Source organism: Heloderma suspectum, chromosome 5 (assembly GCF_057233095.1).
Source record: "Heloderma suspectum isolate Gila_16-S chromosome 5, 16-S_ref, whole genome shotgun sequence".
NCBI lineage: Eukaryota > Metazoa > Chordata > Lepidosauria > Squamata > Helodermatidae > Heloderma > Heloderma suspectum.
In genome coordinates, this window is record NC_139462.1 from 153,493,483 (window position 1) to 153,737,275 (window position 243,793).

At 44.1% G+C, this 243,793-nt stretch overlaps 5 protein-coding genes across 10 annotated transcripts; 2 read left to right on the top strand and 3 right to left on the bottom strand.

Moving 5' to 3' along the window:
* Positions 1-29,960: 29,960 nt before the first annotated feature.
* EPDR1 (ependymin related 1) lies at positions 29,961-67,854 on the bottom strand. 2 transcript variants are annotated; one of them, XM_084857854.1, is made up of 4 exons: positions 67,344-67,854; positions 44,904-45,112; positions 35,947-36,159; positions 29,961-30,213 (listed from the first exon to the last, which is right to left on the bottom strand). In XM_084857854.1, the coding sequence occupies exons 1-3, from the start codon at positions 67,628-67,630 to the stop codon at positions 35,969-35,971; spliced, it is 687 nt and encodes a 228-aa protein (XP_084713980.1). In that variant the 5' UTR covers positions 67,631-67,854; the 3' UTR covers positions 29,961-30,213; positions 35,947-35,968. The 2 variants fall into 2 exon arrangements, with proteins under 2 accessions (XP_084713980.1, XP_084713979.1); XM_084857853.1 differs by lacking the exon at positions 29,961-30,213 and having other exon boundaries at positions 33,146-36,159.
* Positions 67,855-72,534: 4,680 nt separating this feature from the next.
* On the top strand, positions 72,535-90,482 carry SFRP4 (secreted frizzled related protein 4). 2 transcript variants are annotated; one of them, XM_084857858.1, is made up of 6 exons: positions 72,535-73,160; positions 74,542-74,628; positions 74,748-74,813; positions 81,625-81,823; positions 85,611-85,674; positions 87,555-90,482. In XM_084857858.1, the coding sequence occupies exons 1-6, from the start codon at positions 72,710-72,712 to the stop codon at positions 87,741-87,743; spliced, it is 1,056 nt and encodes a 351-aa protein (XP_084713984.1). In that variant the 5' UTR covers positions 72,535-72,709; the 3' UTR covers positions 87,744-90,482. The 2 variants fall into 2 exon arrangements, with proteins under 2 accessions (XP_084713984.1, XP_084713985.1); XM_084857859.1 differs by having other exon boundaries at positions 74,545-74,628; positions 87,555-90,481.
* Positions 90,483-91,559: 1,077 nt separating this feature from the next.
* NME8 (NME/NM23 family member 8) lies at positions 91,560-147,180 on the bottom strand. 2 transcript variants are annotated; one of them, XM_084857855.1, is made up of 14 exons: positions 147,091-147,180; positions 130,327-130,367; positions 130,177-130,234; positions 127,727-127,833; positions 127,310-127,381; positions 125,208-125,324; positions 115,855-115,947; positions 113,719-113,945; positions 110,789-110,967; positions 100,279-100,423; positions 99,248-99,355; positions 97,756-97,907; positions 96,210-96,354; positions 91,560-93,267 (listed from the first exon to the last, which is right to left on the bottom strand). In XM_084857855.1, the coding sequence occupies exons 2-14, from the start codon at positions 130,357-130,359 to the stop codon at positions 93,018-93,020; spliced, it is 1,686 nt and encodes a 561-aa protein (XP_084713981.1). In that variant the 5' UTR covers positions 130,360-130,367; positions 147,091-147,180; the 3' UTR covers positions 91,560-93,017. The 2 variants fall into 2 exon arrangements, with proteins under 2 accessions (XP_084713981.1, XP_084713982.1); XM_084857856.1 differs by lacking the exons at positions 125,208-125,324; positions 127,310-127,381; positions 127,727-127,833; ... (1 more) ...; positions 130,327-130,367; positions 147,091-147,180 and adding an exon at positions 118,592-125,145.
* On the bottom strand, positions 145,649-163,269 carry GPR141 (G protein-coupled receptor 141). 3 transcript variants are annotated; one of them, XM_084857860.1, is made up of 4 exons: positions 162,979-163,269; positions 151,395-151,557; positions 149,804-149,913; positions 145,649-148,406 (listed from the first exon to the last, which is right to left on the bottom strand). In XM_084857860.1, the coding sequence occupies exons 3-4, from the start codon at positions 149,846-149,848 to the stop codon at positions 147,450-147,452; spliced, it is 1,002 nt and encodes a 333-aa protein (XP_084713986.1). In that variant the 5' UTR covers positions 149,849-149,913; positions 151,395-151,557; positions 162,979-163,269; the 3' UTR covers positions 145,649-147,449. The 3 variants fall into 3 exon arrangements, with proteins under 3 accessions (XP_084713986.1, XP_084713988.1, XP_084713987.1); XM_084857862.1 differs by having other exon boundaries at positions 149,784-149,913; XM_084857861.1 differs by lacking the exon at positions 149,804-149,913.
* Positions 163,270-179,111: 15,842 nt separating this feature from the next.
* On the top strand, positions 179,112-231,637 carry LOC146344663 (uncharacterized). Its single transcript, XM_084859809.1, has 9 exons — positions 179,112-179,251; positions 180,304-180,406; positions 191,213-191,257; positions 195,720-195,779; positions 200,865-200,929; positions 203,828-205,778; positions 205,914-206,543; positions 212,800-212,903; positions 231,403-231,637. The coding sequence occupies exons 1-9, from the start codon at positions 179,112-179,114 to the stop codon at positions 231,635-231,637; spliced, it is 3,333 nt and encodes a 1,110-aa protein (XP_084715935.1).
* The last annotated feature ends 12,156 nt before the right edge of the window (positions 231,638-243,793 follow it).

Below are 243,793 nucleotides of genomic sequence, written 5' to 3' on the forward strand. Positions count from 1 at the left end.
GCATCTCTAGTGGCTGATCCCTAATGTACAGCAGATGTCCTCATGACAACAGAATGAGAGGCATGTTGGAGTATTATCTGGATTTTCATGGAATTGTCTTTGGTCCATCAAGGGTCACATGAAGCAAGAAAAGCTGAGTGTACCGTGCCTTAAAAATCTGCTTTTCACGGGTCACACAGCGCTTGAAAGCAACATACTTCCAGGTTGGGTCGGGGGAGTATAACTGAATGTCGTCCACCAGTGAGAGAGCCTTGTTTCCCACCCCTGTCCAGGCTCCCCCCAGCTACCATGTTATCATCCCTGACAGCATCTGAAGGCTCCCCCTGAGAACACCCTGCCAGCGCAATTTCGCCCCATTCCAGCCAACAGTCAGGGAGTTAGAGCTCTCACCCCCTTTGTCCTTTCCTGGGGAGTAAATGCAGGGATCTAGCTGCTTCACCCATTGACAGTCTGCAGCCTGTGTTGCCCAGTCATAAAACCCCAGTTGCGTGCTTCCAGGGAGTAAATACAGCGATCTAGCTGCTTCACCCATTCTCAGTCTGCAGCCTCTGTTGTGTTGCCTACTTTCCCCCACTGAGAATCTGTAGCATCTTTTTCCCATTGAGAAAATCAAAGCTGCACTGTTTCAAGTACTAGTTATGTAGGGAGAGGAGGTGGCCAGAGAAGCGGGAGCCTGCAACCCCAATATTTTGCTGCCTTGATACAGCGATACACTGAAAACTAAAGGATGCAGGAGGGAGGAGAGATGGCGGCCAGCAGAGGCGGCAGCAGCAACAGCAGCCCTAGCAGAGGGAGGCAACTCCAGCCAGCCCTTTCCCTTTGCGCAGAGAAGCTAGGACAACCTAGCATCAGAGAACGAAGACAAGCATCAGAGAAGGAGAGTTCCACAAGCCTCAGAGAAGGGGGACGGGCTGGGAAATCGAGGCTAGTTACTCCCATGGGTGGAATGGAAGTACAGCGCAATTCTGAAGGCATGTAAGAGGCTGTAGTGCTTTGTTGAGTTGGAAAGGAAGGCGAGTTACTCTAGTTACCTAAGTGAAAGGTACACCCCTTGGAACGCCCGACCATGCCAAATTTAAAGCGGAAGGGTGGGCACACAGCAACTGAACTGCAGGGGAGCAGAATTAAAGAAAAACAACAGAGTAACAACTCTGAAAAAATGTGGCTTCCCCACCAGTAAACTCTGGGGTGGCTGCAGACTAGCCATGACGTCATGTGCCTCAAAGGACCTCCAAATGGTCCCAATCCTCAGCAAGTCACCCATGAAGACAGGCCCCAGGTGTCCTCCAGCAATGGTGCAGCTAGGACTAGACCTTGGGGTCAAAGTCCAGAGTCCCACAGCCCAGGGGGGTGGGCAGTGACCACCCAGAGAACAGCAGGAGATGAGAGCAGTGGAAGCAAACTCCATTTTTATTCCTGTAGTCATGATGGTGCTATGATTTAAGCAAGTTTAAAATGCAAAACTGCATATTCTTGCAGTATTTTTAAAAAGCCAGGGTTGCAAACAGTTTTGTTGTTCTTACATGTCAGGAATGTAGAAGCAGTTTTAAAACATGGAATGGTAGCTGGAGGGAACAAAAATGTTAAGCTATGTGCTTCACAACTGTTTTGACAATGTCCAGTGGTTGCTTCTTTTTGGAAGAAGGTTATTATATGGATAAATTTTGTACTGGAAAAGTTTTTAATATTCGCTGATTCTCTTTTAAATTACTTACCTGCTTCATGGAAAAGAACAAGTGGGCTGCATAAATGGATTCTCCTTGCCCTTTTGACAGATAAGGGTGCAATCCTATGCAGATAGGCGACCGCCTCCGAACTCAGAGGCGACCACCTATCCAATGCAGGGCAGGAGAAACATGGAGGGGATCGTTCCCTCTGCACTAATCCTGCCCCGTCTTTGCAGCTAGACAGACCCATTTCGGCCGCTCCATGCTCCTCCTGCAAGTGCGGAGCAGAGGGCTGTTCCATGCTGCCTCGGAGACAGCGCAGAAGAGGGGAGAGGTTGGTTCTCCGGGAACCGACCTTGGAGTGTGGGCTCTGAGGTCAGTTCCCGGAAAACCAGATATCCTATGGCCATGTAGCTGCTGACTAGTGATCATAGGATTGCTCCCTCCAAGACTGATATTACGACATTGGAAGGATAATCGCTCACCTCCTATAATACAATGGGCTTTCAACATTTGAACGGGTGGCATATAGATGGGTACTTATTTGGATATCTGGTCTGCTTTTGTTGAAGCCTATGAATAATTGCTAGAAAGTTGTATTTTCATATATATGCATTTCACAGGCATTGATTGCTTCTAAAAAAAGAATGTTGAGTGCTTCATTTAACCTCCCCCCTCCCCCCATAAGACCATTACATCCAGGTCTAAAATTACCTGGCTGTACCACTGCCCTCTAGATGTGTTGGACTGCAACTTCCATCATTCCCAGCCAAACTGATGGGAGTTGCAGTCCAATACATCTGAAGGCCACCAGGTGCAGGAAGGCTGATCAAAAGCCTCTTTTTTTTCCTGTTGTCGTCTTTACTTGTTTCCTACCTTATTCCTTTTCTCCCCCACCCTTTCCACCTAGTATTCTTATTTTATTTATTTATTTGACTCTCCTGAGCTTTAGAGCTGCTGCTGCTACTACTACAACTGCAACACTGATTCAGCGCAACAGTGTGTGAAGCACCATAACAAAAAAGAAAAGAAAAAAATAGACAGTACTTACTCCTGGCTCAGAGCTGATCTACACATTCAGAAGAATCATGTGATACAGACATCCTGGATTGTACTATTTCAGAATGCTTTAAAGTGTGTGTGTGTGTGTGTGTGAGAGAGAGAGAGAGAGAGAGAGAGAGAGAGATGACTGAATGCTCCCTTGTACCACAAACATCCTCCTTGTGGAGAAGAAGCGTTTCAGGAAGAAGTGCTTCATCCTTGACATCACCCTTCAAAATTGTTTTCTATAAGTGGGACCTGCACCGAAATGTCACAGTACTCTGTTCTGTATTCCAGCCAGCCACATCTCAGGATGCTCCATTCCTGGTTTTCTCCTTCCTCCTCAGCATTCAGCAGCATTCTGTGGCCACTAAGCATGCTCAGTCCCCACTGGGCTGTTTTATGCAGGGTTTGACCCTCAGGGATTGTTCTTGAAGGGTGCAATCGTATGCATGTTTAGACCAAAAAAAGGCCTACAACTGGCTGGGGCATGCTGGGAGTTGTAGGCCTTTTTTTGGTCTAAACATGCATAGGATTGCACCTTAAATATTTGTTTTCTATTTCTACAAACTTTGGAGTTCCCCTGAGCACGCTGATACCTCCCTCCTGTTTCTCAATAGCCCCATTTTTGGCTCCATAGCTGCCTGCCATGACTCGGCAACTGAGTTTGCTATTAGTATATGCAAGCAGGACCCCACAACAAAATATTGCGGCATATTTCTCTGGGTTACCTGAAGCTGAGGGGGCTGACAAAACAAAAGTTATCATTAAAGACAGGAGTCCCTCCTCGAATTTGGGTCTTACTTCATGCCCAAAATGTATTGATTTATTTCATTTAGTTTTTGGACATTTAAAAGTGCAACCAGTCTTCATGCAGGCTTCCAAATGCAGAATTCCATTCTGGGTTTCAGCAGGAACCAGCCAGAACTCTAAAGGAGCTATCCAAGGTACTGAACCCTATCGCCAGAATGGGTTTAGCACCTTGGACAGCTCCTTTAGAGTTCTGGCTAGTTCTGACTAAAATCCAGAATGGATGCACCGCCCCACTGAAATTGGAGCCACCAGACTCTACTGGAGGAGATAGTTTCAGTAGATTCACCTTTGCTACAACCTGATATGTGTGGGGAGATTTTGACTGAGAATCCAAACAAGCCTCAGCCCCATTTCTGACCTACAATATAAACGTCATAAGGCTGCTGTAAGCCACACTCTGCCGCCCTGCAACGGGGCTATAACACTGAATTAAACTGCAGGGTTGCTGTGCTCTCTTGCCATTAGCCCAACCCTGAACCTGCAATTACAGGGCCTGATACCACTGAGCAACACTACAGGATTGTTGTAAGCCGCTGAAAGTCTGACCTGCATTATTCAGTGTGAACAACACTGCAGGACTGTCATAAGCCACTCTCTTCCATAAGCCGCAGCTCCTTCCAACCTGCAACATGAATAAACTGCATTTGCTTTGGGATTTGCATTAGCAAGGTTCTTTTTTAAAAAACAAACAAACAGTGTTTTACAGTAAATAAGAAGTGAGTTAAAAAGAGCAGGACATCTTCTCTTTGTTACTAACTTTGGGAGTTTCAGCGGAGTGGAGGGTGGGCACACTGATGCCTAATTCTAGCTATATTAAAATCTTGGATTTCTCCATTAATTTCTATGGGCAGCTCACACTTTTGTCCCTGGGGAAACTTTAAAATAGCTTTTCAGTGTGAACTAGGAAATAACCTATCCAAAGTAAGAGAAAGTTCTCTTGGAACTTTGTATATCTGTGTGTCTCTTCTTCCTCCTTCCCTTACCACCCAATTCATTTTGTTTCCCTTCCCACCAGTTGCCAGGGTTTCTCCCCCCCCACCCCCAGTTTGTGCACTGAGTCCTAATGGGTCTGTTTCTGGGGTCTCCTCCCCTGAGGTTCCCCCCCCCAAAAAGTTTTCTTCCTTTTTTCCTGCAAACGTTGGGGTTTCCCCAAGTCTTCCATTGCTTTCCTCTTCTTCATGGGTGCTGCTGCTTTAATTACAGAACCACTGAAGATTGGACATAGAATGTAAGATGATGCTGATGTGGAACCTGCAACAAAATGTTGCAGCGTGCAGTACTGCTGTTCATGTCCCTGTACCCCCACCCAAGAGTCAAGCAGCATTCAGTATACAATGAGCATGCTCTGCACTTACTGGGCTGCTTGTACAGGTTTTCCCCCTGAAGATTTTTTCCCTAAAGATTTTTTGTAGTTTTCCAAACCTTGTGGTTTCTTCAACCCTGGCCCTCCACCTCCGTGCATGGATGGTGTAGTTTTGGCTACATAAGGGTAGGCAGAGAATGAGTGTTTGCTAATAGTATATATGCTGTGTGGGGATGCACCCAATATCCTACAGACATCATGGGGACAACTTAGGCTGCAATCCTATAGCCACTTACCTGGGAGGAAGCACCATTGAATTCAGTGGGACTTCCTTCTGAGTAGACATGTTTAGGATTTCACTGTTAGTCTCTTAGATCCCCTAGACAGAAACAGAAACAAACAGAACTTCTCTTTTCTTGGCTGACAGTACTTACATCATTCTGCTGGAATGGTTTATCTTGATCACATTCCCTGTGAAATGAAGGCGAAGCTTTATGGTTCTTCCAGACAGTTCTGCTACAGAGATATTGAAGTGCAGCTGTTTTTATAGCATTCAGGTATAGAGCTATCTGTCTGTTTTATCTATCTCTCTGTCTATCTCTGTAACTGAGGAGGTTAATTTCTGAAGGTTCATTTCATGTGAGCCCAGCCCAGCTCCAAATTTTGCTTTATTCCACGCTTGCCAAGCAGCTATTGGGATCTTGTGAATGAAGATAAATCAATCTGGAAACTAACAGAAGCCAATATCTACTTACAGCAGACAAGATTTTACACTAAAATCCCCCATTACCCCAAACCTTCAAGCAATTTAGCCCTCTTCTCTCTGTTGCGACGAAACAGAGCAGTCCACTGGAAATTTTGGGGGAAAGGTTCAGGCAGCAAGGGAAAAGGGGTACAGTAAAGGAAATGTTTGCACAGAATCATAGGAACCAAGTGCTGGATAAGGACTCTTATTACCTCCAGGCTAGATTACTGTAATGTACTGAATGTGGGGCTGCACTTGAAGAAAGTCCAGAAACTTCAGTTGGTTCAGAATGTGGCTGCAAGGGTTCAGTCTTGAGCCACTCAACTGGATAACATTACACTGATCCTTTACCAGCTGCAGTGGTTACCAATTTACTTCCGCAGGAACATAGTGTCCATCTAGTCTAGTATTGTCAACACTGACTGGCAGCAGTTCTCCAGCTTTCAGGCAAGATTCTTCCCTAACTGGAGCTACCGTGACTCAAAGCTGGGACCTTCTGAATGCAAAGCAGATGCTCTACAACTGAGCTACAGCCCAGCCCCTCAGTTCAAGGAACTGGTCTTTTTGAACCTCCCTCTAAATGGCCTGGCACCAAAATATCTCAAGAATTGCCTTCCTCCATACAAGGACCTGCATTCCAGTTTGAAATGAGTTCTTGTGTTCCCTTTGAGATTAGAGGTTAGATGTCTCCCATCCCCCTCTTTGGAGGCATCCTCCTCCCTCTCACTTGCACGGTCAAAAAAAGCTTTGCTGAAAAGTCTGACTCAGTTCTAATTTCATTTATATGAGATACACAGATAAGGACCATCTGCAAAACATTCCAAAACTTTCCTATTGCAGTAGTAGTTCATATAGCTTCAAAACAAACCTTTTCATCACTTGTCATGAAGAACCATCTTGACAGTATTAAGTTTCATTCGGACTGTTAACTGTCTCTCGCTTTGCCAAGACTTGGCGCTTGTCCTGTTTGTGACATCAGACATGACAACAGAATGTCATGTTTGCATTCGAACTAGGCCCACAACAGCCGCTAGTACTCTGCAACCAGCCTGACTTTACGTTTGAATTCATGCCCTGAAGAAGTGTTTAGAGTATTTTGTTTTAAGTTATAACTATTTATTCGTTGTATTATATCTGTATTTTTAAATGGGTTTTTATAGTATTTTGTACTTCAGCTGCTTAGAGAATTTGTTATATTAAACGATATGTAGACATTATAAATAATAAATAAATGTTTCCAGTGTTCAAACCTTATAACCCCCAAACACCAGTTGATCTAGTGAAAAGTGGTAGGGCTGCAGCTCAGTGGTAGAGCACCTGTTTGAATGCAGGCCCCAGGTTTGGTCCCGAAGGTACGGCTGGAAAAACTCCTGCCTGAAAACCTGGAGAGCCGCTGCCAGTCAGTGCTGACAATACTGGGCTAGATGGACCAAGGGTCTCACTCAGTATAAAGCAGCTTCCTAGGTTCCAATGCTCTTCTGTGAATTAGTGCTCAAGCGTGAGTCCATTTTTCCAAAGAGGTTTAACCAGTGTGATATTGCTTGTGTTCAGGATAAAGCTTTGACACATGATTTGAAGGTTTCTCTTTATCCCATCTGGTTGTCTCAAGTCTTTAATCATAAGGGAATGTCCCCTATAACATAAAAATCTATTGGTCATAAAAATATTTTCTATGGAGTTTAGTCTTGAACTGCAGAGTTTAATATACCCTCTACTATGGAGGAGAGGGCCTTTTCAGTGGTGGTGCCAAGATATGGAACTGCCTCCCAAGAGAACTACACCTAGCCCCATAATTGCCTGCTTATAGATGAGCAGCGAAGACCATTTTATTTCAGCCAGCTGTATTAAGAACCTTCTTATTAATCCACATTTCAATACCACTGTTTTTGTCTGTTGTCTTAGTATGTTTTGTTTTAAGATTTCATTTAATTTCTTTTGTGTTGCTTGTTGTGATACTGATTTTCTGTTTTTATTATTGTAAGCCACCTTGAATACTCCTGTAGAAAGGCATGGAACAAATAAAATCATTATAATCATTTAATAAAAACCCTTGCCCAGAAACAACAACGTTTAGACCTAAAATATCATTGAAATATGTGTGTACTTCATCCATTGCAAAATCTTCAGTGACAGAACTTCTATAGCTTTTGGGGGCAAGATGTCTTCCAGAGGATGCCTCAATAGTGTTGAGTCAGTAGATACCATTTCCGTTTCATCTCTTAGATATTATGCATCTGCTGATACATTAGCATTCTATGGCATTAGCCTACTTTGCAGCAGTCTACATACACCGGGCTCATGTTCAGTATTCCAATTGATTCATGATGGTTATAGTTGTTGAACACTATTTCTGGACTAGATTATAGACAGCTGAGAAGAAAGGGGGAAATACTCTATTGCCTTTAACAGCAACAACTGTAGGAGTAAGGAGGTTTTGCCCAGAATAAACTGGAGGGCTGATTCATGTCTGCAACTTAAAAAAAGACAAAGTAGTTATGTTTTCTGTGCCTCTAACATTTGTGAGTCAGCAAAGGTTCCTTGGAGTGGTGTTGGCTGTTTTGTCCTCATTTTCAGTCAGTTTCATTATCGGCTTTACCCAGCACTGGAAACTGCCATTTAAAGACCGCATTCCCACGGACAATGGCAAATCAGTGCCAACAGTTAACAGCCAGCCAGTATTTTACTTCCCCAACTGGTGACATTGTTTTGTGAGATAAGCACTATTGTAGTCTGACAGTGAACTACAGATTCTGCCACTCCCCACCTGTAAGTAACCTAGCAGGTTCCCTTAACTAGTCCGAATTTCAATACCACTGTTTTTGGCTATTGCTTTAGTATGTTTTGTTTCAGATTTCGTGTCATTTCTTTTGTGTTGCCAGCCCTGTACTGCTAGGTTACACCCATGAGCCACTAGATTCCATCCTGGTCTACCTGTTTCCATGAGACCCTGCCCTTGAGACACCAGATTACTCCACGTTCTCTCCTGGCTCTGCCTTCACTAGCAGTGGTGCAGCTACGTTATTTTAGACTCTGGACTTAACTGTCTTATGGCCCCCCTCTCTAAATGGTCATGCCATATTACTTCACTTACTTCAATTTATGGTTAGCCACAAGGCCAGCCCAAGACATTTTGCTGCCAGAGGTGAAGAACAAAATGGCGCCCCTTCCATTCCATGTACAAAAGCCAACTGCACTGACAATTACGTTTTACTTCAACATTGACAATGGGACAGCATCCTCCACCACATCTGAAGGCAGCAGGTTAGCTTAGGGGCTGCAGGGCAGGCGACATGGTGTACAGTTCTCTCCTCCAACACCTTCCCAGCATTTGCCACCTGAGGCAACTGCCTCACTTCGCCTCATGGTAGGGCCAGCCCTGGTTAGCCAGCCCTGCTGCATTTGGGAGCCCGCCTGCTCTTTCTGTTGAGTGGGTCCCTGGGCCTTTCTCCAGAAGGCCCACCCTCACAGCACCACTGTTCACTAGTTTTGTCCTTGGATCTGCCCAGGGGAACAGTACCAGTATCGGATACTTGTCAATTAACTTACCCAAGATAAGGAGAATTCCCATTCTTTACTGTGCAGGCCTGGGTTCACTTGCATTGACCCCCCCCCCCCCCGCCTCTTTAAACATTCACCAAATATATGTCTGACAGATCCACATAGTCAAGTGTACTATGCATACAACCTCTTTTTTAAATTATTATTAACTGGCACCACAGCAGTGGCTTTTTACATCAAAGCCTTCTGCCAGCAATCAACACTGCTGCCACACTGTTGACCAGGACTGGTTACAGGGAGCACGTGTCTCCCTCATTACAACAGCTTCACTGGCTACCGATCTGTTTCTGAGCAGAATTCAAAGTGCTGGTTATGACCTATAAAGCCCTATATGGCTTGGGACCAGGCTACCTGAAAGACCGCTTTCTCCCACACAAGCCTGCCCGGTTCTTAAGATCTTCAGGAGACGCCCTTCTTTCAAGACCACCACCTTCAAAGGCGCTTGGTGGCAACATGAAAGAGGGCCTTCTCCCCACCAAGGGAGGTTAGGTCCACTCCCCCTCTGTTGTCCTTCCAGCAGCAGATAAAGACCACTTTATTCAAGCCAGCCTTTGGTGTGTAAGCAGTTCTGTTGAGCTGGATGCCATTTTTACTCTGTTGCTGTTTTGTTTTTAATCATTGTGCTTGAATGCATTTGCTTATTGTTGTTTTATCAGTGATTGTAAGTCACCTTCAGTGTCATTTTTGGTAGAAAGGTGCGGTACAAATCAAATCAATCAATCAATCCTCTGATGAAGAGCCATTGGCAGTGTCAGATTTGAAGGGGTCTTAGGGAAGGTGACCTCCTGTGGCTGCCCCCAACAATGCCCTGGTCCCTCCTCAAAACTTACCGGGGGGCAGATGAGGAGAGGAGTGGTGAGTGGCAGCAGTGGGGATGGGCAACAGTGCCGAAAGCAGCCCAGTACTCCTTCAGCCTAGTGACGTAAAGAGGAATGCCAGGCGTGGCAGCTGCAAGAGCCACCATCTTCATTATCCCCTATGCCTCTGGGCTCTGCTCCTGACATAGAGTACATCTGGGGCATAGGCATAGCAAGGGGGGAGGGGGGAAATTGCCTCTGTCCCCACTCCTGATTCTGCTCTGTTCTGGGGCTCCTTCACACGGAGCTTTTACTCTGTGACTGAGATTGCTCCTTCACGGAAGTTTGCAGGCTCTTTACATGATGCCGGGTCCCTCCAGGACGTCTCCTTCACCAAATGCCCTTTGTTCCATTTTTACATAGATTGCAGATAATGAGCTATCCAATTACCCCGTTGTGTTATCCCCTATGCCTCTGGGCTCTGCTCCTGATGTAGAGTACATCTGGGGCATAGGCATAGCAAGGGGGGAGGGGGGAAATTGCCTCTGTCCCCACTCCTGATTCTGCTCTGTTCTGGGGCTCCTTGAAACGGAGCTTTTACTCTGTGACTGAGATTGCTCCTTCACGGAAGTTTGCAGGCTCTTTACATGATGCCGGGTCCCTCCAGGACGTCTCCTTCACCAAATGCCCTTTGTTCCGTTTTTACATGGATTGCAGATAATGAGCTATCCAATTACCCCGTTGTGTTCTGCTTCAATTTCCTCCGTGAAAAGAGTTAAAGCGACAAGAAGAGGAGCGAGATCAATGAAAGATAATGGAAGACTCAGATATGGGGAGGGGGGAGGAAGCACATGTAAAGGGAGTCAGTGGTGATCCTGCATTTAAAATGCAAGCAGAAAGCCCTGTTTAAATGCAGGATTTGAGGCTGGTGTAAAGATGCCTCTGGTCTAGACTGAGAAACCAAGCATCCCTGCATTCCCTCCATTTACTCTCACCCAGCAGCATTCAGGGGTAGGGCCCAGAGGCACTGGGGATAATGGGGATATTGAAGAAGGTGGTGGGTGCAGCTGCCTGGCCCAGCAGTGCTTCTCTTCACAGTGCTGGACCACGAGGGGGGGGGGGGTTGGTGTAAGGCAGCACAGCGGCAAACAAGGAGGCTCTGGATGCACTCGATGCAGTCACTCTTGAAGGTAAAATATATAAGAAAAGTATATTTTATATCTTTTTTGTATATATAATAAGGCAGGATGGTGGCAGTCACAAAAGGCCCTCTGAGGTTCATGGATTTTCCCACCAGGTCAGGTGCTGATTCTGGGCCGGATTAGCATCCATACAAGGGCCTGAGGCTGTGCTTGGGAAGTAAGTTGCTTTAGGGTGCAGTTAGGTTAATCACAGCTTGGCCCAGCTGAAAATGTATGGTTCATAAGCAGCATCGCATGCAGGTCCATTAGCTTCCAAATTCCCTCTAGGGAAAAGCATGGCTCTCTGGAGTATGCTGGGAGTTGTAGGACTTTTTCTATCCTGACATGCATAGGATTGTGGCCTAAGATAATTTGAGACTCTGGACTTAATGGTTGTGTGTGTGTGTGTGTGTGTGCATGTAGGTGTGCTCGCTATAGATGGTGATCTGTATTTCTTCACTTACTTCAGATGGTCTTACGGCCACCACTCTTTATATGGTATTGCCTGTGTATTATTTTGCTTACTTCAAAATGTATTAAGGCAGCCCTGCTGTGTTTGGGACCCAGGGTGGCCATGTGTCCTCTTTTACAAAGGACCACCCTCTATTTGAAGGGCTGCCAGAGGTCTGTCCTCTATTTTGAAAGCTTTAAAGGGCTGTCCAGTCTAAGTCCAGTTCAAAGATAAAGAAGCATCAGAAGGAAGAGCTGGGCCTTGGTTGCCCATCAACAGCATCTGGACAGCAGACTGAGCAAGGCACACAGGTCTCCTGGTCACAGTCTTCCACACTATGGTGAGATGTATTGCATTTCTATTTACATTATTTTAATAGCGTTTCTATTAGCTACAGAGCCACGTACAAGATTATGTTATTGCCGTACAAAGCCCTAAAGAACTTGGGGCCAGGATACCTAGCAGACTGCCTTCCCTTGTACATACGAAGACAACCTTTAAGATCAGCAGAGGAGGCCTGGTCATTCCAAAATGAACAGCATGTCACTGTGAAATACCCCGACGGTGGGCCTTCTCTGTAGCAGCACCCACCACCTGGAAAACCCTCCCTTGTGTAGTTCAGGAGGCAGAAAACACGACATCTTTCAAATGCCTCCTGAAAACACACTTGTTCACCCAGGCATGCATGGGCTGGGCTGTAAGGAAATTAATTATGCTGCTCCATTTTACTGCTCCTTGACTTTTTACTGTAGTTGGAAGTGTTTTTAATGTTGTGTTTTTAATATTGTGTTTTTAATATTGTATTTTAATATGTGAACTGCCGAGAGATTTTATTATATTCAGCAGTATATAAATTCCACAAATAAAAATATAAATACATACGTACATACATACATAATATCAAATTATGTCTACATTTGCAGCGATACATATAAATTAGGACATGAAAATGTTATACAAATCAGCATCCTCCTTTGTCCTCTTTTTCAGTGATGCATCTCCTCTCTTTTGGCAATTCATAAGTGGCCACCCTGTGTCTACCCCGATGTCCTTCCCTATGCATGCTACTCATAAGGCAGCTTCCTATGTTCCGAAGCATTTGATTGAGTTCTTGAAGAAGCATTAGTTCCTCCTGTTGGCCACAAGATGTTGCTGTGAAGCTGGATTCTGGTGGCAGCTTTGCAGCCTACCTTCCTATGCTCTTGCACATGCTCCATTCTGTCCCCAAAGGAACATTTGGCCCTTCCACAGAAAATCTAGAAAGATTTCTCTCCCTAATAAGAATCTCAGTTTACATGGACATTCCCTTAACTTCCAGATAAATCTTGTTTGAACCTGCAGACAACAACCATAAAGTTCCTAGAGGAGTTATAGCCAATAGTATCTTCTAGTATCAACCCTTAGCCAATAGTTTCTTTGACTCTTCAGTTTTCTCATTAGGACTGGAAAGAAAGAGGATCACCCCTTCCTCTTGATTGGTTCCTTTCTTGCAGGCAATCATAACTTCACTAATCAGGATGCATGTGATCTCCTGGTGAGTCAAAATCTGGAATAAAATCCTTTTATTCAAGCCTAATTGAATACACACACACACACACACACACATTGTAAAATGTTACTGGACCTCCAAAATTTACCAAGATATATTTGCATTTTTATAACAACATTTTTTAAAGAAAAAAAAAGATATTTACACTGGAGAATGTTCTGGTGGATTATGCTCCTCTATTTTAGAGAGTCATTTCTACAAATTGTGAACAATATTTACCAATGAATCATCCAGCATATTTAGTATCAGTATCCATCCACTACTATGTAATTATTTAATTATTTATTGAAGATAACTTTATGTCACCCTTCAATAAACGTTCCCAGGGCAGCTTCAATCATCCTAGTTCTGGTGAGCGACATGAATGCTAAGTATTGATATTTTTATCAGAACATCCCATCTGAATGCATACCAGTGACTCTGCTGAAAGCCAGTTCATGACATTTACACATGTTGGTGTCAAAGTGTGCAGACAATTTAGCAGGATCCAACCTAGCCCAATGAGTTGCAATGGCTAGTCAGAAACTCAGTTGGTTTTTATGCAGATGAGGACAGAGGCTGTGTGTGTGTGTGTGTGTGTTGGTGGTAATAAGTGGATTATCCTTCAGCTCATTGTATGGTATATCAGCCATTAATACCAGCCTGCCTTTCAGGGATTACTGAGATATTTGTGAAGCGCCTGGAACACATTAAAAAGCCATATACAACCTCAGCATTGTTGTAATTTTGTCAGACCAACCCATCTCAGTGCATACCAGTGGTAATTTGGAAGGAGATTGCATTTATTTGTCTTGACAACACAGCATCTATTCGGCTATTTGGTGACAGTTCCTAAAGGCCACAGTATAAGCAACCAATCATCCTTGTTTGAATGTGTTTCTATGGCAATTTGGACAACTCAGCAGTATTCCTATGGCCATTTGGAAGGAATTGATACATTCCAATGGCTATTAGATGTAATTCTTTTTAGCATGTCTTAGTGCTTGAGGTCCCCTTAATATTCATAAATATTGCTTAGTCTTTCAGGTTTGATGGCAGCAGACAAGATTGTCTGTCTGTGAGTGTGTGTGTGTAGAAATTCTATTTTGCAGTGCACTATATTTTTTGAGATGCCAACCCCCTCTCGCCATAGGTTTTCATAAACCAGAACTTACTTCATCAGATGCATGAAACGGATAGTTTCATGGAGGTGTGCACACATGCGTGTGCGCACACTTTATACAGGTCCAATAGAGGGAACATTATTTTCTCCCTATGTGATAACTTGAGTGCTCAGTAATGCATCCCGACAGTAGAGATACATAACATGATCCGATCCATTGAGGTCTACGTTATCCAGTCACTTGCAGTCAATGAGTTCAGTGAATATAAATGGGTTCCAACCACATCCATTTGTTCAGAAGATAGTAGTCAATCTTTATACCATACTATATGGGTGATCATTATGGTTTTTAAGTCCAGTTTTATTGGAGGACTGTGCATGTGGAGAAGATGGTTGGGGGAATGCTCCTCCTGGCATCTTTTAGGACAGTTGTGATTGGCTGTGTCCAGGAAATGATTAATACCTCCCTGAGAGAAGGGGGTATGTAACCTTGCTGTACCTGTCCTTTGGAAATTTTGCAGGTTTCTTGCCTGGGGACACCTCTATGATGTGTGACATTTTTATACTAATTGCCAATCACACACACACACACACGAGGGTGGGAAGGGGAAATGAATCACTTCTCTCCCCCCGCTCCCCAAAAGTTGAGGACTCACCTTCCACATGAATGGTGGCACTTATTCTTCTGAAACTTTTAAGGTTCATTACTTAGGGACACCTGTAGGCTGTCTTTCTCAGAACAATGGTCTACAAGGATTATAGGGGGATAAGGACGTCCTCTTTGGGATGCCCTCAAAATGTGAAGCCTACTTTTGCATGAAAGCCCCCGGTGCCTGTTCACCTGAAACTTGGCAAGGCTCTATCCTGTTAGAAGAAACAACTATCCCTAAAAATTTCATCCAATTATGCCAAGAAATAAAAAATAAATAAAAACATAAAGGCATGAAGCACAAAACCCCCAGCAATGGTTATTCACATTTGTCAGGCATAATCTCCTCCTAAGGGGCTACTTATGTGCCTGCAAATATCCAATTCTGACAAAGATTTAAAATGTTTTAGCTTTTAAAAAATTCCCATTATAGTCAATGGGAGGCATAAACTCTCAGATCTCCAAATCTTCAGTACCCGAGTCTAAGTGGATGACCTCTGAATTGGGGCCAAAGTCAAATCTGGGTGTTGGTGCACATCTCTATTACATTCTATCTGTCCTCTCAAACTTCTTTTGCTTAATATGATGACCTGTGACTTCATAGATCTAATTAATGTCTTTAGAGAGACTGAAATGTCAACTCACTGGTCTCAGGTTTTTTGCCATTTTTAAAGCCAAATTTATGTCAATTCTTACATAGGGCCAGATCATCACTTGATGACTGCAAGAGCTGTGTGTGAATGGGCCATAAGAGCGGTAACACCACAGGTGGAAATTTCATATCACCTCATACGCAATTCTTGTCACTGCTATTCTTTAGTGGTATTATATGAGGGTGTGTTCAGCCTTTATATAAAACACTTTAAAAATAAAATGTCCTCTCCAAAACATTATGTTATGTATGTCTCTAAGCAGTAAAAAGTCCAAGAACAGCACTACAGGGTTTACAGCACAATCTTATCTGGGTCTACTCAGAGGTCCCATTGAGTTCAATGGGGCTTACTCCCAGGTAAATAGCTGGCTGAAGCATGCTGGGAGTTGTGGGACTTTTCCCTATCTAAAGATGCATAGGATCGAACACTTAATTCTAGAGCCCAGCACCTCTAACAAGGTTTCCTTGACTGAGAATTTGGATTATCATTTTTTACATAATAAGAAAAATATACAGTTAAAAAAAATCCTTTGAACAAACTAGGGGTTTCCACAGGAAAATGACGTACCAGTAACAAAAAGAAAAAGGCATTAGATTTCAATACATTTATTCCATAGTGCATTCTTTATTCAAGATTCATCATGCATAGAGGAGGAAGCACCTCACTACTGTAACAGAACCTGTGAAAAGTTCTGCTGCCTTCTTGCAAATGCATGTGTTGCAGTCTGGACTGATTAAAAACTCTAGTGCGCGTGTTATGTTTCTATGTTTTTCCGTCTTTGTGTGTGCTGACCACTCCGGCAAAAGCTGCTTCTGTCACCTTGTCAGCAGGACCCGCCGGTTTGCCAGCCCTCTGCCCCGAAGTTACTCAGAAGCAAAGCCAGTCATTACTATAACACCACAAATTAAAATTCTTCCCCCACACAATCACAAATTCTCCAGTGACAAAGGTGTACAGAAAGCGTAGCTGGCATGCCTCTGCTGCTGAGGTGGGTGTCAAAGCTCAAAGCAGAGGAACCGGCTAAGAATAATTGGGCAGTTGGCTGTGAAAATGGAGGACCACAGTGCAAAGAACAAATCAAAGAGCGGGCCAGTTAAACAGGGGTGCCAGCGGGGGCATTAATTCCAAGATGTGCAAGAGTATAGTCAATTGACAAATGTAAAGAAATAGGGCCCTGTAAGTGAGCATAAAATGTGACCTGCCATTAATCTGTACTGTAATATGTTGTAAATAATAGAGCAGAAGTATTGCAGAGGCACAAGAGAATACAACATAGTATGGCCTCCTTTTCTTTTGAGGTAATTGTTGTATATTACAGCTAGGAGGGGTGTGAGTGGTCTTTGCTAGCCTTACCCACAAATCAGAATCAGATTGCCACATCTATTTGTTGCCAGGAGAGCAAGTTCCACCACCATTGTGTGTGTGTGTGTTCCCTAGCATCTTGGCTCAAACTGTTTGCATTTTGTTTTGCCTGGGAAGGTAAGCTAAGCAGAGGCTTGGCTGCATAGTACGCAATCCAAAAGAAGCTGAAAGCTTTTTTCCTGAAAGTGTGGTGTTGACATGGACAAGGAAGTGGCCCCACCCGCTATTCAGACACCATGGAACCTGTGGGAAGTAATAACATGCTTCTCTGGTAAGCCTCATTGTACCATCCTACTGATTGGCTATGGGTGCTCTGAGAAGTAAGGAAAACTACCAGAAATACTATAAACCCCACTTTAAGTCCAAAGGGAAACTCCATCACTTCTTTGTAAAACAAGCCCAAGACAACTGGAAGTTGTCTGCAAATAACTATTTAGTTTATCTAAATATTTAGTTATCTGCAAATAACTGCAAATAAAATAAATGTATTTATTTTAAATGCCTGGAAAGCCCCCCTCCAGGACTACCACACTCTTTTGTAAGGTATTCAACACCTGAACCTTTAACTATCCTAGCAGAGTTTCAGAGTGTCTCTTCTTCCCCTCCACAGAGTCTTTTCTTCTGAATTTTCCTTATTTTTTCCTGTGAGCAAGTTCTTCTAGAGTCTCCAAAGTTGCTGCCTCCCCCATTTCTTGACAAAGCCCAATTGGAAGGCAAAGTAATCTTTTCTCTCCCCTTTAAGGTCTCTCTCTCTCTCTCTCTCTCTCTCTCCCCCCAACTGTTCTTTCAAATTACAATCCACTCCTTTTTCCCTGTGCCTCCTCAGAAGCAGAAAGCCAGATCATGCAGCTGCATGACTCACACCACAACCCCTTCCTTCTCTTCCTTCCTTCCTCCTTCAGGAAATCTGATAGCCCTATTTTAATTGCCATGCTGTTATTTTTCTTTCAAATAAAATTTATTTTCTGGAAAAGTTCTGATTTCCATCTCTGTTGCTCCCTTAAGTACTTTGCACTGCCACTCGACTACCCAGACTAAATTACCAAACATTACCCATGATTGGCTCCTTTGGTGTTTTGGTTAAAAAACACTAATTGAGACCAGTTCTGTTGGGCCAACAACAGCCTGTCCTCCAGCAGCACAGAGTCAAAGTTGCACTGGGGACAGTTCACCTAGTACTACATTTGAACTATCTTCCTTCAAGCATTCATGTTCTTGAACAATTATTCCCTGAATAAGGAGCAGTAGTCTGCAGATTAGAGACACATGTCCAGAGCAAGCATGGTAACATATCCCTTTCATCTAGCACTGGCTAGCACTCCAGTGCTTGAATTACAGGAAGGCCAAAAGAGACCTAGCCCTCTTACCTTTTGTGGTGCCCCATTTAGATACTGTTTTGAGAAGGTTACAGAGGGGCTGGATTTAGAGCCTCACCACATGAGGCTGTTTATTTTGCAAGGTGCTGGGGCTTCTGTTTCCACATTCTAAGTGAGCTACAGATCAGCTCTTTACACAGGCAAGTTCTCTGTAGCTTCAGGACAGAGAGCAAGCCATGAATAAGTGGGTCTCCTGAGGGATTCAAGTCTCTCTCTCTCTCTCTCTCTCTCTGAAAAGCTGTACAGGGTGTGTGTGGCTTCGTTGCTCTCAGCTGTTTACATGGGGGGGGGGTGCCATCTTCCTCTCCACACTTGCTTTGAGCCTTTCCTAACCCAGCCAAGAAAACTTTCCTCCCGGCCCAGGTCAACAGGCAGACACGAGGGCAATTGTGATTTTCCTGCTAGTCCAGTGGCTGTGGTTATAGCGGAACCGCATATTTACATTCAACCATTAAAGCAGATTTACATTTAAACAGTGGATTATCTCTGGGTTTGTTTGTTTTGCAGGATAAAGATCAAAAACAGCTGGATGTGCCCTGGTGGTTGACGGCGTCATGTAAATGACCCGCAAACTTCCGTGAGTGACCAATCACGAGCACGCGATAAATGCTTCGTGTAAAGACAGCCTTAGCTAAAATGGGGGGGGGGATCAGAGAGCAGAGGTTGAAGTTTTTATTAAGCCCCTCTATGCATTTCCCCCATAATTGAGCATTGGATGGATTCCCTACCTACCCACGGCAGCACCAATAGTCAACATTAGGGGTGTCAAATCCACCCTCTGCCATCTCTGCCTGCCCCAAGGAGCCAAAAAAACTTACTTCGCAGCAGGCAGGACTCCCATTCCCCAGTGGAACATCTTTTCCTGCCAGGGTGTGGGTCTATGTTATCTGAGCACCCTGTTCAAATTGTTGTGACAGCCCTAATGTTGATTATTGCTGCCACTGTTGTCATGATGCAAGGAGGGGGGCTATCCAGCATTCAAACTGTCAGGGGAAAGTAGGGGTGTTTAAGTGGAAAACTCAAACAGCTTCAGCCCCATTGCTGGGGGGGGAGGGCAGAAGGGTGATCGCTCATCTTTAACATTAAGCATGCCCTCGTACAAGTGCATGAGGTTTATTCAGAGTGGAGAAGGGGGAGCTTTCATTAGCTCAGTGCCTTTTGCTCTGTTCTAAGGCCCACAAAGCAAGTCCATAGTTCTAATGCTGGTGCAGCCTTGCACCATTTCTGAGCCACAGCACTGGAGTTTCTCCTTGATTTTAGAGACCAGTGGGTGGATTTTTGCAACCTTGTCTTGCAAGGATGGATGCCATAGGAATTACTGCAGCATTATGGTAGGAGATAGGATTAGGTTTATTTGTTTGCCTAACGTGGCTTATGAGCATATTTTAGTTGTAGAATTCAAATATTCCTTGTATGGAATTAGGCCAGAGAATTTATACTTTTTTGCCACAGAATCCTATCATCACTGACTGGGATTAGGGTCATGATACTATAATGCCCTGGTTACCTAATAAGTATTTTGGGATGGAGCCATTGAAAATGGAGTCATGGATAAAGGGCTACAGTTCCACCACCTGTACCCCGAAGTTCTTTGCCACAGATGCCACTCCCTTGTCATCCTTCTCTTGCCATTGGTTGGGAAAGCAGAACTGCTTATCTATTATTACATTATTTTCCATGCCACCTTTCTTCCATCGAGGAAGGCAGTGTACATGGGGTCCCAGAGGGTCTCTCATCCAGGCACTGACTGGATCCAGACCTGCTTAACTTGAGCAAGTATACCTTCAGTCAGAGCTTTGGCCAACCTTCCATCCCTCCACCTATCTAGGACCATCAATATACGTGGCACTTTACTGTGATATAAACAAAAAGACAAAACTCTGCTCTGTAAGCTGTGTTTGCAATGGGGGAAACAATGTTTGCAAGATTGCTGAGGGGGAAACAAGCCTCGGTGGCTTATTTCCCCACCACCACCACCACACATGCTGGTTGCATGCCGGGGTCATTTGGGTTCTGGGTAGCTCATTACCCCTGGCAACAAGCCACCCTTGCCAGGTTCACATGACACCTGCATCGCTGGAGGTAAGTCTGCAAATACCCCCAGCATGTAACCATGCAGAGGTGAGGAGAAATAAGCCACCATGGCTTATTTCCACTCCACGATTGTGCAAACTGTCTGTCTGTCTGTCTGTCTCTCTCTCTCTCTCGTAGGGTGACCACTTATGAATTGCCAAAAAAGAGGAAATGCAGCACTAAAAAAGGGGATGAAAGAGGGTACTGATTTGCATATGCTAATTTTTAATATAGCAATGCAAATTTAGAGAAAATTATTATAATTTAAATAGAAATGAAGTACATTTCCCCATAGTGTGGAAGGCTGTGACCAGGTGATCTGTGTGCCTTGCATAGTCTGCTGTCCAGGTACTGTTGAGGGGCAACTTCCAGGCCCAGCTTTTCCTTCTGATGGGTTATCTTTAAACTGCCCTTGGACCAGACAGCCCTTGAAATAGAGGATGCCTTCAAAATACAGGACAGTCCTCTGGCAGCTCTTCAAATAGGGGGCTATCCTCTGTAACACATGGTCATCCTACAGTCTCTCATAAGGGGAAGGACTAAACCTCAGTGGTAGAGCATATGCTTTGCATGTAGAGGTCTCATGTTCAATCCCAGTCACCACCACTCTGGAGAATGGTAAACCAATTAAACTGACTGGGCCCAGGAAACATGCAGGGCAGCCCAAACCAGTTATTTCCTCAGAACAAATGCCTTCTTACTCTCACAAGCACATACTTCACTTACTAGGCAGTAGGGAGTTGGATTTGACCAAGGCTCCTGCAGCAGCTGATCTCTACTCTAATACATATAGATCTATAGGCACACAAGTGTGCTGAGAATTTTAAAAAAAAGTTTTAAGGCTCAGTGTGCCAGGACTCAAAATAGCAGACTGTACTAAACTACTACTACTACTACTACTACTAGAATCTCATTACTGTGACTGTACTGTGGAAATGCTGGCATCTCCAGTCGTGCCACTTCTGGTTGTTACTGCATGCCAACTTTATATGATACTTAATTGCTGACGGCCTCAAGCTAAGCATTAATTAATTACAAGAAACTGAAGTGCTGCCCACATCGCACACCAGTGTGTCGCCCTCAGCACTTCAGTGGTGTATGTTTATACAGACTCGGAGAATTCCAACACCACTGTGCCTTGCAGGATGAAAAGGAAACGACAGTTGCTTCAAGGGTACCCTTGTCCACCCGTTACGCTAAATTGTTCTGCTTTCTTAATAACAGAGAAGAACCAACACACACAACAGAAATTATGAGGTAAAAGCACCCATTTTGCCTGTTCCACAGTCACTGCCACTTATGGGGTGAGGGGGGTTATGGTTTACAGTCTTAGAACATCAAAGCCTACCCAACTGAAATGTTGTTTCAAAGGGGAACTGACGAAGACTCATCATTTGACTCAATTAGTATTAGACAAATAAAACAAAGAAGAGTATGGAACAATATTCATTGCCTTGTCAGGTCTTTGATATGCGTATCTCCCAAGAATGATGTATATGAATTTACAAAAGAAAAAACCCTGCAACAACTTTCTCTTCCTCTTCCTCTTCTTCTATATTTATATACCACTTTATCTTCCAAAAAAAGCAATCAAGGTGGTGTACAACAACTTAAAACAACAAAACTCTGCAACAATAAAAACAAAGAACATTAAAAACACTAAAAACGTCAAGAGCTTTTCTACACAAGGCTATTAATCGATCTGGCTGACAGAGGGCTCTGGTGCCAGAACATTCCAAGTATCCAACCCTAGGCCCCAGCATGGGGGGAGGAATAGCCTCTCCATCCTCCAAACAAGGCTTTTTGCATTAGATGGGCCTCTAAGCATGTGAAATGCACTTGCCTCACCAGCAGCAAGGATGCTGGCTGTAAAGCCTTTGGAACTAGTAGATCCATGGCCTCTCCTTGCCCCTCCATGCCTCGCGCATCTCTGCATGCCCCTTCCCTCCCTCCCTCCCTCCTCTTCAGAGCTTCGACATCAGGAAAGGGATCCCCCATGGATCTTTCTGCAGTAGCTGGGAAACCCCCAGCACGCTATGGCCCTTCAGATGCTGTCTAAGGCCCTTAGGATTGCACTCTTAACCTGGCCCTTGTGATCATGGATGCCAGTTCAGATTTCAGTTGTGTGCTCTTCAAGGTGTGTGTGTGTGTGTGTGTGTGTGTGTGTGTGGAGACAGATTCACAGTAAGGTCCCAAGGACTCCACCTGAATATATTCAAAATTAGGAGACAGAGTAAATGACACCAATGACAACTGTGTTTGTGTGTGGGAGTGTGTGGACAGGATTTTCTCTCAAGCTTTGGTGCAGTAGGAAAAGGTTAACTGTCCCTCCGTATGTGCCACAGACCAATCCCCTTCAGCCCCGGCTGTTATTTTTAAATTAAGCAAGACACATTGAATGAATATACACATGTAATGCAGTGTCTGTTTTGGCCCTCACACACAAAATAATGTTGTGAGTGGTCATAGCTCAGTGGTAGAGCACACACACTATGTGCAGGAGGTCCAAAGATCGAACTCTGGCATCTCCAGGTAGGGCTGGACAGACGACTGCCCAAAACTCTGGATAGCTGCTGCCAATCACAGGGCTGGATCCAATGCTGGACATCCACTAGTGGAATGGATTTCCCCTCTCCCCTGCACCCCCCTCAATCTGCTCTGGAGGGTTGGAGGACCCCCTCGAGTAGATTTGGGGCTGCAGGGGGGAGGAGAGGATGGGTAAGTCCTGTTGCACCAGCGGAAGTCCACTTGCACAACATTGGATCCAACCCAGTGTAGACAACACTGAGACAGATGGTTTGACTCGCTATAAGGCAACCTACTAGTGCATAAGCCAACGCAATTCTTCATAAAAATAATCCTTAATTTGTAGAATTATGGAGTTGTTCAGAGATATAGGTACCCTTGAGGAAGAATCACATGTGGTCAATCTACCTTCTGGAGCCTCAATCCCAAAACACGTTGGGATTTTCCAGTAAAGATTTGTTTGCCCCATTCTGGGGTTCCTCTCTTTTCTGTTGTTCTGCAACTGGCCTCCTCACAAAATGGCACCCTACATTTTGATTCATTCAGAGCAGTACTAAAAATGTAGCCCACTGCAAAGTAAATCCAGAAAAGTCTTTTGTAATTTCGGAATGTTTATGGAAGATAGATTTGTAATTTAGCTGTCATACACTTCTGTTTCTCATCTCCATGCCAGTTATAGCATCACCCTTCGATCTTGCTATTAGTTCATTTTTATCATGTGGAAACAGCAAACACCCAACCTGCACATGAAATGGGGATGAGCTCATACACCATCTGCAAAGACTTCTGTTTAAAGGGGGAAACCCACCAGGATAGCAGGGGGGTCATCTAAAAGGCCTTTATATAAGCAGGGGGTGTTTATTGTGCATTTTAAAGTCTGTTTACGCTGATAACTCTTTCCAGGATTCATTACAAGAAAAAGCTAAAATAAAAATTAACTTCAGGAACAGATGTCAGGCTTTTTACAAATGTGTTACATTAGAAAAGGAAAGCATGGCATATTAGAAGATGTTTTGAATGGCAATGGGAATTGTGGTGAGACTTGGGAGGGTATGTCAATTAAACAGATGACACGTATGAGAATAGTGAGCTCTAGCATGACTTTGTAACTTAAAAAGTGCAGGGTCTGGAGCGAATGAACAAAAGCTAGACCAAAAGAGCTTGCTGGGGACTTTGGCATCCTTAAAGGCGTGTAAGATTAAGAAATAAAGTTAACTATTAATGTTTCAGTTGCTAGATGATAAGCCTGTGGGTTTAATTTTAACTCAGTTATTGAATAGTCTGACATATTTAGGACTATAACACAACAAAAATAATAAGTTGGAACCAGACCTAGTGATATTTAGAGCAGACCTTTTAAAATCAATGGGATTTAAGTTAGTCATCTTTAGCTTTATTAATTTCAGTGGGACTAAGAATGGTGAAGTCTGGATCCAATCCAATAAAATAATAATAATGGTGTGCATATTCCAGATACACTGCTAAGTACAATGTTCAAAACTACTACTACTACTACTACTACTACTTATTATTATTATTATTATTATTATTATTATTATTATTTTCCTTGCCATCCAGCTTGTCTGAGAAGCTAAGAGTCACCAGTTTCCCAGCTATCAGGACTTGTTCAAGTCTGCTTCTATTTTTCAGGCTTCCAAGACTATAAGAAGGCTAACATGACACGATGGATGTCAGCAATGTGCATTTATATTATGTTTCTCCCTTATGGAAATGGTGAAGATTTTACCATACATATTTGCATACAGGTTGTGTGTATTATAATTATGCATTCTTGACTGAGCAAAGTGAGGCCTTTGTTTTAACTCGCCTGTCAGGCACATCACTTGTAAGTTTGCTTGTAACACAACAGCTCCATTGAGCAATGAGATCTTGTAGTGAAAATTGGTAAGCATGTTCTGGGCACAATTTTATATTTCAAGTTTAAATCCCAGCTCAGGCCCTGTGCCTGTTTTCCAGGAAGGACAAGGAAAAGGTAAAACACACTGTAGTGCAGTAGCTCCCTTGCAGATTGGAACAGAATTAAAGCTGAAAAGCATATTCAGGACAGCACTCTGCATTTCAGGTATGGGGCCCTGCTGAATCCCATCACACATTTTTAAGGAAGCCAGGCAAGAAGCATAACACATTCCAGTGCCATATTTTCTTTGAACATGGAGCTATGAGGTTGGACATTGGTGTATATATTCAGGACACAATTCTGAATATCAAGTTCAAAACTTACTGTGATCTTTGCATCTATTTTCAAGAAACAAATGAGGCCTCTAAAACACTGTGCTTTACTAGTAGTTAATACTTTGTTAAGGATTGTATACTTTGATTTGGCTCTTGCCAAATCAACAGGGAAACAGTAACCAAATCCAATCACAATGTATTTATCAATATTGCTGGTGAAGGAGAAATGTATGCTTATGAAATTTATGTTTATGAAGATTCCTGTGTGTACAACCAAGATAATGTTTCCTTTTTATCAAAAGGAACCATTACTAAAAGAGTTTGCAGTTCTGGACCAGAAGAGCTGGACTTCAATTTATATGAAATGCCATTAAAAGTCAATGAGTTCAGTCTAGATAGCTGAACTTGGTTCCCATTGAAATCAGTGGCTCAAGTTAGCCAGAGCCCATTTATTTCAATTCTATATTGTGAAATGTTGCCGCACACTGAGAACTAGAAACATTTTAATTATTATTTTTTAAAGTGAGAGTTGCCTATGGTTCAATATGTAGGGTTACTACTAGAACCAATTTTACCCTCAAATCTATAGCAGGAGGTGTTTTTTTTAAAAAATGTATATAAATTATGTATATGTGTATAAATTTTTGTATGATTCTTTTCACTGTTGTTCTCATAACCACAAAAGCTCTCAGTCCAATTTTCAGTACTGTCACAATACACAATACCATCTTTGCACATTTGTAGAGGTATTTCATTATGATAGCCCTTTACTATACAATCCTATGTGTGTTTATTCAGAAGTAAATCCCACCAGGTAAATGTATGTAGGATTGCAGCCTCAATAGTGCTATTAGGTGGGTTGTGTGGTTTGGGTATTATTATTGTTATTAGGCAGAGTTTCATAAACAGCCAGTGAGTTTTAAACTGAGCTCACCTCAGGTTTCCACTGGGCTGGGCAAATTTGGCAACATTTGTGCAAGGCGGGAAAGCATGCCGGCCTCACACCAGGTGGCTTTGGCCAGCTCTAATAAACAAACAGTGTTGAAGCTCTGGAAGGCGCGCTGGCTCATTTGACACTGTACGTTACAGTCCATGTCACTTTAAAAAGAGAGAGAGGTTTGAATTTCATGCTCTGCACTAAAATTATCCAGCCCTTAGTTAAAAGTACTCAGGGTCATTTGCTGCCAAAGCAATGTTCCAGCAAAAGCATGATTTAATTTCAGCCCTACGTTTTGCGTAGGGCTAGCTTATGTCGCTGTGCACTAGTCCCACACAGAAGGCAAACCCTGAGCACAAACAACTGTGATACCCCCGGGGTCAGCTGTCTCGCCCCAGGTTGCCCAACTAATCCTGGGAAATGGTAAGATACAATTTACCAACTGTACATTTAACATCTGTACCACCTGCACATAAAGATGTGCAGTAAAAAGACTCTCTGGGTTCACTATTCCCAGGACCTGCCCTAGGATAAATAGCACCCTGGACGAGGAGTGACTTTGGTCGTCCCCTCACCCCCCATAGCCATTTTTACAGGGCCACTCAGAGAATTTATGGGGCCTGGTGCAGGTGTGATGTCCATCGAGAACAATATTGCTCAAAACCTTGATCTTTTAGCCGCTGTGCTACAGTTTGCACAAGCCAAAGTTCGAAAAGCCATGTTCTGAGCTGTAACAGAGAACAACACAGCAGATGTATCACAGGTTTTACTTATAATATTTTTGTTTTGTTTTGTAGCAGTTCCCATATTTTGGTAAGCATTCTTTATTTTAGAATATCAATTTTTTTAATATTTAAAACTAATAAAGTTATAAATAAAAAAGTATCCAGCTGACCTCTTACAGCTTATGAAATTCTTCTTCTTCTTCTTCTTCTTCTTCTTCTTCTTCTTCTTCTTCTTCTTCTTCTTCTTCTTCTTCTTAATGTAGTGCTTATAGTATTTACAGTATTTGAAGTGCCTAGTGCTCGCTAATGTTGCCTCAAAGTAAATCTGTGTACAACTGATTTTTACCTAGCGCAAATGACATCAAAGTGGAAACAGAAAAAGAAATATACCTTAAAGCTAACTGAAGGAAGATCATTTTTGTAGTTAGTACCCAAATAACCTGTAGAAGCTTGAAAGAAAGGTTACAGACACTTGCTTTTTATCACCCTAGCTCATTGAAGACAGTACATTCAAAGAAGACAAGCCACTGAGCTCAGCTTGGCACCCCCCTCAGTTTAGCTTCAGGTTGATGCCCCCTGCAGCTCAGTGCCCTGGGCAACCTCCCAGCTCGCCCACCCCTAAGGCTGGCCCTGACCATTCCAAAGGACCATTGATCAGCATGACAAATAGAAAACCGTAGAAATCATGATTTCCATCTAGAACTTTTTTGGTGTCTGTCTGTCTGTCTGTCTGTCTGTGTCCATCCATCCTTTGTCAGTATGGTATTTAGTTGTCCTGTAATTTCTGCAGGATGAGAAAACAGGAAAAGGACTGGTATCAGCTCAGCTCCTGGACCAAAATGGCAATCTTTCCTTGGGACTTAGGGAGGATCCACCATACCATTCCTTTTACAAACAACTAGATAATTTATGCTGGCACAGCAAAGTCAATCTTTTCCTATCTATTACAACAGGTGTGGTGGGAAGACTGCAGTCTTGCAGGATAACTCTTAGATGTTTTACTTCATCCTCAAAGACTGGAACTAGTGGCTGGGGGAGGGGGGATGGAGCCAGAAGCAAAATGGTGGCTTCAGGGGTAGAGCCAACAACCTACTGTACCTTGTGCTGCACCCACTGGGATGGCCACCACATACAAGTAGAAATCTACATTTCAAGGATTAACAGCCTAATTATTTTTAAAGCATCTTTGTTGCTACAACATTTTTATAGCAGCCATGCCAGCAGGCTGACACAGGGAGATGAGAAAGGAAGCAGGGTGATTCCACCAGTCCTGCTGAAAGACTATTTAATGTTGTCCTCTTCCCTTCCCATCCCTTTTTCCTTGTGAGTCATGTCTTTTTAGATTGTAAGCCCGCAGGCAGCGACTGGCTTGTTTTAGTTATTGGGTAGGCCACACCAGGAGCCCGTTTGAGTGAGGAGTGAGATAAAAATAATTTAAATAAAATAAAAAATAAAATCATCAAACAAGTGGGAATCAGAAAGCCTTGCTGATCTACTGCAAATCATCCAGAGATCTTATACCAGTGGATCTTGCTGATCTACTTTTTACCCTCTTATCAGAACATGCCTATACATAAAGGGCTTTATACAGACACACATTCTCAAATCATTGAGCACGATCCAGCCAAGGTTAAGCATTTTAAAGACCCATAAATGGGAGAGTTTGCTTAATTCTCTCCCAGTGCAATAAATTGGACTTAAACATGCTTAACTTTGACTGGATAAACAATGTTGTTTATTTCAACTATGCAGTGGATGAGAAAACCCACCGAACACCTGCATTGGTAAGATACTTTATTGAGATTGGCATGCATCTAGTTTAAGAGATTCAGGTTGGGGCAAAAAATCCTAACTTTAAAAATCCCAGCTTTACATATACACTGAGCTAGTGGTGACTGACCAGGAAAGAAATCTTGGCATCATGCTGGATAGCTCGACGAAAATGTTGACCCAGTATGGGGCAGCTGCAAAAAAGGCAAAATCTATGTTATGTTCATTAGGATCAAAAATAAAGCTGCCAATACTGTAATGCCTTTATCCATGATGAAGCCACACTTGGAATACTGTGTACCATTCTAGACACCGCATTTCAAAAAGGGTATTGGGTTGCTGGGAAAAGTGCAAAAAAGGGCAACCAAATGATCAGGGGGCTGGAGCAACTCCCTTAGGAAGAAAGATTAAGTTTGGGGCTTTTTAGTTTAGAAAATGGTAAGGGGAGACATGACAGAAATAAAATTATGCATGGTGTGGAGGAAGTGGATAGAGATAAGTTTTTCTCCCTCCTTCATAATCCTAAAACCCTGGGTCATCCAATGAAGCTGAATGGTGGCAAATTCAGGACAAAATGAAGTACTTCTCCGCATAGATAGTACAACTGTGGAATCTGCGACTACAAGATGTGGTGATGGCCACCAACTTAAGATGGCTATAAAAGGGGATTAGGTAAATTCATGAAGGATACTGCTATCAATAACTACTAGTCCCGATAGCTTTATGCCACCTCCACGATCAGAGGCACCTTGCCTCTCAACACCAATTGCAGGAGAATAGCAGCGGGAGGGAGTTATTGTCCTCACGTCCTGGTTATGCAATTCCCATAGGTATTTTAACATTGTTACCCACCCCAAGCCCTTGGGATAGAGCATGTAATAACTCAGGATGTTTCTGGATGATGCTTTTATTGTGCAATCACCCTGCCTCATTCACAGACTTTTACACTGTTTCCAGATGTTGTCATCTCCCATTTCTAACCAGTCTGTGTTTCCTCCCCTCTTCTTTTTCCTTACCACAAAAAAATCTGCCGAAGAGGAGAGAATGAATAGGTGCACAATGCCTTTTGATTGGTAGCGCTAGAAGTCATCTCTCTGGAAGCAGTCTTAGACAAATAAATATCCTGATATTATGCTCTCGTAGGATTCCCAAGGTGGTGTTACAAGTGTCAAAGTGAAGAGACAGACGTTCTTTAGGTTCTTGTATATCCTGATGTGTATAATTATTGATTTCTTAATGGGAAATTCAGCTGTTCTTTGTTCCAAGGACTTGGGAATATGAATCATGCCCAGCTGTAAGGAGCTGGATTGGAACCAGTTTTGCCTGGGAGAGTGAGCTTATAAGGGGCACTGAATGCGTGGAGAGATTACAAAGTAAAAGCACCACTACCTTGTATTTGTGTCATAAAAACACTGTTTCAGTTAAGCAGTATTTGGGACAATACAATCAATCCTAAATTGGAAGAATGATAAATAAACCCAATCCTCTTCATGTTCTCTCTTTTGATAAATCTCTTTATTTAGTTGACAGAACGAAGCTCAGAAATACAACCAGAACTTGATTCACTGAGTGAAGGGTACATATTTCACTCATTAAGAGTTCCTCCAGCTCCCACTGCAACATTTTAAGGGCTTCTCTACATGACCAATTGTTTGCAGATCTTTTACATGACATCATCAACCTCCAGGACGTCTCCCGTGCTTTTCCCTGGTTATCCCACTTTCAGAAAGATAGGAGATAAGCTGAAATAAAAATTAAAGCGGCATATCGGCAGTGTGTAATGCCAGCGTAGTGCTATCATTCAGCCACTAGATGGCACTGTTTCATTGAACATATAGAGCATTGCTGATAGGGATGGCGGAGAATTTCTCCCCGAAACTTCGGGGGGGCCGAGCGCCAACATGTTCGGCCCCCCGAACAAGTTTCGGGGAGAAATTCTCCGCACCCCCCCCCCCGGGACGGGACTTACCTTTGCCGAATGTCCCTACCGGCGGCGGGTCCGGGCGGCGGTTCGGCGGGTGTTCGTCCGGGGCGGGAGCGGCAGCCGGTCTTTTGACCAGCTGCCGCCGCCATTCCAATCAAAGAAAAAAAAAAACGCCCCTGTGATAGGCTACGTGACGATTAACGTAGCCTATCACGGCTAGATTTGTGAAGTCAGCCGTGATAGGCTACGTTAATCGTCACGTAGCCTATCACGGGTGACTTTAAAAAAAAAAAGCGCGTACGGATAATGGCGGCCCCCATAGGGAGCCGCCATTCCCGTTCCTTATTTGGTTGCTGTAGTCTACGTAAAGATTTACGTAGACTACAGCGACCAAATAAGGAACGCGAATGGCGGCTCCCTATGGGGGCCGGCATTTGCGTACGTGTTTTTTTTTTTTAAAGTCACCCGTGATAGGCTACGTGACGATTAACGTAGCCTATCACGGCTGACTTTGCAGATCTAGCCGTGATAGGCTACGTTAATCGTCACGTAGCCTATCAAGGGGGCGTTTGTTTGTTTTTTTAACTTTTGAGTTCGCGGCCGGGCGAGGCGGGAAGCCTCCTCCCCGGCCTGAACTTCTCGGGGGGAGCAGCGAAGCACCTCCCCCCCACCGCGAACAAGCTTCGAGGACAGGTAAGTGACTTTCGTCCACCCCTAACTGCTGAGAAAGGAAGTTTTCAATTCCACATCAGGTGCTCGCTCTCTAAAGGAGCCTGTCGTAATCCTGTAAAGAAAATGGAAGCAGAAAGCCCCGGTAAAGTTGCAGGATTTTAGCCTGGTGTAGAAATGCTCTAACTTGGCCTTCCCCAACCTGGTGACTTCCAGATGGGTTATGCTGGCTGGGAATGCTGGGAGTTGTACTCCAACACATGTGGAGGGCATCAGGTGGGGAAAGGCCATTCTAACTGGATTTTAGCCCTATTTGGTCATTCTAACCCTTCATGGATTAGAATCACATGAAGGAAAGCAGGGACAACCATGCTAGCTCAGCCTCCACTGCTGTCCCTGTCTTCTGCAGCAGGGAGCCTGCTCTACTCATATAGGCTCCCTGCACAGTTCAGAATCCTCATCTTCCTGGAAGGCGACAAGGGTGGCACTAGCAGTCTCATCCCCGCTCCCCTTCGTGCAGTGCTATTCATGTGGGGGATTAGAATGCTCAAAGGCAGCTTTTGTTATAAGGAATTCTTCAAAGGTGCAGAAAGCAAAGCAGCTAAAATTATTCTTAGAAATCATATTATCATTAAGCTATAGAAACAATCTGTCATCCTCACATACAAAGACATGGAGCAGTGATGTATTATATGAAAATCATCCTAAGAACCCCACCGTTCCATAACTTTTAATCATGATTGTTATATTTTGTGGGTTTGATGGTGGTGGTGGGGAGACTTTCTATTAACAATAATGTGCTATTTGTCTGAAAATAGTTTAGCAAATAAAGGCAAGCTTGCCACTTGTGCTCCAAATGTGTTGTGTCTTTGAACTGTACCACGTGGAAAGCATTTTTATAACTTTAACACACACAAAAAATTAACTTACAAGAATCTGGTCATTCAGGGCACAATCCTATGCATGTTTAGACAGAAAAAGGTCCTACAATTCCAGAATTCCCCAGCCAGAATGCTGGGAGTTGTAGGACTTTTGTCCTGTTTAAATATGCATAGGATTGCCCCCTTATTGAATCAAAATGTGAGGTGCTGCATAATCAATGGGAAGGGAACAATATTTCACTGTGAAGAACTTGGAGCCGTTACTATAGCCTGAACCTTTGTTCCCCATATTCAGTGTGCTTCCCAGTCATGTCACTGCCCCCTATACTCCATGGGAAAAATATGGTCCTTCCTCTCAGCCCCTTTGGCTAAACCTATCTTCCTCCTTTACTACTACAACCTTCTCTTCAGTCTTCTGATGCCACACCTTGGCCTCTCTCCAGAATTCCGCTCACAAAATAATTCGCCTCTTTTCACGTTCCACAGTGATACCCCCCCTGAAACCCCCATTGTGGGTTCCTGTCTGTTCCTCCATCAAGCACAAGCTCTTCATCCTTACCTTTGAAGCTCTCCATGGCCTTCCCCTCCTGTATCACTGCTCTTGAGTCCCAGTATATCCCTGTTCATGACCTTCTCTCCTCCAGCTCCACTATCCTTAGTTGCCCAAAGGTCCCCTGCTTTCTTTAACAACTCTTCTCTTTCTCCTTGCTGCCCCTTACACCTAGAACCCTTTCTGACAAGGCTTATCCAATCCTGGCCCTTTCTCTTCCTCTGAATCTTTCCCCCAAATCTACCTTTTCTGTGAAGTCTTCTGCATAACCTGCTAGTTCTCATCTCCTACAAATACCGAAATTTTGTGTGTGTGACTAAAGTGAATGAATATTCCCATTTACTCTTGCTCCATCTCCACCCCTCCCTCTATTGCCTCCTGCGTCAAACTTTCGATTGTAAGCTCCTACGGGCAGAGACCTGTCTTTTTGTTTGCTGTTCTGTAACATGCAATGCACATATATAAAAACCACACCCATTTGTAATAGATAGGCATGTCAGATTTAAAGGCACTAATAAGCTCTCACATTTTTTATCCTGTCTGATGAAAGATACTGGGCTTCACCACATGAAGCTAAAATCTTGCATCCTTACCAGGGCTTCTGCTTCCGGATTCTTTGCGGGATTAAGATTGGCTCCTTTACACAGGCTGACAGGTGCTGTTTTTATTTCTTGACAAGTGCTATAGATTTCATTTTACAGCCACTAGATGGTGCTGCTGTTGAAGTGCTATTACGGAACTACACAGCAAGTAGAGCACTTCATTGTGCTTCCTAGAGGAAAATCGCACTTTCCCCACATTTTAAAAGATGGGATAACGGTCATAAACCACAGGAGGGGCTCTGGAGGTTGACAATGTCGTGTAAAGGACCCGCAAACGTCCATAACCAATCTTGATCGCACAAAATAAGCCCCATGTGGAGAAACCCACTAACCATGTTCTCGCCTTCCCTTCCATGCCTTCAGTCACAGTGTGATTGGGGAGCAGGATCAGACCTGATGGTTCTGCTTCCAGCATCTGTATGTTTTTGGAAGGAATGAAAAGTGCTGTGTGTGTAGCCCCTGTATGTGTTTAGGGTTCCTAACAGATGTATGTGCATACAGCCCCCTTCACACTTCCATTGAACACCTGGAGATGGGGGGGGGGCCCCGCTGGCAGCATGTCACTTCCAAACCCATGTTGATTGAATATGTGGAAGAAAAGATGAGAACAGGGCTACTGAAGATCTACCTCAGCATTTGTTGGTGTATAATTCTTATGCTGTATAAAAAGAGCAATGCCTGCTCTCTTTATAAAGCCTGTCCTTTTTTCTCTGGCTGGGAAGGGCAACTGTGCCTCTGTTTCAGTGGGGATCTTAAATATAACTCTGACAACAGAGCTCTGTAGATGCACTGAAGAGTACACAGAGAGTTACCTGCCACTACAAGGGCTTCCTCCTTGACTTATTTAAACTCTGCCTTCTAAGATAAAATCAAACCCAAGGTGGATTACAAGTAAAAATAAAAAATCACAACAAAATTAACAACAGTTCTAACAATAAGACAAAACAAACAAACAAATAGCAGCAGACTTCATCAGAAGATGGAGCTTGGGTTGTTGGCTCAGGGAGACTTTGTCTTTAGGCTTAAGGTTCGAAATCATGACCTACATTGAGAAATAGGCTTTCTTTGCCAAAAGAGAGTTTCAGAGATATTTTAATCTCCTGATGCAGGAATATGGGACTGCTTGATACATAGACCTGGTTTGCATGATCAGCCATAGGTTGTTTGTGGACGTACGGTAGCGAGGAAGCATGCTAGCTCTCATGTGCTTCCACTTTGCTAAACAACTCAGGAATGCCCTGTTCTTGGGTTGTTTGCTGTGATGTCCAAACCCAGAACTCTGGAATGTTGAGGGAGAAACAACCAGAGTTCTAACCCAACAACAAACCATGGATTAAAAGTCAACAAAGTCTGTCAACAACCCAGAGTTCCAGGTTCAGATGTCATGGTGAACAACCCAGAAATGGGGCATTCCTAAACAACCCATGGGTAACAAACTATGGGTTGTTTAATCATCCAAACCAGGTTACCCTGCCCACTCAGAACTAGTGAGCTGACTTGGCCTCCTGGCAACAATAGCCAGGAGCCCTCATCAGGGCTGTGCTGGTACTGAAACAGCCACTGTTGCATTCTAGTTCACACCCCAGTAAAGAATATCAGGACTAGGTTAAATATAGAATTTGGAACTTGCCTGAACAATGGAGAAGCTTCATAGTCTGCTTATATCCTATACACTGGCTCTCCTTTTTGAGGACCTATCCCACAGTTTGTTCCTGCCCAGATACTGTATTCCATTGGCCCAGCCTCTTTTCAGCTCTACTGTTCAATATTTCTTCAAGTAGATTAAACCAGGTAGGGCTGTTGGAAAGGGCAGGAATCATCATGCTTGATACCACATGGATTATTCATGAAGAGTACCCATAATCCCAATTACTATGAAGTAACTAACAATGTAACCACAAGGAATACTCTCCATAAGTATTTCTTTTTGATGCAATTCAATCTTCAATCTTGTGCAATTCAATATCCAAGAGCAGGCCTTTGAGCTATCCAGAAAACGGTGCTGCCCTTGTATTGAAATCTTTTTGCCCCACTACTGAAACCGAAAAAAATGCCCCTGATGACCACTCATATCCCTGCTAATTATGACAATAACTTTAACTAGTCTATATTTTCTATTCTTTGGACAAACACAGTAACAACTGAGTGTCATACCTCTTTCTTAATAACAGATTGTATTGTATGTTGATAAATGTACTTCTCTGGCAAGACAACTGGGTTGTGCAAGTTTGAGTTTTGTGTGACTGTGTGTGTAATTAGTGTAAGTCACATTGAAGCTTATTCTATTAAAAATATGTTAAATAAATTATAAATTAAAGCACTAGTAAGCAGAAGAACACTTAGGTATAACTTCCTATTCCTGATATCATATCAGTCAGCTAATGTTATGTGAATATACTTTTCCTAGATTTTTCGCGAAAAAAGAAAACTCACTGAAACAACTTCCAGAAGAGTAAGGAAATCACTATGATGTAATCGATTAATGTGCCATCTTATCTTGCATATAATATAATTTATCCATATCTCCAGAATTAACAAACTTACATCAATTTTAATATGCTTTTAGGAGCACAATATGTTTTTTGGAAAATATAAATAATAAGTTCTTCCATAAAACAAAGTGTCTAAAACAAATGTCTATAAACAATGTTTCTCTTATAACTGTAGAATGTGAGGGCAATGTTAGAATGAGACACTGAAGGAGAGATGGGTTTTCTCTCTTTTTCTGGTCAATTAGATGCCCCATTCCTCAAATCCATAATTCTGCAAAGTGCAATGATCATGTTATCAGCAGCTGATAATTAATGATAATCTACATTATATCTCTATATATCCATATTTTTGTTTACAGGTAGAAGCTAAGGTCCGCCATCAGCATCCATGTCTCATCCTTTTTGGCTGAGCTGTCTGGCAGGTGCTGGGAGGGATGAATACAGATGGATCGCTTATGCCGAGCTTTAGATCAAAGAAACGGGTGGAGGTTGTCACGCTGTAGTTCTTGGTGTAGGTTTCCTGAACTGGATAACAGTCCTTGACCGTGTAAACTCCCACCCAATTTTCAACTGTAACAAAGCACAAAGTATCATTGCTTTTTTCTCATGAAATTATATTTTATGTCAAAATAAGGTTAATACAATAAAGGCAACAAAAAGAACGTACAGAATAATAAATCAAAACCACTAAAGAAACAAAGGAATCCACTAATTATAAATCTTAGGGTGCAATCCTGTGGCTGCTAGACAGTGTCTAGACGGCCACAGAATTTTTCATTTTCTGGGAACCGAGCTTGGAGCTCCGAGGTCGGTTCCCAGAAAACCGACTCCCCTCCCCTTCCTCCTTGTAGGCAGCATGGTTCGTCCCTGGTTCCGTGCGTGTAAGAGCAGCATGGAGAGGCTGAAAAAGGGGCATTCCTGGGGGCAGGAAGGGGACATCGGAAGCGCCATTATGATGCTTCCTATGCGCTGTCTGGCATCCCGCTCTGAGGTGCCCTGGCTAGGCAGCCAAAATCGGCCGTCTAGCCACAAACGCAGGGTGGCTGGAGCACGGAGGAGAAGATCCCCCTCCGCGCGCTCTCCACCCTGCACTGGATGGTTGGTCACCTCTGAGTTCAGAGGTGGCTACCTAACCCCATAGGACTGAGCCCTTAGTCTATAACATATATGCTTATGGAACATCTATAGTAAAACGACTTAAATAGGAGCTCAATATCTAATGAAAGTAAAAATACAAGTTCTACAATGTATAAAAGGAGTGCGCGTCAGTGTATGTCATTTGTGTGTTTGTGAGTATTAATCAGAAAAACTACAGGCAACTGTACAGTGTTGGAACTTTATCAAATGTTTGAAGTGCCTCAAGACAGGAAATAAATGGAAACGGTGCCATACTATCATTCTTCAAGTTAGGATTCCTTGCTCGCTGCACTTGCTGAATAAATGTATACATATTCATAGTCTCCCAAATGTTATTAATCCACTGCTTTTTAGTTGGTTGCATTGGGGACTTCCAGTTACATGCTATACATAACTTTGCAGCTGTATTCGATTGCTTAAGAAACAATTATTGCTTTTATGGGGAAGGTATAAATAATTTTCAAGTTTGTATTAATTATATTGACATTTTTTATTTATCTGAACTCCTTTTCCGCTCTGGTAAAAAGTGGGAAAAGTGGGTGGCAGGGACATATGGATGCAGTGGAGAGAATGATTGTGTGAGTGGCTACTGCGGTTTCTGAAGCATACCGTTGACCGTCCGGGTGCCCAGGCCAGTAGCAAAGTGCGTGGTGTGAAAAATCCTCTTGTGTCGGCCAGTGAGACCCCTTACTCACTGACCAATTCCCATTCCCTAATTGTGTCTGTCTTCAATTTAGGAGGGAGGCTATGGGTGGTGGGGGAAGCAAACCTTGCACCCCCTTGAGATGTATGTCAAACAAAGAAAGAAAAAGGTTTTTTTTTAAAAAAAGATTCAGAATAGAAAGAGAAAACAGCAAAAAGCTCAAGGTCGAGCTGAGAGGAAAAAAAAAAACAAGATCTGAGGCTGTTAATTAGAAAAATGTTGCAGGACAGTCTGGCTTTTAACAAAGCGTGGGAGCGTGAGAGTGTAAGGCCGAAGACGTAGCTGTTAGCCTAGCGCGCCGAGAGAGGGGGGGCAGGAAAATTGCCCACAACGTTCTGAGTTGTGCAACATCATCACCTCGCCTAATTGAGATGAAATCCCTAAGAAATGGAAACTGAAAATGAAGACCCAGAAGATGAAGGCAAAATAGAAAATAAAGGTGAAGAATCAGCCCCCAGAGCACAGGCTAGACCCCTCTTCGAGTAAAAAGTGTGCCATAAGACTGTCCCAAAGCAGAATAAAGTGGAAAGACCACGTTGAAGATCTCTGTCAAGGTAACCGTGTTTAGCTTTGAACTGTGTTAAAATTGCATAGAGCCTGTAGCTACTGACCATCAGCTATATGATTTCTGAAGAGCGTAACCATTAAGCTTTTGCCGTGGGATTCCCTGCAATGAAGAAATCTCACTGATTTGAGTGTCCAGTGTTACACTGCCTAAGTGTGTGTGCTAAAGAGACCGAGAAACCAGACAGCATGTTCCTGGCCAAGCCAAAATCACGCTACTGCCATGCTCCTGAAAGCTGCAATAAACTGTGTAAGCTGGGAGACCCAACATGATTGAGAAGAAAAGAAGATATTGGAGCAACTGTCTTAAAAAACAATGAGATCTGTGTAGCTGGCTGGCTGACGCTGTCAGTGATGTTACAACTTTAAATTAAGACTGTTTTCCTGTTTGAGACCCCAGCGAAGAAAGCTGAACCGAGTTATTTGTTGCCCGTGCCAAAGCAAGAATTTGGCTGCCCTGTACCTCATCGTGTCCTGTTTTAAGCTTGGGATTTACAAATACAAACAAACTGAGAAGCTTGCCTTTGAAGTCCTGCAAATCACCCCACCGCCTCCCCGAAGATTAATGGCTGCTTGAAAAATGCAAGTATAAGGCGATGCCCATCACCCCCCAGTGTCCTGAGTTTCGGCACTCAGTGTTTCAGTGCTTTCGTGTACCAGGTTAGAAGAAAAAAAAAAAGAGTAAGTTTTTAAAATGTCTGTGAGAGAACCTGACAGAAGTAAAATAAAATTTACAAAGGAGTTGCCCAAGTTAAAGTGTCATGGCTAGAGAGCTGAGCTGTGCCGCTCTGTTTAGACAGAGGCCTTGCTAAAAAGTTAAAGGCCCTTGTCTGTCAGAAGGGGTGTAGGGCCACACTTTCCCTTTTTAAACTGATGCAAAAGTGGAGAGCCTTTGCTGGAAACATCGCATCTTCATTGCCCAGAGCCTTCACTGTTTGCCTCCATCATCATCTGGGCTTTTTAGAGACACTCTGCACATGAACTAAAATTTTAAATTGTCAAAAACTTGCCATGGACAGTGCTGTGAAGCTTTTGATAAACTTGAACTCTCATCGCTGTGGACCATGTGTCTGTGTTTGTAGTCAGCTCAGTGTACAGCAGGCCGAGTTTGATTTATAACTTTTAGATTTCCTTTTGCCAGAATTCATGCAGCATAGAGTTGCCGATGCAAAAATGGTGACCTAGAACTCTTTGCGTGTGTGGGTATGCCCGTCCCTTAATTTTAATGGGCCCTGAGCTTTCAGCCAGAAGAGCAGTATGATTGCTGGATCTGCTCCATCATGCCTTACCATGCAAAAAGTGTTTTCCATTCATTGTGTTAAATTGCAGAAAAAGTTTGTTGTGTATATTTTATGATTTCTTAAATATCATAAAATATATGTGATATTTGCAGATTAGTGTTAGTTGCAACTCCAAATAATACTAAGTGTGGTTCCCAATGGATGACGAGGAGAAAAGACAAAGTCAAGTAGAAGAAAGACAAAAGCAAGTAAAAAAGAAGGAATAGAGAAAGTAGCAGACAGATAGAGAAGAGAGAAAAAAAAGAAGAAAAAAAAGGCAAGAGGCAAAAAAAAAAAAACCATTTATAAAAAAGAAGCGTGGCCATAGTTGCCCCCAGGGTAAATTAAAAGCAGCTGATTGTGCCTGGAGCTTATTACCTGGGGTAAAGTAGCCACAATAATGTAATAGTTCTTTAAGATAAAGAAAATCTAACTAGAAGGAGAAGAAGAACCTATCCCAAATGTGTGTCAGTGGGACTAGTGTAAGGCAGAAAGGTTTAAGTAAGTGAGTTTAACTTGAAAAAGACAAATAAAGAGACAAGGCTGGTGCATAGAGCAGAAAGTTTTATATAAAAAGTTTGAAACATGATCTGCAATACAGGCAGATCAGCAAAGAAAAAGAAAGCAAAAGAAAGAAAAAAATTGTCTTCCCATACTAATAAATAAAAGTGTTATCAAGCACTTTGGGAAGCGAAGTTGTTTACAGGAAGCTGTGCCTGAGAACCAAACACTTCTAGCCTATGCTAAAAATGCTTGCTAGTGTTGTGCTGCCTCGTGGGTAACATGTATGGTATAAAAACCCATTTAGCCCAATAGCTCGTGGTTCAGAGAAGCTGTCTGATCCAACCATTAAGTACTCCTGTGTGCTGTAAGTTACCCAATAAAGTCTCCTTGTAAATAAATCCCCCCCTCGCTGGAATCCCAAAACACAAGTGCGGCTAGGGCGCCTCACCCAGTATCAAACCCTGCTGTTAAAAGCCATGAAAGCAGGTATGAAGAAGTCAGTTAATATGACCAAAGTGTCTAAAGTGCTGCAAGGTGCCACCGAGGCCCCAGAGCGTACTTGGAGTGTCTTTCAAATGCCTATCGCCAGTATACCTCCCTCAACCCAGAGGCCCAAGAAGACATAGATGAAATAAGAAAAGAAGAAGACCCGGCAGAGGCAGAAGATTCTTAAAAAAGAACCAGTGTGCCCAGTGTAGACAAGATGGACATTAGTGGCATGAATGCCCAAATAAAATAAATCAAATACACAAAGGAAAAAACCAAAGAGGCCAGAATGGGCGAAGAGGGAGACAGCTTGAGAGGGGCCGTGATATTGACTGTGAGGGGCCGTGACATTGACTTCATAATTGACACTGGAGCAGCATCAAAAGCAAGCAAACGTTAGCCTTAAACAAAAAGTTCAAACACTGAGCAAAGTTCTTCAAGCCCAGCGCCGCTTTGTCTTAAAAAAATAAGCCATTCCCATCACAGAAGCTCATCCTTTCCAACCAAGAGTTAAAGTATGAGTTAAAGAGGGAAAAATAACCCTTTGACTCCCAGATGGAGAGGACTGAAAACTGTCATACTTTCCACCCCCGCAGCTATGAAAGCAGCTAGAATTAAACCCTGGATACATTGGACACGAGTCAAGAGAGCGAGAGGGGGAAAGTAGACCATAAACAGAAATCCTGAAAATCCTTTAAAAATAATTCTGAAAAAGCAGTAAGAAGACTCAGGCTAGACCTTACTGTGGACACACCGGGAAACTGTCCCCCTGCGTACGGTCAGACCTGCAACTGGAGAATTGAAGAAAGGGACTAGACCCTACTGCAGCTTGCCAGGTGAATAGCTGCCCAGCGTACGGTCAGATCCCAAAGAAGATCAAACATGCGTGTTGTAGTGTTAGTAGTGTTGCATTGTGTCTCCTTAATAAGGTGCAAAAAGGGGGCCAGCCCCTGAAAAGAAAAGTTTGTCCCAGTGATTTGCTGATAATTACTGGCTTCACCTGGCTAACATCACGAGAGTAAAACATTTTTGTTTGCCAAGAGGTATACCTGCAAACAGGCTTATTAGCTCTTGCCTAATACCTGTCTGTAGACATCCTGGGAAAATTCAAAAAGATACCATGTTAAAAGTTTATGGTGTAAGTTTAACTTATTCCCAAAATGCTAATTGGGGCGTGGTTGCAAAGATCCTACCCCCTACAGAGTTCACTCTACGCACCCCCATTGTTGCTACATGTGCACGAATGCTTAATTGTCAAAATTTTCCAGAAAATACAAAGCTATCCCTGGCCCCCTTCCACTGTAATAAAATTCAAAACATATCTTTTAATGATGCCCACATACTTTTGCCTCATGGATAGTTTTAGACATGTAATTCCCGCACTTGGTCATTCATTCCTGCCAACTTGTCTGATAACCACCCATGTTGCCTCAGCCGCCAATTAAACTGGTGCCAATTCTTCCCCTGTAGCCCGAGAAAATCCGTCAATGGCAGCCTCGAGCACTCCAACTAATTAAAAATTGTAATAGTCATGTGCAGTTATATTCTGACTCAGAAAAATTGGCCTTAGCAATGTCACTAGTTGAGGTTCCAGGTTTAGCCTTGGCTGATGGTCTGGAAATCAACCGGTTAGCTTGCAGCTTAGCCAAAAGCATAAATGCCACCTCACGAGCATTGTCATTGTTAAATAAAGAGTTGCGTGATCTAAAAGGTGCAGTTCTAGAAAACAGAGCTGGTATAGATTACCTCTTCCTTCTTCATCATTTAAGTTGTGAGACACACCAAAAGCTCTGTTGTTTTAACTTAACTGATAATGGCAATGCTGTAGATGAACAGATCAACAAGCTGCACAATATAGTAGCTAACAAAACAATAAGACAAAACAATTAGCTCAATTAGTTAACCCCTTGGCTTCCAGATCTTAGCTGGCTTGAAGCATTGTTCATCCTAATTCTACCAGTGTTGTTCATAAAAGTTCTGTTATGTCTCTGCGTTCCTTGTCTTATGCGCTGTTTAACCAATCTGTTTTATGTCTCAGCTAATAAAACTGCTGCCCTCTACGCTCTAAAAGCCCAACAAAAGGCTAAGTAATATGTATGTCACAAAAAGCTTTGTATAGTTATCAGTAATGCTATAATTGTAATGAAATTATGCATTTAAGGGGGGAATGTAGCAGCCATATCGGGGATCAGACTAAGTAGCCTCATGCAGTCTCATGCTTCATGTTCTTGCTGAGCTCTTTCTCCCTTGAATATATTGTTGTAAGCTAACGAGACACAGGAATTCCTTATCTTGTCAAAGGTCATACAGTTGTATATCTTGTTATATATCTTGTTCTCTGCTGTTCTCTTCTGTTCTCTCCTTATCATGGCTATCCTATAACCCAGTTCTTGTATTATAAACAATAGTGCTAAGAGAAGAAATGCGGGAGGGGGAGGAGGAGCCATTTCATATGTGTCACAATGTCTATAAAACCAATGTGCTAATGTAAATCGGGGCTTCTGGCTCTTTGGAAACGATTCCAGCCTTAAGCCCACGCGTTAAATAAAGAATCTCTTTTTCCTTCACTCCGTGGTCTCTCTGACTCTGGGTTCTGCAACACTCAAACGCATTTACTCTGGAACCAGCTCCCACTGATTTCAATTGGATTATTATAAGGGATTTGAGGATTGTTGTCCAAAAAGATATTGATACTTCGTCTAAATGTAACCAGTTTTTCAGCTTAGCCAATATTAACATAGCAATTTTTCATCGACTGAGGATGTCCACTTAAGATATTGATATAGCAATGTGAAAGTGGCAATTGTGTCTCTAGAAGCATAAGAATAAGCCCACAGGCTGCTTTCTTACATATATGGATGCTAGAGATATCTGGATCCAAGTCTGAAATTCACAGGATAAGGCTGCAGTCCTATGCTCACATCTAGGAGGAAGCCCTTCTAGATATCTTGAGATTTAAATCTGAGTAAACATACCTAAAATTGGGCTACACCAGGAATGGCTAACTGTGGGAGGTCTGGGGGTCAGTTTTGCTCCCCAGACTGCTCCCCAATCCTCACAGGCTGCACTGGGGGTAGAAGTTTTTTTAATTGCTGATTTGCTGCCAAAATTCACAATTTTAAAAAATTAAAATTTGGGAGGGGCCAGGGGCCACATGCGGCCCCTGAGCTGCATGTTGCCCACCCCTGGGCTACACAAACATAATAAAAGAGCAGCCCTGCTGGATCAGACCACGAGTCCATTTAGTCTAGCATTCTGTTTCCCACAGTAGCTAAAGGGGTATCTCTGAAATGCCCCAAAGTAGGGCATGAAACAAAGAGCCCTTCTCTGCTCCTGCCCCCCAGCAACTGGAATTTAGTGTCATACCGCCTCTGAACATGGTGGCTCCGTATTAATAGCCATTGACAGATCTATTATCTATGAAATTGTCTAATCTCCTTTTAAAGACATCTAACTCAAAGGACATCACCACGTCCTGTGGTCATAAATTCCATAAGGTGTTTTATAAGAAAATAAGAACATCTGCTTTTAATACTTTTTAATATTTTAACATGAACTCGGAGGCGACCACCTATCCAATGCAGGGCAGGAGCAGCTGTCATGCATTCGTGGCTAGACAGCTGATTTTGGCTGTCTAGCCGCAGGAAGTCGGAGCCGAGGGGGGACGACGCTGGACGGTTCTCAGGGAACTGACCTATCCTATGGCCATCTAGCCGATGACTGGTGACCATAGGACTGCGCCCTTAATCTTTAATCTTTTTTTACTACCGTACTTCTTGTGTTCACCGCTCTGGAATCTGTTTGGATGGGGAGTGGTAAACAAATGTAAATAAAAATAAAAGAAAGAAAGAAAGAAAGAAAGAAAGAAAGGCCATGCTGGGTAAGACCAAAGGCCTTTCTAGTCCACCATTCTGTTCCTGCAGTGGCCAACCAGCTGCCTGTGGGAAGCCCACAAGTAGGACATGAGGGCAACAGCACCCTTCCACTCATGTTCCCCAGCAACTGGTGTGTGTAGGCATACTGCCTCTGATACTGGAGATAATATAGAGCCATCATGACTAGTAGCCATGATGCACTGCATGAGGAAGTACTTTCTTTTGTCTGTCTGGAATCTGCTGCCAATTATGTTCATTCAGTGACCTTGAATTCTAGTATTAACAGAAAGGGTAACTCTATCAATATCATGCTTAATTGTATAAATCTTTATCATGACTCCACTTAGGCTGCAATCCTATACCCAGTTTCCTGGAAGTAAGCCCCACTGAACTCAATGGGACTTACTTTTGCGTAGACATGTATAGGATTGTGTTGTCAGTCACCGTATTTTCAAAACTAAATAACCTCAAACTCTTCAGAAGCCTGGAAGGGAAACCAGTGTTATACCTTCTGTGGGTGTTCAGGCACAGCAATGTTTCATTTTTAAAAATTAATATGTGGAACTACCCTGACGGAAACCAAGCAGAAAGCACAGGGTGTGTTTATAAATCCATATTAGTTATTTTCTTGGGTGGAAAGGGAGCAAAAATAGTATTCCTTTTAAATATTTTTCAGTAATAACATTGGTAAAGTTAACGTGGGATCAGAGAGTGTTTGGTTTGGGGTAGAAATCCTTTTTAAAGAATAAACCAATGAATGCTTACGTTTCCTGGCTGGTTTTCTGTCAGACCATTCCTGTACCATAATTTGGTCCCCAGGTCCTCCAATGTAGTACTGATCTTCATAGGTTGAGTTGTTGGGAATATCATAAGGATCCCACGGCTCGCTCAAAGCAGTCTTGGAACACAGCTTTGTTACTTGTTCAATCTGAAACATCACTGCGTCTTTATACAAGTATATATATTCAAAAAATCTGGAAAAGTTGGTCAACAGCAGAGTTAATATCCACAAATAATTTGTTCATACAATACCAGATGAGATACAGGGCATGTCTACCCCACAGACTTAAACCGAGTCAAGGGGGCCCTGGGAACTGTAGTTCTGTAAGGGGGGCAAGGGATTTCAAACAGAAGAGCCTCAACACAGTCACCAAACTACAATTCCCAGGATTCATGGGTGAATCCATGGCTGTTAAACTGGTATAAAACTGATATAAATTTGTATTGTAGTTATGCCTTAGTGTCATCTGGGAGTTACAAGGCAGGACTTTGGGTTTTTTGTTAAATAATAGTCATCTGCCACGTCTCTTCGCCTCAATTTTTCCATCTGTGGATTGGATAAGCCAGCGCTGTGGTCAGAAAATTGCAAACTGGAGGCTATGATGTAAGTATACATCCTCCAATACTTGGTTGGCAGGGCTACAGTAAAATATAGGCACACATTTAAAAATCCAAGTCCTGGGCATGCGGTAAACCACAGAGCGAATCCACACATTGTGCAGAATGCGTTAGTAGACTGAGGTGGGTAGAAATCTAGAATGTACCACTTGATACTGTCAGTATGTGTGTATCACATTTTCAAATGTTCCGCCATGTAGAAAGCTCCCTGCATGTAGAAAACTAGCAAATCAAGGAGAGGACTACACTGAAATTTTCTGTATGATGTGCAGCAAACCCTGGTTTTCCCTCATAATGCTAATGCAGGGGAGGGCGAGAACTGGAAGTGAGAGTGGGTGCCTAATTCTTTCCATAGCCACTAATTCTTCTCTGCACATGCCCCCCCCCCCCCACCTGGGCATGTTTTTAATTTCCTCCCGCCAGCTGGGCTCCAAAATCAGATATAAGCCCTGCTAATGGGGAAAAATGCTATGGGGAATTTGCAGAGGAGAAGCAGAGGATGCAAGAGGATTAAGTGTATCTCCTACCGACCAATCCTCCTCTGTAAGTGCCCACAATCTTATTTATCTTGACAAACATGGAGTTAGGACATTTGTGAAGATAATGTCTTGTTTGACCCCTAGTGTACTGCATATAGCTGATGCTGGTACTTAAATCTGTTTAACATTAAAAATGCAGCATCCCACCTGCAGTCTGAAGTGGTACTGTCCAGAATTCTACCATATCAGTCTACCACATTCTATGTAATGTGTAGATTGGCTCGCAGTCACAAACCGCTTAACTCAGCCGGATACAGTCAAATTACATGTCGCAAAATGCCATGGTCCTGTAACTTACAACCTTGATTGTAATAGCAGACAAAGAACCAAACAGTTCTCCCATCTTTATACATTTAACATAAAAATATGGATCTTGGAACAACTTGGAATAGCAAGCCATATGCGTGTGTGTGTGTGCATGTGTATAGGCAGGCAACCTGGTACCCTCCAGATGTTTTAGACTACAACTCCCATAATCCCTCCCCCTTAGTGTGTGTGTGTGTGTGTGTGTGTGTGTGTGTCTGTGTGTGTGTGTGTCTGTGTGTGTGTGTAATAGCCAGTTTAGTCAAACTCAAAAGGAAGTGAAGACCAGAAAGTGTTATTCTTTGGTACATTACTGAGAGTTCTGTTTGCTTTCCCATGAATATTTTAGAAATTTCATACTTATGCTTTTGATTTATTTATGTATTTATTTATTTGCCTTGCTGGCATCTCAGACCTCAAACACACACACGCGCGCATGCACACACACACACACACACTAATCCTAATTTGTCAGATTTGCTTTCAGATGTTTGTCAGTCATGCCAGACCACTGAATACTTTACAAATACAGTACCACAGACAACATAAGACAGGAGATGTAACAAGATATATTTTACAATACTTTCTTTCAAATACTGCCTGAAAAACAGCAAATGTAACCATGCATGTTGGCAGAAGCTTCTTGTACTGACCCCATGTGAATGTTCTGATTCATACAAACTGGTTCCTCGGTGCAATTCTAGTAAGGGGGGGGGGCACAAATATGATGGCTAATTCAGTATATGGAGCCAAATCTTGCATTCCTAATTATAAACTAGGAACATCCTAATGCATCCAGTTAAATTCCACTACTTTCACCAGTAATGAATCCACATACTATGTGCTGACAATATTTGATGGCCTGATGCATTGACAGTGCTCAGATCTCAAAATGTTTCTTTTGTGTGTAAACCATGCATTCACAAGGTCTCCCATGGCACAAACCTGTTCCCCAAAGGGCTCCATGGAAGGAAGAAATTCAACAGGTCCTCCATTTCCTATTACAATACAACTACCTGCCTATCTAGTTCTCCCTCCTGTCCATACCACCTGTTGCAATGCAAACTTGAGTGCTGCCTGCTTGCTACAGTATGAAAAGTGGACCAATATTCAGTTTGCAGCACTGTGGTGTGAGAAATATGAACTTCCATATGGTTATTAATGCAAGAGGAGGCTCTTTCTTGCTAATCAGAAACCCGAGGAAGGGCCCCTGGAATGTATAGGATTTCACTGCCCATTCTGTGCAAACTGTGCTCCTATGATGAAACTATCCTAAAAAGGCCAACTTTTTCCAACCAGCAACTGGGTCATCATAATCCCAGCAAAATGTTTTCCAAGAACTCTGAAATATATGCCAATTAAAGCAATAAGAAATGACAGTTTTTGAAAGTTAAAGGTAAAAAGGTAAAGGTGTCCCCAACCAGTCGTGTCTGACTCTAGGGTGTGGTGCTCATCTCCATTTCTAAGCCGAAGAGCCAGCACTGTCCGAAGACGCTTCCGTGGTCATGTGGCCGGCATGACTGAACACCGAGGTGTACGGAACACTGTTACCTTTCCTGCTGAAGCAGTACCTATTTATCTACTTGCAATTTCTTGCTTTCGAACTGCTAGGTGTCAAGGGCTCCTTGGAGAGCTCTCTCAGTCTAATCCAGTAGCTAAGTCCAGACACAGACAAAGGGATTCCTTTCAAAGCTTTATTCTTCTTTTACAACTTAACAACTATACCGTTTGCAACTAGATCTGAGCAGCACAGTACCTATGCCCTAAGTTGGAACAGTTGGTCCCCGTTTGAAAGGGAATTACTGGCAGACCCCTGAACTTAAGGACTAGGGAGAGTCCCTCCCCTTTTCCCTTGGAGCCTCTGGGCGCAGCCATTGTTTGCGCGCCAACCTGGCACTTCGCCTCCTTTCCGCGCCCTCCATCTGGCGCCGCTCTCTGCGTCTGCGTCGCGCATCCACCAAGTCTGCTATCTGTGCTTGGTCACTCCCTGGACTGCTAACTAAACTAGGAATGCTGGTGGGAGGAATCTCCGTCAGCTGTTGGTCCTGGGAAAGAGGAGCGTGCTCCTCTCCCAGGAGCGACTGCTCTTCCTCAGAATCAGAACTACTCTGGGATTCTATGGGCTCAGTGTCCACCCTGACACTAGGTTGGCAGAAAGTTTTTTTGAAAGTTACAGACACTTTAAACTCTATGACAGCTTCAGCCAAATTTCTGAGGATAGTTTATTCTCGGATATTTGTCCCATGTCAGTGATCCACTCCATTGACACTGACATAGCAATGACTCCTCCCCTCAAATTCTTTAGCTGGGAACTGATCTTCTCCAGAAAGGTAGGACCATGTGGGAAGGGGCTGACAATGTGGTCAGAGCTGTACTCTTCATCCCTCTTTGACAGAGCTATCAATTACAGGTGGCCTGGTTCACATGACTGTTAAGCAGAATTACTTAAAAGTTCTGTCTTTAAACAACAGAATAAGAAAACAAAGCATTAGAATGTTGGATAAAATATGAGGAAGATAGTATTAGTAATTCATTACATTTTACCATGCTCCCAGCAGATTACTCAAAATAATATTTGTGTGAGTCTAGAGCTCTGAGGGACTGTCCTATATATTACACTACTTAAGTGATGCAAACAGCAATTATGTCACCTGTAGGTCAGGTGCAAAGAAAAGTCAATATGCTTTCATACCTACTTTTGGTCTTTGTTCTATGATCAGAGAACTAAAGGGACTGGAGGAAAGCAGTAGGACTCCTCACATGATTTTCCATTTAGCTAGGACAGGGTCCCCAACCCTTTGGGGCTGTGGGCACATTTGGCATTTTGAGGGAATGTCATTGGCACTCTCACAAAATGGCTGGCATGGAAGGTGGGGGGGGAACTCGCCTGTTCATAAAATGTCACTCCAAATCACAACCAACAACGAGCAATCAAACATCCAGTTTATAAATTTTCAAAGAAATTTTGTATAAGCATACAGATTTTAATATTTGAAATGTTTTGGCATAGAATGCCAGCTTCAGTCACAAATAAGAATGCTATAATACCACTTATGAACTGAGCCAGAACCAATCAGGAGCAGAGCGGTTTAATACAGGTGCTGACTGTTAATTACTGTTCCCCTCTGAGGTTTGTTTGGTCTGTTCCAGATTGTTTTTCACATTTTAAAATCTGTTTATATATTAAAAAAAATCTTTGAAAATGTATAAACTGCATGTGCAATTGCTTGTCATTTATTGTGGTTTGATGTATCATCCATGTACTAAGCCACTCCTTTGAACCCAAATAAAGATGGTATTGGAGAGCACCACTTTGCTTCACAGCATGCCTGGCTCCCAGTTAATTTTTTATTATTATTCCAAAAACTCTTAAGAAATAAAATAAAAATCTGGATGGACAAGGCCACCAACAAAACTATCTACAGACACACTGGTGCTCATGAGCACCACACTGGAGACCCCAAACCTGAGGGGTATAAAATACCATAGGGACACAGGCAGAGACCAGGTGCCTTTCTCCCTGTGCCAAATGGGGCATCTTGCAGGTCAAAGGCGCTACAGGCCTGAACTTTACTGTAATGATGCAATGATCAGAGAAGTTACTGCTGATAATTAGCCTAAACAGAACAGGTGATCTGAGAAACCAACAGAGGCCTAGACAGCTCTGAATAGCCTGTTGGTCCAAGCCTCAATGTGAGCAATGCATCCTACTGAGTAGGGCCTCAGTCTGCCTGTGCTAGAACTGGAGCCCCATCCCATCTTGGAGCTTGGCCAAGACCTGACAGAAAAAACAACAAACCCTTATTAGCTACTTTCCTGCCGTTGTGCTTCAGTTGACAGGCAGTGATCCCTCCCTCTTTCTGCTTTATTTAGAGAACACCAGCTAACTTTTTCTTTGTCAGTTTGGACTTATCACTGTTTCACTACTCAAGAACCATCTTGACTTGAGGGAGGACAGCGAAGACAGAGTAGCCTGGTGAACGGCACACCATCTTGCTCTTGGAATTCCAGCTGAGGTGCTCCACTGCCCACAGCTGCCACCACAGGGCTACTCAAGGACCATTTCCCCTGAGGGTAGGAGAAATCCAGCTTTCAAAGTGCTTTCTCCCTCTCGTTTTTTTTTTTACTATTTTATTGTATCATTTTTATTGATGCTCAGCGTACGCACGTAAACCGCTTTCTGAAATTCATCTGAAAAGCGGTCTATAACTACCTTAAATCAATAAAATTATCTATTAATAATGCTTCAGAATAGATTCATAAACAACTGGTGCCTAAACACACAGACTTCCGTTGCTATTGCAGATTGGCTAAAAATATCTTTCTGTTTTTTTAAAAAAACAACAACCAAATGTCTTGCTTTAATTGTATTAAGGAAACAGGTGTGACTAAAAGTCAAATCTGACACATTTATTTTTCACCCAAGGACAAGCCCAAGAAATAATAGCAAGGGGGACGAGACCTGTAAATAATAGTGGTTTAAAAATATAGCCTGTTGCTGTTAAAAACTTTCTGTAGCTCAGCAAAAGGTCACTGGACCTACTGAACATGTTTAGACAACCCCATGCAGATTTAAAAACATGCTTTTATAATTTCCTGGCTGACATGAATGCAAAAGCAAGTAAGGTAAGACCTTCCTGAAAATCTGACTCATATGTTGCACAGATGCCATTTTAGGCTTCAATTGTTGGGGTGGGGCAGACACAAAGATATTTCAATAGGATGGGCATAATGAAAGAAACATTTAAAGACCCGCCCTTGGAATATTCAACTGAAAAAGCAGTATATTTTAAGACTGCTGTTTTGTCCAGTTTTTAATCTCTCCTAAAACCAGGGGTAAAATGCCTCCTTGCCCTCCCTAAATAGCGCCATGTTTGGGGGGGGGGGAACGACAGTAGCTCCCTTTGATCCTTTTAATCATCATGCACATTTAACTGACAAGAGATTTATTTCTTTGACACATCAGTATAATAAATAGTTATGCAGCCTAATCCTAAGTGTTTCCTCTGTGTTCAGTGGGGCTTATTTCCTAGTGAGCGTGTTTAGGATTACAGTCTTACAGTACAATCCTATATAAGTCTACTTATAAATACATTCCATTAAATTCAATGGGGCTTACTCTCAGGTAAGTAGCAGTAGGATTGGAGCCTTAGTAAATTTTCTTTGTCACGACAGAACTAAAGATATTCAACTACACGTCCAGAAAAGATTATGCTGACAACAGGAGTAACCCACTCCATAATGAAAATGGGACAATTGTTTGCTACATGCCCAACAGGGGGCACAATACATCTTGCAGTTCAATGCGCCTCCCATTATCTCTGCACTCTTCATAGTTCCCCCCTCAACTGCCTGCTTGAACCGGAGAAGAACCATTTTGTCAGGTTCCAGAGAAAGCGATTGAAGCACAGTTGCTAGGTAACCATAGCATATGATCCCCAACTGCCTTCAAGTCAACCTAATTAGCAACATATATGATAAATGAAGACTTGGGGATTTAAGAAACTAATAGGGTGGAAGAAATTGGTGTGTGTGTGTGTAGAATTAAGTAAAGGAGTGAAGGAAAACAAAGGAGACCTTTGCTGCCTAGCCCTACCAAACCTGATACAGTCAAACTATAGAATGGAACAAGTGGGCCCTGGCAACAAAATGTTGCAGTGTGTGGAGGACTTTTGATCAGGGTTCCAGCCACTCTATTCCATTCCCTTCCCTGCTGGTTCTCCTTCCCCCACAACAGTTACTTAGCATTCCAAGCACTGAGCATGTTCTGTCCATGTTGGCCTGTTTCTGGTTTTTTCCCTCCATTTAGGAATATTTTAGGTAGTGAGGTATACACACATGCCCAATCCCAGCTACACTGAAGGCTTGAATTAGAAAGAGAGGAGGCAGTAGGGCCCTGCAACAAAATTGTGGTAGCATAGAGTGCTTCTGTTCAGGTTTCCAGCCATTCCATTGCCCCTCTAACCCCATTTTCCTTTTTTCTTTCTCCAATAGTAAGACAAGGCGACGATTCTTACAGCTTTTTGTCTCTAGGTGTGTCTTCCTCTGTCCTCCTGCACACAATCCATTCCCTAGGGATGTCAGAGAATTCCGCCATGGATCTTGGTGAGGCAGAATGCCAGTGCATTCAGCCCCCCGAACTCCGTGGCGGAACGGCCTGCCCCCCCCGCGGATCCCCCCCAGGACGAGACTTACCTGTGGCGGATCTTCCGGGCGGTGGCGGCTCCGGTGGCGGCTTCGGCGGCTGGTCTTCCAACCGGCTGCCGTCGCCGCCATTTCCAGGCTTGTAAAAAAAAAAAAGACGTGATAGGCTACGTAAAGATTTACATAGCCTATCATGGTTGGGTGGGTTTAAAAAACAAAGCAAAACCGCGTACGCAAATGGTGGCGGCTACAGCCACCACCATTTGCTTTCCTTATTTTTGCCGTCTTAATCTACGTAAAGATTTACGTAGACTATGACAGCGAAAATAAAAGGGAACACAAATAGCGTAGTGGGAGCTATTTGCGTCCTTCTTTGATTTGCCGTTTTAGCCTACGTAAAGATTTACGTAGGCTAAAACGGTGAATCAAAAAGGGACGCAAATAGCGCCCGCTACGCTATTTGCGTTCCCCTTTATTTTCGCCGTCATAGTCTACGTAAATATTTACATAGATTAAGACGGCAAAAATAAGGAACGCAAATGGCGGCAGCCGTAGCCGCCACCATTTGCGTACGCGGGTTTTTTTTGGTTTTACCCAGAGCCCTCCGCGGCCGGAAATCCGGCTGCGGAAGGCTCTGGCCTGGCTGGGCCTGGCCGGCTGCTCCGCGGAGCTGCCGCAGAGCACAGCCGGCCGTGGAGGATTCCGGGGGGGAGGAATGGAGCGCCTCCCCCCTGGTGAGGATTCCGGGGGGAGGGACGGAACGCCTCCCCCCCATCATCAACATAATCTGCGGAAGGTAAGTGACTTTCGTACATCCCTACCATTCCCCTCTCACCCTGTTTTTATCCTACTGCCCCCACAGCAACTCCATTCCATTGTTCACCCAGCTGGCAGGTATTCTTTTCTTTCAGTCTTCCAACATTCCATGCCATGAAGCTACATTGGGCTGGGTTGGGGGGATTTCCTCCCCCACTCTATTTTTTTTCCTTTTTGTATACCTGAAAATCTCAGGGTTACTCCAAGTCTTCTGATACTTCCCTTCTATGCATGGGCAGTGTAGTTCTGCTACATTCAAATGACGATGGGAAGACACAAATAGGAAACAGAAGGAATTATTATCAGAGTGTGTAACTCTAGGAATAATGTTTTGATTGAGTGAAAGCTTTTAGTGGCTTTCCAGTGACTTCAGTGGCTTGCATCTAGTGGTATTTAATAGTTCTACTTGTCTTTAACAACTGTATATTTTCTCATCCTTATGCACCAAACAATACAGTTTCTATCATAAGAACACAAGAGCCATGCTGGATCAGGCCAAGGGCCCATCTAGTCCAGCATTCTGTTCACACAGTGGCCAACCAGCTGTTGACTAGGAAGCCACAAACAAAGCACAATTGCAACAGCACCCTCCCACCTATGTTCCCCTGCAACTGGTGTACATAGGCATACCGCCTCTGGTGCTGGAGGTAGCCTAAAGCCATCAGAACTAATAGCCATTGATGGCCTTCTCCCCCAGGAATAGGATGGCCTTTTAAAGCCATCCAAGTTAGCGCCCGTCACTACATCCTGTGGTAGCGAATTCCATAGTTTAACTATGTGCTGTGTGAAGAAGCACTTCCTTTTATTTGTCCTGAATCAGTTTCATGGTTCTGAATTGTATACACTTTTCTGATAAATGCTGATATTATTTTTCTGCCTCTGCATGTAGAGTCTAGCATTTTTTTTTGACATTTCCTTTTGACAGAGAGCATAGGAAACGACTACATTTTTATATCTTTCAGTTCAGCACATTGTTCCAAGAACCTGGTGCCTTCTACATCCTCACACCAGATTCAGTTTCAGCCACATTCCTCTAATCACCCATATTTCCCACTTCAGTCAAAACACTGCAAACAAACTTTGTTCAGCATCTAACTTTAGGTCTGCCAACACCTGCTACTATTTACTGCCTCCTATGACCCTTTCTACGAGGGAGTTCAAAAGTCTATATTTATTCTATTATCTCTCCAAATACAACTACAAGGGCAAGCCTATTTACTATAAATCTAGCCATTAAACCAATCTTCAGCAAGATGCAAATCACAGGCTCAGCAGCTTTGATCAACTAATTCAATGGATTTGGGGATAGGTTCTTATTAACTTAGAAGTTAAAGAGATTAGCTAAAAAAGCTGGAAACAATCTGAAAAAAATCACGGATGGTGCAGATCCCGATACATATTGTCGTGAGTGGAGATGCTGATTCCCATCTGGAAGGTTTTCTTTCAGAAACAACAGTGTGGGTTTTCCTCCTAGCATCAACGCTTCTGCTTGTACTGCAGCACACACAAAGAGAAGTTTGCTTTCACTTTCCAGCTGGGTGTAATAACCTCTTGCTGAAATGCCTTGAGACATTTTGCATATTGCAAGCAAATGGCAACATTCAGAAAAATTACAGGTGGCATAGTTCCTTTGGGGCTATACCAATAGAGAAAGTGCATTGCATGTGTGCTAAATGATACCTTTTGTGAAAAATTCCCCACAAACAGGAAAACATCATGTCAACTAGAAGGATAATCAGAAGTCTCCTCTCTATTATGCTAGCTTTCCATAAGAAGGGAGTTTCCCATCATGTTATATTTCCACAGAGAAGGACTTTTTTGACATGTGGAAGCTATCAAACATATGACTCACCCACATACATATATCCATGGTACAATCCAAGGAGGGCTGTACGACATGATTTTCTGATATTATATGCATTTACCTGACAATAGGTAACAATATTCTAGTTATAATTGTTATCAGATGTCATCTAAGCATAGCAGAATGTTATCGTCAAATAAACATATCCTAGACTATTATTACCATTGAGTATCATTCCGTTGCACTGTCTGGTAACAGACAATTTCAGATCCTTGGGGCCACTTTACACAATCAGCAGAATCAAATGATAATGCTTGTTACTGAATGTTCTTGCTCATACGTATGCACGCACATGTGCCCAATGAACCCAGAAATATAAGGCTCTTTTGTAGCGGTATGGTGTACGCACAGCAGATTATGCACCGCGTTTCAATAAAATGGGAAAATTAGCTCACTCACAGAGGGGAGGATCCAATTATGCCCTTATGCAGGTGGCCAGACCTGCTGGTCCCAGTGTGCACACGGCCAGCCCTGCCATGTGCATGGCTCCTACCACTGGCGGCCATCATGTACCGCTTCCAGGGGCAAGCCCCAAACAAGCTGAAATGCTTGTTTCTGGAAGGGGAAACAAGTGGAAACATTAGTTTCGGGGCTTCATTCATTCATTCAATTTCTATACCACCCCATAGCCGAAGCTCTCTAGGCAGTTCCGGCTCACCTCCAGAAGCACTACAATGCAGCCACCAGTGGTAGGGCCTGTGTGCACACTGGGACTGGTGGCCCTGGCCACCCGCACAAGGCCACAATTGGATCCTGTCCAAAGATTTCAAGGAAATAACATAGCTCCATTTTACCATAAATATTTACAGAAAGAAGGTTGGATTAGTATACCAACCCCCTAGCACTAGACCAGCAGACTATTTCCACCAGCAGTACAGAGACAGAGAAAGATGGAAGTGGGGGATTAAGAGTTTGCCAAATAAGGAGCAGGGACGGCACTGGGGAAATGGTGAGGCAGGACTTGGAAGGCTATTTACAATAGTGGTTTCTTTGACTTTTGATGGCACAGGGTGAGCCATTCAAGGGGAAGAATAAATAGATTTAGAGCAATTTCAGGACAAAGAGGAAGGAATAGAGTCAAAGCAAGTATATTTACCTTGTTTCAAGGTAATGGGAAGTCAAAGGACCTCACCTCCTGGTTGGTCACAGATGCTTGGAAACTCCTATCTCATCTACAGGCTTTTGGTCATGGTTTCAAAATAGGTTAATCATGCCAGCTTGTGTAGGTAACGTGATGCACCAAGTTCTCCGGAAACAGCCAAAAGGCCTTATGGTTGGACTCCAGAGCCAAAGTCAATGATGGTGAAATGGAATGGCTGACTACACCATTTTTAGGGATCCTGGAGCCAAACCCAATCTGGTTGCAAAAATAGACTTTGGAGTAGATAGGCTAAAAGCGGGGGCAGTTATAGCCTTTTCATTAAAGAAAAATGAAGACCATGAAGTGTTATTCCTTGGTACATTACTGAGAGCCCTGTTGGCTTTCCCATGAAAATTTTAGAAATTTCAGACTTATGCTTTTGATTTATGTATTTATTTGCCCTGCTGGCATCTCAGACCTCAAACAGACACACACACACACACACACACTAATCCTAATTTGCTTTCAGATGTTTGTCAGTCATACCAGATCACTGAATACTTTACAAATACAGTACCACAGAAAACATAAGACAGGAGATGTAAAGGAAAATGACTATGGGCAGACTCAGGATGGGATAGAACAAAAGGATCAATGGTTTAACTCTGTGAGAATAAAAGAGAACCTCAAGGAGGATCCTGGCTCCTTGACTTGTATGAAAGAGAGCCAAGGGTTACAAAATTCATGCTTCCAAGTGACACTTAGATAGAGATATGCAGAACAAACAGTGCCACAACAGGTGCTCAGGGAGTGTTTTAACCTGCTGATCCATCTTGGGGTGAGGCCACTTCAGGATTTGACCATAGAATTATAGAATAGTAGGTTTGGAAGGGGCCTACAAGGCCATCGAGTCCAACTCCCTGCTCAATGCAGGAATCCAAGTCAGAGCATCCCTGACAAATGGCTGTCCAGCCTCGTCTTGAAGGCCTCCTGTGTGGGAGAGCCCACCACCTCCCCAGGTAATTGGTTCCATTGTCGTATTGCTCTTATAGTCAGGACATTTTTCCTGATGTTCGGCCAGAATCTGGCTTCCTGTAACTTGTGCCCATTATTCCGTGTCCTGCACTCTGGGATGATCAAGAAGAGATTCTGGCCTTCTTCTCTGTGACAACCTTTCAAGTACTTGAAGAGTGCTATCATATCTCCCCTCAGTCTTCTCTTCTCAAGGCTAAACATGCCCAGTTCTTTCCGTCTCTCTTCATAGGGCTTTGTTTCCAGTCCCCTATCATCTTTGTTGCCCTCCTCTGAACCCTCTCCAGTTTGTCTGCATCCTTCTTAAAGTGTGGTGCCCAGAACTGGACACAGTAGTCCAGATGAGGCCTAACCAGTGCTGAGTAGAGGGGAACTAGTACTTCCCGGGATTTGGAAGCTATGCTTCTATTAATGCAGCCCAAAATAGCCTTTCCCTTTTTTGCAGCCACATCACATTGTTGGCTCATATTCAGCTTGTGATCGACAACAATTCCAAGATCCTTCTCGCTTCTAGTGTGGTTGAGCCACGTATCCCCCATGTTGTAACTGTGCATGTGGTTTCTTTTTCCTAGGTGCAGAACTTGGCATTGATCCCTATTAAATGTCATTCTGTTGTTTTCTGCCCAGCGCTCCAGTCTATCCAGATCACTTTGAATTTTGTTTCTGTCTTCCAAAGTATTAGCTATCCCGCCCAATTTTGTGTCATCTGCAAATTTGATCAGCATTCCCTGCACCTCCTCCTCCAAGTCATTGATAAAAATGTTGAAGAACACTGGGCCCACGACTGAGCCCTGCGGTACCCCACTCATTACCTCTCCTCAGTTTGAGAAGGTCCCATTGATAAGCACACTTTGAGTCCGATTCTGTAGCCAACTGTGGATCCACCAGATCGTTGTTTCATCTAGCTCACTTTGAGCTAGTTTGCTTATCAGGACATCATGGGGCACTTTGTCGAAAGCTTTGCTGAAGTGGAGGTATATGATGTCTACAGCATTCCTATGGTCTACAAGGGAGGTTACTTGATCAAAAAATGAGATCAGATTTGTCTGGCAGGACTTGTTTTTGACAAATCCATGTTGGCTTCGAGTAATCACGGCATTGTTGTCAAGGTGCTTCCAGATGGATTCCTTTATCATCTGCTCCAGAATTTTCCTAGGGATTGATGTCAGACTGACTGGTCTGTAGTTCCCAGGTTCCTCCTTTTTACCCTTTTTGAAGATGGGGACAACGTTAGCCCTCCTCCAGTCATCTGGCACTTCCCCTGTCCTCCATGATTTATCAAAGAGAATAGACAGCAGTTCTGAGAGTTCTTCTGCCAGTTCCTTTATTACTCTAGGATGCAGTTCATCTGGCCCTGGAGATTTGAACTCATTCAAAGTCATTAGGTGTTCCTTGACCATATGCCTATCAATCTCAAGCTGCAATCCTGCCCCTTCAGCCTGTACTTCGCCTTTGCCAAGGGGGTCATAGACCCTCTTTTGGGAGAAGACTGAGCCAAAGTAGGAATTGAGCACCTCTGCCTTTTCTTTGTCATCTGTTATCATTTTGCCATCCTTATTTAATAGCTGAACCACCATTTCTTTCCTCTGCCTTTTACTATGCACGTAGCTGAAGAAAGCCCTTTTGTTGTTTTTAACATCCCTTGCTAACCTCAGCTCATTCTCAGCTTTAGCCTTCCTGACGCCATCCCTGCAATTCTGTGCTATCTGCCTGTACTCTTCTGTACTATCTGCCATGTTTCTCTCCAAGGCTTTAGATTGGCCAATTTAAAGGTACCTTGCAAGTTGTCTGGCTGGGATGGCAACTTGGTAGTCCAAAAGGCATTTGTATTAATCAGAGTTTCCATGCTTTGCAGCAGGGCAACTCCTTTCATTCAGTTACAGTGGAGGATACACAGGTTAATGAACTACAAATTATACAAAAGTCAAGCAGCTGGCAAACTTTTCCTCCTAGTTGTCATGAGATGTCTGCCCATCCTGCCTTGCCCAGAACAAAATAAATGTTAGACAAGGTGCTAAGGTGCCAACAAAACACCAACTACACATATACAAAAAGCCATCATAGCTGAGTTCTCAGTAACAAGCTGTTTCTGGCTCTACCACTTCAAGCTGCAGGTAGACAGTTGTATGTCTGAATACTTCCCCCCACCTCCTCACACACACATACCAAACCCAACTTTTTGCACAAAAAGGAACGCAAGATAAAATGCAACACTGAGCCCTTCTCCCTGACATACTAGTTTTCTATGTGCAGGGATGTGGTATCTTGGGGGGGGGGGTTGTTTGCTGGAATGAGGCAGCATACAACATACAATACAACTCTGCTTACAGCTTGAAATGATAAACTTTACAGTTCCACTGACTATAGAAACTGGCCCTTAGATCTCAAGAATAATACATTTTGTTCAACTGCCAAATACTTTTAGAAAATGCTTTGTTCCCTAAATTCTGCACTGGTGCGGATGCTAGTTTTCCATATCTTATTCTTTCAAACTCCCTGCCACAAACCAATTCCCCAGGGGTTTTTTTTTTTTAGTTTCTACAAAATTATGTGCCAAACCACATTTTCTGATGTTTGAGAAAGCTGTGCCAGATAACTGGCAGATCCTGTCTTCCATTAAACTGTGTAGAGAGTTAGGCACATGCTTGAGTGCTTAGCTGGATAATGGCCAGAATGACTCAACATCTTGCAAGATCAAATTTTCCCAGAATTTTCTTGTGTAATGTTAACTAACACTTTGTGCAAATTTTAATGTTCTCCAACCTCTTCCAAAACCGACGGTAGTTTTAAAAAACCAAGAATCTACCTTTGAGTCAATCCGTCTGCAGAGGTCAAGAACAAAGGATACAGCTCAGGGGTAGGCAGCCTTTTGGGGCCTGTGGGCACATTAGGCAATTTGAGGAACTGTCTTGCGTACCACTGTGCTGGGTGTGCTGCAGATGGAAGCACTGGTCCTGTGTGTGTGTGTGGCCCAGAGACATTCATGGGAAAAGGAGATGGGAGCAACTAGAGGCCCTTTGCTTTGAACCAATCCCAGCTGTCAGTAAGAAACTTTGTTATTTAAAAAAATAAAAATAAAAAGTGGGACAGGTAGGGCATCTTGGCGGGCACTGAGAAAGATGTTCAAGGCGGCAGTTATGCTGCCTTACGCTGTTATCCTTGGCTTTACTCCAACCTTGTTTTTGATTTTTACATTGTTCTTCCTTTTATTAAACTAAGCTTTGGGAGACGAGGAGCCTCTAAAGCAGCCATAGGGAACCTCTGGCCTATGAGGCTGTTCCTCTATTGAACACCCCCTTTCTGAAGCAGTCCAGAGAAAGGCAATAGGCATGAAGAGCTGGCTTCCCGGATGTTTGTGTGTATGTTGTCTGTATGAGTGTACAGGGGCAGGTGGGTGTATCAGTGAATATGTGTAACTGGATGTAAGGGTGTGTGGGGTGTATGTAAATGGAATGTCTGTGCGTGGGAGTGTGGGGTGGTTGTGACCCCGCCCACTACTGGAACGAGCCCCCCAACATCCCCTCTAATGTGAGTGTGGCTCTCAGACCAAAATAGGTTCCCCACCCCTGCTCCAAAGTATCTTATCAAAATTAAAATAAAATTAAAATCTTACATTTCAAGTGGTGAACCTGTGGTTCACGTGAGTCAAAAAAGACTCAGTGCCTGTGGCAAGATCAGAGGCACTTGACTCACCGTTTTCATCCTGGGAGAGATGATCGTGCAAACAATAGCACATCATCTCTGGTAAGCAGCTATGGATGGTGTTCGCACTTCCACAGAGAAATATAGTGACCTGTGAGTAACTCAAGCCAGTCAGCAATGGTAAACCGTTGAAACTCATTGGAACTGTTACTAGCGTAGACAAGGTCTGCTGTCTCTGGATAGTTAACCTGAGACAACAACCTCTGAACCCTGATTAGGCAAACAATATTTTAGCTCCAATCCTGAAGTTCATGTGACTTTTTATGAACCAGAACTGTAACTACGGGCGCAATCCTATGCATGTTAAGACAGAGAAAAGGCCTACAGCTCCCAGCATTCCCCAGCCAGCCTGGCTGGGGAATGCTGGGAGTTGTAGGCCTTTCCTCTGTCTAAACATGCATAGGATTGCGTCCTAAATAATCAAAATGGCTACCTAAAAAAAACAGGATTATGGCTTGGATCCAAATTTGTCATACTTAGACTCACTGAAAGCAATGGGACTCAAGTTACTCATCATTTTAATGGAGGCGAAACCACTTTCACTTTTAATAACATACCTTTAAACCAGGAGCGAGGAACTGGTGTTGCTGGACTACAGCTCCCATAATCCCTATTAACTGGGTCAGGGATTATGGCTGTGGCTTGATGGGAGTTGGAGTTCAAGAACATCTGGAGGGCCATAGGTTTCCCTGCCCTGCCTTAAACAGGGAAGTGTCACCTGCTCATGTGCTGTTTATTTTGAAAGGTATCGTCAGCTCCCCAGACAAATGCTGTTATATTTGAACTCCACCATATGGTGCTTCCTATCAGTTTAGGAGAAGGATTGACACAAGTATGCCGGCCTCTTGTAGCAGTGTGTGAGAGAACTTGTCTAATCATAGCTTTGATTCTTCCTGCTTACTTACCACCACATCTCAATTCTCAAATCACGAAGTAATGTATAAATTACTATACATTAATTTATAAATGCTATAGAAAGCATTTATGCTTTCTATAGCATTATATAATGCCCTATAAATGCTGTAGAAAGCCCAACATATAACAGCAACTACTGCAGATGAAATTTAATTATGAAATTGTTTGGACAGCAGTCATGAGACCATAAACTGACATATAACTATAAATATCCCTGGGCCTGACCCACCAGGGTATGAAAATTTTAGGTGTATTTCTACACTAGCTAGAAGGCTAACATTGCATACCCATGTAATTCAAGACACTATAATAATTTAAGGATGCAACCCTATGCATGTTTAGACAGGAAAAAAGCCCTACAACTCCCAGCATTCCCCAGCCAGCCATGCTAGGATAGTATCCTAAAAGACAGAAAACAGGACTTGTGGGGGTCCCAGAATCCTCTGCCTGGCTATTATTGGATATAGGATAATGGTCAAGTTGGAGCCTTCATCTAATTCAGTACAGGGATATCCTTCTGAAGCTGGAAGGATCTCTAGAGCTCTGTAAAAAGGCAAAATCTGATATATAGAAACCATCATGATCATTGGTCGAAAATGTACGAAAGGAGGAGAGTCTATGGGTGTTTCTACATTAAGCAAAAACCCCACAACAATCCACATCCTTTCCAGAGCTTCCTGCTTTTGGTTTCTTTGCGGGATTAGGAAGGGCTCCTTTACATAGCAGACACGTGGTCTGAACTGAGGGAGTGCCTCCCTCCCTCCCTGCCATGTGTGCAAAGAAGGGGGTGGTGGTTCTTGTTTTCGTAGCTTAACTTCTGCTGTACTCTTTTCTTGCAGCCTCCAGGAAACCTCTGACTTACTTCTGAGTAGACATAAAATGTAAGATTGTGCTGTAAGTCTGCAACCCTTGGCACACTTATGTGGGAGTAAGCCACACTGAACTCAATGGGACTTACTTCTGAGTATACATTAGATCACCCTGTAAGTCTGCAACCCTCGGCTCACTTACTTGGGAGTAAGCCCCACTGAACTTAATGGGGTGCTCTGAATCAACACAGGATGTTGCTTCTGAGGGTGGGGTGGGGGATCAGATGTGTCTCACTTTGTTGCAGGGAGGCATTTTACCCTCTTCTCCCTCCAACTGAGAAATGTGCTCAAGCATTTACATGGCAGACATCTGGGAATCGAGGCAAGTCCTTCCTTACTCAGCAAGACTTGAGCGGAGGCAGGAGTTGCAATTGGCCGGCGATTCTTGCCCTCGTGCCTGTCAAATCTGGTCCTGCACGCCGCGCTCCCATCCCCAATGTTTTCGTCATCCTGACTGCACACACATCCAGCAGCGCCCCCAGCAACTGAAAAGAAACGCCCACAGCAGGCAAACACAGCAGTTTCTCCCGCTATTGGAGAATTTCCCGGGGAGGTCATGGTGCTCCTGTCCCATGGGCTGGAAAAAATACATTTATTGCGTTTGGGGAAAACATGGCATAGTCTGGGGGAAATTGCGGGAGACACCCTGGAGGGTAACGGCATCATCTAAAGAGCCCGCAAACTTCCGTGACAGAGCCATCTCCATAGCAGGTTAAAAGCTCCGTGTGATGAACCCCTGCAACAAATTCCTAAAGCAATGTATTAAGCTGTGCAGTAGTTGGAAGTCTACCTTCCCTACTACATTACAGCATTACCTCTTATCTCATCCATAATTTAGCAGGATTGTTCTTCTTTAATCACTGGTTTTCACGGGAGCTTTAGAGACAGCACTGCTCTCCTGCTACTATCTCACAACTTCCACTCCCTCTTTCCGTGTTATCTGAGAACAGGGAAACCCCGGCATTTTCTGTGCTTGCAGTTGAAATCGCTATTTCCTCTCTGTTGTTTATTTTCCCTTTAGCGCTTTGTACCGCTTTGTGTGGGCGTGTGCTAGGGGGTGTTGGTGGGCGGTGTTGAATAACATTGTCATGACAACAAATTGGTGGGAAGGCGGGGAGGTCACCGACCAGGCTTCCAGTGGCTGTTTCTGCCTCTTTCCCATTCCACTACGGGCTCCGAGATCCCCTTGAACACAGCAATGCTTACTTCTGAGTAAACTCATTGGCTGTAAGGCTTTCCTTGTCTGGGAGTAAGTGCCATTGAAATCGGTGTGGCTTGCTTCTGAGTATGCATGCATAGGAGTGCATTCCCTTGCATTTACTTGGAACTTTCCCCTCCCACTGACTTCACTGACTGCTTCTTCTCCCTTTTGCTCACCAGTTTGATGGGCTTTTTTCCTCCCAGGTGATGGGGAAGTCTCCCTTCTCAGCCACGCAGGAGAAAGGCTTGACAGTTAGGATTTCAGTGGGCATTAAAAGTGCGTTTTTGTCAGGGTGGACACTGAGCCCATAGAATCCCAGAGTAGTTCTGATTCTGAGGAAGAGCAGTCGCTCCTGGGAGAGGAGCGCGCTCCTCTTTCCCAGGACCAACAGCTGACGGAGATTCCTCCCACCAGCATTCTTAGATTAGAAAGCAGTCCAGGGAGTGACCGAGCAGAGATAGCAGACTTGGTGGATGCGCGATGCAGACGCAGAGAGCGGTGCCAGATGGAGGGTGCGGAAAGGAGGCGAAGTGCCAGGTTGGCGCGCAAACAACAGCTGCGCCCAGAGGCTCCAAGGGAAAAGGGGAGGGACTCTCCCTAGTCCTTAAGTTCAGGGGTCTGCCAGTAATTCCCTTTCAAACGGGGACCAACTGTTTCAACTTAGTGCATAGGTACTCTGCTGCTCAGATCTAGTTGCTACCTGTAGAGTTGTTAAGTTGTAAAAGAAGAATAAAGCTTTGAAAGGAATCCCTTTGTCTGTGTCTGGACTTGGCTACTGGATTAGACTGAGAGAGGCCTCCAAGGAGCCCTTGACAGTTTTCTCCTCCCCTGAATAAATTCATAATGCAGAGCTTGGAATGGTCATTTTTAATAGTATGCTTTTTGGGTGTGGAGTTGTTTTAGATAAGGCAGAAATGCTGAGGTGGTTTTCCATAGTACTCCCTCCCACCTAGATAGCATCACTGATGCAATGAATATGGACTTGAGCACGATCTGGGAGAGAGCGGAGGACAGGAAGGCCTGGCGTGCTATGGTCCATGGGGTCACGAAGAGTCGGACACGACTGAATGACTGAACAACAACCCTCCCACCTAGCCAGCCACTATCTCTTCTCCTAGCCCACCTTGCAGGGTCATTGGGAAGCCAGAATAAGGGGGAAGAGCAACAACAGTGCGGGGGGGGGGAAGCGAGCTGGGTCTAATGAAGGTGTCCCCCGTGATGCAGTCGCCTGAGGGTGTGTGTGCTGGGGATGGCTTGGTACACTGGCTGTATACAAGGCCGTTTGTGGATTTCTTACTTCTGCATTTGGGAACCCAGAAATCGGTATACCCTTCAAGCTCAGTAGCGCAAGCAATATACTGCATTTAATTCCATCACACACTGACATATTTAGCAGAGAAGGACAAGCAGCGCAAGCAACCTCGGGGGTAAGCCACTGAGAAGGCTCTCTCTCCCTCGGAGGAAGGAGGGGATCAGCTCCCATAGCCTGCTATCCAGATCACTTCCGACTTCCCTCCTGCTGTGGAGGAGTGGAGGGATGGGGTGGAGCCATCAATCCTGTTACAAGAACCAATGATCAGGGGAGGGAAGGGGGTATGGAGCCAGCAGCCCCCTTCTCTCCTGATTGTTCCATTCAGCTTGGCCCAGCCATCAAAAGATATAATGCAGAGGGGCCGGCTATGAGAGATGCCTGTATACAGGGCCAGTCTAAATCCCGGGAAGGATCAGGAATCAAAAGGAACAGTTTGTAGTGGAATAAAATGCCAGGTATGAAGAAAGCCAAGCACTCACACTCCACTGACTTGCATGCAGATTGGCTGCACTTTTATGGGTTCAAAATCTAAAACAGAAAAGCATATGAAGTAGAGGAAGGTCTCCTGTCTTTGATGCTAACTTTTGGTTTTCAGCCCCCTTAACCACACACACTCAACTCAGGCAACATATACACATGCCAGAGATACACTGCAATATTTTGTTGGGGGCTCTGCTTATTTATGGTGATTTGATGCAAAGGAGAACAGTTTGCACATCTCTAATAGTTGTGCAAAAGAGGGAATTCCAGAAGGTGTAGCTGTCTTCCTTTACATCCCTACTTATTTCCTTCTATTTCTAAAGTTTCAGAGGTGAGTGTGGTAAAAAATGGCATCACCCACACACCAAAGGGAAGTATTAGCAGGCTTGCCGAATTCTGAGGTTTGCAGATATACAAGAAATCTTAAAAAGCAAACTCTTAAGATGGGGGGACGACCCCACAATAGTCAAATTAGGACTGTGCATGCCAATGGAGATGGAATGCTGGCTGGCTATTGCAAGGCAGGGGGATGGAAAACAGGTGGAAGGGGAATGGAATGGAGTATTGTAGAGGAGGTGGCACAGTGTGCTGGGTGGCACACTGAACAGGAACATTCCACACTGCAATGTCTGCTTGCAGGCATCACTTTTATGTGGTTGCAGGCATCACTTGCAAGCATCACTTTTATATGGTTGCAGGCATCTGGTTGCAGGCATCACTTTTATATATTTATAGCAAATTCATTATTTGAGTACCAATCCTTACACAGCCAAAAAGGCACCATCCATCCACACACACAAGAAGGAGGTATCAGCATGATGGGGGTGGGTGGGGGGAGTCTTGAGGTTTTGCAGAAGTAAAAATAAATACATTAGAAACAAGACTGGGGGGATTCAAAAACAGCCCAATGAGGGCTGAGTATGCTCAGCGGGCAGAGACTGCTGTCTCACATACACAAAGACAGGGAGGGGAATGGAGTATCCTGGAAGAGGGCGGGGGCTGGTAGTATTCCTGAACAGCACTCCACACTGCACCGTTTTCGTTGTAGGTCCCACTCGTCGCGCGGTATTTCGCACGGTATCCTTCAATGCCTGAGCCTTGCCACTGAAAACACTACCTAGGGTTGAGAACGTGAGACCCAGCGAAGCCCTAATCCACATGAAGCCCTTAACTTGGGCGCCTTTATCAGCCGAATCGAACGACGCCCTTCCCTGGCACCTTCAAAGAGGGCATACGGAACGGCACGGGTAAGAATCGCTTCACTTGGCAGGCGATGTCAGCGGCGTGTTTCGCGCGCGTTCTTGCAGGCTTTACGGGAGGCCCGGTCAATAAGGTGCCGGAAGGACCGAGCCGCTACAAACACACGCACGAAACAACCAGGGGCGCACGTGATTGGCCGCGGGATCATCCCCCACCCCAATAAAGGCGTGGCTGACGGGCAAGAAACCCTCCCCCGAGCCCGGCTGTCGCAGGGATTTTTCACGCGCCTTCGAACACTCACGTCACCTACGACCCAGAGCGCGCAGGAGGGAGAGGAGGGGGCACCTACTTCTTGCAAGGGATGAGCCCCTTCCTCTCCTCCAGTATCCGCAGGCGCTGGTTGGAGCTGTCGTAAGCCACGGCCGCCCGGGTGTTCCTGCCAGTGCCGTGGTCGTACACCACCGTGCGCCCCTCCCACTGCAGCGGGGCCTGGCAGGGGACGGCCGGCTGCGCGCTGGCCGGCTGCGCTGGGCTCCAGCAAGTCAGGCAGAAGAAGACCCCGCTGAGCAGCAGCGCGAGCGGGGGCCGCTGAGGAGAAGAGCCGCGGCTGGTGGCGGCGGCGACGCCGTTGGCCATGCCCTCGCCTCCGTCCGAACGGCTCTAGCTGCTCGGAGCCGCGCTCTGCCAAGCGGCGGATGATACGGGGAAGGGCCGCCTTGCGGGTCGCTCCCCGAGCCTCTTCCTCCCGACGGCGGGTCTGTTTGTCTCCGGCCGCAGGCGAGGCTGGGCACGGCGGAGAGCAGATTCTGCGAGGCTGCGGAGAGGGAGAGCGAAGCGCCCTCGTTTCGCTTCTGCTGCCTAGCCGGGAGAGGCGGTAGCGGCCGGACAGGAACTGCAGAGGGAGCCACCGGCGTCTAAAATGGTCGTCGAGTATTTACCCAACAAGCTCTCGGCTTCCTCTGCGCAGAGCAGAGAGAGAGATTTAGATCCCCATTCCATGTTTCTTCTCCGATTGGAATGGCAGCCAAATGTTTCTACGTGTCTATTAATTGCTCTTCTTGATGGCAGCGTAACGTAAGAATGCCTCGAAGGTGCCAGTATTATAGGGGAAGAAGCACTATAGATCGCTTAGACTGGTCCTTGAGAAAATCCAAAAACCACAGTTGGGCTATACCTTTCTTAAGACCAACCCCCAAAGGGTGGAATTTTGGCTGGTTCTAATAAAAGTATTGCCCAACTGTGCATATGATTTTTGGGGCACCTTAACTGGATCGGAGCTCATTGTTATTTTCTGTTGAACTAAGGCTGGGGATGTAACCAACGCCATAACTAATGCATATTTAATATGTAATATTAAGCACATTGAAATACCTTTCTTTCATATGGTATATTCCGATTGGTGTTTTTAGTGCTTAACTAAAATGTGAAATATAAATCCAAACTATCCCAAAAGCCTGGCTCTAAAGTCATCTTAGAGCAGACCAACTGAAATCAGTGGATCTAAAGTTAAACATGACTAACGTCTATTGATTTCAGTGGGTCTATTCTAAATATTAATAGGGCCAGACCTACACATTGTGTCATATAGATATGATCCCATCATGGTGGTACTATATACCTTTTGTGCATTTATAGCTCATAGTGCACCCAATGACATCTGTTGCAGTATTTTGGATAATACAGAATACAAAGCGGGAAATAATGCTAGAAAAACGGTATACACTCTGATCATGCCTGGCATCATATACCCAACAGTTATCAGTGCACTTCCATCCCGATAAAAAGCACTAGCGTAGATCTAGCCTAAGTCTGCATCCAATCCATAATCTGAAAAGAATACGTTACAGAATCAAAACAAAACATTGAAATTGGTTGTTCACCCAATATTAGCTTGGGATCATACTTGTTCTTGCTACCTTTGAGGCGAAAATAACACCCTGATCCTAGACAAGTTTTCTTGCAAGTAAGCTCCAAGGACTTATTTTCATAAATGGGTTGGATCCAGACTTAATCTACCTGAATTTAGCTCCTACTTGAAATCAATGGGACTTAATTACTAATGTGTCCCATTGATTTCAGTGGGACCCAAGTTCAACTTACTTTGTCTGGATCTAATCCAATATGTTTATAGTTGGGGTCCCAGTTTAGTCTACCACTTCTACATGCCCACGTACTACTGCTGGAGTATTCCTCCTCCCCTCACCAATGGAACGACTATTGGGAAGTACAAATGAATAATAGCACCTTGTCAAACCCATTTACTTGGAAATCAATTTATTTCCTTGAGGCTAAGGCTGCAAACCTATATCCACTTACCTGGGAGTAAGCTCCATTGAACTCAGTGGCACTTACTTTTGAGTAGTCATGTATAGGATTGCACTGTTAATTGCAAATACATGTACCAATCTAGCAAACATGTATAGAATGCGTGTGCCTTCATGATTACATATATTTAATCTACAGTGGATACATTTACTTTTAATTGAGCAGGTGTAATGAGATGTGCTTTCAAATAGATCTCCTCGGGCTATACAGCTGCGTCACTTGCAGGTATAAAACCAACATTATTTCCTGAGAGAAGATAAAATAGATGGCTGCTTAATGTAGCTATGTTTCCTTCTGTTCCATTTTGAAACTCTGTTTTTTCTTGGTAATAGTGCAATTATAGGGACTGGGTTTGCCCGTCATTGCTGCCCATCTGCATGTGGATTATGCCAGACCTGCTCCTAGAGGGGCATGTTGGTGCATGGTGCCATCTTGGAGTTATAATAAGCACTTTGCCACTCTGTTGCCATAGGAGCTTTTCAGTATCTTTCACCAAAAAGCTGTCCATAGTGGAGGAAGAATGATGTCTTTCAGATGGTGCCCTGTGCCCATGAATCTACTCTAGGATGTGTGTGCACATGAGTACAGCACCACCTTGCAGATGCCATTTCCCCCACTCCATTCTCTAGCCACTGGATGGTCAGGCTGGTGTATATGCTGTGTGGGCAAGAGTATGGAAGGAAGTGGAAATGGCTGGATTCTGGCTCAGGAAGCCAAAGACTAGCCTGATGCACAACATTAAAAGTGGATGCTAGAAAACAAGAACATGTTCTTGGAATGGGATGGGTGGAGTGGGTATTTCTATAGGGATACCTTTGTACTATTATTTCAAGAGCTACATGAATGTTAATGCAGATAATTTAATAAGCATACATATTTCACCATATTAAACAATAAAAATCAGTGCAAATTAAACCTATTGTGACACAGGTAGAAGAAATGTGTGTTTTTAAATCACATGTCATGATTACTAAATGTCATGATTATTGTCCAAAAAGTGCCAACAACAGCTGTACCCCCCCCCCCAATCTGGTCCATCATTTCTCCTTTCCCCAAGTACTTACTTCAAACACTACAGAAACATATCTATCAAGAGCACTAGTTTTTTTCCCCCTTCCTAGAGGGCTGCATTACATTAATAGTGGATACTTGTTCACACAGTGCCATTATTAACATGGAATTCAGTGCAACAGGGTGTAGTGACTGATGTCCACTAACTTAGATTCTGGACAGGTCTATTGACAGCTGTTCGTCATAGTAGCTGAACAGAAGCGACCATGTTAGAGGCAATATACCTCTAAGTGCCAGATGCTGGGGCCAAACAAGGGGGGGGGCATTGTTTTCATGTGCCGCTTGTGACCCTGGAAGTACCTTGCTGCCCAGAGCTGGAAAAAGATTTCTGGATCTTGGTGTGATTCAGGGGGTAGTTCTTACTTTCCTTATGGATGAATAGGGAATGTGATACTCATACTCAGTGATATCATGGACACTGTCCAATGTGTACCTGGGAGGGGCAGCTATACACACATCCATATCAATAGAGTGTTGGTGATGACAGAATCCAGGTTTGGATTTTCTTAGCTGCTTAAAATATTACAAAAATCTGCAAAATTGGCTTGTCCGCTGATTGAATATACGCACCGTGGTCCACAGTACAGCTCTGCAATACCACTTTCGCATCTCTGAAATCTTACTGTCAGTGCACAGGCCCTGTTTAAGCTCTGAGGAAGAACTCACAACCATGCTGATTCTGGAGCAAAGGAGGTATAAATATCAGCCTTTTCAGATGTCGGGGGGAAAGATTTTACTGTTAGAGCTAGCATGATTTTGGGTACTGGTGCAAGATCCTGTCCTCACACTTGGATGGGGTACATTAGCAAAGCAGGGTGTAAAACTCAGCCCATGCTTTTCATGGCTCCCATGCTTCAGTTTTTGTCATCCCCAGTTTAATGATCTCAGGTAGTAGGGCTAGAAACATGAGCCTTAGGGTGCAATCCTACAGAAATTTAGACAGAAAATTTAGACAGAAAAAGTCCTACAATTCCCAGCATGCCCCAGCCAGCATGGCAAAGGGATAATGCTGGGAGTTGTGGGACTTCTGTCTACACTTGCATAGGATTGCACCCTTAAAATTAGTCAAGATGATGGGGTTGGAAATAGGGGGAGAGGGAGACTGCCGTAATAAGCTGCATTGTCGATGCATCCCTGTGGACTCCCCTAGAGCAGGTTTCCTCAACCTGGCACCTTCCAGATGTATTGGACTACAACTCCCAGCATTCTGTCTGGGGATGCTGGGAGTTGTAGTCCAACACATCTGGAAGGTGCCAGGTTGAGGAAGCCTGCCTTAGATTTGTGTTGGTGTATTTGACTAAATTGGGGAGGGTCTACCTCCCATCCACAAAATTGTAGAGAGATTGTTCAGCATTGAGTAAATATTGCTATCTCTAGATACGTTTTCCTTCTTTCCACTAACCCCATCCTTCCTACCCGATATGAGGAATTAAGTCCCCAGTTTGCCGGGAAGCTGATATCTTAAGAACGCTGACTTGTGGAATTCTACTGAAACTCGCTGGATTAACCTCATCAGGGAATACTGGGTGTATGTTACACACGCATAAATACACGCCCATTGCACTATAGTTACTATACGATGAAGCCCCCTATGGGTGAAGTAAATAACTACAAGATTTCTCAAAAGACGGAAAGGTTGGAAAAGTTAAAGCTGTTAAGGGCGGAGTGGGGTGACTAAGTTTAGGTCTGCCTAAAAAATACTCCGCTCGTTGGGCTCAAGGACGGACCGCTCTTCCACCGCCCGATAACCCCTTTGAACTTGCGTCTGAACTTGTAGCTATAAAACAGACGAAAAGCGTCAGGTTACCGCCCGCCGCCACTTCCACACACCTCCCCCCCGCCCCGCGCGCAGATCTCCTCCAAGAATTTATTGCACGCATCAAACCGCTCGCTGGGCGCGGGGGGGATTTGTAGCTTTGAGATTCGCACAGTGAGAAACGTGTCGCCGGGGACGACGATGTCTCCTCGGGATTAAATCGAGTCGAGGTGATGTCAACGTGCGTGCCTTCGAAGAAACACGCACACACACAGAGCGCCCACCTCCCGTCTCCTAACGATGCATGGCGCTGCCAAAGGAGAGCGATCCCCGTTCCCACGTCATTGGTGGCACCGATTATAAATATGGTCCCACCAAGCCCACGGTTGCGTGCAAGCCTCCGATCGCGGGAGCCTCAGCGGGAGCCCACGCAGGCGCTTCTCCGCGGAGAGGACTTGGCCGCGGCAGGGAATTGCGCGGGGCGCTCTCCTCCGGCCGAAGGGCAGCGCGCCCCGTGCGGGTGACCCCCAAGACCCCAGCAGAGAGCGCCCGCTTCCCAGCCGATGGAGGCGCTGAGCATCCTGGCGTGGCTCTCGCTGTGGCTCCTCCGGGCCGCCGCGGGGCTCCACGGCTCTCCCTGCGAGCCTGTGCGCATCCCCATGTGCCGGAACATGCCCTGGAACATCACCCGCATGCCCAATCACCTGCACCACAGCACCCAGGAGAACGCCGTCCTGGCCATCGAGCAGTACCAGGAGCTGGTGGACGTGGGCTGCAGCCCGGTGCTCGCCTTCTTCCTGTGCGCCATGTACGCGCCGATCTGCACCGTGGAGTTTCTCCACGACCCCATCAAGCCCTGCAAGTCGCTGTGCCAGAGAGCCCGCGACGGCTGCGAGCCCATCATGAAGAGGTACAACCACAGCTGGCCCGAGGGCCTGTCCTGCGACGAGCTGCCCGTCTACGACCGAGGGGTCTGCATCGCCCCCGAAGCCATCGTCACGGACCTCCCTGACGGTAAGGAGAGACCCGCGGTGGGAGCGGAGCGGAGCGGAGCGGAGCGGAGGAGAGGCGCTCCTCCAAGGCTGAGCTCCAGCCAAGCCAAGGCCAGGGTGGTCCCCTGGCGGGCCTGGCACTGGGGAGGCCCGGGTTCTAGTCCCCGCTCCGCCATGAAGCTCGCTGGGTGGCTTTGGGCCAATCACCTACCTCACAGGGCGGTTGTGAGGATCACATGGCGAAGAAAGGGAGGACCATGTAAGCCGCCTTGGCTTCCTTGCAAGAGGGGGAAAGGCGGGATATAAATGTAAAAATAACTAAAAAAAAAAAAATTGAAAAAGGCGAATCCTTCGTAAGTTGCATACCCACTTACCTGGGAGTAAGCTCCACTTGACTCCACTGGGCTTACTTCTGAGTAGGCATTTATAGGATTGCACTTGCAAAAGGTTCCACATGGGTCACCCAGGACATAACAACGATGGCGATGGTGATATTCACCCCTGTCCCAGCCATTTGCACTTGGCAGTGTGTCTTGCTGATTTCAGAGGGACTTTCTCTGCCCATTCTTTGCTTCGCTTTTCAACTCGATCCGAGGCATCTTTACTCGGAACAAGACCCCCTGCGGGGAAAAGTAATGGCAGTATCCTCGCTGCCCTGAGCAGCTCCGCAATCTAAATCACGTCCTGCTTAGGCTTCGGTCGGGTCCAGCGCGACCTGGACGACAAGGTCTGGGTGGGAAGCGGGAACTTCTCTCGCTTTGGGGAAACGCTGGACAGGTCCGCCCGGTTACAACCAAGCGAGGAGTTCTGCAGCGTGCCAGCGCCCAGTTCACGCGCTGGGCGTAACTAAGGCTGCCATCCTGTGCTCATTTACTTGCGGGAAGGAGCAAATTCCGTGGAACGCCGTCGGACTGAGTTCTGAGTCAGTCCATACGGGTTGCTCTACATCTGTGTGCGTTTCAAAGCTGATCACTGCGGTTTCACTGGACTTGTGGATGGTGCCAAAAGAGAGCCCAGTCTCCAGGATATGGTTATAAAAGGGGAAAGGGGGATTGTGTCTGTGTGTGGAATCTATCTATCTATCTATCTATCTATCTATCTATCTATCTCTATATCTGACTATATCTAGAAGGGGGAAAAGGGATTGTGTGTGTGTATATATATATATATATATATATGGATTTCATCTCTCTCTGTATATGATTATATCTAGAAGGGGAAAAGGAGATTGTGTGTACAGGCACGCAGACACACGGATTTTATCTGTATATCTCTATAGAAGGGGGAAGGGGGATTATACACACACACACACACATACACACACACCCCCTTCTCCCTCTAGTCATTTCATCCCGTTCAAATATTGAACTTTCTTTTTGTGTGTGTCTGGTTATCTCGTTAAGAAGATGTAAAGTGGATCGATTTATCCGACGACGTGATGGTCCATGAAAGACCTCTACTTTCCGAATGCAACAAGAACGTAAACCACGGTGAGTTTCCCGAATTCCTCTCGCGACGCGATGCGCCCATTATTCCCGAAAACGAATCCTGTCGCCGACACCCGTAATTTCGACTTTTTCTTCTCCCTTCTTTTTTCTTTCCGATCAAGATCTCTGCAAATGTAAGAAAATCAAGCCCACGCTAGCGACGTATCTGAACAAAAACTACACTTACGGTAAGCCAACCGGCAACACGTTTGTTATTGTCAACAAAATGATCTACAAGTTAAATTTCTCTCCACACTTCCCTTCTTGTGGCTGGTACCTTTTCACCATCGCGATCGTTCTATAATCCCCCCCCCGCCGCCCTTTGGTGTTGCAGGGAATATCTCCAGCGCGATGAAATCTGACCCGTTAATTATCCCGCTAGATAGCCGGAGGAATAAAACAGGATTCCAGAAGAATGTTGGCGTTCTTATATTCGTTTCTTTCCTCCCAAATTTGGGTTTTCATCTCCCATATCATAACTACTGATAACTAATTTTGGTACTTACTAGACTGCTATACTTTGGGGTAGGGAGTGGGAGGAGGGAGAGAAGAACAAAAGAAGGAATTTCTTTTTTAGTTCCAAATATGTAATCATGTGCTTAGGAACAAAAGGAATAATCAATAAAACAAGCTTGATGTCCAGACTTCTTTAAAAAGAGTTAAGCCACTGTGTTCATCAACTAATATTAATCTTCCTAATGTTTTAATTAAGAGAAACGCTCTATGCCTGAAAAAATTGAATGTACCTATGTCTCACCGGCACTGATGGGTTTAAAAAGTGGTGAAATGAATCTTTGGGGCTGCAATGGATGCACACTTACTTGGGAGTAAGTCCCATTGAACTCAATGGTATTTACTTCTGAGTAAATGCAGGGTGTAAGTCCCATTAGGAGTTACATCCAAAACATAACCATGTTTACTTGAAAGTATTATTACAACGGGACAAACTTTCTAATAAGTATGCATTGGATTGTAGGTGTGTATCCAAATCCTACGCATATTTACTCAGAAGTAAGTTCCACTGAATTCAGTGGAGCTTATTGCCAAGTAAGTTGCATAGGATTGCAGCCTTAGGTATTCTACATTTCTTTGGATTACACCCCCCTCCCCATATAAATATACATCTTATGTCTAGATATGATCCTGTATGGGTTTAAGTGATCTCTGTTGAAATCAGCTGACTTACTTCTAAGTAAAGTGTGTTTAGGGTTAATGTTCTGTTGAAATCAACAGCAGGATACAAGCTTTACTTCCAGTGCTAACATGTAAATATTTAAATGTAAATATTTAAATGATTAAATTTAGCAGGACATTATTTTTATGTTATTTTGCTATGTGGATCTATATCATAATAGAAATAAAATATTTTATTTGACAGGCTTGCTAAATCTTGACCATTGCTATAACTGTACTTTAAAATGATAATGATAAATGATGGGGCTTGCCGGGGGGGGGGGGGTCTGGTTGTGTTTTTGTGCTGAATGAACATTGGGATGGATCCAGACTTAGTTATGCTTAGAATAACCCCACTTGAAATCAGTGGGGCTTAAGTTAGTCATGGTTAACTTGTCCCAGAGATTTCAATGGGTCTACTCTAAGCATGACTCAGTCTGGATTCAACCTATTATAATCCTGCTTTTAACATTATTATTGTTGTCTGACACAACATCCAAAACAGCCAGGTTCTTTACAAAAGTGAAATCAGCCAAGTTGCTTTCTATCTGGTTTACTATTTGACCGAACACGGGAGGAGAAGGGGCAGGAATGGGATGAGGAACCGGATGTTGTATCCTACTTCTGTATATTGACAGGATTAACAAAACAGGGACCAAAATAATGTTATTTATTATTCTGACTCATCTGCCACTTTCTAATGTTTAGAGCACAATCCCATACATGCCTGTTCAGGTCTCATTGAGTTCAATGGGGCTTATTCTCAGGTAAGTGTATACAGTTTTGCTGCCTCAGTCCCCAAAGATGCTAACAGTAAATTAAAATAAGAATAATAAGGTATCAACTGCCTGATCCTGTAAGAAGATCCAAAAGCATAAGCAGGCTTCTGCATTTGCATCACTCAGTGGATCAGGAACATATACCTGATTTGTATCCAAATGTGCGCCCAAAAGCACTTCCACTGCAGATCTTGTCTATCCACAATATATTTACGTGCACATTGCCATCCACATTCTGGTGCAACTAGTCACAAAAGAAATACTTCTTTTAAGCATGTGTGCCAAGCATGAAACAGTCTAGAACTCAGAGCCTAAGCAGACATGTCTTTAAATCCATATGTAGTAGCTACATCATTAAAAAAAATTGTTTTTTAACTTTATATTAGGTACTGAGAACCCGAGGAGGTGCAGGGGCCCCAAGCTGGCTTGGAACCCTAGTGTGTGTGTCAGGGTGGAGGGGCGGGGGTGGGCCTTCTAAGATCCAGATCAGGGGCCCTACTGTAGAGTAAAAAATGGCCCCCCCATGACATTTCTGCTAGATGCAAATTTAAAGTCATGTCTGTTTTGGCCCTCAGAAGACCAAGCAAAACAATGAAGTTTTAACTGTCCTTCTAAAATAATCTAAGTCCTCAATCTAGTGGGTTTCCCTTCAGAGGGAATTCCACAAAGCAGAAGCCACCACTGAGAAGGCACTGTTTCTGGTGGCTGATAGCCTTGCTGCCTCCCTAGGCAGTGGGATCCACAGTAGGGTTTCATGGCTTGTTCTCAGCTCTCAGGGGAGGTAGGGGTCAGAGAGTGGCAGGCAGTCTGCCCAGGGCATTTAGAGGCTTTGTCAAGCTCAAAAGCAGCACCTTGAATTTGGTCCAGAAACATGGCAATCCCCAGTGGAGGCTGGTGGCTCTGATGTCAGTGGGGCAGTGAATCCACTCTGGATTTCAGTCAGAACCAGTCACCTTCTCACCTTGGATAGCTCCCTTAGAGTTTTGACTGGTTCTGACTGAAACCCATACCAGATTTATTGCCCCACTGACTTCGGAGCCACCAGCCTCCACTGCCAATCCCCCTTTTCCCGCTGTTCTCACTAGCATAACATTTTGAAACTGCTGGGATAACTTGTGGACAGAAGTGGTAGTAAGGAAGCAAATCAAAATACTCAACCCTTGACTTACCTTGTAAACATTTATGGGACTCATGAAGTGCTGACTCAGTTCATACCAACTTTTTTTTTTAACTTTTTATTCTATTTTTTATCTTTATAAATGAAATAAACAGTGCCAACAACCTAATCAGTATCTACAGTTTCCAAACAATACAGTATTCTTAGGAGGACACAGCAATAATGAAAAAGAGAGAGAGAAAAAAAAAAGAAAACAGAAAACAGAAGAAGGAAGAAGAAAGCAAGAAAGAAAATGAAAAAATATAAACAAGTTACTTAAAAGGATTAAATTTAAACTCCATTACACACAAACTTCAAATACCATTCTACTTAAAAGTTATACCTATAGCATTGGCAATATTACAATTCAGTACAGCAGATAATCAACCTTACATTTCAATATCATATCATCAGTCTTATAGCAAGGAAGCAGGCCTAAAATTCATTTCCAATAACCATATATTGCCTTTCAGTTAACGTATGATAGTAGAGCTTAACAATTTAGCCAGCCAAAAATATTACTAACCAGTCTCATAATAATAATAGTAATAATAATAATAATAAAAAGAAAAGAAATTAAAAAGGATAAATAATAATAACTAATCACTAATAAATTTTATATTGTTATATAATAATAAAGCTTAAAATCAACCTTACAACAATCACTAATGTATTTTGTACTAGATATATAAATGAGTGTGCACATTTCTATATACCCTAAAACAGTAAATTTAAGTACAGTATATCATATCCTACACCCCAACCACAGATGCTGAAGAAGCAGATGTAGATCAGTTCTATGAGGATCTGCAGCACCTACTGGATAGTATGCAAAAAAAAAGATGTTATTTTCATTACAGGAGACTGGAATGCTAAGGTGGGTAGTCAAACGACACCTGGAATTACAGGCAAGCATGGTCTGGGAGAACAAAATGAAGCAGGACATAGGCTGATAGAATTTTGCCAAGACAACTCACTGTGCATAACAAACACTCTCTTCCAACAACCTAAGAGATGACTTTATACATGGACTTCACCAGACGGTCGACACCGAAATCAGATTGACTACATCCTTTGTAGCCAAAGGTGGCGGACATCTATGCATTTGGTAAAAACAAGACCTGGAGCTGATTGTAGTTCAGATCACAAACTTCTTATTGCACAATTTAGAATCAAACTAAAGAGAAAAGGAAAGACCCACAGATCAGTTAGATATGAGCTCACTAATATTCCTAATGAATATGCAATGGAGGTGAAGAATAGATTTAAGGGACTACATTTAGTAGATAGGGTCCTGGAAGAACTATGGACAGAAGTTTGCAACATTGTTCACGAAGCGGCAACAAAAAACGTCCCAAAGAAAAAGAAAACCAAGAAGGCAAAATGGCTGTCTGCTGAGACACTGGAAGCAGCCCAAGAAAGAAGGAAAGCAAAAGGCAACAGTGATAGAGGGAGATATGCCCAATTAAATGCAAAATTCCAGAGGTTAGCCAGAAGAGATAAGGAATTATTTTTAAACAAGCAATGCGCGGAAGCAGAAGAAGATAATAGAATAGGAAGGACAAGAGACCTCTTCCAGAAAATTGGAAACATCGGAGGTAAATTCCAGGCAAAAATGGGTATGATCAAAAACAAAGATGGCAAGGACCTAACAGAAGCAGAAGAGATCAAGAAAAGGTGGCAAGAATATACGGAAGATCTGTATAGGAAGGATAATAATATCGGGGATAGATTTGATGGTGTGGTCAGTGAGCTAGAGCCAGACATCCTGAAGAGTGAGCTTGAATGGGCCTTAAGCAGCATTGCTAATAACAAGGCAGCAGGAGATGACGGTATCCCAGCTGAACTGTTTAAAATCTTGCAAGATGATGCTGTCAAGGTGATGTATGCCATATGCCAGCAAATTTGGAAAACACAAGAATGGCCAACAGATAGGAAAAAATCAACTTATATCCCCATACCAAAAAAGGGAGGCACCAAAGAATGTTCGAACTATCGAACAGTGGCACTTATTTCACATGCCAGTAAGGTAATGCTCAAGATCTTGCAAGGTAGACTCCAGCAATTCATGGAACGAGAATTGCCGGATGTACAAGCTGGGTTTCGAAAAGGCAGAGGAACTAGAGACCAAATTGCCAATATCCACTGGATAATGGAGAAAGCCAGGGAGTTTCAGAAAAACATCTATTTCTGTTTTATTGACTATTCTAAAGCCTTTGACTGTGTGGATCATAACAAACTGTGGCAAGTTCTTGGTGGTATGGGGATACCAAGTCATCTTGTCTGCCTCCTGAGGAATCTGTATAACGACCAAGTAGCAACAGTAAGAGCAGACCACGGAACAACAGACTGGTTTAAGATTGGGAAAGGAGTACGGCAGAGTTGTATACTCTCACCCTACCTATTCAACCTGTACGCAGAACATATCATGCGACGTGCTGGGCTTGATGAAACCAAGGCTGGAGTTAAAATTGCTGGAAAAAACATTAACGATCTCCGATATGCAGATGATACCACCTTGATGGCTGAAAGCGAGGAGGAGCTGAGGAACCTCATGATGAAGGTGAAAGAAGAAAGTGCAAAAGCTGGGTTGCAGTTAAACCTCAAAAAAACCAAGATTATGGCAACCAGCTTGATTGATAACTGGCAAATAGAGGGAGAAAATGTGGAGGCAGTGACAGACTTTGTCTTTCTAGGCGCAAAGATTACTGCAGACGCTGACTGCGGCCAGGAAATCAGAAGACGTTTACTTCTTGGGAGGAGAGCAATGACAAATCTTGATAAAATAGTGAAGAGCAGAGACATCACACTGACAACAAAGGTCCGCATAGTTAAAGCAATGGTATTCCCTGTAGTAACCTATGGCTGCGAGAGCTGGACCATAAGGAAGGCTGAGCGAAGGAAGATAGATGCTTTCGAACTGTGGTGCTGGAGGAAAATTTTGAGAGTGCCTTGGACTGCAAGAAGATCAAACCAGTCCATACTCCAGGAAATAAAGCCAGACTGCTCTCTTGAGGGAAGGATATTAAAGGCAAAACTGAAGTACTTTGGCCACATAATGAGAAGACAGGATACCCTGGAGAAGATGCTGATGCTAGGGAAAGCGGAGGGCAAAAGGAAGAGGGGCCGACCAAGGGCAAGGTGGATGGATGATATTCTGGCGGTGATGGACTCGACCTTGGGGGAGCTGGGGGTGGCGATGGCCGACAGGAAGCTCTGGCGTGGGCTGGTCCATGAAGTCACGAAGAGTCGGAAGCGACTGACCGAATAAACAACAACAAAAATATCATATCCATTTAAAGAGAAAGGATTTAAAGTTCACACCAACTTTTAACTAGAGCCTCTGCCCCCCCTCCCCCATTGCAACCCTGCCTTACACTTTATAGAATAATAATAATAAAAAGAGAAGTTATAATTTAAGAGGTTTTACTTCAGTATGATCCTAGGTATATTTAATCAGGAACAAGACACACCATTCAATGAAATCAGGGCAAAAAAAAAAAAACTTGTTTTAAAACCGTTTAAAAAACTGATTGTGTGTGTGTGTGTGCGCGCGCACAGGCATGTGCGCATGTCTTTGTCCATGTGTTCTTTTAAAATAAGGTGAGGAACAAATGTTCAACTCTCTTCCAGTGGTAGGCCCTCCTGGTGCCCTCCAGATGTTTTGGACTACAACTCCCACAATCCCTGACCTTAGGCCATGCTGGCTCTGAGGCAAATGGGAGCTGCAGTCCAAAATATATGGAGGGCACCATTTGCCTACTCCTGCCCTAGTAAGTGTGCTGTGCAGTGGAACTCCATGAGACTCACTTCTTTAGTATTAGACTGTTCGTTTTTCAAAACCTTTACTCACATGGCATTATCCATCCACCCTTACTTTATATGTTTCAGTTATTCATGCAAAAGTAAAGAGCTTGGAGAGAGGAAGCTGCAGTGAAATAACCACTCTGGTTGATGTGAAAGATGTATTGAAATCTTCAACTCCAGTTCCCCGTTCTCTGGTTCCTCTGTATACTAATTCTTCCTGCCAGTGCCCACCACTTCTACCAAATCAAGATGTCCTCATTATGTGTTATGAGTGGCACTCAAGGTAAGCAATGACAAGATAGCATGAAGACTGCATTCGAGTTTCATATTAACAATATTGTCTTCCGGTGAACACACTCAACTGCACCCATTGCATGCATGGAGCTGCCCCATCCATTGAATTGAATGGGGATACTGCTGAAGGCAGAGCAGCTCCATGTATTTATTATTTATTTTATTTATTTATTGCATTTGTACCCCGCTTTTTTTCCTCTTGCAAGGAACCTAAGGCGGCTTACATTATCCTCCTCCTCTCCATTTTATCCTCACAACAACAACCCTGTGAGGTGGGTTGGGCTGAGAGTCTGTGACTGGCCCAAAGTCACCCAGTGAGCTTCTATGGCCGAGTGGTGACTAGAACCTGGATCTCCCAGCTCCTAGTACAACACTCTTGCCACTGGCTAGAGTGCGGGTCTTGGGCTGGGAAGTCCTGGGTTCAAATCTCTGCTCAGGCATGAAGCTCAGTGGGTTACTTTGGGTCAGTCACTCTCACTCAGCTTATCCTGCCAGGCAGGGTCGTCACCTGCTGCTCTGAACTCCTCGGAGAAAGGCTGGGATATAAATGTTAGTAATAAGAAATGGGACTTGCAACAACATGCTGCCTTGTGGAATGCTCCTGTTCAGGACACTCCATCCCATTCCCCAATAGTCGGCCAAGATTCTGCGCCAACTGAGCATGCCCAGTTCTAATTGGTTTTGGGTTTTTCACCCCTCAGGGATTTCTCCCTAAATATTATCTTATTGTATTTCTGCAAACCTTAGGGTTCCCATAAGCATGCTGATACCTCCGTCTTATGTGTAGATGGTGGCATTTTGGCTATATAAGCCACAGCCCCCAGGGAATTGAGATTGCTGTTAGTGTATACAAGTGGGGACTGCAACAAAATGTTGCAGTGTAGAGTATCCTGAACTCCTCCTGTTCAGGATACTCCACTCCATTCCCCCTCCCTCCCAGTTTTTCAGTTTCCCCTCCCACAAGAGTCAGTCAGCATTCTGTGCTCACTGAGCATGCTCAGTCCTCATTCTGCTATTTTGGGGTTTTATCTCTCCTTAGTTCCCCCCCCCCAACAATATTTTTTGCATTTTTAAAAAACCTTGGGCTTCTCCCAAGCCTGTTGATACCTCCATCTTGTGCGTAGGGGTTGCTGTTTTGTCTACATAAGGAATGTCTCTAGGAGAATTGAGCTTGCTATTGTTCTTTAATATATTATATTATCAAATAGCCCTTTGTTTGATACAATGAAGCCTTCAAGCAAACTTACACAGCTGCCAGAGCTGGACGCATTGTGCTTGCCCCATCTGAGTGAAGCTGCTGGCAATCCTATAGCTTCCTGAGGGAGGGGACTGTCCAGTCCTTTCCCCTGAGGGCCCAGCGGGTGGGGGTGGGGGGCTGCCACACACAGATGGAAGAGGCCAGACCTATAACTCTATCCCTTGACCTACTAATTTCCCCTGGCTTCAAACTATATGGCCTGCAAACCTATGTGCTGGTTAGGGAAGTCTGCCCCTACTGACTGAAGTTATTACTGTAGGCTTCAACCAGATGGACACATTTACATTAATTACAATTAATTAATGCATTTATAAAACAAAATAGCCCTGAGGTGCACATCCCTAGGGTTCTTTTAGCATGCATGCCAAGTTTCAGATGTCTATGTTTCACAGTCCTGGTGCTATGATGCTGACAGATGGACACACACACACACCCTCTTTGATTACTATAATAGACAGTGGTGGTGGTGGTGGTGATAAATCTGATCTTTTATATCCATAGGTAAACTGTATTATGTTTTTGAAAAGGAAAGGAATGAATGGGTTTGGAAGGAAGGCAGCAAAAATGGGTTAACAACACTTAAGTAAAAGTTGTATGTCTTAAGTTTTGATTCTGCAGTGGGAGGGAAAATAGGGGGAATATATGAAACATGATATTGGTTAATCTTGGGGCATTGTAGAATGTCAATACATTAGTGTGAAGGCTTTCAAAATTAAGCTAGGGAATGGGGAAAAGAAGAGAAAGAGTTCCATATTTCATGGAACAAGTTTGCCCATGATGTTTTTTAAAGGTCACTGAGGTTTTCATTTTATACGCTTTGTCAAAGGATTTGAAAAAGAGAGCAAAAACAAAAATATTGTGTTTCTCATTGAACTTGGCCACATGTAAACAGGGCTTAAGTTACACTGGCTTTTAGAAATGTCAGAAGTAACAGTCACTTGCTTGGAAAAGTGCTGAAGAAAAGACCACATTCTTGTTTCTATCACCAGTTCCCATTTTATGATTATATTGTGGCCTCAGTCTTGGATTAAAGGACATAGAATTCTTGCATTCAACTAGGGCCATAACAGCAAAGTCATCATGTAATGCTTAGTCTGATACATTTCTGGGTCCAATGCACATATAAGGATGAATGTTGCACATGTTGCAGGACAGAATAGAATAGTGCCTTCTTCTCAGAGAGAGAGAGAGAGAGAGAGAGAGAGAGAGAGAGAAGGAGAGAGGGCATGTTAGCAACACACTCATAGACAAAGGACATGTTGTCCAGGTAATGGACCAACTCAATACAAGCCCAAATTGTCCTTGTGGAGGATAACATCTTGATGGATTGTGCCCTGTGTTTTAACTTTATACTTCATAAGTTGTGGCAACTCTCTTTAACCGTACAGCAGCAGCCAAGAATGGAGAGAAAGAAGTGGTTTAGAACAAAGCAGAGATGTTGGCAAATGCTAAAAACCTAGTTCTTTGGCAGGATTTTGGAGAATCGTTTCAAACCTGGCTCCAGACTGTTTGGAGAGCCAATTCCAAAACGAATCTCCAAAATAATACCATTATTGTTGTTTCATGCAAGGGTCCAACACAGGCCTAATTCTCTGGATTCCACCAGATGTCTGAGAAATTAATCCAGATTATTTCTGCAATAGATGAGGGGGAGGGTACCCATCCATTGAACAAAGCAATGTATTTTAAATTATCTCTCTATCTATCATCTATCTATCTATCTATCTATCATCTATCTATCTATCTATCTATCTATCTATCTACCTATCTATCATTAGTATTCATATATCAATGGTATAATACACAATATGATATAAAATAATCAATAAGATTATTCTGGAATCATTAAGAGAATAAAGAGACTCATTTCTTGTAACAGTAAATTATACAAGTATCAGTATTTTTATTTAACCCCAGATTTTTGTCTACATTGCATTTGTTAATGAGAATATTGAGAAAAGAAAATTAAGAGAGCAATCCTAAGACTCCTGAGAAGGCATCTCAGCAGCCTTAGGTTATGGCAGATCTCCCTGGAACATGAGTGAGGTCCATAGGTGGAGAAGGAGGTCTGCTGATACAGGGTTCCTTGTTGCAGTGGCAGAAACCATCACAACCATCACTTCTCCACTGCTGGTGCTCCAGTGGTGGTGGTGGGCAAAAGGGGGTATGCCAAGCATGTTGGGGCCACTTGAGGGAGGCTTTATCTCATTCTCTCCTCCACCCAGCCAAAGATTGCTCTAGTTGTTAAATTTTATTGGTCCAACCAGAGTTTAGTGTTCACATCCCTTTGATTCCAGTGAAATAGATTTACAGTTGAGTGCTATACCTTTCTACTGAAAAGCAAGTCCCATAAGACTGCAGCACATGTCTGACGCAAAATCTCCCCCACTGAAATCAATGGGATGCAGAAGTGCTGAATTTTGACTGGAATGAGCCCCCTGTTTTATTTTGCATCCTGTAATCAGGAAATGAACTCCATCTTTCTTTTGTACCCTTCTTGTTTCTCCATTGATTTCAGGCTGATGCTTCTTGATGGGTGCTCAGTTGAAAAATGGAAGGATCCCTTAAGCAAACGATTTAAGGTAAGAGCGTTTCCTGACATTTCTGGATACTTTCTCTTCTAGAATAGGGTGTGATGCATTTTCCCCTTCAGTTGTCTATACCAGGGTTCAGAATTTCCAGCCTGCATGCCAGATCCGGCCTGTAGGGCACCCCACTCTGGCCCACAGAGCCTTCCATGATTCCTCCAGGGGGCGGGGAGTAGCCTTCACTAGGCTAATCCCCTTGAAGAGCATCCCCACTGTTACCTCCGATCAGACACTGGAGATAACAGCAGGGGTTCCCCTGCGTGCCGCTGTTACAGACTCTATTCTGTAGTATGCTCACCTATAGTCAGTAGTCAAAGTGGGCAGGAAAGGAGAGATACAAGCTCTGGAAAAACATTAGATAATTCCAATCAAACATTGTAGCCACATTCATTACTGAGTTTAGAGTACAAGAAAAAACATTATGAGAGCTCTTGGCAAAACATGTAACCATTTTCATCATTGGATACAGCTATTGTTGTGGCGAGACAATTAAGCACATGTGCATAAGAAGCCACACTCAGCAGCCCATTAACATAAACCCTGTCTGTATATAAACATATATATGAACACCACGCTAAGATGTATCCCTTTCTCACCACAGGATTTCAAGGAGAATGTAATGCAATGACCACTTCCTTGGAAGGCTCATCAAAATCTTTTCCAAACTGTTCCAGGGAATTTTGTTTGTATTCCACTATTTATCATGCTGGAAATTCCCTCCGAGACCTCTTTGGTCATGTCTTACCAGAAAATACAGCGAAGTCCATTTTTCCTCTGAGCAGAGAGATCAGCTCTTAGAAATAACTACTTCCTGCACTTTGTTCAGTATGCCTGTTTTCTCTCTCAGGTTAAGTGGGAATATTTATAATATAGATTTTTTAGAGATGGTTAAGTGACAGGGACACATGGAAGTTTTAAAAGGTATGGCAGACCCCCTTTGCCTACTCTAGAGTAAAATATTGGGTGGGGGGAAACATAGCCACTAGATACAGATTTTTAAAGTAATGTCTGTTGTGGCTCTAAGGTTCAGTTAGGTTTTTGTTCTGGTTAGACTCCCTGTTTCTAGGAGCTACCAAGGCCATCGGCAGAGCCTCAGTTAATGTGTCCATCCAGGAGTGGTGCTGAAAGAGTGTTATGGAGGAATAGCACAGTTTTGCTCACCACACAAGTTACCTCCAGCCTGCATTAAGCCTTCCTCTTGAGCACCAGTATTTGTAGAGGCCTGCTTTGTGCCATTTCTTCTCCTCAAAAAAGAGGAGAGGAGAAACATGCAAGACAGGCCTCCATGCAATCAGACACTTACGCAGAGAGCCTAGTTCGCACTGGAGGCTATCTGTGTAGTGGAGGCAGGCTGGTGTCATGGGCAGGCACAGTCAGGCACCGGCCGCAAGGGCCCACCCCCGACCATGGGCTGTACTGATGAGAGGCCCCTGGACCCCTCCTCCTCTTCACCATTGCAACATGCTTGTTCACCCTTCACTTGCTCTGGCCCAGACAACAGTGGTGGTGTGAAAGAGGAGCAGTAGATACCACTGCCTATTTGTTCATTGGCTCTCTGCCTGGCAAGCAAGCAGGTGGTAGCAATCAGGAGGAAGAGGAAGAGCAGCATTTGGCAACAATGCTGGGAAGGAGACAGGCTCACTGAGGGACCTGGCCCACTGAGGATCTCTTGCCCAAGGGCCCTCCAAAACCTGGAGCCAGCACTGAGGGAGGAGTGGAGGAGTTTGTGCCATTCTTCCATCAGATTGCTACATCTAGTTGGATACCCATACCATGGAAAAGCTAACAGTGCACTTGTGATTTGTCTTTAAAAGTCTGAGCTTTTTCTTCTTCTTTCACTAACATTTTTGTTTTTTAAAACAATTTTTTCCTAGAGATGGGAACAGCGACTCCAAGAACAGAAGCCGCGAGCAGCTCCTAATAAAAACCAGAATGCTCGAAACACCGGTCGCAGTGGGGTACTAAAGCCAAACCCGAAGAATGGCAACCCGGTGCTGGCTGGTCCCAAGAAGATCAATAAACTCAGAAGTGTTCAGAAAGAAGTCAATTCCAAAAAGATATGAGTTACAGATTTTCCCATGACAAAGGTCACAAGCTGGGCAGAGTGGCATATGTGTATCCCATGAACTCATCAACATAAACATTTACTGCTGCATTCCAAATAGACATTATCTGCAGCAATTTACTTTTAATGGATTGCTTTTTTTCACTTTAAGCCACAGATATAGTTTTGCACTAACATGAGGTGAGTCGATGAAAGCTGATTGATTATGCATATATTTAGCATAGCCAGTCATAATTTACCAATAAGCATCAGGATGGGCTATTCTGTGATTTAAACACACGTGTGGCGGAATTTTACCTACATGCTAAGGCTGGCTTTGCACGTATGCTCCAGAAGAGAGTGGGGGCAACCACTGTGTCTCTCTCTGTGGTGAGCCCCACCAGGTGGAAAGGGCAATCGCACACTCTGGCAATTCATCATGCTTCCTCATAACAATGCTAGTCAAAGATGAGTTTTTCTGTGTTGTTGTTGTGCAGAAGTCTGATGAAAGTGAGAGAGAGATGCCGTGCGCTAAATGTGCACTTTTTCCTCTCTGCATAACAGTGGAAAACCTGAGGCTGCCTTGTCAAGAGAGGACACATGTGTCCTCATTCTTTGTCACTTGAACCGTGTGTGAGTTTATGTAGCAAAATCATAATAAATCAAACTTATTTTTGATTTACTTTGGTCTGGCTTTCATGATAAATGTTAATTTTCCTTAAAATGTTTGCTGAAAATCTGTACTTAAAAAACAAAAACAAAAACAAACCCACCCAAGAACAAACCATATTGAAAGCTTAGAAATTATACTTACATATTTGCCAGATATAGCTTTATTACAAAAAGAGATTCCTAAAACACAGAATGAAACCACTAACTGAAAACATCACAAATAGCAACTCTGTTGTGGTGTTTTGAAATATTGTTTTAAAAATTGGGGAGATATCTCTGGGACTAGTTTGGCACATTTTAAGTGTTACTAACAGTTTGGGGAAGAAATTGCCCTGATCCACAGATTCCACCCCCCACCCCCGTGTTTAGTGGTGCAGATGGATTTCTTCCATGTTTGAGACATCCCACTCATTTCAATGGATTGTGCCAATTAGCAAGCGTGTTCCACTGCATGCATGGATTGAGTCTTTCCATTGAAATTCATGGGAAGCTTTTGGAAGCCGGAGCAATCTTTTCATGCTCCAGCCCTCCTGCGCCAATAAACTCTCACTGAATCAGGGCAATTGGCTACAATACAGAGAAGCATGCAGAAAGAACTGAAAGTACAGGATTTTCTGCTATCTGTTCAATACAGCAGCCTCACCCCACCATGCCCGCATCCACAGCACTGTATAAGAAGTGCTATTGAACTCTACCCTCATCTCATTTGATGCAGCAGAATTTGAATGCTGCTGTTCATGTCCAATGATCATGATTTGGTAGCTTTGTATCACAAACACAATTAGGGATTCCCCCTGTCAGCTATAGAATGATTTGTGTTGTGGTCCTTTGCCTTCCATATCTGACAACGGGACTCAGCTGTGTGTGTGATTTTTGTTTTCTGGATTTCACCCATCACGTTTAAGTAAGTTCCACTGATCCTACATTATGGGTCCAATCCAGAGATAAGCACACAAGAGATCACATGCACATAGTGACACATGCACATTTTAAGTTCCCCAGTTTTAAACACTGGGGAACTTAAAAATATAATTTGTGTTTGTATCAATGGGAGTCCTGGAGTGTAAATGTAAACAAACATCTGGCTGAGCATGCTTGTACAACAGACTCTTGAAGGACTGCAGCCAATGTGTTTAGTACTGGGACAGAAGTCTTTGTCAGAACCATTTCATAATCCTGCATAATTATAAACTAGTCATGTTTTAACAGGGATAAACAATTTGATTTCTTGCTTGCTACCAGTTACATGTAGAGGTGCATTAAAATGTGCCTATAAATAGCAGTAACCATGGTCTTTTCTACTGTCAAGGCAAACCTGGTTTCCTCCTGTCTTCACTGGTTCTGCAAGTTTTGCTCAGCACTGGCTGTGCACAGTGCTGACTGGCTGGTAGTTGGCTGTGCACTATGCTGACTGGCTGGTAGTTGTGACCCCTCATCCTCCCATCCCTGGGAATGGTTAATGTTTTACTAAGAAATTGTACTTTTTACACAAACATTTACATGAACATTCAATTGTTTATACATTTGGCATGCTGTTGCTGTTTTTAAAGCAATATTCTTTTGTAAAACTACTCTGGGGAGGGGGAAGAGGAGGTTCGACAGCTGTGAGCCAATCAGAACTGTGCAAGCTGGCTCTGCTTCGAAGCACACAGAACTGTTTCCCAGTCATGCTTTATCTGGAGCGTAAGAAGTATGCCTGTACAGAAGTTGGTGAGTGAGCTTCTAGAGTTCAGCGGTGTCAGTTTCTTAAGTATCTCAGTACACACCCTAATTAAATCCTGATGATTAATAATATAGGGAAATGTAGAATTGCCATCTTTACATCGCATTGCTATTTTTAAAAAATATATAGCTCTGATATTACTTCTTAACAAATGTAATGAGCTGACTGAAACTTCTGCCATGATTTATAACACTTCTAGTATCTGGTCTTTTATTTCTGTGAAAATAAAATCTGTTATCATTTGCTTTTTTGAAATTAAAGGGAGAAAATGTAAAATGATTGCCTGCATAGAATTTGCATCTTTCCTTCATAATGTAAGTGACCATGATTCACCATGTATGGAACAATAAATGTTAAAGCCCTACTTCAGTATTGTATTTTTATTTAATTTCTGTTTTGAAACGTTACTTTAACAATTATAGGGTGAACCAATTCTAGCTGTGCAAAAAAAAAGAAAAAAAATAAGTATATTTCAAAGCCAGTTCTTAATATTACTGTTATTAACCCATTTATCTCATTTCACACATGGAAGATTTCATCTGTTACTTGAGCAGAAATATATTCTTCTAATGTAGACCACAAAATGCAGAAAGACAAACCTGGGCAGACAAGTCATTTCTTTAATCACCTTGCTTGACTGTGTATGCCTCCATTTTTCAATAACCAAACAATTAAACCTCATGGCTCAAACTGCAAAGAGTTTCATAATAGCACAGAAGGCACTACATCCAATCCACGATGGGAGTCCAATGGATCATCTGTACATCATACTCAACTGAAGAGGGAGCGTTTGGAAATAAGATATTAGGGTGTTTCCACCAACCAAGGAACCTGTCCGGTTTGCCCAGGATGAAGACAGTTTTGAGTTAACAGCTGTATTTTAGATTTACAAAAATGGAGGATCAACAATTGTCTGCTACTTTCTTCTTTGCAGTTGTTCTAGAGAAATTGAAACTTTGAACTATCACTTCACCTGGCAATTTGAATGTCTGCAAACCCTCCTCCATATCATCTTAAGACTCTGACCATGCAGACATCCTGACTAAAATATCCAGTCAGCCTTTGTGTTCCACTTCAAGAGTCTCTGTGCATATCCAGTTATCAAAACTGGGTAGACCTATTTAATTCAATGGGACTTAAATTAGTAATGACTATTTATTTCAATGGATCTACTGCATGACTGTGTCTGGGTCCCACCCAGACTTGTGCTTGAAGATAATCCTAAATATATAACATTTCTGTTTTGACATGAACAGCAAGTGGTCTGGAGGAATGTTTTTACATTGTGTCTCTCCTCCACTCTCTCCTCATCCATGCCACCCCACATCAATCACCTTTTCCCAAGATGGAAGGAATTTAATGCCAGAAGGTACCATTTTGATAGCTGGATATGCACGGGGACTCTTGAAGTGGAGCCAGTAAATTATTTCATGGATGATCACAGAACAAGCTTGAATCATGAGACATGGCTCAAATGAAGGAGATGCATAAAATACTATCTGAAGAGGCCAATGCATCAATATTGTTTTTACAAATTAGGAAATAATAAGAATGCATTTCCCCCTTCACACTGTAGTAATTTTACCTGAAATTATGTAGCCTGAAAAGATTAATGATCTATGAAGAACTAGGTTTAAGCAAATAATAGTATAAGAACATTGTATTATGCTTTAACAGTTAAATTTATGGTACAGCCAGAGCCACCTGAACTGGTAGGAGAGGCAAAGTAAATACAGGGCCTAGCTTTTAAAAGCATGTCACAAGTGGTCATGTCTATGCTGGCAATTTTCCATACACACACACACACACACATACACACACATACACATAATATATACATATACATATACATGAATGAAAGATAGTTGGACTAACAGAGCTAAACATTTCGGTTTCCATCCTCATCAGTAGCTGTGATGTTAAGTGGATACCAAGAGTGGCAAGTTGGAGTGCTGGGACATGAAAATTCCTAGGGAGAAAAAAACAGAAGTGTAACTGGTATAAAACTTATGAATATATCTATGTGCATAGATGTGTGTGGAACACCGCCAATTATGGAATTACAGCTGCAGAGCAATCCATAGGCATAACAGAGGCCTCCAGGGTAGATGTGGCACCTCCCACCAGCGGAGGGAGGGAGTGTGTGTGTGTGTGTGAGAGAGAGAGAGAGAGAGAAAGAGAGAGAGAGAGAACCTCACTCTCTTCACCTAACTTTAAATTACTGAATTCAGTTATGGTGTAAAAAGCAACCTTATTGGTGTCAGAGTTATTTCCACTCCACCTAGTTTGCTAAGGTCAAACTGACAGAAATTATTTCTGTCTGAAATGTGTAAGCATGGAAAGATAAAAAAGCTGTTAATGGCATACTATGCACATTGGGCTGGGACCAGATTTAGGTGCATGCAACTGGATTGGCGGAAGCAGACTTCCCCACTCCCTCCTCCCCAACAGAGCCCCTCCAGGCCACTGAAAATGCTACATAGAAGGTTGCAGGAACCTGCTAAATGGGGTAGGTGGGGGGAAAGGGGATCCCCCAAAACTGGGCAGGGGCACCTTCTATGAGCAGAGTCTTACATCAACTGAAGACAGATCCTGGATCCAAGCCATTATTTTGCAATATTAAGCATAGAAAGCATTACAAGCATGAAGGTTCCATTACCTATTTATATTGTACATGAAATTTGATAATGATACAAGGAATTACATCAGAGGAAGTCATTTCCACCTTGAAGCTTGAGGGTAAAATTTCCACTCCTATATATGGGGTGGAAATGGCATTCCTAATTTGCATGAACGAATACATCGTTACTGATCAGTAACATCATATTTCATAGGCAGGCAGGTTAACTTTATTTGTATGACGTATATTGCTAATAATAAATCATCTTCAACATTCTATTACACATAAACATATTTGTGTTTTAGGCTCTCCAAGTCAACATCGCCAAAGACAAAATTAATGCTTTGTATAGCATGCTCTACATTAGATGATCCATGAACAGCATTGCGCAAAATATCTTTTGCAAATTTAGCACGCAGTGAATTAGGATGACTTTCTTTTGCTTTATCTGGATCTGTTGGTCCCATTAACTCTCGCCATTCCTCCACAGCATTTTCTTTGGTTAGAATCATTACCATTGATGGACCTCTGGAAAATCAAGACACAACCATTTATGAAATGAGAACAAGATCTTTCTGTAGCTGTGGGGACACTGTTTTTTTGTGTTGACATAACTAGTGTGCCATTCTGGGCAAGACAAGCAGAGCTAGTCCAGTTGGGTGTGTTGCTCATGATAATGGCTGATCACAGCATAACAGAGGTAAAAGTTTATCCTAATGTAACAGGCTCCATGGTAGACAAATTATACATGGCATATTGGTGACTTTTTTCCTGCTTTGCTGTATGCACAATTGACCCATTCCCCATTTATATAAAATGGGTGCAGAACCTCGTTCAGCCCAAGGACCAAATTCAATTTTGGGGAAGCTCTCTGGGGCCAAATTCCAGTGGTGGGTGGGACTGAACTTAAAAGGGAGTGGGGCCAAGGCAAAAGGGCTGGACCCAAAACAACAAAAATACCAGTATGTTTTAGCTTAAAGCACTTACTGCCACTAACTAAGCCCCAGGAGAGGCATTTCAACCTTTTAGAATGGGGGAAAACTGTGCAAAAGCCAGGAAACCACCAAGCTATTGATGGTCAAGGGAGGAGGGGGTGGGGCCAGGAAAGGGGGTGTGGCCACCCAGGGAAACCCAGAGGGCTGGATTGGGACCCCAGGTGGCTGGGGATGATGGGGATTGTAGTCCAACTCATTTGGAGGGCATCAGGTTGGGGAAGGCTGTTCAAAGCAACTAAAGTACCGTTTAACATTCTAGAAATGGGGTAGCACAATCAACTCTTAAGGTGTCTTGCTCTCAATCTAGGCTGCTAAAATGGACAAAGGACTGAAATTGGAGCCATTAGTGGTGCTGAAAACCACCAGGGATCCAATGGTGGAAGGTGACAGAAGCATGCAATTTTTCTGACAATCACATTAAACTAGGGCTGTGCAGGGACCCTCCGATCCAACTCAGAAGCTGCTTTGTGGCTTTGGAGGCTGGCCCAATTCGGCTTGGGCTGATTTAGGGGGCCCTCAACCCGACTCAGCCCCAAACCCAAAGCAGGATTAGGCCATCCGAATCCTGTTTAAGCCCTCCCCCCCGATGCCCCTGCACAAACCCTCAGCTCCTTACCTGGGCTGCTGCCTTCCAGGGCTCAGGAGCTGGCAGCAGCAGGCAGCAGTGGCAGCAATGATGGTGGTGGTGATAGTGGTGGTGGCAGCAACGGTGGTGGAGGTGGCCTCCACCACCACTATCACTGCCGCTGCCTGCTGCCGCCAGCTCCTGAACCCTGGACGAGCACTGGCTCTTTTTGGCGGGAGGCACCATTTTTAAAATGGCGACTCCCTGCAACAAGAGCTGGGTCACATCCAGGGCTCAGAAGCTGGTGGTGGTGGGCGGTGGTGCTGATGGTGGCAGTGGCAGCGATAGTGGTGGCGGAGGAGAAGGCGGCAGCAGTGGGCAGTGACAGAGGCAACAGAGATGACGGAAGTGGCGACTCCTGTGAGTCACCTCAAATAAGGAGCTGGAGGCCCATGCGCAGCTGGGCCAGGATGCTGAACCTCTGAAGCACACCGAGCTCTTCAGAGAGCCTCCAACCCTCTCTGGGTCACTCCTTGCCCCCTCCGCGTCACCTGGGAAGGGGCCTGAAATGGCCCAAAGCAGCCCGCTTTGACTCGGGGTTCAGGCCTCGGGCTGAAGCGGTGCCCAGCCCTACATTAAACCTTTGTGATGTTGGGACTTGGACTACTTGGAGAATTGACAATGTAGAAGAAGGAGAATAAACTGTAGGGCATTAGCACTCAGGAGATATTTTGACAAGTTGCCTGGCTACCCAGAGCCCCTTAAATGTAATGCTGGCATTCAACAATTGTAGTTTTCTTCAGTTTTGTACAGGTTGGCTCCTAAATATATAATGGTGGCTCCTAGGAATTTGTAATATTTTTTCAACCACACCTAAGGATAAATTGTGCATAAGCCAATGGGAAGGCACATAAGTAGTGCAATAATGACCAGATGCTCTTTTGGGAATCAAGGGCAGTGGTTCATTCCCAAGCCTTTTACCTAGGGAACTCAACACAAGTCCTTTTCCTTTGTTCTGAACCAAAGTGTAAGCCACCATCCACCAGTTCCTTGTGTTGCATTATTTACAGCACTCTGTGCCACCTCTATGACAACCTTGAGTGCCCCCCCCCAACTGCCACCAGAAGGGCTTCTGAGGAATGTCCTGCCCTGAAGAGATGGGAGAAGAAACAGATTAGGCTTGAACTCAAAAGAAGAGAAAGAACAAAAAGAAAGAAAAGAGGAACAGGCCAGCAAAGAACAGGCCTGTCCAGAAGGACAATAGATGGAGTGCAAACTTGAGTTCAATTGACATATTCCCACCCATCTAGGCAACATCACCATCATGCTTTTTTCATCCTCCCTCCCAATCCCTTTCCTTGTGTCTCGTGTCTTTTTTCGATGGTGAGCCTGAGAGCAGGGACTGTCAGATTGTTGATTCTGGTAAGCCTCTCTGGGACTCTTTTGACTGAAGACTGGGATAGAAATGCTTTGAGTCAACAAATAAATAAACCTACTCACAACACCCCATGCCACCATTTGAGAACTGTTGAGGTCCTACTCCATCCCTGAGCTAAAGCAGATGGGCTAATATGGAACTGTTCTTTGATCTTTAGATTGGATGGGCCTCTGAAGTGGCAGAATGCCTCTGAATACCAGTTGCTGAGGAACACGAACAGAAGAGCACTGCTGCAGTCATCTCCTGCTTGTGGGCTTCCCCTAGATATCTCGCTGGCCACTGTTGGAACAGAATGCTGGCCTAGACTGTCCTTTGGTCTGATCCAGAAATGGCTCCTCTCACGTTCTCAACCTGTTGGTCTTCTCAAAGGGCAAAACCCAGAAAGGTTCAGATGCTTTTTGTCTGCTCACTGAGTTCAAAGTTATTTCTGCTACACTTCTACTGTATTCCATTTCAAAAACCAGGCACTTACGTAGACATATAAGCCACAAGCTGATCAAAAAATGGTTGTCCTTCATGAGTTTTATAAAACTGCGCTGCCATCTCGGGAGTTATGAGCATTTCCTTCTTTTCAGATATGATAAATCCAGCATCTTTTACTTCATTTATAATTTCATCTGGAATGAAAAAAAGTAAAGGACAACTGGAAGCTTACTTCTGGACAGTTTCGGAAGTAGAGGGTCTCACCTGAATTTGGGGTGTTCAACAGTTATATGACAATCCTATATACTAATAGCAAACATTATCCAAGTATGGATCCCAAGCAGCACCATGCATGCACAAGAGGGAGGTATCAGCAGGCTGGGGGAAACCTAAAGCTTGCAGAAGTATGAAAAATACTTATTTCTAAAATATTTAGAAAGAAACTTTAAGGTTGAGGGGAAGACGCCAAAACAGTTCAATGAGGTCTGAGCATACTCAGTGGGCACAAAATGTTCCGGGGTAGGGTGGGGGAGACCAGAAAAATGGGAGGTGGGGATTGAGTATCCTGGAAAAGGACATGGCTGGCTACTGCAAACCTGAACAGGAGTACTTCAAATTGCAGTTGTCATACATAATCAATACGTAATCATGTACACAATCAATAACAATAAAGCAAAGTGCATCAGAACTGCAAGTTGTAAATTCACATTCCCAGTGGACTGAAATTGCGTACCAACAGCCAGTCCTCTTTAAGACAGCAAATACATGCTGATGAACCTTTATACAAGATTGTTAACCCCCAGCAGTAATTAATATTCTGTTGCTGTAAAGCAGCAGTTACAAATTTCAAAGATTGTCATTTTTGTATTGTCTCAAGCCAAATGTCTGTGGCAATTCAACACAGGCCTAGTACGTTATAATACTCATCTTCTGCCATACTGTCTTGCTGTAGTTGCTTTTTAAAGTCAGTGGGTTGGATCCAGGTTCGGCCTTCCACAAGAGGAAGAACTCCATTTACAGAAGGTCCCTCTACCCAATTTTCAGGGATCCTTCTTCCCCTACACTCACACTCACCCACCACAGCTCATCCCATTCAGAGGGATCTCCCAACTCTGTGTTGTGCCTTCAGTGGGCTGGCCTGGAGGACCTGCTGTGGGAAGGAGGGGATGGAGAAGTCCACTTCCATCCGCACAGTAGATCCAGCATCATTATCCTAACCACCAATAAGAATATCATATGGGCTTTTAAAATTAAGGATTTTAAAAAATACTTGGAGATGAAAAGCATTTTATACACTGTGGACACACCCTCATGTATTCCCCAAACATGTGTAGGGCGAGTGGGATCTTACCCAATGGCCATTCTCCTGAACATGGCCACATCCTCTGGCAAGCACGTTTGGCATTAAGAGGAAAGGCCTGTGCTCACATAGGGCTCTCTCTCTCATTAACACTGGATGTGTGACCACAGGAGCAGCTTGACCAGGAAGCGCATCAGGGTTAGGAGTGGGGCTAGTAAGTGCAATCCTGCTCCCTTCCTAATTTGCTCATTACATCTGTGCAGAAGGTTGCATGTACAGTACTCATATTGTTTACCTTTGTGTTGGTCAAATGCAGAGGGTTTAATGACAGCCAAAGTGTTTTCCACTGGGAAGAAGAATTCTAGTTCTTTTGCAGCTTGATCAGCAGTCGAGCTCCCATGCAGCTGATTGATAGGTGCACTATCAATTGCAAACTCAGCCCGTAAACTAGGGAAAGCAAAAGCAGTACATTAGATGGCTGACACAGAAGCTTCGTGTTCCCAAGTTATAACCTCAAACTCTCCTCCAATGATGATTTTATTTTAAATAGAGAAGTTATAGAACTACACCAATGTCTTTGATAACCATGAGGGACTGTTATTTCTCAGGCCTCTGTGTGCATGTGTGTGTGTGTGTGTGTGTGTGTGTTTCACAACTGGAAGAATTCCAAATTCATGTTAAACCACCCCCCACCCCACCCTGGCCAAATGCAGAAAGCTACATCATTGCCTCAAAAGTACTAAAAGATTAAGCACTGGTAGTCCTTTTGGGGTGATGTTAGAGCCATGGGATGGGTATACCTGTAGGTGTGGTTTAGCTAACACTTTTCTCCTCCCCATCTTCAGTAGGTTTGTGCAGTGCTCTGCCCTGGCTTCTGAGATTCCTCTGTCCTGCTGAGCTGAAGCCAGCAGGGCAGGAGGAGTAGTGGAGGCAATCTTTGCCTCCCTGTCTTCCAGTTCATTTTCACTAGATGGGCTTTTTAGCCTGTCTAGCAATGGCACTTTAGAGGGGGAGGGAAGGAAGCTGGAGGAGGATCAGGACAAATCGTATCCAGGCCTCTCTGGTCTCCTCCCCAATTTCCCCACAAGAATGCCCCCTTTCCCCCTCTCCGAGGTCAATTTTCCAACCTTGGAGAGGCACCCGGCACAGTTCTCTCTGTACCAGCTATGAGGGGGTGGGACAGGGGGCAGATCTCCAACTCCCCCTTCCAAGGTCGGAGCTGTGTCTCTGACCTTGGACAGGATTATCCAAGCTATCCTATGTTCGCCCAGGGACCATAAGCTTGCTCTCTCCAGGTATTGCCAGTTTAAAATATTACAGAAGAATAGAATCTTTTTTATAATACTATGACCACTAAAACATAGTGGCATATTAAATGCCAAATAAAATAATAACACATAGCGTATGTTGAGTTTTACCCCATATGCTTATGTAGGGGGTAAATTTCGCTCTTCACAACCTCATTCTTGTAAAAATGTCAGTGCAGTACCATTTTTAAGGAGGTACAGAATACCTGTATTGTAGCTTATGACAGTATGTTTGTCTCCCAAGTAAACAAATGGTTTGCTACAAGTACACTTGTAGGCTCTTGCAAAGCCATTCAGGTAACTCACAATATGATCTCCCACAACTTGCAGAAGAAGTATTGATTGCTGTCCAGATGATGGCACTGTTGTTACATGTGTAACAACATGACATGAACTTGTACATTTAACGAGTACAAAGATAGCCATCTTCATTGCTCAGGATGCCATTTATTAATATGGTGCAATTCTTTCAAAAGTTACCTTGTTGGGCATTGTTCCTTTGCTTCCTCAATTGTCTTTGGCCCCAGCAAACTTCTCCATTTTTGTATTGCATTTTCTCGTACCAAAGCAAGCGCAAGGGTTGGCCCACTGTTCAGTGCAAAAAGCAGCAGAATTTTTTTAAAAAACAAACTTTTATAACCTCAAAAATATCTTTGCTGGGTGATAAGACTATTAATGCAAATTCAGTGTAACTTGGATAGAGTTTGTTCATTCTGGAATGATTCTAAGCACACATTATTCATTCAAAAACCTGAAATCAAGGTTTTCAATGAAGTAATAAATCAGTAAGCGACTAGTCAGTATTAAAGAGTGACTATAAATGCAATGTCATCACTGGTACAGTGATATATTTCATATTTTAGAAATATTTAAAGCATTAGCAGCAGAGGTTGTCACACATCCATAGCATTTCTGGCATATATATATATAAATATAATGTTATTTGTAAAAGAAAAACAGGTAAACAGGAGCCTAGCATTTAAAAAAAAACTTACAGAACCCATTCACAGAATTTTATCACAGGAAGAGACAGTATTCTCTCCTCGTCTGGAAGTAATCTCAACTTTGTCCAGCATTCACCCCAGAACCTGGTATAAACTGACTGTCAGTCTCAGCACAAGATACCTGTAACTCCATCAGTGATACCCATGCCATCATTGGAATGGCTAAATTAAACTATAGATCCACCGTGACTCATGATGTTAAACACCATGAAGTTATACAGTGGACAGTAATATGATTCCCTGCTCAGCTTGGGAGCCCACTGGGGCAGCTGTTGAGAGATCAACTCTCCGAAAATGTCTTGTGGACATGAGGTGCTCATCCCTGAATTGCAGCATATGTATATAAAACATTATGTGCAATACATGTAATCTTGTATTCCTATGTATTATATACATTCCTGATTAATATTTGATCCTTACCCTTTGAGGGAGTTTCAGAGTTATTGCTATATTGTGTAAAATAAAATAATTCCCATGTTTAAATGTGTTGCTTTTCCAGTAGTGTACCTAGTCATTTGTTCTAGAAGAGCTGGGAAATAATCTTGACCTTCATGCTCTTTGTAAAATAGTCGTGCTTGCGCTTCAGATAGGACGATTTCCCTTTGCATTGCTATTTCAAAGCCATCATCCTCAATCCTTTTCAAAATAGAATCTGCATACAAAAGATTATAACAGTTAATAGTTGCAGTATTTTAACCCTACGGTACTTTATGGATCCATCATTCCTGATTGAAGTGGCTGGTGCTCCCAAAATGTAGAGATACTGCAAAGCTCACCTATACTGCCAGGACACTCCTAACACATCTTACTGTACTCTATACCTACCCAAACATCCTCCTATCTGTTTCACCCTCCTATCAGCCATGATAGCTAAATTAAACTTCCATTTTCGGAGGTAGTTTACCTCTGAATACCAGGTACCGAGGACAAATAACAGATGAAAGTTGCTGTCTTGTAAGCTTACTAGCTACAATTGGGAATAGAGAGATGGACTTGATGGAGACAAGTGAATTGCCAAAGGCCACAGAGGCTGAATTGGAGCCCCAAACATCACCCCTCCCCAAAACCAATTTCTCTTCAATTAACTTATTTTCTCATTAATGTCCCACTCAGACCCCACAATCAATTCCCCTTCAATTAATTTCCCCCTGAAACATTAATTTCCCTCCTAGATCCCCCCAAATATATCCACCCCCAAATCTATACCTCCCAAGAGTCCCACTCTGAAAACATATTCCTCCCAAATTAATTTCCTCTTCCAAAAATGCATCATTGAATCATAGAATCATACATCAGTAGGGTTGGAAAGGGCCTATAAGACCATTGAGTCCAACCCCCTGCTCAGTGCAGGAATCCAAGTCAAAGCAACCCTGACAGATGGCTGTCCAGCTTCATCTTGAATGCCTCCAGTGTGGGAGAGCCCACCACCTCCCTAGGTCATTGGTTCCATTGTTGTATTGCTTTCACAGCCGGGAATTTTTTCCTGATGTTCAGCCGGAATCTGGCTTCCTGTAACTTGAGCCCATTATTCTGTGAGCTGTACTCTGGGATGATCAAGAAGAGATCCTGGCCTTCCTCTCTGTGACAGCCTTTCAAGTACTTGAAGAGTGCTAGCCTATCTCCCCTCAGTCTTCTCTTCCCAAGGCTAAACATGCCCAGTTCTTTCTGTCTCTCCCCATAGGGCTTTGTTTCCAGCCCCCTGATCATTCCCTAATCATCCCCATATTCCCTTCATTAATTGCGCCCTCTGCTTCTGCCCCCACAAAAAGAAAGAAAAACCCTCACTTTTTTCACCACTCATCCAACCGTCTCTCCTTCAGGCTTAATCCAACTGTAGTCCAATCCTATGCTTCTGTTCTCTCAGCGCCACCTCTAGCTTAAAGAGGCAGGAGAACAAGGGCTCTAAACGTCATCAGTGGGTAGTTGGCCAGTCACCTGCATCAGGATGAGCCAAGCTCACTCACCTCCTTCCCACGATCCATGCTGCCCAACAACACAGGCTTGCATATACAGTAATGCTCAAATGTCATCTGTAGGAGCAGGCAGGTTTGTGAAACCTTCTTTTGCATTGGTGCTGATGCCAGTTACCACAGAACCTCAAATGTCCCAATTTATTTAGGTTGCAGTCCTATGGGATCCACCCTTGATACTCGTAAGCCTCAGAGGCTTATGAGTATCCAGTGCAGAGCGGGAGGCACAGCAGAGGCAATCGTCATCCGCTGCCACACGCTTCTGCTTTGCATTTCAGCTAGATGGGCTTTTTCGCCTGTCTAGCTGAGGCGTCAGGTTGGGGGAAGGAAGAAGGCTGGGGAGGGAAGGAGGATTCCTCATAAGCCAGCCTCCCTGGTCCCCTCCCCTCCCTGCTCACAGGAACGCCCTCTTTACCTTGTCTCCAAGGTTACTTTTGTGACCTCAGAGAGGCAGCTGGTGAGGTTCTTTCCATGATGGCGGGGAGGGTAAGGGTGGGGGGAGCTCAGATTCCTGGATCCAAGGTCACAGACTTTGTCTAGGAGCCATGGATTGCTCTCTCCCTTAGTTTGTGTTTGCTCGTCTATGATCAAGATCCTGGCTTCTTTAACAAACCATAGTTAAAGTAAACTATGGTTTAGTGTTATGTCTGAACACAGCCATAAATGTGTTGAGTAGTAATTCCCTTTCCCCAGGAAGTGGTGGGAATTGTAGTTATGTGAGGAGACCTAAGAATTTCTAATAGCACTTTCAGCACCCTCACTAAACTACTGTTCCCAGGATTCTTTGGCATAAACCATGATCTTTAAAGTGATATAAAACTGGCATAAGTTTGTATTATAGATATTGTCTGCCTGAGAATGTACATGCTGATTGCCTTTTCAGTTGTACTTTATTGTCTTTTTAAGAGGCACAAGCAAATGACAAGGTCATGAAGAAAAATCACAAAGTGGAAACTACAAGTCCAAGTGACTCATCACTGAAACACAAATTAGCAGTTCAGATTTAAGGAAAATAACTGTAAAGAAGTGATCTGATGATTTTGGTTCTTCTCAGTGCCTCTGCCACTTAATGACTATAATGTCTGTATATCTTCGTTCAGTACAAATGTGCTCTGGTCCTCTATCCTTTTGGATAATTCCTAACTCTAGATCTCATAGTATAAACATGCATGAAGGCAAAGACTCCTACTTTAAACCATAAAGACCTTTGGTATGTTTACAATTTACAAATAGCAACTTCAGAGCATGATTGTCATCAGGACTGCAGTGTGGGGAAAAAAAGGGTTAAAATGGTTCTGATCCAGATCAGTCCTCTCCCCAGCTTCTATTTTAAAAAATATGCAAGTGGAAATTATGCATTTAACATAATGGGCTTTTCTACAAGAGGCATTTATTGTGCGCTCATCATTCCCTATTCACAGTTGTTTATGGGCCTTTTAGACAATGTAGTGGCTCTCCAGTTCCACATCTGTTTTTAAACAGCACTTTTCACAGGTTTTTTTAGAACAGGGAAAAAGTGTGGCATTTAATTGTGAAAGTGAACAAAGCATAATCTCCTCTTGTGTATTTGTACTATTTTGCTACACCACAGAGCCACCTAGAGGTTATGTAGCAGAAAAGCAGGAAAGAAACTACTCCTCTTGTAGCACCCAGATCTGAGTTCTGGGATGAAACCAAAAGCAGATACAGAGGATTAACAGCTAATTAACAGCCTTGCGTAGAAAACCTCACCATGTGGTTTGGACCTGATTTACAATTCTCTTCCTGTGATCTCTCCCATGGGTAGCAATAAATGTAGTTATTACTAGTGCCATGATGAATCATGCCCCCCATTTTCAGGAATTTTTTCTTTCACTGTGAAAGAGGCATTGTGGCTCTTTAGCGGGGAGGGGGAGCATTTTGAATAATTTTTGGCTTGGAGAGAGGGACAGGGTTTCTACATACCTTTTTAAGTTTGGGAGGTGGCTGAAGGATCGTCTTTCTATTGTGGGGGGGGGAGGTGTAACTTGGCAAATGCCCCAGCACAAGACTCTTTATGGACAGGCCTCTCCAGCCAGCAGCCCTTCTTGAACTGCTATGAGACCATGCTCACTCCAATCAGGCATTCAGGAAGAACTCCTGGCTTGGAGAAACTTCTTTGCAAAGAGTCATGGGCAAACAAGAACAAATGAGACTTTTGGAGTTTTAGAAAAACTTGCTTGCTCTTGTGATGTTGCTAGGAAGAACAGAGCCTTTCTAAAGCACTAAAAGCCCCATTTACTCTTGCTTTGCAGAGAAGCTTCTCAAGCCCGGGAGTGCTTCCTGAATACTTATAGGAGAGGGTGAGGTCACGTGGTCTCATGGAAGTTCAGAAAGAGCTGCCAGGCTGGAGAAGCTTCTCTATAGAGTCCTGGGCTGCTCAAAGTGCAGAGGGTGTTTTAAAAGTTAAAAATACAAATAGAAAGAAGACCCCTCTGCCACCACCTACACTAAAACAGGTAAGCAAAAATCCTGTCCTCCTTCCCAAGGAGAAAGTAATTGGAAATTCTCACCTCCCCAGCCTCTTTCACCAGAGTTTTTGTCCCGCCCTTGCCCCCACAAATGCCGAAAATGGAAGAATCAAAATTTTCGGCACAGCACTAGTTATTATTCCTCCCATGCCCAAGATTCTTTTATCTTCTCTTAAAACAACACAACTTCCTGGCCTCCTTTATCACAACTTCTCCTAAGAACCTATCCTCAGTCTATTCATGCACCTCAGTCACTTCTCTCCTTCTGCCTGGCAGATTTTCCTCCCAGCTCACTGAATAACCAGTCAGTGAGCTGGAAAGTTCTTGTTGTTGTTGTTGTTGTTGTTCAGTTGTTCAGTCGTGTCCGACTCTTCGTGACCCCATGGACCATAGCACGCCAGGCCTTCCTGTCCTGCGCTCTCTCCCGGAGCGTGCTCAAGTTCATATTCATTGCATCCGTGATGCTATCTAGCCATCTCATCCTCTGCCGTCCCCTTCTCCTTTTGCCTTCAGTCTTTCCCAGCATCAGGGTCTTTTCCAGGGAGTTTTCTCTTCGCATTAGGTGGCCAAAATATTGGAGCTTCAGCTTCATTATCTGTCCTTCCAATGAGCACTCAGGGTTGATTTCCTTTAGGATGGACTGATTTGACCTCCTTGCAGTCCAGGGCACTCGTAAGAGTCTTCTCCAGCACCACAGTTCGAAAGCATCAATTCTTCGGCGCTCAGCCTTCCTTGTAGTCCAGCTCTCACAGCCATACATTACTACTGGGAAAACCATAGCTTTGATTAGACGGACCTTTGTCGGCAAGGTGATGTCTCTGCTTCTTACTATGCTGTCTAGGTTGGCCATAGCTTTCCTCCCAAGGAGCAAGCGTCTTTTAATTTCATGGCTACAGTCACCGTCTGCGGTGATCTTGGAGCCCAAGAAAGTAAAATCTGTCACTGCTTCCATTTCTTCCCCTTCTATATGCCAGGAAGTGATAGGGCCAGATGACATGATCTTAGTTTTTTTAATGTTGAGTTTCAAACCAGCTTTTGCACTCTCCTCTTTCACCCTCAACAAGAGGCTCTTTAGATCCTCTTCGCTTTCTGCCATTAGGGTGGTATCGTCTGCATATCGGAGGTTGTTGATAATTCTCCTGGCAATCTTAATTCCGACCTCTGATTCATCCAACCTGGCGTTTCTCATGATGTACTCTGCATATAAGTTAAATAAGCAGGGTGACAATATGCAGCCTTGTCGTACTCCTTTCCCAATTTTGAACCAATCGGTTGTTCCATCTCTGGTTCTTACTGTTGCTTCTTGACCCTCGTACAGGTTTCTCAGGAGACAGGTAAGGTGGTCTGGTACTCCCATCACTTTCAGAATTTGCCACAGTTTGTTGTGATCCACACAATCAAAGGCTTTAGCGTAGTCAATGAAGCAGAAATAGTTTTTTTTTCTGGAATTCTCTTGCTTTCTCCATGATGCAGCGAATGTTGGCGATTTGATCTCTAGTTCCTCTGCCTCTTCGAAACCCAGCTTGTACTTCCGGTAGTTCTCGGTTCGCATACTGCTGAAGCCTAGCTTGTAGGATTTTGAGCATCACCTTGCTGGCATGTGAAATGAGCGCAATTGTACGGTAGTTTGAACACTCTTTGGCGTTGCCCTTCTTTGGAATTGGAATGTAAACTGACCTTTTCCAGTCTTGTGGCCACTGTTGAGTGTTCCAGATTTGTTGGCATATTGAATGCAGCACTTTAACAGCATCATCTTTTAAGATTTTAAATAGCTCAGCTGGAATACTGTCATCTCCGCTAGCTTTGTTGTTACTAATGCTTCCTAAGGCCCACTTGACTTCACTCTCTAGGATGTCCGGCTCAAGTTCAGTGACCGCATTATCATGGCTATCAGGGACATTCAGATCTTTCCTGTATAGTTCTTCTGTGTATTCTTGCCACCTCTTCTTAATCTCATCTGCTTCTGTTAGGTCCCTGCCTTCTTTGTCCTTTATCATGCCCGTCTTTGCACAAAACGTTCCCTTGAGATCTCCAATTTTCTTGAAGAGATCTCTAGTCTTTCCCATTCTGTTGTTTTCCTCGATTTCTTTGCATTGTTCATTTAAGAAGGCCTTCTTGTCTCTCCTTGCTATTCTCTGGAACTCTGCATTCAGTTGGGTATATCTTCCCCTTTCTCCTTTGCTTTTCACTTCCCTTCTTTCGTGAGCTACTTGTAAAGCCTCATCAGACAGCCACTTGGCTTTCTTGCATTTCTTTTTCTTTGGGACGGATTTCGTTGCTGCCTGCTGAACAATGTTACGGACCTCCGTCCATAGTTCCTCAGGCACTCTGTCTATCAGGTCTAATCCCTTAAATCTATTCCTCACCTCCACTGTATATTCATCAGGGATATGATTTAGGTCATACCTGAAAGGTTTAGTGGCTTTCCCGACGTTCTTCAATTTAAGCCGAAATTTTGCAAGAAGCAGCTCATGATCTGAGCCACAGTCAGCTCCAGGTCTTGTTTTTACTGACTGTATGGAGCTTCTCCATCTTTGGCTGCAAAGGACATAATCAATCTGATTTCGATATTGACCATCTGGTGACGTCCATGTGTAGAGTCGCCTCTTGTGCTGTTGGAAAAGAGTGTTTGCTATGATCAGCATGTTCTCTTGGCAAAACTCTATTAGCTTTTGTCCTGCTTCATTTTGTACACCAAGGCCATGCCTGCCTGTTATCCCGGTGATTTCTTGACTTCCTACTTTAGCATTCCAATCCCCTATGATGAAGAGGACATCTTTTTTTGGTGTTAGTTCTAGAAGGTGTTGTAGGTCTTCATAGAACCGATCAACCTCAGCTTCTTCGGCCTCAGTGGTTGGAGCATAGACTTGAATTACTGTGATGTTGAATGGTTTGCCTTGGATTCGTACTGAGATCATTCTATCATTTTTAAGATTGTACCCCAGTACTGCTTTTCCCACCCTTTTGCTGACTATGAGTGCTACTCCATTTCTTCTAAGGGATTCTTGCCCACAATAGTAGATATGATGGTCACCTGAATTAAATTCGCCCATGCCTGTCCATTTTAGTTCGCTGATTCCCAAGATGTCGATGTTCAATCTTGCCATCTCATGTTTGACCACCTCCAGCTTACCTTGATTCATTGATCTGACATTCCAGGTTCCTAAACAATATTGTTCTTTACAGCATCGGATTTTCTTTTCACCGCCAGACACATCCACAGCTGAGTGTCCTTTCGGGTTTGGCCCAGCCGCTTCACTCTTTCTGGCGCTACTTGGAAATACCCTCTGCTCTTCCCCAGTAGCATATTGGACACCTTCCGACCTGAGGGGCTCATCTTCCGGCGTCATCTCTTTTAGCCTTGTGATACGTTCCATGGGGTTTTCTTGGCAAGAATACTGGAGTGGGTTGCCATTTCCTTCTCCAGTGGACCACATTTTGTCAGAACTCTCTGCCATGACCTGTCCGTCTTGGGTGGCCCTGCACGGCATAGCTTATGGCTTCACTGAGTTACGCAAGCCCCTTCGCCACAACAAGGCAGTGATCCATGAAGGGGGGAAAGTTCTTAGTCTGCCTGAAATCCCAGATCCCATACCGTGCTTTTAGCCTTCGCACTGGTAAAACAAAAAATTCACCTATCCGCTGAACTTGCTGTGGTGAAATGGGGAACATTTGTTTTTCTCCAGGTTCAGCCTATTGTGTTTCCTGCTGGGATTGGTTGTGCTGGTGGTGGCACTGCATGGTGATTGGGCTTCTGGACTGAGTTGGGATTGGTCGGTGGGTTCTGACACCAGTTATGGCAGTTGGAAGCTGGGGGCCGAGGGAGGAAAGAGTTAGATGTCTCTTGTGTGCACGTCTTCATTATTTTACTCGGGTCTGAAAAAACTTGAATTGTTGTGACTGTTACTCAATAAGAAAATAAATACATTGTCATTTATCCAATGTGGGTTAGTGGAAGTCAATACCTACATGCACCAGAGCTGGCAGTTTACACAGCAGCAACATGCTGGCATTCTTGAAGGCACAGGGTAATAGATGGAAAATTCCTCAAGTGGTGGCAGCAGACTGGTAATACCGGCATTAGACCTCTCACTTCTACAGTGTGAGGCATCACACCCAAGTACCAAGCCTTCTCTAAACTGGCTTGCTGTGGATCCTCTACCTCACACTGATATCCACATTCAAAGCAAATTCTACTTGTTCCATATCCTGTGGTGCATCCAGACATAATAATGTGCTTCTACTGTGCTCTCGAAACGCACTCAGCATTTCCGGTTCTCCAGGATCAAAGTTAGGGGATTCTGCTTCTGCAGCAGAAGTAGGCTGTGCCACAGTGGTGATTGGTTGCTGGCTTGTGACGTCACAAATCCTCTCACTCCCCAGAGCAGTTTTCCATTGTTTTAAAAACTTAATTCCATGGTTTGTTCATCTCATCACCACCACCCAAAAAGAAAGAGATAATCGAACTCTTAATTGCTTAAATGAAAAAGGGGTGCTTTGAAAAAATTCAAAAATGTTTTCCGCAGCTGACCCTTACAAGCTAAGAATCAAAAGACCAAACTACATGTGATGCTAAACATGTAGTGCGACATAGTGTGCATCTTTTAAAAACTTTAAATAGTAGCTGCTGTGAAGGGGGAGCTGCTTAGGAATCTGACCACAACATGTGGGAAAGGGTTTAACCCTGCCTTCACATACCATGGTCCTGAAAAATTATGGCTTGTCTTAAACTTGTTCTAGGGCGCAATCTTATGGCTGCTAGACAGCATCTAGATGGCCATAGGATTTTTCGGTTTGTGGGAACCAAGGTTGGAGGCAGTGCTCCAAGCTCGGTTCCCAGAAATCGGACTCCCTGCCCCCTCCCCTGCCACCTTGTAGGAGGCATGATTCGTCCCTGGCTCCGCGCTCGGAGGAGCAGTGCAGAGCGGCTGAAAAGGGGGCATTCCTGGGAGCAGGAAGGAGAGGGGACTGCAGAAGCACTCGCACAACACTTCCTATGCGCCGTCCAGCATCCCCCCCCCCACTCCGAGGTGCCTCAGTTAGACAGCTGAAATCAGCTGTCTAGCCACAAATGCAGGGCAGCCGGGGCACGAAGGACAAGATTGCATTGCGGGAGCCCTTGAGGATTGCGCCCTTAATACGGACACTGTTTGGTGTTTTTCTGTTTGGTCTCATCTGCCCTTTTTTATCTTATTGCCTTTTGTGGGGGGGATGGACTGTTTTATTGTATTTTTTATTATTGTCTTAGGTACTTTACATAGAAAGGCAGGATATAAATTCAAATAAATGAATAAACAAAGCCTAAACAATATAATTCCTAAATAAAATGTAAAGATATTGAGTTGGATCCAGAGGTACCTTTCTGCAAGTCGAAGGCCTCCTCCACATGCAGAAGAGCACAAGATCCTCATGTAAGAAAATAAGTGAAATTCACAGGGGTGCTCCCCTTTGCACAAGGCATTGTGTGACCACAGGAACATAGGAAGTTGCCTTATACTGAGTCAGAGCCTTTGTCCATCTATCCCAGTATTGTTGACACTGACAGGCAATGGCTGTCCAGGGTTCCAGGCAGGATTCTTTCCTAGCCCTACCTGGAGAAGTAGGGGATTGAACCTAGGACCTTCTGCATGCAAAGATTGTGCTCTACCAATGAGCTATGGCCCATTCCCCACAATGTCTTTCACAGGTTCCAGAACAGTTGCACTTCTGCAATCTCTTGTACAACAGTTTACAGGGACTGGAGCATCTCCCGTATGAGGGAAGGTTACAACAGCTAGGATTGTCTAGCTTGGAAAAAGGCGAGGAGTGGGAGACATGAAAGAAATGTTCAGAATTTTGCCTGTGTGGAGAATGTGGATAGGGAGACATTTTTCTCCCTCTCTCATAATACTAGAACCTGGAATCATCCCATTAGGCTGATTGGTGGGAGAGTCAGGACAGATAAAATGAAGGACTTTTTCACACAGCACATAGTTAAACTATGGAATTCGCTACCACAGGATGTAGTGATGGCCATCAATTTGGATGGCTTTAAAGGGGGATTGGACAAATTCCTGGAGGAGAATGCTATCAATGACTACCAGTCCTGATGGCTCTATTCCATTTCCAGTATCAGAGGCAGAAAGCCTATGTACACCAGTTGCTGGGGAACATAGGTGGGAAGGTGCTGTTGCACTCATGTTCTGCTTGTGAGTTTCCCATGGGCAGCTAGTTGGCCACTGTGTGAACAGAATGCTGGACTAGATGGACCCTTGGTCTGATCCAGCAAGGTTTTTCTTAGGTTCTTTGAACAATGCCACTGCCAGATTTTTTTTTTTTCTGCCGGTACAGCCTTCCCTAACCTAGTACCCTCCAGATGGGTTGGACTGCAACTCCCATCATCACTAGTCAATGAGCATGCTGGATGGGGAGGGCAGGTGTTACAGTCCAGCACATCTGAAAGGCACCAGATTGGGAAAGGCTGTGCTAGTGCATTTCTAGCTCCAGCCTGTTAAGAATAATGAAAATGTCACATATATTTTAATTGTGCAGGTAGAAAGGGTAACAAACTTCACTAACGTCGTCTTTCCCGTAGCAGAGAAGGCCTAATCAAAGCCAAGGTTCTTTCAACAGCTGGGCCTTTCTTCGCCTTGGCAAAATCAGGAAAAAAGAAGGCAAGTTGCCTGCTTGCTTCTTCTATGCTATCCTGAACATCGCACAAATTTAACATCGCCTGGTTTTCCAAGGCCCCTTTCAAGCTAATAAAGAAGAAAATAATGTTAATATTTTACCATAACCTACCAGGACTTAATTAATCTATAATTTTTTTGAAATGACATATATAGATTTGGCTGCCAAATGACACGAATCTTGCTGGAATAGAGAGTCATAATTCAAAACATCATTTCAGAGGCAAAAAAGAGAGACATGGTGATAGTGCATATATTATGGGAAGTAAGGTTTTTGAATAATGAGGGAAATAATAGGCGGAGACCCTTATTGAAAGCCAGTAATCTACCTCCAGACTCACCCCAACTTTAGCCAAATCATGCCCCTCCCCCCAAGACTTCTAAAAGGAAGGTCATGACAAAAGCTAAAAGGAGACGGCCCCCTCTAGCTTCCCTTAAATTCAAACACTCAGTGAATGTTAGGAAGTCACTGGGTTAGATCCAGACTTAGTCACACTTAGAGTAGATGTATTGAAATCAGTGGGACTTAAGTTAGTCACAGCTAAGTCCCATGGATTTTGATGGATCTCCTCTAAGTATCACTAGGTCTGGATCCAGCCCAGTGAAGGTTGACTTTACTGGTAATTCTGGTAAGATTTTAGGAGGGCAGTGGGAAATAGCAGAAAATGGTATTTACTGTTAAATCGCAGACTGAGGGCACAATCCTATGCATATTTAGACAGAGAAAAGGACTACAACTCCCAGCATACCCCAGCTCGCATTGCTGGCTGGGGCATGTTGGGAGTTGTAGGCCTTTTCTCTGTTTAAACATACATAGGATTGCACCCTGAATGCCTTTGGGTAAATGACCAAAATTCATCCAGGTTTCCATTATTTTTGAAAATTCTCAGTTGTTTTAAGGGACATGGTACTCCAAGATGTTGACTTTGGCCTCTTCTTATGCCTCCAGACTGTTGCGCTTGATCCTAGTTATTCTTCTTTATCCTACATTTTATGATTTGAGATTGTAACAGTGCAATCATATACATGAGTACTCAGTCCCACTGAGTTTGATGGGACTTACTCTAAAATAAGTGGGTATAAAACTGCAGCCTGAGGCTACAACTCTGTACCCACTTTCCTGGGAGAAAGCCCCATTGAATTAAATGGGACTTACTTCTAAGTAGAATGTGTAGGATTGCGTTATATCTTTTCACAGGTCAGTGGCAGTGGTGATGTGTATGGGACATGATACAGTAAGAAAAAGCAATGGGTTTTGTATGGGGAAAGTGTTGGGAGAGACTTTTGTATGAGGTAGGGATGCTTAGAAAATTCTCTCCATGCAAAATTATTCCTGGGTTCTGAACTGTTGGATCTTGTTTCTGAAGTGCATGAATGCATTAGTCAACTGCCATCCTGATATTTTGGGTTACCAGACTTTATTCAGACTGCTATATGTGCATGCACGGTTAGCCATATTTTCAGTCTGTCTGTCTTTCTTTCAAGTTACCATTGCACACCAGTGGACATAATCATTGATTAAATTATCTCAAAAAGAAATCTTGATATGATAACGTGATCTCATCAAGATCCTTTTTTACACTGATTTAATCAATGCACATGTATGCAGGTGTACATCAGTAACCTGTAAGACAGGGGTGGGGAACCTCAGGCTTGGAGGCCAAATCCGGCTCTCCTAGGGTCCCACTCTGGCCCTCTGGGGTACCTCAGATAGCCATGCCCCCTTCCCCTGGCTCTACCCCCTTTCCTCCAACCACCAATCATTTAGTAGTTTCCCAGCTTTTGTGCAGTTTCCCCCACCCCCCATTCTAAGATGTTGAAATGCCACTCCTAAGGCTTAAGCTACAAGAGCCAGTGTGGTATAGTGGTTAGAGTGTTGGACTGGGACTTGGGAGATCCAGGTTCTAGTCCCCACTGAGCCATGAAGCTCACTGGATGACTTTGGGCCACTCACTGACTCTCAGCCTAACCTACCCCACAGGGTTGTTGAGAAGATAACATGGAGAGGAGGAGGACAATGTGAGCCAGCTTGGGTTCCTTGCAATTGGAAAAAGGCCGGGCATAAATGTAGTAATACATAATAAATAAATATGCTGGTATGTTTTGTATTTTTGGTTTCACCCCCCCCCATTAGCCTTTGACCCTGCCTACCACTGGAATGTGGGCCCCAAGAATTTCTCTGAAACTGAATTCAGCCCTTGGGTTTCCCACGCCTAGGTTTCCCACGCCTACTGTAAGAAAAAAAGGAAGAAAGGCATGCACTGAAAACAGCAGAAAATTATGTGTTGGCCAGTGCCAGATTTCATTTTAGAAATGCTTCAAGTTAAATCAGAAATAGGCTGAATAGGATGTGAGGCAGAGCACACCGACAGAATGATAACAGAACTGAATGAAGTAAAATCTGCTCGTCGATGAAGCACCCCTGAGATGTGCTGTTAAGTAAATCTCGAAAGAAGGGGCAGGTCTTAGATCCTGCACAAGTTATAAAAATACGCAAGCAATGGATTGGAGCCAGAAGTTAGCTGAATTTAGATCCTGTTGATGTGGATGGGACAAGTTAGTCATAAGCTAATTTATGTCCCACTGATTTCAATTGGAACTAAGTGCAGCAAACATGGGATTGGAACCAGATGTAGTCATATTTACGGTGGACCCACTGAAATGAATGGGACTGAAGTTAGTCATTACTAACTTAAGTCCCACTGATTTCAATAGCTCTACTCTAAGTATGGCAAGATCTGGATCCAACCCATATTATTGTCTATTATGTACTTGCAAAACAATTCCCCTGCCCCCCACACACACACACGTGCAATCTACCTGGTTGGCTTTTCACTGATAGGTCTCAGAAACTCTTCGGTCTCTGCTTCAGGTGGAGCGCCTTCCCCCTCTTTTTGCTCCTCCTTCTCCTCTTCCTCCTCCTCCTCTTCCACTGCTTCCAATTCTTGTACAAGAGGCATAACCTCCTGTGCATGCTTCCCTTCAGATACTATCAGAACATAGCTTGGTCCAGATAGCATAAATGAAACAAAGTCTTCAAATTCAGGCTGAAAAGGTGGGTGGGTGGGGGGGAGTTGCCATGAAGTACCAAGAGAGAAGTGGTTAACCTCACTGTGCACATTCATTTAGAGATACATTTCTCCCAATTATTATCAAGATACAAAGGCATCTATCGGGTAATATATCATTGCATGCGTTAGCTTATCTTCTGGTAATTCAATTCCAGTTAATTTGAAAAGATGGAATAATACGAGATTCTAAGATAATCAGCACAGACTATTTCATCATGCAGTGGGCAGCATCCACAAAAGTTTATGCCACAATATTTTGTTTAGTCTTTAAGGTGCCAAAGGACTCCTTACTATTTTATATATAGTAATTTGTGTTTTATCTGCATCTTTTCCCAAAAGAGCAATCCTAAAGGAAAGGAGTCCAAATGATGGAATGCTCTGATATCCAAGCCTCTGATCTATGCAAAGCTCTTCTGGGCTCTTGCTGGCAGGGTGAAAGTAACAACAGAGGAGATTTTCACCTTGTCATCTCTCAGCGGGGCATTTTTGTGTTTTTAGGGGGGTGGGGATCCATCCCATTGCAAGCAATAGGAGGGATTTCATTTAGACCAGCCCTGGCACTGCTCTAAATGTTCCCCCATGTAGAGGGTGTGGTTGGGGGCTGGGAGTAGTGGTGCAGCTAGTTAATTTTAGACTCTGGACTTAATGATCTTATGGGGGGGGTGGCGGGGGGGGACTTTACACAGCCTTGGGTATTACTTCAGTTGTGAAGCATATAACTAACATTTCTCTTCCCCCACTCCCAATCACCTTCCCATGCTTTACAACTGCTTCTACATTCCTTATATGTTACAACTACTTCTACATCCCATGTTCGCTAAAAGGTGGGATCAAGAAATGCCTGACTGCTGCAAGACCACTTCAAGCCTGGAGATGGTGGTATGGAGGAAGGAACTGGTCAGGGTCCCAAGCCAAGGGAAGGGCCTAAAGAGGTTGCACCTGATCCAGGGAAACAAAGCTGTGCAAGACAGGGTTTATTCTAGGTTGTAAGAGTAAGGAAAACAAGTGTAGGAAGGAAGAAGAATTGTTTCCTATGAACAGTAGGACACACTAACTTAGAGAGCAATCCGATGGTCTCAGGGATGTGTCCCTGGGGCCATAGGATTGATTAGAAACCCTCCTCCAACATCTTAGAGTGGGGCTCCATCCTTAGAGGAGATCTACTCTCAAAGCCCCCCCCCCGGCCCCTCCCAGCCACCACAGGGGTTTCTGTGGTGGCTTGCTCAATGAGGTTGGGCCTCCGACTTTATAGAGGGGTGGTGGTGGAAAGAGGCATGTTGGGGGTGTAGCAGTGGGCAGGGAGAGTGAGGACACAGCCCTCCATCACCGTGGCTATGTGTACACCAAGAGCCAAAATGTCTTTAGACCAGCCTTGTTGGGGGGAGAGAAATGGGCTCCTACGTGGATTGCGGCATGTGTGTTTTGACCCAAAGATTTCATAAAATGTTACCATAAATGTTACCATAGATATGAAGCACTAAACCTAACGAGGTGGCGAAACTCCCAAATTGTTTTTCAGGTTTTTACTATGTAAATATTGACCACCACTCTGCAGTCTTGCAATTATATAGTGTCTTAATGATGTGTTTGGTTGATTTTATTTTAAGTTGCCTTAGAGGCCTGTTGTCAGGCAGAAAGGCAGAATATAAGTATTTTAAATCAATCAATAAATACATAGAGGCCTGAATCTGGCTGAGCAGATTGTGTATTGTTTTTCTGTGAGTTAAAAGAGCAACCAGATTGTTTTCTCACAGCTATACTAACATGCAGTTTATGGAATTCATCAGTTTGATTAGCTACAGTCACCAGTATTGAAAGCTTCTTAGATATGACCAACAGTTAGGGTACTCCCCCCCCCGCCCCACCATTGATCTGTTCTTGTTACCTCATCTGATTTCTGGCAATAAAAATCCCTAACTTGCTCATCGGTTAATGTCTTCTCGTCTTCGGCAAGGATGACAAAGCCTGCTGCTGTAATCTTCAGTGGTAGATTAGCCGTCAGGTTCAAGCACATTGAGAAGAAGAAAAAAGTGGGTTATTAGGTTATGTTTAAGGTGTCTACCAATTAAAGAATTTGTAATTAATCGTCTGTTACAAATGAATAAATCAATTAATCAATTGATTAAAGTGAAATCATTTTTAAAGAAACAAGGCAGTGTAATGACATTTTCAACATCATATGCCAATACTACCAATCATTTTGAGAATGAAAAGGCATCTTTGGTCACCTTTTTCATTCCGCTACAGCAGACCAGTGTGCACACAAAAATGCCTGATCTCCTAACCATGGTTAGAAGATAAGGGATGAACTCTCTGTTAATACGATTGTGCTGAGACTTTTGCTAGTCTACCCATCCAATTTTGCACAAACCTATTTGACAGATCCTCAAACATTACATAGTACTGGCTCACTGCAGCTCCATTTTTAGTGTTCCAAAACTCTGCCCAAGCAAGTGTACAGTTCTCTTCATTGCAGAGCAAATACTTTGTGAAAAATGAACAGACAGCATCAAGGTTTTGAGCTGGTTAGAAAGTTCACAGTTGTGACCGTTGTTATTACTGCCCAGTGATCCTGAGGATGGGACAGAAGGATCCAATGCTAGAGTTGGTAGTGGATTTATTACAGCGCTTGATGAAGTGGTATGTCAGAGTACTGGCACACAGTATTCTGTGGTGCCACAGAGCCCAGTTGTGTGGGTTTTATTGGGAGAGGCATCTGTATTATAAAAGAGCTGGCCAGTTCTACCTGGACAGAGCATTGTGCGAAGAAAAGAGCTTAAGTTTTGGATGTGCATTGTTGAAGAAAGGGATGAGATAAGCCTATTGATAGGCTATTGATAGGCTATTGATGAGGTACGAGATAAGCCTATTCTGGCATCCCAGCATGGTGCCAATGTACCAGACTCTGTAAGGCAGGGGTGTTGAACCTCTTTCAGCCCGAGGGCCAAAATCAATTTCAGAGAAGCTCTTGGGGGCCACATTCCAATGGTGGGTGGGGCAAAATGGAGTGGGGGTTAAAGGCAAAGGGGAGGGGGCCAAAATACCAAAAATACCACGATATTTTAGCTTACTGCCAGTAATTGTTAGCAGAGGCATTTCAACCTTTTAGAATGGGGGAAAGAACAGTGTGGAACAGGAAACCACCCAATGGTTGGGGAGAAGGAGTTGAGCCAGACAAAGAGGGCATGACCATCAGGGGAATCCTAGAGAGCCAGATTGGGACCCCAGGTGGGATGGTTGTGGCCCGCTGTCCTGAGGTTCTTCAGCCCCGCTCCAGGGGGTACTGGTATGTGGTACATGGATAAATAAAATATTATTGCATAGAAGATAGTTGGATTTCATGCAGCAAGCCTGCTCAGGTCTTATCAGTCACTAAGAAGGATGCCGCCCATGGGCCATGTCAGACAGCTCACCAAGCGCTCAATGACAGGGTTCACACGACCCCTGGAGCCTGCCATGGCTAAGCCATGGTGGGTTGTTGCATGTACCAGCTGCCCTTTTCAATATTCAAGCCATGGTGGGTGGTTGCTGCTTATCGTGTTGTGCGAACCTTGTGAGGATGACATTGGTGAGGATTAAACAACCCAAAAAACCACACAATAAACCACAGTGACCACCTGCCTCTACAGGTGTATGAGAATTCCACTGGGGGTGCGTGAAAACTCAACAGACTTTTCCAGTTCAACCCTGTGGATTTCGCTCTGTTTCCTTCTGCTGGCACTGATTTAATCTGTAGCGAGTCAAGTCAATACTCAGATTCCTTTAAAAAAAAAAAAGAATTCCAGCAATTTGTGCAACTTTTTTTTTTCTGGGAAGTGCAGAAGTGGAGGATGAAACTGACAAGTTCTTTGACAACTATGGAATATAGCTCTGCTGGGCTGAACAAAGTAGTGTGTGGAGCAGATGAAACTAACATGGATATTGATAATAATCATTATTATGTAGTACATTTCTATACTGCCCCATAGCCGAAGCTCTCTGGGCAGTTTACAGTAGTTAAAACATTGAAAGTACAATATGAAAAATTTAAGAGGGGACTATTTCTCTGTAGGGCTACATAGCGTACTGGTGGACTTGCTACTGTGCACACTTGTGCACGATTGCTCAAAAAAATATTTTGAAAAAAATTATGACACCATTTGCACAAATTTCAAGATTCTCCCGCAAATTAAAAATTGTGCAAATTACAGTCTGCACAAATGGCAGACCCCCCCCCCCCCATGCACAAAATATTTCTGGAATCGAAAAAATCTGGCACAGTCTGCCACCACTTACCGGAATGGAAATGCTGTGGAATCCTGTTGGGTTTGAACAGAATAGAACTCCCAGCATCCCACATCCCCACCTACTGCAGTTTGAATATTCAAAATGGCCACCAGCATGCACTGTAACCCACTATGGCTTAAATAAGGAGTGTGGCAATTGTGCAAACTGGCCCAGTGCGTCTCTTTGTGGCCTGCCTGAGGCTACCACAAACAATATATGGCTCATAGGCTGTGTTCAGCTTCAAGGGTCCCAAGTTCTGTAGATCCAGCTTAGCAAATTTCTACCATCCTAGTGTTTAAAACAAGAATGGTTGTTTTATTATTATTATTATTATTATTATTAAAAGTTTTCTTTACCGTTTGTTTAATTTCTTCAACTTTTTCTTCAGCAACTGCATCAGGTTTTATAATGACAACAGTGTATTTTTCCTCCTCTAAAAACAAGCATCCATATACATAACATTTACTTACCATATACAGGTGATCAAATATTCTTTTTCAAGAGATCCCTGCTTGTTACTCTAAAAAGCACAGACACATCTGCTACCTATGTCTGAGATCCAGTTTCATAAAGGCTATTATTTTCCCCAGCTCTCTGATACTAGAGGTTTTCAATGTCAAAATGAAAGGGAAATGATTACATATTTATGCAGTAAACTGATTTGCCTTAAGAGGCAAATACTTTTTGTCTAATAAGAGCAGGGAAATCTTTCCCATGTTTGGTTTTTCATTGCTGCAGGTGCCCACATTCTGCTGACTGAAGCAGAGCCCATATGCTCCCCCCCCCCAAGTGCCCCACTAGGGCCAACATTTAAGACAGCCTCCTTCAACCTGGGCCCTTCCAGATGTGTTGGAAGGCCCCAGTGTGGCCAATGGCCATGCTGGCTGGGAATTATGGGAGCTGCAGTCCAACACATCTGGGGGGCCCAAGTTGGAGAAGACTGACAAGAAGTCTTGCTGCACCATTCAGACACCAACTTGTGCTTTGGTTTATCTACCTCTACTTCATCGCACACCCTGAAGCAGGTTGCTTGCCTCCCCGTGCTGACTGGCAGGTCTGCACCGGCCCTGATGAGGCACAGGAAAGCTTTTCCTTGCAGTGAAGGGTGAGATCTAATGCATGCTGCTGACAGCAGTGCTGCCACAAAGGCAGCATCATAACTGGCACAGGACATTTTGATGCCTGAGGCAAAGGGTAATATCATGCCCACCCCCACCAAGTTCCACACAGAGAAGTTGAATCTGGCAATTGAATCTTACTTCAACACTGGCCACAACAGAGCATCGTTCAGTGCACCTGAGGGCCGCAGGCTAGCTTAGGGGAACAGGACAGACTGGGTGTGCACGACATGATAACTCATGGGGGGGGTAACTAGCCATGGTGGCTTGTTGTGTCGTCCGAACCCAGACCACTTCTAGCAGGGTGACTTATTTGGGGGCAACAAGCCACCCTGATGACCCATGGCTTGTTCTTGGGGTTGTTCAACCTACGATGGGTTGGCAGGTCTTCTAAACCCAGCAGAGCCAAGCCTTTGTGGGTTGCACCAATGAGGCACAGAGGCACTCGGCAAGACCAGCAAAAACCACTGCCACTCTTCCCAGTCTCGCCTGCCTCCTCCTCCACCTATGATGATCTCACCTGCTCCCTCCTCCAAACAGCACTTTGGAGGGGCTGTCACTTGTTCACCAACCCCCTTAAAAAAATGCAGCCCCAGAAATTTCCGCAAATAAGGCTGTAATAATTTTTAAATTATTTTTTCAGCCCCAGGAATTTGTGCAAATGGAGCTGTATTTTTTTTTTTTAAATCATTTCTTTGTCGGTCTTTCAGAGGTGTGCAAGTGCGCACTCATGGCTGTCCAATATATATAGCCTTGCCTTGTTAATGCCCTTCTATGTTTCAGCTGTCAAAGAGAAAGAACTGCAATAGGGAACATTCAAGGAAATTGACAAGAGGAGACTGCATATAGGCGGATCTGTGCACCATTGATAGTGACAGGTCAGAAAAGTAAGTGCACCAAAGAAGGGGTGGGAACAAGATCGGCCACTTAGCAAGCTTTAAGTGTTGAACTGACACTTGTCAGTGACTTGCCTCCATTCAACACTTCCCCAAGTCTCCAGCTATTCCAGAAAGGGAAGATCTAGGTTCTTTCCACTTTTTGCAGCTCCCTTTTGCAGTCATTGTGGCAGTAACTGCTCTGAATGGGAGCTGTGAAAAGGGGAGGCACCTAGATCACCTTTCTCTGGAGGAGCTGGAAACTTGGGGAAGTGTTGAATGGAAGTGTTGAATAATCACAAATAAAATAGAGCATGCTGCTGCTAGCGTGCACCGTGGGTTGTTCCAAAAATAACCCACTCTGCGTAGCAGGGTGAGTTGTTGTGTCATGCAAACCTGCCCACAGAGTGGCACACACAATTGTGTCCTCCAACCACTTTCCTCCCCCTCACACCACCCACCGCTCTGTACCATGCTCTGTTTTATTTGTTCTTATCTTCCTTTCTTTTCAAATCCCCCCTTTTCCCTTCCCACCCCCGTTCTTTTGTTTTCTTTCTTTTTCTTAAAACAAACTAACCATAATAGGCAAATTAGCAGAAGTGAAGTTGATAACTGTGAATGGTTTAATATGTAAGAGACAGAGCTTAACACCAGTCAATGTTAAGGGTGGGGAGAGGGAACCATGGGAAATGGAGGCTTGTTGCTATATGTCTTGTACCATCAACTGTATAAATGGGAAGAAGGGGAGATGTCTGTTATTGTTTAAAAAAACTTAAAAAATCCTTTCAATAAACAATAAATAACCCCTCAAAAAAAGAAAAAGAAAAAAGAAAATCATTTCCCACTCCCCACCTCCTAACTTCTGCTGCCTGAGGCAGCTGCCTCACTCTGCCTAATGGCAGGGCCAGCCATGAGGGGAAGAAAATACTCTTCACTGTTGGAGCCACTAGCATCTCTGCACTGCTGCAAGCAGTAGTGAAAACCTTTTCAAACTGTCTTTCCTGTTTATGCAAAGCATACCATTGTTTTGCTCTCTACCTCAATTAGTTGCATATAAGAATCTAACAATAACACTTGCCTTCAGCTTCTTCCTCTTCAAGTTCTTCATCTGATTCTTTCTCTTCTATAATCACAAGGTCTGGCAACTAACCCCCCCCCCCACACACACACAAACTTTTATTGACAAGTTATTATGTTATTATCTATTAGGAAGAAGTCTGCATGGTGACTATTGCTTGGTTTCAACATCAAAATCCAACTGTGTTCATTCAAATATACATTCTACAAAGGGGCAGTTGTGGAAGAGGTTTTTCAAATGTTTTCAAACAACATAGGAAAGAAACAATATCTCTAATACAGATTTTTCATATCTACATCAATTATGAGTTGCATCATGGGAAGCTGCTCACCACTGGCAAGATGCCATCAGGCTGTAGAAGAGATGGAGAGAAAGGAAGAAGGGCCATTCCATCAGCTCTGCTGAGACACCAGCAACTGTTGGCTCTTCTCCTTAAACTCTTTCTATTCCAACTAGTCCTTATAGAAACATTATATGGGGCAAAACAATACTAAATGAGACTGGGGGCAGGAGAGCAACAAGGCAGATTCACTGCCTTGTCAAGAGCACTGCTGGCTCACACTGGCTAGGTGAGAAGGAGGTGGGGTGTCTATTTTTCCCTGGTGAAGTGGGTCTTGTTGTTGTTGTTGTTGCAGTTTTCCTACTGTAGCTCCAAGGGTGACATAGCTGGTGGGCCCAGTCCAGGGCCATCTTGGGGCTTTCCATCAGTGGGAGAATCACCAGTGAGAACTGTCTATTCACCTTCGTGCAGTAGGGACCTCCATGGAGGTAGAGCCCCATGCACCCACCCCACTGTGATGGTGCTCCTAACCTCCTCCAGCCATCAGTATTGGGAGATTAGAATTGTTCTGCTTCTTTCACCCTCCACCCTTCCTCCCAATCCCTTTTCCTTTCATGCTGCGCCTTATAAACTATAAGGCTAGAGGCAGGGAGTGTCTCATTATTCAGTTTTCTAAGCCCCATGGGCAGCCTTTTTGGCTCAACAGCAAGTTAAATGGAGAACAGGTTGATGGCTTTTTAGCAAATAAGGTGGCATATAAGTGTTAATAATAAAATAATAAATAATAAATTAAAATGCTTCAAAACAAACAAACCTATAAGTAACTAACAGACCAGCTGCTATTTAAGTTCAGTTGAACTGAGGGCCAAAACAGATCTGATGAAAGAGCTGTGATTGGCTCTCCCAATGTTTTAAACTTCAGAACAACGGGGGGGGGGGGAAAGAAAATTGGATCAGGGTAACATTCTGGAGGGGAGGTTAACTCCCCCCTCCATGCTGTTTCCATAATCTAAATCCCATCCCCCAAAGCTGCTATGAGCCATGATGTGGAAAAACTCAGGTATTGTAACTGTCTTTTTTCACCCCAGTAAAAATCCCAAGAAATTTGGATGAAAGGGTTGATTTCCCCTCCCTCAGTGCTGCTGCTTTGATTCAGTTCCGGGCTCCCTATGGCTGATTTTAAGTTTATTTAAAACATATCACATCTATTGTGACCCTTATGCCTCCACAGAATGTGACTGAGGCTGTAATTCTGGGCAGTATCCAATGCTGTCAGCACCCTAGTGGAACCTATCACTAGCACAACAGGAAGCTAGAGGATCCTGGGGTGCTTGGAAACAGAATGGGGCAGGTCAGAATGGAGCTTTCTGAAGGGAGCTTTGTTGAGCTGTCCTTTTCTGGAAATGAATGTTTCTGCAGGTTTCTGGGATTACTGAGCAGTATTCAATGCTGCTCACGTGCTAGTGGAACCCATCTTCAGTGCAACAGGAAACTAGTGGATCCTGCAGAGATTGTAAAGGAGTAAAATGCTCATTTCCATAATGGAGCAGGTCAGTGGAGCTTTCAGAAGGGAGCTCTGCTGAGCTGTCCAGTTCTGGAAATGAGCGTTTCCATTCATTTCTGGGATTACTGCAAGAAGTGCTAGTTCCTGTTGAACAAGCAGTGGATCCCGCGAGCGCAACAAAAACACTGGGAGTGCAGTGGCAGTACTGGATACTGCCCACTATACCCACTTACTTGGGAGTAAGCCCTATTGAACTTTATGGGACTTGCTGCTGAGTAGATGTCATAAGACTGCACTCATAGGCACGCAAAGGGACTTTATTTAACTCCATGCCTAAGGCTGCAATTCTATGCATACAGACCTGGGAGTAAGCCCCATTGAACATGGAGGGACTTACTTTAGGGCAAAGGTCCCCAACTTTTTCGGTCGATGAGCACATTTGGAATTTTGAGAGACTGTCATAGGTGGGCAAACCCCCCAATGTCTGGTCCAGAGGTGGGGAGAGTCCACTGTGGGGAAATCCAGGCTGCTTGGGGCCCTGCAGATTTCCCTGGAGTCCTGGTGTGTCCACCATATTTCATGTGGTGGCTCTCTGGCTTTCTAAAAGGCAAGATAGGCTAATGGCAGCTGCCATTCGCCTATCATGGGAACATTACAGCTTTATGCCATTTGCAACTGTAAAGCACTTACTTCTATCTAAATTGTGTCCGTTTACAGCTGTAATTTAGGTAGAAGTGCTTTACAGCCACAAATGGTGTAAAATATACCAATTACAGCCGTAATGTTCCCACGATAGGCTAATGGCAGGTGCCATTAGCCTATCTTGCCTTTTAGAAAGCCAGAGAGCCGCCCTGTGTAAAATCCAAAGGATGCACAGGTAAGGGGGACTGGCCTACTGCGGATTCTGCAGGTTGGATTCTTGGGAATCTGGCCTTATTGGAGTCTGCAGCAGATTTCTCCAGCATCCCTAGTTACAGGCGATATCACAAAACAGCTCCCATGGCAGGGGCAGGGGGACTTGCCCATTCATAAAATGGCTGCCAGTCATAAAACACCCATTTCTCAGAAAGCAAACTGGTGAGACTAAAAGAAAAGTAACTTGCTCAAGAACCTAAGTACAAGGCAGAGGTGGAGTCTGAGCTCTAAAGAACAAAAACGAAAAACCACTCTTTTGAACTCAAGCAAATATGGTGCTGGAGGGCAGCACTTCACGTTGCAGCATGGCACTTAAACGATATTGTTTTTAAAACTTTACATAAAATAAAAACCAGGAGGTGAAGGGAGCCTGGCAGGCACCAGAAGTGCCCGCGGACATATTGGGTATGTCCAGGTACCATGCTGGAGACCCCGGCCTCAGAGGAAATATGTCTAGGATTGTGCATCTAACAGAGTTCAGTGGGATGTGAATGTATCTAATGTTATTAGAATTGTGCTACTTAAGGGCAACCTCGGCCTCCTATTCTTATGCCCAAATCAGGTTAGGAACTACATGCAAGCTAATTACCTTAGGTCACAATCCAGTTGGCCATTCTCCCTTAAGCCTCATGAACGAGGGTCTTCAAGTGAATTTCCCCTTGAGCTTCTTAAGCACTACATTTAATCTTCAAAGATCCCTGCCTGCATTAGCCCCACTCATTTGTAAGGTAGAAATGCCATGATCGTGGGTGGAGTGGTAGAATATCAATAAGTATGTAATGAAACCATATAATAAGGATAGGCAGCAATTTCAAGCAGATGAAACTAGGAATGCATACAAAGGAAGGAAAAACCCTATGAGCAATAAGGCACAATATGGCACATAAGAGAAAGCAAGCAGAGGCAGCTCTATATTTGGGGCGAATAGGGCGGCGACCCTCTGCCTCTCCCCCACCCACTTGTGGCAGAGAAATCCCCCCACAACTGTTCATTTGCTCCAATGAACGACATGTAGCTGCAGATTGTCACACATGACCTTCTGTTGTGCTGCCCTCCTCCGACAATCTCAGTTGACTATTGAGTATCTGCCCTGCCTTCTGCCCCACCAGCCCCAATGAGCACCAGCTGCCACTGAAAGCAAGCAAGCACATGTTTTACAAAAAAACAAACAAACACCTTATTCTAAGACGTGGCTGTGTTACCTCTGGTCTTGGTACTTCTCCTGCTGTGATTTTTCTCTCTTGTTCTATTATCTCTATAACTTTTCTACTTAGAAGAGGTCCATTTGCGCCTCTTACCAGATCTATCATCTTGCCATTCTGTAAACAAATATAGCCAAAATTAATCACTACACTCATGAAGATCTCATAGTTTTGTTTTATAGGTTGAATTGGCTCCTAACCTCATATCTTTTCCAGACTCAAATGTTTTGTTACATATGCTTCATTTGCGTCTAACAGCCTGCATTTCACAGGGACAAGAGAAAGTTTTCAGAAGATTTGACAATGAAAGCAGAATAATGATCTACAGCTAGGACCATCACCTGAGCAATACCTTGATTAGTCATATAGAGTTGGATCCAGACTAAGGCTGCAATCCTATATACATTGACTTGGGAGTAAGCCCCATTGAACTCAGTGGGGCTAACTTCTGAGTAAACATGTACAGAATTGCAATGAAAATTAACTGAACTTCTGTCCCATTGAAATTAATTCATTAATATGAATTAATGCCTGCCTTTCCACCACAAAATGATGCTCAAGGCAGCTTTTCACAATGTGAAAAGTTAGTTATGCCTTGTTCCATTGTTCCATTGATTTTAATGTGACCCAAGTCCAACTAACGTAGTCTGAATCCAATCAGGGCTGGCATCAAGGGTAGGCATGGTTGGGCACCCGCCAAGGATACACATCTCAGCAGGGTCCCACTGATAAGAACCCCTTTGAGTTGCTCTTCTTCTTCACCATTGTTCACTTGCCTCTCACTCTGGCCCAGACAATGGTGGTGGCAAGAAAGAACAGCACTAAATGCCACTGCCTACTTGCCCACCGGCTCTCTGCCTGTCAAGAAAACAAGTGGTAGAAATAATGAGAGAGAGGATGAGGAACACTAGCAGCTGCTGACAATGGTGGTGATAAGGTTGAGGGCTCCCATTGTGGATGTCTTGTCGAAGGGCTCTCAAAAATTTGGAGCTGGCACTGGATCTAATCCATACATTCAATTAATTAACATTTGAATTTGCCTGTGCAAACTAGAGTGGAGTCTGTGGGTGGGGAGAACATTGGGGATGGTAGAGAAGGGTCAAGTCTCTTTCACAGAGCGTAATGGCCGTGGAGCCAGCCCTCATGATCATTGCATTATGATATTGGTGCCTGACTTTGCATCATCATGTAGCACCAGCAGATGGCAGGCACTATGTTAGAAGAGGCATTCCCCCCTCTTCCACACACAGGAGAAAATGCTTTTTCTGCGTAAGCTTTGGCACCTGTTGGTGCTCTGTGAGGATACTTGCACACCTGTTCCTGATCCTTTGTTTTTTAAAAAAAGTATTTGTATAGTTCTTGCATTAATTGGAGGTGCTTTTTCAAACAACAAAATGATTTTCAGTGATAAGTATAATATAATCAAGTAATTGATTAAATTGTGCAGCCTTATAGCCACAGGTATAAAAGATCACAGAACAACGAACAAGTTGGATCCAGATTTAGTCATATTTAGAGTAGATCCAGTGAAATCGATGAGAATTAAGGTAGTCATGACTAACTTAAGTTCCATCCATTTCAATGAGTTACTCTTAAGTATGACGAAATCTGTATTCAAGCCACTGTGTGCGGGGGCGGGCTTGCCTGAAACCTTCTCTGTTTTGAACTTTCCTGCAGAAGCTAGCAGAAAAAACTCCCAGGATGACAGCCTAAATTTGTAGAAAATATAGTTTGCAGGAAATGACAGCAGGCCAGACAAGTCATTGGTTGTGGAAAATGAGATCAGGACATTAGAAAGAAGTTCACATGAGTAAGCACTGTCATATAGAATCTTGTGTAGATGCATGTTCTGGGGGATTCCAAATCCCTTGAAATTCTTGGCATGCAATTTACTTGCTTCGTGACCTTGCAGAAGACTGTGCAATTACATACTTATTTCTATGTACTGCACATGTATTACTAGATTGTTAGTGGTGCCAACTGTAGTCAAGAATTTTAAATATAAATCAAACTTCAGTGATATAGCTGTTTTCAATCTGAAAAATTAATTTAGAATTGGTTGGCAAAGAAACAAAACCAAAAAACAACCAGTGTGCACTTACCACACAGAAGACAAAAGCAGGTTCACATTTGTCTTTAAATGGGAGCAGAGACACAATGTTATCAGCTTCTGCCTTGAATGAAGGACATACAGATATTTCTGAATATTACAGATTCTGAAGGCTTGGATCTTTTGCATTACTGCTTGTAGATGAACTATTTGCCTTTTAAGAAGGATAAAGTTCATATATTATTCTTTCCTTCCTCTGCCCCTCCTTTATGAGTAAGCAATGGCTGTTAATATGTGGCAACAAAATGTCTCTACCAGCTGAGGTAGTTCTCCATATCAATAAAAGAATGATTATACATCAACATGTATTCTTCAGCATTTTACTGAAATTTCAATTAAAAAGTGAATAGCAAAAAATGCATTTCTGTAAAATATTTGGCAAGAGGAGGTTTGATATTTAGATCCTTACCACAGCAAAATGCAGAAGATCATCATCACCATATTCGTTTTTTAATTTTCTGAATAAGTTCACCACGGCTTTGCAAGGTCCACACCAGGCCTGATAAACATCTACTACTGAAAAACATACACACAAACAAAACCTCTAAAGGAAATGCATTTTTTTTAGATGCGTTAAAAAATTTTCTACTTTTATGGGGGAGGAAATACCCTTAAAATATGGGCATATATCTGTGTCAAAATCACACTTGCATCAGCTTCCAGGGAAAAGTTCACAAATGATAGGGGAGGAGCTGCATGGTCACCTGGTGTTAACCCAGTCCACTGGAACACCTTACTAGCCAATCCAGTGGCTCAGTACGTTTGGCTCTGGCCATGGCATCCTGCTCCACAGGCACGGTGGGCACCACATAGCTGGGCTAATCACAACTAAGTGTCATGGTTCCAGGTGTCTTGCCTCCACTGGAGGAATCATCATCAGAGGAACATCTGAACCTTCGGAGCCAGTTGTCTCCAGGGAACAGGTGACCTTGGAGGACCATGGCACTACCCAAGATAGTCCTGGAGCCTGAGGGGTGATGCCTTCAGATCTGCCTCTTTGAGAGGCAGAGAACACAGCTTCTGAGGCAGAGAGAAATGCTGAGCCACCACCTGGCCCCTGAGAATGCCAGTGCCTTAACATTTGGGCTAGGAGGGTGGCCAGATGAAGGAGTGCCTACTTGCTAAGGAAGGTGCCCCATCAGTAAAGGACTCCCTGAGAGTAGAGCCCTCCTCACAAGGAGTACTTCATACAAAGCCCCTAATGTGATGCAGTTGAGTCCTGGGTGGGGCTCTGGAAGCTCCAGCATATAGGGTTCAAGCTGGAATGTACTAGTTGCTGGAAACAATGCCTTAGCACCATCGCTAGTGCTTTGAATCTTTGTTTCCCTGACCTTGCTCTGTGACTGAATCTCTGTGCTACTGACTATTGGACTCCTGCTTGACTCTACTTCTTGGAACTCTCCCTCCTGCCTGGTAATACTGTGCTTCACCATTGTCTCTTTATTGACTACTCCTTCCCTGAACTGCCCTCTTGCTGGAGTGACGCCTCTCTGCCTGACCTTGTCATTAGACTTTTCTTCTTAATTTGCCCTAATGCCCAGTCTGATCCAACCATGGCATGACACCAAACCACTGCTACTGGTAGCAGCCATTTCAAGAGACAGCAGGGAGGATGGGGCCACAGAACAAAGCTTCTGGGTCTATCAGAATAAAGTACTTTCAGGAGGAGGCAGCTGGAGGGATGGGAGAGGAGGCTCGAAACAGAGCAGAGGCATCTACCTACTCACCTCACAGAAACAGTGCATGGGGCCCTGACCAGGCCAGTTTTGCCAGGACGCCCTCCATGGTGGAGCCTTTTCCCACCAGACCACCTTCCTTGGACTTTAAGCACTGCATCAGAAGGTTCTGAGGACTCCTCCTGTAGAGCTGGCACAGGACTGACCCAAGCTTTTCCTTCCCCCTTAATACTATGTTCCCCTGAGGCACATGCTGTTAATGTCTGCCTCAATATCTTATGTTTCCCCAGCATCCATTTATACTTACCTACCTGCAAGTAGAGGCTTGACTCTGTATGGTCAAGCAGTGTTCCCCTTCACCCCAGGCCCTGTAAGGCTGTGACTAACAGTCAAGAATCCAGAGTACTTCCCTTCACCTTTCCTCCCCCATGGATGGACAGGTATAGCTCCTGGTACAGTCCCCATAATAATTAATACTAACGAGCAGACCTATTCCAGGAGCCACCATATGCCATAACAGCAACCCCACCACTGATGAAGGCAGTTACTGCCTGGTTGCTCCTTATTGTTCTAAGAACTGGTGTATTTCTTGGCAGTCGGAAGCCTTTCTTGTTTCACTCTGCCCCACATATGGTGATGCATGGTTAGCATTTGGTTGGGTTCGAACCAAGAGCCCTGCTGAAGTTCAGATGCTTCCTGGGCTTGAGGGCCCAGCTAGATGTGATGTTAAATGTGTCTTTGCATTAACAGGCACATTTTTCAAAAACACAAATAGCAGCTGTTGGGAGTGCTAATAATTATTGGGATCACAGCGGTGGGGAGGGGGTGTTTAACCCTTTCCTCCCCTGCTGTGGTCCTGACAAAAGCCACTCCTTTAAAGCTGCTCCTTATACTGGAAAGAAATCACCTCCATTGGTACCAATGGGGCCAGAACCACAGGAATTAGTGATCCAGCCTTGAGTTGGGGTGCTTACATGAAATAAGTTCTGAACAGTAAAAATCACATCACGAATTTTGGTGTGTCAGATTGTGTGTGTGAGAGGACCTGCCATCCAATAAAGTTATATGGTGTGCACACTTGTAAGTGCACTGTGCTGGGTATGCAAAATAAAAAACTGACATGCATGTGCAACATTCACTTCACTATATATAAGAAGAAAATTAGGAGGGTGGGAGGAGGTACCTGTTAGACCTTTATTCAGCAACATCTCTTCCCATTGTGTTTCATTGAGTATTATTGTCTAAAGTAAAGCATATGTAGAATTTGTTAGCTCTAAAATCTAGGTTTTCCAACTAACAGTTGAATAATAAAGTGTAAAGGCAAGATTTCTACCTGTAGCTGAACTTCTTTCTTCTTGCTTGCCATCTTATTCCCTATGATTGTGCAAATGTAACAAATATCCAGTTGAAATTGAGACAGATACTGTTCTTAATTCAATACTGATTGCTGTTCACTTAGTTGATAAACATTTGTGGCTATATTCATTGGCAACAGATACTGTAAACAAACCCAGTAAATGGGATAATTTATAAGTTTCATGGCCATTTTTGCAGCTTTTTCAGTCAGTCAAAATGGAGCCCGTGGTATTCCTGCCTGGGGTTCCACCTTTCCCCAGCTTCTGAGGAGGAAGCTTTGGGACAGCTTTGGGACAGCTGTACCCACTGTCCCACAAGCTTCAGCCCCTTTACCCTTTCCAGGTTCCAGAGAAACTCAATATGCTCAGTTGGCTCTCTCAACCCACTAGAGGAGAAATAACCAGGAAATAGGTATAATAAAAACAGCGTAAAATCAAAGAATATGTGGGAATTTGGATTTTTAAAAAACAAACAAATAAAAATGTATTTAACACAATAAGAGTTATATGTTATTATTATTCATTAATACTTGGTCCTAACTTCCCTACCTACTCTACCCCATCTAAAATCCTATACACAAACCCCACTACCTAGGCGTTGCTTCTTCAATCCCTAAACCCTCTCTGACTAACCATCAGCTCATTCCTTTTATAACCTCAGAATCCTCTCTCTCTCACACACACAGGCCCCTCCCATCTTTCACTCACTCTCTGACACATTATTATCCCTAACTTACCTGGATCACATTTAACAATGAAAATACATACATTAATCTAACATGCATATGTTACAGAGCCTTTTATCCCTTAGCAGTGATTTTCAGCTTATTTGTATTAATCACTGTTTTATCTACATATGTTTACTTTTTTCACTCATCTGTCTACCCTTGTATTCATGGTGTGTGTGTGTGTGTGTGTGTGTGTGTGAGACATAGGCTGGAGACCAAGTAATTTTTCAGAGCATTGAAGTTACTACTGAATTTGGGATTTGAATTTTGAATTAAAAAAACTGTGTGTGTGTGTAACAGGAATGAGCAACTTCTAGGAGTCCTGGGGACCAATATGTCCCTCTGGAACATATGGGGGGCTGCACTGCTCTGTGCCACCAAAATTGCCACTGAAATTTGGCATTGCAGCAGCAAAAAAAGTTGTGAATTCCTTTAAAATAAGGTGTGCAAGGAGCATGCACCATGTTTGGAAGCAAAATCATGTCCTCTGCACACCTTGTTTTAAACAGAAATTGCTGTCTTTTTGCTTCCATCACAGCACCTGAGAGTGGTGCAAAAATAGCCGGGGGGGGGGGGACCCATATGGCCTGCAAGCCACATGTTGCCCACCCCTGGTGTACAACAAATGGAATGGTGTGTCTACTATAAATCTTCTATTCCATTAATATACAGTACTTCCTGTCTGCAGCCCTTGTTTGTGCATACGGTGGGGAAGAAGGTTCCTGTGAAAGAAAAATGGTGTCACATTGAACTAATGCAAAAGGGGCTGCATGGAACTGAGAAATTCAGATAAGGCACTCAAATGCTAACAGGCAAAACCCTGATTGTTATCTTACTGCCTCTAACATACGATAGGTACTTATCATCACTGCAGTCTACAGAAACTGACCAGCGATGCTGAGCTCCCCAAACAGTAGGCGCCACAGTTCTAAGTATATTTACTTGAAAACATCTACTGTGAGAAATCATTTTATGTTAGGCAGCATGATGAGAATGAATGGAAGAAGACTCTGGCTGCAGAATGGGAGCAACAGCGCTGATTTGCTATAATAGGAGAACAATTCCACAAATTACTGGTTTAGAAATCCTGAAAGTCATGTCACAAACTGTCAGTTTGAAAGATTTGGTTCAAACAACTAATAGAGATTGATCCCATTATTAATCTCACATTGTTTTCTCAGGCACATTTTCTTAATAGAATACATGTGACTTCCCGCTTCCATAGCCAGCTGGCATAACTTTAGATTTGATACAAATAGAATAATGGCCTGGGACATCCCTTTGTTGGGCAAATGCAGGTGATATGTTCCCATGGGACCTAAAGAGTTAAGCAATTGCTTCTTGATACACAACCATTTGGGGGAATGTTATGAATGGAAAAAGCCACCAGGCAAAATGGATGCCTTTGAGGTTGGTCATACAGTACAGCAACCCAGAGTATGAGCTGAGTATGAGCGATTCCATTGGCGCTAATTTACACTTGTGCTGATTCACATTAGCGCAATGTGAAATTGTGCAAAGTGCAGATCTGCGTAAATCCCCATCAAAAGTAAAAGATATCGGGTCCGCTAATCTGTGCGACTCGGGAAAAGCTGGTCCACTGCAGAATCCACAGGCCAGATTCATAGAAATCCAAACTCATTTGAATCTGTTGCAGATTTCTCCAACATCCCTAGTTCTCATGATTCCTCCACATTCAGTTTTAAAATATCTGCATAGGGCTACAGAGCGCTCTGTTTTTGGTCTGTCTCCCTAGAGATCTGATGTAGAAGCAGTGGACTTTGGCTGCCTCTTGGAGTGTTTAAGCTGTGTGACACCACCTATCCTCAACTCATATATTTATAAAAAAATTATTATAAAATGTCAATAAGACTGCAGTGACCCCTTTCAAAGGAAACCAAACTTAGGTAGGTGCTGTGCCCCTGAAACTTCTCACTGCACAAAGAATTGAGGTGAGCATAACAATATTACCAGTTCTGGGAGACACTGAAAGCTGTCCTTGATACAATAACATTAGTACACAATACACATCTATAGTGGTGCTGACTGGCTACAATTTGGCAGTTCTGAGGGGTTTAGAAGTTTTCATGAGACCTCAGTGTGTCTTTTGACTGAAGAGAGCAGGATATAAATGCTTTGAAAAAATAAATGGTTTAAGTATCCTGCCATGGGTTGGGTCTGGACAGTGATGGTGATGGGAATGTCCCAGATGAGTTTCTTCACAGTAGATATGTGTTTCAGAGATAAAGCACCCCAGCTCCATTCTGCTCCCTAATAGTAATTGCAGCAAAATATAGTGTGGCTTAGGAGTGAGATAGGACCTTACTAAACATCCCTGTCTTTCTATGTACCTCTGGAGTGCTTTCCTGAGAGTAGACTATTGATGGCTGGAGCAAACTCTCCTTCAACATTACTATTGCAGTTGTGTATTTCTCCTCAGGACTGAGATGGATCCCCACAACAGCAAGATCGCCTGTGGCAAAACAAATAGCAGCTTCCCTCACCCTCCACAGACATACCATGGTGACTGCTGTATTAATGCAAATTCCCACTCCCATACACACAGTACACATATATTATGGCACAAGATACCCCACGAAAAAGTCCTTGTCCTTATACACACTGTGTTAATTAATCCAGGAGAACTACGTCCGTAGGTGAAGTGAAACTTGGGGAAGGAGGGAGATCGAGGGAGAAGTGGGCAGGCCCTTACTGCTGTTGCTATGGTCACCAAAGAACATCCATGTAGAAGCCAACGGTAAAGAATGGGTGGGGGAGGATATGCTTCCAATTGGGCCTGAAGCCGGTTAAATGGTGGACATACAGAACCTTTGATGGGTCCACTAACGTGAGAAGTGATTGACACTGAAATTAAGGTTCCTGCCGAGCCACACAGCTGTGAGGTGATTGGTGATCAGGGAAGGATCCCTTGCAAAATCCAGTGGCTGAAAAAACCATAAAATTCCTTTTAAAATGCCATCTATGCTAGTCACCATCACCATCAGAACATCCTGTGGCACTGAATTCTACAGATTAATTGCATGAAGTACCTCCTTCTTTGTCCTATACCTAATGCCAGTCAATTACATTGTGTAACTCCTAGTTTTAGAACTGAGAGAAATCTATTTTGGTTTTTTGTACCCTAGCCTTAAAAGAAACTTCCCAAGGTGGCTTAATAATAATAAAACAATATGTACAACAATACAACCAAAATAATAAAATACTTAAAAAACCCAGTAACATTTACCTACACCACTACATGGTCTGAAGGAAAATGACTTGCTGAAGCTAAACAGGTCTGGGTCTGGTCAGTACTTGGAGGGGACCACCTGGGAATCACATGTAGCCACCTTGAGTTCCACAATAGAAGAAAGGTGGGATACAAATGTAATAAATAAATAAACTATGGACCTCTATCATGTCCCCAATTTAGTCATATTTTCTCTAAATTCGAAGTATTTTCTAAGTATGGGGGGAGGTGTTGCTCTCAGAGGCTGATGGATGCAAATGCATTCTGGAGAACCCTTGGGGTATTTACACTTTGGTGGCTGGCACTTCTGTTGAAGCCCTGGTCAGCGGGGATGATTTGGGAAGTTGATGCAATTGCTCCTAAGCGCTTGCTTCCACTTTATGGTGCCTTGTTGGGTGCATGACAGCCCTACCCTCCTGTTTTTGCAATCCAAAGCAGGCAGCAAAAACAGGATGTTCATGTAGTCCTGCCCTGATGTGCTGCCATATTTTGGCTAGTAATCTGCATTCAGCTTGACAGGACACAAGATAAATAAGCCTGATTTATATCACAGCATTATGATTCTGGTTTATTTTTATCCACATGGGAGCAAGAAGGGAGAGCGCCAAGTTCTACTGCTTCTACTCATGTTCTCTTTAAAGGCTGGAACAGAGGAATAAACCACCACCACGGCTGACTTTCCTTCACATAAGTTGTGGTAATAGCTATGAATTTTTGAGAAGTTGTCACTTCCCTTGGTACTTGGTCTTGGTTAAACTTAAGGTTCTTTCTCCATTGCTTCCTTCCTTCCTGAGCTGTCTAAACAACTTACAGAGCCACATGGTTTCCAAATGCCTTCCCATCCCAGACAGTGAATCTGTTTTGTTTTCTTCCCCGTCTTCCTTTTTTCTTAGTGGCCTTTGATTTTCAAGTTTTATGGAATGAACTTTATTGCAGGGATGCTTTGCCTATAAAACTGCACCCGGCATAACTGAAGAAAAAATGTTGTTGCCTTGGCGACTCTGTGGTGACCTTAAGAAAGAACACAACTGCTGTATGAATAATAGCCTGGAGAGTAATCTAAATCAAATGATCTGCAGGGCTAAACTTAATGACTTTTCTGTTAGGAGAAATGGCATGACTCTGTGATTCAAGGATAGAAGGATCACCTTTTCTTCTGAGCCATCAAGTTTAGCTGTATTCCCAGTGTGTTATGGAATTATTAGAGATGTCACTATTTCTGCATCATAGGGAAGATGGTTCAAGCCTTTTCTTCCAGCAATAAAACTGTCTACAAAATAATGGGTTAAGTTTTCATGGGGAAGCCTTTTTTAAAAAGGCCCTTCCTAAGAATATGCTGCCTGTAGTGCAATATTTCCAGTATGGTATAACCTGGGCAGTTTCTCCACAACAACAGAAGAAGAAGTGCATGGAGGATTACTGGGATTTTTTTCATGCGATTGGCTTTGGTGCACTTTGGGCCATGCAGGGCTCTACAAGTGAGTGCACCACTCCAGTATAAGTAGCTTCACAGAACATACTTCCCGTGGGGTGGGGTGGGGTGGGGTGGGGTTGGAGTGAATATTTGACTGGCAGGGGCTGCTCAAGCAATAAGAGAGGCTTACCCCCCCCATCCAGGCTCTCCCCCTTTCTCCTTTAATAAAATCACTCTCCTTCTCTCCCCTCCCCTCATTACTTACTCCCTTAAAGCAACAATCATTACAAGAACAGAGTGTTCTCTTTGCCTTGAACCTGCTGAAGCTCAAACAATCTCCTTCTCTCTCTGCCCCCTGCATTACTTCCTTCCTTAAAACAACAAAGAACACAGCGTTCCCCATGCTGTGTTGCGATAAATCAAAGCTTCAAAGCTTTGACATCAAAGTTCCTAAATGCGTTTTTTGATTCAAGGGAATCTCAGTAACTTCAGGGGTGCACGCTTTGGAAACAAGCCTCATTGACCACAATGGGAGTTACTTCTGAGTAGGCACACTTCTATTTGTGCTGGGAAAGGCAGGAATGGGAAACAAAGGGATGAGAAACCAGCCCCCTTTCTAACCTGATGCTGCGCAGGATTGGATGATTGAAGGTGGAAGTAGTTGCTTCCGAATGGCAATAAACCAAACGGAGAAGCGCAGCATCGAGATCACACTTTAGAGCCTGTATGGAATTAGTGCTTTAAAATGTGTTATTTCAAGGAGGGCAGGGGGGAATCTCTGTAAATTCTGATGTGTGCATTCAGGGGACAAGCCTCATTGAGCACAATGGGAGTTATTTCTGAGTAGCCACTAACTGGTTTGTGCTGGGAAATGCAGGGATGGGAAACACAGGGACAGAAAACACCCCTTGACTGGGGTCACAGTGGAAGGCACACCCCTGGGCGGGGCTAGCATACCCAAGGTAAATGCGGGGGTTGAAGCACACAGCAACTATACTGTGAAGAACCTGACTTAAGGAAAAGAATCAAACTTTAAGCAGTCTCAGGAAATCTGGTTTTTCTGTGATAAGCTCCGGGATGGCCGCTGGATGGCTACAACGTCATGTATCCCTAATGACCTCCAAACACAGCCAGCTCAGAGTAAATCTCTTCTGGAGACACCCCCCTGGGTACTGGAGGCAGATATGTCCAAGCATATGTTTCAGGTGAAAGTGCAAGTGACAAGTTGTTCCTTGTTATCAGAAGCAGCTGAATTTTAGAGAAGTGGAATGGGGAAAGCCTAATTTTGTAAAGCAGGGCCATTCCTTGAAAGGAGAACTCCAAAAGAGCTTCTGTTGTTGTTGTTTATGATTGGGGAAGTGTGGGTTAATGGGCCCATTCATTGCTTGTGTTTCAGTTTATGTGGGCAAACATGAGTGATACTGGGGCAACGGTCTCTTTTTGATAAGGGACTATGCTGAAGGTCAGATGGGAACCTTCTGGGCATGGGGTTGGATTGAGCCTCCATCCCCCCATTACTTATCTCAACCACAGGGTAGCATGCATCACATTCTCATTGGACTGGCAATTATAATCTGTCCTCATTCTGACATATGTTCTCACCCTGGAGACCTACCTGAGCTTTAAATGTTGCTGGCTGGAACAGCTAAGAGTCAGACATTATTACTATTAACTACAGCTAATAGTTAACTATTGAGGAATTGTTGGCCGTAGCCATTGTTGTACCTTGAGGGACTGGGTATTTGTTCATTATGCTCAGAAAGGTTATGTGGTTAGAAATAATATGGGTTTCTTTCCATCAGGGGTGGAGAACCTGTGGCTCTCCAGATGTTGTTGCACTCCCATCAACTCTAGCCAGAATAGCCAATGGTCAGGGATGCTGGGATTATTTGGATCTGTTCCAATCTGATTTGGGATGGAAACAGCTTTGGTTGCCATGACAGAAAGATGGTAGGGGGACTGCAACCTTCCTAGCTCTTCTAGGCCTCTTGGTGGCTTTCAGTATCAATGACCATGGAAACTTTATGAGGTGCCTGGCTGTGTTGGGCTTGAGAGGCACAATATTGTGGTGGTTCTGGTCTTTCCTGGAGGGGCAGTCTCAGAATAAAGTGCTGGAACCTTTCCTGGGATCTTTGGTATACAAGATGCCCCAGGGTTCTATCTTGTCTCCTATGCTTTTGAACATCTACATGAAACTGCTGGGGATAAATTATCCAGAGGTTTAGCAATATGCTGATGATCTGCAGCTCTGCCTCAGTTTTCCACCTGCAAATCCAGGGAGGCTGTGGAATATTTGAATAGAGATGGATGAAGGTGAACAAGCTGAAGCTTAATCCATACAAATGGAGGTGCTGTGGGTACGGAAATTGGCTGATCCAGGTAGAGAGATGCAACTAGGTCTGGATGAGGTTGCACTCCCCCTAAAGAACCAAGTCTGCAGTTTGCGGGGTTCTTTTGTGCTCAGTGCTGTCTGTAGAAGTGCAGGTAGCAGCAGCCAGAAGTAGCTTTTACCACCATAGGCTGGTATGCCAGCTGCAATCCTAGCCAGAGAAAGTGGATCTAATATCAGTCATGCATACACTAGTTACATCCAGACTAGGCTACTGTAATGTCCTCTACGTGGGGCTGCCTTTGAAGCTGGTCTGGAATGTGGCTGCTCAAGTGCTCATTGGGGCCAAATGGTCAAAACCTATTACACTGATTCTGTACCAGTTGCACTGGTTTCTGGTGTGCTTCTGGGACCAATTAAAAATGCTGGTTTTGGCCTTTAAAGCCCTGAGTGGGTTGGGGCTAGATTATCTGAAGGACCATCTGCACTGATATGAACCTGCTTGTGTTTCAAGATAAGCATTAGAGGCCTTACTTATTAGCCCACCTTTAAGATCAGCTAGATTGGCAGGCAGTAGTGATAAGGTCTTCTCAGTAGTGGCTTCTACCTTAAGGAACACCCTCCTAATTAATGTACAGCCCCCCCCCCGCCTTGCACTTTTTAATAAAATGGCTTTGAAATGTTTCAGCTGTTTCAAATGGCTTTTAATTGATGTGTTTTATTGGTCAGGCTCCTTTTTTATGGATACATTAGTGCTGTAGCTCTGTGAATGTTTTATATGCTATCTATTTTAATGCATTGGTTGTTGTATTATTATTATTTTTTTATACAAATTTTAACAGTTGTTTTATGTTACTGTATCGCTGTATTTTTATTTTTATATTACTACTAGCGCAGATCCCATGTTGTCATGGGGGCTAGTATTCTCAGAATGATTGGATAAAACTATGTTTGCCCTTTTTCCTTGCGACTGGAACAACTTTACACTTTTACAGTAAATGTACTACAAATAAACCGGCAAAGGTGAAAACAAAAAGAGGATGTTCTTTTAAAAAAGATTGTTTACCATTTCTTGAAGTTTGATGTCGAAAACATGTGATGTAAGATTTTTCTCTCTCTTCTCCCTCTGGTGTCCTTTCAGCTCTTTCTCCTCAGCTTTTCCTCCTCCTCCTCTAACTATCACCAGCTGAATTCTGTTCAGCTCCTTTCCCAACATTCTCTGCCTGTCCTTTCATTGACCCAGCACTCTAAGAGCTCACAGGAGTAAGCATTATTACATGTGCATACACACTGTGTCACATGTTATATTACATGCACAGTTTGAGGCATATGCATTAACCTCCCCTTTGCCTCATCCCTCTCCCTTCTAGAGCTGCCCAAAGCTCAAGCTTTGAACTTTTTCAATGTTTCAAATTTTTCTGCACATCTACACTGCTCAAGCTTCAGTTTAAAACAATAATGAGTGAAATTGGTCTGGTAGATATCTAGTAATAAGTTTTACACTACTATTTTATTACATAAGATTTTGTTCACTGCCTTGGGTAGACTTGGTCCAGAAAGGCAGCTTCTAAATATTTATAATAAGTAATTAAAGAAGTTGTAGTCCAAAAATATCAGGAGTGCCACAGGTGCTCTACATGCTATGTTAAGTTCAGGAAAGATTATAAAATTGGAGGGACAATTTCACTGAATAGCTGCAGAAGGAAGGAGAAATTCTACAACAGTTTCTCAGAGACATTTTTCTCAAGGGTTGTAGCACAAGGGTTATCACATAGCTTCTCTCTTTTTCCTAAGGGTTTTTGAGTGGTTTTGTACTGCCACTACAAGTGGCAACAGCAGCAACTGTGGTGGCAGCCTGACCTCCATTTTGCATCCTCGACAATGCCCCATACCTAACATTGCTCTGGGGTGCATTGTAGTGGGGAAATGGAAGGAAGCTACCCCTGCCCCCCTTAAATTAAGAAAATTTGCAGAAAAGTCTGCAGTGGTCTTTCATTTCTAGGAGGGCAAGAAAAGAATTTTTTTTAAAAAAAAGTCTGAGAAAAATGTCTTCTGATACATTTTTGGCTCAGACTCCATTCTTCAGGGTTCCGCGCCTTCCCCAGGGTCTTCTAAATGTTAAATATATGAGGTGTGATTGGGGATATATCTTGTCTCTAATACAGGTGCTGATAATACTGCTACTTCCCTGAAAGCACTGTAGCAAGTGTGAGGGGGGAAGATGTTGCATCCAGCTCCAGGGAACAGGTGGAGCAAGTGCTGTGCCAGAAACTGTCTTCCAATTTTCTGAAGGTTTTCTTCCCCCTGGAAAAAGGCTTCCACTTTTATGTCTCATTCTCATAATTTCTGTAATTTCTTTTGGTTCTGTTTTTGAGCTTACCTAATCATTGTGAGATGAGGTGGCTGAGGATACTGTGTGTCCATGTTTTCTTTCTATTATGCATCTTCCCATTGCTTTTCAAGGCTGCCTGTGCCAGGGCTGGCCCAAGGTATTTTGCCACCTGAGGCAAAGGACAAGATGGCTGTTCCTTCTATTCCATGTACAAAAGCCAACTGGACTGGCAGTTGAATTATTCTTGGACACTGGCAATAGGACAACATTCTCCACCACGCCTAAAGGCAGAAGACTATCTTAGGGGACACAGGACAGGCTGTGTGGCCCCAGCAATCTCCCAAAGCCTTGCTGTCCTTTCCCAGCATCTGCTGCCTGAGGCAACTGCCTCACTCTGCCTAATGGTAGGACTGGCCCTGGCCTGCGCTTCCTGATCTGAAAACGCCCTGTGGGAGGAATTACCTCATGATGTTGTCACTTACGCTTTTACTGAAGTGCGGGAAGCTGAGGAGGCTACAGGCTGCCAGAGAGATGATTGTACAATGAAAGACAGGACACTTGTGCATGAGGCTTGGCCACCTCATAAGTAAGGGGTTAGATCCAGGATCTGCCATCCACAAGAGGAAGAGACCATTTGCGATAGGAAGGGTTCCTCATGTAGAAGCTCCCTCTGCCTGATTTTTGGGGATCCCTCCTCCCCCAGCTTTCCGCCATCAGCAGGGTCTCATGACTCTCTGTGTAGCATTTTTAGGAGTCTGGAGGGGTTGCTGTGGGAAGGAGGGAGCAGGGAAGTCCACTTCCATCAGCACAGTTGATCCAGCATAAATCTAGATCCAATGCAATGTAAGCACAATGCCCCCAAACCCAACCCATGAGAACTTCTCCAAAATATTTTTCTCCTTTGAATTTCTTTCAAAAACAGTTTCTTTTCTATCAAAGCAAATGAGAGTGATAGAAAAAAAAATATGTGGAAGAAATTTTCAATACAGCTCTAGGCAGAATACCTCCATGTATTTATTTATTTATTTATTATTAAATTTATTAATCACCCATCTGGCTGGTCACCCAGCCACTCTGGGCGATGTACAGCATACAATAAAACAGTTTAAAACAATAACATTCTACAATAAAAACATTTTCTAAAATACCCTAACCCACCCCAAATGCCTGCCTGAACAACCATGTTTTTAATGCACAGCGGAAGCTCATTAAAGAGGAGGCATAGCGAAGTTCACTAGGGAGGGTGTTCCACAGAGTGGAGGCCACCACAGAAAAGGCCCTCTCCCTCGTCCCCACCCGTCTAGCTGTCCTGGCTGATGGGACAGAGAGAAGGCCATCCAAGGCTGATCTTGTTAAGCAGCCTGTCTGGTGCTGCTGGAGGCGCTCCTTAAGATAGGCTGAGCTGGAACCATATAGGGTTTTAAAGGTCAAAACCAACACCTTGAATTTGGCCCGGAAAACAACTGGTAACCAGTGCAACTCCTTCAGCACTGGAGTGATGTGATCTCGCTGGCGGCTGCCTTTAATCAGGCGAGCCGCCGCGTTCTGTACCAGCTACAGCTTCCGAACCGTCTTCAAGGGTAACCCCACGGAGAGCGCATTACAGTAGTCTAAACGAGAGGAGACCAGGGCATGTACTACCGATGGGAGCAGATGGTCGGGAAGGAAGGGGCGCAGCCGCCGTATCAGATGGAATTGATACAGCACTGTCCGGCTCACAGCTGACACCTGAGCCTCCATGGACAGCTGGGAGCCCAAAATGACCCCCAGGCTGCAGACCTGGTCTTTCAAGGGTAGCCATACCCCATTCAACACCAGGTCAACATCCCCCAGCCTCCTCTTGTCTCCTGCCAAAAGTACCTCGGTCTTGTCAGGGTTCAGCTTCAGCTTATTCCTCCCCATCCATCCACTCACCGTCTCCAGACATTTGGACAGGGATTCTACGGCCAACCTTGGTGAAGATTTGAATGAGAGGTAGAGCTGCGTGTCATACGCATATTGATGACACTGCACCCCAAATCTCCTGATGATAGCCCCCAGCGGCTTCACATAGATATTAAATAGCATCGGGGAGAGGATGGAACCCTGTGGCACCCCACAAGTGAGTGGCCACGGGTCCGAAACCTCCTGTCCCAGTGCTACCCTCTGGTACCTGCCGGAGAGGAAGGACCGGAACCACTGCAGTATGGTGTCTCCAATGCCCAACCCCTCCAGGCGGTCCAGGAGGATACCATGGTCAATAGTATCAAAAGCCACTGAGAGGTCGAGGAGAACAAGGAAGGAGCATTCACCCCTATCCAGAGCCCTCCTCATATCATCCACCAAGGCGACCAAGGCCGTTTCTGTCCCATGCCCAAGCCTGAAGCCCGACTGAAATGGGCTTCATCTCTGACCTTCTGTCAGTCTGGAAGTGCTTTCACAGAATGTAGGTTCCAAGTCATGTCTTTAACATTTCTTCAAGGGTGGAGGGGTATAGAGGTATGCCATGGCAGGAGTGAAAATGTATTTTTGGATGTAAAGCATGTTGAAAATATTGCACACAATCTATTCTGTCATTTATATGCTGAAACAAGGGTTTTTTAAAAGTCAGGTATTTTTATGGTACTCAGAAAAATGCCACAATATATTGTGATAGAATTAATAAGAACTAATTGGTGTTATAGGGTGGTATTCCACTTGCTAGGGAACTACATGCTAGCTTTTAAAGGAATTTTTTTATAGTACACTCCTATGCATTTCTACTCAGAAGTAAGCCCCACTGAGCTCACTGAAGTATTGAGTATACTCATTGAGTATTGCAGTACAAATTGTGATAATGGTTATGATGGATTTTATGGTTATTGTAACCATATCCATGTAACCTTATACATTTTCTGTCGATGGATAAGATTATGTATGAACAAAATTGAGATTTTTGCAAAGGCTTTTGGCTATGTCCAATAAAGTTTATCATCTGAGTTTTAAAGGATAGCACGATGGCTTGTACAAACTGGCTGTATTCAACATCGTAACATTAATTCTTCTATTTCATCCTGTGACAACAATCTCTTCTGAACTGCATGAAGGTTATGAGTGGAATACGACATGATATCTGAGCTAGAGGCCGCTTGGTTTCCCCTGCCCTAGAAGACAGTGACTGGGATCAGTCAACAAGATAACCCACACTCAAGGGTTGAGTATGAGATGAGTGTGGGTTGTCATTGAATCATGGGGTGTTGTTGAAACATGGGTTATCATGTTGTCTAAACCCAGCTGAGCTAACAAACCATGGCTGGTTAACCATGAACAGCCCATGAAGTGAACCCATAGTTTGTTGTTGGGTTGTGAACTGTGGGTTGTTCACCAAGGTTTGTTATCATGGCTAGGTTCAGACAATATGATAACCCACATTTCAGCAACAACCCATGGCTCAATGACAACCCACACTCCACCTATATTCCACCCTTGAATGTGGGTTATCATGTTGTCTGAACCCAGCCAGTAGGTGTGCTATTTCTTCATGGAAGAGAATACTTGAAGATAGGGATGTCAGAGAATTCCGCCACGGATCTCGGTAAGGCCGAATACCAGTGCATTTGGCCCCCCGAACTCCGTGGCGGAATGGTCTGCCACCCCCCACTCCCCCGTGGATCCCCCCTGGGATGAGACTTACCTGGGGCGGATGTTCTGGGTGGCGGCGGCGGTGGCGGCTGGTCTTCCAACCGGCTGCCACCGCCACCATTTGCAGTCTGGAGGGTTGTTGTTTTTTTTTACAGGGATGTGATAGGCTGTGTAAAGATTTACGTAGCCTATCATGGCTGGGTAAAAAACAACAACAACCCGCGTACGCAAATGGCGGCGGCTACGGCTGCCACCATTTGCACTCCTTATTTTTGGCTGTCTTAGTCTACATAAATATTTACGTAGACTATGACGGCGAAAATAAAGGGGAACGCAAATAGCGTAGCGGGCGCTATTTGCGTCCCTTTTTGATTCGCCGTTTTAGCCTACGTAAATATTTACGTAGGCTAAAACAGTGAATCAAAAAGGGACGCAAATAGCGCCCACTACACTATTTCCGTTCCCCTTTATTTTTGCCGTCATAGTCTACGTAAATATTTACGTAGACTAAGACGGCCAAAAATAAGGAACAGAAATGGTGGCGGCTGTAGCCACTGCCATTTGCATACGCGGGGTGTGTGTGTTTTTTTTACCCAGAGCCCTCCGCGGCTGGAAATCCGGCTGTGGACGGCTCTGGCCTGGACCTGGCCGGCTGCTCCGCAGAGCTGCCACAGAGCACAGCCGGCCATGGAGGATTCCGGGGGAGAGGAACGGATCGCCTCCCCCCCCCCCCGTTGAGGATTCCGGGGGGAGGGACGGAACACCTCCCCCTCCACCATCAACATAATCCGCAGAAAGGTAAGTGGCTTTCATACATCCCTACTTGAAGAATTCAAATGCAAACTCAGGGAATGTCATTTATGTCCTAGGAGCAAGAAATTCAAAACAGTATCTTTAACATCTATTGTAAAACAGGCTTGATTTGAATTCATGGGGAAAGCACTGGCAAGAACTGGGGACTTTAGCTAGAGGCTGAAGTGCCTCAAGGAGAAGATATTGTTCTGTTGACCAGGCAAGGAAGAAGGCTAAGTGCCTGATATTTATCCTAGGTCTGTCCTGTCTGGAAGCTTCAAACTGCCTGCCAATTTTGGAGGCTGATGTTGCACAATGCTAATTCCTTCTGTGCCTAAAGTGGGCTCTGAAGCAAGAGCACCCACAGCCCTGGGTAGCCCTCCAGGGAAAGTCCCAGGGTTAGATCCACAGTGACACTGGATCAACTGGGAGTGGACTTCCTTGCCCTCTCCTTCCCATAGCAGCTTCTCCAGTGCCCTGAAAATGCTACACAGAGAGTCAGGAGACCCTGCTGAACGGGGTGAAGTGTGTTGTAGGGAGAGGGTAGATCCCCAAAAATTGAGTGGAGGGACCTTCTTTGAGCAGAGGGCTTCCTCTCATGGAAGCTCCCTTCTTCTCCCAGAAGGCAGATCCTGGAGCCAATCTATACTCATAAGTCCTTGACATTACCATAGGTGTTGGTAATAAATTGGAGTATTGGCATACATGTAGCTAGACTCAAGGTCAAAGGCTTTCAATGCTTTCATGTTGTTGTTGCTATCATCATCACCCCTTTATTGATACATTTTTATGTGAAGTACATTTTTATGCCTTAAATTTATTTCCCTAAAATAGGAATGATATATAAATCTCTAGTGGTGATGCAGTTCATTTATTTATTCCATATATTTCTATACTGCTCAATAGCTGAAGTCCTCAGGGTGGTTCACAAAACAAATCTTAAAGCCATAAAATACAAAGGCATTATAAAATATTATATAAAAACCTAAACATTTAACACAGCAGACTGAAACCAAAGTAAGCCAAGAAACCAGAAACCAAAGTAAAAGCCAGCAGCAGTGCAAAGATCAACAGATGCATTAACTAGGGATGCATGGATTTTGTGGAATCTGTTCCATTTATGTTGGGAGGGTTGTCAGGTGCCTTTCGTTGCATTGTCTGCTCACTGATAGAATCAGTTTTTTTCCAGTTTCCCAAACTTACACAAATTCTCACATGTGCAAATCCCCCCCCAAATGTACCCCCCCCCCCGCAAAATGAGCAAATCTCCCCCAAATGTGCATTTTCATTCTTTGGCCTATGGAGGAAATGTACATTTTCAGCCAATGGGGTTTTTTAAATGTATTTTTCTACAATTAAATATGCATACAATTCCAGAAAGTAAAGAAAAAAAATGGTCCGCAAGTCCATGGAATCCATGCCACTCGGGAAAAGCTGGTCAGCTGCAGAATTTGTGGGTTGGATTCAAAGAAATCTGAACTGATTTGATTGTTGCAGATTTCTCCAACATCCCTAGCATTCACATAGTTTTTAAAACCGAAGAATGAAGAAGCCTGGGACAATAGAACGCCTGGTGCAGAAAAGACCACAATGTAAGTGGCAGTGAAGCCTCTCTGGAAAAGCCTTCTCCTTAGTAGCCATCCACCTCGCCTCATTTGGTGGGGGCACTTGGAACAGGGCCTCTGAAGATGATCTTAGGGTTCAGGGATAACCGTCCAGATAGGGTTGGTATGTCAGCCTAAGCTGATATAAGGAGCTCCATGCCACTGACGCTGCCTGTGCCTCCAGTGATAATGCTGGACCCAAGAGCAGCCCCAGACTATGATGAACCTGAGCCATTAGGGCAGGGGTGGGCAACCTGTCCTTTTTTGCACCCCCACCCTTACTGCCTCTGCTGCCATGCTGCTGAATTTGCCCCCAAATTTGGTGGTGTGGTGGCAGCAGCCAGAAAAAAAGCCAGTTTCAATGGTTTGCCACCAAAATTTGATCATGCGGCAGCAAAAAGAGGCTATTCTAAAGCAAAATAGCCCCATTTTCCTGCCACTGCCATGCTGCCAAATTTTGGCAGCCAACTGCCAAACCTGGCTTTTGGAAGGAGGCTTTTTTCCTTGGTGCTGCACCACCAAAGCTTGGCAGTGTGGCAGTGGCAGGGGGCAGTCCCTGTTGTGGTCCGGGATGGGACAGTGTGCCCACCAACCCCTGAAGGTTGTTCACCCCTGCTTTAGGGAGAGTGCAATCCCCTTCAGAATGGGTTGAACACTATTCAACCAGACAGATGAACTGCCCACCAGCAGTACCTTTATTGTGTCCAGACTGTGTTTATTGGCTCTCATCCAGTCCATTACCACACCCGGGCAACGATTCAGAACATACACTGCTTCACCTGGATTTGGTGAAAAGGAGAGAGAGAGCTGAGTGTCAGCCTCAAATTGGTGACACCCCAGGCCACATCTCCAAATAACCTCCCCCAGCAGTTGCCATGACTGCTGTGCAGCATCTGTAGGATGTAGTTGGATACACTTTGGGAGTTCTCTTGAGATGTAAACAAAAATATACATAGAATTTATAATGTCTACATTTCATTCTGAAATTGTTAAAGCCAGATAGCTGACCTCGTTGCTAGGTAGAAGATTTTCTGTCATAAGTACGCAAAACGTTAACAGCATGAACGTGCAATGATTTTTTGCCTCAAGAGTTTGCTTCCACTTACCACAAATGAAAACAAATCAAGGCAGCTGATGGAAGTTATGCTCAAACAGATTTCATTGTATAAATACAACTGGGAATACTCCTGATTATTCACATGCTGAATGTAATAAATACGAAAAAAGTGATGCGGGAGGAAGCAAAGAATGATGACCCATACAAAAAACATGCTTTTCAACTGGGCCCGAAACTCTTGATGTGACCAAATAGATCCTGATAGCTTGTTCACTACCTTTAGAACCATGAAGATTTGCAAGCCCAAAAAGGTGCAAGTTATAGTAAGCACCACACTAATGATAATATAGTTCAATGCTTTCACTGCATCGGATTTGAGCTCCTTGTGAAATCTAAAACATCTCTTGTCGTCATAATTCAAATCTGTAGTATTCCCATACCAAAGGCTTATTACTGGTATCACAGTAACCAAAGCCAGAATCCACACTGCTGTGCTGGTTGCTACAGCATGCAAATTCCGGTAGAATTCCACCTTATCCTTCCACTGAAAGAAAATAAGGCCCCTAATAACCAAAACAATCACATAGAATAGAAAGGTGAGGTACATATGCAAGTGCACCATTATGCTCACACATTTACAAAAGACAGCTCCGAAGATCCATGTATCTGTGCTGTAGTAATACAGCCGAAATGGCACAGTCACAAGAAAGAGACTGTGAATCACCACCAGGTTTATGATCGCTGTTGTAGTCACTGATAATGTATTCATTTTCAGTAACAAAGATGACATTATGATGGCTCCACCCACACCTCCAATAAGCACGATTGTGTATGTTGTGAGCAAAACGGCCTTCCCAATATAGTGGTAAGAGTCTGTTGACGAAGTTGTGTTAAGATTAGGAAGGGTGTCATTCTCTACGGCCATGGTCCTAGAATCTTCCTGTGTCATGACCTGGGGGGGGAAAAGAAGCCAATTCCATTAAGGTTTTCAAAGCATACATCCAGTGGTGTCTGGGTTACTACTCTGTGTGTGCGTGTGTGTGTGTGCGTACACACACAAAGTATTAGAAATGAGTCACTGTGGTTAGCAGAGCTCTATGTGTAGTTTAACATGAAAGCAACCAGAAGAAAAACTGTTACTTTTTGGCCCTCACATGGAAAAAGAATGATCATAATTTCCTGTTTGAATGTAGGGCTAAAGTAAGTTAAGTCATTCAGGGAGCAATCCTACGGCCACTACTCAGCGGCTAGACAGCCATAGGATATCTGGTTTTCCGGGAACCGACCTTCCCGCCCTCCCGTGCTGCCTCACAAGCAGCACGGAATGGCCCCATCCTCCGCGCTCACAAGAGGAGTGTGGAGCGGTCAAAACAGGGCATTCTGGGGCAGGGAAGGTGGAAATGCCAGTACAACACATCCTATGTGTCGTCTGGCAGCCTCCTCCCCCGCTCCACCTTCCCACAGCTAGACAGCCAAAATAGGCTGTCTAGCTATAAATGCAGGGCAGGAGAAGTGTGGTGGGAATGATCCCCTCTGTGTTTCTCCTGCCCTGCATTGGATAAGCGGTTGCCTCCAAGTTCGGGGGCAGCTGCCTATGCTGACTAGGGAATGCTGGGAGTTGTAGGACATTTTTCTGTCTAAACCTGCATAGGATTGCACCCTAAGGTCACAATCTTATGCAGGTTTAGACAGAAAAAAGTACTACAACTCCCAGCATACCCCAGATGAATCACCCACTAACTGTACCTTTGTCTTGTCTGGCCTGAATTTATTGGCTCTCATCCAGTCCATTACCAAACCCAGACACAGATTCAGAACACTGCCAAGAACAGGTAGCTGGGGAATGCTGGGATCTGTAGGGCTTTTTTTCTGTCTAGACATGCATGGGATTGTGCCCTAAGTGAGGAAACTTCTTTATCTCTAGCCTAATACCTTAAAAGCCTTCCTCGATGGATACTCATGGCAATAACATCACATCAAATATGACATTTTGGCAAGATAATGATGACCTAATTGTCTAGAGTCTAAAATAATACAAAGAAAGGTTACCATCATGGGGATGAAGTGGTACATGCAGCTTTTAAAGTGTCTGAATATTACTTTAAGCAGTTGCCTGCTTAATGTAAAATTCTGAGAAATTTACCCCAAATGCAGAAATTATTTTCTCTTCCACTAGCTTCAGGTTAAAAACCTCAGTTTAATATATTTTAGGCAGCTCTCCATGCTGCTTTGAGGTATATTTGGCCATTATTCTTTCCCATCACTGCCTTTAATTTTGCATCCATGCTATGGTGCCTTTGGAAAGCAGTTCCATTTGGAGAAATCTTACATTTAAAAAGGGGCTCGAACCTGCCTGAAAATAACTCCTGGGACTTCAACACAGAGGGGTGACATCCAGAAATTATGCAGGTGAAGCTGGTATGGAGATGAAGTGATAGGAAAAGCTGGGCGTCACTCTTCTATGTTAAAGACACAAGGGAAGGGGCAGAAAAGAAGAAAAGGAGCAGGCCTCAGTTTCAGTTACCATTTCTAGAATGTGGGGTTTCATTCAATTTTATCTAATTTATTTATTTAGAACATTTATTAGCCACCATTCAAGGCAGAAGCCCTCCCAAGGAGGCTTACAGCAATAAAATACATAAAAACGGTTTAAATATTTAAAGCGATATAAACATAAGCACAATAACAGCAACAACAAAAGCCAACAATAAAACCAGCAACAACAATGGCAGTAACATTCAAAGGGGACCAACACCATCATTCCAAGTATATTCATGTAAAAGCTGGTTCCAGTTATTTCCCAATGAACAAACCATTGTGAACAAACCATGGGTTGTTGACAATGCACAAAATGGGTTATTTTGTTGTTGCCATTGTTAAGAAATTGGGAGTCAGAAATCCTGGCTAATTTACTTCAAAATCACAGAGAGGTCCCGATCTGTCTTCTGCCTACTCTTGATTTATATTGTCTCATTCAACCTTTCTAGTACAACCAGCTTAGGGCACAATCCTATGGCCACCAGACAGTGCCTAGATGGCAATAGGATTTTTTGGTTTCTGGGAACCAAGCTCAGAGCCAGCTCATTTCCCAGAAACCTCACTCCCTGCCCCCTCTCCCACCACCTCATAGGCAGTGCCATTTGTCCCTGGCTCTGCACTCAGAAGAGCAGTGCGGAGAGGGTGAAAAAAAGGTGTTCCCAGAGGCGGGAAGTGGAGGAGACCACGGAAACATTCTTACGACTCGTCCTGTGTGCTGTCTGGCCTCCCCCCCTGCTCTGACATGCCCCAGCTAGACAGCCAAAATCAGCTGTCTAGCACAAATGCAGGGTGGACGGAGTGCAGATGAGAGGATCCCCTCCATGCACCCCCCACCCCCCATTGGATAATCAGCCACCTCTGAGTTCGGAGGTGGCCATCCCCATAAGATTGCAGCCTTAGAGCCCAAACTAATGCAATGCTATATGTGTCATTGCTAATCATATCAGGGTTTTAAAAAAATTATTTTAAATAGGTGCAGAGGAGGGAGTGGTTTTCACCAGGACTGCTGTGCATGGGGGAGTTGGGGGATTTTGAAATTAGAAGTTGTGCAGAAAAGATACTAGATTTTGGGGAAACATTTGGAAGTTAACATTGGGAAAGAGGATGGGACTCATGGTGTTATCATTGCCACACAAGATGTGCAGCTCAGCCCTTTGCATGGCTATGGGGAGGGAAGTCCCAATGAATTCCATGAGACTTATTCCCAGCCAGGTAGGCATGCATAGGACAAATTTTGTGGACTGCAAATACTAGATCAGCTGCAGATTTAGAATGAGATGTTCATTTCTTTTGCTCCAGCATCTCCTCTGTTTTGCTTATTTTCAGAAACCAAGTTCAGAAGTCCAGAAAGAAAATGCTGGTCCTAACTTAGATTTGTCTTAGTTGCCTCACAGTCCTTTACCTGAATTTTCTTTTGTGATGGATAATCATAGCCTCAGAATGCTTTTCAGCAACCTCCTGCAGCTCTCATGCTGCTTCCAATCTTTCTCGTTTGGCTCTAGCTCGATCTATTTTCAAAGACTGAGCACTGAAAAATGTAGTTTCCTCCTGGCCAGACGTTTCACCTACAATTACCAGGAAAAATATTAGATAACTGAAGTAAAAGCTGGATCTCAAAAGTGGGGGTGGGAGGACAATTAATCATATAAACATTTGCTTTCACCACAAACAGCATGAACATTACAACCACTTTCAGTATTTTCACATATCAATGGTATCAGTATTTGCAGTTTTTTCAGCCCCCTTCAGGCTGAAAAATGAAATTTTTCATGAAATTTTTACATGAAATTTCTATGGCATTATTGTGGCCATTCAGTGGGACTTCCCAGTGACAGTATAACCTGTGATGACACTTCTTGTAAGTTAAATGTTTGGAGAGTACCTTGAGGTGTGACACAAGGAGGAGAGACAAGGGGGTGGGGAAGTGATCTCAGAAGCTCATAACCACAAGTAATCCCTTGTAATGTGTGTGTGTGTGTGTGTGTGCACGTGCGCGCGTGCGCGCGTGTAGTTCAGTGTGGATGTCTTCTCAGCAGGCCTTTGCAGTTATCCACCTCAAACTGTTTTTCTCTCTCCTTAAATCCTCAAATAACTATCTGAAGAAAAACCTTAGCAACAGTGTAGGATGTAAAAATATTTTGAGGGGGGAACATTGTACCCAGCTTCAGGGGCTATGTGAGGTGTACTAACCATATTCTTTCAAGGTACAGTGATTATCTCCAACAAAGGTATACACACACATTTACTCACAAAGAGGTCTTCATATTCAAAATCATACACTGATAGCCACATCCACAATACAAAATGGGGTAAATTGATTTTACAGAGTGCCAACTTTTCAATATGCCTTTGTGGCTGTGGTGTGTGACTGCAGCTTTGGGGCATGCAAAGCCACCAATAAAGACAAAGTTGATGCTGAAAAGGAAGCTGAAAGGTTACCAACCCATAATGTCCTACCACTTTCCATATTATTGCCCTAATCTGTGTAATGAGTTCTGCACATGTGTATCAGATGTAATCTGAGCACCCATTGGAACACACCTCCTAATGTGGATGCTACCTATCCTCTTAATTACATGGGACTGAATCCAGATGTAGTCATACTTACAGTAGACCCAATGAAATAAATAGGACTTTAGTCCTGACTAACTTAAGTCCCATTAATTTCAATGGGGCTGCTTTAAGTATGACAGAGGGTGCAACCCTATGGGGATAGATGGCTGCCTCTGAACTCGGAGGTTTATCCAATGGAGGGCTGGCAGAGCATGGAGGGTCCGCCCTGCAATTGTGGCTAGATGGCTGGAACAGCTTGGATGGAAGGGGAGAGGCAGGACAGCGCATAGGAAGCATCGTATTGGTGCTTCCGCTGTCCCCTCCCCGCCCCCAGGAATGCCCCCTTTCTCCCCTCTCTGCGCTGCTCTTCTGAACATGGAGCCAGGGATGAACTGTGCCGCCTACAAGGTAGCAGAGGTGGGGGTGGGGAGGTGGTTTTATGGGAATCAAACTTGAAGCACTGGCTCTGAGGTCAGTTCCAGAAAACCAAAAAATCCTATCGCTGTCTAGCTGCTGTCTAGTGGCCATAGGATTGCGCCCTAAATCTGGATCCAATCCTTTGAATGGAATGAGCATTCAGATGTGTGTTTCAATGTGCACCCCAGTCCACATTCTGGTGCAACGAGAGCTAGACTGGGGCATATAAATGATATACCAAAGAATATAAGCACTGGCAACTATAGACTTCAACCTCTCTTAAAACATTTCCTTATAACTGCAGTGCCTGTTCTGCAGAATGTGAGGTTATCCAACCATTCATGGTTATGTGTCCACACCCACACTTCTTTTCTTTCTTTCTTTTTAAGGGAAACTACAAAGAACATCAAGTTATACATTATAGACCTTTAAAAAAAAAACCTGTAGTGACATATATAAACAATGGCTTGGATCTGAAGAGGCCCATCTACTCAGGGAAAGGCTGTTTGTGACCTGGTGGAAGTGCCCTCAGTTAGAAAAGTGACCTCCAACCTAGGGAAGTTCTTCCATTTGTCCAAGCTCTTATACAAGATCTTTTTGTGGCCCATTGGCAGTTTTGTGGCCCATTGGCTGAATCCTATATCTTCATCATTCACCGTGTTGCCTGTACTTTAATGCAACTCCCAGGACATTAGAATGATACACTGCAAATGCAAGAAGGCTTCCTCCAGCCAGTTAAGAATTTATTGAACAGCATGTCCTCTTTCTGTTCATAGTTCTTTGGATCCAAGCCTATGATCTTCCTCCAGCCCCCAACTACAAATGTTGGATGTATTGTAATTGCTATCTGTTGGTTAAACAAACAAATCTTTAAAATGCAAGCACTTCCCACAACCCCAGGGGGAAAAGCTTCTTAAATTTAGATCAAAATAACTATGAGTATTGAAATCCCTTCAAATATTGCTGATGCTTGAAATGGTAAAAACCCACCTTTTCAGACTACTAAGAAAGACCAGCTATAACCAAGGGCATTATATAGCCACTTTTACCCATCAGACTCCATAGTTCAGGGTATTGCATTACCACTTGAAGTCACTAACTATGTTATGTTGCTCCCTCTAATAGCAAACGTGGAGGTTTTCTACATGAGGCTGTTAATCTGCCGCATCTACTTCTCGTTTTATCGCAGAAGTGAGATCTGAACACTACACTGGGAGTGTTTCCTTTCCTGCTGTTCTGCTACATAACCTCTAGGTGGCACTGTGATATAGCACAATAGCGCAAATACACAAGAAGAAATGGTGCTTTCTTTTGCTTTCACAGTTAAATGCCACATTTTCTCTGCTTTAATAAAGCTTGCTGAAAGTGCTGGTTAGACACAGAAAATGGAGGGTCATGATGTTGTCCTCTAAACAACCATGAGTAGGAAATGATGAACACACAATAAATGCCTCATGTAGAAAAGCCCTCAGACAGTGAGTGTCAACAGAAATGGAGCCCAAACACAGCCACTAAGAAACAAAAGGTAGGGATTATCATGCTCAGGGGCATCACAAGGTTTGCAGAAGTACAAAAATTATGTTTACAAGGGGCCATCCCTCCCAAAAGTCCAATGAGGACTGAATTATTGGGGTTGCACAACATGCTAACCCACACTCAGTGGCTGAGTGTGGATTGTTGTTGAACCATGGGTTGTTTGTTGAACCATGTGTTAGCATGTTGTCTGAACTCAGGACATTTTCTGCAGGGTGGCTTGTTAACCATTCAGTGTGGCTTATTTTCCTTGAACAAGCCACATTGAGAGCCCATGATTTGTTGTTGGGTGGTTCAGGGTGGTTCACAAGCCACACTGCATGCTTAACAAGCCACCTTATGGAAAATGCGCTGTGTTCAGACAACGCAATAACCCACGGTTCAACAACCCATGATTCAACAGCAACCACACCCAACTACTAAGTGTGGGTTAGCACGTTGTGTGAACAGCCCCATTGGGTTGGATCCAGATCTGCTTTCCATTGATGGAAGGGCTCAACTCACAGAAAGTGCCTCTGCTCGATTTTCAGGGATCTCCCCCACCCCACTACAGCTCCCCCTTTCAGCAGGGTCCCCAGTCTTCTGTGTAGCATTGTGTGGAGCTGGAGGGGCTGCTGTGGGAAGAGAGGTTGGGGAAACTCCCTTCAGCCTGCCCAGGTGCATGTGCCAAAAACTGGATTCAGCATAGTGAGGCTATTTAACATAGTGCATATGTCTGTAAGGTCAGAAGCCTTTTTGTCTGTTTTGCTTTAGTTTTGTCTGTGAGCAAATAGCTTCTCTCAAAGCCTCTTTCCAGTAAAGAACATTGAAACTAAAAGGATGTGTGCGATGATTTCTACATGGATACCATCTTATATGATAACACCCTTTTATTTAATATTGCTTTTACAAGTATGTGTCACAATGCCATGGATTTTGAGGGGAACAGCTGAATAGCAGAAAAGTAAGAAGAATGACAACAGATCAAAAGACAGGTTAGTGTGTAACTATTGGTTGGTATGCATCTAGCTGATGTTAACACATTTGCACGTGGCTTGAAATTGCCAAACTATTCCAGAAGACATGCAGAGGGAGAAGGAAGGAAGGAAGGAAGGAAGGAAGGAAGGAAGGAAGAAAGAAAGAAAGAAAGAAAGGGAGGTGCAATCAGAAATAATTATGGCCCATACCAAGGGGCCTTATTCTGCAGAAATGCCACTTATCATCCATCTCAAGAGAACCTCAGTTCTATAAGCATTCATACATGACCAACACTCCCAGCATGTTAACTCCACCTTTGCTACATAGTCATCTGAATTGCCTTGGGTAATAGCAGGCCACAGCAGACACCAGTCAGCTACAAACTACTGCTATTGGCATATGAATATAGGAAACTGCCAGCTGGGGTTGATGGGAGTTGAAGTCCAAAATATCTGGAGCACACCAGGGTGGGGAAGGCCACTTTAGAACAGGACTGGGCAGGAGGTAGTTCTCCATATATTTTGGGCTTCAACTCCCAGAAGGCCCTGCCAGTGTGGCCAATGGTTATTAATTCTGGGAGTTGAGGTCCAAAACATCAGGAGATCTACTTTCTACCCACTCCTGCTTTAGCGTGACCAAAATGAAAATCATGAAATGTGCTATATTTTCCTCTCTAGAAGGAAACCTTACAAGACTCTCGACAATGTCTGCACACTTGGATTTTAGAGACAAGCAACCATCTTGTGGTTGAATACATGCACACACACACACACACACACACACACACATATGCATTCTAAATTGACATTTAAGCTTAGCTTCAGAGTATCTGAGTACACTGAACCATCTGCATTGAATGCATCTGCATTGAACCCCAGTGACCTTGATGGTGATATTTTCAGAAGTGATGTTTATTTTTAATAACAGCACATTTCAAACTGGCTGTCACCAGCTTAATATTATCGCTTCCTGCAGATTTTTTGCTGGCTCATATCTATCAAGCATTACTAGATTTTCTCAGCAGACAATGCTTTTCATCAAGCATCTGGTACAGCAGTTGGTGTTATTAAAAAAAAAAAAAAACCTGATCTGATTGTGACACAATCATCCAGGAAAGAGTGATTGACAAGCATGAAGATTCGCAGTTGCTAAGGATACCGCTAGAACATTCCCAATCAATTAAGCAAATCCTACTTTGCTTGCCCTTTCTTGGCTATAAACCAGGGGTGCCGTGTATGTGTTGTATGCATCTTCTCATTGGGCTAGATCAGACTAAGGCTCAAATCCTATGTGCACCTACCTAGGACTAAGCCCCATTGAACATAGTGGAGCTTAGTTGTGAGCAAACATGCATAAGAATGTGCTATTGGTTGGACTTCGCTTCCATTGAAATCAATGGAACTTAATTCTGGACTAACTTTTCCCATTGGCTTCAACGGGAGCTAAGTACAACTAACTTGTTTGGATCCAACTAATTCCCATTCAGTGGATAATACTTACTTGTCAACTGCAAGCTGGTGCCCAAGGAAATATTTTCCAATGTTAAACATTGCAATGAAAGTCCATGCCATTTCCTGTGTGCCTCCTACCCCATCCTAGTTTCACTACCTCCTGCCTTTATCCTTTACTCACTATTGCTCTCACCACTAGGTTCTGCTGTTTAGGGTGGCCAGATGCAAAGGTGTGCAGGGCTCCTGCACCTTGAACAGTTTTCATTCTGTACAGCTATTAAATGTGCAGGAGCCCTGTCCACGTTTTCCATCTGGCTACCCTACTGCTGCCATTAGCAAGGCAACTGCAGGACATGGTCTGTTTTCAGCCACCTCCTGATAGAATAATGGCCTGGTTTCCACTGAACTTGGTAGCCAACAGCCAACCAGGTTGCAGTAGGAGGTGCAGGCTTCTAGAAGGCTACTGGGCAGGTACTATGCTGGGGCCTTTCAAACTGGCCCATGGGACAAGCTCCTCCTCCAGTTTAATTAATAGGATATCTCTGGTTTACAAAGACACATGCGGCAGTCATAGACACTTTGAGCATTATTCTGTTGAACATCATGGCTCCCTTATGCATATTTACTTGGAAGTAAGTCCCACTGTGATCAGTGGTGGGACAGTGTTTAGTATTGCAGACTTACAGTGGAATCTTATCCATGTCTGCTCAAACGTAAGTTCCATTGAGTTCAATGAGACCTACTCCCAGGTATTGTGCATACAGAATTGCAGCCTTAGTGTAGCTTCATTGGTAACACATCAGAGACTCTGATGCTATATGTCCTTGCTCCTAGGACATCTCAAGCATTCCAATCAGGGCCAGCATCAAGCTTAGGCATGGTTGGGCACCTGCCAAGGGCCCATGCCCCAGCAGGGGCCCACTGGTGACAGCCCCATGGAGTTCTCCTCTTCACTATTGCAACCTGCTTGTTCACCTGCTTCTTGCTCTGGCCCAGGCAACGGGGGTGGTAAGAAGGAAGAACCGTAGATGCTACTGCCTGCTTGCTCCCTGGCTGTCCACCTATCAAGCATGCAAGTGGTAAGGACGAGGAGAAAGAGGACGAGGAGCAGTAGCAGCTGGTGGCAGTGGCAGTGAGAGGGTAGGCTCACAGAGGGGGTCCGTTGAGGGTGTCTTGCCCAAAGGGCCTTCAAAAACCCAGAGCCAGCACTGATTTCAATACATAGTAGCAATCTTAGAAACATTTCTAGATGAACGTGTATACTTTACAATAGCGACCTGAGTCCCAAACACCCCTTTTCAAAGTTGATATAAATCCATGTATAAATCCAAATTTCTAATTTAAGATGGTTCAATAAACTAGACCAAATCAATCAATAATTGCTTTAAACCCTACTTTTCATTCAGAGGGGCTAATCAGCTATCTAATATAGTGATCCAACTTACTTTCCAAGACTTGAAATATATGCTCGTATCGTACCCATTTTACTGGCATATACAGTCACTATCTCACAACTATGGAACACAATGCTGGTGTGACTGTACAAAGTCCTGACCTATGGCATTGCTCTTGGGTTGCTGTGCCAACAAAAGCCGCTATTGAACAACCCTGCTTTAAGAGAAGGATGTGGAAATAGAAGGTGCTATGAAGAAAGGTTTTCTTTTCAGATTCCTTTTAGAAACAACAAGCAGGACCTAGAACAAAATGTTGAAGTGCAACCTCCATCCCAAAAGGAGTGCTCCTGTTCAGAGTTCCAGGCAGCTGCTCCCTCCAGGCAGGCATTCCTCTCTTCTCCACTCCTGACCTGTGTTTCATTTTTCTTTTTCAACTTCAGCCTACATTCCTTGGCTGCTGAGCATGCTCAGTCATCATTGGGTTGTTTTTGTGGATGTGGCTTTTGGCCCCTTTAGATTTAAAAAATAACTGTACTTCTGCAAATATCAGGGTTCCTCGAATATGTTGATCCCTCTCTCGAATTTCTCATTGGCCCATTTTGGCTACAATTGTGTTGGCACTCACCACCTGAGCTTGTTTTTAGAAGGAGGGATAATCAAATGTAAGGAATGGGGGTGGGGGAGGAATGAATGTCAGAAGAGCAATTGCTATGTATTGCATTCAAAAGGTTTTTTCATGTGTAATAGGCTTATCTACTTCAGGAAAGCTTAAGAATGCATCATTAAACAAGCACTGTAAAGATGACACTACTCCATTAGTAACAAATTATTAGGCATATAAGCCTGGTATGAATCCTATTAAATATTGAGTTCTGTGTCTTGAGTTAATAGGATATGTTGGGTTAAGCTCCAGAATGCAGAATTTGAGGATTTCCTGCACTGAGAAGCCAGTTTTGTCAACAAGGATCTCACTAAGAATGTCTTCTTAAACAGGAGAATATATGTCACATGTATGTGCAGGTATGGATTGGAAATATATTTTACAGCCCTCACATTCCCCCTTCAAGGAAAGCATTTATAGCCATTCACCTGCAGTTCATTCCAACTGTCTACTTGGAAGGGAGGTTTAGTAATATTGCCTTCAATTACCATCCGTGGGTCAGGAAAAGGAGAGGATATTACTCATGATCTATTACATTGTCCTCTCTATAAACTACCAGGGTGCAGGTTTCTTGCAAAATATCTTTCACTCTTTCGCAAATAGTTGTAGAACAGCTTTATATCTTCTCTCAGGCACTAATCTGTCTATTACCACAAGGGTGGCAAAATTTGTACTGGCAGTAAAGAAAATCTGTGCTTAGTATTTTAAAACAAATTAGGGCACAATCCTATGGGGATTGTGGGATTTGTAACTTGGAGGCGACTGCCTATCCAATGCATTTGTGGCTAGACAGCTGATTTCGGCTGTCTAACCCCAGGAAGGCGGAGGAGGCTGCCAGACGACACATAGGATGTCTCGTACCAGCATTTCCGCCTTCCCTGCCCTGGAACACCACTGGAAAACCCCATTTTGGCCGCTCCACGCTCCTCTTCCGAGTGCGGAGCATGGAGTCATTCCGCGCTGCCTGTGAGGCTGTGCGGAAGGGGGTGAAAGTCGGTTCTCCGGAAACTGGCCTTGGAGTGCGGGCTGTGAGGTCAGTTCCCAACAACCCACATATTCCACAGCCATCTAGCTGCTGACTAGCACCATAGGATTGCTAGTCTGTATATCTTCATACCAATTAGTTTTTGCTCTTTGTATTATAATTATCTGTTTTTATGCTTATTTTAATATATCCTCTCATAGAGAGACAGATGTTTTGATCCAGACTTAGTCACGTTTTAGAGTGCAACGGGTGGAATCCAACGGGGCACTTATGCCCCTGCCGATTCCCTTGAGTCACACAGATTCTGGTGCACAAGAGTTGGGTTCTGCCAGTTCTGAGCAGGACCCACTGCTCACGCAACAGAGATTCAGCACTTCCCAGAGGAAGCCCTAAAACAAGCGGAAATGCTCATTTATCGATTGCGACAGCTGCTCTGCTGACCTGCCCCATTCCAGAAATGAGTGTTTTCATTTGTTTCCGGTTGCCCTTGAAGCGCTAAATCTTCCTTCCGCAAGTGGTGGGTGCCGTTTGCAGACCGAAATTGGTGGGTGCGGCATTCCCGCCCGTGGTCCCACCTATCCCCTACCTCCACTTGTGAAAATGAGAAAGAAACCCCTCAGGAAACGCCTGCTTTCACTCTGGGACAGGTGTGCCCACTGTCCCACAAGCTTCAGCCCCTTCACTCTCTCTGGGTTCCAGAGAAACTCAGTATGCTCAGTTGGTCCTCTCAGCCCACTACAGGAGAAGTAACCAGGAAACGGATATGATAAAGACAGCACAAAGTCAAACAACATGTGGGAATGTGGATTTCTAAAAACAAATAAAGATGTATTTAAAACATGAAAAATTATGTTATTATTATTAATCAATGCTTGTTCCTAACTGCCCTACTTACTCTGTCATCCTAAAATCCCACAGCGGGGCCTAAGAAAATCGGTGGAGGTGTAAACACCCCGTTGGATTCTGCCCAATATACATGCCTCCTAGAAGTAAGGCCCATTGAGTTCAATGGTACTTACTTCCAAATGAGTAGATATAGGATTGCAGTCTTAGTTCCATTTAAATCTATGGGACAAGTTAGCCAATAGAGCTAAAGTGTGGCTAGTTTAGTTTGGATCCAGCCCATTGTGTATGCGCACATGTGTGTAGAATTCAAGGCACCATAAATGGGATTTCCAGGTCATCTCCCATCCAGGCACTGACCAAAACCAGACCACAAACAGGTTTATTGATCACTTTAACACTGATAATATTTTTCTAAGCCTTCTGGATGGTCTGCGTGTATTAGGTGCACAGCATTATTCAAGCTCTGGGGTCTCCAACCAGGCACCTGGGAGTGCCACTGCACCTGCAAGACCAGACTGAAGGACCCACCAAGCTATTTTCCCCCTCTGCAAGCGAATGGAGTGATTCCTCATTAACTTGAAAGCGGGGGAGTCCTCCATGCTTAAAAATGGCTGGAGGGTATGTTTGAAGCCCACCCCCCACCAAGGATCCTTGAGGCAACATGGTCCTTGATTGGGGGGGGTGAACTTTGCCCCCCTCTCCAGCTGATGTTCCAGCTGATGAATTGGCTGGAGGGGAATAGAAGCCCACACCCTGCCATGGACCCCTGTGGCAACAGGGCCTTTGGCAGAGCAGGGGCTTCTACCCCTCCAGGCAATTCTCAGCAGGGCTGATAATAATAATAATAATATTATTATTATTATTATTATTGAGAGAATGCTTCTCCCTTCTTACAATTAAGTGACGATTGGTTTGTTCACGAATCTTTGTAGCACAAACGGACTAAACTCAGTTAGTTGTTTATTGATTAATCAAATACCTGTTGTGCATGTCTGTGAATCTTGTGTCTTGTGTGTATGACCACACAAACTGTCAAGCTACTCTCTGATACAGTTGCGGGCGGCTTCCCCTTTTCCAATAATAGCATATGCAAGCAGTTGGCAGTATACTAACAAACAGTTTGAAGTATATTTATCACCTTTTAAAAATTCATTCAGGTTGTGAAGTGTAAGAAAAAAGAGTTTGGCTATAATCTTATATGCACTTACCTGGGAGTACGTCCCATTAAACTCAGTGGGACTTATGTCTGAGTAGACAAGTGGAGGATTGTGCTGTTAGTCATACATAGAGTGGGCCCATGGAAATTAATGGGACTTAAGTTAGTCATTTATTTCAATGGGTCTACTCTAAGCATGACTAAGTTGGGATCCAACCCATTGGAAATATGTTTTAACATTAACTTTCCAGATCATTAATAGAGAGGGTGTTGTTCTGTCCAGGTTGCACACTGGCAACAAGCCTCTTATCCATAAACACCTTTTGAGGGGTGAGAAATCACCAGCAAACGACAACAACTAGTTTTTAACCTTTCATCCTGTTTTACTCATTTATTTTATGCTTCACACAGGATATGTCAGACCCTTGTGCAGAATAAAACAGACACAGAAGACAAGCATACAAAGGCTAAAACTGAGTGTGAAGCTTTGAATGGCTAAACACACTTAGGAGCCTCTGCACAACCGGGAACAGTGACAAGGCAACAATGAGCTCTCAGAGTTACTAAAATGGGTATATCTACAGATATCTGGAAATCCACCTAGGAAATATTTGGCTTTTGAATATATGTAGCAGAAACATAACTTCACAGATGAATGACAGATCATAACAACATCTCTTCCTCGTCTAATTCCTTTTAGCTCCCTTTCTCTTTCTCACTTTCCCTCTAATACTGGAGAGGTAACTCAGCTGCCTCACTGGAATTGGAGGAGTAAAGCTCAGCAACTTCAACGTGAATAATTCAGCGTTGCTTACTAGTTATTCCAGCTCTCTCTTTTATGTGTTTAAGATTAGGAGCTGCCCTTCCTTTCTGAAAGGAACTGTCCCTCTGTCAATAACCTACTTGACTTTCAAATTTCAGTTCCTCAATGTACATTTTATTCTGAAACATTTTAATAGGTTTTGTGTGTTGCTTTTTATATCTGGCAAGACATGCTACAGTACCAATGCTAAACACAATTTAAAGTGCTTACCTGGCATGCATGATTCTGAAAAATGCAGATATGTCACGGAGAGTAAAAAAGAACAATCCAATAAGTGAAAGATCAAGAGCTGTATGATCAAGTGCTCTTTTAGTTGTTCCTTAAATGTCGCGAGAACCACAAAACCACAAAGAATTCACACCCATAGTCTGTGTCTGATCTCACCAACACTTAATTAAAATGTCCACTTCTTCCATAACAGACTTCTAGTAAACATAATGCAGCATAAATTGTTTGTAACATACTGGTGCATTAAAAAAAAAGCTTAGGCCACAGCGCTGGCCTTACCATTTGGCAGAATGAGGAAGCTTCGTTAGTGTAGTAAAGATAATGCAGCATAAATTGTCTGTAACATACCGGTTCATTAAAAAAAAAAAAAGAAAAGCTTAGGCCACAGTGCTGGCCCTACCATTTGGCAGAATGAGGAAGCTTCATTAGTGTAGTAAACATAACGCAGCATAAATTGTTTGTAATATACTGGTGCATTAAAAAAAAAAGAAGTTTAGGCTACAGCCCCGGCCCTACCATTTGGCGGAGTGAGGCAGCTTTGTTATGTAGGTGACTGTAGGTATAATGAAAGGGAACAAATCCTAGTACTTAGTCTGCTGTCTTAGATTTCAGTTCTTTGCTGATGTTTCCCAGAACCACTTCCCTCCATGCATCAGCTTACAGAACACTTTAGTTATACTAGCTTTACAGAGCCTCACAGGCCTGACCATAATGCTAAGATGCCCAAAATGTTCATTGTGGCTTTAGAGACCCTCAGCATAATGGTAACAACGCCTGTGGCAAATACTTGTAGATGTTATTTATTTATTGTATTTATTGCTGCTTGTTTCTTATTAGCATTCATACCTTGCTTTTGTAAAGTTATCTATAAAGCAAAATTGGAGCCACCTTAAAACATTTTGAAGCAGCAGCAGATACTTCTTTTAAAAGCAATAATCCAGGAGGTTCAGGTGGAACAGAACTGTCTTTGCTGCTTGCCTGAGAACAAGCAGCAAGGGAGCAAGGCACACCTCTCTTGGGAGGCTGCGCCAAATTCTCAATGCCATAACCCAAAGCCCTATCTCTGGTGCCTATCATATATCTGATGGCAGAGAGATCTAGAAAAGGATCTCAGAAATGGAATAAAGCTGTGAGGTAGATTCATATAGTGGGGAGACGATTCTTAAGGCACTTTGGTCCCATGCCACTTAGGGGCAGGAATCTCTTTCAGCCTGAAGGCGGAATCCAATTCTGGAAGAGCTCTCCAGGGCTGTATTCCAGTGGTGGGTAGGGCAGAAGGCAACAGGGGCAGGGCTGAAAGCAAAAAGGGTGTGGCCAAAAGTACCAAAAAAAGCCACCATGTTGTAGCTTAAAGCTCTTCCTGACAGAAACTAACCCTCAGGAGAGATACTTCAACCTTTTAGAATGGGGAAAAAACTGCACTAAAGCTTGGAAACATCAAATATGAGGAGAGGGGGTGAGGGCAGGGGAAGGGATGGGGCCATCTGGGGAACCTCAGAGGGTTGGATTGAGACCCCAGGAGGGCCAGGTTTGGCCCTTGGGCCTGAGATTCCCCACCCCTGCCTTAGGGCTTTAAAAGCCAGAACCAGTACCTTAAATTGAGCCCGGAAACAAGTTGAGACCCTTTTTATCCAGAAAGGGCAACACCTGAGGCAGAGGCTGAATGAAAGGCAATGGAGTGCTAGCATCAGGGTGGAATCTACATGTCAACGGTTTCTGAAATGTTTCCTGGTTATTTCCAGATTTTCACGAAATTGCTTTGGTCCATCAGCAGCACATGAAGCAAGAAAAGCAGAGCATACACTACGTAAAAACCCACTTTCACAGGTCAGGCAGCACTTGACGCTCCCATGCTTTGGGGTTGGGTGGGCAGAGCAGAACGGAATGTCATCAACCCGGGAGGTGTTGCTCAGCAAATGAGAGAGGCTTGTTCCCCGCCCCTGTCCACATTCCCCTGCTCAGGGAAATTAAGCCCTCACAGTTTATGCCACACCTTTCCCCACTCATCCACCACTGGGATATTTTGAAAGGTTAACACAGTGGTACTGCAATAATGTGAATGGGTAAAACAGCACTACTGCAATATTATGAATGGGTAAAACAGTGCTACTGTGGTACTGTGAATGGGGAATCGAGCTGGCTGGGCTTGGCTCGCTGCTGCAGTCCAGCAATGCTCACCCAGCTCAGATTTGGGCCGCCTTCCTCCCATCCCATCTGTTCAACCCATAAGCTGAGTGAAATTGACATGCAGCAGGCTGCCCAATCGAGGGAAGCTATCATGGGGGGGGGCAGGAAGGGGGCATGGGCAGCTGGCTCTCTGCAGCAACATGCCCCAATGCAGTGAGCTCCCTCCTGCTCCTCCCTGCACCATCATTGCCTTCCCTCCTTTTTGTCCCAGCCTCTCCCAGAGGCTTTCTGATTACACTCCAGCCTTTCCTTCCTTTGCAGCCACCTGTTGCTCCCTCTCCAAGGAAGGCCAGAGATAGAACTCCACACTGGAGCAGCCAAGAGAGCCAGGGCCTGCAGAAGCCACCACCACCGGGGAAGAGGCATGCCTGCTGCTGCTGGGCCTGCTGCTGCCGCCACTGCCACCACCACCACCACCACCACCAGGCCTTCCCTGTGGTCTTCTGCCTGGCAGACCACCAGCCCCTGCAGGACCAGGCCCCCAGGTACCGAGCCAGCTGTGCTGCTCCATCTGCCCCTCCCTGGAGGGGCTACATAAGCTGGCTGGCTGAGGTGGCCTGGGAGAGCCAGGGCCTGCAGGAGAAGCCGCCACCACCACCGGGGAAGAGGCGTGCCGCCTGCTGCTGCTGCTGCTGCTGCTGCTGCTGCCGCCGCCGCCGCCGCCACCACCACCACCGCCACCGCCACCGCCACCACCACCAGGCCTTCCCTGTGGACTCCTGCCTGGCATTATTTTTAAGGGGATTTTTAATTGGGGTTTTTTTTGTTTGTTTTTTTGTTTTTTTTCTGGGGGATTTTGTTGTGTTTTTAGGGGTGGGTAGCCTGCCTGATAGGCGGGAGCAAGGGGGCATGTGTCCACCTGATGGAGGCAGTGGGGGGAATGTTGGGGGCCAGAACATACCGAATCTGGGCGGCAGGTGCTGGCAGAGCGCTAGGGGCAGGCCATGCCAGGTAAGGGGAACAAGGGAGAGATGTGTAATATCTGTCCCCTGCTCTGGGCCTGTCCAGAGCCAAAGGATGGTTGGGGGAGGCGTGACCCCATCTTCTGGCCTTTGTTTGCTGCTCTGCAATGCCAGGTCTGTTACCCAGAAAACCTCCCTCATCCATGACATGATCCTGGATGAGGGTGCAGGCCTGGCATGTATTACGGAGACCTGGCTGGCCGAGGCTGCTGCTCCAACCCTTGCAGCCATGTGTCCAGCTGGATTTTCATATGCACAGCAGCCGAGGGCTGGGGATCGGGGAGGGGGAGTGGCTGTTATCTACCGGGAGTCCTTGGTCTTCACCAGACCCCCTCTCCAGGAGACCAAGGTTGCTGAGTGCAGGTACTGGAGGTTGGGCCCGAAGGGCAGTCTGGGGATTCTGCTCGTGTACCGTCCACCCCGCTGCACGACTGACTCCCTGGCCGAGGTGCTTGAGGTGGTCTCTGATGTGTGTGTACAGTCCCCTAACTTACTGGTGTTGGGGGACTTCAACGTACATTCGGAGGCCATCCTCACAGAAGCACCTCGGGACTTCATGGAGACCATGGCCTCCTGGGAGCTGCACCATATTCTAACTGGGCCCACCCATGTAGCCGGTCATGCACTAGACTTTGTGTTTGTTTCTGGAGAAGCGGGGAGTGATCTGGAAGTCAGGGGTATATCCACCACCCCCTTGTCATGGTCAGATCACTATCTGGTGACATTGGACTTCTCGGTTCCACAACCCCTCCACAGGGGTGGAGGACCCATTAAAATGGTCCGCCCCAGGCGTCTTATGGATCCAAATGGATTCCTGAACGCGCTTGGGGATTCTCTGGGGCACGCCAACGGCCACTCGGTCGAGACCCTGGTGGGTGGCTGGAATGCTGCAATCACTGGGGCATTAGATCAGGTGGCTCCGAAATGCCCTCTCCCCCTGAACAGGGCTCGGACTGCACCATGGTTCAATCCGCGGTTACGACCTCTGAAACAGGAGGTGAGACGGCTAGAGCACCGATGGCGGAAGTCTCACTCCAAAGACGATCAGACACGGGCTAGAGCTGTATCTTCAGCCTATCATGTGGCGGTGAAGGCAGCAAAAAAGGAATATTATGCTGCCTCTATCGCATCTGCAGAGTGCTGTCCCAGGAGGCTGTTCCAAGTGGTCCGGAGCCTGGTCGGTCCTGTGGCTCCTGAACCACTGGAGCATTCTAAGGCCTCCTGTGAGGCCTTGGCAAGGCACTTTGCAGATAAAATTGATCAGATTAGGTGTGTTACTCTGCATGCTGTGGATACAGTTAGTGAGCAAGAGGCGGCCTGTGGCAAACCGGTTTTGTGGGATCGGTTCCAGCTTCTTCCTCCTGATGAAGTGGACAAGGTGCTTTCATCTGTACAGCCGACCACCTGCTTACTTGATCCTTGCCCATCTTGGCTCATTATGGGCTGCAGAGAGAGACTGGGTGAGGGGATCAGGGCGGTGGTGAACACCTCCCTTGAGGAGGGAGTGATGCCATCAGCCCTCAAGGAGGCAGTGATAAGACCACTCTTAAAGAAGCCCTCCTTGGATCCTCAAGTTCTGAACAACTTTCGCCCAGTCTCAAATCTGCCAATTTGGGGCAAGGTGATTGAGCGGGTGGTGGTGGTGCAGTTGAAGGCACACTTGGAAGAAACTGATTATCTAGACCCATTTCAGTCAGGCTTCAGGCTTGGGCATGGGACAGAAACAGCCTTGGTCGCCTTGGTAGATGATATGAGGAGGGCTCTGGATAGGGGTGAATGCTCCTTCCTTGTTCTCCTCGACCTCTCAGTGGCTTTTGATACCGTTGACCACGGTATCCTCCTGGACCACCTGGAGGGGTTGGGCATTGGAGACACCGTATTGCGGTGGTTCCGGTCCTTCCTCTCCGACAGGTACCAGAGGGTAGCACTGGGACAGGAGGTTTCGGACCCGTGGCCACTTACTTGTGGGGTGCCACAGGGTTCCATCCTCTCCCCGATGCTATTTAACATCTATGTGAAGCCGCTTGGGGCTATCATCAGGAGATTTGGGGTGCAGTGTCATCAATATGCGTATGACACGCAGCTCTACCTCTCATTCAAATCTTCACCAAGGTTGGCCGTAGAATCCCTGTCCAAATGTCTGGAGACGGTGAGTGGCTGGATGGGGAGGAATAAGCTGAAGCTGATCCCTGACAAGATCGAGGTACTTTTGGTGGGAGACAAGAGGAGGCTGGGGGATGTTGACCTGGTGTTGAATGGGGTATGGCTACCCTTGAAAGACCAGGTCCGCAGCCTGGGGGTCATTTTGGATCCCAGCTGTCCATGGAGGCTCAGATGTCAGCTGTGAGCCAGACAGCACTGTATCAACTCCATCTGATACAGCGGCTGCGCCCCTTCCTTCCCGACCATCTGCTCCCATCGGTAGTACATGCCCTGGTCTCCTCTCATTTAGACTACTGTAATACGCTCTATGTGGGGTTACCCTTGAAGACGGTTCGGAAGCTGCAGCTGGTACAGAATGCGGCGGCTCGCCTGATTATAAGGCAGCCGCCGGCGAGATCACATCGCTCCAGTGCTGAAGGAGTTGCACTGGTTACCAGTTGTTTTCTGGGCCAAATTCAAGGTGTTGGTTTTGACCTTTAAAACCCTATATGGTTCCGGCCCAGCCTATCTTAAGGAGCGCCTCCAGCAGCACCAGACAGGCCGCTAACAAGATCAGCCTCGGATGGCCTTCTCTCTGTCCCGTCAGCCAGGACAGCTAGACTGGTGGGGACGAGGAAGAGGGCCTTTTCTGTGGTGGCCCCCACTTTGTGGAACTCCCTCCCTAGGGAACTCTGTCATGCCCCCTCTTTAATGAACTTCCGTCGTGCATTAAAAACATGGTTGTTCAGGCAGGCATTTGGGGTGGGTTAGGGTATTTTAGAAAATGTTTTTATGGTAGAATTTTATTGTTTTAAACTGTTTTATTGTATGTTGTACATCGCCCAGAGTGGCCAGATGGGCGATTAATAAATTTAATAATAAATAAATAAAGAGCTCGTCACCTTCGCTGCTGTGGTCCAGGAAAAGAGAGAGCCTCCCCCCACCCACTGCTTGCCTCTCCCTGCTGCAATATTGTGAATGGTGAAAACAAAGCTACTGTGATATTGTGAAAGCTACTGTGATATTGTGAATGGGTTAAAGAAGAGCTACTAAGATATTGTGAATGGAATGATTAAAGGAGGGCTACTGCAATATAGTGAATGGCTAAAAGAGTACTACTGCAATGTAGTGAAAGGCTGAAACAGAGCTACTACGAAGTAGTGCTAAGTGGGAAAGGAGCCTGTGTCCAAAAACGCCCTACCGATCAATGGGGAAAAAAAGGGAATGGGGGTGGTGGCCCAGCCCCTTGACCAGGTCACAGCCAGGTCAAAAAACACCCTATGCATGCCCAGGATTTAATGCAGGGGGACAGGGCACACTGCAGTGGAACCGTGCAGGAGCCACGTTTAAACAAAACAATGCACTAAAATGACTTTGCAAAAATGCACCTTTGAAAAAGGCTGTGGGGTTGCTGCGGATTGGCCACAACGTAATCTGTCATGAACGACCCCGGAGTGCTCTCACTCCGCACTAAATCAGCCGTGTATATTGGGCCTAAGCCAGGGGACTATCCCTTTAAGACTCTTCTTTCTTCAGGAAGCGGGTGGAGCCTTGAAGGGATAGTCTGGCCCAAGAGAGATAAAAAGTCCTCAGTTGAACTCCAGAAATTGTCAGAGGAAGTTGTCTGCTTGGCACTATCTATGTTTCTATAAGCCACCCTTAGACATCTATTGTGCCCCATGGGCTCCCACTCCTGGGAAGGATAGAACACCCACTCGTGTTCTACGCTGTGACCAAATGTGAGTGCCAGCCCAGAATAGTTCTGCTGTTCATAGTTATCTGCTAGCCCCAAACCAGAGTGATGTTTGGCATAATCCCAACAGCGCTCCTCTGGGGTTCCAAAGAGGAATATATCGCTACTAGCAGTAGCGATATATAGTGCAGTGAAAAGCGGGGGAGGACTTAGGGTGGCCATGTGTCCTTTTGTTTTTGTTTTTACAGAGGACAGTTCTCTATTTGAAGGGCTGCAGTAGGACCATCCTCTGTCTATTTAAAGGCGTCCTCTGTTTGAAGGGCTGTCCAGCCCAAGTCTGGTTTAAAGATAATGAACCATAAGAACAGAGTCGCAGCCATGAAGGTGCCCATCAGTAGTTGGCATCTGGACAGCAGATTGAGTAAGACACACAGGTCACCTGGTCACAGTCTTCCACGCTATGGCAAGATGAACTGTATGTCTATTTAAATTATAATTATTTCTAAATTTGCACATGTAAGTCAGCATAATTTGATGCACACTGATGTCTTCTTCTGTCCTCTTGTTTTGTTGGTGCATTTCCTCTTTTCAGCAGTTCATATGTGGCTACCCTAGTTAGCTCCCATCCCACCACACAAACACCGTCCTGGGAAAGTTCAGGGCTAGCTGTCTGGGCTACCATAGTATCTTCTTCCTTTCCACCCTTCCTGAGACCTTTTCCCTACTTTGTGTACTGGAACATACTCAGGTTTCAGGGCTGGTTGCCTCAACTCTTTCTCGAGCAACCCATTAGACAGTAGACTAAAGGGAGTGGCAGGCCTTGTGCTTCTCTACACCAGGCTGTTAAATAGCTGTTAATCTGCTATATCTACTTACGGTTTCTGGATGACCCTGTATTCCTGCTGCACTGGTTGACACCAGGCCACTGGCTTTGCTATTAGAGACAGTGGCTATTATTTGCTAAGAAACCTAATTGTGCCAGTTGCAGTTTGGGGTTTGCTTGTAAAATACTCTTGTTGCATAAAGGCCTGGCCTAGGTGGGTGGCTGTTTGGATTTTCAGATTTTCGAAAGTGAGCTGAAAATCTAGTCTATTCGGTGCTGTTCATAGCTGGATGCTGTTGTTTTTCCTGTCAGAATCTGAAGGCCAGCTGCTCAGTATGAATTTATGGGCCTGGCAGGGTTTAGCCCTGAGCAAATAATCAATATCCTCAGATATTTCAGTTGTGATAAAAGGGATTTCAGTGCCTGACATAAAGGGGATATTTTAATTCTGCTCAGAGTCTGGCAAGTGGTTGTCATGGTTTCTCAGCCTGGCATACAGAAAAGAACATTAAAAGAATTCAAAGAATGACCCGAGCTATGCAATGGAATGGAGGCGATGTTATTGAAAATGTACACAGCCTAGTGCTCAAAATACCTGTGGCAATGGGCCTTAGGAACAGCATTCTACAAATTCTGGGTACTCTTGTCCTCCAGTACTATCGGAGAATGGAAAGAACTGTTGAATGCACCAAGACGTCATCTGTGGGCCAAACAAAATGTCCTTGTAATCATGCATAGAAAAGCTATGTGTGGTAGATTTGTTTCCCTCCAGTATAAGTACGCACAGCCCTGATTCAGAATGGGACCATGGTGCTTTGGGAAGGGGGTTAAACCTTCCCTCCCACCTACCCATTTTCATCCCAAAATTCCAATTGCTGCCCACAGGGATGTTAAAAAAAAGAAAAAAATCTCCATTGGAGTCAATGGAGGGCTTTTTTTTAAAGCCCCCCACCCTGTGTGTGTGGAGGGGGGGGAGTTTCAGGACAAAAATGGATGGATGGAGGTTTAACCCCCCCCTTCCTGGAGTACCATGGTCCCAATCTAAATTGGGAGTACACGCTCTTACACTGGAGTAAGAAAACCTACCATGGATAGCTTCCCTATGTCAGGAGAGAGACAGGGGAAGTGTGACCCTGTTGATTCTCCTTGATCTCTCAGTGGCTTTCAGTGCCATTGACCATGGTATCCTTCTGGGACAACTGTCTGAGCTGGGAGGGTCAGCTCCAGAAGGTGGTGCTTGGGGAATATTGCTTGGCACCATGGATTCTCCAATATGGGGTTCCATAAGGGTCAGTTTTGTCCCCCATGCTGTTCAACATCTACATGAAACTGTTGAGTGCAGTCATCCAGAGTTTTGGAGTGTGCGCTCATCAGTATGCTGATGACACACAGCTCTATTTCTCCTTTTCATCTTCTTCAGGTGAGTCTGTGGATGTGCTGAATCAGTGCCGGGCTGCGATAATGGACTGGATGAGGGCTAATAAACTGAAGCTCAATCCAGACAAGACTGAGATCCTATTGGTGGATGGTTCTTCTGACTGGATGGGGGGTGTTCAACCTGTTCTGGATGGGGTTGCACTCCCCCTGAAGGAGCAGAGGTCCATAGGTTGGAGGTCATCTTGGAACCAACTTTGTCACTTGAGGCTCAGGTGACGTCAGTGGCACGGGGTGCCTTCTACCAACTTCGGTTGGTGTCCCAGCTGTGCTTCTACCTGGACAGCGATAACCTGGCTTTAGTTGTCTGTGCTCTGGTAACCTCCAAGTTAGATTATTGCAATGTGCTCTACATGAGGCTGCCCTTGAAGACCGTTCGGAAGCTGCAGGTCGTGCGAAATGCAGTGGCCAGATTGATAACTGGGACTAGAAGGTCTGCACATATAAGACTGGCTCTGGCCTGCTTGCACTGGCTGCCTATATGCTTCTGAGCTCAGTTCTAGGTGCTGGTTTGAACCTATAAAGCCCTACATGGCTTTGGACTGCAGTACTTGATGGCACGCCTCTCCCGAAATGAACCTACCCATACACTACATTCAGCATCTAAGGTCCTCCTCTGACGGCCTCCTCTAACGGAAGCTCAGAAGGCAGCAACAAGGGAGAGGGCCTTCTCAGTGGTGGCCCCCCATTTGTGGAAAGAGCTCCCTAATGAGGTCCACCTGCTGCCAACATTGTTATCTTTTCTGCGCCAGGTTAAGACCTCTCTCTTTCCCCATGCATTTGGCAGCACATGATTAGTTTTAATCGGTCCTGGATGTGTCTGTAGTTATGACTGACTGTTCAAAGTTATTTTTAGCTATAAGTTGTTTGTGTATATTGTCTGTGTGCTTTTATGTAAATGGCTTTTAAACTCTGTATATTGTATTTTAATGTTTTAACTTTTGTAAACTGCCCAAAGAGCCTCAGCTATGGGGCGGTATAGAAATGTAAATAATAATAATAATAATAATAATAATAATAATAATAATAATAATAATAATTTCCCTATGTGTGCTTCCAAGGATGTTTAGTTTGGCCTGGGTATTATTCTGGAAGTTAGCATTGTAGCATTATAATATTTATATCGGTCCTGTGTTCAAACATTAAGTGATATAGGTGAGTATCATGAAACCAGTGACCCCCCCAAATAGCCTCCAATCCTATACCTTCTGTCTTGGGCATGTATCATATTGGACAGAGAACAGGCCTCTATTTAAAGGCATCCTCTATTTGAAAAGCTGTGGGGTCCAAGTCCGGTTTAAAGATAAAGAACCATCTGAAGGGAGTGCAGGGGCCTTGACTTGGCCCAGCAAGAGCTAGCACCGGGCTAGATTGAGTCTCCCCACTATGGTGAGATGTGTTGCATTTCTATATAAATTGCAGTAATTACGTCTAAATTTGTGTGTATACTTGCAAATACAGTTGTTATGCAAATCTGTGTCCTCTTTTGCCCTCTTTGTGGGGGATGCATTTCAATGTGTAGGTGGCCACCTGGTATGTGCAATGTGTGTAATATATTGACGAGGCCAATAGGCAATAACAGACAATCCCAGAGTAGATAACTCAGGCCACCCCCACCCCCAAACCAGAGATCCTTCTGCCTACCCTTCACTTGAATTACAAGGGACTAGCTCAGGGGGTGTACAACCTTTGCAGCCCCAAGGGCTGCATGTTATGCCGGCTCAGGGGCCACGTGTGCACATATGCGCAAGTGTGCACACACACATATCCTGAGACAGATCCAGAGACAGATCACTCTTCCTGCTAGCAGTGGTGGGAAAAGAGCAATCTGTATGAGGATCTCTGGGAGAGGGGATGGAAAGCCTTTTCTCAATCCCACCCTCAGAGATCCTCATACAGATTGTCCTTTCCTCGCTGGAAACAGTGACCTGTATAGCTGGTAGCAATGGTACAACTGGCAGGAATTTGGTGTGTGTGGGGGGAAATACAGGTCACAGACATTGGGGGGTGGTCTGGTGTGCACAGACCCTCTTAAGTGTCTCAGTGTTCCCTATTCAGGCATAATGCGCGAGTAGAGCTACTGAGACTCTAACTACTACAGTTTACTACTCTAGATGCAGAGAGGCTGTAGGATGACTGAGACAGGGACTGCACTGCCTGCTCTCCTCATCTCTCTCATTTTTCAGTGGCCCAAGCTTCCTTTTCCTCTCACTTTCAACTGTCACAAATTCAGTCCCCTTTCTCCTCAGTCCTCTATGGCCACCCCCTGGATCAAAATGAGTTCCCCTTTGTTGAGCTGAAGCGTAGCTAGAAACACACTTAACAAAGCCCTTCTCTCCCTTCCCTGCCATAAAGATAGCTTGGGTATCTCTGTGTGTGTTTTTAAAAATATTTACTTTTTTCTAGGTATCTTAATGAACAAAGATAGATACAAAGCATGGCACTGTGGAAACTAAAAACTGGGGCTCTCTTGTTTAACATAATGAGCCTCCCCAAGGAGAAGGAAATGTGTTTATTGTGCATACCTGAATATAGCTAAAACAAACCTAAAAAAAATAAAAGGGGCACAAGGTTAGGTGAAGGAACAGGCCTTCAACAAGGCCAAGGATAAGCTTTGTACTCACATCTGGGAGGAAGGTGGGGAGTTCTATAGAACTCCAGTGAAGTTATGGAAAGAACTGGTTTCAGTGGTAGCAGTGGCTGAAATGTGAAGGAAAAAAATAAAGTCTGACATGATGTTTGCTAATATTATTTACACAGTTGTGATCTCATGCTACCTCACAAACAAGGCCAGGCCAGTGCCTGAGGTGCTCAGAGATAGATACAGTTGGGGGTAGATACAGTTGGACTGTACTTGGGATTAGGGAGCTCAGCTGAGTAAGGACCTCTCTCTTTCATTCCATCCAGGAATATATTCTGCATGTGGAAATCGTTCTGGGTTGGTATGACTGTTGGGATATGTATAGTTGGGAGGTGTTTGGGTCTAAAGGTTATGTATCACGTGGACAGAATCTTGGTAGACACCGCTTTCAAGCTACAGTTCCTCAGGGTTCCTGACCAGTTTGGACACATCCCTTTATATTGTTCTTTATATGGTGTGGGAAGGGTAGAGTTCAGTGGCAGAACACATGCATTTCATAGAAAAGGTCCCAGGTCCAATCCCTGGCATCACCCCATAGGGCAAGGGAAGACTCCTGCATAAAAACCTGGAAAGCTGCTGCCAGTCATCATAGTCCAGTCTTCCCCAACCTGGCTCCCTCCAGATGTGTTGGACTACAACTCCCATCATCCCACCTTGGACCTGATGGCTGGGGATGATGGGAGTTGTAGTCCAACCCGCCTGGAGTTAGCCAGGTTGAGGAATGATGGTGTCAGTAATACTAAGCTAGATGGTCTCACTCGGTATGAGGCAGTTATCTATGGGTTGTATCCAATATTAGTCTCATCTATTTCATGGGGTCTACACTAAGTAGGACTCACATTGGATACAACCCTATGTTCTTGGGATTTGCCAGAAATATACGGAAATTTTAAGTGGCTAGAGTAAAAAAAGAAATAATCCTGTTGCATGTAACATCCATATTCTCTTATTTATACATCCTTTGGACGTGCCTGGTGGGGCAAAATATTAACTGATTACATGTTATAATCCCTTTCAGTATTACTGTTGTTAATAATAATACGATTTCACTGGGCAATAAATGCATTAGCGAGGATGTTTCTATATACATTTTCCCCCAAAGACAGTGTAATGCCAGGGCATGAGCATCATTTTCAGCACTTGTATGGAACAGTCCCAGGGCATGGTCTCAGGACACATTTTTTTATTTATTGAAAACATATTTATGTCCTATATTTTACCACCCTATATCCTATTTAGGATTTTAAGATGGCTTACAAGCAATCGCATCCCAGTGCAAACAAGATATAAAAATCCTTAAAATCACTAAAATCATAAGTTAAAATGCTTTGGTGAACAACTATGCCAGCCTTCCCCAACCTGGTGCCCTCCAGATATGTTAGATGACAACTTCCATCATCCCCAGCCAACATGGCCAACAGTCACACTGTATTTGTCCTGGGATACAATTGCTTGTACACCATCTTGAAATGATGTAGGCTGAACTACATTGTTGCCTGTTGTCAAAAAGACTTCAACTTTGGTACCAGGCAAGCCTTTTAGGGGAGGGCATTTCATAACCGGGGCGGCACTGCTAGGAAAGCCCTTTCCTTTGACACCCAAGATGATGCAGCTAAGCAGATCTTGATCTGGTCAGTGCCTGTATGGGAAACCCCATGTGTGCCACCTTGAGCTCCGTGATGGGGAAAAAGGGAGAATATAATTATCCCCAATAAAGTAAAATAAATTGGGGAACGGATTCAAGTGACAGCTTCCTTAACCTCTTAGCAAAATACCACTTGCTTATACGCTTGGCAAAAGACACCAGTGCTGCCATTCCAGTGTTACAAATGCCATGCTTTTCGTGGCAATGAGATTAATCTATGTGCGAGGAAAAGTTAACACACGAGTGGCCCCCAACCTGTCAACTCTAATTTCTGCCTCCGCAGGACCTCTTTGGAGAAATGAAAGGGAAAATTAGGTTGGCAGGATCACTGAAAATGCATCTGTTATTGCAGATGAGGCTCTACAATGCAGTGTGAAAAGTCCTTAGGATTGTCCTATACCACTGCAGTTGCAGATGGCAGAAAGAGGCAGATACCTCTATTGGGATGAACATCTGCCACAACCATTATTATTTACAACAACAAGATTAACCAAGATCAGCTAAAATGGCAGGAAGGGAAGATCCCTTTCTCTACTCTGCTCACACTCAAGGAACTGCCCAGGTCAGTCCCTGCCCCACCATATCATACCGTTCCTGAGTACAGGCCTCTCCCCAGCCCTGAGGGACCCCTCCTCTTCATGGGTTAAAAGTGTAAGGACCGGAGCAGAACGTCACCAACAGTGGGCCTTACTTCTCCCCACGCCCTGCCTGCCTTACTGCCCCACTTGCCAGGTTGCAAGGGCTGTTAGTGTACAGAAACTTAGGAGATCTTGATCTAACCAGAGAAGAATTTCCCCAAGGATGGTTATAAAAATGCCTGTCTATGGCCAATCAGGACAGCATGAAAAAAAATTGCTCAGTGGGCCCAGCCCCCAAAAGAGCAACTAGCTGCTGCCTAGGGTAAACTTGTTAACAAGGGTGAGCAAGCAGGCTGTTCTGCTTGGTAGCTGAACAATGGGGTCGGGCCTCGACCCAAGACTTCCCGACAAAATTGTGCAATCAGCTGGGTATCCCAGTTCTCACAAAATCTCCCACCTACCCACCCCACTGCTAGGCCTCATAAAGGCAAGGACTGGGATTTCCCTGCCCTTGTGACGGAGGCCTCCAACGGAGGCATCCAGAGGGTACCTCCCTTTCCTGCTGCAGCAACCTTCTCACTTCAGTAGGGGTGTTACTGTGGGTTGAGGGGAATTTATCGGTGACTACAGCTGAGAGTCTTTGTCTAACCAAGGAGTATTTTTGCTTTTACAAATACTCAACAAAATTGCCAAAACATCAAATCATGCAAAATCTGGTCAACCTTTTGCTATACTCTTAATGGTTTTCATGATCTAAGGGTGGCCATGTGTCCTACTCTACGGAGGACCGATGAAGGGCTGTCAGAGGACAGTTGTCTATTTGAAGGTGTCCTCTATTTGGAGGACTGTCCAGTCTAAGTCCAGTTTAAAGATAAAGGCCCCTAAGCAAGGAGAGCAGGGGCCTTGAAATTGCCCATCCGTAGTGCCTAGACAGAAGACTGAGCAGGCGTGCAGATCATATAGTAGTCACGGTCCTCCTTCCTATGGTTAGATGCATTGTATTTCTATTTTAATTATAATAATTATTTTAAAATGTACATCTTTCAAAATAAATTAGCATATGCACATTTTATGCAAATGTGTGTCTTCTTTCCCCCCTCTTTTTGTGATACTTAAGTGGCCACTCTTGATCTAAATTGGAGTGATCTTATGGGAGTCAATGATTAAGCACCTTAATTAAGTACCTTTTAAGTACCTTAAGTACTTAAGTACCTTAAGTACCTTTAAGTACCTTAAGTACTTAAGATTAAGTACCTTTTATTTTAAAATGTACATCTTTCTAAATAAATTAGCATATGCACATTTTATGCAAATGTGTGTCTTCTTTCCCCCCTCTTTTTGTGATACTTAAGTGGCCACTCTTGATCTAAATTGGAGCGATCTTATGGGAGTCAATGATTAAGTACCTTAATTAAGTACCTTTTAAGTACCTTAAGTACCTTTAAGTACCTTAAGTACTTAAGATTAAGTACCTTTTATTTTAAAATGTACATCTTTCTAAATAAATTAGCATATGCACATTTTATGCAAATGTGTGTCTTCTTTCCCCCCTCTTTTTGTGATACTTAAGTGGCCACTCTTGATCTAAATTGGAGTGATCTTATGGGAGTCAATGATTAAGTACGTCAACATTAAGTAGCACTGTTTCATACTACAGGGACTAACATTGTGAATATTTTCTAGATTGACTGTGAGTGGAGCCGCTGTTGACCATTAAATGCAGTTCTAAACTTAGATCTTGGCACAAATCCCATCAAGAGGTATGGAGCAATTCAGTTTAGCTTAAATTCCCCATTTGTCCAAACAGAAATTATAGCAACCTATCTAATTGGATGAATTAAAATGGATTAGATGTATACAGTAAGCTACTTTTCAAAGTTAGTGCTATGTAAATGTTGATTGGCAATTATATAAATATGTGAAAATGTGTTTTGATGGCTCAGTTTTTCTTTTTTAAAATCACCATCTGCAGGGGCTGATCTTTTTCTGATTGTGGTGTTTTATAGAAAGATGATGATTTCAGACCTGCAATTGACCACAGACAGGCTCAAAAGTGAGAAGAAGTTCCTTAGCAACATGATTATCAAACTTATTGGGGAGAACCAGCAGCTCTTGAGAGAAAACAAGCATTTTAGAGATGAGATCAGGAGGTAAGTATTTTAGATAACAATTCTCATTTATATATCTATACCTATATCTATAATTTTTATTTAGCTCCCTCTTCTGGAGATACATTAGAAAGCGCCCTGTTGCCTTTTCTCAGGTTGGCAGAACCCAGCTAGGAGAAGAGGTGCTTCCCTTCCTAATTGTTCAGCAAATTCTGGTTCTGCTTCTATAGCTATACTTCTCCTGCTCCTGTGGTGAGGTCTTCGGGCCCTAAAAGCCTAGTAGAGCTGATGAATCTCTGCAGAGGGGGGGCTCCTGGCCAAACCACATGTGACATAGGAGACCCCAGGATGAGATCTCCTGGCATCTTTTTTTCTTCTGTTAAAAGCACTTGCCTGGTGGAGTAGATTTAGATTGGGGCCATGGTATTGAGGCAGGGGGTTAACCCTTTCCCCCTGTGTTGTGGCCCCAGTCTCAATAACCAGGTAAAACTCCTATTAGCTGTGGAGGGAACACGCATGTCTAATAGCTTCTGGGGGCAATTTAAACTGTGGAGTTGGCATGGGGGGAGGATTAACCCCCTCCACCAATGCTGCATTCCCCCCACACACACACACACATCTGCTTTTAATGAAAGTATCAAGGGTCTCCTGTTGTCATATGTAGTTTGGAAATCAGTTGAGTCTTGCATCCATGTTACATTGGAAATGGAAACACAAGAAGCCTGAATGAATGGTTTGGAGTCGACATAAGCAATGGAGATCTGAAGCACTAAAATACCATGGAAATTATTAATATTACAAGCATTTGTATTATTAGTATAAGCAGTGGAGATCTGAAGCACTCTGAACTTTAAAAAATGACTGTGCAAATGCTTGTTATTGTTATTATTACTAGTACTACAAGTATTCGTATGATTAGTCTTGGGAAGGGATAGAGTGGGTGCTATGTGACCATTGCAAATGATCAGACAGAAAGAGTGCAAAGTTTCCCCTCCCCTCTCCTGTTTTAAACCCTGGGATGCTTCTTTAAAGAATCCACTCTGCATTCATTTCTCCCAGTCTGCAGTATTCTCACCCGTTATAATATCTTATAGCCTGCAGTACCCACAGAGATATATGAAAAGAATGTTGGAGGAGATGGAGATGGAAGATGAGATCAAGACCAAGAAGCGGGCTATAAAGCATCAGCAGGAGGAGGTTGGAGACAACATTTTGATTGCTTGAAGGCCACATGGAATGCTGTTGTCCTAGGGGTGGTCAAAAGTTGGAGATACAGTCAGGGACTCACTATATTCACCCATGTACTCTGAGCAATAGTAATGGGCTGGGGACTCTCTTAAGCCAGGGGTGGGGGATGTGTGGCTCTCCAGATGTTGTTGGGCTACAACTCCTATCATCCCTCACCATTAGCTATGCTGGCTAGAGCTGATGGGAGTTGTAATCCAGTAACATCTGGAGGGCCACATGTTCCCACCTCTGCACAGTGGCCTCTTGAGATGTACACCAGGTTGGAGTTGAAATTTTCACTTAGTTTTATAAGACAATGGAAACCTATTGTTCTCCAAATGGGCAACATTTCCCTAATGGACAACATTTCCTTTTTCCATTCTAGTGGCTAGCAATCTGAGCTTCTGTGCAGCAGGGCCAGCCCGAGACATTGTGCTGCCCGAGACAGAACAGCAAATGGTGCCCCCACAAACCCAAGTCTAGGTGCATAGCATCCAAAGCCAGTCATGTTATTTTGGTACATGAGGTAGAAAATCCCAGAAGCACCTCTTCCCATCCTTCGTAGTAGAAATGCAAGAACAACACAGTAAATAACTAACAATTTTCTGCCCTTTCATGGCACCCAGAATCTGTTACCTAAGGTGACTGCTTCATTCTGCCTCATAGTAGGGCTGGTCCTGCTGTACAGGTAAATAAGTATGTAATATTGGGCGTAAAAGTCACTGCCCCATCATTAAGTCACAACAAGGCAGTATAAAATAAATGCAAAAATAGCAAATGAAATATATAAAAGAGCAGTTATTATTAAGTCTCCTAACACCCACACCAGTGCAACTAACTTAAGAACAAGAGCAGTGGAAATATATGAACTGGCATTTTAGCATAAAATTTCAGAAAAATTAATAACCCATTTCATTAGCTGTTTTAAAAATAATTTACAATTCCAAGCTATTTGTTTTAGCCTTAAGGCTAAGAAAAAATTCAATAGTTACCACTACAGTGGATGATTTTTAGTCGGTTTCAAGGAAATAATCCCATTTATTAAAATGCTGAGGGGGAGGGGTTATTATTTTGTAAAAAAGCAAAGTAAAATAAAATTGGGAAAAAGCAAAAACTAAGAAATAAGGATTCCATTGGAAAACTGATAGTTATGTCCAAAGTTAAAAGACCAAAAGAGAAAATAGAAAAGGAAAAAGAGGACAAAACTGGAGGCTACAAAGAAACCTAGTGGGAACAACAGAAAAGCCCGACAATCTCTCCTCTATGTTTAAGGAGAAGAGGTTAGTGAAAGCTAAAATCCAAAAGTACCAGGCACAGAAAAGTAGTATGTCTAAGAGAATTAAAAAATGAGCTTCTTTGTTATCCTTCCTATTATTATCATTATTAGATTTCTATAACACACCCCAATAGCTGAAGCTTCTTGGGTAGTTCACAAAACAAAACTAAAAACCTTAAAATACAAAAACATAATATAGAAACATAAAATGTTTAAAATATCTCTCTTTTGGTCTTCTCTATCTGTCTCTCTCTATGTGTATGCATGTATATGTGTGTATATCTACATCTATATATGTGTGTATATATATGTGTGTGTGCACATGTGACACACACATATACAGACACCTAAAAACTTACCCTGCAGTTCTATTGGTTATTCATTACTTCATCTTCTTGAAGATCACTATTCCCAATGATTAGTGTATATTGATTGATATCCAAGTCAAGACACTTTGTAACTAATGTTGTCTTTGATGTCTCATTTTTAATTGGGACCACTGACAAGCAGGTGTGTTATCAGAAGACTTCAGGCCCAGAGCCATATATTTTGCATGGATAATTAGAAGATTGGCAAAAATGAACCTAATAAGAGCTGTGTCTAAAAATCTAGTGTTTTAAGATCTTCTGAGGGTGCAGTCCTATCAATTGTGCTCTCGATGATTGTAAGCACCAGAAGTCAGAGGCTTACAATCGTCCTATGCAGGGTGGGAGGAGGAGCAGAGGCAATCCTCACCTGCCTGTACTCTCACCCTGCATTTTTCACAAGATGGGCTTTTTTGCCCATCTAGTAAAGGCATAATGGAATGGATGGGAAAGAGGCCGGCAGAGGCTCAGGATAGCTCATATCCTGGCCTCTCCAGTCTCCTCCCCTCCCCTCCCCGCCTACCAAAATGCCCCCTTTTCCCCCTCTCTGAGGTTGAGTTCCCAAGCTTGGAGGCTAGACAATGTGGTTCTTTCCATGCCAGCTGCAGGGGGAGGGGGGGTCGGATCTCCGTTTCTCCCTTCCAAGGTCAGAGAGCTGTCTCTGTCTTAAAAGGGCGGGGGGGGCTCTAAACAATCCTATGGCCCCTCAGACACTTTCTAAGGACCATAGGATTGATCCCTCCAAGTCTCCGCATAAGAAAAATACACCCACAGTTTTATCTCCCTGCTTATAAACAGGCAAATACCAGATAAAAGCATAGAGAAAAGATCTGGAAGTAAATGCCTTTGTTAAACTGCATATATACTCCTCAATTATGATTATTTTTTCATCCCAATTAATGTTTATCATAGCCAGCTTTAGAGATGTGAAGGCTTGGAAAAAACTGGGGGGGGGGGCGGGGAGAGGAAAAAACTGAGGAAAAAATGGAAAGATCAGGACATTTCCCCTGCCACGCCCCCAAATGTTCCAAAAATCCCTGGGGAAAACTGGGGAAAAATCAGCAGAGGTTTTAAAAAATTCTGTATTCCCACCCATTTTTTCTGGGTTCTTTTCCCAGGCCTTCACATTTCTAGCTAGCTGGTTTCTGTTCCAATTAAAAATATCAGCTCTATTTGATTAACAATCAGACCAAAATGCTTTGCCGTTAGTTTCAATTTTCACTGGGAGCTATAAAAACAGGTGTCCATTATCAGGAAAAATTATGAGTTCATGCTAGTTTTAATGAGGGCCTTCTTTGCTACCGAATTGCTAGGCTTCTTGGCCAAGTGAGACCTACCAATCATCATAAATCTGTCCAGTCTTAACATGTGCCTAAAGATGAGCACAGCTTCTCTGCTCTCAGCATCAAACTGCAAGATAGAATCATGGTTGCATTATGAACCATAGTTCAAAAATTTTAGTTCAGAGGAACCCAGAACTTCCACAAACCTTTATTTATAAACAGGTAAATCCCTGTTGTTAAGCTCCAACAACAGGGCTTTACCAGCCCAACACATGGCCTAATGCTCTGAAGATACATGATACAGTTCCATCTTTGAAACTAAGCAGTAGCCTAACAGCCATCTGAGAAGACCATGGATACCACCCTGAGCTACATGGAGGGAGGGTATGACTGAGGGGGAAACCTCATCAAACTAACCTCTGGTTCACAATTCGCCATCCATAGCTGCCAACTCTACACTTTCTTCTTAAGTTGTGGAGCTAATTTACTGAATTGGAAGATGTTCTGTACATTTAATTGATCTGCTCTCAGATCCGAGTCAAGAGTTCATGTTGGGCCTCCTTGTTCCCTACCAGAAAAGTGGTAGCAGATATGACTGTTAGGGTGGCCATATTAGGGTGGCTACCAGAGGACCATCCTCTGTCTGAAGGGCTGTCCTGCCCAATTCTGGTTTAAAGATAAAGAACCATCACAACCATTGCCCATCAACAGTTAGCAGCTAGACAGCAGACTGAACACGCAGGCACACAGGTCACCTGGTCGCAGACTTCTACATTATGGTGAGGTGTACTGTATTTCTCTTTAAATTATAGTAATTATTTCTAAATTTGCATCTATACATATAAATCAGCACATGCAAATTTCATGCAAATCAATCTATCTCTCTTTGGTGATGCATTTCCTCTTTTTTTGGTGATTCATAAGTGGTCACCCTAATGATTACACACCCATACTATGAATATAAAAAGAATCATTTCGTGGAGATGAGAGGACACCATCTGCTTCTATGAGCTGAAGTTTTCAGTATGTTTTTAAAATATGTATAATTATTTTGCTTTAAGCTGTGTGTTTCTAGATTGTGTGACTGTCAGCTTGCCAGGCATCAAGAATGTCTGCAGACAAATGTGGCTCAGAATGGACTGGCCTGCAGCGATTCCTCTCTGAACTCTGATTCAGTCACATGTCACCGTCATCTAAGCTGCGTAACATCAGCGCCATGCTTGGAGCATGAATTCCCAAGCAACGCAAAGGTATTGCATGTGGTACTGAGCAGTTTTGATTAGGTGGTTGCACCCTTTTCCTTTAGGGCATGCTCTGTTGGGAAGTTCTCCTGCACAAGCCTCAGTGAAATCAATGAAAGACGCACAAGAGCACTACCTTGCACAAATAAGAGAACCTCCTGGTGCATTGTGTCCTTGTCTTGAAGTGTGGGAAAGGCTCCAACAGGGTGGGAACATATCCTTGAATCCTCTCCAAATACAAAAACGTGTGTTGTTTTGGCTGGAAGGACATGTGCCAGTCCAATGCTGTCCTATTTGTATGAGTACAATTAAAAACACAACAGCACTAGAAATCAATGGGGAGCCCTATATTTTTCACTTTTGTTCATTTTGTTTTGCTTCCCTAGATACCTCTGGGACCACAAATTATGCTGTGGCCCTTATCTTATTCCCAAACTAGGGGAAAAGAGTGAATGTAGTCATCCCACTGCCTTTGTTTGTTCTTAGTTATATGTGGGAGGGTGGTTGCTGTTGTTGCTGTTGCTGCTGTTGTTGTTAGGATGATCTGCTATGACAAAGTTTCAAAATCTAGAACATGAAGACTTGCATAATATGATCAGCATCATGGTCCAGGTCCTTGACTTCTCATCCTCAGGGAAAGAAGTCACTGAGTAAAGAGAACAGGGAGCAGCCTTGCTTACAGAAGGACATCCTGAGGTTTCCATCTCCTTAGACCTAGTTCTTGAAGCAGGCCCCAGAGACCAGCCCCCTGTATCTGAAGGAGGCTGCATTGCCATCCTCAGATTCTGAGGACTCCAGCCATGAAGATAACAATGCACCACAGCCATTTCTGTGTCATTGCAGCCTGAGGCAACAAGGCCCCTTTAAGAGGGAAGGCTTTAGTCAGTATGGAGGTGGGGCTAACCAGCCTAAAGGAAGCCATAACCATACTTCAGGCTCATTTATTATCCACTGCTTGTTGGAGCAACTTACAGGCAAACATGTCTGGCTTCTGGTCCCAGCATCACTAGGAGCTCTCTATGGTGCTGCTCTATTTCCTGTTTCTCTGAGAAACTTGACTCCTGCATGGTTATATTCCTCCAAACTTGACTTGTCCTATGTCCTCACTGTGAACTGGAACACGTAGTGCCCAGTGATGCTAGGCCCTCATTCATGTAGGGCTCGCTGGCTGAAACAGAGCGACTGCTGGAATCTGCCATTTTATTCACCTAAGGAATTAGCTTTATTTTATCGATTGCTGTATTTATATATCCACCCCATAACAGAAGTTCTCTGGATGGCCCACATACAAACTTTAACCCATAACTGCTTCACTATAGCTATTATTCACCCAGGGTGAATAGTAAAAGGTTAACGAAGGGAATACTGGAAAGCCAGATTTTGAGAAATACAAAAAAGCAAAGGCCATCGTAGGCCAATAGCTTGATTGGTTTGGAGTAAGTTATGGGTTCCAAATCGAGTTTAACCAGGGATGCTTTAGCCCTGTTCAGGCATTTGCCTGAGGGCTTAATGTGGGTAGAGGGTCGAAGTCGGGCATGCTGGCCCCATCCGCTATGTCTCCTGGTGTGTGCACCCCACTCCCTTCAGTTCAGACCTTGTTGTCTTGAATCGCCAGGGTCTGAAAGGGAGTCCTACTACTAGTGTGCATGGCAAAATAACCCACTCTGACCCTCTACCCACCTTAAACCCTCATGCATTCACATGAACACCTGAATAGGGCTACTATGTGGCAGTGGGGTGGTGAATCTGCTCCAGGTTTCAGTCAGACCTCTAAAGGAGCTATCCAAGGTGCGAATAGGCTCCTTTAGAGTTCTGACTGAAACCCGGAGTGCATTTACCACCCCGCTGACATTGGAGCCACCGACCTCCACTGCTGTGTGGCCTTGAGCAAACTTCTTTCTCACTCTTTCTTTCACTCTCAACCTCAGTTCTCCACTAGTAAAATTGAAATAACTGTGACCTACTTCATATGGTCATCATGAATGTGTATGAGATAGATATAGCAATGCACTCTGCTCAGTTAAAACATTAAATAAATCATAAATGAATAAGAATGTATTATTGAGAAAAGAATTCAAAGAAAAGAAAAAAGAGTTTTGTTAACAATCAAGGCTGCAATCCTGCACCCAGTTATTCATGCACAATCCCCTCTGAAATCAGCTGGGCTGCAACCACTGGCAGGATTCTGTACAAAGACTGCTGCACAGATTGACTATTTTTTCTTTCCAGGAATCAAATCTTCAAAAAGCAGCAAAATATTCAGATATGGGTCAGATTTAGGCTTAACCAGACTTAGACTGGGTTTGGATGACACGATAACCCATGATGGGTTAAATAACTCCTGATGGTGTACTTAACCCATTGTGGGTTATCAGGTCATCTGTTGGGAATGTTTTAATCTATGATGGCTTATTTGTCCAAAATAACCCACTCTGATAACCCATGGTTTGCATTAGGGGTTATTTAACCCACTCTGGGTTATCATGTCATCTGGTGGACGCTGTAGGTTCTTTTGGTTGCCTACAGAGTTGTGCTGCAAGAGCGGTTCAGATCACTGCTGCTCTGCTTGTGTGGGCATTCTCTGTGTTAAGGAAACACATGGGCTATTTCAGTAGTGTCTATGTGGGGAAATGCACAGTTGGGAACACCTTAAGTTTGCAGGATTGAAACCAAACTTCATACACAGCTTCCCCTAGTCAGGAGGCACCCAATGACCATCAAAACCTGCGTGATTACTCATAAAGGAGCAAAATCCCAGGTGTAGCAAAAAGGGGCTGGCAGCTATAATACCTTGGAGGTTTGCAGGATTGGGACCAAACTTCTTTTGCTCATTCACTGAAGTGCTATAGCACCTTTTTGCTATAGCACTATAGTGGAAGAGTGCTACACTTGGGATTGTTGCTCCTTTGTGAGTAATTGCACAGGGTTTTGACAGTGGATCAGGTGCCTTCTCACTAGGGGACATTTGGTTCCAGACCTCCAGTATTTTAGAGCCACCACCCAGGGTGGGTGGGCAGATGACTCAGATTATGCACAGTAGCTTAATAAACTACTCACAGTAGTTTATAAACACAATAAATAGTAGTTTATTAGCCTGTTTGTGTGGTGGGGCATCATAGATTATTTTAAAAATAAGCTACCGGGAGTAGTTTATTAAGCCCCTATGGCCCAAAGTGACATCCGAATGTGGCCTTAGAGTAGATCCACTGAAATCAATGGACATTAGTTATGACTAACTGAAATACCATTGATTTCAACGCGTCCACTCTAAGTGTGCCTAATTCTGGATTTAACCCCTTATTTGTCTGGTAATCATTGGATGCATTGTTGATAGAGCTGCATTTTATGTATAGTCATGTTGTTGAAAGAATCTCCTGTGCCCAGCTCTAATTTCATGTAATATTGCATTGTGAGGCTGTATACTTCAAACCTTGTACAAAGCAATTCCTTATTCTTATAGGTGGCATAGTTATTTAACACCTCAGTAAGTCAATGCTCCATTAACTCATTTTGGAGCTATTTTGCATTTCTCAACCTAGCCAAGCAACTAAAATCAGCTAAGGGATCAAAAGAAAATATTGTTACACCGTCCTCACTTCCCCAAGCAGCAAGAATGTACAGGGTCCGTTTCTTAATGAGGAAAGAGCACTGAAATCATATAGGGGGGGTTGTAATATCCATTTAGGACACAATCCAATGCATGCTCAGACAGAGAAAAAGGCCTACAGTTCCCAGCATGCCCCACCCAGCATGGCTGGCTGAGGCATGATGGCAATTGTAGGACCTTTTTCTGTCTAAACATGCATAGGATTGCACCCTTCTTTATTAGTATATGAACTGAATAGGATGATGAGCAGATTTTATAGCATCAGTCCTATCAAAACAACAGTGTGACCTTGTAAACTCCCAAAGCAGCTTTTACACCCAGGCTTCCGGCCAAATCTAAACTTCAGCCCCGACCATGGCAGGTGGGGTGTGGCACAAATTCCAGTAGCTTGGAGTAATTACCAGCCATCGAAGGTTATGAAGCAAGCACCTTCAGCTGTGAAGTTACACAAAAGCCTAGAAAAGAGATTATTGCCCATCTGAAGAGCATGCTTGCAACAATATGGTCATCATCAAATTATACTGAGCAGATTTGGAATACTAGTTGTAGAAGATGGGATCCAATATATTGCCTAGCCCAGGTGAGGGAAACCTCTTTCAGCCTGAGAGCCGAATTCAATTTTGGAGAAACTCCCCAGGAGCCGCATTCCAGCGGGGGCAAAGGCAAAATAGGGAGGGTCAAAATACCAGCATATTTTAGTTTAAAGGTCTTACTACTGGTAACCAAGCTTTAGGAGAGGCATTTCAACCTTTTAGAATGGGAAAAAGAACCTGGGCAAAAGCTGGAAAATCACCAAATGATTGGGAGCCAGGGAAAGGGTGTGTGGCCAAGAAAAGGGGGTGTGGCCAGCTGAGGAGCCCTGGAAGGCCATACTGGGGACCCAGAAAGGGTGGATTTGACCTGTGGGCCTGAGGTTCCCCAGTCTTGGCCTAACCCAAACTTCAGAAAGGGTGTGCTAGATGTGAAGCATCTCCAATGCAATTTAATGCAAACAGGGCTACATATCTAAAACTAAAATTCTAGCTCTCTAGCCCAGTATGCATAAACCAGGAGTGGGTAGACTTCAGCCTTGTCAAGATCTACTCTGGTTTTTATGAGAACCCCAAGATCCACCAACCACAGCCAGGTGCAAAAGACATAGCATGAAAGAAGCAGGTCCCTCTGAGAATATTCTGAGCCTAGGAATTTGTTTTCAGTACCAGAACTGTGCTCACAGTCCATTTACACAAACGTCCACTCCTGGTCACCCCAAGCTTTCTTCATTTCAGCAGCCTAATTTGGGTGGGAAACAGTCACTTTGGTGTTGAGCAATTGAGAGGTGGAGATTCTTGCTGATCTACAACAAATCATCCAGAGTTCTACCAGTAGATTCTGATCTACTTTCTGCCCACTCCTGACATAAACCATGTGACTGAAGTTGTATACAGTCATTACTGCACAAATAATACTAACTGGCTTGCATCTCTTTCCCTTCCCCTGGGGAAGGAGGCAGTGAGGCATATAACTCTTGAAGCAGCTTTCACTCTTAACAAAATGGAGGAACATTATTGATTTTATTGGCTTTTTAAAAACAAAGGTTCCCTGGCCCCCTGCTGCCTACTAAAACAGTATCCTGAGTGGCAGCAATTAGTGATTTTGTAGTCACTGCTGCCATCATGAATAATTAGGTGTTGCTTCATTCGCTCTCACCAAACCACTTTGATCCTTTCCATTATTAAAAGTGCTAATACAACACTCTTGTCTTTCTCACCCCACAAGGCACTGCCACTCTCCTGCCTCTGTCACCCCATTTACTGTCATGTAATATTTAAAACCATCTCCATTATATGCCATCCTCCATTTGGCTGCTAGCCGAACCATTTGCTGACTTTAAGGTTCAACCAAGAGATGGGTGGAAGGAAGCTTCGATGATCTGTTGAAAATGGATGCAGTTAGAGGCAGGGGTGGGGGTGGCCCTCCAGATGTTGTTGCACTGCAAGTCCCATCAGGCCTGGCCAGCACAGCCAATGGTGAGCAGGCCAGCAACTTCTGGAGGGCGACAGATTCCCCATCCCTTATATAGTGGGTGACTGTTGGATGTCTGAAACTGATGGATTTTAAAATCAGATGGATTACAAATTGGTGATGCTTCATGTTATGTTATAGCGGTGGGGAGCAGCAAAAAAGGTCCTATCAAGGCCAGGAGGGGTATGGGCTTCAGGACCACTCCTGTGCAGGTACAATCTGGATCTGCCTCATACGCTCAGTACTGGTACCATCCAGGTAAGCAAGCCAAGCCACATGCTAATGGAGAAAGCCAGTTCCTTTTCGCATCCTTCTTCCTCCAGTCACTAGCCAATTTCATCTGTACCCCCTTGACCAAAATTTGCAAATACATGCCAGGAATAAGCCTCTTTTCCTTGTGGCATCTTCCTTTCAGAAGTCCACAGGCTGAGATCCTTAACAATCTGTTGGAAGCAAACTGCAGCTTTCCCATTCCACCAGGCCTTCAAGGAAGGGAGCTAGGTGTTTTAAAGATCAGTTCTAAATTGCCATTTTATTCTGTGCTGTTTCACTCTTTTACTGTGTCTCTGTTTAACTTTAATATTTTATCCCCATCTAGTATTTTCAGCTATATTTTGTTATTGTTGTAAACTTTGATGGTGGCTGGCTATGGGCATAGAGGTGGAACATAAATAAATACATATAAGCAAACCCTGGCCTCTGTTACAGTCCTAAAGCTGGCCCTTGCATATGCATCGCTTGATTATTCAGTTCTTGATGACTTTCAGCTGAATGTTCAAACTGACTCTATTGAAAAGTATTGTGCTTGTAACACAGGTAACCTGAAAGTGTTCACCTGATGTTGGCACTTTCACTTGACGTTGCAGTCATTACATGCAGAAGGTGAATGTGTTATCAGGGTTACTGTTTTCTCAAAATGAAATGAGATTTACAAAATATGTACTTTCTCTTCCTCTGCATCAGTGACAACTGTTGTCTTTGTCACACTTTCTTTGATTAGACACACTTGCAGAGCTGGGAAGAAAAAAGGGGAGATTTTTTCAAGGTACTGATTTTTCTTTTTAACCTGTAAGAAATTAATTTCTTTGAGAATAGCAAACTGGTTTTAATTTACAGTAAAGCTATTAGTAAAATCATAGAAAACAATGGCAGCCACATTGGTTCATAAGTGCAAAAAAATTACAAAATGCACAATTGGGCAATACTTTTATTTGGACCAACCAAAAGAGTGTGCAAGTTTTTGAGTTCTCCAGAACTTTTCATCAGGCTAGATCATACAAAAAACAGGGGGTTGGTGGAAATAGTAAAACCAAAAATGTACAAAAAATGAGGCTAGCTAGGTGTTGTAGCACAGGAATGGGCAATGTCCAGAGGTCTGGGAGCCATTTTGCTCCCCGGATCTCCACCACTGGTCATATTCCACACGGTGCTGCACTGAGGGCTTCTTCTCCACATGGGGCTTTTATCCTGCTATTGAGATTGGTTACTCACAGAAGTTTGCAGGTCCTTTACATGATGTCATCAACCTCCAGGGCGTCTCCCATGCTAAATGACCTTTATCCTATTTTTTAAAAAAGATCAGAGATAATGAGTTATCAAATTACAGCACAATGAGTTCCCTTGGGAAAAGAGGAAAATCTGCAATAAGAGGAGCTAGACTGCAGCGCCATCTAGGGAAGCCTAGGTAAAGGAAGCCCATTGGTCGTGATCCTGCATTTAAAACCGAAGCAGAAAACTCTGGTAAAGTTGCAGGATTTTAGCCTGGTACAGAAATGCTCTGCGATGCTACTTGCCCCAAGAGAGAAAAAAGGCCCCAAATCATTGGTTTGCCTCTCAAATTTGGCAGTAAACTGATCTGTGGCACTACAGAACATTACAGTGGCTACATTTAGCTTCTTTGCAAGCTAAATTTGGCTGTTTGGGTGCTCTTTAGCCACAGTGAATGCCTTTTAAAAATGATAATAGTTTTGGGAGGCACCAAGGGACAGATAACATAACATGTGCCCTACATGTTATGCATTATCCACCCCTGTTGTTGCCACACATTCTGCTTTTAGAGCCAGTCTCAAGACGGAGATTCCCAACTGAATGACTTAGTTCAGCCTTCCCCAACCTGGTACTGGGGGATGCTGGGAGTTGTAGTCCCACACATCTGGAGGGCACCAGTTTGGGGAAGGCAGAATTAGTCTCTGCTAGGTGCTGCGGGTATCAGACCTAGGATTCTGAGATGAAAAGGCAATGGCCAACCCCCATTTTTGCACCTTGGTAAAGCCAGTCGCTCTTTATTCTTGTCTGAATAGATTTTAAAATGGTAAAATCCCCTTTTCTTCCTATGTTAGTTGCATCTCTGCATAATTTGATCTTTTAAAAATGTTTTGAGTTAACTTAAGATAAAGCTGGAATGTAAACATACAATCCAGTCCTAACTGTATTTACTCAGAAGTAACAGTGCAATCCTAAGCATGTCCACTCAGATGTAGGCTCCAATGAATTCAATGTGGCTTATTCCCCCATAATTGAGTATAGGATTGCAAACATAATCGGAGTACTTCTAGACAGAGGGCTCCTAGCACTAACAACGAAAAGGCATTGTTTAGATATTCAGTCTTTTATCCTTAATGTTTTTTCTGTGGTAAGAAAAAAGATGGAAGTAGTGGTGGGAAAACATGGGAGGGTTAAAAGATAACGATGTCATCTGCCCCCGCCCCCAGTAAACATCTGTTAATGAGACAGAGTGATGGCAACATAATAGCCTTATCTGGAAGTACCCCCATTCAGATCAAAGATTTACAGTCAGGGCCAGAAATATTGGAACAAGGATAACTGTTTTGGCAGTTGGCCTCTGTACACCACCACATTGAAGTTGAAAGAAAACACATCCAGATGGGAGCGAAGTCAGGACTTTCAGCTGTAATTCAAGGGGTGTGACAAAAGTGGGGCACTAACCATTCAGGAAGTACAGCCAGTGGCATAAACACACACACCCATCGTTGGTGGCTCATAGGTAATGGAACAAACCAACATCATTTCAAACTTAAGGATCGCCTTTAATACCTGGATAAAAATCCTTTGCAGTCAATGACTGCCTGAAGTCTGGAACCCATGGACATGAACAAATGTTGAGTTTCCTCCCTTGAGATGCTTTGCCAGGCCTTTAGTGCAGCTGCCTTCAGCTGCTGCTTGTTTGTGGGTCTTTCTGCCTTCAGTCTTGTCTTCAGTAAGTGAAAAGCATGCTCTATTGGGTGGAGATCAGGTGACTGACCTGGCCATTGAAGAACATCCCACTTCTTTGCCTGGAGAAACTCTTGGGTAGCTTTTGCTGTTTGTTTTGGGTCATTATCCATCTGCAATATGAAGCAGCGTCCTATCAGTTTGGCAGCATTCAGCTGAATCTGAGCAGAAAGTACAGCCCTATACACTTCAAAATTCATCCTGCTGCTTTTATCAGCAGTCAGGTCATCAATAAACACCAGTGACCTGGGTCCATTGGCAGCCATACATGCCCATGACATAACACTGCCTCCACCATGTTTGACATATGATGTGGTATGCTTTGGATCATGAGCTGTTCCTTTCCTTCTCCATACTTTTCTCTTCCCATAATTCTGGTACAAGTTAATCTTGGTTTCATCAGTCCAAAGAATCTTATTCCAGAACTGGGCAGGTTTTTTTAGGTGTTTGCTGGCAAAGGCTAATCTGGCCTTTCTGTTCTTGAGCGTTACCAGTGGTTTGCACCTTGTTGTGAAGCCTCTGTATTTACATTCATAAGGCCATCTCTTGACTGTATATGTTGACAATGACATGCCTACCTCCTCAAGAGTGTTCTTGACCTGGCTAGATGTTGTGAAAGGGCTCCTCTTCACCATGAGCAGAATTCTGTGGTCATCCACTTTAGTTGTCTTCCGTGGTCTTCCAGGCCTTTGCTGTTGCTGAGCTTGCCAGTTAATTCCTTCTTTTTCAGGATGTTTCAAACTGTTGTGTTGGCCTCTCCCAATGTTTTTGCTATCTCTCTGATGGGTTTATTTTGTTTCCTCAGCCTAATGATGGCCTCCTTCACTTGCATGGACACCTCTTTGGACCTCATGTCGGGAGTTCCAGGGAACAGCTACCAAATGCAAATGTAACACTCAGAACCACCTCCAGGCCTTTTGTCCGCTTGATTGGTCATGGGGCACCCAGGAAACAGGCCACACCTGGCCATGCAGCTGCTTGTCAGCCATTCATTCCATTACTTATGAGCCACCAACAATGTGTGTGTGTGTACGCCACTAGCTGTACTTCCTGAATAGTTAGTGCCCCACTTTTGTCAAACCCCTTGAATTACAGCTGAAAGTCCTGACTTGGCTCCCATCTGGGTGTGTTTCCTTTCAACTTCAATGTGGTGGTGTACAGAGGCCAACTGCCAAAACAGTTATCCTTGTTCCAATATTTCTGGCCCTGACTGTACATTTAATTCCCTCTCTCATCACTGAAATGAATAGGGAAGCCAGTGAAGCACCCATATCCGGCATGCTTCCATACTAGGGGTTAAGTGTGAAATTGCCATGCTTTTTTCACTCACTTTTTACCGAGTATCCACATGACGCCATCATCCAGTCATTGCCATCTTGTATTTTCACTGTAGTTCATCCATCTTTTCTCAGACACTAGAAAGTCCAACTTTCTCCATAAAAACAGAAGACGGGGACAATGTCTAGAGATATAGATGACTTGGGACTAGGGGGATCTCCAGGACCACCTGCTTCCATATCAGCCTGCCTATGTATTCAGATTATCTGCAGAGACCCTACTCTGGGTGCCCTCACCCTCAGGGGTAGGCCTCCAAGGACAGGGCTTTCTCCGTTGTGGCACCAAGACTACAAAATGCCCTTTCCTGGCACATTTGCCAGGTGCTTCCACTGACTGGGCAGTGTCCAACGCTGTCGGTCCACTTATGCTATTGATGTACCACTAGCATAAGCGATCTCTAGCAGCACACCAGTAGCGTAAGTGGCATGATGAATTTCCCTGGAAAACACATTGTGCCAGCTCACGCTACTGGCATACTGTTAGAGGTCGCTTACGCTACTGGTACGTCAATAGTGTAAGCAGACTGGCAGTGCCGGATACTGCCCTTGGGGTTTTGACACCCCGTGGCTTTTGGCAGGCTCAGACATTTGGCAGTTTGCATTTTCATTGTCTGTATTCTGGTTTATTCATTGTTTTTGCTACTGTTTTCATTCTAGTCTTATTGTTTTATATATAGTATTATTGTTCTTAAATGTGATTGGAAGCTGCCTTGGAGCCCTGGAAGGGCAGAAAGGCAATGTGAAACTATTTTTGAAAATATAAATATACATGCATGCATGCACACATACACACAGACACATATACAGATGGAAACCAACCACACATTAGTTCTATGAATAATATTTTTAAACAAAACAAATCCCCTATAAATTATGTAATGTAATTTACAGATTTGTTTTCTGTTTTCTTCAAATTCTTTTATTTTATTCATGTTGCAGGAACAACTACATATGCTTGAGACAAGAGCAGCTTTGATAGAACAAGGGAAACATATTGAGGTAGATCACATTTATTCATATTCACTGATATAGTTCATTTCCCTTCAAGTCCATATGATCAGATTAAATATTTCTGAGACCAAACGTGACACAACCCCTCTGTTTCCTTGCAATTCAAAAGGGAGTGCAGCCTGGACATTTTAAAAAGGAAATATTTTTCATTTAAATGTGGGGGCCCAAATGTGTATGCTGGAGAGGTGTTGTTGGGAACTGGATAGTATCTCTATGAAGGGCTGGGGAACCTCAGACCCAGGGGCCTCCTGGGGACCAAATACAACCCTCTGGGGTTTCCCAGATGGCATACCCCCTTCCTCTAGCCCCACCCCTTTCCCCTCAACCACCAATAGTTTGGTAGTGTTCCAGCTTTTATTAAGCCCCACCCCGCCCCATTCTAATGGTTTGAAATTAGTGCTGTGCCGAACATTTCTGCCACATTTTTTTTTTTTTTTACCATTCTCATTCCATTTGATAGAAAATAAATTGCTTTCGAAAAGAAATTCAAAAGAGGAAAAATTTTGGAGACGTTCTCTCGGGCTGAGTTTGGGGTTCTTGTGCTTACCTTATTTATGAGGTGGCTGAGGAGTGTGCATGAGTGTCCTGTCTGTCATTGTACAGTAATCTCCATAGCAGCCTATAGCCTCCTCAGCTTCCCGCACCTCAGTTAAAGCCATCGTGAGGAAGACATCATGGGGCAATTCTTCCCATGGGGCTTTTTCAGCTCAGAAAGTACAGGTGGCCTGGGAGGCTGCAGAGCAATGGAAAGATGTGTAATAGAGAGAGAAAACACACACAACACCCTCGGCCACCTTGCAGGGATTAGGCAAGCTCAAAAATACCACCAAAAGAAATTCAAAATTCTGCCTCAGAAGCGTGGAAGCCTCAACCATTTGATGCTGTTGCTACTTGTAGGAGCACTGCAATAAACCAAAAACCCTGAGGAAAAAGGAAAGACCTGTGCTACAACCCCTGCCAATAGTGAGCCCTCTCTATGAGAAACAGTTGAAAAATTTCTCCTCCCCTAGGAGAAATTTGGTGAAATTGTCCCCCCAATTTCTCTGCCCACAAATAGGCTGGAGAATTTTGAGAGGCCCTTTGTACATAGCTCTATTTGAAATCCTCCCCTAAAGCTTAGCTTTAAGCTCCAATATGCTGGTATTGTTTGGCTTTTTGGCCCTTCCCATTTTGCCTTGGGCCCCACCCACTCTTGGAATGCTGTCCTCAAGAGCTTCCTAAAACTGAATTTGACCCTTGGACTGAAAGAGGCTCCCTAGCCTCTTTAAAAATAGGTTTTTTTTTTTTTTTTTAAAGGATAATTTTCACTCCAGTGATCATGCACTGCAGAAGTAGGGAACTATTTCCACATGCATAGAGGCCATGTTGGATATTTTCAATGGAGTACTTATACCTATCTCATACTGGCAGTGCATTTTAACCTGGAGCTAGCCCAGATTTGGGGAGTCCCCCCCCACCACCCTGCAGATCTTGGTGAGACCACTTGGGTTCTTCATTTCAAAATGGAAATGAATAAAACCCTTTGATTTCTTAGCTTCCTGAACACACTGTTCATGGATGGCAGGGCCCAGGTCTTCAGTCCTTGCTGCAGCTTTCCTTGCCAGAGATGGTATTCTTCTGGCCTTCCCTTTCTCCATCTCCAGGAAGTCATATGAAGTGGGGAGGGGAGGGTGGCCATGTGTGCTACTTTACAGAGGACCGTCCTCTATTTGAAAGGCAGTCAGAGGACGGTCCTTTGTTTGAAGGGCTGTCTAGTCCAAGCCCAGTTTAAGACAAAGAACCATAAGTAGGGAGCGCAGGGGCCTTGAAGTGGCCTATCTACAGTGAGCCCCGCAGCAGCAGACTGAGCAGACACACAGGTCACATGGTGTGAAGAACCTGATCTCAGGGTGGGGTCCTGTACACTAGGGCAAACCAGTCTCTACCCCCAAATGTGGAGGATCACCCCTCACCACTGGGTAATCTCTCCGTTCACTTCCACTGCCACCATTAAACTACACCCCTTTTATTTAACATACACCTATTCCCCTAAGGTAGCTAGTCATTAGGCATGAGATCAGAGGTGCCAGAAAAGTAAACAAACATATATAGTGTTTTATTTACAAGCAAATAAGAAAGCTTATTATTTAAGAAAGTTGTTACTACTTTTAAGCAAGGTTTCTATACAGTTACTTTTACCACTGACAAGGTGTTAGAAAACCCCAGTTCCTATCCCATACCAAAGTTAAGCCAATTCCCCTATCAAGCTCCACCCCAGTTAACCAACAGGCCTAACATGAGGGCTTGAATGGCAGTCTTCTTTCAGGTCAGGTTTGACTTCCACCTGGAACCTTCAACACCGTTCTCCAGGCTTCTCTTGAAGTCTTCCGTCTGGTCCACCAGCTCTCACTCTGGCTTTAGCTCTTTCCTCCAAAGGCTGCTCCAGAAGTCTTCCTCTCCTCACTTGCAGACTAGGGCTGTGCACCGCTTTGGTCCAAAACCCAAAGCAGATCAGGGTGATTTGGACCGAAGTAGTCCAGTTCCAGAGCAGATCAGGGTCGGGCTAAAGCAGCCCAAAATGGGTCAGGATTGATCCAAAGTGCTTCGGGCCATTTTGGCCTGATGCGAACCCCCTGCTCCTTACCTGGACCCATGGGGAGTGCCAGCAGCTGTCTTGGAAGGAGTTGCCATTTTCTTTTAAGATTGTGACTCTTCTTCTGGTAATTAAATGTTGCATAGATTGCGGCTGTAAAAGGGCCATCTACACAACATTACAGGCGTAGATGGCCCATTTACTCCTATAATGTTGTGTAGATGGCCCCTCTATGGCTGCAATCCATGCAACATTTAATTACCAGAAGAAGAGTCACCATTTTAAAAGAAAATGGTGACTCCCTCCAAGACAGCTGCGGGTGCCCCCCACAGGTCCACGTAAGGAGCAAGGGGCTCGCGTGGCTGGGTGGGGGGTGGGCATGGGGCTCGCACAGCTGGGCGAGGTGGTGGTGCTTCGGCTGTCCTGATCTCACTTTGAATCCAGAGGCTGAAGCAGGTTGGCCTGGCTCCAGATCAGGCCGAGGCGGATCAGGGCCGATTCACAAGCTCCGAATCGGGTGGTCCCTGCACAGCCCTATTGCAGACCTTCTTTAGCTTGTTCCACTCATGGTCGCAGGTCAACCTCCCAGTCTTGTAGCTGCGCTTCCTCTTGGCTGTTGTCTTCTTCAGGCTCCCCAGCTTCTCATTAAGACACCTCCTCAGGCAACCCTCCAGTCAGTGTCCTCCTGACAGACTCCCCTGTCAGACTCAGAGTCCCCCCAACAGACTCTTCACAGCTTCCTATATTCGTTCTAATCAGAACCCTCCAGCCAATCAGCTTTGGGGTGGCCAACATTCCATCAACCCATCTCTGTGGAATCTTTGAACCAATGGGCATCTTACGAATGTTCAGTTATTGCCCAATCAGATGGTGCCAGTTTCAGTCCTAAAGGGTGTCCCCAACCAGTCGTGTCCGACTCTAGGGTGTGGTGCTCATCCCCGTTTCTAAGCCGAAGAGCCAGCGCTGTCCGAAGACGCTTCCGTGGTCATGTGGCCGGCATGATTGAACACCGAGGTGCACGGAACGCTGTTACCTTTCCCGCCGAGGCGGTACCTATTTATCTACTTGCAATTTCTTGCTTTCGAACTGGTAGGTTGGCAGAAGCTGGGACTGAAGATGGGAGCTCACTCCGTCACGCAGCACTCGGGTCTCAAACTGCTGACCTTCCAGTCTGCAGTTCAGCGTCTTAACCACTAAGCCACTGCGGTCCCTTAGTTTCAGTCCTACCTTCCCATATAACTAGACAGAACCTGGCTTCATTTTCACCTCCTGGTGGTAACAGTAACTGCCTGTTTGCAGCACACTATATTTGCAATGTAACTCTCTTTAGGCAGAAGCCTCCAGTAAAACACAAACATTTTTCTTTTGCTGTTAACCCCTTCAGACCTTCAGAAGCTGAAATAAAACATAACAGTTAAACTTTTACCTCAGTTTCTTCACAGTGGTCGTGGTCTTCCCCCCTCTGATGAGATGTATTTTGCATTTAAATTGTAGTAGTGATTTCTACATGTGTATCTACATATCAGCTAGCCTTAAGCACAGTTTATGCCAATCTGTGTCCTCTTGTTTAGCTATGCATTTCTTCTCTTTTGGTAATGCATATGTGCCCACATTAGGGGAGGGTCTAATTTTTGGCTTGAATATCACAGAGTAAGATCTCCAGCACTGTCATGATGCCATTGCCACATCTCAGAGCTTAAGGACCCAATCGAGACAGGATCCAAAGTCATTATTTTCAGAGTGGTGGGCGGGGCAGGGAGGGTATCTATCTGCCCCAATACACACACTTTCAAAGAGCCAGTTATTTTTTTTGTAAAGTGCTTCAGGAGCCCTGTGTGGGCTACTAATCTGGGGTATAAACTGCGGAAAGGAAGAAATCCACATTATTATTTTTAAAGTGGCAGAGGCAACCTTTCACTTTTCACCCAATGGTGGGTTCACACGATCGTGGGGGTGAAAGAACCTACCATTGCTTCTTTCCCTGCCAGTCGCATGGCCTCATTTTATATAATTACCCGTGACACAGTATGGGTTGCCATGTCGTCTGAACCTGGTGCACGGTGTGGTGATTGCTTTGAACCCACACTACAACCCACAACTTGCAGTAGGGATTGTGGGGTGGGCACAAAGCCCCCCCCCACATCAGGTTCAGACAACATGGCAACCACACTGCATCATGGGTAATTATGTAAAACGCAGTCATGTGGGTGGGGGCAAGGGAAGAACCAACAGTGAGTTGTTTCACCCCCACAATCCCCAGCCAATAACTTTCAGTCTTGTGAAAGTTCTCCCCATATTGTTGGATCCCTAGTTACTACAACCTGCAAGTTGTTTCTTTTCGTGAGGACTGGAACAATCCAAAGGGCTTTTAAAGTGTGTGTGTGTGTGTGAGTGTGTGTGTGTGAGAGAGAGTGAGAGAGAGTGAGAGAGAGAGAGAGAGAGAGAGAGAGAGAAATGTATTTATTTATCACATATAACACATGCATGTTTTGATTTTTAAGAGACTTCAGATGAAAATAAATCACCTGCAAGAGGAGCTCAAAAACTCTGAGCTACGAGCTACATTGTAAGTGTTGATGAAACTATTTGGAAACCTTCTCTCCTTCAATGCCTCACTCCTTTCCCCAAACTGGTGCCCCCCAGATGTGTTGAACCACAACTCCAAATATTCCCAGTCAGTATGTCATCCTACTTAGAGGAGACCCATTGGAATCAATGGGACTTGAGTTAGTCATGATTTCAATGGTTCTACTATAAGTATGACTAAGTCTGGATCCAACCCATTGCTGCTTCTATTTATAAATAGGTTGTTGTTGTTCAGTCGTTCAGTCGTGTCCGACTCTTCGTGACCCCATGGACCACAGCACGCCAGGCCTTCCTGTCCTGCGCTCTCTCCCGGAGCGTGCTCAAGTTCATATTCATTGCATCAGTGATGCTATCTAGCCATCTCATCCTCTGCCGTCCCCTTCTCCTTTTGCCTTCAGTCTTTCCCAGCATCAGGGTCTTTTCCAGGGAGTTTTCTCTTCGCATTAGGTGGCCAAAATATTGGAGCTTCAGCTTCAGTATCTGTCCTTCCAATGAGCAGTCAGGGTTGATTTCCTTTAGGATTGACTGATTTGACCTCCTCGCAGTCCAGGGGACTCATAAGAGTCTTCTCCAGCACCACAGTTCGAAAGCATCAATTCTTCGGCGCTCAGCCTTCCTTATAGTCCAGCTCTCACAGCCATACATTACTACTGGGAAAACCATAGCTTTGATTATACAAACCTTTGTAGACAAGGTGATGTCTCTGCTTCTTACTATGCTGTCTAGGTTTGCCATAGCTTTCCTCCCCAGGAGCAAGCGTCTTTTAATTTCATGGCTACAGTCACCGTCTGCGGTGATCTTGGAGCCCAAGAAAGTAAAATCTGTCACTGCTTCCATTTCTTCCCCTTCTATATGCCAGGAAGTGATAGGGCCAGATGCTATGGTCTTAGTTTTTTTAATGTTGAGTTTCAAACCAGCTTTTGCACTCTCCTCTTTCACCCTCAACAAGAGGCTCTTTAGATCCTCTTCACTTTCTGCCATTAGGGTGGTATCGTCTGCATATCGGAGGTTGTTGATCATTCTCCCAGCAATCTTAATTCCGACCTCTGATTCATCCAACCCGGCATTTCTCATGATGTACTCTGCATATAAGTTAAATAAGCAGGGTGACAATATGCAGCCTTGTCGTATTCCTTTCCCAATTTGGAACCAATCGGTTGTTCCATGTCTGGTTCTTACTGTTGCTTCTTGACCCTCATACAGGTTTCTCAGGAGACAGGTAAGGTGGTCTGGTACTCCCATCTCTTTCAGAATTTGCCACAGTTTGTTGTGATCCACACAATCAAAGGCTTTAGCGTAGTCAATGAAGCAGAAATAGACGTTTTTCTGGAATTCTCTTGCTTTCTCCATGATGCAGCGAATGTTGGCGATTTGATCTCTAGTTCCTCTGCCTCTTCGAAACCCAGCTTGTACTTCCGGTAGTTCTCGGTTCGCATACTGCTGAAGCCTAGCTTGTAGGATTTTGAGCATCACCTTGCTGGCATGTGAAATGAGCGCAATTGTGCAGTAGTTTGAACACTCTTTCGCGTTGCCCTTCTTTGGAATTGGAATGTAAACTGACCTTTTCCAGTCAGGTGGCCACTGTTGAGTGTTCCAGATTTGTTGGCATATTGAATGCAGCACTTTAACAGCATCATCTTTTAGGATTTTAAATAGCTCAGCTGGAATACTGTCATCTCCGCTAGCTTTGTTGTTACTAATGCTTCCTAAGGCCCACTTGACTTCACTCTCTAGGATGTCCGGCTCAAGTTCAGTGACCGCACTATCATGGCTATCAGGGACATTCAGATCTTTCCTGTATAGTTCTTCTGTGTATTCTTGCCACCTCTTCTTCATCTCATCTGCTTCTGTTAGGTCCCTGCCTTCTTTGTCCTTTATCATGCCCGTCTTTGCACAAAACGTTCCCTTGAGATCTCCAATTTTCTTGAAGAGATCTCTAGTCTTTCCCATTCTTTGCTTTCCTCGATTTCTTTGCATTGTTCATTTAAGAAGGCCTTCTTGTCTCTCCTTGCTATTCTCTGGAACTCTGCATTCAGTTGGGTATATCTTCCCCTTTCTCCCTTGCTTTTCGCTGCCTTTCTTTCGTGAGCTACTTGTAAAGCCTCCTCAGACAGCCACTTTGCTTTCTTGCATTTCTTTTTCTTTGGGATGGATTTCGTTGCTGCCTCCTGAACAATGTTACGGACCTCCGTCCATAGTTCCTCAGGCACTCTGTCTATCAGGTCTAATCCCTGAAATCTATTCCTCACCTCCACTGTATATTCATAAGGGATATGATTTAGGTCATACCTGAATGGTTTAGTGGTTTTCCCGACGTTCTTCAATTTAAGCCGAAATTTTGCAAGAAGCAGCTCATGATCTGAGCCACAGTCAGCTCCAGGTCTTGTTTTTACTGACTGTATGGAGCTTCTCCATCTAAATATATATATATAAATATAAATATAAATAGGTAAGCATTTCTAAATATCTATACCATCTCATGAATATTCCAGGAATAAATAAAATTGATGTTTAGAAATTACGTAAACTTTTATTGGCTCAGTATTATCTAAGTCCCAAAATAATTGTATCAGCAAATATTTTCAAGTAATGTGGAAAAAGTTTTTAAAAATCCACACGTGGCTCATTAGAGCTGTAATCCTGCATACACTTACCTGGGAGAAAGTCTCATTGATCTCAGTGGGACTTTCTTCTGAGTAGAGATATATAGGATTGTGTTTTAAATTTTCCAAAAATGATCATAACCCAGGCTTTCAAGATTATTTTGGAATGAGATAGTGCTAACATTGTGCTGTAAGGCAGTTCTTAAGGTTAATTGAGATTATTTTGTTCAAGTCATTCCACCAGATGGAGTTCCATAAATATCTGCTTTTTATAGACAGGTAGAGGAGCTGAGGAAGGACCGTTATGGATCATGGATATACGAAGTAGACATGGACCACTTAGGATCACAAATGAATAAAGCAGGCAAAAGAAGCTATGTCTATGTATGGCAAACAAGTACAAGTGCTAAAAATCCTGAAGATGACACAGAGAGCACAAAACCTGAAAATGACACAGAGAGCACAAAGAAAGAGCTTGAAGGTCTTGAAAAGGTGATTCTTCAATTACCCAGAAAGAATCTAAGGACAGGATGGCTCGAAGCTTCCATTGAGAACCTCAAAAAGGGAGGTTCCAAAGCATCCAGAGGAAATGTACTGGGATGGCTTCAAGCATCCATGAAAAATCTAACAGAAAATGCTTCTCAAGTATCAAGACAGAGTCTGGAGGAACACCTTACTGAATCCTTAAAAAACCTTGAAGGGAAATGTCCTGAAGCATCCAGAGAGGATGTGAAAGAATGGCTTGAAGTATCCATATGTCACCTCCAAGAGGAAGGGCCTGAAACATCCCATCTAAGTGTGCAGGAATGGCTTGAAACATCCACTAAAAGCATCCAGGACCTCCAAGCATCCGAAACAGGGCCTCAGTTGTCCAGGGATAACCTAAGGAAAGGATGGCTTGAAACATCTGTAGAAAATCTCAAAAAGGGAGGTTCTGAAGCATCCAGAGGGAATGTACTGGGATGGCTTCAGGCATCCCTGCAAAGCCTCAGAGAGGAAGCTTCTGAAGCATTGGGACAGACTCTGGAGGAACAGCTTACAGAATCTTTAAAAAACCTTGACAAGGAATGTCCTGAAACTTCCAGAGAAGATGTGAAAGAATGGCTTGAAATATCCATATGTCACCTTGAAGAGGAAGGGCCTGAAACGTCCCATCTAAGTAAGCAGGAATGGCTTGAAGCATCCATAAAAAGCCTCCAGGACCTCCAAGAAGAGCAATATCATGTCTCATCAAACATGACAGTGGATGAAAGTTCTGAGGAGGTGATGCATGTAGAGCCTCTAATATCCAGAAACAGCCTGAAGAAGGAATGGGTTCAAGAATCCATAGAGAACCTCAAAAAGAATGGTTCTCAGGCATCCAGAAAGGATGTGCAAGAATGGCTTCAAGCATCCATAAAAAGCCTTGGAGAGGGACCTCCTGAAGCATCCAGAGAGAGCCTACAGGAATGGCTTAGGTCATCCATAAGTAATCTTCAAGAGACATGTCCTGAAGCATCCAGACAGGATGTGAAGGAATGGCTTGAAACACCTTTACAAAATGTCATAGAGGATGGGCCTGAAGCATCCCATCTAACTGTGCAGGAATGGCTTGAAAATTCCACGAAAAACTTGCAAGAGGAAGCATCAAAACAGGTTGTGCAGGGATTGTCTAAAGCATCCATGAAAAGCCTCCTCAAAGAAGGTCATGGAGCATCTAGAGCAAATGTGCAAGAATGGCTCCAAACATCCATAGAAAGCCTTGCAGAAGAAAGTCCTGAAGCCTCCAAACAGAGTCTGCAGGAATGGCTTGAATTGTCCATTAAAAAAATTGAAGAGGAATGTCCTGAAGAAACCAGACAGGATGTGAGAGAGTGGGTTGAAACATCCCTAAAGAGTCTCCAAGAAGGAGGACCAGAAACATCCCATCTAAGTGTGCAAGAGTGGCTTGAAGAATCCTTAGAAAACCTTGAGAAGGAATGTCCTGAAGCATCCAGAAAGGATGTGAGGAAGGGGCTTTTGGAAGCATCCATAAAGTCTCTCCAAGAAGGAGGTCCAGAAGCATCCAGGCAAAGTCTCCAGGAATTTCTAAAAGCATCGATTATGAACCTTGCAGAAGAAAGTCCTGAATCATCTGGACAAAGTGTACAACAATGGCTTGAAGAATCTATAAAAAGTGTCCAGAAGGGAGCCTTCAGACTCAATGTGCAAAAATGGCTTGAAACATCCATGAAAAGTCTGGAAGAGGCAGGATTTGATGGATCCAAACTGAGCCTGCAGGAATGGCTAGAAGCATCCATAAGAAGCCTCAATGAGACATGCCCTGAAGCATCCAGAGATATGAAAGAATGGCTTGAGACATCCATAATGCATCTCCAAGAGCAAGGCCCTGAAGCATCCAAAGTAAGTTTGCAGGAATGGCTTAAAGCATCTCTACAGTGTCTTAGTGAGAAAGGTCCTAAAGAAACCATATTGAATGTGCCAGAATGGTGTGAGGCATCCATAAAGAGTCTCAAAGAGGAAGCTCGCAGACTAAATGTTCAACAATGGCTTGAAGAATCCTTAGAATTTCTCCAACAGGAAGATCCGGAAGTATCCAAGCAGGATGTGAAGGAATGGCTTGAAGATTCCCTAACAAACCTCAATGAGATATGTCCTGAAGCATCTAGACAGGATGTGAAGAAGTGGCTTGAAGCCTCCATGAGGAATCTCCCTGAAGGATTCACACAAGACCTGCAGGAATTTCTAAATTCATCTCTAACAGACCTCAAACTGGAAAGTCTTGCAGCATCCCGGGAGACCAATATGGATTGGCTTAAAGTGACCTCGTGGACAGTGGGGCCCCAAGATTCCCTAGGGAAACTAAAACGTAATGCATCCAGATTAAGTATAATCACTGCACGGCGTGATGCCTCCAGAAAAAGTCTAATCCTCAGACCTGAGGAATCTGAAATAAACATTGAGCAAGGAGAACCTGAAGGGCCCACGGGATTTTTTCTTCAAGGAAAACAGGTACATGAAAGAGTCAAAGAAAACACATAGATTAGTCTGCTCTTAAGGGTGTGATAAATAACAAATGATGTTTTCTGTATTCCTATCTGTTTCTTATATACTGTGCCAAGGGGAAAAGAAACAACAACCAATTAGTAGTAGGAGTAGAAATTGTAATATTTTCAATGCCATCAATGCAAATTATGGGTTAGGAAACTAGAGTGGGTGACAAGAACCAGTTTTAAGTCCAAATTCTCCTGCAGGAAAACAGAATTCTGCAGTTGGAATAAATTATGCCATTTAGGGCTGCAATCCTATATTCACATACCCGAAAATAGAATCTGACTAGATATGTACAGGCCTGCACTATAAGCCGATTTACATTTATGATTTATCCTCCTGCCAAGGTTGCAGTGTTCAAAAGATCTGGTAATATTTGGCAAGGAGTAGCATGATGGAATAGGGGGACTGGGGAAAAGGAACAGAGAAAGCAAAGGCTGTAGAGTTTGGGGTTACATGGGAGGGAGGATAAGAGGGTAAGGAAGAGTAGCCCTGAGAGTAGCCTTGGGCAGCAGTCTGATAGTCAGGGCATTGTTAGGCACTTAAAAGATTTGGGGCCTAATTTTTCCATTGGTATCAATGAAAGACTTTTTCTCCTAAGCTTATTGCCATGTGGAGGGAGGGATTGGGGGGGGGGGGTTACAGTGCACAGGGAAGAGAGGCTGACCCCAACTGTGATCCCCTTGGAAATCCACCCGCATGGAGGCTAAAATCTAGTATTGGCGCCCATGGGGGGGGGGAAATTCTATGCTTAATTGCCATGCAAAGGTTGGGGGGAGGGGTCTGCAGAATGTGGGAAGGGGGTAAACCTTTCCCTCCCCGGTTGCAGTCCCCCTGGAAAATTGTCCCCTTCATAACAATTAAGCTGAGAAAAAATTAAATCAGCACTGTCAAGGTTCCCCTTATGATCTGGACCCTCCGGGCAACCCTGTAAGGATCTCTTGCCTCCTTAAGAGTTCCACCTTCCCTCTTTTAAACTTCTGCTTCCTAGTAACATTGGGTTTAGGCTGTAGACGTGGGGTGACTGACACTCTAGACACAGGGGTTAACCATAACAGTTTACTGGTAAATTTAAAGCTAGCAAATCACAACTAAAGGTATTTACACAATAGAGTTGAGTGATACAAAAGGCATTAAAAGAAAATAAAAGTTGCAAAACACAAGTTCCTTTACCCTAGCTGTCCTTAGAATTTTCTAGGCTGCTTCTTCCTGCTCCCTCTTCAGGCTCTGGTCTCTGTGACTCTCCTCTTACTGGCTTTCTTTATATACCCTCCTCCCTCAAAACTGAAACTAATGTTCCAAACTTGAAGAAATGAAACTTAACTGGGGAAATGAAACTGAAACTTAACCGGAGAAATGAAGTTACTCCTCTCAGGGATACCCCTCCCAACAAAAAAACCAGGCCTCTAAGCCTGAACTTTTTTCCTTTGCCTCTGTAGGCCTCAAACCTTCACAGGCACCAATGGACATTTAGGTCTCTGTGGAATAGATCTGGATATGTGGGGAATAGATTCAGGGCAGAGCCCCATGGCCCCAGGCCTAGGAATGCCCCTTCTGATTGCCCCTGCAAACCCCTCCCAATTCTGCTCTACTTTCTGTCCCTTCACCAGTTGTTGCCTCTAGAATGTCAAGCTTTCTGTCCCCCTACACACACACTCCATTACAATGAAGGCTAGAAATTTTGCTTTTTTGCAACAACTGGAAGAGCGAAGTAATAGGCAACATTTGCAGATTTAGATCCTGAGCAAATGCAACAACCCAGTTCTTATTGTTAACTTAGAAAGCAATCCAGTAGACCCTAGACAGCGTCTGGGTGGGGGCACAGGATAGTTCAGATTCCTAGATCCAAGGTTGGAATCAGTGCTCTGACCTTGGACCCAGGAGTCTGAGTCCACGCCCCTCTCCCTTACAGCTAGCACAGAAAGAACTGCACCAGCAACTACAGAGGGAAGGTAAAGGCGTGTTCCCATGGGCAGGGAGGGGGCTGGGGTGGCTGGCTTACGAGGAATCCTCCAGCCTCCCCAGCCTCCTTCCCTCCCCTTCCCCAACTCCTCAGCTAGGCAGGTGAAAAAGCCCATCCACCTGAAATGCAGAGGAGGAAGAACACAGAGGTGAAGATCGCCTCTGCCACTCCTCCAGCTCTGCATTGGATGGCCATAAGCCACTGAGTTCAGAGGCTTACAGCCATCCCCATAGGATGGCATCCTTAATCTACTTTCTGAAATCATTTAATGTATGCAATGGTGGCAATATATGGCTTAGGGATGGCGGAGAATTTCGCCACGGATTCCAGGGAGGCCGAATGCCAGCACATTCGGCCCCCCGGAATCCGTGGCGGAGTGAAGCCCCCACTCCACCCCGCGAAATGCGCGTGGAACAGAGCTTACCCGCTGCCGTTTGCCAGTGCTGTGCGAATGGCAGCTGCATCTGTGGCCGCCACTCGCCTCCCCACAAATGCTGTGATAGGCTAATGCAGGGACGCCATTTGTGTCCCTGCAGAGGCCGTGATGGGTTATGTAAATACTTATGTAGCCTATCACGGCAAAAGGCAAGAATGCAAATGGCGGCCGCTACGCCATTTGCATCCCTGCCTTTTGCTGTGATAGGCTACGTAAGTATTTACATAGCCTATCACGGCAAAAGTGGGGACACAAATGGAGTAGCAGCCGCCATTTGCATCCCTGCCCTTTGCCATGATAGGCAACGTAAGTATTTACGTAGCCTATCACAGCAAAAGGCAGGGACGCAAATGGCAGCAGCTATGGCGGCCGCCATTTGCGTCCCTGCACAGCCCAGCAGCGGCTGGATGTTGCTGCGGGCGGCCCCGGCTGGTGGTTCCACGGAGTGGAGCTGGCCAGTGAGGATTTCGGGAGGAGGGACGGAGCACCTCCCCACCACCGTGGATGCCACGAAACGAACTGGTGACATTCGTACATCCCTAATATGGCTCTACAATTATTTTCGTTATTAACAGAATTTACATAACTAAAAACCAATATCTGCTTCTTATTTCCCTTTCATTCTTACCTATTTCCCATTGCGTGTAGATTTTCATTACCAACTTATGCAAAATCATCTCCTGGTACAGGTAAGTAAACTCTTTCCGATATATCCAGATTGAATCTAGCCTTGACTTTAGGTCAGTTATGTAGAGGTTTTCTTATGTTTCACCAAAAGGTTTACAATGTCAAAATGAGCCACTACTGCCAGAAAATAAAATTAAATCATGCACCCATGTCCCAGGGTCCTAGAAACACACATCATTGACTTGCTGTTATCTTGGACCATCACAATACTTTTTTGCATATTAACCTGCATTTGTGTGTCTCTGTCACTTGCGTTAATATTTTTGTGTACTTTTTTAAAATAATGAAGTTTCTGTTTGAAGGAAGGGAAGAAAATGGAGGGAGAGAAGACATGGGGTTGGATCCAGGATCTGTCTCCCACTCATGGAAGGTGCCTCTGCCTGATTTTTGAGGATTCCCGCTCCCATGCAAACCATAGCTCACCCCATTCAGCAGGGTCTCCAGAGTAGGGATGGCAGAGAATTCCGCCACGGATCACGGTGAGGCCAAATGCCAGTGCATTCGGCCCCCCGAACTCCGTGGCGGAATGGCCTGCCACCCCCCCGCCACCCTGCGGATCCCACCCAGGACGAGACTCACCTGGGGCGGATCTTCCGGGTGGCAGCAGCTCCGCCATTTCCACTCTTGTAAAAAAAAAAGAAAAAGAAAGATGTGATAGGCTACGTAAAGATTTGCATAGCTTATCATGACTAGGTTTAAAAAAAAAAAACCACAACGTGATAGGCTACGTAAATCTTTACGTAGCCTATCATGGCTGGGTGGGTTAAAAAAACAACAACACCTGCGTATGCAAATGGTGGCGGCTACGGCCGCCGCCATTTGTGTTCCTTATTTTTGCCCCCTTAATCTACGTAAATATTTACGTAGATCTTGATGGCGAAAATCAAGGGGAACGCAAATAGCGAAGCGGGCGCTATTTGCGTCCCTTTTTGATTCCCCGTTTTAGCCTACGTAAATATTTACGTAGGCTAAAACGGGGAATCAAAAAGGGACGCAAATAGCGCCCGCTACGCTATTTGTGTTCCCCTTGTTTTTCGCCGTCATAGTCTATGTAAATATTTACATAGATTAAGAGGGCAAAAATAAGGAACGCAAATGGCGGCGGCCATAGCCGCCGCCATTTGCGCATGCGGGTTTTTTTTTTTTTAACCCAGAGCCCTCCGCGGCCGGAAATCTGGCTGTGGACGGCTCTGGCCTGGCCTGGCCAGCTGCTCCGTGGAGCTGCCGCAGAGCACAGCCGGCCACGGAGGATTCCGGGGGGGAGGAACGGAGCGCCTCCCCCCCTGGTGAAGATTCTGGGGGGAAGGAGGGAACACCCCCCCCATCAATATAATCCGCAAACAGGTAAGTGACTTTCGTACATCCCTACTCCAGAGGGCATGGAAAATGCAAGTTAAGGCTCCCTCCACTGCTCAGTTTCAGTATGCCTCCAACCTGCAGAGGAAGAGGATTGGAGCTGAAAAATCAAAACAAAATCATGGGTGAATGGAGCCCAAGTTGTAAGCAAGCACAGTGGTTGCATGCAAAGGTGTCCTTCTGCCAGCAGAGCAGACACCACTGGCAGATCTAATTCATCCCCCTCTGCAGCCCCACACATCTCCCTGAAAATCTGCTCCAGAAGGTTTGGGGGACTCTGGAGCTGATTGGGGAGGGGGCATGTAGGAGGTGGAGGACACCAAGGGAAACTCCTGTTACGCAAAGTTGGATTTAACCCAATATGTGAGATGATAAAAGACTTTACTGCTTGCATGGCATGGATGTTACGGTGGGACCCTTAACCTATTAATCCCATGCTTTTTGGAGCATGTGTGAATTTGTAAATGCTTTAATTCTTCCCTTACACCATTTTTTTATCCTGTAAGTCATAGACCATTGATATAATAAGTATCCCCAACCATTTTATACTCTGCAGTGCATCCCACACAGCTTCGCCTAATTCTTCTTCTCCTATCCATGCTAGGTGCTTTCCAGAACCCCATTCCCTCTGTCCAATGAACAGAACTTTAATTTGCTGAGTGTCTTCCAGTCAAGACATTATTAATTCTGTTCCTAGAAAGTGATAGTGTTCTGCAGCATGCTGAAACTTAATCAAATCACAGATTTAAATCAGAGCCAATCAACATCTGCCACAGGGTTGAGCAACTGGCCTTTTAAACGTTGTTGGGGGGGGTAGATGGGGGGAGAGGGGTCTGCTCCCAAAGGGGGAGCCAAGAACAATAAAGGAGAGCAAGTAACTGAAATAGCAGGATGTTAAAACTGAAAATAAGATTAGTAGCAGGAGATACTTATTTTGTTATTGATACATCCATGATCCACATTTTCCAACCATTATATGCAATTACTTGAGGGCAAATCACATTTTCTCCAGTAATTCCCTATTGTGGTTTGCATGAAGCAAAGGTTAGACATGTGGGTAGGGTTGGTGGGGGTGGGGAGACACATTGACCTTGTTCAGATATGAGGACAACCCAGAGTATGGGTTGAGTACGTGTTCCCATTGAATCATGAGTTGTGGAGTTGTGGGTTGTCATTACATGTGAACCCTGCACTACGGTTTAACTGTGGGTTGTTAACCACAAATAACCCAGAGTTCACAACCCAAGAGAAACCATGGGTTCTCTTCCTGGGTTGTTCGCAGTAGATGTTGGTGGCTCCAATTTTGGTGAGGCTGTGAATCCATTCTAGGTTTCAGTCAGAACCAGCCAGAACTCAAAAGGAGCTATCCAAGGTGCTCAACCTGATCTCAAAAAAGGGTTCAGTGCCTTGGATAGCTCCTTTCGAGTTCTGGCTGGTTCTGGCTGAAACCCAGAATGGATGTACAGCCCCACCAAAATCAGAGCCACCTGCCTCCACTGGTTGTTAACCCATAATTAAACCATAGTTTAGGGTTCAAATTTTAGGGCAACCCACAAATCAACAGCTACCCACAATTTAATGACAACCCTACTCAACCCATACTCTAGGTTGTCATTATGCGTGAACCAGGCCATTGCTTGTATCCCTGTCTAGATGGGTAACAATGACTATGCACCCCCATACTAATGCAGTGTTGCCTGTAAAGCCCTAATAAAAATGTGACCTGTAGTTGCTAGTGGATGAACTAAAGAAAAGGCAAGTCCTTTCCTAACTAGCTGTTCTTTCTTTTTAGAGAACACCCAGCACAATTTCTCAAGACCATCCTGAGCATCCTCATTCCTACAGTACTATTTCTGCTTATCAGCAGACACCACAGACGGTACTGTATAGTCCGTGGTGGCCTTAAGCCTCACTAACTCTTCTGCTATAGGAAAGCTCTAGGCAGCATTATGACAATGCAGATAGCTTTTTATTATATTTCATCTGGAAATGCATTAATGGAAAATAATATCTTCCACAGTTTTTCATAAGGGGCATTTCAGTGTTGTGCTCCCCCGCCTCTGCCCTGATAATCATTAATGACCCCCACAGGTTTTGTCAGAGTTTGAGACCTTTGCCTAAAGCAAAGAGGTGGATAAGATTTTCCAAGCACTGTCTTGGTATAGATGCTTCCAGTATCTTCAAGTGGTATTGCCATCAATGGGATGGATCCAGAATCTGCTTTTTGTAAGAGGAATGCACCTTCCATGAGAGGAAGGGCCCTGCTCACGGAAGGTCCCTCTGCCTGAATTTTGGGGAATACCCCCTCCTCCCCCAATGCCACAGATCATCCCCCATTCAGCAGGGTGTCCTGGCTCTGTGAGTAGTACTTTCAAGGACCTGGAGGCTGCCATGGGAAAGAGGAGATGGGGAAGTCCACTTCTGCCAGCACAGTTGATCTCATGTAAATCGGGATCCAACCCAATGTCCACAAATAGGCAACTAGTAAACACATAAGGAAGTACTTCCTTTTGTGGAGTGATACTTCCTATTGTGGTGGTCTTCCTGCTGTGGTTTTCCAAAGGTATTTACACTGTTTGGGTATGATAGCTCTTCCATTAGAACTAGCAGTGAGTGGCATAGTGATCATCTTGCTGATCTTGCTTTGTCAGTGACCAGCATTTATCACCTGCCACAAAGCTGTTTATCTGGAAGTGGCCTTAAGTGCTGGAAGAAGAGAAAGAAGGACAGAGAGACTGATTCTAAAGAGAGACAGGGAAGAGACCCAACCAAAAAGCAGTCATGGGTCCCCCAAAACAGCAAGTAAGGACAGGTAAGAAGCCCAGAGGGCCCAGGCATGGGGCACACAAGTGGGTGATAGGGTGGCCACTTGTTGTTGTTCACTCGTTAGGTCGTGTCCGACTCTTCGTGACCCCATGGACCATAGCACGCCAGGCCTTCCTGTCTTCTGCTCTCTCCCGGAGTATGCTCAAGTTCATATTCATTGCATCGGTGTTGCTATCCAGCCATCTCATCCTCTGCTGTCCTCTTCTCCTTTTGCCTTCAATCTTTCCCAGCATCAGGGTCTTTTCCAGTGACTTTTCTCTTTGCATTAGGTGGCCAAAATATTGGAGCTTCAGCTTCAGTATCTGTCCTTCCAATGAGCAGTTAGGGTTGATTTCCTTTAGGGTTGACTGATTTGATCTCCTTGCAGTCCAGGGGATGCGTAAGAGTCTTCTCCAGCACCACAGTTCGAAAGCATCAATTCTTCGGCCTTCAGCCTTCCTTATAGTCCAGCTCTCACAGCCATACGTTGCTACTGGGAAAACCATAGCTTTGATTATGCGGACCTTTGTCGGCAAGGTGATGTCTCTGCTTCCTACTATGCTGTCTAGGTTTGCCATAGCTTTCCTCCCAAGGAGCGTCTTTAAATTTCATGGCTGCAGTCACCGTCTGCGGTGATCTTGGAGCCCAAGAAAATAAAATCTGTCACTGCTTCCATTTATTCCCCTTCTATATGCCAGGAAGTGATGGGGCCAGATGCCATGGTCTTAGTTTTGTAATGTTGAGTTTCAAACCAGCTTTTGCACTCTCCACTTTCACCCTCAACAAGAGGCTCTTTAGATCCTCTTCGCTTTCTGCGATTAGGGTGGTATCGTCTGTGTATCTGAGGTTGTTGATAATTCTCCCGGCAATCTTAATTCCGACCTGTGATTCATCCAAGCCGGCGTTTCTCATGATGTACTCTGCATATAAGTTAAATAAGCAGGGTGACAATATGCAGCCTTGAGGGTGGCCACTTACGCATCGTGAAAAAAGAAAACACATCACTGAAAAAAGAGGACACCAATTTGCTTAACTTTCCCATATGCAAATGTGACTTGTCTGGCTGCTCAGCCTACTGTCCAGATGCTATTACTGTTGATGGGCAACTTCAAAGCTCCTGCTGTCCCTTCTTATGGTTCTTTGACTTTAAACCGGGCTTGGACTGGAGAGACAGCCCATCAAATAGAGGACACCTTCAAACTGAGGATTGTCCTCTGCCAGCTCACTAAAACACAGGACTATCCTCTGTAAAGCAGATTACCTGGCCACCTACATTACAAGTTGGTTGTAGGGATTTCAAGATACATGGAGCATTTTGAATATCATATAAATCAGAGGGTGGGGGACCTGTGGCCCTCCAGATGTTGTTGGACTACAATTGCCATTATCCCTGACCATCAGGCCTACAGGGCTGATGGGAGTTGGGGTCCAACATCTGGTTCCCTGCCCTTGATATACATGCTAAGTATCATTATTACTGATGCAGGAAAAAGCCCTGTTCCATCTCAGCTAAGCTTGTGCAAGGTTGTGCTGCAACATCTTTGAAGGTTTTAAATTGAAATCCCCCCTGTGTATTCCTTGGTTTGTACAAAGCAAAGCAAGCCATTCTTCTTACAAACTCAGCTGTGTCTGCCCTGGCATTAAAAGGCCAAAGTTAAAATCTGGAACCTTTTAAAATTTAAAACAAAACAAAAACGAACACCTTGCAGCATTGTCATAAGAACACTGATGCACGTGTAAACAAATAAACAAAAATAGAATTCCTCAATTTTAAAAGCCCAGGTTGTCTCCAAGGAAGCCTTCTTTGGATTAAGACACCATTCCCTAGCAACCACCACAAGAGCAATATGACATTTCTTCTCACTTTGACTGCAAAGAACACTTAACAGAAGGCGCTCAGGAGCTGGAACGGTTCTCCTATCAGCCGAGATAAAAATCTACTAAAGGAAAGTGCATGTGCTCACATCACATCACGATCATGGATTTCCATCCCCTGGAGTATTTTCCCCCTTTAACAATGTTCTTAAGGAGCTGCTGATTTTGCAACTAGATTCATGGCCCAGCAATTCTACATTTGACTTCTAGTTTGGCTCAGATATTACACGTATATCTTATACAGAGGATATCTTCCATAAGTAAGTCCTCAGCTAGCATCCTATGCTTCTCATATCAAGCTGTCCTTCCATTAAGATCATCAGAAGAGGGCTGCCTCTGTACTCCTTCCCTAAGAGAAATGAATAACATCTACAAAAGGGAGGGCCTTCTTCGGGGTTGCACCCTGTGATGTTCCTGCCCCTCCCCAGTGAGACTACCCCTTCTCTAAGGCCTTTCTCAGCCCAAGCAGGAAACACTTTCCCCACACACAATCATTCTGCCACCAGGACCTTTAAGGCTCAGGTCCAACCCACACTCAGTGATCGATCTGCAAAGACACACTTGTTTATAATATCACCTGTATTATTACCTTCCCCTTACATAGCCAAGAGCAGAAGGTATAGGGTTTGGTTAAACAAATAAACTTTATTAACTACAGCAATACGTTGTTGAATAGTAAATAAGTAATGGCTCTGTTAATGTCTGTTCTCTCATTCACAATACTCCAGATCACACTCTCAATCAATCACTTCACAAATCACCACAGGCCTCCCTCCCTCCGTTCCTCCCCCCGCCTCTCTCTCAGTTCTAAAATCGTATATGCCTATCAAATCATATCCCTGTTTGACTCACACAAGCACAGAACCTAGCTTTTACAGCACACACACTTCACTCCCTCCTCACTCATTCGATCCGTCATCACACACATGCAAATCCACCATTCTTCCTGTCACTCATTCCCCTCTCACCCTAGAGATACTCAGCATGAACATAGATTTATAAGAGGAATACATTATTATACTTACAATCTCTCTCTCTCCCTCCACACATGTGTAACATCACACACACACCCCAACTCAGAAATGCCCTTCCACAGGAAATCTGCCTTGCGCCAACACTATACTCATTTCAGTGCCAGATAAAAACTTTTTTTATTTGTACAGGCATTTTAAGACAAACTTTCATTTTGTTCATATTTGTATATTTCAGTTTGCATCTTTTTAGCTGGTTGAAATAGTTTTATGCCTCTCCATTTTTTGATGTTTGATTTTAGATTGTTTTTATTGTATTCTTTTTAGGTCGTTTTATATACGCTGCCCTGAAATCCTTTTTTGGATGTGAGTGCAGTTTATAAAGTTTTGAATGAATGAATATGCTAGCATGGCTGGTGTGGTAGCTTTCCATGAAGTTCAGGACCCTGCAGCCCAGGGGACTGCAAACAACCACCAAGACAGTGGAAGTTGACAGGAGCACTGGCAAATAAGCCTGGCAGCATCTTTTTTTCCCTTAAAAAAATATATATATATATATAATCTGGGAGCGGCTGGCTAGGCAAGAACACATTTATAGATGCTCATTTTATTATTTTTACTTTAAAAATATAATTCGTTTCTTCAACAAAATGGTGCCTATTCCCAAGTATATGTGTTAAGCATCAGGACAGCAGAAGCAAACTCTTGTTTTAACCCTATAGTCATGATAACATTAGGATTTAAGTGAGTTTATAATGCAAAACTGCACATGCTCAGAAGGTTTTTTTCCCCAGGGTTTCTCTCTCTCTCTCTCTCTCTCTCTCTCCCCCTCTCTCTCACATCAATGATGTAAGACTGATGGAATGGAATGGCTGATCAGAAATGTGTTAGTTGTGTGCTTCATAACTGAAGTAATACACAAGCCCCCACCCCCCACAATCAGTTTTTCTACACAAGGCATTATTGCACACTCGTGATTCCTTGCTCATAGTTATTTACAGGTTCTTTAGGTGACATCATGATACAGTTTTGCTTCTGTTTTTTGAGAGCACTTTCCTGGTTTTTTTTAGAGTGGAGAAAATGGGGTATTATTTCCTAAAGTGAAAGAAAGGGCATTTTCTTGCTCGTGTATTTCACTATTCCACTGCAGCACAATGCCACCTAGAGATTATACAGTGGGAAAGCAGGAAAGGAGGAAAGCAGGAAAGGAGAAGCTCTTTGTATAGAACTCAAATCTCAACGAAACCAAAAGTAGATACAGTGATTAATAGCCTCATGTAGAAAACCTCAATAAGATAATTAAGTCCAGAGTCCAAAATTACCTAGCAACACCATTGTCCATGCTCTGCATTTTTCACTTCTGCTGTATATTAGCACCAAAAAACCCTGCTTGGTCGAATGAGTTGTAATTCTGGTTTTGTTACTGGGAGAGGACAGGGGCAGCCTTAATTCATAGTGCCAGTCAGCTCCAGGTGTTACAGGCAGGCCCTCTTCTAACCAAACTCTATCCCAATTGCCTATTCTAGCCATTGGCCTTATGTTACTGGTAGGCAGGAACATCCTCAGTCTGTGTTTTCTGTTAGCTGAAAAACAAAGGAAAAGCAGGATATAAATATGAAAATGAAATAATTTCAGCATGTTGGTATTTTTGAACAATTTGATATTTAGTTTGTCCTGTATTCTCTTGCCTGTCAATGATAACGCCAATCCCATGGAGAACATTATAACATCTATAATGACAATGCTGAAGTCCACATTATCATTTGTCACTGGGAACCATGACCTGGTGGCACCATAAAAACTGCATTTTAACCCATTACTATGAACAGCAAATATTTCTGGACTTTGTCAGAAGATACACTGAAGCCAAGTCTCTAGAGAACAGGGATGTACGAAAGTCACTTACCTTTCCGTGGATTATGTTGATGGTGGGAGGGAGGCGTTCCGTCCCTCCCCCCGGAATCCTCGATGGGGGGGGAGGCGATCCGTTCCTCCCCCCCGGAATCCTCCACGGCCGGCTGTGCTCTGCGGCAGCTCCGCGGAGCAGCCGGCCAGGCCCAGGCCAGAGCTGTCCGCAGCCGGATTTCCGGCCGCGGAGGGCTCTGGGTAAAAAAAACAAAACCGCGTACGCAAATGGCGGCGGCTACGGCTGCCGCCATTTACGTTCCTTATTTTTGGCCGTCTTAGTCTACGTAAATATTTACATAGACTATGACGGCGAAAATAAAGGGGAACGCAAATAGCGTAGCGGGTGCTATTTGCGTCCCTTTCTGATTTGCCGTTTTAGCCTATGTAAATATTTGCGTACGTGGTTTTTTTTTACCCAGCCATGATAAGCTACGTAAATCTTTACGTAGCCTATCACGTCTTGTTAAAAATAAAAGAAAAAGACAAGACTGCAAATGGCGGCGGCAGCAGCCAGTCGGAAGACCAGCTGCCCCACCACAGCCGCCGCCGGAGCTGCCCGGAACATCCGCCCCAGGTAAGTCTCATCCCGGGGGGGATCCGCGGGGGGGCAGGCCGTTCTGCCACGGAATTCGGGGGACCGAATGCACTGGCATTCGGCCTCACCAAGATCCATGGCTGAATTCTCTGACATCCCTACTAGAGAATGAACATTTCAGTAAATTTCTACAGCAGCAGCCAACAAAATTGGTTGTATAAGAGAACTAGTTCTTGATGCTTGCAGTAAAGCTGGTCCTATTGGAACCTTTATTTTTTCTAGAGCTGTCACTCATTTTATTTATTTATTTATTTCATTTCTACACCACCCCATAGCCGAAGCTCTCTGGGCAGTTCACAAAAATTAAAACCAAAAAGTACACAGTAAACAATACAAAAATATAAAATCATTAAAACTACAAAGAAAGCTTAATCAAATTGTGCAGGACAACTCCTATGCATGTTTACATTGAAGTAAGCCCCTCTGTGTTCATTCTAAGCTCCGTCACATAGTCGAACATTTTCTGCATCAGGCAGGATCTTCTGCATCAGGCAGGTCTCTTTGGTTCTGATAATGAATTGAAGAGATTATATTACAACTGTTCCCCCCACCCGAAATAATTACTGTGTTAGATCCAAAATCTGCCTTCTGTCAGAGGCAGGGACTCTGCTTGCATAAAGTTCCCCTGCTCAATTTTTGGGAATCCCCCATCCCCTACACGCCACAGCTCGCCCCATTCTGCAGGGTCTCCTGACTTTCTGTGCAGCATTTTCATCCAACATAAGAACATAAGGAGAGCCATGCTGGTTCAAACCAAGGGTCTATCTAGTCCAGCATTCTGTTCACACAGTGGCTAACCAGCTGTTGACCAGGAACCCACAAGCAGGACACAAGTGCAACAGCCTATGTACAGCCTATGCACACCAGTTGCTGGGGAACCCATGTTCACTCACTCACTGCCTCTGGTACTGGAGGTAGGACATAGCCCTCAGGACTAGTAGCCATCAATAACCTGTTCCTCCAGGAATTTGTCTAACCCCCTTTAAAAGCCATCCAAATTGGTGGCCATCACTACATCCTGTGGTAGCAAATTCCATAATTTAATGGTGCACTGTGTGAAGAGGTCCTTCCTTTTATCTGCCCTGAATCTCCCACCAATCAGCTTCATGGGATGACCCCAGGTTCTAATATTTTGAGAGAGGGAGAAAAATGTCTCCCTATACACATTCTCCACACTATGCATAGTTTTGTATACCTTTATGTCTCCCCTTACCCTCCTTTTTTCCAAGCTAAACAATCCCAGCAACTGTAACCTTCTCTCATAGGGTAGATGCTCCAGCCCCTTGATCATTTTAGTTGCCCTTCTGCATTTTTCCTAGCTCTACAATATCCTTTTTTAGGTGTGGTGACCAGAACTGTACACAGTATTCTAAGTGTGGTCGCACCATAGACATGTATAAAGGCATTATGATATTGTCAGTTTTATTCTCAATTCTTTTTCTAATTATGCCTAACATGGAGTTGCCTTTTTTACAGCAGCCACGCACACTGGGTTGACATTTTCATTGAACTATCCACCACAACCCCAAGATCTCTTTCTTGGGTGGACACTGCTAGCTCAGACCCCATCAGGTTAAACTTGAAGTTGGGATTTTTTGACTTGACATGCATCACTTTACACTTGCTTACATTGAACCGCATTTGCCATTTAAATGCCCATTCTCCCAGTTTGGAGAGATCCTTTTGGAGCTCTTCACAATTCCTTTTTGTTTTAACCACCCTAAAGAATTTGGTGTCATCCGCAAACTTGGCCACTTCACTGCTCACTCCTAATTCCAGATCATTTATGAACATATTGAAAAGCATTGGACCTAATACAGATCCCTGTGGGACCCCGATATTTACTTCCCTCCATTGGGAGAATGTACCATTTATTCCTGCTCTCTGCTTTCTGTTCTTTAACCAGTTACTGGTCCATAAGAGGACCTCTCCTCTTATTCCATGACTGCTAAGTTTGCTCAGGAGTCTTTGGTGAGGGACTTTGTCAAAAGCCTTTTGGAAGTCCAAGTAAACAATGTCTACCGGATCACCCCTGTCTACATGTTTATTGTCACTCTCAAAGAACTCTAAAAGGTTAGTGAGACAGGACTTACCTTTGCGGAAGTTGTGTTGATTCTTTTTCAGCAGGGCTTGTCCTTCTACAGTATATGCTTACTAATTTTATCTTTAATAATGCCTTCAACCAATTTACCTGGAACAGACATTAAGCTAGTGGCCTGTAATTTCCCAGATCCCTTTTTGAAAATTGGTGTTATATTGGCCATCCAGTTGTCCTCCAGGCAAAATAAAACATGACTAACAAGTTCTGTTTATTGTAATGAGTCTACTTTGAATCTGACTAAGTTTAGGTCCAACCCTACTCCTTTCTAAAGGCATGGGAATGGCCTGAAGGAAATGATGATGAACCAGTTTCAGTTAATGAATACTCACAAGATCACAGACGCCTCAAGGATATGGCTCCTTTCAATTTATTTGTCCGTATACATGGGGAAATGCCTTCAATGGTTCTAATACTTCAGCTACAGAAATAGTTGGTTCTGACAACATTAGCAAAAAATCAATGGCATAAAACTGCATGTTGTATTTCTCTCTACCCATTTTTATTCCTTGAATTGCCTGATCTTATTATGTTTGCGAGTGGCTCAAGTTAAAGGTTAATAAAAGAGAAAGCAGACAAAACCAGATGAGTCCTTCTCTGTAAATCCAGAGTATCAGATAGCATCCCACTGACTATAACCCATGGTTTAGGGTGGTTATACAATATCCAATTCATACGTAAAGGCGAAAAATCAAGCTGCTTTAGAACAAGAAACATATTTTAAATTAACCCAAACAAATGCCTTGTCAATAATGATAATGGATGGGGGACCAAGTCTGATGGTCTGCCCTTGGTGGCTGATGAATCTGGATGACTTTTTGAGGTCTTTTGGAAATTTTCCTGCAGGCTTAGCCAGCAGGCCTGCTAAGGCCCTGGTCACTTCAAAGGCAACGCCTAGTACAGCACATTACAGTAGTTCAGCCTGGACATCACCAGTGCTTGGATAACTGGGGCATGATCCATCCTCTCCAAATACAGCCACAACTGGCATACCAGCCTAAGCTGATACAATGCACTCCTGGGCACCACTGCCACCTGGGTTGCCCCAATTAGCACAGAGTCCAGGAGGCCTCCCAGACTTTGCACTTGCTGTTTTAGGGGTATGCAGATGATACTCAGCTGTACATCTCGTTTCCATCTATACATCCCAGGGAGGCTGTGGAACTCTTGAACCAGTGACTGGAGGCTGTTTGGGATGGATGAGGGTGAACACGCTGAAACTTAGCCCAGACAAAATGGAGGTACTGTGGGTTGGAAACGTACTCTGGGTGGAGGATTATAACTGATCTTAGATGGGGTTGCACTCCCCCTAAGCAACCAAGTGTGCAGTCTGGGAGTCCTCCTGGACTCTGAGCTAACTGGGGAAGCCCAGGTGGCTGCAGTGTCCTGGAGTGCATTTTACCAGCTTAGGCTGGTACACCAGCTGCAGCCCTACCTGGAGGGGATGGACCTTGCCTCAGTTATCCATGCAGTACTCATGTCCAGGCTGGACTACTGTAATGCATTGTACATGAGACTGCCCTTGAAGACAGTCCAGAACTTCAGCTGATGCAGAATGAAGTCGCCCAAGTATTGGTGGGGTGAGGTGATTAAATCATATAATGCCTATACTGCGCCAGCTGCACAGGTTACCAGTGTGTTTTTGAGCCCAATTTAAAGTGCTGGTTTTGAACTTTAATGTCTTCAATGGTTTGGGACCAAATTACTTGAAGGACCGCCTTCACCCTTATCAGCTTGCCCACAATTTAAGATCAGCAAGAGAGACCCTTTTCACTTACCCACCTATGAGTTTAGTTAGGTGGGTGAGTGTCAGGGTGGAAACTGAGCCGATAGAACCCCAGAGCAGTTCTGATTCTGAGAAGGATCAGCAATCCATGGGAGAGGAGCCAGCTCATCCCTCACAGGCACAGCAGCTGGCAGAGATTCCTCCTGCTGGCATTCCTGAGATAGATAGTGACCCTGGCAGTGAGAAAGTGCGGGAGGGGGGCTTGCTAGACACTCGACGCAGACGCAGGGAGCGACGAGCGATGAAGGGCGTGGAAAGGAGGTGTAGCACCTGTTTGGCACGCAAGCAACGGCTGCGTCCCGTGGACCCAAGGGAAAGAGGGAAGATCTCTCTCTAGCCCATAAGTTCAGGGTCTTCAAGTGATTCTCCTTCAAACGGGGACCAGCTGCCTACCCGGAGCATAGGCCACTCTGCTGTTCATTGCTTAGTTGCTGGTGATTAGCATCTGAAAGAGTCATTAAGTTGTAAAAGGATTAAAGCCTTGAAAAGAATCCTTTCGTCTGTGTCTTGAGTTGGCTATTGGAGTGTACTGAACGAGGCCGCTAGGGTGCTCCTGACAGCGAGTACATGAGAGAGGGTCTTTTTCACAGTGGCCCCACACCTCTGAAGTAAGTTGCCATCAGGGGTCTGTCAGGCCGCTTAATCGCAAGCTTTTAAGAAGGCCCTGAAGACTTACTACTTTGCTCTGGCCTTCCCTTCATTATGGTTTATCACACTAGGTTATAAGTGTAATTGTATTGTAGGCTCTGTCTTTTGCTGTTTTCTGGAACGTTGTTGCTTTTATTACCATGTCATTTTTATTATTATATGCATTTTATTATTGTACACCGCCTTGGGAGGTCCTCTGCTATGAAAGGCAGCTTATAAATATTTTAAATAAAATAAAAGAATAAATAAATAACACAATTCCTTGGATTTATGCTGCTGCAAGAAAATTGCCAAATCATCAACAACCAGATTTGATCAGATATTTTGGCCACCTAATGAGAAGAGAAAACTCACTGGAAAAGACCCTGATGCTGGGAAAGATTGAAGGCAAAAGGAGAAGGGGATGGCAGAGGATGAGATGGCTAAATAGCATCACTGATGCAATGAATATGGACTTGAGCACGCTCCGGGAGAGAGCAGAGGACAGGAAGGCCTGGCGTGCTATGGTCCATGGGGTCACGAAGAGTCGGACACGACTTAACAACTGAACAACATACCACTGTGCTATAACCCCATCTGCTGTCCAACTGCATACAGAATAACCCATTTTAAATAATAACATAGTATGTATTAGTCTTCTGTTTACAAATTTAAGGGTTAAGTGCAGCACACATATAGACTAAGCTTTATTTGCTAATTTATTAAAATATCTGAGCATGAGCTTTTGTGGGTTACAACCCATATCATCAGATACTATAAGTGTGGAACTGGAGGTTGTGAGTCTGGAAAGACAGTTAAACAGGTAGATCTACAGCAAAAAATCCATTCTCAAAGTGCACTGAGAGTCTTTATAATGTGCATAGAAACCATAGTCCCTATTGAGCTCCTATTAACACAATCAAATTTATTTATCTCTTGTTCTGCAACCTCACATTCCAAGTGAGCATGCCAGTGCTGTGGACAAGATTTGAGGATCTATGTTAATCACAGAAATACAACAGTAACTATTACAGGCTGCTGGGACTCGTCCATTTTTTGAAATAACCAAAATATTTGCTTTCTACATTGAATTCAGCGATGTCCCTGCCTCCTGTGCTTCAGGTACTCAATTGCACAGGTACCACTACCAAGCTGTCAGAAAGAGTTTTACACCATTCAGCTGAATACCTGTCTGGACTATGTGCTTTGCCTAATAGCGTGTTGTGAATTGTAACACTGATTTCCTCTTCCCTTATTTTGCCTGAAAATATAGAATACTGGCCCTCATTCAATATAAGCAAAGAACATTCCTGCAAGAATATATTAATTCTTTCACCAATTTATCCTTTGTTCTTATATGCATACATCTTGCTAAATCTCCTCACAGATCATAAATCCTGCTTTTATGGTATTCATCCCAGACACCCAGTTTTGATGGAGAAACTCCCTCCCTTGTGTGTGGGGGTAATCTTTTATTAGGAACTGTAAGCAATCTCCAAATCAGTCTTGCTCTTGAACTAATCTGAGGCTGTTGTATAAAGTTCTGGTCTGCTGCCACTTTGGACTGGTAAGGGATCTCAAATGGATCATTGCATCTAAAATCAATAGAAAGCTTTGGAAAGCATATGTTACCTGGAAGACCAAGGAAAACATTAAATGAAACTTAGTCCAATTGTTTCCAGGCCAGAATGGTAATAGCTTTCTATTACCACTTCCTCTGTAATGTATTTTCTTTTTCCTGGAGGAATACAAATGGCTTACTAATCAGACCATATGTAAAATCTTGAGCTGCGTTGGTGCTCTAAGGCACCCATGTTGTGCCCAAAGACAGGATTAAGGTTACAAGCCACAAAGATGGAAAATAAATCTTTTCTTGAGCATCTTAAATGATTATAGAGAGTGAATGTATGCTAAAAGTCTGAGAAATGAGACTTTTTCACATAATCAGAATTATCCAAAGAGACATGAGACTGCAGGAGTCATTACAAGTGATCTGCATTTCAAAGGGTGCAGAGATTAAATAGCAAGGCAGCCATCCAGTGGGATCTTTGTTATTGCAGTTGTAGAGATCAGACAGAGTAACAATGTAAGTACCTTTAATCAAGTGCTGGTCACGGTTAAGCAAGGGTGATCATTCCTGGGTTAAGCAAGGGTGATCATTCCTGGATGTATCCCCAAAACCTCTTTTTAAACACAACTCTTTTTTAAATACAACTCACATTGGAACAAGCTCGAAAAGGTGGCTGATGGGGCGGGGTGAGGAAGGGGAGCAGCCAATTCTGCCATTTGAACAGAGGAAAAATTCATATCTGCTAAGGTATTCTGTGCTGTCGGTCTTCAGTTGATATAGCCAGCTGAAAGCATAACACTCACAAAAATACACACACTTTGAAGTCTAAATAATACCATCTGGCCTTTGCTTGTCCAATATCCTTAAGCTTATGGTCAGTGGCAGCATATCAGAGGTGTCCTCTGTCTCCAGTTCCCTAGCATCATAGCCTTTCTCCTCCACCCCCCACCCCACTTTATGCTGGAATGGATGTATATAACCACATATGTGTCCCCACATGCTTTTGATTTATCTAAAGTATTTTGGATTTCATTTGGCTGGACAGACACAGCTACCAAGCTCACTCTGCTGGGAGAAGACATTGCCACGTACAGTGAAATAAATGGGTTCTGAAGAATAACCTTTGCAGCACCATGTTCTGAGCTTCCCTCAGCCTGATTCAATGGGCAACCTCAGTCTTCCAAACCAGCTTTCAACGGGAAGAAAAGAAATTTTGATTAGCTAAAAGCTAGCATAGATAACTGGTGGAATGGTCAAGAATGTAGGCTGTGAACCTATTTCTAATATCTGCTCAGCTGTGAATTCACTGGGTGACCTTGGTTAGGCAAGCTGCTCTCACTGAGCCTCAACCTTGTTCCATCCCATTGGCAATATGGGGATAGAGAAATACTGGCCCACCTTACCAGGATCTTACAAAGATTATTTTCCCCAACACTTACCTGGATGCTATGCTACCAAGGGGCCGGGGTATCGTCTGCGTATCGGAGGTTGTTGATAATTCTCCCGGCAATCTTAATTCCGACCTGTGATTCATCCAACCCGGCGTTTCTCATGATGTACTCTGCATATAAGTTAAATAAGCAGGGTGACAATATGCAGCCTTGTCGTACTCCTTTCCCAATTTGGAACCAATCGGTTGTTCCATGTCTGGTTCTTACTGTTGCTTCTTGACCCTCGTACAGGTTTCTCAGGAGACAGGTAAGGTGGTCTGGTTCTCCCATCTCTTTCAGAATTTGCCACAGTTTGTTGTGATCCACACAATCAAAGGCTTTAGCGTAGTCAATGAAGCAGAAATAGACGTTTTTCTGGAATTCTCTTGCTTTCTCCATGATCCAGCGAATGTTGGCAATTGGATCTCTAGTTCCTCTGCCTCTTTGAAACCCAGCTTGTACTTCCGGTAGTTCTCGGTTCACATACTGCTGAAGCCTAGCTTGTAGGATTTTGAGCATCACCTTGCTGGCATGTGAAATGAGCGCAATTGTGCGGTAGTTTGAACACTCTTTGGCATTGCCCTTCTTTGGAACTGGAATGTAAACTGACCTTTTCCAGTCTTGCGGCCACAGTTGAGCGTTCCAAATTTGTTGGCATATTGAGTGCAGCACTTTAACAGCATCATCTCTTAGGATTTTAAATAGCTCAGCTAGAATACTGTCATCTCCGCTAGCTTTGTTGTTAGTAATGCTTCCTGAGGCCCACTTGACTTCAATCTCTAGGATGTCCGGCTCAAGTTCAGTGACCGCACTACCATATACAATTGTGTTGGTCCCAAAGGAACTTAACCTTCAATACTCCTCAAGCAGTATAACCACCAAAAAAGGCTTACAAGACCTTACCACCTTATTATGCTCTCAGCAGAATGTATGCCTTGTGGGCAAAATCTCTTTTGACAATTTAATTGATAAGTTTTCCCAAATGAAAGCAAGGAAGAAGCCATTCAAGTATGCTATGTATTAAATGATTCACAATGGACCCCTGAAACCATATTGGAGTGTGGCATATTTCTGTCAAGAGGTCCAGCCACTCTGCTTCACTCCATTTGTCTTCCCCCACCCCTGGTTGTTCGTTCTTTTTCCTCCAATCAGTCCATCAATGTTCCATGCCCATTAAGCATTGTTTAATCCCCACTGGGTTGCGTGTGTGTGTGGGGGGGTCCTCAAAGTTTGGGTTTTGGGGAGTGGGGTGGATACTTTTGTGCCCCATCCCAGCTACACTAAAATTCTGGATTTCTTCATTGGGCAGTTCTCACTTCTGTCCCAAGGGACATTTTAAAAGAACTTCCAAGTATGAATCAGAAAATGACTTATTCAGGCAATGGGATGGCTTTCTTCATACCCTTTTTATATCTATACGTCTCTTACTTCATCATTTTCCAGTCACTCCATTCCATTCCACCTCCCACTTGGTTGTCAGTTTCTCTCTCTCAGTCATTCAACATTCTATGGCCACTCATTAAGCTGGGGCCGGGGGGGGGGGGAGGGGGTTGTCCCCTTTAGGGTTTTTTTCTTAAGATTTTTTGTACCCCAGCAAACATCATGATTACCTCTTTCTTGTTTATCTGGTTGGCCACTGTGGAAACAGAAGGCTGGACTCTTTAGGCCCTTAGTCTGATCCAACAAGGCTCTTCTTGTGTTCTTAACCGTAGCCCTGCCTTATTTTTTCTCAGTACTTGCTTTCCCTTGTTGGTTCATGTGGATAAGCAGCACAAATGAGAATTCAGTTCACCAAGGGCTAAATGGTTGACTTCACCCCGGGACCTGAGACAGAAGCCTAATTCAAGTGCTGTTTGCACTGTGAAAGAAAGTGGGGTGGGCGTGGGGGGAACATTCAGATATGATGTTTGGAAGATATGAATTACAGAATCTGTGCCTCCAGAGGGGTAGCCGTGTTAGTGCACAAACTGTTATATTCAGTTGGCAGGTATATATTCAAGTGGGTAAAGCAAAAACAGTAAACAGTGGGGATAAACAGCAATGTAATGTAAAAAGTACAGCCTATGACCATTCAGTTAAGGGATTATTCACAATAGCAGGAATTTATTGGTGATAACATTGAGGATAAAAGTGAGGGCCAAGCTAGATGAAGCACCATTTACACATTCAGCAATAGCTGAAATGGCTTTAAAAAAAGAAAATTGCAGGAAGCCCAATCCAGATCAGGACTGCAGTGTAAAGAGGGGGAGTAAAAGCCCATATCTCCCACACTAGGGTCTTGATCTGGATCAGGGACAGGCTGTACCTGTCATTTACTTCTAAAAGGTGGTTCAAGCAATTGCTAATTGTGTGAATGGCGTTTTGTCTAGCTTGGCTCTGAGAGGCTATGCTGGATCTGAAAATAGATTGTATCAATTGGATGCAGGCACAGCACTTTATACCGCTCCAAACAATTATGTTTCTCTTCAGACCTCTTATGTTTCTCCTGACTTCTCATGTATTATTCCCCCCGCCTGCCCCTGTCAGTTCTTTAGTGAGATGAATCCATTTGCTCACATCTTCGGAGAGCTGCTCCTCCTGGACTGGCACGGTTCAAATGTGATTGGAAATGTAAGGGGCGGGGGGAGAACACTGCTTACCTAGGTTTTGTGAGTTCTCTCAAGCAGACAATGCCAGCAGAGCATAAATAAGGAGTTGGCTGCTTGAGCACTCCAAATACAAACAAGGAAAAACATACAGAAGCAAGACATTGGTAGAGAAAATGCCCTTGGGTGAAAGCAGTGGACCAGATGTTCACTGCCTTCCAAAGTCTAATTGGACCATTTGCTGTCAGAGCGGCATTTCATGGATTCTGCATTTAACAAGCGGCTCAAAACCTCCACTTTGATCATTGTACTAGGCCAGTGCAGACTCATGTTGACACACATTCCCACTGCTCAAGCAAATGTCGAAGTTAGGCACCGTCTTTGTATTCCAGCAATCTCAGCACTGAAGTACTCATTGCACAGGAGAGCAGTATACCTACCTACCACCTTTGCAAACTACTGTGTGCACTTTCTGGTGGAAAAGGGCATTAGAAATAAAACAGTGATGGTGCAATTCTCTGCACCTTTGCTCAGCAAAGTAAGTCCCACCATGCTCAGTGGGACTTTGCACATGCCAGATCTTAGAGAATCAAGCTGCAATCTTGTATCATACTCCTAGGTAAGTATATAAACAGGACTGGAGTCTGAGTATCATGCCCCTAGGTCAGTGTGTAAATAGGATTGCCAGCTGAGCTAAGATCTGGAATGTACAAAATCCCTTTGCTCTCTTTATTTTTCCTTCTCCTAGTTTTAGCTGGAATATAGTACTGACTGTACAACTCTTCATGCATCTTTGTCCTCATATTTGTGCACAAATCAAAGAATTTTCACTTCAGAGAGCACCATTTGAGCACTATTATAAGTCAAAGCAAAAGACCATGGAAGGGTTCCTCCTTGGTTCTGACGTGCTAATTAGATATCACCACAAGAGATGACACCTCTCCCAAAAGCCTGAGTCGGGTTTAAATTTTGTTTTAAATTTTGTGGGCACAGAACCAGGAGAGCAAGTCCAAATATACAAAGTGAATGAATTTCCTGCTGACCACAAAAGGAACGGCTGCTTTGAAATTCCAGTTCCAGCCTTTGTCACAGCACAAGCATTCAGCTGCCTACATAAGGACAGTCTTAGCTGCCATTGCACTTTTTTTCTTCGCTGAAGGTTATAGCACAGTTTTTCTACACACTGGAAAACTTAAATCTTTCATGAGATTGTGCAAATCAGCAGCAGGGAGTTCTTTTAAAGCAAGAAAAGGCAGAGTAGAAAGGAAAGATGTTGGCTTATTTCCCCCATTCCCACTACACTTCATCTGCAGTGAGCTGTCCACTCTGAAATGGTTTACTTCAGTTATAGCAAAACACAACCTTCCCCAGCCTGGTGCCCTCCAGGTATTTTAGACTACAACTCCCAGCATTCCTGACCATTGGCCAAGGTGGCTGGGGCTGATGGGAGTTGAAGTCCAAAAATCTGAAGAGCACCAGGTTGGGGAAGGGTGGCATAACACTTAGGTCCAAACTTGACGTGATGTTAAATGAGACTTTGCGTTTAAGGTGTATGTGTTTTTAAAATACAAATAGCAACCCCACGTGGGATAGGTTGATTATTTACAATAAATGGGAAAGGAGAGTCTAAAACAGGGGTGGGCAACTTGTGGACCTCCAAATGTTTGGTCTACAACTCCCATCAGCCCTAGCCAGCAGAGCTAATTGTGAGGAATCATGGGAGTTAGGCCAAAACATCTGGAAGGCCACAAGTTGCCCATCCCTGGTTTAAACCTTCCTCCCTTGTTGTGGTTCTGAAGAAAATGTCTCCATTAAAGCTCCTACTTGCATTGAAGGGAAATTTCTCCATAGGGTTGTACGAATCAGCAAAACTCGAGCTTGCTGAAGTTCTCCAAATTCCATCTTGAAGCTCATTCTGACTTGAGTCCGTATCAGATTGCGAGCTTTCTTTTTCATGAACATCTGTGCATATTTTCCTGCATTGGCAGTAGTTGGACCTTTGAGATCCCTTCCAGTTCTATGATTTGAAGCACCTAGGGACATCTATCCCCTTCTGGAGTGAGGATCTCAGACGGGATCTGCATCATCCTGTGTTCTTTAGTTGAGCTTAAACATACCCATAATGTAGCTGGATCTCCTCAGAACATAGAATCAAGTGTTTCTTTGTTGTCCCAAAGCAGACAGATGTGCATTCCAAGACTCTTTATGGTATCACAGGCTGTGACACTGGAGCAGCTGAGACTGTCACACCCCTGCTGGAAGAGTCCTCCTCAGAGGAAGAGCTGGAGAGTTGGGAACCATCCACCACCAGCAGTGCCAGGATCTGCCAGGAGACCAGGAGGAGCCTGGGCCCTCAGGGATGACAACCATGAGGGCATCATCTGTGGAGGACAAGTGTCCTGTTCCAGAGGTAGAGCCGGAGAAATCCCCAAGGCCTCAGGAAAGACACCTCCGAAAAAGACAGGAATTCAGAAGACTGCTACACTGAGCCAGAGGCCTCTTTGTGACAAAAGGTCTACTTGCATATAGGGGGTTTGCTCATAAGGAGGACCTTTTCAGCTGCAGTCACTCACAGCTCACAGCTGAAGCTGGGGTGTGGCTCCGACAGCCTCTGCATAAAACAGCAGTGTAAGGCTGAGAGAGTTCTTGGAAACAGTGTTGACCCTAACCCTGGCCTTGACTGATTCTTGGTGTGAGTACTTTTGGAATGAACTCTGACTCTCCTTCTGCCTGCCCCTGGTCTATTGTCTTGCCTTGGAACCTTTTTGCCTGTGACCTGGACTGTTGAGACCTTGCCTTTTGCCTGATCCTTGTTTGTGCTGGCCACCTTGGAACTCTTCGACCTGCAACTGCTAGGCTCAGACTCCAGAAGCGAGACAATGGCAGACAAAGGGTGTGAACACGCAGCTTGCCTCACTCCCAAGACCACATCCATTCAGGAGGGTTAACTGGAGGCCTGAAATGAATTGAAATAGATAATCAACTTACAGGCCCCTGTGTTGGAGGGACAAGGGCCATGAGTCACTTAACCTGAACTTGAGTAAGGTGGGAGGAGATATCTGGGAGGTTGTTCTGCCTTTTCCTTGTCTCCTCCCTCTACTTTCCTATTCTTCCTCCTCCTGCAAGGGATGCTGACCATGGGGCTGACCTCAGCCAACTTACCTTGACATGTAAGTTTGTTATATCTCTGGTAAAGTCTGTTCCTAACCCACCACTCCAGTGCATTTTGTCTACATCTGTGGCTACTGACAGGGGGCGAGGGGATTCAGACTTCAGGTTATGGGCCCAGCAGCCAATAAAGAAGAAAAAGGCTTTTGCAAAGAATCACCCAGAAACCTGTGAGTACTGCCTACTGGATAGAGAAGGGAGAAAAAATCTTGGAGGGTGGAATGATGGCTGAAGGAAATATATATGCAGCCATGGAAAAACTAGGCACCAGGAACTACCAGATATGGAAGTTCAAGATGGAAATGGTGCTAGGGAAAGAGGACTTGTGGGAGGTTCTGGAATTGGCTTGCCCTGCAGAAAATCCAGGACTGGGACAGAGCGGACAGAAAAGCAAGGGCAACAACTGCTCTACCGGTCCAAAAGGGCCAGTTGCTCCACATCAGAAATGAGAAAACAGCTAAGGGAATGTGGGAGGCCCTGCAGAAACTGCACCAGCCTGCCAAAGACAAAGCTCTTCTTAAAGAGGAAGCTGTTAAAATGGGGCTTGAGAAAGGAGCCAGCTTACCAGACCATATAAATGCAGCCTTGCAAGTTGTGGAGGAGCTGTGGGCAATTGGCTCAGAGACCCCAGAGGGGGATGTCGTGGCCATCACTTTGTGCAGCCTAAATGACTCCTACGAACTCCTCATAACAGCCTTGGAAGTGTGCCCTGAAGCAGAGCTAAAATTGGACTACGTAAAAGCCAGGCTGATTAGTGAGTGGAATCCCAGGATGGAAAACATGGGCAGTGCTTCATGTAAGAGGACAAAGGCTAGGCCAGGGACAAAGGCCACAAGGGAATCCGAACAAGCTGTTAAGGCAAAGACAAAAGAATGCTGCAACTGTGTGGGACCAGGGCACATTTCAAGAGGGACTGTCCTGAAAATGGCCGCAAGAGGGAGCCAAAGAGCAACAAAGGGCAAGGTACAGTAAATGACGAGCAGGGTTCCTGCTGACCCGTTTGCCTTGAAGTAACCAGAGCTCTGAGGCACAACCTAGTTTGGGTGCTAGACTCAAGAGCTAGCAGCCACATGACTAACTGGAGGGAGTTCTTTGAGGAACTGAATCACCAAAAGAAGGGTTACTTTTACCTGGCTAATGGGAAGCAGATAAAAGGAGCTGGAATAGAAGGCACCATAGACGGTATAGCACACTGCATGGTGGGAAAACAAAAGCTGACAGACATCTTGTTTGTGCCGGACCTAGAGGGGAGCTTGCTCTCAGTAAGAAAGCTTACATCAGATGGATTTGTCCTACTTTTTGAAGGGGATGAATGCCAAATCTCCAGAGAAGGAAGGTTGTGGGGCAATGCCAGGGTGAGGAACTCTGTGTATGAGATTGCTGGCAGCAGACGAGAGGCCAAGAGGGCAGACCATGCACCCCATGACAGTTGCATCCACCTCTGGCGCAGACACATGAGGCACAGAAGTATGGATGCAGTGAAGGAGTTGGCAACCAAGGAACTCACCGCAGACTTGCAGATCCCGGTGTGCAGGTCAAGGATGAGCTGTGTGTGTTCCATCAAGACTGAATCCATGTGATCCCCACTGCCCGAGGCAAGCGAGAGCAGAGCTAAAGAACCACTGGAGCTCATCCACTCTGAGCTCTGCAGACTGATGGAGGTGATAACCCCTGGAGGGGGTAAGTACTTCCTCACCTTCATTGATGATTATTCCAGGTTCACGACAGTGTACATCATCAAATGTAAGGATCAAGTACTGAGCAAGCTGAAGGAGTTTGTTGTAGCAACCAAGAACAAATTCCACAAGACATTGGGTGTCATTCATACCAACAATAAAGGAGATTACATCAGAGGAGAGGTGGAAGCATACCTCTGGGCCCAAGGCACCACGCAGCAAAAGACAGTCAGCTATTTGCCAGAACAGAGTGGTGTGGCTGAGAGGTACAACAAATCACTCCTAGATAATGGTAACAAGCATGTTGTCAGATGCAAATCTACCATTCAAATTCTGGGGAGAGGTGGTGTCTACGGTGGCCTACATACAGAACAGGCTGCCAATCAGGGCCACTAGTAAAACATCTTTTGAACTGTGGCATGGACCCAAGCTGAAGGTGGGCCATCTGGGAGTGTTTGGGTGTAAGACCTATGCTCATATCCCAGAACAGAAAAAGACCAAGCTGGCTGAGAGAGCCATCAAAGGGGTCCTGGTGAGATACAGTCCCTACCATAAAGGCTACAGAATTCTTATTCCCCAATACTGCAACATCATAGTTAACCGAAGTGTGCAGTTCAATGAGACTGCAAGGCCGGGACTATGGAGCTGATAGAGGTGAACATGCACATCTGAGAGTGGAGAAGAGGATCCCACAGCACCCTAGGAAGACAAGAGGGTAGCCAACACACCTAATCCTGACAGTGAAGCCTGCGACACTGGGGAGCCCAAACTGAATGCAGCAGAGCAGCAGGAACCCAGGAGGTCGGAGGGGGCCACCAAAAGCATGCCATCAGCCAGGTATGGTGACTATGACTTTGCAGCCAGAGCACAGCAGACCCAGAAGGGGCAAGGAAAGTGTGCAAATTGTACAAAAGCATTTATGGACTTCAGCAGGCTGCCAGGGCCTGGAATGAGAAAATTAATGGAGTCCTAGTAAATCTGGGCTTCACCAAGGGGAAAGCCAACCCCTGCCTCTATACCAGGAAAAAGAAGGGAAAGTAGGCATACATACTGGTGTATGTGTATGATCCGGTCCTGTGCTATGAGCAGGAGAGTGATGGCATGGAAATTATGCTCAGACTGACACAGAATGCTGAAATCGACCTGGGTCTAATAGTGCACTATCTGAGTATACAGGTCAAGAAAGGAGTTGATGGGAGCTTCCCCCATAGTCAACGGCAAACGATCGAAGAGATGCTACTAGAGTCTGGAATGGCAGAAGGGAAAGAAGTCAAGTCACCCAAAGGGGCGAGATGATGACGTTCCACTGCCGGATAATCAGCAGTATTGAAGGGCCATTGGTAAGCTGCTATTCATCGTGACAGTTACCAGACCAGGAATAGCTGCAGCCGTGGGCATCCCAAGCAGGAAAGTGGCCAAGCCATCTCAACACGACTAGAACATAGTGAAGCATGTGATGCGCTACTTGAAAGGTACTGCACTTATGAAGCTCAAACTGCCCAGCAGCACACATGCAGGGCTGATTGGTTTTGTGGACACAGACTGGGCGGGTGATGACTCAGACCGCAAGTCCACATCAGGAAACTTGTTCACATACAATGGCAGGGCTATCAGTTGGACCAGTAAGAAGCAGGCAGTTGTGGCCATGTCTTCCACAGAAGCAGAATATGTGGCAGCAGCCAGTGCATGTCAGGAAGTGATTTAGCTCAGACAATTCACTGACATGGGACTAGAGGACATGCAAGCCACAGTGCTACATAAAGACAATCAGGGGTGCCTAAAGCTGGCATCGAGTGAGAAGCTGAGACCATGGATGAAGCACATTGACATGAGGCATTACCAGATCAGAGCCTTAGTGGATCAAGAAGTGATTGAACTGAAGTATTGCCCAACTGAAAAAATGGTGGCAGATGTGCTGACAAAGCCTTTGCTGAGGGAACTGCACCGGTGCCACCTGACAGGCATGGGATCAGTACAGTGACCTATTGCCACCAAGAAGGTGTGTTGGAAGGGCAAGGGCCATGAGTTACTTAACCTGAACTTGAAGGTTTAATATGTACCTGAGTAAGGTGGGAGGAGATCTCTGGGAGGTCGTTCTGCCTTTTCCTTGTCTCCTTCTACTCTCCTGTCTTCTTCTTTCTTCCTCCTGCAAGGGATGCTGACCATGGGGCTGACCTCAGCCAGCTTGAGATGTGTTCTGTCTCTGGTAAAGTATGTTCCTAACCCACCACTCGAGTGTGCTTTGTCTACATCTGTGGCTACTGATGGGGGGCTGATTCAGACTTTACCCTGCCCTTGCTTCTTATCGTTCTTTATATTTAAACTGGATTTGGCCAGGACTGCCCTTCAAATAGAGAATGCCTTCAAATGGAGGACTGTCTTCTGTAAAGTAGGACACATGGCTACCCTACTGCAGAAGGTCCTGGGTTCAGTCCTCTCCAGCTAAAAGGAGCAGGTAGTAGGAGATATGAAAGACCCCTGTCTGTGACCTGAGAGAGCTACTCCTAATTAGAATATGCAGTACCGGACTGGATGGACACCCAGTCTGACTTGGTACAAGGCAACTTCCTATGTTCTCATTCCAGGCTCCCAACACCCCCAAACCTTCAGCCTCCCTTCCAAACAGTAAGTATCTAACCCTTTTATTTGTGGACATAAAGAGTGAAAGTGTGCAGACAGTATCTTACCCTGTTGTTCACCAAGAGGTACCATCCTATGCATGTTCAGACAGAAAGTCTTACAATTCCCAGCATTCCCCAGCCAGCTTTTTTTCTGTAAGCATGCATAGGATTGCGCCTTTAACGTATTAAGGCACCTACTTTTTATGTTCTGGCTGTTCTGCAGTGATTCCCTGCCCCATTCGCACTGGCTCATCACCATATTTCTGGCTGTGGGCCTGAAAAACGTTTGACGACCTTGGAGTTGTGGTGTTGGGAACTAGGTCATGGTATAAATCAGCTTATGCCCAAGCAAGGCATTATGTTGCATGCATCTGCCTTACCTTTGGTGCACCAGGGAGAAAAAAAGGAAAGAGACCAGGCAGATTAATATTCCCTGCTGCTATATTATTGTTACTCTCTTTTCTTATGATGAGTCAGACCAGTCCTGCATGGTATTATTTTGGTGTACTGTATTTATATGAATTTGGGTAGAAAGGGCAACTGTTGAGAAAATGATGAATCTCCTGCTCAAAGGAATTGTGTTCAGCAATGTTCTTCTTTCCAAGTTCAGGCAGAGTCTCAATGATCCTTCAAAAGACTTGAATGCTGAAGAGCAAGCTGGTATAAGTACAGAACATGCTGACCAGTCACAACCAGTAAGTGACTGTTTGTTTTTAAACACTCAGACCACATGAAACATCAAAATACAATCCCATTGGACAAAATGTTTTATGACAACCTTCCCCATCCTGGTGCCCTCCAGAAGTGTTGGACTGCAGTCTGCATCATTTGCAGCCAGCATGGCCTGGGGATAATGGGGATTGTAGTCCATCACTTGTGGAGAGCACCAGGATAGGGAAGGTTGTTTTATGGGAGCAGATTAGAATTTGTTCCATACGAACATAAGAAGAGCCATGCTGGATCAGACCAAGGTTCAACTAGTCCAGCATTCTGTTCCCATGGTGGCCAACCAGCTGCCCACGGGAAACCCATAAGCAGGATACGAGTGCAACAGCACCCTCCTGCCCATGTTCCCTAGCAACTGGTGTGCATAGGCTCACTGCCTCTGACACTGGAGGTAGCATAGAGCTATCGGGACTAGCAGCCATTGATAGCCTTCTCCTCCAGGAATTCTATGGATGCTATATAGAAAAGGTGTAATAAGACTTGCCTCCAGATTGTTGTCCCAAAGCTCACATGCCTCTAGACAGGACATTTTTAAGACTCTGTGAGGCCCATGGGCTGAATGTACATTTGGACCCGCTCTTTCTTCCCACTGCAACCTGCGTCGATGTCATTTTTCCCCTCAGCTGGAACAAAAACTAGACATGCATCTAATTTCTTCAAAAACCATTTGTACTTGACATAAGAATGTAATGCAGCAATATGTTAAGATAGCATGCTCAAAACCTGAAAGGCATCCCCCCTGTGCGTACGCACGCACGCACAGACATAACTTTTGGATTAATGTGCAAAATACAGTATCCTTGCATGTTGGTCCTCTGTTTCACATTTCATCAGCTAATATAAACCTCAAACACCAAATCTAAGTCTGTGAATGAGCCAGGAAGTATTCCTTGTTGCTATTGGTTGTGGTGTTGCTTGATCAGATGATTGCTTGATCTATTAGCCAATTATTGGTCTGCCTTGGGGTGTGTGGGAGAGCAAGTTGAAAGGAGTTAATAGGCTATAATATGTTGATTAAATTTCCAGGTCAAACAGCAATTCAATAATAGTTGATCCCTCTACTGAAATCAATAGCCCAGGAATTATTCCTAGTGTTGGGATTACATTTTCACTGAAAAATAATTTAGCAAGCTCCTAATCCCACCCCCTTTCCACAATATTTACTATGAACTGTTAAGAGCTTGAGCAGGCCACATCCTCCTCCTTCCTTATCCCCACCCCTCAACTGACATCTCAACATTCTGAAAATTTTGTTAGCTATTTTATTATTGTTGTACTTGGAGGGGGAGACACTTGTGGCATTTTCTAACTCAGATGCCAAAATAACTTGGCAAATGCTGGGTGCCACATACCTTGACTGAGAAGCAGGTAGACGCCATTTAATGTTTTGCTTCAGGCAGCAAAGTATCTTGGGACTTCTGGTCTGGAGCCATGTCACCCTAGCAGCGTTCTGCGGAGGCTCCGCAGGACACTATCTCAAACAGCTTTTAAAAGGTTGAAAAACCTTTTTATCTTCCCCTGGAATTAAAAGGGGAAGCAAGAGCAGCATCTGGATGAAATCTTGGAAGAGTAGCTCCTTTTGTGAAGCAGCAGAAGGGCTGGATTCCAGGATTAGTCTGCCAGAGCTTAGACACAGTTCAAAGTTGTTTTGAGACTCCTATCTAATTAGGAGAACACAGGGCTGATGAGCTGTAGTTTTTAGTGTTTATGGACTAAGGAATACTAACAATATTTGAGAACCTGTAAGATCTATTTAAAGAGAAGGATGGCAACATCAAGGAGGAGAAAAGGAGCAGGATTACCGCCGACCCCCCCCCCTCCACCTCCCTTGGCAAAGGCTTTGAGAAGCGATGGAAATACAGGCGAGTTGCTTGCTTTGATAAAAACTTTGTCTTTGCAATTTGCTGAACAGGCTAAGAGGCTGGATACAATTCAAAACTCCATCACTGCCCTGCAAGGGGCCATGGACTTAATTAATACTTCTTGGCAAAAGATGAAGGTGAAGGTTAATGAGCTGCAAGATCGGGTGGCAGTGCAGGAGATTGTATCGCAAGCTTTTTACAACAATTTGGCTGTTAGAATCTCCTAACTTGAGGCTTTCATCCATAGAGCAAATGTGCGTATTATTGGTATCAAAGATCTACCTACTGATGTAAATTTGACTACTTTTGTAGATAAGTTCCTGCATGAGATACTTTCTTTGTCATCTGATTATTTACTTGACATTAAGCATACATTTCGTGTACCAAATGCTAAAGGGACTGATTATACTATTATAGTTCAATTTGTAAGAATCTCCACAAAACATCATATCCTGCATTTGGCAAGAAAGAGGGGAAATCTTTTGGGGGGATCAAAACAAGATAGAATTATGTTATTTCTGGATTACATCAAAGAAGTTGCTGATAAGAGAAGGCAATTTACCAAGGCGAGAAACCTGGCAAGACAAATGAACTTACAATATCATTTAAAATATCCTGCTACATTTTGCATTTTTTCTGAAGGTCAGATGAAGAAGTTTCTAAATCACGAAATGGTGGAGGTGTGGCTAAATTGGAAAAACACACGAGACTTCTGTTCCAGCCTCATGAACTGGAATTTATAAACAAGTTTTGTCAATTGGCTATGTTTAGTCTGTAAGATCCAGGCTAGACCAGAGATAACTGCTTATATATATCCGTCTTTTTACTTTCATTTTTTTCTTTCCTTTTTAAAAAAAATGGATATGATATATTGTACTTAAATCTCTTGTGTGGGGGTGTATAGAAATGTGCACACTCATTTATATCTTTAGAAAGGATACTATCTAAAATATAGATAGTACAAAATATATTAGTGATTGTTGTATATTTTTTCTTTTTTATCCTTTATAATCTCTTTCCTTTTTATTATTATTATTATTAATATTTTCAATATTATAATACTAGGATTAGTAATATTTTCGGCTGGTTGATTTTAAGCTCTATTATTATATAGTAGCGAAAAGGCATTATATGGCCAATGGAAATGAATTGTAAGCTTGCTTCCTTGTTATAAGCCTGAAGATACAATATTGAAATTGATTACTTATGCTGTATTGATTTGTAAGATTGGTAATATTATAGGTATAATTTCTAAATAGAGTGATATTTGAAGTTGTTGGGTAATACAGTTTAAATTTAAAGTTGGTTATGTAATCTTTTCTTTATATTTTGCTCTTTTTCTTTTGTTTGTTTTTTTTCCTGTTTCTTTCCCCTTTGTCCTTCTCTCTCCTTTTTATATTTTTTCTTTTCCTTCTTTTCCTTCTCTCATTTTTTCTCTCTCTTATTACTGATGGGTCCTCTTAAGAATACTGTAATGTTGGAAACTGTAGAAGTCAATTATGTTGTTGGTGTTCCTTATTTCATTTATAAAGATAAAAGTAGAATAAAAAGTATTATAAAAAAAAAAAGGCGGCAAAGTATCTTGGGCCAGCCCTGTCAACACCAGCATGTTTAACTGGGCCTGGAAGCTAAATGAGAGCCAATGTAAGTGTTGCAAAATTTGCACAATATGCTCCCAATGGCCAACTCCAGTCAACCTGGTGGCCATATTCTGTACCAATTAACACTTTTCAAGGGTAGCCCCATGTAGACAGTATTAAATGGATCCAGTTTGGATGTGACCAAGGCATGAACTATTGTGGTATCCACAGTAATGATGCATTGTGGGCATAGTTTTAGAGTAGCCTCACCTCAGTAATCTCTGAGAAGCCTCTACAATGTTATCACATTCTCATTGGCTTGTTAATGAGCCATACAGACAACCTTAAGCACTAGTTTGAAAATGCAGAGCAACCTTAGGCTTTAAACTGGAGTGTCATATTTGAATCACCAAAGATGACACAAATCCAATCAGGCAAAACTGGGACACAGCAAAGACGAGAAACTAATGTAACACATATGGCTTTATTTTCCCAGTGAATCATGTTCAATTTAAGCCATAATGATTTTTCTAAAAGCCCATTTAACTTCAATTTATTTCTTTGCAGCTGAACAGATGGGAGAAATCCATAGAGCTGCACTTTTCTGCATAAATAATACAGTCAATTGTATTTTTAGACACATAGATTGCTCCCATTCTTCCTCAAAGGGAATTTTATTTTAAGACTGTAATCTTACGTATGCTTACTTGGGAGAAAGCCTTGTTGAACTCCATGGGACTCACTACTGAGTAAACATGAATAGCAATGGGCTCCATGGAATGTAATGGTCTGATTGTAACCATGTTTATTTGGAAAGAAGTCCCATTGATTTCAATTTCCAGTGGGTAGCTGGATTAGTCTGTTGAAGCAAAACATCATGAAGAATCTTGAGCCATCTTAAAGACTAATGAATTCATTCTGGCATAAGCTTACATGGATCATTGCACACTTCATAAGAAGTGGGCTATAGTCCATGAAAGCTTATGCCAGAATGAATTTGTTAGGATTGGATCCAGATTTATGCTGGATCAACCATGCTGATGGACAGCGGCCCCTCCAGTCTTTTGAAAATGTTACACAGAGTCAGGAGACCCTACTGGATGGGGGAAGCCATGGTGTTGGAGATACCCAAAAATTGGGTGGAGGGACCTTCTGTGAGTGGAGCCCCATCGTCCCACAGAAGGCAGATCCTGGAACCAATCCGTACCCTTTAAGATGTTACAAGTCTCTTTGCTGCCACTGATTTCAGTGGAATGTATTTCGAAGTAAATATGCTTACGATTACAGCCATGCAGCCCAATCTTAAGTAAGTCTACACAGAAGTGGTAAGACTCAGATTTCTATGGAATTGACTTTCAAGCAAGTATGCTTAGGACAGAAGTCTAAAATTGCAATCCTCTGTGTAGTTAGGTGCACTTAGGCCCATTGCAAGAGGAAAAAAGGCGGGGTATAAATGCAATAAATAAATAAATAAATTGGGTAAAATCCAGCACAAGTCCTACTTAGAGTAGACCCATTGAAATGAATGGGACTTCAGTTAGTCATGGCTGACTGACACCTCATTCATTTCAATTGGTCTACTCTAAGTAGGACTTAGATTTTACCCCGTGATTTCAGTTGGGCTTAGGCATGCCTAGCTCTGCATAGGACAGGGCTGTAAGACTGGCATCCAATGCACATTTACTTGGAAGTGTTCCCATTGAACACAGCAGGATCGTTTTCTGAGTAGACATGCATAAGATTGTGCCACAAAACTCAGAATGTGTGTCCTCCTCTACATTTATATTTTTTAAACAGATCCACCGAAAAGTCATTCATATCTAACAAGCGGTAGGCTGTTCCCTCAGCCCTGGGCTGCACTGCTAGTGCGCACAATTATAGCATTATCATATTTCTCCCATTGCTTTGCATTGGTTTCTGAAGAGAAAATCAAGAAAGCACAGAGACATAATGTGTATTCCCACAGCTGTGCTGGAAAGATTGCAGATGCTGGGCCATAAATAACAGTAGTGAGACTTTTGCTTTTCAAAGCCTTCAAATTCATTATGAAGATGCAGCAGAATATTTTTGTTTCTGAAAAACTGGTGAGAATTGTGTACATGTTTACGGCTGAGAATTATGGAAGAAAGTGTATTTCAACATGGTAATTAGAAGCTACATTATATGGGCAACATATTTTGAGATTCCTGTCTCACTCATTTAGCTTTCTGTCCTTAGTTCCGTTAAAGTTAATCATGACTTGCAGTGCGTTCCTATTCAAGTTGCTCAAAAATAAGTCCCAAGTAAGTGGGTATAGGATTGCAGTCTTAGTCCCATTGAAAGCAAGAAAACAAGTTAGTCATGACTTAATTCCCTTTGCTTTCAATAGCTCTGGCTATATTTCCATTAGGAGTAGTCATATTAGAGTGGATTTGTATGTTTATTCATCACGCTGAATGCCATGGGTTGTCAAGACTGCCACAGTCTTGCCCACTATGAAATTATATTTCTATTTAAATTGTCTTAATTATTTCTAAATTTGCATTTATATGTGTAAATTAGCATGTGCAAATTTTATGCAAATCTGTGTAAACTTTTGTCATCTTTTTTTGGTGCTGTGTAAGTGGCCACCCTATTTCTATTCCAGCAAGCATCTTTTGATCCCTTGCCAGAGAAAAACATTCCTGTGGTGGGCTTCTATTACTTGAAAGTAATCATTTACATCTTGTACCGAAGTGCACAAAGAGGTGGCTCTAATTCAGGGGTGGGCAATGTGTGGCCTTCCAGATGTGGTAGTAGTGGGAGACTCCTTGCTGCGTGGGATTGAGACCCAAGTATGTCGCGAAGACCCATGGACTCGCCAGGTATGTTGTCTCCTGGGAGGACAGATTAGAGACGTGACTGAAA

Excerpts from the sequence above, each read along its gene's own strand:
- EPDR1 (XM_084857854.1), bottom strand. The coding sequence starts at position 67,630 with ATGGCCAACGGCGTCGCCGCCGCCACCAGCCGCGGCTCTTCTCCTCAG. Across the intron at positions 45,113-67,343 it reads GGGCTCATCCCTTGCAAGAA|ATTTTTTGAATATATATACT; the intron begins GTAGGTGCCCCC and ends CAACTTTTCCAG. Across the intron at positions 36,160-44,903 it reads CAGAAAACCAGCCAGGAAAC|TTGAAAATTGGGTGGGAGTT; the intron begins GTAAGCATTCAT and ends GCTTTGTTACAG.
- SFRP4 (XM_084857858.1), top strand. The coding sequence starts at position 72,710 with ATGGAGGCGCTGAGCATCCTGGCGTGGCTCTCGCTGTGGCTCCTCCGG. Across the intron at positions 74,814-81,624 it reads GAACAAAAACTACACTTACG|TTATTCATGCAAAAGTAAAG; the intron begins GTAAGCCAACCG and ends TATATGTTTCAG. Across the intron at positions 81,824-85,610 it reads TGTTATGAGTGGCACTCAAG|GCTGATGCTTCTTGATGGGT; the intron begins GTAAGCAATGAC and ends CATTGATTTCAG.
- NME8 (XM_084857855.1), bottom strand. The coding sequence starts at position 130,359 with ATGGCAAGCAAGAAGAAAGAAGTTCAGCTACAG. Across the intron at positions 130,235-130,326 it reads AGAAAGAAGTTCAGCTACAG|ACAATAATACTCAATGAAAC; the intron begins GTAGAAATCTTG and ends GCTTTACTTTAG. Across the intron at positions 127,382-127,726 it reads ATCTTCTGCATTTTGCTGTG|GCAGAAGCTGATAACATTGT; the intron begins GTAAGGATCTAA and ends CCTTCATTCAAG.
- GPR141 (XM_084857860.1), bottom strand. The coding sequence starts at position 149,848 with ATGTCACCCCTCTGTGTTGAAGTCCCAGGAGTTATTTTCAGGCAG. Across the intron at positions 148,407-149,803 it reads CAGGAGTTATTTTCAGGCAG|GTCATGACACAGGAAGATTC; the intron begins GTTCGAGCCCCT and ends TTCCCCCCCCAG.
- LOC146344663 (XM_084859809.1), top strand. The coding sequence starts at position 179,112 with ATGATGATTTCAGACCTGCAATTGACCACAGACAGGCTCAAAAGTGAG. Across the intron at positions 195,780-200,864 it reads AACAAGGGAAACATATTGAG|AGACTTCAGATGAAAATAAA; the intron begins GTAGATCACATT and ends TTGATTTTTAAG. Across the intron at positions 206,544-212,799 it reads TTTTTCTTCAAGGAAAACAG|CTGTTCTTTCTTTTTAGAGA; the intron begins GTACATGAAAGA and ends TTTCCTAACTAG.